The sequence below is a fragment of the Cavia porcellus genome, unplaced genomic scaffold (genome assembly GCF_034190915.1).
Source record: "Cavia porcellus strain 051 isolate PalLab524CR breed Dunkin Hartley unplaced genomic scaffold, mCavPor4.1 scaffold_26, whole genome shotgun sequence".
NCBI classification, from domain to species: domain Eukaryota; kingdom Metazoa; phylum Chordata; class Mammalia; order Rodentia; family Caviidae; genus Cavia; species Cavia porcellus.
The window spans coordinates 4,790,886-5,077,674 of NW_026947509.1; the positions used below are offsets into that span (position 1 = coordinate 4,790,886).

Genomic DNA, 286,789 nt, shown 5'->3' on the forward strand with positions numbered 1-286,789 from the left:
TCTTGTGTCGGATTTCTGGGATGGTGATTATTATATGTCTGGGTGTAGTTTTATTTTGGTTATGACTGTTTGGAGTTCTATATGCTTCACTGATCCTGATGTCAGTTTCTGATCTCATGCTTGGGAAATTTTCAGCTATTACTTCTCTAAATATCCTCCTGACATCCTTCATGTTGTCTCCCTCTCTTTCATTAATCCCTATCATTCTTATATTATTCTTCTTTGCATTGTCTTGCAGTTGTTGAATTGTTGTTTCCTGATTCCTTGTTATTTTCAAAAGATCTTTCCTTTCCTGTTCACTAGCTGCAATCCTGTCTTCAAGGTCTTAAATTCTATCTTCACTTTCATTAAGGTGGTTTTTACAACTTTCAGTGGAGTTTTTTATTTCCTGTATATCTCTGTGCATCTGCATTATGTATTCTGTTTGTTTCTTATATTGCTCGTCTAGGGATTCTATCTTTTTGTTTAGTTCCTCTAATTTTTTATCTGTGTTTTCTTTAGATATATTTAGAATCTCTTTAATTTCTTTTATCATTTCTTCTTTTATCTGGGAGATTATTTCGAGTTTGAATTTCTTTAAAGTTGTAAAGTTAAAATTTCCTGGAGTTGCTTGTCAATTTCAGTGGCTATTGTGTCCAATATATGAGGTGGATGGATATATTTTCTTCTATATACATCGCTCCTAGGGTTTCTTGAGATGGGCTGGAGGTTTGAGGTTGTAATTTGGTCTTTTGTTTTGTCATTTTCCTATATTTCTGTGTTTCAAGTGTTATTTGAAAGCTTCCTCAGGATCTGTTGAAAATCCCCTTCTATGTTTGGAGCTACTGAGACTCTGGCACCACGCTACCCCAAGCCATTGGGCCTACAGAACCAGTGGCCCTCCTCTGCCTGCTCAGAACTCCGCAGTTCCAGACAAGCTGGGCCTCAGGGACACTGTGCGCCCACCTGCCCTTTGGAAGCTCCACAGTTCTTCAATCGCAGCCGGGTTAGGGTACTCACCACAGGCCTCAGTGCTTCAGGAACCTGTGGACCCTCCCTGGTTGCAGAGATATCCACAGTCCTCCAGACACATGGAGAGGCCGATGCAGGCACCCCAAATCTGCCCAGCTCCTCCTCTGCAGACCAATGGCCAGGCGCGGCAGCTAAACAGGCTGGGCTAGGCTGATAGTGTGGGCCCGCCCACCCGTCGGTAGCTCAGCAATTCTCCAAGTGTAACCGGAATGGGGAGGCTGATGTGGAAGCCTCAAACCCACCTCTCCCCTTCACTGCACCTGGAAGCCTGGGGGAACTCCAGCAGTCTGGGCGGAGATATACAGAGTCCTCCAGACACGCAGAGAGGCCGGTGAGGGCACCCCAGATCTGCCCAGCTCCTCCTCTGCAGACCTATGGCCAGGCGCGGCAGCTAAACAGGCTGGGCTAGGCTGGTAGTGTGGGCCAGCCCACCTATCCGGAGCTCAGCAGGTCTCCAAGTGAAGCCGGAATGGGGAGGCTGATGAGAGTGGACATTCTAACAATGATACTGCAAACAGTTCTGTTCAATGATCCAATAAAACTCTGTGATATCATTTTCTATCTTATACACTTACATATACATGCAGTTATATAGTTTAGAGCACTTTCTTTTCCTCTCTTTTGTATAATGACTATTTTGGGTTTCATTGCTCCCACGGTTCTTATTGCTTTTTTGGAAGAGAGTAAAACCAAGTGTGACATAACAGACCAGAATCGGTCAAGGCAAAAGGGTGGACATAATAGATAATGTAAAAACATAATACAAGGTGATCCACAATGGTTACCATAATGCCTCCCGCTATCTCTAATAGAATTGCCTATATCATTAGTTATAATACAATTGAACAAAACAGTAAAGAACAAAACCGACAAAACCAAACCATTGGAGACATTGTAGGCATTCAAAAGTAGATAAAAGTCAACGAGAATGGGCGTTATAATGAATCTCATTATCTTCACAGCTGATGCCTAAACTTTCGAACCTGATACTATCCAGCAAAACAGAATAGGAGAACATCAGTCAAAAACAAGATGGTGAGAGTAATACAGGGCTTCAAATCGAGATAATAGAAAGTCAAAGTGGGTTACTATAATATATCCTGCTATTTTCTTCCCTTTAATTAAACGGATAAAAATAAAAAAGTAAATAAAGGAGTGGAGATTGAGATAAAAGAGGACATAACAGCGAAACAGCGCAGATCAAAACATAACCATTTAAGCAGAATAGTGTTTCACCACCAGATAATTCCGACCCAAAAGTAGTTACCATATTGACTCTTTCCTTGAAGTCCTTGAGTACAACTTCATATACTGTAGCATTAAGTATATCAAAACAATGTGAAACCTTTTAAGAGAATGACAGCATTACAGAGTATTTAGAATTGACTAACAGAAAATGAACAATGGTTTCTGTATAATCTCCTTGTCTTTAAAAGGTTTTTGCTTATACTATCGTACATAATAAAATCCAATAAGATACAACCTATTTAGACCATTGGAGACAGAAGAACAAAAGCTAGATGAGACTTCAAAACAAGATGATACTAAATCAGTATTACCTATTAAGATGTCATTTTCTCCAAAATAGCTGTTCCTATCATCCAATCTTCTCTGTCTCATTTCTGTTGAGCTCTTTTTCTGTCAGTAGCTGTCAGTTTGTCTTCTTCATTTTGTTCTCTGCTCCATTCGTTGTGGCCTCCCCGCCACTATTTCTGAGTTCTTTGTATTTTTCTTTTTTTAGAATATCCTGCAATACTTTCCGTAGAGTTGAATTGGTGGTTGCAAATTCCCCCGGTTCCTCTTTATCCTGGAAGCACCTTGTTTTTCCATCAATTTCCAGGGACAGTTGTGCAGGATATCTCAATCTTGGCTGGAGATTATTATTTTTCAAAGCTTGAATTATTTCCCCCCACGCTCTTCATGATTTGATGGTTTGTGCAGAGAAATCTGCTGTAATTCTGATGGGTGTTCCCTTGTAGGTGGTCTGTTTCTTGTCTCTGACAGCTTTTAATATTCTGTTCTTGTATTGAATTTCTGGAACTTTTATTATTATATGCCTGGGTGTCGCTCTGTTTGGGTTGTAGGTAGCTGGGGTCCTGTATGCCTCATACATCTGAGTATCTTTACCTTTTGCTAAATTAGGAAAATTCTCCTGGATTATTTCTGTGAGTAGCTTTTCTAGTTCATTTGTTTGTGTCCCTACTTCTTCTTTTATGTTCTTAATCCTTAAGTTATGGATCCTCTTATCATCTTCTTGTCTTTGTATTATTGCTGTTTGTTTCTTTGTTATTTTTAAGAAGTTTTTCATTTCATTCTCCCATATTACAAGTCTGCCCTCCAGTTCAGATAGTCTGTCCTTAGTTTCTTTCAAGCTGTTATGCCAGTCTTGGATAGACTTCTTAGTTTCTTGGTAGTCCCTTTGAACCTGCTTCACGTACTCTATGCTTTCTCTGTTTTCTCCATCAAACAATTCTCCCCTCTTTTTCTGTTCTTCCATTCCACCATCTGTTTTTTCCTGGGTGGTGCTTAGCATTTTTCTAACTATTCTGTATACTTCTAGCTTCAGGTCATTGATAACTTCATTCCTGAATTGGTCTATGAGGCTCTCTATATGGTGCTTAATGTCTATTGGTGCAGTGTCCGCTATTGCCTGTTTCTCAGAATTGGGGGCCGAGGAGCCTTTCTTGTTGCTGCCTTTTCCCATATTCTCTGTTCCTTATATATGCAAGCTTACATAGGAGGCCCAGCTTCCCTCCCTGTCAGCCACAGCCTGATCGAATTGCACTGGCTAGGTGTTCCCGCCCACCGCAGCATACCAGAGAGTTGCGGACTAGGCAGCCTACGCGGGAGTCGCCCCTCTGGGCCACCGTCCGTCTCTGGGATCTGGGTTGGGCCAGCCTACTGAGTCCGCCAGCAGCGCCACGAAGGCCAGGCACTTTTCACCAATCCCGTCTGAGAGGGGAATGTGTGGCTGGAGTCACCACCGCGCCCTGCTCCCGCAGACTGCCCGAGCCCAGAAAGTCCTCTGCTGGAGTCAAACTGTGGTAGAGTGTCAGTTTCTCTCACTCCCCTCACCACAAGTCAGTGCACGCCTCCCCTGTCCGTCCTGTTTTTGACTCTGTTCGCAGACTCCCATTCTCAGAGCTTCTGCGCGTCTCTCTCCTTGCCGAGCCGATGTAGAAGCAGCCAGCCGCCGAGTGGCGGGAAACCCAAATCGCGGCTTCCAATGGCGCGGGGTCCAGCCTCCACACCAAGACTTTTCTGTTCCTGTTTTAGCACCAGGACTGCATTCCAAGTTGGTTTCTCTCAGCCCAGTTCGTTCCTGAGTCAGCAGAGCATATCTCTACCATCTTATGTCTCCTTAGTCCGCACCATTCCTGACTTCTGAACCAAGCCTTTCAGAGAGCCTCTGTAGTATCTGCTATCTGTCCGCCATGTTCTCCCGGAATGATATGATTCTTAAAAACCATAAATATGCATATATATGTACACATATGTTTACATTTTAACCACAAAGAAAAATACTTTTTTAAAAAAAGGCATGCCAAGGTTGGAAGTAATCAATTGAGGACTAAAACATTAAACAAGTTGCCACAACATAAAAGACACAAAGAAAGATTGTTTCAAGCACAGTTTGGTGAGTTAAAGGAAATAATTTTTTTTATTATGAACCTTGAATCTAATAGGCCATATGGATCCTGCAACAGAAATGGGCAGTGAGCCCCTAAGTTAGTAACAAATTCAAACAGGCAGACAATTCTAAAGTACAAAAACACTGAACATAAATATCTAAATCCCTTTGTCCGTTTTGGGCTCATAGAAGGGGTTCCTAGGAGAGAATGTTCTGTTAGATTTGGAGTAACCAAAAGGAGAACAATTAGAACAAATGGATACACACACAGACATTACAAGACAAGACAAGCTGCAGCAAAAGTGGTCTTTGCTCAAAAATTGGCCAAATTTTGGAATTGGTCAAATTTTGGAACCTGGAGGAGTTAACAAATTAACCAATGGAGCAGATCCCCTCACGGGGCAGAGTCACAAATGGACGAGATTTGTCCCCAAAAACCCAATTGACTCTGTCCTCAGGAGGTCCTCACTCCCCAGATTGAGGGTGTACCCTCCCAATGGAGCAGTTCCCCACCTGGGGCAGAGTCCAAATGGATGAAATTCATCCAAAAAAACCCAATTGATTCTGTCTTCAGGAGGTTCCCACTCCCCAAATTGAAGGTGTCCCCTCCCAAAGTGCGAACTGATCGTGGTCTAATTAATCCCTCCAGAGTACTTACTTTTAAGTGTTCAGAGTTGAGTCAGGGGTCTGGCTTCTATCCCGGACGAGCCCCCAAATGTGATAGCTCAGACCCCGGAATAAAACCCAAGGAAGCAAGAAATTAAAATTTGGGTAGCAAAGGCTTTATTTTAGGCCAGGCCTGGTGACACAGCCTCCAGGAGCCAATATGGAGACTGCATGCCTTACAGCTAAAAGGGTTGGGTTTTAAAGCTGAAAACCACAGGAATGTTATGAACTTTGACCCAGTTTGATAGCATCTGGGCTTCTTGGTATCTCCTGTAACTTCCTTGTAGTTAAACATTTCTTAAGGACAGCATATTGTATTACAGATAGGATGGGGGGGGGATTACAAGGAACTGAAACTTAAAGCTTTTACGGGAAATGAAGACTTAACCTAAAAAGAATGGGGAGGGGAGGAGGATTTACAAAGAGCTGAAATTTAAGTCTTTACTCGAGATGGAATTTTAATCTCTATTGAAACAGCACATATAGAACAGAAAGGAGGCACATTGGTTAGAACTAGGTTACAACAAACTGAGGCAGGGAGGTTGGCCAGCATGACTTGGGGATTGGACCAAACTGTTCTGGCCCAGATCTGTCCTCACAGAGTGCACCGCTCTCCTCACAGCTCTGGGGCCACTGCCCAGGTAGGAGCCGGGCCAGAGGCCATGTGACAGATGGATGTGATGAGGGTACTCCTGCTTGGCTTCCAGAGACATTTCTGTACACTCTGAGGTGTCCTCACAGCACTGAACAGCAGGGCTCTCGGCAGCACCGGCGTGGGTGCCTGTGGGTGTCACAGCAGACAGCAGAGGGCAGAGCTCTGGGTAGCACATTGCTTCTCTGCTCAGAACTGCTACAGCTGCATATCCACAGTTATAGCCAAGTAAAATCACAGAGAAACATGACTACAGCCTTCGGCATACCCATGGCAACCAGCCTAGGTGGAACCTCCAGGACGTGAGTGGTCCCTGCTGGGTGGGTGACCTTGGTGACCTCCCCCTCTCTCTCCTTCCTTCCTCTATGGAACTTTCCATCTCTCCACAATGACCAGGTCTGAGCTTAGCACTCACAGCTCTAAATAGAATCACAAAGAACCATCTTGAGGCATGATAAGATTATACAGTGCGTCCAAAAGATGAGAAGTATAAAACAAAAGAGGCCTTTATTCTGAGAATGCAGAGAGAGAAAACAACCCCCCCCACCACCACTGGAGTTTGGCTTTCTCTCTGGGGAACACGAGGTGTGGGGGCATATAAGTAACCTAGGTTTGGTGTGGAACCTAAAGGGGCGTTAGGGATGCACAGGTAGCCCATTGGTCTTTGTTTGGCACCATAGGTAAATTCCTAGGGGCAGGGAAGATAGGAGCTCCTTGGTTCCGCCAATGCTTCACCGGCTACAGTGTCCTGTCTGGGCCAAAACTCTTTCAAGGCACAGGCAGCAGGACTGGATCACAGGAGTGACAGCAGGGTCTCGGCGAGCCTGGCTGTGCATGATGATCTGGTGTGGGGTGAGAGGCAGGGGACAGAGACAGGAAGCCCCTCAGCTGGCCTCGACAGCCCCACAGCCACAGGGGCCATCATAGCTTAAGAATGTGTACAGCAAGCCAGGTATGGTGATGCACACTTGTAATCTAGCATTCTTGGAGGCTGAGGCAGGAAGCTGTATGTTCCAATGCCAGGCTAGGCCACTTGGCAACTTAGTGTGAGCCTGTCTTAAAAGATGATAAATAGGCTGTGAGTGTAGCTCAGGGCAAAGGCTCTGGGTTCCACCCAGCACCATACACACAAAAAGTTTACACTACAAATAATTACCACTTGTTGTACTCTAGAAAAAATAGCTTCATTACATTTGTATTATACCAAAATACCTGTAATGTGGCCATACTGTATATATGTTTCCCTTCCCCCTTCTCCCTCTGGGTGACCTAATTGATATGTTAATCAATGCTCTCCTCTGTAAAGAATTGTAAATTCCTGTGAGACTTCCCTGTCCTCTCCTAAGGGAAACAAAGGTTTTTAATTGCGCTAGACTCCTCTATTCTCTGCTGAGGAAAACAGGATCTTCCCCATTAGCCTATTTCCTGGTCCACGCCCAAGACCTTTACTTTGGGAGCTGTAATAGGTACTGGGAGGGTCGGCAAGTGGAGAGGAAGGACACAGCTTTTGTAGTCTGCAGCTGCACTGTGTCGCTGGGCCCAGGGTAAAATAAATCAGCGCTGCTTTTTAAAATATGTTTCTGTCTTATTTTTTAAACTTGAGCTTGGGGGCTCGTTTGTGGATTACAAGACACTGAACACAAACAGTCAGCAGTGGACCAGACCCCAAGGAGGAGGCAAAAGGGTAGAGGGAGATATGGTCCAGCAGGAGGACAGGCTGGGAAGCCCGGAATCCACAGCTGCTTCCCGATGGTGACAGGAAATCTGGTGGGCAGAACAAGGATGGTCTTTCTTAGTGACAGCGATAGGGAGCAGGAACTGGGCTGGGGCCTCACAGCACTGGACTCTGCAGAGACTTCAGGGGTGCCGGGCACAGGGATTGGGGGCAGGAACCCCAGCATGCATGTCTGTGCTCCTGTGTGGCCAATGCTAGCGTCCCTCACTAACCCAGCCCGACTGCGACAGAGGCAGCAGGGTCCTCAGCCTGGACCAGGGTCTTGGCATGGAGCAGACTCCGCAAGAGGAGGAAACCAGCCTCACCCGGCCTGGAGGGCACTTCTGGGGGCCAGGGAGACAGCACAGAAATGTGGGGGAAGCTAAACACCTCTCTTCCTCTCTCCCCCTCGGCCAGGACCCCTGCCTTGTCCTGAGCAGAACCCCCAGTTCTTGGCCCTTGGGCCCCAGGTCCTGCACTGGTGGCCCTTGCCTGAGACTTCGAGCTCACTGTTAGGCCCCTGAAGCCTCCCCTGGAGACATCTTGTGAAGGGCACATGGCAGACCTCTGTCCCCAGTGTCCTCTCCTCTGTCCATGTCCTGTCCAGGGTCCATGTCCAGGGTCCATGTCTCCAGGGGCCCTGATTAATCCACATCCACTGTGTTGTTCTAATCCTGATCACAGTCTGATAAAATGATAATTACCTTTGCCAGGCCCAGTGAGAACAAAAGCCTCATCCAAGGTCACCCAGTGAAGACCTAAGAGAGTAGAGGCTCTGTGTGCAGACTTAGCTGGCTCTTCTCAAGTGGATTCACCAGTAAGTGCTAGGCAGGTGATGAGGACAGGAGGGCTTGGGCCAGGGCAGCCCTGATGGGATACCGAGGTGACTGAGAGAAGTGTGGCAGGGCTGGACACACCCCTGTGTCTGTCAGTCATCAAGCAGCTTCCGTGTGGGCCACCACAAAGCCTGGTACACACACGTAGCACCTGCCACAGAGGTAGCGATGGAACTAACCGAAGAGAGAAGGTAAAGCTTCTGGGCCTCCTAAGGGGCTGTGATGGAAAGGTCAGGCAGGGGCAGGGTGGGGTAGGAAGTGGGAGGAATGAGGCCAAAGGCTGAGAGCAAAACCATTCCCACCACCACCGTGTCCTGCGTACCCAGTCAGCATGCAGAAGCCAGAGCTGAGGGGGGAGAACCAGAGGACACGGGTCGGGGGCTGCCAGGCAGGCAGGCGTGGTGGGCTTGAGTCCCCCAAGCCTGCAGCACCCCACGCACTGGGAACATGGTGCACCCAGCCCCAAGTCCCAAATCAGGAGGTGTCGCTCACCCAGGGAGCTCCAGGGCTGGGAGAGTATTTTCCCAAAGGCAGCTCTGACACCCCCTTGAGGCCAGGCTGCAGAGGAGGCTGGCTGAGGAGGGAAGCATAGCCCCGGCCTCCTGGCACTGGGGTCGTGGCAGCCAGGAAGCTCAGCTGAAGATCTGCGCCTCGCCCTAGGACAGGGAGCCTGGAAGGTCAGCACCTGGCTGGAGGGGTAACTCGAATCCCTCCCGAAAAGAGGCCGTGGGAGCCAGGTAAGGGTTTGGGAGAAGCCGTGGCTGCTGGGGCCAAAGGGTGCCGGTGAGGTGTGGCCATGCAGCCCTGCAGATGAAAAGCTTTGCACTGCTTTGGCAAAGATGAGAGGGCAGAGAAAGGGAAGAAGAGAAGCAGAGGAGGCGACTTCTCACAGGGACAGAATCTGCATCCAGCACCAGAAGAGGGGCTGGCAGCTTCCAGGCAGAGGCTGCGGCAGCCTCGGGAGCCTAGCTGTACACCGGGTCACCCAGGCCTCCCACACCCCAGGGCCCTCCTGATCATGGGGCCCTCACACAGCCCTCTGTACCCACTCGAGAGCCCACCAGAGATGACTCACTCCTCGGGCACCAGGGCAGACCCTCGATAGCCATCCGTGGTGGCCCCCAGCGCGGGGTGACCAAGTCACCCACGGGTGATTCCAGTCTCCCAATTATCTGACAGAGCGGTAGCACCGCAAAATTCATGTCTCTGCCCATGCCCCCAAGCACTGTGGGTGGACTCAGAGTGTCCGAGTCCTGGTCACTGACTGGGGGACACAGAGGAAGACAGGGAACTCTGGAAAGGGCTCTGGAGTCCCTGGGCCCTGAGGACAGGAGGAAGCAGTCGCAGATGAGCCGGTGGTGGGGATGGTAGCTGTGGTCCTCGGGATCTGGCCAAACCAGGTGTTCGGAGAGGCACTGACCTCGTCCAGCCGGACCACACCTGTTCCGTTCGGTGGACCAGGAGGTCCACCCTGAGGTCACGGGCTGCCTGCTGTTCATTTTCTGCTGTTGTGTAACATACTGAAAACCGCGGCCGCTCATGGTCTCCCTCTCTGGGTTATAGTCCTGCTGCAAAGAGGCCGGCGAGGAGGACCAGGCTGGAGACGCGGCGGGGGCTGGGGGCGAGGTGGAGGGACCCGGGCGGACCGGGGTCTCTCTGGAGCTCCGGGTCTGCGGCTGCGGGGTAGACGAGAGCCAGGAAGGCGGCGGGTCTGGATCCCGGAGGTGAGCGCCCTTGGCCTGGGGTGCACAGCCCTCCGGGCGTGTGGGCGGGCCCTCACAGCAGGGGGCAGAGACTCCAGTGGCCCAGGTCTGTGCACACCTTGGAGGCACAGGGCTGAACTGACTGGCAGTGGTGAGTCCAGGTCAGCGACATCCTGTCCCCTAGGCGGGACGCTGGCCATGCCTGCAGGATCTGGTCATCCCGCGCGTGCCTAGCCTGTAACACCTTCCGGGAACATCTCCTCGGATCGCTCAATATCTGCCCAGCGCACGCAGCACCTATCTGGAGCCCCTTCCCCGGACTAGAGCGTCTGCCCGTAGCACCTACCCCGGGTCCCGGAGCGCATACCTGGAGCCACTTCCCGGGCCCACAGCGCCTATGAGGAGCCCTGTCCCGGGAGCCAGAGCACCTGCCGAAGAATGGCGCCTCTACTGAGAGCACTTAACAGGAGCCAACAGGCGCATTGTCTGGACTAAGCTGTTGGAAAGGAGGAAAGATGTGTCCTGTGTAGAGACTGTCTAGCAGCTGGGCTTCTAGGGGTGGTGGGGAAAGGCGTTTTTGAGGGGCCAGGTGGGCTTGGGACCAAGCAAGGTCTGGGATGGACTGTCACAGCAAGGATGGCCCAGGACTCTGCCTTCCTCCCAGCTGCAGGTTGCCTGGGTCCCCAGTGTGAGGAACACATAGGTCCAGCCCTGTGCACCAACAGGCAGTGTGACTCTGTGACCTTCAGATGGCCCAGTCCTCAAGGTGCTGTCTGGACACTGTGTGGTCTGAGATGCTGGCTCACAGCTTTGGAGCACACCTGTGTGGTTTGATCGGTCACTCAGAGGATCTGGGCTCCAAGCTGTGTGTCTGAGACTCCTCTGTCTCACTTCACCTGACCGTCAGAGTCAAAAAATGGTGGTCAAGGGTTTCCCCAAAGGCCATGCTCAGCCATGGTAAGGGGCCGTGGGGCTAGATTTTGGGAAGGGTCCAAGGGTCCCAGAGGAGGCTTGGGAAGTACACACCAGGCCCCATATATGAGTGACGAGGCACACAGGCTTAGCTGTCATCTGACAGCTCCAGGCACCAAGATGACGGCACAGGTCACCCCTGGACATCCTTAGCTCTGAGCAAAGCAAGGCGCTTTCCAAGTCCGTTGCCTGAAGCAGAGCTGGTCGTGCAGGCCTCTGATCTGCAAGGAGGTGATGCCTGTCCTGGGCCAGGGCTGGCCTTCCCGTTCTGTTTCCATGCACCTGCAAGTCTGGCTGTGCAGAGCGCGGACACCAGAGGGGTCAGTCATGTTAGCCCACACTCACTGCTCACCTCTGCTTTTACCTGGTATTGCCTTGACAGTGTAGGGCTCTGCTGGTGACCTGAGAGCTCTGTCCCCAGACCTGCGAGACTCCTGAGCCAGCAGGCACTCTGCTCCCTGGAGCTGGAGATGCAGGATTGTCCTCATCTTCGCCTTGAGTCCTTAGGAACCAAATGGTCACAGAAATGTGGCAACAGACATCTGGGTGCCTGGAAGAAGCTTCCTTTTCACTTCCTAGAGCCGCGAGGAGGAAAGATACCATCTGCTAGAAGGTCCTGGATACTACATTCTCAGGCAGATTCCTCTGGCGCCTTCACCTGATGCCCTGTGTGCCTCAATTTACAAAATGGTCTTGACCTTGTAAAAATCCCTATAACAGAGACCTGTCTGAGGGAAAGCCCTGTGGCCCACACAGGTGCCTGTGTCGTGTTTTCTGCTTCTTCTGCTCACTTAATTTCTTCTTCTCCCTCAGGAAACCACTTCTCCTGCCTCACCACAGAAACGTATTGACTCCTAGTTCTGCAGAGGCTCTGGGGAACTGCACCTGGACCACCAGGGTCCTCCACCCCAGAATGAGGGGAACTTAGCAACAGTGCCCTGGGACAGGACGAGGAGGTAAGTGCTCCTGAGAAAATCTCATCTTCTTCAAAGTGTGAAGGGGACATTGCTGGGGTGCTTAAGTATCATGGAGATCATCCTGAATAAAATGAGGTCCCGCCCTCAAGATTTACGGTCTAAGGGGGAAGGCAGGGTAATGACACCCACTCTCTCAGATGGATTAACCGGGGCCTGCAGAGAGGTGAGGGCTGCGGTGGGCGGGCCGGCTCAGAGGCAGCCCACAAGGAAACTGGGCCAGGGGAGCCAGGGCCAGCTCAGCACAGAGATCAGGTGGAGGCCACGTCCTGAGCCTGCTGCAGTCTCTCTGGAATGGAACAATGACAGGAAGGCAGTGCAGATGTGGCCGGGAAAGTGGGCCGGTTGTTCCTCTTTGTGGAGTACTCATTCCTAAGTGACCGTTATAAAGCAGGTTACAATTTGAAGGGGACAGCCCTGAGTTTTCCTGAGGGCTCCACCTCTGTGGGCAGCAGCCGCTGGTGAAGAGTTTTCTGGTCCAGACTGTGCTCTGAGAAGGTCCCTGGAGAAAACAGTGAAGGCTGTGTCACGGTGACACACACTGTGCTGGTCACTGGGACAGAATACTGAGCTCATCAGCTAAGGTTGTAGCTCATGGTTCCCGAGGATTCAGTCTCTGGTTCTTGGGCCAATCACTAGAGGCTGCTCATGATGGGCAGAGCATGTGGCAGAGTTGGCCAGGAAGCAGAGAGAGTGTCAGGGAGCAGCCGGGATCCCATGCCACCGCATACCTCACTTCCTCCCACCAGGCCCCACCTCCTAAAGTTCCTATCACCTCCACAACTATGCGCCATAGGCTAGGACCAAGCTTTGGGGACACTAGAGATCCAGACCCTGACATACACCCTGGGAGACCCAAGCGGAATTGCTTCAGAGGTCCAGGCAGGAGACGGAACACAGAGGGATGTGAGCAGACCACTCAGGACCCTTGGCCACACAGCACATCCCGGTGCTGGTGAGACATGGCAGCTGGCCAGAGGGGACCAAACAGGGAGATCTGGTGTCAGGAGACTCACTCACACAGCCTGCTGCAGTGTCCAGCCTGGGCCTGCGCTGGCTGGCAAGGCCTTGGCATCCCTCCTGCTGCCTCCGTGCCCCACTGTGCTCATGAGTAAGGGCTGTACTACTTGCTGACTGCGTGTGACAGGCATGCTCAGCCCTGGAGTCCTGTGCAGGTCGGGCGTGTGCAGACAGAAGGCACAGAGCCTGGAGTCTGCCACTTCCATGAGCGCCTGGGACCCACGAGCTGAGGTCTGGCGCTGGTCACCCTCCTCCAGCTGTACCCATAGGGGTGCTCATGACGATGCTGCCTGCGACCCTGAGCCCTCTGCGGGCATCACTGTCTCAACTCAGGCAGCCCCAGGTCCAAGCCCAGGCAGCCTTGCTGTCCTCCCAGAGGCAGGATCGGGCAGCCGCCCGAGGGGCTGAGACCAAGGGGCAGGTGAGGGATCTGTGCCTGGGTGCAGTGGCCCACGGCAGTGAGAGGAGGGGCTTGTGGGAGTTGTGCAGAAACAAGCCCAGGCTGCAGAGTAGGATGAGCCCGAGGCTAAAGGCACAGGAAGAAGGCTGGGGAGAGGCCCCAGGAGGGCTGGATGAGGGGAGGCAAGGGCCCACACAGGGGCCTGTGGGACCAGCAAAGCAGGGTAGCTGGGCCCTGTGGACGGGGCTCAGCCCTTTAGAGGCGGAGGTGTCCCAGGGCACATGACCCACTCATGGGGGCCAGGGGACACTTCGGGGCCCTCGGGATGGCGAGTGAGGGACCCTGACCCTGTGTCAGCAGAGGAGGACACCAGGTGCAATAGAACCATGTTCCCTCTCGCCTTGTCCCTTGCTGTGAAAAGCGAGGTAAAAGGGCATCTGCAGGACCTGAGGTGAGGGGCTGGGCAGGGCAGCCCAGGGTCCCCAGAGCCCTGTATCTGTGAAGTGCTGAGTCTCCTGCACAGCTCACACTGCCACAGTTTGCTTGTGGAGAAAAGGCTGTGAGGAGCCAGGTGCTCTATCATTTAGGGGATGGTGACAGCAGGGAAGGCTGGGCGTGTGCAGCCAGAAGCCTCCATGTGGATGCAGATTTCCTGTCCAAGGCCAGCAGACTCCACGGAGGTGAGCCTGCGGATGCAGAGCCTGGCACACTCTGTCCCCTGGCCCCGCTCAGTGGCCCTCCAGGAGGAGTATGCTGCCAGCCCCATGGAGCTGCTGACGGGAACTGGGGGACCCAGGACATCCACTGCCCCTGGGGCTGCTGGGCATCGCTACTGCAGAGTCCATAGCAACCACAGCCACCCCAGAGCTGGGCCCAGACATCCTGTGAGCACAGAGACCCTGGCCCGCTGGGGTATTTGTGGGCTGAGGGACACATGGGGCAGAGGCTCAGGGTACAGCGGCTGCCTGTGGCGCTGTGTCTCTGGTCAAGGCAGGAGCCTGCTGTGCTAGTGGCTGGTGGTAGCAGCGTGAACCCCTTGGTGGAAGGGACCAGTCCTGCTCCAGCTTATTATCGTCACAGCAAGTCTGGCCATATGCCCAGGCCACAGGGATTGTGCTGTTCTGCCTGCCGCAGAACCAGGGTACACGTAGATCCGACCTCCACAGTCACAGCCCTCAGACCCTCCCTCCTCCAGCCCTGCCTCTCCTGCCCTGTAAGTTCTCCTGCCTCTGTGAGTTTTTCCAGGCTAGAAACCTGGTATAAGGGTGGGAAGTTTGGTGGTGGAGTGTGTGCTTAGTCTGTATGCGGCCCCAGTTCAATTCCCGACTCCAAAAAGAAGAAAAAGAAGAAATACAATGGCTACTCCATATAAAGGGCCTCTTATGCTATGTGTTTTGTGTTTTGTTGATTACACCTGAAGTGTTGTCCGTGTTCATTATTTTGTAGCCTTTGGAATTTTAGCTAAGTCATAATCCTTTGTAAGTACACCAAATTTACTTGTTTATTCTTCCTTGGCGACCCTGGGGCTGTCCCCACCTTTACTGCTGCAGACATGGTGTGCTGGATTTGGGTTCTGCATTCCGTTTTTTGGGTGTACTGGAAATGCAGTTGCAGCTCGGTGCTGTTGTGAGCAGGAGGGCATCGAGCTCTCCCTATCGGTGGAATGGTCAGATTAGATTGTAGCTGGGACTCCCTGCAGTGATTGCGCAACTCTGGGAACCCAGCCACCCCACCAGCCAAGCAGCCTTCCAAAGGGGACCCCTCACCGGGCTGCCCACATTTCTGTGAGTCCTAGCTGTGCGGGTTTGCACTGGTGAGTCTCAGCGGGGTCTTCCCTCAGGGGCCAGCTATAGCCTCCAGTGCAGGGCCTGGGGCTTGGCTTCCACTCCTGGGGCCCGGTTCCTCAGACCTGCTGATCCTGTTCATTCCCAGCAGAGTGAGAGCTGGGCTGGGTTCTACTCCGGCACTCAGGTCAGATTCCACGGGTGTGGGAAACAGATGTGAGGGTACAGAGCCCAATGAGGCTACTTTGGTCCTGAGATGGGAAGGGAAATACAGACCAAAAGGCAAAGGATCGTGATCAGGGCTCCCACCCCACTCCTGTCTCCTAAGTTCCCAGAGCCTGAAGACACCATCTAATCCACAAACAGCACTTGTGCTTGGGGTTCTGTGCAATCACAGTCCTGGGAGGCGCCCCACTTACTGGGTATGTGGGCCTGCACTACACATGTGTGTGCGTTAAATGTGTACACGATGTGCAGCTGGTCTGTTTTTCCTGGAGCCCAGGAGTGTGCAGCCTGACCTAGCTCACAGGGAGAATCCTAGGCTGCCCAGTACCATACCCATACCCCAGATCCTAGTCCTGCCGTAATATTTGTTTTGAAATTTGAATTTGTTTCTAGCCCCATTGCTGTCAGGGAGCATTAGAGCATTAGAGCACTGTTGTCCTGAGGAGGATTAGAGAACGTGCTCGGGCCCACTCGTCACCCTGTCTGGAACACTCTCGGGGCTCGCACCCTAGGCTTTCCCTGGGATCTTGGTAGAAGCCTCCAGCCCTAAAACCTGCATGCAGCAAACTTGCAAACCCTGCATCACCAGGAAGATGTGCCAAGTCCAGGCCTGAGTGGACACAGCTGCGGTGGCTCAGAACCACGGCACAGGAAGGCGAGGTGCTTCTGGCCAGGGGGCACCTCAGGGTCTATCTTCAGACTTCTCCCTGTAGTCTCTGGAACAATTCCGCAGCTCTGGGCTGTGGGTGTGGCCCTGTCCCTTCCCAAGATGCCCGAGAGGTTAAAGCTGGGCATCCTTCCTGGCTCAGGTCCTAAGTCACTGCTAGGCTCAGACAAACTTCCACCTTTCTACAGTCGATCCACATGATCGCGGCCTGTGTGTTTCCTAATTGTGTGACATGGCGAAACTCCACTGTTCTTACCTGGTTCCTGTCCTTTTCATGTGCTGCACATGTCAGGATGTTGTGTGTTGCTTGTGTTTGGGTGCTAGGAGAGGCCCCAGGGCCCCAGGCATGCTAAGCATGGGCTCTGTCACTGTGCTACGCTCCCAGCCTCACTGACCAAGCATTTCATATGGTTTGGTTTGGTTTTGTGGGGGTTTTTAATGTTTTACTCATGTAACTGAAGCCCTGTGGCCATCACTGGTGACATAGTGTCGTGGTTTTTAAGCAGGAACGTGTCTCCTGGTGGAACTAGTCGTAGAAGTCCGCCTACGCTGTACAGTGGACCCTTAAGTTCCCGCCACTCTGGCGGATGAGCAACTTGGGTTATGACCAGAATTTTAGTTCTAATTTATGACCAAAGTCTTGAGTTAGGACGCCAGTGCCTCCACTTGTGCCTCCAGATGGCCTGAGATACAGATTTAACCATTAGGAGTTCTGGGAGCTGCATGACAACATCCCTTCCTGTGTGGGTTAGGTGGGAGATCCTGGGTTGGTGTGCTCAGCACACTCAGATCTACCTGTGTACAGGGCAGGGACACCGAAGGCCACAGCGGAGCCTGAGCCTCCAGCTGACAACTTGAGCTACAGCAGCTGTGGGACACAGCGAGTTCATAAATCAAGGGTTCAGCCTCGTGGGGTGATTTGGGGGCACTCAGTCCCCCGGGAGCTTTGTGTCCCCCCCTCTATCCTGACCACAGCTGGACACCCAGCTTGAGGGGGTGGCACCTGCAAGGGCCACAGCCTCCACCCACTCCCATGAGCGCAGCCCCTTCCTGCCTCAGGCCTCCGTGTCTCTTCTGCGGTCTCCCTATCCATCTTGCCCAGGCTTTGCCTGCCGCCCTCGTGCCATGCAGACCCTGTCCCTGTGCTCGGTCCTTCTGTGCTTGGGCTTCGCCTGCAGCAACCCATCTGGTTTATGTCCTCTTCAGACTGAAGCAGTGTCAGGGTCATGCAGCGCTCACCCCGTCATGGCTGGGACATCTGTGCTTGCCACACGGCCGGTCCCAGTACCTCTGGTCTCAGCTGGCCTGGCCCCTGCCCATCCACCCTGCCACTGAATGCACAGAAGTCTGCTCCTGAGGTAAAAAAGCATGCATTTCAAGCCCTCTGGTATTTTATGAGCAAACGGGTCAGCATGGTTCTGTGTGATACAACATAAGCCCAACAGTTTTCTTTACATCTGTGCATTTGACTGGCTTTGTCTGCCTCACTCAGTTCCAGCTTCCCCATTTCAGACTTGAAATTTTTATCCTGAATACATGTTTTGGGGCACTTTTCCACTCATCATTTCTGAATTTGGGGCCAGGCTAACTGCACTGAGTTGTCCAGAGACAGAATTGAAAGTTCCAAGCCGGGGTTCTCCCTTTCCTGTCTCTGAGGGGCTTCCCTGTGCGGTCAGAGAAGCCGAGAACTGGTCCTGAGGTCGCGCTCAAACAGGGCTGCAGAGCTGCTGGAGGCTTAGGGATGAAGTCAGTTCTTTCCTGCGCAGTGACAGTTCCACATCAGAACGAGTCCACCTCTCAGCTGCTTAAACCCTCATCTGCGAAGCTGAAGCTTCTGTTCTCTTTTCCTTTAGAACAAAGGTCAGAAAACTACAGACTGTTTGGATTACAAAGTCTAAAATAGTTCCCATCTGGCCCTTTACACTGGACCTTTCCGATCCTTGCTCTGGAACAGGAAGTGCCGTGGTTATTTTGTGTAAATGAAAGGTTCTCCCCCAGTTGCTGAAATGGGGAAGCTTTAGGAAGCTTAGGTGATGTACATTTGATCTCACCCTCAGTGCAGTGTGCCCACTCACAAATGAAACCATCACAGGCTGCATGGGGATAGTACGTAGCATCCAGAGGAATCCTGGCTTCCATTTCAGGGCCCTGCAAGAACTCAGAGTGAGGAACCAGAGCCTCGGCCCCCGAGTACCCGGCATCAGGCGAGGCCCTCCGGAGCAGGGGTTTGAGCAGCTCCTGTGTGAAATTCACTAGCACAGCACCTTCCACATTGCACAGAATCCTGAAGAAACCAATTGGATGCCCCAGCTGGGAGAGAAAAGGAAAGGCTTTGTGGTTTGGTGTGTATTTTCATGTGAGTGCTTGGTACGGTGACACTGGAAGACAAAATGAGGTAGGTGGACACTCAGACCGATTTGTTAGAAAGAGCAAACTTGGATTTCAGTGAAATAAAGTAATATTTAACTAACACCTTTTAAATTACCCTGATATGCTGAAAGGAAGATGCCATGAATTTGCCTGCACATGAGTGGCTGCCACCCAGGCGACCGAGAAATAATCCTGTTCCTGATTCCCGAAGAAGACTTGACCCTGAGTGCAGAGCCACGCTGTGTAGAGTTCAGGTGAGCCAGGTTCAGTCTCCCGGCCTGACAGGCAGCTTCACCCCGGAAGGTCCAGTAGGTAACCACACAGGTGATGCCCAGGTGATGCCCACCTCCAAGGGACCCTGGACCAAGTGCTTGGCCTGTAGGGACAGTGGAGGGCATCCTAGTGCTGAGTGATGCCGGCTGGCCCTTCAAGGCACAGGGCTGTTGTGATGCCAGGGTCCCTGCCCCTGGGGTGTGCCTGTCTTCTGCCCATGAGGACCCAAAGGGCCTAAGCGGCTGTTTCTCAGCGCCCTGACACTTGTGCACCCACCACCACCATCAATTTTAGGACATTTTCATCATATAAAAGAAACCCTGTGTCTACAGCAGTCATTCCTTTCTCCCCATCCCATCCCTGCCGTCCGTAGCCCTGGGCCATCCTTAATTTAATTCATCTATTCTGGCATCTCATGTAAGTGGAATCGTGTAATTTATTGTCTTTGGTTACTAGCTGTGTTTAAGATTATTTTGAGGAAAGAAACCATATTGATGCATTAAGTAAAAGATTACAACTCTAGTTAGGGTATCTGTTGTATCGTGGCTATAAAGAAAAGCATTACATTCTATTTTTAATGATAAAATAATTACAGTAGGATTTTGGCTTTTTAATTTAATTACTACTTTTCATTTGCTTTTGTTTCCAAGGAATATTTGGGAAGCTTAGCATTGCACAAGATGACCCTGAAGACTGAACTGCTTGCCCATTCTTATCTTTCCTTAAAAGCTTGCTCAGGGAGATGTTTTGCTGGGTGCTGTTTGTTCTTAGAGTAAACGCTCAGAGCATCCAGATAAGAAGGCCTCCTCCTGCAGCTGGCTGGCTGCGCAGGGTGTGCACCGAGCAGGAGTAGCCCTGGGCGCCGTGCTTCTCTGCTGGAGCTCCAGAGAGGTTATCAACCCATGTGTTAGTGGAAGATTAGAGTACAGTCTGTGGCGGTTTTGCATGTGTGCTAGAGTGTGTGCATGTGTGTGTGCACGCATGCGTGCATGAGTGTTGAATTCATCAGAGCTGAGTGCTTTTTCAGTTAATTACTTTATCAGGAATTAGACTGCTTCTAAAGCTAATACTTGATTAGGTTTCAGATGAAGAGTTCTTAGTACAGCTTGCCCATGGTCAAGCCTTTTCTAAGGAAAATGAATGAATGTAGCTTTCAATGTGTTAAACTTAGCTGGTTTACTTTGCAAATCTCTTGAAACTCCTGTTTGAAATTTATACTAAAACAGTGACTGGGAAAGCACTAGTCAGTGTTCTTGTTCCCACCCCCATGCTGTGAAATTCCCTTCTGCTAATTGATCCTTGAAGGCTGCACAGAAACCCTTCCCTCCCCTGCTTCCTCCAGCCTAATGTGTTGTGTCCCTTAGAGAAGCATTTTTACATCCAGATCAGATTCTGCCCTGTATGATTCTCATGTGTATTTGTTTCCCTTCGCAAAGAAATCAGGAATACCCTTGTATTTTCCCGCAGAGCCCATGCAGTCTGCACTAGGCAGGTTTATGCTGGGTTGCGCAGATGTGAATGTCTTGAGGGAATCTTCTCCCATAATTTGAAAAACAACCTTTGAGAGTGGAAGCATTGCCCAGTTTGCCTACCACAAAAATGAAGCACGTCAGCCACAAACGCAGAACACTTCTTGATGTTTGTGTGCGCGTCATCCCTGGAGTGTGAGTGTCAGGGTGGTGGCAGGCCACACTCGGCAGCGTCCCGCCTGTCCCCAGCAGAGGACCACTTTGGCCCTGCCGTGAGTGGGTACAAGAGCTTGCTGTGGAGTCGCAAACAGTGCTCTCCTCCTCTTTTCCACCTCTTCCTAAGACCTCAGTCCTGGATTGGTGGGAGGAAACCTTTTGGAAAATTTAAGGAAGAGCTCAGATTTAAAAGGACACCAGAGTCCATTATTCCATAGCCCGTGAAAATGGAAGCCTCTCCTAGTGTTAGAGGCAGTAAGAAAGGGTCTTTTTTTTCCTTCAAAAGCTATTGCTATAAAGCTATTGCTATAAATATTGGATATATCTAAGCAGCAAACATTTAATTTTCAAAGTATTGACACCTAACAGAATATTCCATTACTATGCAAATGCAATATGTGATATAGTTTCCAGTTTTTAAAAAATTGATGTTATTTTATATGTACTTTAAAGAATATTTTCGCATTGTATTATTATTAAAACATAATTCATCATATTACTATTAAGGCCTGACTGTTTCTGTTTGGTTTCTGATATCCATGACCCTGGTCTTTTTGGGCACCTTCTTCCCCTTGTTAGCATCGTGCAGTGCTCTGAAGTGGTTATTTGGTATTTTCTGAGCTGAATTAACAGCTTACTAATAATGACATGCAGTAAGGTTAGAAAGGATGTTCTTATACTCTAAAAATAACACTTGCTAGTGAGATACGGAATACTGGGGTTCAAGGCAGCTAGACAGGGAACCCATGGAGAGCATGAGTTTACTGTGGAACAGTGTAGGCGTCCACACGCTGTTTTAAATGTGTCCATGTGGTTTTGTGTCTGTTATCTCACTTGAATTCTCTTAGCAGTCTGAAGGCGTGGCATCCCCATTTCAGAACTGGGGAGCCTGAGGCTCAGAGCGGCTCTGCGAATGTTCTGGTCTCAGGCACCAGCAGAGGGGCCGATCTGCTCCGTCTGCCGCCTCTCCTCCGTGCTTGTCAGACCTCAGCCCCGCTGTGCATGCCAGGCCTCCAGCGGGCCCAGCTGTGGCTCTCTTCTTCACCTGGGGCTGCTCGGGTGATTCTTCTCATCTGCTAACAAGTTAGGTTTGAAGGATTCCCATGTCCTGCTTGGCTGCGTTACCCAGCACTCGCACTGCTGCATTGACATCCGATCTGGCCTGTACCCTTCATAACACTTCTGCATCTTACACTGCTTTGTTTGTTTGTGGGTATATGTACTGTCTGCTTTTCCTCAGCGGGGTCTAATGTTTGGACTTGAGTTCTCGATCACTCTAGTTTTCATTCAGACCTAACGCAATGTCTGGGGCATTTTGGCGCTCAGTCCGCATTTGTTAAGGGAGGAGCTGTGACAGAAGAGGGCGAGAGTGAAGACTGAGACTCTAGACACCAGTTTCTAGCTTCCTTTCACTGGATGGTTTAGTAGAGCACATAGAAAAGCCTGATAAAGCTGGATGTGACGCTCACACTTGCAATCTCTGCACTCTGGGAGGTGAGGCAGGAGGATCACAAATTGACCCCACCCTGGGGCAACTTAGCAAGATCCTATCTCAAAATAAAGAATAACAGAAAAGGACTGGAGATGTGCTCAGTGTAAAAGCCCTAGGCTCCTTCCTGGTACTGCTAGAAGGAAGAGACAGAGAGAGGGAGATAATTTTGATAAGCAAATGGAACTCCTGTTGGAATAAAAGGATGCCAACACTTGTTATACCTCTTAGTGCTAACTGCAAGACTCCCAAATTAAAGGCTGATTAAGTTGAGTACAAAATTATGGGAGTTGGGGTTGCCTAGTTAACGCAGTGAGTTCACTTTGATGTAACTGCAGATGGTTGCGAGAAATCCGTAAGACCAGAAAAGAAACTGCATTGCGTACTTGCAGTGCTTGTCCAGGTATCGGTAGGGTTTAAGACTGTCTCTCTGAGCGGGCGTTCCAGTGTGCAGTCACGGAGATGTCAGGCAGCCATAGCCAGGGCGCAGGATGTCCTGCCATATTGTCTGGAGACTTCCCTTGAGCATAGAGTTCACTCTATGTGTGTTTGAGTGTACATATATGTTTATACGTGTATGATTATGAGAATTGGAACCTTTTAGCTACAAACCTTACCAGTTTATGGTGTTCAGAGGAAATCTGTTCAGTGCAGAGTAAGATGTGCCTCTGTATCTCACAAATTGGTCATTTTTGATACCAGCCTTTCATTAATTAGAGTACTGTAGGGAAGAGCTGCTCATTCTGTCTGTTACCCCATCTTTGTTAAGACCATTGTGAACAAATCCACAATGATTCTGGTTGATAATGAGGCGGGGAATTTAAAAACATGTGTATAGTGAAGATGATTAAAGATTAGATCCATTTAACATTAAAAAAATCTTGGATTTTACTTGCTGGAGAATTCATGTTTCTTTATCTTTTTATTCTAGTCCTAAAGAATATTCTTACATATAATAAAGAATTTCCATTTGATGTTCAGTCTGTCCCATTAAGGTAAAAATTTTAAAAACCATCCATATTTTACTCCTTGTTTTGCTAGTTTATGCCTGTGTTCAGACACTTGTTTTTGTATGCCAGTGTTGGTATCACTGGTGTGACTGGTATCACTGATAGCGATGATATCATTGATATCCACATGGGTATCAGTATATTGGCTTTTTAAAAAAATAATCACCATCGTGCCTTGAGAAATGATAATCTCTGACACTTCACTAGTACATTAAACTGGTTGCTCACTAATTTTCCTATCCTTTTTCCTGTAGAAAAATTTTAGCACCTGGTGAAGAAGAGAATTTAGAATTTGAAGAAGATGAGGAAGAGGGCGGCGCTGGAGCAGGGTCTCAGGATTCCTTTCCTGCTAGAGTCCCCGGTGGGTACTCATGTGAAGAATACGCTACTTAATCCAGGGGCAAGGTGGTTGGGATTTACCTTGGATTCTTGCTGGGGAATAACCCCTCCAGAGCCCATGCCGGTCCTGTGTAGCTTTCCATGGGTTACAGTTTGCAGTAGCTGTGGTGTGAAAGTACCTTTCTGTCTTTGTCAAGGGAGCCTAAGCAATCCGCATGCTCAGAGATGCCTGAGGAGAAGTTGTAAATTGTAGTGAATGTTAAGAGCTCTTACAGAAAGAGCTCACAAGAACGCAATCAGCAAAGGAAAGGCACAGGGCTGGAGTCCAGAGGAAACCGGGAGTCCCTGGGGCGGACCAAACCTGGCACCTCTGGAGAGGGCAGCGCTGTCTCCTAGGCAGCTCCTTGTGCTTATGGGCTGTTGCCCTCATCTTGTCTGACAAGTGAAGAAACCTCTCTTACCTATGGAAGATCGCAGTGACCATTTCCCTCTCTGTAAGTGACTCAGGCAGGCATCTGGGTAAATGTTTTCTCTCTCCCAGTTACAGCTTCAGTGTGTTGTGTTTCTGTGTAGTGCCCAGTTTTTGTTGCTAGCAACCAGCTGCCTTTGGGAAATGCAGCTGTAAATCTGTGATGCACTTGAACCAACCTGTATTGCATGTTTCCGTGCGATGTGCATGTCATCCAGGTATTTTGATCCTGCAGGTAACAGTCCAGCATTTCCCCTACTCCTTGGGGAAGAGGTGCCTGGATGTAAGTGGCACGGGCATGGACAGACAGGTGGCTCGGTGTCTGGCCCCTAGCAGTCCAGATAGGGTGCTCACCTGTGTTCATTCATGAGGCTGGATGGGTGAAGAAGGTGTGGCATGACAAACCCCTGGGGGTGCTGCATGACAGTGACCACCTCCCAGACCACAGGAGGCACGTGGCCCAGGCAGTGGCCGTGCTCCTGCCCGTCAGGTCTCCTTGCCACAGGCCATTATTCCAGTCTGCTTTGGTCTATGAAGAGAAGTGCATTTTTCTTTAGTTCATCGTTATTTTAGGAAAGTTCAAGATTGCCAAGGCACAGAAATAAATAACTGGCATGCTTTCCTGACTCAGCGGTCTTTACTGCCTTTGCAGACTGTACCACAGCGCGTGCAGCTGCAGCTGTATAAACACCCACCTACCTGGCCATTTGCTTCCTTGCCGTAGCTCCATGGCAAACGCAGCCCTTAGAACAGCAGAGCTAAGTCATGAGACGCAGAGGTGTGCTCTGTATGTGGCTGGGGCTGCCGAGTTGAACTAAATCCACTGGCTGTATACAGTTAAATGCAAGTTCAGTTGAGATTTTTGTGCTCTGGTATGGTATTTGCTGTTTCATTTTAGAGATACAAGAAGCTCACTGAACCCTTTTAGTGTGAATTTTTTCTCCTCTCAGAGTAAGAAAGAGAATGTGTCGTTTAATTGACTGTACTTGGTTCGGAACCATGCTGTCCTGGGCTGTGAGAGTTACTGGAAAAAACGTAAAATTCTAGTCATTGAAAGTGCCATCAGGAGGGAAGGCAGGGAAGACTGAAGAGGAATCAGCTTGTTTGGTGTGTGTGCCAGCTCCCACGATCAGTGTACTGTGTACAGCACTGAAATATTCGTAAACACTTAAAAACAGAACAGAAGGGGCTGGAGGTTTAGCTCAGCCGCATAAGCACCTGCCTTGCAAGCAGGCAGTCGTGAGTTCGATCCCTGGTACTGATAAAAAGGAAAAAGACAAAAAAAGAAACAAAACAAAAAAACAGAAATGACATTGCACAGCAAGAGAACATGTAACCTTTAACTTAATCATATAGAGGAAAAGTTTGTTTGTTTCTCTGAGGGAGGACTCAGGGTTTCAGTGATGACTAAGCTGTGCCCACATTATTATGCAGTTTGGATCTAGGATAATGACTTTTTATTGCCTGTATTACCATGAGTTTGAGGCCAGCCTGGACTACACAGTGAGACCTTGTCTCAAAAAACAACAAAACGAAACAAAACTTGCTAATAATGTTTAAGAACTTGCTAATAATAAAACTTGCTAATAATGTTTAATTGAAGACTCTTTTTGCATCTGTTGACAAGATTACAAACATTTTTCTCCTCGTCTGCTAATGTGAACTACCTTGATACATGTGCTAAGCTAACCACATGTTCTAGAAAGTAGTCCCTGGTTTGTGGAGATTTTTCTGATCCAGTCTGTAATGTTGCTGGCATCCCAATTTGCCCAGCCATCCGAAGATCTCAAACACGCAAACTGCCTTTGTGATGTCGTGTGACATTCTCTGTGGCAATGTGAGTTTCGTCTGACAGAACAGGACAAAGAGAAGACAAATAGACTGAAAAGGCCTAACTAAATATAACTGGTAAACTTCAAATGACGCTCTTTATCACAGCAACTAAAGGATGTGTTGATCTGACTGAATCTCTGAGACTGCAGGACAGCAAACTATTTAAAAAGCATCTTCCTGACCCTACCAAATGCTGAGATGTAAAGCCTGTCGCATGTCCACAGGTACAAGGACACCATAGCTATTCTGTGGTTATTTATAACTGGCTTCCTTGACCTACCGGAAGTAGGTAGTGGTAGCCTGACTTTTCCTTGATTGAACTTGAATTAATGCCTACTTTAGGGTGATGAGATGTGGAAGTGTACGTCACTGTTGTGTACAAAATACATCTGTAAAGAGCAGCGTGCAGGAGGCTTGCAGGCCAGACTGCATTGTGCTTGCCTGGTTACGGTTTGAGAGCAGGTAGAATATTTCCATGTTTGCTGACAGTATTTACTGTGAAACTGTTGACAGAGCTGGCTTTTACTGGGGCTTCCTTGTTGCCAGGTACTTTATTACCACGGCTGCCCTCAGAGCCGGGCATGACACTGCTCACCATCAGAATCGAGAAGATTGGCCTGAAGGACGCCGGGCAGTGCATCGATCCTTACATTACAGTCAGCGTAAAGGGTAACGAGTTGGGTTTTCCCTCTCACATTATTCCTAACGTACCGCACTTTTTTGAGGCATGTGTTGAATCTATGACAACTCATTTTAATTCACTTCACAATGAGGCAGAATTTCTGCAAGAAATATCGCTCCATCACTAACCATTCTGACGCGTTTACTGAAAAGAGTTTCCTTTTCCTTTTTTGTAACTGGCACCCTTGCTTTGGAGATTGTCTGTCTTTTGTTCTCTTCAGATTTACTGTGACAGCCTTTTCTTTGGCATGCACGCTTTCATGAGCCCTGTCTGCGGTATGCGGCAGCTCCCTTCCTTGCCAGGAGTTGGTCTGTGTGTGTGTGTGACAAGGCTCCATTCTCTCCCTGTCCCCCATCTCCCCGCCCCAGCCTCTAGCTTGTCTTGCTGTTCTTCTGACTCTGGGGTGCTGACCAGAACCACACAGTCTCCCCACCAAGGGCTTCTGCCCTGTGAAGGTTGTCAAGCCCTTACCTCCTTGGCTGAGCCCTGTGCTCTGTCTTCCCAGCCTCCTGTTCCTGAGGCTTCTGACCCCAGGCCCATGGGAGCACCAGGCCTTCAGGGCATCATTAGTGAGGACAGCTAAGCAGGTGCAGCCCAGCAGCATCCAGGCCACGTGGGCCCTGGGCACCACTGCCGTACTGAGGAGGTGACGGGCATCTGCTTGGTACTTGCCCTCACCCTCTCTGGTGCAGCAGTGCACTTATCCCAGAAGAGAGAGGCCAGCGCTTACACTCTTTTGTTGCTGCTGAACATATTTGTACATCACTGAAGTTTTTAAAAAAAATAGTTACTGGTTGCCGGGTCTGTAATCCCAACTGCTCAGGCAGCTAAAGCAGCAGGATTACTTGAGCCCAGGGGTTTGAGACTGGCCTAGGAAAGACAGTGAAACCTGAGCTAAAATTTAAAAACACAAAACAAGTCATTCCATTATCCAGAAATAACTGCGCAATGCAAGTGTGTTACTTTATTCTGTATTTGGAGGCAAATCAGGAAACATCGCGGCTGGAGTTAACTGGAGAGAACTTTTTTCAGTCCTAGAAATAAGCGCAGACCCATAAGAGAAAAAGGAGTTCAGCCATAGAGCAAACGTGACTGCACTGTGCTGCGATGCTGACTTCTGGCATTGCCTCTTGGCTAAGACGACACTACAGGAGGTGCTCGGCTCCATGCTCTCTGCTGGCTGTTGGCAGAGCCGTGTAACTCAGTTGGAAATGTGTGCTATAGTACACAGGAGCACTTCATGGTGACGCAGTGCATGCTGAGCTGCTTTTGCCCAGCTGCTGAACTGGGCCATGCCTGGAAGGGCGGAAATAGGCCATTGGGCTAACTTAAGTGCCCTGAGACACCTATGTAACGAACAGTATATGAACACCGAACGGTATATGAACACCGAGCAGTCTTGAAGGGAGACCGTATATTGATTAACTGGGATTCCTGATCCTGGACATTACAACCTACACGATGAGTTAGTGTCCTTCTTCTACCAGTTACATGGTAACTGTAACCAGAACTTCGGTGGTGTACGTGACTTTTTTTTTGTCTTTTTTTTTTTTTTTTTTTTTTTTTTTGTCTTTTTGAGACAGGGTCTCTCTATGCAGTTCAGGATGGCCTTGAGCTCACTTTATACTCTAGACTGGTCTCGAACTCACAATGATCCTCCTGCCTCAGCCTCCTGAGTGCTGGGATTACAGGCGTGAGCCACCACGCCTGGCCATGACATTTTACTTATTGATGAAAGATTCTGCTGGAGGTCTCATGTCCATTTTTGGTTCTTGACTTAAATATAACAAGGAAATTCTGAAATTGTTAATTTAAAGCTCTTTCCAAGTCATGCACGTGATCAATATTAGAAATTAGGGCCAGAGCTACATTTTCACAAATCATGTGCACTGCAGGTTTTTGTTGCACCAGAAGTGGGGGTCTGTCCTGTAGGGGCATCAGCTCTTAACCATGCAGACCGTGCTGTGTCTGCCTCCTGCTCTACACTCATCGGGCCAGCCAGGGCGTGCTCCCTACTCCAGAAGTCTCCTGCCCTGACCCATGCAGTTTCCTGCACACCAGCAGCAAGTGGGAGTCTGTTCTCCAGGAGCCCCTGCAGGCCTCTGTGGTTTCTTGACACTCCTCAGTGTGTGCCTGCAAGCGTCCCAACATAGAAACCTGTTTCTCTCTAGATCTGAACGGAATAAATTTGACGCCTGTGCAGGACACACCTGTGGCTTCAAGAAAGGAGGACACATATGTCCATTTCAAAGTGGACATCGAGCTGCAGAAGCATGTGGAGAAGCTGACCAAAGGTATGTGTGGGATGCGGGATTTTGGCCAGCTGTCACACCCTGGTGTATGAGCACAGTGTATGCCTGACCCATCTGTGTCCCCTGGGTGTCGGGAGACACTGGCTTGAGAAAATTGAATCTGTCAGTACTTTGTAAAAATGTGGGAACTAGGAATCACGTGATCCAGTTGTACAGTCGCCCTGGAAATGCTCTTTGATGTGAGATTTCATTGCCTTCTGCAGCAGAGTGGGAGGTCTCCTCACATTGACAGCGGGGCAGAGGGCACTTCTGCAGGTCCCCCCGGGCTCACTGGCCTGTCCTGGGGCTGCTGGCCCTAGAAGGTCATTGTTGGGAAGCTGGGTGAAGACAGCACACGTTTCTGAAGCGCCCAGATTACGTTTCCGTGTTCAGTGTTCACTAGAGTGCAGTGCTGCTGCCAGCCACCCTCATGTTTACTTGGAAAAATTAGAACAGGATAAACAGTTCAAATCCCAGCCTCAAAAATACTGAATTTGGAGATTTTTGTTTGAGGGGAAAGAGATGCTTCAGTGTAAGAAACTCTCGAATGCCAGTTGCATGCAGTACACAGTGCTTTGGGCTCTGCTGAGCTGTGACACCTTTGCGTTCCTCTTTTTGTATTTGATGTCTGTACTCAGTGACCACACTTACGCAAGTAACTGACCTCGGGTCAGCCTGGCTCAGAGACCTGTGCTGTGCTTGTACAGCGAGGTAATGCGATCAGAAGCGGCGCTTGGACCCAGCAGTTTGGGGCTGCCACACTAGGCCACACCACACCACACTGGACACAGGTCACTTTGTCAAATCCTGCCTGTCCCTCTGTTCCCTGCGGTGGTAAGTGAGAATGCTTGGATCCAGGAGGACAAGCGGGCCATGGTTCACCAGCTTGTGTGTTTCACCCCTCAGGTACAGCCGTCTTCTTTGAATTCAAGCACTACAAGCCCAAGAAGAGGTTCACCAGCACCAAGTGCTTCGCCTTCATGGAGATGGATGAGATCAAACCCGGGCCGATTGTAATTGAACTGTAAGTGGCGTGTGGATGGCTGAGCGCTGCTCTCAGGTGTCCTCCCAGCCCTGCTTCCCTGTTGGATATCTTGCAGATCAGTCACCACGTATTCTAAACAATGCTCTCTTTTGTGGTTATAGCTACAAGAAACCCACTGACTTTAAAAGAAAAAAATTACAGTTATTGACCAAGAAACCACTTTATCTTCACCTGCATCAAACTTTGCACAAGGACTGATCCTCACCTGAGTACCCTGGAACTCCTGTGAATCTTACCAGCCAGTAGCAAGCGCCACAGCTCTGTAGGATCTTCACTCTCTTGGGCAGGAAGTGGGCTGTGCCCACCCAGCAGGCCAGTGAGTACCTGGCATGGCCGCAGTTTGGAACCGAGTCTGGCGTGGTGCAGAGCAAGTCTCCTTTGGACCTAGGCTTACTGTAGGTGCCGGACCATGCTCTTCTCTGTTGATTATGTGATCCATAGTCTGTTTTATAATTCGCCTCGGATCCTACCCGGCTTCCCAGAACAGTGAGCTGTGGGAGGCGTGCTCATCTTCAGACCCCACACAGCAACAAGAATGTGCTTGAGTTTACACACCTGCTCCCTGGGGCCGGGCTGTGTAGAGTGCACCCCCCCCCAGTGGGACGGGCTGCTGGACTTCCGGCTCTGACGTCCTGTATGGAATAGCGTGCCTTGCCCAGATCAGTGTCCCCAAGTGGTGGCTGTGATTTCTTTTCCCAGAGAACCAGATTATTTTTCTGAAAATGACATATTTTAATCGTGTTGATCACCTGTTTTACATCACATTGTTATTTTTTCTGATGATTTTAGAGTTAACATTGGAAGCATCTCAGAATAAACACACCTTTTTAGATGGGTTTACAGTGTCTTAAGTGATGTCATCTGAAAATAACTGTGTCTAGTACAAATGAAATACTGCAGGAATAAATGCTGCTTATCTGACAAGTGATTGTGAAACATCAAACCTGCATACCTTTTCTTAGTGATGAGTATGGAAAATCAGCAGACGTTTTAATTTTTTTTAATATCAATAGCTAGGATTGCCATTGATCTCCTGTTTAGATATACTGGCATTTATCCATATGAAAATGCATAGGTCAGCAGTTTTTCAGTTTTGACAGTTCACATTACTTTTAAGAGGCATAAATGAAGCTTGCATAGCACACATGAGGGTAATACTAGACACACAACATTGAGATTTTGATATTCACTATTTTAAACCCATGGTTTGTAAGGGTGCAGTTGTGGTTCCTGCCTGTTTTATGCTGGTGTCGGGGCCCTGGTCACACCGTTCAGCGTGTTTGCCTCCGACTGAGGTGACCGTGGCCCATCTGCCTCAGAGCTCTGCTCCATTCTGGTGTCCATGTGGCCACCTCCACTCACTGGGTGGGTGCTGACCAAATGGAAGGGCATGAAAGAATTCTTAGCCCACTTCAGCCTTGCGTTTCATCTTGCCTGGATAAAAGGCAACCACCACAGTGATTCAGTCCACAGTACCTCCAGGGCATGAACAACTGGCCTTAATAAGTTGATTTTTTCCACTCAGTTCTTAAACTCTCAAGTGTCCGATCCACAGGCTGTGGGCTCCTCGGGGTGGGGCCAGAGGCATCCCTGTTGTCTCCACACAGCCCTCTGAGGAACGTGGCGCAGTCTCTGCCCTGTGGGGTCCTCACTTCCTTTGGTTTGATGTTGCTGAGACCTAAAAACGTAACCTTGGAAACCCACTATTAAAATGTAGCCCAATGGCCGTCTCATGCTCCTTCATTGTGGGCTGCAAGGCACAGTGCAGGGCAGGGCTGGTTCCTGCACAGTTGAACATGCAGGGTGGGGCGAGGGCAGCATGTGCTCAGCAGACAACGAGATGGCCAATGGTGAGCATGCACCACCGGGAACCAGAACTGGCACTCCAGCAGGGGCAGCCAGCCCAGGGTGCACCCTCAGCTAGGCATGGTAGCAGGGAATCCCAGGAGCAGCCAGGAACTGAATTCCCAGGTCCTGAGGAGGCGCTGCTGAGGGTGGGTTGCTTGGCCCGCTGGGCTTTGCCTACCCTGGCATCCTTGGCCACATGGGGGCGCAGTGGGTGAAGGTGGCTATAGAACAGGCTGGCGCTGACTGCTGAACCTTCTGAAGCCTCCAGAGCTGGCTGCCAGAGGGAAGCAGTGTGAAGTATCCATAGGGCTTTGCATAGGAGGGTAATTCCGAATAAAAATGTAGATTTACCCCAAGTGATACGTTTTGAAAAAAAATTTCCGGGCCTGCTTCCCGGTCGCACACTGTACAGGCTATCTAGAAGTGGAAGTGGACTTCTGTGTCCTGAAGAGGTTGACAGATCACATTCAGAGGGCACATTGGTGATTCTGTGCCACTGTGCTTGGGTTGAAGACAGTCACCGGTGCTGCTGGCGTCCATGTTCTCTTGACATCAATTGAGATGGAGGCTGGTGGATGGCGTTCTTTTCCTGAAGGATTCCTTCGTCACCTTCGAGCTGAGTCTTCCTGACTTCAGGGGCCTCACCTTTCCAAGTACTATCTCAGGCAGTGTGAATGTATGTGTGTGTGTGTGTGTGTGTACATGAGGTAGAGGTCTGTATCACAGAGAGACAGCTGTGAGGTGGGCTCTGGGCTCCCCGAGGTCATCCCCAAATGAAGGAAGGGAAAGGAGAGTGTCCCAGTAAACCAAAGCTCAAGGAGCCTTGTATAATCCCAGCTTCCCCTGGAGCCTAAGCTTAACATTAAATGTACGGTTTACACTACTGTGCTCCACAAGCGTTTTGGATCAGAAATGTTTTTTTTTTGAGATAGTGTGTCATTATATAGTTTATACTGGTGTAGACTCAGTGTGGTAGCACAGGCTGGCCTTGAACTCACTCCTGCCTGCTTCCTGAGCTGGGATTACAGGTGTGTGCCACCACATCCAGCTTAGATCTCTAAACTCTCGGAAAAACCAACAGCAGGAGAAACATTGGAGACCTTGGTTCCCCACACCCGGCATCCCCATCAAGTGCCACTGGGGAACCAGACAGACCAATAACACCTTGTGCAGGTGGAGGGTTCACTGTGAGTTTCAAACAAACATAAATTTCTTTTGTTTACAAAAAGCGCCTCCTGGGCAGGGGATTTAGCTCAGTGTATAAGCTCCTGCCTGGCAAGCAGGAGGTTGAGAGTTTGGTCCCCGGTACCAAAAAAAAAAAAAAAAAAAAGCCTCCTATCATTAGAGATCAGATGGAAAGATTCTCACCCTTCCCTTTTGACATGAAAATAAGTCTCTGAAGCAAAAAGTAAAAGCAGTATTTAGTGTTTTTTTTTTCTTTTTCTCTTTAGTATATTGTTTTATAGCTCAGAAGCAAGGCTTTGAGCATCTTATAGCCTAAGTTTGGAATCAGCTCACTATCTGATTAGTTGTAAGTTTATTTTCTAGGCTTGCTCTTAGGTCAGAAAACCAATAAAACTGATTCAGAAAGCTCTTTTAAAAATTACTGTGCTGGGGCTGGGGATTTAGCTCGGTGGCATAAGCGCCTGCCTTGCAAGCAGGCAGTCGTGGGTTTGATCCTCAGTACCGATAAAAAAGAAAAAAAAAAGTTAAAAAAAAATTACTGTACTATAAATGCCTTAAACGCCTGCCTTGCAAGCAGGCAGTCATGAGTTCGATCCCCGGTACCGATAAAAAGGAAAAAAATTACTGTGCTTAGTGTTTGCAGAGTGAAGCCTCAGAATTGTGCAGTGTAGTGACAGGTCCCCGAATGGTGTGGCAGGCTCACCTGCAGCTTCGGAGACGTCAGGGGTTGATGCTGACAACCTCGGGGCAGGACCTGCCAGGGCAGAATGGAGCTCAGCCCGCAGCTGCGCAGCTGACCGCAAGCAGGGTAGAAGCCTCATGCTCCTCAATCACTTTTTCTCAGGTTATGTTATTATATTCTTCCCATTTTTTGGTTCCTGTTCCTTGAAAGTCAGTTGTAGGATATGAGAAAGAGAAGACACGCATTTTATAAAGAAATTTACTTTTACAATCATGACACAACTTTGTTATATTCCTTAATGCAATCACAGTAAAAGGAAAATAATAGAGCCTGAGGTCAAACGATCGTTGTTTCTACTGTAAATTCTCACTCTTGCGCCCAGCAGTCACCGGTGGGGTCAGGGGTCACGGGCTTCCCCCGGAGTGACGCAGCCTGCAAGCGCGGCACCTCCAGTCCAGGGAGCCAGAGTTCCAACAGCTCTCACAGCAAGCAATGAGCCAGTGGAGGCTGGGAGTATTAACAAACAAGTTTTTATTAGCTATTACTACAAAGGACATCAGCAGAGCGGGAGGGGATAAGGGGTGATCTTTGAATAAACATCTTTTATCTTTAAGTAACAGTCTTTTCAACCAGGATGGGGCAGGAGGGGTAAAGCTTATAAATACCACTACTCTGTATTCAGCTGATACAGTAAAACATCGGTCACGGAAATACGTTTCTTAGAGCATTTCCACAGGAAATAGTCATTTTGATGACATTCTGAATCATTTTACACTGACCTATGCTATATTAACTAAAACACAGGGATCGTTATTGCACATTTCAGTTGGAAGGTCACTCGAGCTTAAGAGGCAATTTTTAGAGAGGAAGATGAGTCTTCTGAATTGTTTGGCTCAAAAATGTGCACTGCTCAAGGGAGCTTAGTACTAAAAACCTTTTAAAATGAACTTCCTTTTAAAATGAACTCCAAAGCCAATAAAAACCTTGGCCCTCTGAGTAGTGGGGCCATTAAGGGCTCTGCCTCAGAGCCTGGGCAGGTTCCTGGCTGCTTGTCGACGAGGCTGGGGCCTCTCTGGGCCCTGAGAGCTGGGGCTCCTCTGTGGCAGGCGGCGGTGTGTAGTCCTGGGGCCCAGAGGGTGGTGGTGGCATTCGAGGAGCAGGAATGAAATACTCTCGGGGGCCCAGCGGGCCTGGAGGCCTGAATGGCACAGGTCCTGGCAAGAACTCGCGGGGGTGCAGCGGCAGGTCGCGGCGTCTGGGCAGGATGCCAGGCGCGTACTCTCTTAAGCCCAGTGGTGGGCCCATGCAAGGGACTGGAAAGCAAGAGGGACATGCGGACACATCCTGAGGAGCAGCCCAGGTCTGCTCAAAGCGTTTCCCTTCCCCTGAGCCAGGAAGCCGAGTGATGCACTGGACTTCACAGATAAGGAAAACTGAGGCTCAGTATGGCTCAACCACAGCCTGACCCTCCCTTCTCCCAATGCCACACGCCCATGGCGGCCCAGGTGACCACCCCGGTGGGACTGGCACTTCGGCTCTGCGGGAAGGGCCCTCTGGTCCAAGCAGCTGTGGAGGCTGCACTGGGCTCAGAGTGCTGGGCGTCTGGAGGGCGGCAGCTGCCGAGCAGGACAGGAGAGGACAGGACAGGGTAGGCTGTGGTGCCAGCCCAAGTGTCCTACCGTACCGAATGGTGGCGGTGGCCTAGGAGGCATCGGCCGAGGCCTGAAGGGCCTGCAGAGTGGTGGTGGCGGCGACGGCCCATAGCCCACGAGGGGCGGCATGGGGCCTCCCAGGAACGGGGGCCCTGGATAGGCTGGGGGCCCCTTCGCGGCCATGCTCACCTGCAAACAGAAGCAGGCCCAGTTCCGAGCTCGGCAGTGACACCGGGTGCCCATCCCGAGAGGAGTCAAGGGTATCCCCGGACCCTGCTGGCCCCCAGGTGAGCAGCACACCACGCAGCGAGCATGGCCACCACGCTGTCCCCACTCGCGTGCGGAGAGATGAGTTCCGGAGGTGCCAGCGGGATGCTGCGCCAGCTTGCTGCACTCCTGCCAGCACGAGCGTGGCCCTGGGCACGACAGGGGCGACACAAGGGCTCCCGGGGTCCGGGGGTCCCTGGGGAGAACAGGGAGCTGCCTCAGCCAGGGACACTGCACTGCACAGGGAGGGGCTGGCGGAGACGCCTGTGCCTGGGCTGATCAGAAGGCAGGCCAGGGAGCTCTGACCATCGCAGGCGGTCCCATGCAGTGCGAAGGCTGCCGAGGCAGCAGCCTCAGGACCAGGAGGCACAGCAGCCTGGACCACCTGGGGGCTGGATTCACGGGTCCCTGGAACCAGAGTCCCACTCCAGGCAGAGCTGACACCCACCTCATTCTGATCACTGCAAGGGGTTTGCCTAGCACAGACCCTGAGGACCCTCATTGCTGCTCCCAAAAAACAAGAATAAGCGAGTGTGGCACATCGGTCATCCCGCACTAGGGAGGCTGAGGCGGGAGGACCGCTACGAAACTGCGGGTTGGCTCTGGGTACTGGGAGGTCAAGGCCAGCTTGAGCTGCATAAGGAAACCTGAGGATTTAGCTCAGTGGCATAAGGGCCTGCCTTGCAAGCCTGTGATTGTGAGTTTGATCCCTGGTACCCGTGAAAATACAAAATACAAAAAAAACCAAAAAACAAAAAAGACTCAAGGCACGGGTGTGAGGCGCTCTGCCCCAGGCCATAGCACGCGGCCAGGCTGTAGCCTATAGCGAAGGCCCAAGTTAGATGGTGACCAAGTCAGCGGAGGTCGCCACGCACAGGCCAGCTGGAGAATAGAGGGGAAACCGAGGGTGCATGGAGCAGCGCGGGCGCAAGCACAAGCCCAGGCTCACCTTGCCGTCGTCCATGTCCTTCGCTGGGGAGGAGCCGCGGGAGCTGCTGTTGGCCACGGGGCCAGGGCCAGGGCCGGGATCTGGGGGCAGAGAAGGCACTCAGAGGACTCTCCCAGGACGAGGAGGAGGATGGGAAGTGCCCTCGGGACACGGCAGAGCCCCGCCCACCTGCCCTGGAGGGAGCAGAGGCTCTGCGGGCTCCGACAGGCAGCTGCAAGGCCCGTGGGAGGCGCAAGGCCACGGAAGCCTTACGGGAGCCAGGCACCGCTGGCATCAAGGGGGCCAAGGTGGCCTCTGCGCCTGCACGGGCTCAACCCGGCCAGCGCTTTGCTGTGCCACGGCAGCCCAGCCGGAGGTGGAGGCGGCTTTCGGTCTCAGGCTGTGGAGAAGGAAAACAGGGACTCGGAAGATGGAGCCCACACCCAGCAGCTTCGGCAGCAGCACATGGAACCAGCAACACGGGGAACCACAGAGCTCCGGAGCAGCCCGTCCGGAGGTAGGGGATGAACAAAGTGCGCGCACATGTTGAACACTGTGCAGAGAGGGAGAGGGCGACACCGCAGCCTCCGCCACGCCACAGCCAGAGGCGGCTGGGAGTGCCGGGGTGGGCGCTGGCTCCCAGGACCCCGCTCCTGTGCTGCAATCAGGGTGGGCCGCACACGGCCCAGGGCTAAGTGAAAACCCGAGCCCGGAGTGCCCGGGCTCTGTACCAGAGTTCAGGGAACCGTGCCCAGGGCAGGCCCCGAGAGGCTCACCGAAGTCGGCTCTTGGGATGTTGCCGCGTGCGAAGTTCAGGCTCGCAGAAGGGGGCTGTCCGGGGGGCTCTGCGCCTGGGGGCCGGGAGCACCCAGGCAGGGAGCACTCATTGTGGCTCACAGGGGACGGGCCAAAGGAGCTGTTCTGGCTCAAGGGATCTGTGGCGACAATGCTCGCTGGTTACCACTTCTCTGCAGTGGCTAAGTTCCCCGAGTCCATTCAGAAGGACAGAGCGCCCACCTCTGCGGGGCGCGTTCTGCACTCCTGGCCGGTCTGGCATCGGCTTGATGATCACAGGCTCCTCTTGAAGCATGGCCAGCTTCTGGGTCATCTCCACCAGCCTGCATGCAGAGTGGGGCTGGGGTGACATAGCCACCCCCAGGGGCTGAAATGTGGGCGCCGCACGTCGCGCCATGCATGGCTCACCTGTGCCACAAGCTGAGGGCCTGCCGCTTCTGCTCTGCAATCAGGCGCTCCGTATGGTGGGCTTTGAGCTGTGGAGACAGAGGGGCCAGCTCAGCACAGTGGCTGAGTGAAGCTGGAGAGGGCGAGGCGAGGAGGAGGCTCTTACCCAGTTCTCATGGGCTTTTTTCTCATGAGTAGCAAGCTGCAAGAGAACACGGCAAAGTGCAGGTTGAGGGACGCCATCACCGCAGCCGCAGCCCTCCATGAGGTCTGTGTGGGGGATTAACGGATGCTGTCACCACAGCGCACTCTATTCCTTACCTGGTTTTTAAATGAGCGCTCTGTTTTCTGTAATTCTTCCTCCATTTCATGAATTCTCCGCCTAAAAATAATACTTAGCAGTTAGAACCAAATAAATTCTGAAACAATCTAACCATGTCTGCCTTTAAAGACTTAATCATACAGAAACATTTCATAACCTGATGAGTGCAGTGTGAGCCTCAGTTTCCTGATTTTTCATTAATGCCTAGAGATTATGAGTTGACAACTTGTAAATTTCCTTAACTGTCCTTGCAATAACATTCTCAAAATAATCTGGTTAAGGGTACCTTCCCCATAAAGGTTTTCCCCTCAGGGGCTGGGGATTCAGCTCAGTGGCATAAGCACCTGCCTTGCAAGCAGGCGGTCATGAGTTTGATCCCCGTTACCGATAAAAAAAAAAGTTTTTCCCCTCAAGTTATAGCCACAAGAAATGACCCAAAATGCTGCCCCTGGTCTGTCGGGGCACCTAGACTCTGGTGGGTGTAGACGTGTGACAGAAGCAGGCCGCTTTCCTAAAAATGGGCACATAACACATCTGCAAAGGAGCTTCGCAGTTAACAAGCTTCTGTCTGTTAATGTAGAACCCCTCCCCGTGTGAGTTAAACACATTCCATTCTGGGACTGCTCATGCTTCTGTGCCCATCTCTTCTATGTAACGAAGCAACTCAGCCCAGTTCCTCTGTCTCGGACGCCACACTCACTTGTAGACTTTCACTTCCTCTGTGGCCAGCACCACCTTCTCATCCGCAGCCGACAGCCGCTGGTCTCGCTGCTGCTGTTCAAATTCCTCCTGGCTCAACTTCCTAGGAGAATGGCAGCTGCCAGGGGCGAGCTCGGCCCACAGGCCACTTCCCCACCCAGCAGCAGGCACAGGGTCTCAGGAGGGAAGTCAAGCTCCAGGCTCTGGGCCATTTGCTTGTGTTCTTATATTCTCTCACCTCTCCTTGTAATTGTCTAATCAGCAAACAGAACAATCTAAGAGCACAGCACGCGCCAGGCTCTAGCTGCCCGTGTGGGAGATGAGTGTACCCCGAGGGAAGCCAGGATTGTCCAGCAGAGCTGCTGGGAAAGCAATAGGCGGAGTCTACCCCCCCCTTCCCCCATGCTGTCTGGGAAGAGCTGTTCCTCTAGACCTAGGCCATGATAAGCACACAAGCAAGGCCGAATGGGTGGACGGGAGCCTTGGCCCCAGCCAGAAAGCGAAATGTGGGCCCCAGAGGCCAGTGCTGCCCTCCTTCAACCCACACATTGAGGACAATGCCAAAGATGCTGAACTGAGCCCTCGACAAATCCCTAGGCTTTAAGAAACAAGCAGTGGAGCTGGGGCTACAGAGGCAGGGACGCTGGGCCCAACTGCTAGCTGGATGATGGTGACGGCGGACAGGCAGGATCAGCCTCAGGTCGCCATCACAGGAAACCAGCAGCACCCTGGGCCCCTAGTTTCCTCTATGATCACTGCACATCGAAGCTGCTAGGCAATCAGAAGTGACAGGAATGGCCAGCATGAGACACTGGGCAAAATCTCTGGGACTCACTTCTGCAGCTCCATCTCCTTCTGCTGGTACAGCTCGTTCAGGATCTCCACCTTCTGCTGCAGCGTCCTACACTCCTCCTCCAGCCCGGCCTTGGCTGCCTGCAATGTGCCACAGTCCTCATCCAGCTTCTTGACCTGGTCTGGGAGGTGAGACACATCACCAAGGGCACCGCCAAAGACACAGAACCAGGCTCCCAGCACCCCTGCCTCATTCATGCCGGCACTCAGCCTGACCACCATGTGGCCAGGGATTTACCTTCCAGGTCACATTTGGCAGACAGGGAGGCTCTCAGTTTCACTTGCAGCAGTTTGAGATCCTTCTGAAGCACGGATATTGCGGTACGTGTCTGAAAATTGTGAGGGAGAGGCACTGGCTTGAAAGTGAGGCACAGTCAGGACTCATGGGCCCCTGGTGGGCTCTGTGAAGGGACTCACCCGGGAGACATCCATCAGCTGGTGCATGCGAGTCTTCAGCTTACTCTCCTCACCTACAAAGAGAACAAGTGTGGCTGTGTCTTCCTGTGCCGTTTCTAACACTGTTGTCTTGACTTCCACAAAACTAAACTGATGCTCATCAAACACTGTAAAGAAAAACAATCCACCAACAGAACTGACAAACTGACTTTTAAGACAACTGCACACTTAGATTTTGTGAGTTCCTGTCAAGACAACATGCCACCTGGGCTGTGGCTGAGCAAGCCTAGCTCTGCCACATGATGGTCTAAGGGGAGCTGGCCGGCGTGGGTCCAGACTCGCACCCTGAGCACCCTCTGCAGCTGGGGCGGCACCCTGACCACTTTCCTCATCTCAGACCCTGCTGCTCTCCAGCCTCTGCCCTCACAGCCTGGGCTCTGGCTCCCCCATCCCCACACTCTAGGTGACCCTGGCCAAGGGCCTGAGAACAGCAGAACAGCAGAGGCCGTGAGTGCGGACCCGAGTGTCATCTCCAGGAAGCTGAGAAAGTTTCTTCTCTGGCACAGAGGCCAACACAAAGGCAAAGGCTCCAGCGTACAAATTCGGTTCTCAAGGGGTGGAAAAGCAGCTTTCCCCACTTGCCTGCTGCTACTGCACCCCAGTGACCCAGGCATAAGTACGAATTATTCAGATGAAGCTGCAAACTGACCACACGTGCAGGGCCAGGGCATGGCTGGCCTAAGAACAAAGAGCCCCTGGGGCTGCCATGTGAAGAAGCTGCCTCAGCCCAGAGATGACCAAGCCCCAAGACAATCTGAACAGTGGGCTGCTAGGACAACAGGGTGTCACATGACATTAAGGTGCTAAAAGGTATAAATAAACGCCCCTGCAGTGAGGGGCCAGTTCCTTTCTTCCCATCAGGAGGGTAAGGGCTCCACCTGACCCCAGATTTGTCTGTCTATTTTCTCATCCTCTTGTGGTCCTTCACAATAAGAACCTAAAGAGCTGAATGGGTCTGTTGGGGCAAGAAGAAACTCAGCTGAGAAGCAGCATCCATGTATGGAATTAAAGACAAAAATGCTTAGGAGACTGAGATAGAAGATTTGCTGTGGATTTGAGGGCAGTGTGGGCTACACAGTGAGTTCAAGGCCAGTCATTACATAGAGACCTTGTCTAAAATAACAATAAAGAGAAGAACACAAAAAAGGCCCTTGAAGGGCTGGGGATTTAGCTCAGTGGCACAAGCACCTGCCTGTTGAGTGCATGGTCATGAGTTTGATCCCTGGTTTAAAAAAAAAAGGGCCCTTGGGCTAGGGCCAGTCTTACCTCCCACCTCTCCATTGGCTAATTCACCTGGCTCACATCTGCCTGGACCTGGACCCTCAGATTCTGTTCCACTCTCCAACTGATTCAGCTGCATGATGCAGTTGGCCAGAGCCTAGCAGAGAAGCGAGCGGCAGTTAAGAGCCTCTCCATCCTCACAGTGGGTTTGTTTCCTGAGTGTTCATGAACAGGCTGGGTCAGCCGGGGTAACTTACACCGATGTTATCATCCTTATCAGCAAGAGTGGCTTCCAGATCCCTCTGAGACTTCTCCAAGGTCCTGATTCGCTCGCTGAGTTCAGCATGCAACTTCTTCTGGTCTTCAACTTCCTGCTGTAGCTGAAAGTCACATGCAAGGGTCCCTGTGGACTGGGGATTCCACAGAGGCACAGGACCATGCAAGTGGGATGGGGAAGCCGGAGTCGTGTCCCTCCTTGTCCCATCGCAGAGGCTAAGACTTGGTTCAGAACCGCAGAGCGTGGCTTCCACCCTGAGCTGTCAAGGAAGCTGACCCCATCCATCAAGTCCTTCTGAAAAATGCCTGCTGATTCAAATGCCTGATTTCCAGATGGCACACGTGGGCATGTATTGCAGGGGCTTAATTCCCACTGGCAGGAACTGCTGCAGGGCATGCAGGACTGTCCATACCACCTAATGGGACTATCCTGTGTGTCACCCTAGGAGGAACATAACCCATTCAAATGGGAGCTGCCGGCAGCTAGCCGTGGGATTTCTGGCCTCATTGTGTGTGTGTTGATCACAGATCCCTGATCTAACCTTCCTATGGACAATGTGAGGCAGTAACTGTTAGAGGCGGCTTAGTAAAGCCTTAAATCTGAGGTTGAAAAAGCCAACCCCTGGCCTTGCTGAGGCCAAACTAATGACCGGTGTCTAACAAGACAAGCGCCAAGAACTGCCATCAATGTACAGAACCGAAAATCCACGAGTGACACAAAAGGCACCTGTGCCCTCAATAATGTGCAAGCTGGGGAGGACAGCTTGCTGCAGGGGCCTGCATAAGCAGCTCCTCATGAGAAAAGATGACAGCGCTAAAGTCACTGGTTTTGCACCCACTCTGACCAGACAGTTACCTGCATTTTCTTCTTCTTCAGCCTTGTGTTTTCTTCCTGAACCTGGTGGCACTCAGACTTCACCTTCTCCTCACGCAACTTGGCTTCATTCAGGGCGACCTGAACCTAATGCAGAACACGACAGTTCATGAGCCGTGCCAGTGAGGGGCCCCCAGCCTACACGTTAATCATGCATGGCCTCTGCCTTTCACGGCTCTCAGCACTCGTCAGGTCACCACTGCTCGATGCAGCTGAGTCGCAACACTGACACCGGCAGGGAGTGTGGGCAGCCTTACCTCGGAAAATTCTGAGGCATTCATTGAAATAACCTCCTTTAGCTTCTCCATAGATTTCTCATTTTCCAGTATCTGCCACAGAAGCAAGGAACACACAGAACACATTAGCACTGTGGGAGAAACACTGATACATATGCTAAAGAACAAAAACATTACTACAATGTACCCCAAACTACCCACTATGTTTTAGGTAAAATCGAGATTAAATGTGGTCTGGGGGGAAAAATCAGCTTAAAAGAGCTGACAGAAAAAACTGAAGTCAAGAGTTTTATGGCACCCTCAAGCTGCAGGGTGACCACGCAACATAGCATAAAGAAATGTTCAAGCAAACCACGGAAGATGAACAGCTTTTTCTGGTGGCAGGAAAACAACCCCAAAAGGGCTGGAGATTTAGCTCAGCAGCATAAGTGCCTGCCCGCCAAGCGCGGGGTCATGAGTTCAACCCCTGGCACCAAAAAAAAACAAAACAAAAAAAAAAAAAAAAACACAAAAAAAAAGCTCCAAGATCACTTTAAACATGTTCTTGTCTGAATTAAAAATGGTAAGAATGCTGGGTATGGTGGACGCCTGTAATCCCAGCACTCAAGAGGCTGAGGCAGGAGAGGAGAGTTTAAGGCCAGCCTAGGCTACAAAGTGAGTTCACAGCCAGCCTGAACTGCATAACAAAACCCAGTCTCAAAAAGACAAAAACAAAACAAAACAGAAAAAAAGTGTTTCCGGGGGAATAGAAAAGTCTCATTTGCCAAATTTCTCAATATTTATGACAATACTGGCTCAAGGGGTGACCCTAACCCACCGTTCTTTTAACTGCAGGTCTTTTAACTGCAGGTTGTGTATAATAACTTCCTGCCAAAGAGCATGGTGCAAAAAGGACTGAAAATGGGCAATTCACCAGGTCTGTGCTGAGCAAAGGACCAGGCCACACAGGAGGCGGGAAGCATGAGAACTCTCCTCACTACATTTCCGCTTAGGGGATTTTCAGACTATTCGAAAGGTACAGAGTTTACTGTGAAATAAAACCAGTGTACACAGACCACTCAACTGGACCAGTTTCTTAGTGACTCTGTGTGTTCTGGAGGACACAGCTATGAAATTATCTAAGACTCAGGATCAAAATGCTTCCCATGCCTATAAAAACATCCTACTGGGTTAGTACTAAAAAATCCCACAAAATCCCAGGCATGTTCAGTTCTGTTATTCCTAGTCTTATGGAGTTAACAGCATGGGAACAGTTCAACTAATTTACAAAATAGCTAAAAATACACCTGTAGTAACACACAGCAGCAGAACTCACCAAATCTTGATTTTCCATGTTTCGTTTCCTCTCAGATTCTAACGTAACATGAAGAGTTTTGGCCTTATCATCCAGCAATTCATTGCTTTTTTCAAACACCTTGATTTTATCCTACAAGAAAAGAGATTAAAAGTAACAATACGTGTTAATGCTTGCTTTTGTTTTTAAACTATAATCCCAAAAAGAGAAGTACTTTTACCTTGTATTTAATTGCTTCATCAGAGAAAATCATATTTTGTTTCTTTGCCTCCTGAATAAGCCTCTTTGATTCCTTGATCTATGTAAAAAACACATTCAGAACTAAGTAACAGAAGTAACTGTGCTAGTAAAACCTTGTTCCAAAGAAGCGAACAGAGCGTTCGCTTTACACATGATGGTGTGTAAGATCTGGAGGGCTCAGAGGAAATGATGAAGCGAGAACACAGGCCTTCAAAATACCGTAATAACTGAGCTACACCACAGACACGCTAGAGGAGGGCCGGTGAGAGGTTCTACCTTCTGTTCATAACTTGACAATTTTTCTGCAAGTTCTGCATTGTCCTTTGTGGTAGTCTTCACCTTCTCAGCAATCTGCTGTTCAGTGACTAAAAAGAGGAAGAAGCCAGGTTACTAGGAGCACTAAATGGAACTGAGCTGCACAGTGTCTCAGCAGCAAGGACACCTGTGAGGCTCTGTGAGAGACAGGGCTTAGCACAGCTACCTGCCTTTCCAGAGAGACCCGCAGCTAACAGCAACAGTGCACAGGACACTGTTAAACTTTAAGAAAACTATAGTAACACTTGTTCTGAGGAGATATCAATTACTGCAAAGGCAGGAGATACAGTAAAATGTTACACAGTTGGAGAGGCTCCTTTCACAAAAGGCACTTGTTCTCTGAAAAGGGATCACTTCAAATGAATGTCATTTGCTACGAGAAACGGAAACTTCAGGCTACGGATCTACACTGCTGTCTCTCGAGCTCCTCTGCCGACAAACCTATAGGGGCCGAGGTGTTCCTAGCACAGACACACTGTCCTCTCGCCACACCTGTGTGGTCCAGCCACGCTCGGTCTGTTCCAAGTAAGCAGTCACCCCTGCCTCCACATCTCCTACCTCAGCCAGTACCACCACCCTGCCCACTATACCATGTTACCACGTTAGTAGCAACAGTAAAATGTGGAGCAGTTAGTAAGTCAAATCAGACACCAAAGTCACTGTCGCTCCTAGCCTGCCTAAAAGTCCTCCCAAACACCAACGGGAAGAGATTTACCTTGGTATATTCGCTCCTTCACCTAGAAGAGAAAGAGAGAATTAAATTTGATGTCAAACATTTGATTAAAAGGAATGCATAGTTCCTAACACAAGTCAGGTTCATAACCAAATGAAAATTTAGTAACTTTAGTTCAGGATAAATCCATACAATGAAAAATGAATTATAAATAGCCTCTGATACAGAGGAAGAGTAAGGAGCGTGTCTTACCTCACAGCTACACACAGGCTTGTGTGCCAGGACCAAGTGAACACCAGGCTTATGAGATGAGCATTTGGCTTCAACAGTGAAATGCTTGTTTTTATAATACACACATTATTGATTTACTTACTCAAAATTACTTGACAATCCCAAAAGCAAGCATGCAGTCTAGAAATGGGTGACCACATGGAAAACTGGCGAGCAAGATTACCAGCATAACCTTTGCACTAAGTTACGCCTCTCTCACTCACTGGAAGATACCTCAGAAACCCTATTTCAAGTCATCTATTGACTCAATTAAGAAATAATCTAATACACCTCATCATCTGATTTCCCCAGACCACAAAAACAGTAATAAATCTAAGCGGAAGGGAAGACACCAGAAGAACACAGAAATGACAGCTTCCAGGAAGAGCACAGACCTAGTTCTTCCTCCCAGTGCCTTCTGGGGTCATAAATCCTAAACTGTAACTAATTAAATACCACAGCAGCGATCACTGCACTTCTCTGTAACACAGACTCTGTCTTCTCCTTCCGAGTGCTATAAACAGTGTAGGACAGCAGAGCGCAGTGCCAGCTGGGGGGAGGGGAGGGCACCTGTCCTCTCCAGGATCAGGAGTGGGCCTCAGAGCCACGTGACCTCAGTGAGTGGGAGGAAGTGAGCCCAGGTGCAGGGTGTGAAGCTGCAGGTGAGCCTGAGAGCCCTGCTGGGGAGCAGCTGCAGAGGACCGGAAGGAGAGGAGCAGGGGAAATAGCACCTTTTCACCCCCACACACTTCCGCTTACCCTTCCAGGCATTCTTTCATTCAAGAAGCTGTTCAGCGAGATTCAAGAAGTCCTCCCTGGAATCTTTCATAGGGTGCTGTTTTGGGCTTGTTTTTGGTGGTACCTGGGACAGGGCCTTCACAATGAACTACATTCTCAGCCTTCCCATTATTCTTGAGACAGGCTCTTGCTAAGTGACCAAGTTGCCCAGGCTGGGCTCAAACTTGCCCTTCTCCTGCCTCAGCCTCCCTCTCCTCCAGGGCTGCAGGAATGCACACACCACTGCCTGATCTTGCCTGGATGTTTCTACCATCTTACTGTATTTCTTGCCCTGTATGTTTCTACAGCACAGTTCATCAACACCTCACGGTCTGTTTCCACTTTTCCTACTTCACATTAAATTGTGAACACCGTCTTTGCCCCTGCCTTTGAAATACATACAGCAGCCTAATATTCTGTTCTGTGGATATAAGTAAGATGAAACATGGTATTCCCTAATATAGATCATTTAGGTTTCACCAAGTTCTATTAAATACTATTTCATCTAATACCTTTGTATAATATCTTAATATGTAATTTATTTCTTTAAGATCGTTTACTGATGTTATCATACCATATATAAGCAATTTATATTTCTTATCCTGTTTTGTATCCCATTTTAAAGGCTTGTGATATATAGAATTATTAAACTGCTTTTCAGGATGGCTGTACGAGTCACCAACTCTACTAACAAGTGGATATGGTTAGCTTGCTCTTCAGTCTTTGCCAGTACCAAGATTAAATTATTTCAGAAAACTTGAATTATAACCACTGATTTGTTTATGTTAATAACTGAAAGGGCCAATGATAATAGAATCCTCAATATATTCAGAAGTCAAAGAACAAGTTAATTCACTCACTGCAAGAACATTCCTCCAGAAGAAGATGGCAAACGAAACGATTCCCAAACAGGCAGTGAGCAACACAGGCTCCCAGGGGAGCCCATAAAAGTCAGGCCCGGGCTGAGCATCCTCAGGCAACGTAGCAACCAGCTGAAAAGGAAGGGCACAAATAACAGAAACGTTAACAGAACTGGCGGAGCAATCAGAAAGGATCATTGCAAATACTCTCAATCTGCTCTCAATAGTCTAAACCAACTTCCAGGTGCCCTGAAAACACTTCCGGAAAGGCGATACAGGCAGGCTCGCGTTCTTGTCTGGTATGTGCAGTCTCTAAACTTAGGGAGTGAGTTGAGCCTATTTCCCAGTTGGCAACAGGCCCTTCTTCATCGCGATGTCTCACAGGTGGCCAGAATGTGTCCAGATCATGCTTAGGTGAGCTGTTTTCTATTACTGCACACACACACACACACACACACACACCACATTGTAAATACATGATAGAAGCCATCGGTTTGTGGGTCTGCAAACAAAACCACTATGACAATGATCGCCACCAATCAGACATCACTCCTCCAGGAGACGGTGTCTCAATTCGCTGCACCCTTAGGAAACCATCTGTGCGGAAAAAACAGGTGGGGCATGAACGTGGCTCCCAAGGCGATGGCTGGCTTCAGTCCGTGCCGCTCCCTCCGGACAGCCGGGCCCTCTGCAGTCCCCACCGCGCTCCTGCCCGTCGGGTATGGCTCTTCGAGGGGACCCGCGGCCCGGCCCCCACCGGCGGGCGACCCGCGCCCCTCGCCCGACCCTGGCTCCCCGGCCTCACCTCCCGCAGCCGGGCTACGAGGGCCGAGTACAGCATCGACAGGGGCTTCAGCAGCTCGAAGTTGCACGGGGACACGGCGACCGCGGGCACAGTGGCTGACACCGCGTCCAGCGTGAAGGACCGCTCCCTGCGGACTCGGCGGGACCGGGCCGGACCAGCAGCGGCAAGGAGTCCCGCCCAGAGGCGGAGAGGGCGGACTGCACAGCTGCACCTGCCTTCCAGCTGCGCTATGAACTGTAAACGCACGCGGAGGGGGCGGGGCGAAAGCTGGGCACCGCGCGGGGGCGGGGCGGAGCGTCCAATGAACGAGGCCGGGGGCGGAGCGCCCAATGAGCGTGGCCGGGGGCGGGGTCGCGTGGCCGCAGAGCGAGGCCGGCGGGTACCTGCGCGAGGCACCACGCTCAGGCGCCGCCACCGCTGGACTTGGGCGCCGGGCCTCGAGCGCGCTGCTACGTGGCTACGGGCCTGGCTGGCACCTTCGCCCGGGTGGGCGGGGCCACGCGTCAAAGTTCAGGGTGCACAGCTGGGCAGTGGTGGCGGGAGGGCTGTCGGGCTCCAGCGCACCTCGGCTGCCCTGTCGCAGATTGCCGGCATTGTAGGTGATGGAGCCTCTCCCTCATTATTCACAATGTGGATTAACAGGATCAGCAACTGATGGCAGAAACAAAAGACTGTATCAAAAAAGCATTGGGTGATTTTTTTTCTGTGTACTCAAGAGGTCTTTCTTGATTATGTCTCAAAAATTAAGAAGCAAAAAGGGGAAAGACTGTAAATCTGATTTCTTAACACAAAACAAAGAAAACGTGGAAATGAAATTTTGTAAATGGGTAAGGGGAGGAGCGTTGAAGGGAGGGTAGGGGAATGGGAAAGAAAACAGTACCATGTATAGGTACAAATCCTCTATGATGATCATTAGGTATGTCTGAAATGTACCAGTAAAATCTAATTGAAGTGAAAAAAACCCCAAAGCTTGTTCAGCCCCTGCCTACAGAAACAAAACACACAGAGAACAAACTAGTGAGGCTCAGAAAAGATGTATAAGAAGCTGTGCCACCAGGAACACGGTTACATGGCTCCTAACTGCACAAACCCGCTCTGAGATGGCTGGCCGAGCCCCGAACAGCACTAGAGAGAGATGGGGTGGGGGCGCTCTCCCACGGTGCCTCGCTGTATGGAATGTCAAGAGCCCTAAATGACTGCTGCCAACCTTGCCTGGACCCGCCTCCAGATTTTCCTAAGGACCCAATCTCACTTTCTCAGTGTGCTGGAGATAAAATCCAGTGCCTTGCACATGCGAGGCAAGCTCTCTACCACCAACACACCTTGAGCCCAACAGTCCCACTTCTGAAAATGTATTTCAAAGACAGAATACTAAACACAAATGTTGGAAAGATACATTCACAAAACTTTGTAATTCCACAATTATTTGTAACAACAAAAGACTGGAAACAAAATGTCTATTAATAAAACAGCTATTGAATAAGAATGCTATGAATAAAGAAGATAATTGTATATTCTGCTATGTATATAAAAAACAAAGTTACTACTTCTAACTTTCACTTACATCTTACCTGATTTTATTCATACATACTCAGGTTGTCTGAAAATACAGATTAAGTTTACATCTTCCAATCTGGATAAATTTTCTTTCCTCAGTGCACCCCTAACCAGTGGTGAATTGCTGTGATAAGAATGGACATGTTGTTTGGTTTCTGATCTTGGGGAAAAGCACCCAATCATTCACCACTAATCATGAAGTTAGCTGTAAGATGGTATCAGAGGCTGGTTTATATTCCTTTCTATTCTTAGTTTGTTGACCGTTTTGTGTGGCAGTACTGGGGACTGAGCCCAGGGCTTTATACATGCTAGGCAAGCCCTTTTGCACTGAGCTGGAATCCCAGGCCTTCTTTTTTTTTTGAGACAAAGTGCTTAGGTTGGCCTTGAATTTACAATCCTTCTGCTTCAGCCTCCCCAGCTTCTTGGGTAGCTAACATTACTGGCATGCACCACCATGCTTGACAAAAATGTGTTTTGTTTTGTTTTGGTGTCTCCTGAGTTCAACATATAGATTATGTTTTTAAAGTTTACCAGGGGCTGGGGATAGCTCAGCAGCATTGCACCTTCCCAGACACAAGGCCTGGGAAGTATGAGGTCCTGAGTTCAATTCCCAGTTCCAAAACAAAACAAAAAATATAAAGTTTATCAGTTTGGTGAGTTACCCATTGATTTTCAAATTTTAAAGGAACTTTGCTTTTTTTTTGTACCAGGGATCAAACTCATGACCTTACACTTGCTAGGCAGGGACTTGCACAGCTGAGCTAAATCCCTGGCCCTGAACTTTGCATTCTTGAGATAACCCCATCTACTGTGATAGGGACACCCAATTCTTGAGGTACCCCAAATGTTACAATGTGCCTCCTTTCGACATACTGTTGGATTTAACTTGTAGTGTTTCATAGAAAACTTTTGTAGCTATGTTTAAAAAGATCTGTGAAAGGAGAACTTTCAGAAGCCAGGAAATGTGAAGAGTTCACCTGGAAATAAATAGAACACTCCATGTTCTCCCTGTTTGAATCAGTTGTAGGAAACACTGGGAACTTCAGACAGTAAATCAGTATTTCTACAGAAAGTGGCAGAATTTCTGCAGAAAATGGCCACCCTGGATGTAGAGCGCTGGCTGCTTCAGGAAAAGCTGCATTAGCCTTGATGTCATCAGGGTGGTGCCACCCTTTCACCTAGAGACAGCGTGTGAGCCTCAGACCGCCTTGTTCTCACGTCGCTGTTTATGAACATAATTAACATCCAAAAGGTAAAAAAGAAAAAGACAAGAGACCCACGAAACTCCTTAAAACCTTCCAAGCGCATGCCACGGTGGTAGTGTCGATGTCCTATCTTTGATGCTGATGTCTGCCCACATCATGTTATTGTCATGTGCCACTTAATAAGAAGGGAACCGTGGACAACTGTGCAGGGGGCGAGGCCCTGGTGCACAGAGCTCTGCTGGAGCCACGGCTTCTAGGCCGTGCGTGGGTACAGCATGGGATCACCGTGTACCACAGGCGGCCACGAACATCCTACTCAGACAAGATGCAGGTGAAATGCACAGTGATGGTTTTCAGGTCCATGTAATCCTGGAGAGCACCACCGCTGTGTGTGTCCAAAGTGTCACTGAATGGTGTGAACCTATAAATAATTCTGTTGCCATTAGTGAAGGCTGGGATTGACAAGGTATTATGTAGCTCATGTCTGAATGTCCCTCCAAAAACCTCATGAGATCACAGGTGGGGCTTTTCAGAAGTGGCTTGGACTAGGGTGTGTGGTACTGGGTCCAGTATGATGACTGAAACAGGCTGAACCTATACTTTGAAGAGAGAGACTTCGTCCCTGGGGAAGACCACGTCACCAACCTGCAGGCAGCCATCTGGAGCACCAGGAAGGTTGTATGCCTCATGAGCAGGCATTTCCTCTATGATAAGTGGTGCCTGGAGGCCTTCAGCTATGCCCAGGACAGGTGTGTCCGACGTCTAGCACGTGCTCATCGTGGTGGTTGGTGGGGTTGCTGTCCCGTATGAGCTGATGAGACATGTGGCCATCCGAGGCTCTGTGCAGAAGCAGCAGTACTTGAAGTGGCCTGAGGACTTCCAGGATGTGGGCTGGTTTCTCAGTAAACTCTCTCAGCACATACTAAAGACAGAGAAGGGAAAGCAGGAAGATGGCGGCATTCAGCTGCAAACTGTGGCCTCTGTGTCCTAGGGAAAAGGGCAGCTCACAGCACGCCCCGAGTCCATGCTGAGTCGCCCCTTGGGATTCCTTTCAGGGTCTCCTTCCTGCTGTGAAGAGCACATCCGCCTTTTAATTTTCCTGCCCCCAAATGGGAAAGAACACGCTGGAAAGCTGTGAGCCACTCGCTGTTGACTTCCTCTCAGGCCCGGTGTGGCCTTTCTGTCATGCTGTGTGGACAGCCAGCCTCCCGGTGTGGCAGGGACATCTTGGGAGAAGTGACAGATGGCACTATGCTCCCCTGGGGCTCTGTTCCAGAGTGGGCTGTGTAGTGATTCTGAGTTCTTGTGCTCTGCAAACCAACACTAAACAGGAAACAAACAGGAGAGGTGTACTTCCTTTTCCGCCATAGGAACGATGGCCTGTGGCATCCTCGCACTCTGTTTCAGGGATTGCCAGGGCTGCCTGGGCCATCACAGTGCGTAAAGCTGCTGCAGGGCTCACTTGAGCCCAGGGCATTCAGGCCCCGAGAGGCCACATACACCAGAGCCTTCTGCACATTCAACCTTGGGGCTGTTTTTAATCCTAAAAGGGACTTATGTGTATTTTGCATTCCAAACCTTTTTTATGCTTATTAATACAGGCTTTTTTTTTTTTTTTTTTTACAACTACATTAAGAAAACATAAACCAAAGGTGTGTTGTGATTACCCTGCACCTGCATCCGGAGTCTCTTGCAGGGCTGGCAGCCTGGAAGAGAGGGGAGGCCAGCGGAGCCCAAGGTGCAGTACTAGGGACCCTGCTTTGGAGACCATTGCTGTGACCCTGATTTCCAGACCTGCCCTGCAGACACACATATCCATAGAAACAGCAGCCTGCGATGAACGTGATGGCTCTTACAGCCTGTCCCAGCCGCCATGAAGCACACACAGCAGGTGTGACACCCTTGGGAGTGCCTTCGACTCTCAATTCACCTGGAGCTCAGGGGGACCCAGTCACATCACCTCTCTCCTGCACCCATGAATCAACCATGTCTACTGCACCAAAAATCCTTTTCAGCAAAGACCTGAAGTTTTTCCCAAATCGTTTCATTTATCTTTTGTCACCAGGCCCTGAAGCTGGAAATCATTTTGAGGCCATTTCCCAAGAAGTCATTTTGAAGGACGCTCAAGGGATAGGCCAGGGGCGCCAAGCAGGAAGGGGGATCTGGCACGTGGTAGCTCGAGGTCAGGCTCCAGGACACAATAAACTCACCCTCCCCAAGGAGACCAGTGTGGAGGAGGAAGTGGCCATCCTGATCCTTGATTTGGACGGTCCACTCCACGACTGTGGCCCCTGTTCTCGGTCTGCGGACAGGAAGTGCACATGCAGGTGGGTGTGCTGCAGTGAGGTGTCCACTGCACAGCCGGAAACGGAGAAGAGAGAGACAGAAGGCGCCTGGGTCCTACAGAGCCCTGTGAGCGCACAGGCAGCCCAAGACCCCCCATGAGGTCCTGTTTCTAAAGGTCCCGTGCCTCCCGTGGTGCCACTCTGGGGACAGCCTGTCTCCCATGGCCCAAACTCTGCTATCCACAGGGCGTAGCCCCTGGGGTACACTGAAAGCGTGGGAACTAATCTAGGAATATGAGGCTACCTACTGCTCACTGTATTGGAAACTGAGAGTGTTCTAGAAGATTTAGAATACTGGCTGGGGCCGTTGTAAGCTTCAAAGGGCTTCGCACTCATCACTGCCAATACAGCTGACTTGGGAAATTTCCGTCAACCTCGTGTCCCTGCAATGAATAGCATGTAACATAATTACCATAAAAGGGGCTTCAAGCTGTAAACCACGGAACACCACTGCACAGGTATAAGGTCATTAAACAGTCATCTGCTGCAATAAAAATTAATGTAGAATGTTTACAATATTAAGTCTAGAAACGACACTGGAGGACATGGAAAAGCCGGAAGAGTGAACCTGAAGGGTGAGCGGCCATGGCCGGGAGTTTCCCTGGTTCTTGTCCAAAACACCCAGAAAAGCTGGGGAATCTTTTAAAGGCCCTTGAGAGGTACAGCGCAGCCGGCAGGGCCAAGTCTGGCGAGAGGGACCAGGCAGAGTACACGGAGGGGGAGATGCAGAGCAGAGCAGAGCAGAGCCTTGTGCGCGGAAGACATCTGCTTGGCCGCGTCTGCAGAGGATGCACGGTGAGGACACAGACGCCTGTCCACATATCGGGAAGGAAGACATCAGAATGGAAAAATGGACCTGGAGGAAGTGTCACAAGAGGACATCCAGTGCCCAAAAAGCAAATGGAAAAGGCTTTGACCCCTTAGTCATCAAAAAAATGCAAATTAAAACTGCCTAGGGCCGTCCTGCTGGCAGTGAAGCACTGCCCCGCAGGAAGGAGGCCAGTGGCGGAGAGCAAATTGGCCACGCCCATCAGTGTTGGGGCGCTGGGGGTGCCACCTACTGGAGTGAAGGCCACGCCAGCGTCGTGCTTTACGCCTGAGTGTTTAGGCCACAGAATCCCAGGTGGACTCTGTGCAGAGGGCACAGAGAAGCGTCTTCAGTGCGCTGCCTGCTCAGCCAACACCGGCACAGGCACGTACCCTTTAGCCACAGAGCAGGAGAGCAGGGTCAGTGGAAGCCAGCACAGAAGACAGCCAGGTCCAGCCATGCACAGCACCAGAGTGACTTCACAAGAAGGTCAGGCCAGCGAGGGAAGGCGTGGTGACTCTGTGCTGCACACTGCTGCCTTTAGAAGTCTCAGAAAGACAGCGCTCACCTAGGGTGATGACGGTGCTAACAGTGGCCTTGGGGGAGCGGCGGGAGGGCCAAGGGGCTTCTGAGATGCCACACTGCCCTTGCCCACTGGGGACAGTGAGCTCACTTGGTGATGATACAAGGTCATCAGAATACACAGTCAACACTCAGTTCAAAACACGGTATCACAGTAGAGCACACATCCTCCCCTCACTGCAAACATGGGCCCACCATTCTGGTCACTTTCCAGAGCACCTCTGTAAGTCTTCTGTTGTGAGTGTCTTTTTTGTGGCTGCCTCAATGTCCTTAATTGGTTCAGAATGCTTATAGCAGTTTCTGTCAGACAAAAACATGAGTCTGTGCGTTCAAGACCAGCCTGGGCTACATAGCAAGACCCTGCCTCAAAAAAAGGAGAAGGAGGAAGAGGAGGAGAAGGAAGAAGAAAAGAAGGAGGAGGAGGAAGAGGAGGAGGAGGAAGAAATCAAAACATAGTGTCGTCATCTGCTTTATCCACCAGCCTGGCTCTGGCACCACGTGACTGCTGTCATTTCCCCAAAGCCCAAAGTCAAAATGACCCTGAAAAGGACACCTTGAGACAGCCAGGATGGCACAGCAGAAGACCCTCAGGAAAGAGGACTCCAGAGGGCTTCAGAAAGCCGCAGGAGTGATGGGATGAGTGTGTCTGGAACCAGGGGAGGGTTCTGAGGGGATTCATGGGCAATTATCTTCAATGTAATAATTTTTTCTAATTTGAATATTAACCATATTTTCAATCATATTTTATCTGTACCCACTCATTCATTCACTTCTTTGTAAGGTCTTTTGTTTCAGTTTCAAAACAAAAAATTTTTAAAATCAGATTTGCTGTAGTTGTTAAAGAAATAAGACGTGGTACACTGATTTGTGTAGAACAAGCAGGATACTCTCCTCAGACGCCTCATTCTTGTTAGGGCTGCTGCCCTTCTGAGGACAGCAGCGCTCCCTGCTGGCCTCTAGTGTCATTTTGCACCTCACTGCAGGACTCAGGCAAGAGGTAAAGGCTGCTTGCACAGAGCAGACAGAAGACAGAGAATCAGAATTTTACAATTAAGCCACCCATGAAATAAAAGTACTTCAGGTGAATATACATGCAATATATGTGTGTGCGTGTACACACATGTAGAGTTTTGTTCAATTTTTTTCTTGAGGTTAAATGAATTTTAATGTTTTACTTAGCAATTAAATATTCATTTCTCAATGGCCACAATAACTTGTGATTAGGTCATGCTTCTCAGAAATGAAACATTTTCGTTTTACAGAAATTTCCATGGAAAGAACTGGCTAAGGTCCCCGTGGGCACCTGGGCTCAGAAGGTGTTGACAAAGGGGTTTATTCCTAAACTGGGGGACCTGGTCCAAGGAAACCAGGTTCCTTCTCCTGGCATGGCCCGCTCTGCAGGGGAGGGTGCTGGCTCACAGAGGTGCAGGGGCAGGCGTCTCGTCGTCCCCGTGGGAAGCAGGTGCTCCTTGCTGGGGTGCTAACCATAGGCTGCTCCTCCAGTGGTGCTCGACTCACACTGGAGCCCACATTTGTGGCTTTTCCGATGAAAAGGTGCTTCTAGCCCGCCAGCACATGCGGTTTGTTCTTGCTATGCTGCGTCTTCGCTTACGCACCCAGCACCCGGCTGAGATGCACCTGCCTCTTCCAGTGTTTAGTGTTGGAAATGAAGCTGCTAGCTCGATCCTTTCACACCTTGCTGTAGACAGGCGAGGTTAGGGCCTGTGCCGAGGGGGCACCGTGGGTGCATAGGGAAGGGGCTGGGTGCGGGACCCACAGGATGGCAGGGGAGGTAGGCGGGGCCAGGGCAGAAGCTAGGAAGCCTAAGCCAGACAAAACATATGGAACAATCGTGTGGTGTGCCAGTGGGTGGACAGACAGGCAGACGGACAGATGGATGCCAGTCACTGTGGAGGGCAGTGAGGAAATCACACAAAGTAAGGCCCAACAGACGCCCCTGGCGGGACACATGAGGAAGCCATGGCAGTGGTGCCAGGGGACAGGAGGCTGAGGGAGTGGGGCGGCGAGTGTGGGCTACACTGACCAGTAGGCCCAAGGGTGTTCAGGAGGGAGATTGGTGGGGCAGGGCCTGGCTCCAAGATGGGGAGGCCAAGCTGGAGGGGAGAGCCCATGGGGCTGAGGGCAAGCCTCTCCAAAGGACCATGCTGTGGGGTAAGCAAGACTGCCTGTGGGTGCAGACTCCCTGGGAACCCGCAGGGCCTAGAGGGGGCAGACTGAGACCTAGCCAGGTCATGACTGTGTTCAAGACCAGGTGCGGGGTGTTCTTGGACTTGGAAGAAGCAGAAGCCAGACCACCCTAGGACCAAGTCTGAGTCTTCCCTGAACTGCCAGCCAGACGGGCATCTGTTCCTGGCTAACACACCCTGCTGTCTGTGTCTTAGGGAGACCTTCTCCGCCAGGCTTTTCAGAGCTAAACGAGTGCGTGCCAGTGTGCATGCGTGATCTCATCCCATCCTGGGAAGCACGGCTACCCAGACCTGAGGAGGCCGAAAGGGCCGGAGCCTTGCTCCTCCAGCTCTGCGGCTCTGGGCTCTTGGCTCCCAGCTGCTGGGCTACTGAGGGCTCCGAAGTGCTCGACAGGGAGCCCCCTGCCACTCCTGGCTCTCACTGTGCTTAGCTTTTATGGAACAGGATTCTCCGGGATGAGTTCCAGATCTGCGTCACAGCTGTAGTGATCTTCTAGTGGGGAAAGTAAGCTAAAACTGCTTCAGCTGTCTTTGAGTGGTAGATGTCGGAAAATACGTATGTGCATTTTCTCTTTTCAAAAAGCCCTGGCCTCATTTCACACACACACACACACACACACACACACACACATACACACACGGCTGACAGTGCCACAGTGGCTCAGAACTCAGCCTGGAGCTCCCAACACCTTTGAGGAGGGAAACTCAGCTGCCCTTGAAGGCAAAGGCCTGGGTCACGGCAAGTTTGCATCCTCGAATCCCGGCCCACAGGGGCACAGTGTCCTGCCCCCGACACGAGCCCCATGAGGAAGCTGGGATTCAATGACAGCTTCTTTCCATTAAACATAGCCCTGGGCGGGTCTGAGCCCAGCGGGGTTTGGGCCCCCACAGTGCAGCTCCACGGGCATCCCAGGAGGCTGGGTGCCACCTGGTGGGCAGGGCTCAGAGGCTGTGTCACAGACATGCACACACACAATGCACACACAGCACAACGTGCATACAACACACTGCACACGTGTCACATTGGGCCACACACATCACACCACACACTCTATACATACTGCGTCCACTCCACACCACACTGCTCACAAAGCACATGCTGCACACACAATTGCATATATTCCACAGTGCTGCACACTTACACACACTTCCCACACATTGCTCTCATACATACCTGCACAGATGGAACACACTTAGACACACAGCACACTCTACACATATTCCACACAACATGGCACATACACATGCATCCCACATGCCCCCGTGCACACAGGCAACACCACCCCACACCCCAGCACCTGATCCACCCACCCTGCATGCACACACAGTGCATACCCACCACGTAAACACCACTCGCAACACTCAGCCACGAACACAGCGTGCCCTGCACACTCCCGACATCCCACAGATGCAGATGCTGTGCTGGGCTCTTGAGGACCAGCCCCTCTGGTCAACCCCAGGTGGCAGTCCTGGGAAGGCCACCGCCCATCCCAGCACCTGCACCCCAGCAGCCTGTGCCACCCTAATGGCCTAGAGGCCTGTAGAGGAGACCAGAAACCATCCTGCCTGTTCAGCACCCCAGGGCTTGCACAGCTCGAGGGATGAGTACTGTCTGGACCTTGGGAAGGATGCCATCTTCCAGCAGGCCCTGGTGGGTGGGAGGGAGGGCAACCTGTGCAGCAAGAGCTCCTGGGAGTCGAGAATCTACCCTCCCGTGCGCATGAGTGACTTCTGGCTGGCCGGCTGCATGGCCAGGTGTCCTGTACCCCTCTAGCGAGAGGGAACCACCTTTTTGGAAACTGCCCCTCCATGCTCAGAGTTCCTCCTTCATCCACACAACCTGGCAGCTCCTCCTGTCAGAGACACTGAGAGTTGCTTCCGCAGGCTCCGGCACAGCATGCTTGGTCCCAGGCCGTTGGTCACTAGTAGAGAAACTAGTCAGTGACCCAAGAGACAGTGTCCAGCCCTGCCCGAAAGGAGCCGGCCCTGATCCATGGGGCCACTGTCCCACATCCCACCTGCCATGAGCCACACGGCCTGGTGCTGGAGGGCACCAGTGACTCCCCAGTGGGACGCTGGTGCATGGACTCTGCCCTAACTGACCATGCACACTGCTGGCTCTGGCAGTGGCTCCTGACTGTTGTCTTGCCACTCAGCTCTGACTGCTGGCCTCCTCCCTCAAGCCAGCAGCCCTGGACACCATGCCTGGAACAGCGGCCCGCATTCCTCACCTCGGCCACCTCAAGTGGCAGGATGGAGCAGAGTGAATAGTGTTTGCTTACCATCTACTTACTATGTGCTGTATGTTGGAGAGGAAGAATCAACACCCGTTCCCCCACCTGCCAGGCGATACCCAGGACCAATGCTTGTCCCCTCGAGAAGTGGGGCCTGAGGCTGAGCTCTGCTCACATAGCTCCTGGCACTGTCCCCAAGCTTCAGGGCCCCCCTGAGGGCCACGTGCCACACTTCACAGGCCGTCCAGACAGAAAACCCCTCTGCTGGGTACAGGCTTCAGTGCCCACTACACGCTCCTCAGGAGCCGGGTTAACATGTATGGAGGCGGCCTTACTGGGGCCTGACAGCAAGCTCCGGGTCCTGAGGCTGAGATCCGGAAAGGGGATCCTCACAGCCATTGTGGGGAGCCCCAGGGTCCTTCCCGCTAGGCACTGTGACCTGCCACAGCCTGATACCACAGTGTGAAGGTGGAGCCCTGCCTCTCCCTGACGGGTTGGTCTGCCCTGCACCCTGCAGCCTCCACAGCACAGAGCAGTCAGTGGCTGACTTCGAGCTTTAAGAAACTCCAGAAGGTTAATTAAGGGAGAACAGCTTTCAATGATGGAGACTGAGACAAGGATAAGATGATTCTGTTAATCAGCAGCGCCACCTTGGGCTCAGTAGGTGTGTTTAACTCAATTGCTTCTAATTCTCTATTGATTAACTCGGTAGAGAATTTTATAATAGCTTGTTCCAAAAAGTAGTTCTAGACAAAGCCTAAGCCAAAACACAAAATCTGAGGGGCAGTGCACAGATCCATGTGGCCAAGCGCAGGACAGAGCAGGGGGAGGGGCACAGCAGGGGGAGGGGCACAGCAGGGGGAGGGGCACAGCAGGGGAGGAGCACAGCAGGGGGAGGGGCACAGCAGGGGAGGGGCACAGCAGGGGAGGGGCACAGCAGGGGAGGGGCACAGCAGGGGAGGGGCACAGCAGGGGAGGGGCACAGCAGGGGAGGGGCACAGCAAGGGAGGGGCACAGCGGGGGAGGGGCACAGCAAGGGAGGGGCACAGCGGGGGAGGGGCACAGCAGGGGAGGGGCACAGCGGGGGAGGGGCACAGCAGGGGAGGGGCACAGCAGGGGGAGGGGCACAGCAGGGGAGGGGCACAGCAGGGGAGGGGCACAGCAGGGGAGGGGCACAGCAAGGGAGGGGCACAGCGGGGGGAGGGGCACAGCGGGGGGAGGGGCACAGCGGGGGGAGGGGCACAGCAGGGGAGGGGCACAGCAGGGGAGGGGCACAGCAGGGGGAGGGGCACAGCAGGGGGAGGGGCACAGCAGGGGAGGGGCACAGCAGGGGAGGGGCACAGCAGGGGAGGGGCACAGCAGGGGAGGGGCACAGCAAGGGAGGGGCACAGCGGGGGGAGGGGCACAGCGGGGGGGAGGGGCACAGGAGGGGAGGGGCACAGCAGGGGGGAGGGGCACTGCAGAAGAGGCTATCCCCCAACCCTTGCCTGGTCCAGTTGAGCAGGAAGTGTGTCTGGGAGGAGGCATCAGAGAACAGGGCCAGTGCTGGGGACATCTGGGGACAGCTGGGAGGCCAGCAGGCTCCGCACAGTACAGGCCCAGGCTGCAGCTCTAGGCGCAAGGCCTGCTCCTACAGAGTGACCTGGGAGACCACCCAGGGCTTCAAGCACCTTCACCCCCTGTCCTGGCAGAGGTGGCAGGGGAACGGGCAGCCCAGGGGACCAAAAGGGTGGGAAGAAACGACCCACTCAGACACCCTTCAGCGGTGAGGACAGATGGAGGAAGGTCCCTGTCCGGTCCAGAAAGGGACAGAGCACATGGCCATCTCTAGGTGTCCTCTGTGACTCTGCTCAGCTTGTCCAGGTTCTGCCCCCCATGTGGATGAGCTCCAGGGACCCCAGGCTGAGTCTTCCGACTTTCATGGGTGACGTGCAGTCTGTCCCATTGCCACGTGGTTCTGGGGACAAGCCCTGCTGGACCTGATGGAGTGGACTGCTGTACAGGGCATGGCCAGAGATGGTGTCTCCATCCTGCTGATGAATTGGCGGGACTGAGCTGTCCACCCCTCCTTGGGTGCTGGCAGCACGGGGGACAGAGCTGTGGCACCACTGAGGGGTGGCTGACTCAGCACTCAAGGTCAGCTCAACCCTGGCCATCACAGAGAAGGAGGCCCGGGCCAGAGGAGCCCCAGAACACTGAGCGGCTGCAGGACACTTGCTGGCTGGTCTCAATCTGGCTCTGGCTTCCCCATCTGTGGTAAGGCCACAGGCCTCCCTTCCCTTTGCTCTCACTGTCTCTAGGACATTAACACCTGCCTGGCCAAGGCCTGTGCTACTGAGGTCTCCCAGGGTCATGGCTGCTTTGCCCCACGCAAGAGAAACGCCGGCTCGCTGGGCACTGCCAGCCAGAGTTACCAAGCGTGAGGCCTGCCATCTGCGCTGCTGCCCACACTGTGTCCAGGGCCAAGAGAGCGAGGCTGAGTGGCCGCGGTCAGTGGGGCAGAATTCTCCACAGAGAATTCACCGTGTGACACGGAGTGACTGCACACAAGGTCAGCAGACAGAGAACCTTGTGGGAAAGCAACTGTCTCTACATGGGAAACAGAGAATTTTGAAAAAGAAAAAATATGTAAAGTTACTTATAATATCACTGCAAACCATCAGATATCAGGAACAAGTCTGACAAAAATCCAAAACCACTACTGGAAGAAACCGGAAGGTCTACAAAAAGACAGTGGTGTTGACTGTGTTTGTAAATTGAAAGGCTTAACACACCTACGACGCCCCGCACCCTGAGCCAGAGAGGCCACGAAATCAGTCAGAATTGGAGCAGGCTCTTCACACCTTTGAAAGCTGACTTTGCGGCTTACACAGCTAAACCATAAAGGATAAACCAGGAATGTCTTGAAGATGGCACCAGCTACCAAATTCTAAGGCACAGCAGTCAGTTTCAGCACCGCGGAAGTTGGGAGAATTTGCTGCTGCCACCGCTGCTGCTGCTGCTGGAGGAGGAGCAGTCGACATGCAGACCACAGCGTGGCATCTGGTGCAGAATCTAGTCACCCCACAAGAGGCGATGGGGGATCAGGGAGAGTGGGCGTCCCGTTTCCATCAGAGCAAGGTGGCCCAGGGTTGCTGAGGGAGGACACTGAGGTAAAGGACGTGGCACTTGGGGCACAGAGTGGACAAGGACGTGTATGGCGCTGGAGGACGCAGTGCTGTGGGAGGTCGTCTCCCCTAGCTGGGTTCCGCTCAGCTCCACACAGCACCCTCTCCCTCTCTGTCCCTGTGTTAGAAGGGAATGGGAAGACTGAGGTCCTGGAGCGTGCCCCCAAGTGCTGGGTCTGGAGCTGCCAGACTGTGCCTACTCTCGGCCTGCTGGGGGTGCAGCTTGGCCTGGACACCCGCTGTCTCATCTGCACCTAGCCCATTTTGGTTTCTTTCTGGACATGGAGGTGGCTCTGATGTCTGCATCTGAAAGACACCCTGCTGGATGCCACGGGTCCCAGCCTTCTCCTCCGTGGGATCTGCTGTAAGGGAAGGATGTCCTCACTGATAGATCTGTGAAAGGGGAGAAGAGGAGAAGGACTGGCGGTGGCTGAAAAGATAAGAAGTATAAAATATAACCTTTATTTTGGGAATGCGGGGAGAGACACCCCTGACCCCCTGGGGCGTGGCATCTCCACCCTGGGGCCAGCGATCTCTCCCTCGGACACGTGGTGTGGGGGAATATAAGTAGCCTAAGCTTAGGGCAGTGCCCTAAGGCCATTAGAGATGCACAGGTATTTCATTGGCACAGTTTGGCGCCAGGGGCAGGTTTCTAAGGGTGAGGGTATAGGGTTACAGGTAAATCTCTAGGGGCGGGGGAGGCAGGAGCTCCCTAATTCCGGCTGAGGCTTTTCTGGCTATAGTGTCCGGTCTGGGCCAGCAACCCTTTCACTCACATTCCCACATCAGAGCCACTCCCCCGCATATGGCAGCTCACAGGGTCACAGTGTTTGTGAGCCCGGGGATGCTGTGCTGAGGATGGGGCAGCTGCTTGGCCAGCAGCCCAGGGACAGCCGGGAGGGGCGCCAGTGCCAGTGTGGGGGGGGGGACTTTAGAGGGTTCCAGGTATACGGATGCTTTTGGTTTGAGATCTAGTGATGAATTTACCCTACACACAGGCACTAAGAGCCTATGAGAGACAGCTCAGCCTCGAGAACTGAAATGAAGCTCTGTCACTCCACCCGCCCGGTGGAGCTCTCCTGAGCCGGTCAGTCCGTGTGCCTGTGTTTATGTCTGTGTAGCTGCCTCCATCTTCTCTATTTCTGGCTCTCTGTCTCACTCTCTCTCTGTCTCCCCCAGATTCAGAGGTACAGCCCTGTGCCAGCCAGGACCGCAGACTCAGACCCTGAACCAAAATCACCCTTGCTCTGGGCAAGCTTATTCTCTCAGGCATGTTTGGTCACAGTGACAGAAAGCTGATTAACGTCACCTCCATCAGGCCAGCAGCATGAAGAGAAGCTGTCTGGTCTCCATGCCAGAGCTGGTTGCCAGTGACAAGAGCATTTTTCCTCCAGAAATTCTTCACAAGTAAACAAGCACAGTGGCACATGTCCAGCTCATAAAGTTGCTGTCTGCATGCTGGGGACTGAGGGACCCAGGCGGAGGCCAGGGCCTCCGTGCAGGGTCATACGGGAGTCCCTGTCATGAGGCCAAGGGGATCTAGATGGAGGTAGGAGACGCCGTCCAAGACTGGACCTCCTCTTCTGAAGATGGCAGCAAGCTTTCCTCCCCACCTCCCTTTGGAGCAGGTGGTGAGGGGCCCACGCGTTTTCCATGCCCAGAGCCTTCCTGAGCTGGTTTTGGGGCATTACTTACTCAAGCTGACTCAGTCGGTCAACCATCACAACTGGTGTCCTCTTGAGAGGCAGCCTTGGGTGGGCAGGCGGCGGGGGAGGGGGAGAGCTACATGGTGATGGAGGCTGGGGATCTGTCCACTGCCAAGGGCAGACGGGGCTGGGGCACAGGGGGCCCTTGTGGGGGTCGCCGACACCTGGATCTGAACCTGGGCGCTCTGAGGTCAGTGCTGCTTGTGAAGCTCCCCATTCTGGTTTCTGGTTCACCCCATGGTTTCCTGGCCTCCCGAGAGCACGAGCCTCTCAGCTTTCTCTCATGTCCACCAGCGCTGGTTCTGTTTGGGACTCAGAACCTTGAGCAGCCATGTGGTCTGTGTGGTCCCTTCTCCCACCCCAGGGGGTTCTGCTCTCCACGATTCTTAACTGTTGTTTCCTCTACCTCAGAACTCACCCAGCACGATTCCCAGCCAGAGGCTGCTCCTTGGTGACCTGTGCAATGGGACCAGGTGTCCGAAGTGACCAGCCCACTGGGCTGGAAAGGGCTCCAGACACCGTCCTGCCCTGCCAAGCTGAGTTGTGGAGTCTTTGAGCCCCATGGCATCAGTTGCAGCCCATCACACCTACCTCCTGCCAGGAGGCAGCATCCGAGGCTGCAGGGTGGGCAGGAAAGTAGGGGCACTGGCATCCTTTCTGCCAGCTGCCTTCCTGCCTTGGAGTCCCCAGGCCTCTGATGCATTCTGAGCATGACAGGCAAGAGCAGCTGCTCAAGACCTTACCTGTCCCACAGCTGTAGCCTGGAACAAACCCAGCTGGCGGCCAGGTGTCCCAGGGACTAGCAGAAGAGAGGTCACAGACAGTTTTGGGGAAAGGAGGTACTCCACACTCTTCTCACAGTCCTTGTTCCACGTGGAGGCCCACGTGCCTGGGCCAGACCTGGTGTGCAGGCTGGGGTCTTCTCCATTGGAGGGGCCGGGTTGGCAGTGGGGTTGGAGGATAAGGCCCTTTTCTGAAGTGAGCACAGGCTGACTGGTGCCCAGGGAAGCATGAGAGGCAACAGACCTGGGGGCCATTAGGCTGGAGCTTCCTGTGACTATAGCTCTCTGGAGTGGCCTCCCAGCTCTACCCAGGGGACCCGGCTGTGTTCTGTGTGGCTCTCCTCTCTGAGGCTGCCTTGACAAGAGCCTGCTCAGGGTGGCCTGGCCTCAGTTCTCTCCTGTGCAGGACAGGGCCTCTCAGAGCCACTGGTCAGCTGCTGAAGCTGGGGATGGGAACACAGGGCCAAGGCCACTCACACGGAACAGCTCAGAAAAGCCATGGGCACCTGAACAGGGCAAAGCCACCCTGGGGCGGACAGACAGACAAGATATACAGACAGGGAGGAGTGTGTGTGCCCCCTAGGGTGGCTGCCTGGGACCAGGGACAGGAGTTGCCCTGGTTCCAGCTTCAGGTCCCAGCTCTTCTCGGGGACATCCTCCTGTGGTCAGGACAGGCAGAGCTGCTCTTGGCTCCGGGGCACCGTTCGAGTCAAATGTGATCCTGGGTGTCCTGCCTGGATGGAGAGCGTGTGGCTCCCTGCTCTTCTCACAGAGTCCTCGCTCCTGCCCGTGGGCTGGGATGAGCAGCGTGAGGTGCTGCAAAGTGCTGGCCGCACTCTTCCACGTGGGTCCCTGTTCCTAAAACCCTGAAGCCCTCGCTTTTTAGAGAGCTTGCTGCTGCATACAGCAGAGATGATAAGATGCTTGAGACAGGTGAATGTTTTTGTAATATTTTTCCCATTTCCCACTTTTATTTTCAGAGATGGTTCTCATTGTTGCCTGGGCTGGCTCTGAAATCTTAGGCTCAAGTGATGCTCCTGCTTTGGCTTCCCAAGGCATTGGCACTACGGTACAGGTGCCCTGCCTCACCTCTCACTTCAATGACCAAAGCCACTTACTCTTCTGGGGTGGATGGACATGGACGTGCTGGAGCTGGAGCTCCCACCCCTGGGCCCTGTGCGGGGGCCCTGCTGTCAGGACGTCAGCATGGGAGCTACCCCAGCACGCCCTGACTCCTGCAGGAGTGGGTCCAGCGAGGGAGATGAAACAGCAGACACCTGTGACACAGAGCGACAGACTGGTGTGAGCTCCGACCCTCTAAGGCCAAGGAGCTGTGAGCCATCTACACTGCATGTGATACAGGACAAACGATCCCCGCTGCCCCAGTGGCTGCCAGCGGCCACCCTGTTGTCCCCAGGCAGGACGTGTGCCTGGCCTGGTCCTCTGAGCACTCTGACTGCAGGCACGGCTGGTCTGTCTGGGCACTGGCTCTTGTCTTCTGCTCCCTGCGATGGTGGCACTGGGTTGTCTACCGGGAAGGCCAGGCAATCCCAGGTGGGCTCAGCGAGGATCTGGCTGCGGTTCAGGGTATTTACGGCATGCCCAGAGTGGTGCATCTGCTGGGGAGGGCCATGGTTGGACCCCAGGCATCTGCTCTTCCCCTCACCCGTGCCACCACAGCCCCGTGGGGCCCACGTGGACTGTGGTGCTGGAGGTGATGACGCTGTGTCACAGGCCCAGTGAGACGGGTTCTCACAGCCTGCGAGGGTTTCTTTCCTTAGGCTGGCAAAGCAGGCTCTTCGTAGTCTTGTTTGATTATTGATTTAGGAGGTCTTCCACCCCTTAAATAAAGGGCAGAAGAAATCCTTGTTAGCAATTCTCTTTCCCTTTTAAGCTAAAGTCCAGTTTATTAACTAGAAATGTCCGTTGAGGACAGGACCCTGGGATCACATGACCCTGCAGGTAGGCCAGGCACACTTACGCTGCCACTCTGCCTCAAAACCTGTTCTTTGAACCTTATTGAACTGCAAAATAAAATATTACAGAAAGTTACATGAGAAAAATAGGAAATTATAAAGATAAATGTCAGGTCAAGGATTTAGCGCAGTGGCATAAGTGCCTGCCTAGCAAGTTCGAGGTGGTGAGTTCCATTCCTGGTACCAAAAAAAAAAAGATGAATATCGAGCTTTATCACAAAGCCGGTCCAGAACCAGACCTCCTTTTCTGGGTCTGCGGAAGGGTGGAGTTAAAGAGCAGAGCTGTGCACCTAGCTTCCTACTCCATAAACAGCTCGACTCTTGAGGCCGGCACCAATCGAGCCCAGATCACGCAGGCTTGGAGGAGCAGCTTCCCAGATGGCAATTGCGGGATGTCTTGTCCCTGTGGCTCCCCCAACTGAACCGCACCCACAAGCCCTACAGCCCCAGAGAGGGCTGTGCACCCCCCAGCTGGCACAGAGCCATTGGCTTTCTGTTCTTGCCAAGGCAAGGGTGCTTGGGGAGAGCATGCCAGCGTGGCTGCTCGGGGAGTTGGTCCTGGGTGTATGCTGTCAGGTTTACACAGCGAAGGGAAGGAGAGAAACATCTTATTTTTCTTTTTTTCCAAAACATGGAGTTATGGCATTGTTAACACAAAAAGCACAAGATTCTGTACTCAACCGTGGATGGTCGCTATTTATCCTTTCCCCATACATTTGCTGTTTACCTTTATTAGTGCACAAAACTAAGCGTTACAGACTTGGCTAACAGAAATGCCGCAAGACAACTGGAGATGAGTGCCCTGCACTGTACCCAGTATCTGGAGATGACTGTCCCTTCTGTGTTAGAATATAAAAGTCTCTCCAGGGTTCCAAGAAATGCCTACCCTTGTGGCCACCTGACCTACGAAAACCCAGTGGACATTTTATTTTTTAGTAGGAGGGGAGGGGCGTGTGACACAAACAAGACAGGAAAACACAAATGTAGCCATTCAAACAGTACCGCACCCCGAGAAAACTCCAGCTCCTGGCCTCCTCTCTCTAACAGGGATTTAGAAAGTGGCCTTGCAGGGCAGAGACCAGACTGCCTGGTACCAGGGACCCAACCTCGTGGGCGTGTGCTCCAGTGGTGACATCCTGGGGCACACGGCTCCTTCCTGCGGGTAAGCAGTCCGTCTTCCCGCTTTCCACACTACCCGGACAAACTGGGACACCACTGGCGGCAGTGACCCTTTGCTTCTCAGCAGTGTGGAATTGGGAAGAAAAGATTTTAAAACTGTCTGACCTCAGCAGATGAACTCTTGGAACACTGTGGGAGGCCGGGGATATGGCTCACCGGAGCTCTTGCCCTGCACACAGAAGGCCCTGGACTCAATCTCCGGCACCACAGAAACAAAGTGGAAACAGTAAGTTCAGAAACAGCCTGCAAACGGGACGCACATCAGGAACTTGGGTGTGTTTGGGGCGGGGGGCACCAATGAGCATGAACGGCCCCTCGGTCCCAAGCTGGAGTGCAAGGAGAGGAGCAGACAGCTGGGCACGACGGAGGCCCAGGAGGGGCCAGCAGCGCCCACCCTGTCACTCCCATTCTTGCTGCCTCAGCCAAGTGTCACTGGCTCACAGGACTCTGCCAGGTGAGGCTTGTCCCCATGCTCTCCCATCGTGCCCCGTGAGAAGGGAAACAGTGCTATGTGGGGAGCCGGAGTCCCACCTGGGTGACCTCCGCACCCAGCAGGCTGAGACTGGGGCTGGCAGTTTGCAGGTGGCTGTCAAGCTGCACTAAAGTTGCTCCCTGTGAGGGGTCGCACCGGACCCTGCACAGGGAACAAGAGAAACTTGTTCTGAGGGCCATCATTGCTCTATCAGAGTCACAGCTGCCTAAAATCCAGTGACCAGCAGATGCTATGCGAGCTGGGGACACTAGTAGGGGGATGTGACTGCTCCTCTAACGTGTCTGAAGGGACAGTGGCAGAAAAGTCAGTGTGGTTTGCTTCTGGTTCACAGAACAGAACCAGGACAGCTGATAGATTCCTGCCCAAGCAGGTAGACACAGTTCTTGCCACTGAAGAGTGTGGACCAAAGCTGGGAAGCTACTGGACAGAGTGGGGCCTGGCAGAGGTGGTGGGGCCACGAGCCCCGGGGCCCTCCATCTGAAGGTTCCCCAGAAAGCCCACACTCACAGCTTAACTGCCCAGGTGGACGGCACCCACGGACGGTGCCTGCTGCTTGTTACGGTGCCTGAAGGTGGCGGGTGCACTGCAGAGCCAACCTCGCTCTTCTGGGCTCGAGGACCCGTGTTCGAGGGAGGTGGAAGCCTCAGGACACAGTGCAGGGGGAGGAAGCAGAACTGCAAACAGCAAGTCGGCCTGTCCGGACACCTCAGGCACAGACACGCCTCCGACCTGGCCCCCTCAGGCCCCTTTTGGTTGGCCCTTTGTGGCACGGTGCTCTTTTGTGTGGTCACACCTCTCCCCTCTGTGCCGAGACTCCTGGGCTAGGACTGCACAGTTGGGAAATGCAGAAAGGACCCCAATTTGGGTCCAAGTGTGCCTCTGGCTCCAGGCAGAGTCTGCACATGCAAACAGGTGACAGCACCGTAAAGGTGTGTACCAGTTCATCTGTGCACTGCCTGCCTCAGCCCAAACCACGAAACCCTGGAAACGTTAACGTGGACACAGTTCGCTCCTGGATCTCAGATGAAGGGCCCTGTTAACATGAGGGTGATTCCTAGCACGTACGCTGGGAAATCACGTCTCAGTTATTAACACGAGGGTGATTCCTAGCACGTACACTGGGAAATCATGTCTCGGTTACCACAGCTGAACCAAAACCAAGACAGCAAGGAAACAAGAGAAGTGGAGAGTGGAAATTCTAGGGCCTTGCAATGTTAAGTCTGGATTCATGCTGCAGGAGGGCAGAAAAAGAGGTGGAGTCGAAATGTAAACTTCTAGACTTTCTTAAACAGAAACACTCAGTGACTGTCCATTCCACTCATGCAACGGGAGGCTCACAGTAAGCAGAAAGGGAGCGTCCTGCTCTGGGCCAGGCGGAGGGCACCCATCCCTGCACCTGGAGATTGCGCTCACTTAGAAGAACGTGCGTTACTCTAGGTGAAAACCGTGTTTAATTATTAGAGTGTTTTTATTAACAAGCTCTCCCCAGCCGGTTCTGAGTATGTCACACCGGCAGGCATGGCGGCAGCGGGGCGTGGCAGCTGGGGTCCATGGAGCTGCGCCTCTCTCTCACAGCTCTGCCACAGCTCTGCAGACAGCCAGGGCCGGGCTGTGACCTGCCTCCCCCAGGAGATGGTTAAGCAGAAGTTCTGGTTCACTGTGATTGACATGTGTCATGCCTGGGACTGTGCCAGCCTGTGACAAGCTCTGTGCTGCTCTCCTCTCCGCACTGTCATTCTGATGCTGCAGACCGGAGACTCTGCTTCTGCTCCCGGACCCGCCCTCCCCGAGTCCCAAGTCCCTGTCTCCGTGGAGACCCCTTTGGTTACTCTCAGCATCGAAGTGTGCTGGCCGTGAAGAGCTAGCAGCCCTGCAGGCCAGTGGTGACTGCCTGGCCACCCAGGTGTCCGAGCCCAGTATGCCACCTGTGCCAGTCTTGCCTGGGTGCTCTGGGGCCTGCAAGCCCAGTGCCTGGTGGAGGTGGCAGTTCCTAGGCGAGGAGTGTGTTCCCGGTGGCTTCCCACAGCCCTGCAGGCAGGGACAGGGGTGGGGGTGCGGGTGTGGGAGATGGTGCACGAAGCCCTCAGGGACCAGGTGTGTGGCCTGCAGAGGTACCACCCCATTCTGGATCTGGGCAAAGCCACCTGCGACAGGGGCACAGTGGCTGCAGGAGCAGTCACCCCCCTGCCGGCAGGAGTGTGAGCTGCAAGTGAGGAGTTTGTAAGTGTGCAGGCAACGACACTGCTGGTTGAGGGAGAAGAAGGGGTGTGTGGGGTGTGGCTCGGGGCAGGGTGGGAGCAGGGTGGCACTGGAGTCAGCCCTGGAGCACAGGCCATGCTCCCCAGAGCAGGCTGCATGCCGGGGCACTCCCAACCCCCCCACCGGGCTGCCCAGCAGCTCAGCACAGAGGTAGGTCTCCTCATGCCTGGTCTTCTCTGGGGCCACACAGCTGCGGGATGCCAGCGGTTCCAACTCGTAGAACTCACGCTCCTCTTCTGATTTCTGGACCCGGGGATCTAGAAGGTATGCATGCGTGGGGCAGGCTTTGCTTGGGCCCTGGTCACTGGGCCCGGGGGACAGCGCATGGGAAAAGGCACTGCACTGGAGCTTCTGAGGCAGAGGGATCTGCCCACAGGAGCCCTGTGGCCCGAGGCACCGGCACATACACTGGAAGAAGAAGGTGGCAAAGGCCCAGCTGACGCACATGACGAGCATCATGAAGGTGCCCAGCTGCGTGTAGGCCAGCACAGTGGATGGCATCATCATGGCCCCGGCCACAAAGGTGGTCAGGGCAGCCATGGCGATGGCTGAGCCCATGCGGCTCAGAGAGAAGGTCACCTTGCCCTCCCGGTCAGGGTTTGGAGCCAGGCGGTATGCAACCCCATAGTGGACGGCGAAGTCTACAGACAGCCCCACGGCCACGGAGATGGTGACAGACTCCAGGACGTTTAGTTCCCAGCCCAGCAGGACTAGGGAGCCCACAGTAACAAAGATGGTACCTGCGATGGAGATGATGGCGTACAGACTGATGATGGCATTTCGTGTGGTCAGCAGCATCACACTGAAGGCCACTGCCACCGACAGCCCCATGGCTATGAGTGTGCCGTCTGAGAGGCTGTCCTGGAGGTCGTAGAACTCGAGGTTGCTCACAAACCAGCCATTACCGAGGCCCTCAGGTGCAGAGCGTAGCTCCCGGGAGATCCATGAGTCCACCTCGCTGTAGAACTGGTGCATCTTCTCATAGGCCAGCGTGAAGAGGTGGGTGCTTGGGAACTCCAGCACCACGGCCCGGATGGTGTCGTTGACGTCAAAGCGCGGCCCCGGCGTCCTGCCGTCCAGGTGGTAGCCCGTGCTCCTCTCCAGTTCCATGATGGCCCTCTTGATGCACAGCTCGAAGACCTCCTGCTTGTAGGGGAAGCTCCAGTGGCTGCAGCACGGGTACAGGGCTGGCTCGTCGCAGTCCTGGTTCTCCATCCACTGCTTGAAAGTCTCAATGAAGCAGCTGGTGAAGTCCTGCTCGTCCGTCTGGTGGAAGAATGTCTGGTTCCTCAACTTCTGGCAGAAGTGCAGGACCCAGGCCTGGGACGCGGGGCTGGCGATGTTGAAGCTGCTGTCCAGTGTTAGTTTGCCCTTGCTCTTGGGGTTCAGCGGGTTGCCATTGTCCTCGGGGGACACGCCCCAGACCACAGTGATGGGCATGTGGAGCTCCTCACCATGGCGCACCCGCTCAAACATGAACAGCTTTTTGTACTCGGCGTCGTAGCGCTCGAACGGGTGCGAGGCTCGGAACACCTGGAACTCAGACAGCTCCAGGGAGGGCAGCTTCATCTTGGGGTTCACACACACGATGTAGGCACCACCTACTGTCAGCACGAGGAACCACAAGAGCCACAGGTAGCGGAACTTAATGACGATGCAGGGCAGCACCTTCTCAAAGAAAATCCGGGAGGCCTCGGAGATGGCCAGGAGCAGCCTGTGGCATGTCCGGCAGGCCACCGCCCAGCAGCTCTTGTCGTACAGCTGCTGCTGGGGCTTCCGGAAGCAGCTGAAGATGTTGAGCAGGTAGCGCTCGTGCAGCACCACCACGGCTGGGAGCCAGGTGACCATGAGGATGTAGTTCACCAGGATGGCGGTGCCCGCGTACACGCCAAAGCACCTAATGGCTGTGATCTTGCTGACATAGTTGGCGTAGAAGGCTGCGGCGGTGGTGAAGCTGGTGACAAACATGGAGAGGGCAGCGTGCTGCAGAGTGGCGCTCACTGTCTCCGCAGCCTCAGCACGGGGCTTGTCGCATTTGGTATAGGCCCACACGTCACAGAGCACAAAAGCATCGTCAGCCCCAATGCCAACCAGAATGATAAGTGCAGTGAGGTTCATGAAAGGGAAAAACTCGAAGTTGAACACAACCCGGTAGAGAAAATAAGAAACGATCAAGGAGCTGATGATGGCAAACATGGTCATCAGTGTGATAAACATGGACTTGGTGTAGACACACATGACCAGCAGGACGAGCCCCATGGCGATGGCTGGATACACAGTATCCATCAGAAGATAGTCTTGAAACAAGCTGTGTTTGATGCCAAACTCAATCCCAGTGACGGTCGTCATGCCATCCGAGGAGTTCCAGTTTTCGAAGTTGTCCAGGTAAATGTTCATCATGCTCTTCCCCTTCTCCGTGGGTGAGAAGAGCATGCTGTACCTGAGCACCGGGGCGGGGTGGTCGGCCACCTTCGGGGCCATGAAGTCCTTGTCCACCAGGTAGTGGAGGATCTGGTACACGGCGTTGTACTTGGTGCACTTGCGCGGCACACTGGTGCACTTGAGCTGGTCCTTCCTGCGGGCGGCGGCGTCCCAGCAGTCCGGCCCCAGGGTGCCGTTCTGGTAGTGCTTGGCACAGGTGCGGAGCAGCTTCAGGGTGTGAGACACATCTCGCTCGACAATGCTCTGACAGGACGACCTGTTGTTCAGAATGGCAATGTAGTTCCCCAGCGTCCAGCTGGGGCAGCAGGAGGCGGCGGTGGTCCTCTGGCAGAGGTCACCAAACTGGGGGTGAGACCTGATCTGCAGAGAAGACACGCAGGACACGGTTAGAAGCTGCATGGCTGGGGCGGTGCCTGCCACTTCGAGGGACAATGACAGTCTCGTACCCAGTATCAATCTGCACACAGGTGAGAGTCCTCGAACCATTTCCCAGTGAGGGCTCTAAGTTACTGTAGTCTGAACTACAAACCAGTGTGTGGAGTGAGACACAAGTGTAAAGCAGGGGCAGCCAGTGCAAGTTTGGAGGATAAAATTAACACCTGCGCGGCACAGAAGCCTTTTCAAGCCCTTGTGACAGGCAGTGAAGCCTATGTAGTACAGGATTAAGAAAGCAATTGTCCCAGTCCCTTTTGTTATCAGCGGGAACTTTTCAGTGGCCCAGGTTCATTATCTCCACCAACACAGCCGGAGACAAAGGTGCTGCTCCCAGAAATGGCTGAGGGCTTTTTTCTGTTTCTGAAACCCAGGTTAAACCCTAAACCCAAGGTGAACTCAGTGAAAGGCTGGCTCCTGGGGCAGTGATGAATGTCCTCTGAGGGAGCCCAGGGGGGCCTGTCATCCTTTCACCATGCAAGGAAACACGGTGGTCCCCTCTGGAGGAACCAGCACCACAGACACCACCCCGCAGGCCCTGATCTCAGATCTGCCAGCACCCAAACTCACAGCGATACATTCGCTGGGCACAAACCCCAGTAACAACAGCTCAATCCTAGACACACACTGACCCCGGTACTATCCAAAGTACCAATATCAGGACACACCAAGATTGAGACTAAATTTTTCCCCTGAAATTTGGGTAGAAAGTGGAAAGATTTCAAAATTAAAACACTATTATCTGATTTTAAATAACATTACTAACAATAAGTAGGTGCTTAATTATTTCTCTAAATTCTTAGAAAAGTTTTTAGGCTGGCTGAAAGCCCCTCTTGGTGCTCCCTGGTAACTGGGAGACGGTGCGATGGGACTTAGTGTGCACTGCACCCCACAGGAACACCCTCAGTGGAAAGGGTTTCCCTTCCCAGGCTGTTCTTGCCTGGAAAGTAAAATGTCATTTTTGGGCCTTGCTGGATGACCAGAAGTCTGGATGGTCCCCCCCACCCCAAGCTGACAAGGACCGCCTTCCCCACTCCAGAGCCTCCTCTTAGCAACACAGCGGAAGGTGCCGGGTCCCATTGCTGTCCCTCATCCCTGCTGAATGGAGCTGGGCCAGGAAGAAAGGCCGAAGTGCAAGGAGGGCACAGGCCCTCCCTGGAGGATTGGGCATGCTTGCCCCTGACCGAGCCGGGCTGTGAGGCCAGAGGTTGTGCTGTCTCTTCAAAGTGGAGAAGGCGACACAAACCAGCTGCCTGCTGGCTCAATCTAAACACAAGTCACTTGTGCTCCCAAACCCTCTGGCCAAACGCTTCAGGGGTAGGAGAGGGGCTGTGGGGCCAGGACGGGCTGCAGAGGTATTTATTCATGCAGATGGGGCATTCGTTTGTTTTCTTAAAAAAAATACTCCATGAGAGTAAAGAAAAATAAGCCCAAAGAGCTATTGCTCAAACATATAAAAATAGTAGTTCCTTTCCCAGACTTTCTTTCTAAGCTCATTTCTTAAAGCAGAAATAATTCACAAAACAGGTAACTGACATCTGAGTTTGTGAAAAACACACAATGCTACCTGAGTGAGGACTGAACCCCAATGGATCAGGGGCAGCTAGAGTGGCACTTTTCTGGTTTGCAGGCAGATACCAAATCATACCCACGGCCACATGTGCCAGTGCCTGGGCCAGCTTGGTGAATGGAAGGGAAGGTGTTGCCGGCCTGAGGCCTGATACAGTCCAGACTGAAGTAAATGAATTGTAGCCGCGGGAAGCTCGGCTGCCCGGTTGGCAGGCACCTCTCTGTGGCTGTGGCAGTAACGAAGTGCCACAAACAAAGGAACACAGTTGCTGGTTAAACAGAAAGCACAGATGCAATCCTGGATGAACCTTTCCCACTACAGCAGGGGTTTTAAATGTGTGTATCTGACCACAGACTAACAAGCTGTGTGCTTTGAATACCGACCCGGTGCCGCTCTGCCAGCCGCTGTCAACAGTAATGGAACCATTGCTAGATTCCAGGGGCTCTGAAGAGACTGCTTTCGAGGACTCCTCCAGGGTACCGCATGAGGACAGAGAAAAGCCACCACAGGTACCTCTGACTATCCTGAGCAGGATCCAGCGTGTGCGCTGTGAAGGAACACGCCTTAAGGAATTGTCTGCGTTTTCCGGCAGGAAGGCTATATGCTCACCTCTGCCCATCACTCAAAGAGAAACATTTCTACCCACCTCCACAAGATGCAGGAGACACAGCAACCCTTGCCCTCAAGCTGCTCATGGGTGACAGGCAAATCTGATAAAAATAAGTAACTGTGATGGATGTGGCGAGCACAGTACTGTGTGAGCCCTTACAAAGAGGGGGGCACAGGTCATAAAGTGCAGTGCTGATCCCAGCACTTGGGAGGCCAAGCCAAGACTGCTGTGAGTTCCAGTCTGGCCCAGACTACAGGGAAAGTCCCTGGACAGTGGTGATTAGGTGTGTGTGGCTGAGATGGAGAAACGGAGGCTTGTGTCGTGACTTGAACTTAAAGAGAAAGGCAAGCCGGCTTCTCCTCACATAGAAGGCAGTTACACATTCTTCATATTTCTGGAAAAGACTCATTAAAATCTTTAAAAATCTTTGAAGTTTATAAAATGGAGACTGTGAAGGTAATTTCTTGCCACTCTTGAGAATCTAGCCCTTCTGGCACTAGTGTTGTTCACTGGGTGTTTCAGGCCATCATTCAGTGTGTGTGGGGTCATGATGTACCTTTGTTCCCTTCCCTAGTCAGACATCAGGAAGGGTGGAGTGGCTCTGAAATAGTGGGCTAAAGAAAGAGAGGAGAGAAAAGGGAAAAACCAGCGGGGTTTTCAGTGATACATTAACTTTTAAAACTACTGGCTAAGTTAGAGTCTAAGAAGCTGAGAATAAAGTTAAGGGAGAAAAAGCTTCAGCCCTTAATGCCAGGTTCGGCTGCTGCTGGCAACCTTTCCACAGCGCGAAGCTCCCCACGTAGCAGACGTTTAAGGGGAGTCCAGGGAGAAGACAGGAGCCAGGCTCCACGGCACCCTTAGAATAGGAGTCCAAAAGCACACTTCTAGGCTCCTCTGAGCTGTTCACCCAGGTCACCTTGGTCAGCCAGGACACCGAATGCAAATCCTTTCCTCCAGTTTCTACCAGGACAAGGACGGGCACAGGAAAATGGTTCCTGGTGCTGAGATTACAGAACCGCACTTCTGGCTCCTCATGACTGCTTGCCAGCATCACAGAGGTGTCAAGAGCAAAGTAAGTATGGAGAAGGCCCTGGGGGATCGGCCGAGGCTCCTGTGGCAGGGACAGAGCGAGCCTCCTTGCTCTGGAGCCCAGGGCCCTCTGAGCTTGAGTGTGAGCAGGCATTTATCAAGTGCACGCTGCAGTCTGACTGCAAGTGCGGCACACACAAGCAGGAGCCACGGGAAACATCTGGCCTCCATGATGGCAGGGCAGCCCCTGGAGCCGCCTTACCACCACAGGTCTCTGCTGCCCGGTCACTGCTGTGTCCTCCTTAGCTGGAGAATAATCAAGTGTGTCAGTGCGTGACCCGGGCGGGGCCTCAGACACCGTCTGCTCCAACTGCCGGGAAATAACAGTGGGGCTTGAGCGAGGAGACGCAGAAAAGGAAGGTGGGAACGCAGGGTGCACTATGCTGGTGTGTGTCCCCAGAGGGCTGGCCTCAGCTCCCCAGGGCTCTCACCTGGGCAGACACCAGGCCAGCTGGGAGGCGATGGCCAAGCACATCACCCGATCAGTCTAGAGATTTCAGGTTTTTTACATACCCTGGAGTTATCTACACTGCACATGGATTTAATTGCAGGTAAATTCCACAGTGTCTCCCCTCCTGTCGAAGTAAACACTACTCTGGAGTATCGTTCACCTATGATAACAAAAAAGGAAAGAAAAAGTATTATCAGTCATTGATTCTTCTTAAGACAGACCTCAAGACCAATTGCAGTAGGACTACATGGCAATTCATTAGCAGTAGGAATTCTGCCTTTCATAAATTGCTGGAGAAACTTTATACAGAAGCAACACTATGCATCCATCACCTTAGCACAAAGCCTCTGTCTACCAGGCATGCCCATGAGCCACAGTACACACATCACAGCTCCATTTCTGATCAAAGTTAAGGAGAAAGAAAGATGCATAACAATTTTCAGTAGGAGATGAACTGAAATGCCTCCCTCTTAAACTTCACAACATACCCCACCAAGACACACTAGGGTGGTGAGGGCGAACCTTCCAGAGCTTTCAGTGATACCAACAGCCCACTACCACACTCAAGGCCGGGATCACCACCACTGCATGGTGTCTGGAGAACAGATGGTCAGGACGTGCTCCCTGGCTGAGAGGGAAGATGGGACGTGATCAACGTGAAAGCGATGAAGCTGGAGTCTGGCCACACAGAGTGCTGGCCCAGCCAGCATCATGGGTGCACTGTGTGTTCTGAGTGTGTCTACACCCCTGGTGCAACAGAACCTGAAAGCAATGCCCCGGAGTCCAGGCTGCTGCACTCGGTGGTGGGGCATGGGAAGCACCGGGAAGAGCGTGGTGTCTGGGCCCTGACATGGCCGAGCCAGGCCTGTTACTGCAGACAGCAGTCAGGCAGAAACATTCTAGGCAGTCAGACAGGGCTGGGCTCGAGTCAACGTAAAGATAAGCCTCGTCATTGTGGCCGATGCACATCCATGCAAGGCCAGGTCTCTAGACAAAGACCAGGCATGCAGTAAGCGATGACACTCAGTCTAGCAAAGTCCAGATACACATCAGTCACTTCAGTGTGTGACAGTGGCCCAGACTCACTGCTTCCTAAAAATGTCTTTGTTGTTTCTCTGCTCACATGCTCTGTGACTTGCTCCACCATTGGCTCAGTATTACATAGATGGCTCCACTTATAATCTTACTGATTGATCACAGCTGTACCCACTTGGTGCCCATTGGTTGTGCTATGTAAAGCTTCCCCTGAGAAGCGGGGCCTTCACCAACCCACTTGGGGCCCTTCCTGCCTCTCAGGGGCTACGTCTCTCCTCATAGATAAACATTTCCTACTCTTAACCTCCACTGTTGCTTAGAATTTATTCTTCAGTTTCGGGGACATAAGCTCAGTGTGTCAGATGTCTAGCAGGTTGGGAGGTACAATATTCCCTCAGGTTAATGAAAGACCTTGTGTCATTTCCTCCACCACTGTCATGATCTGGTGACTGAACACAACTGTAACTTCTCCGAGCTGCTTCTTCCTCTGCAAAATGCTAACAGCAACAACCATTTCACCCAGTTGTGAGAATCAGAGGACACAATGGAAAATCGGTGCTCGATAAGACTGCTCCTGCCTCAGTCATTAAAAAGGTAATATTCAGCAGGGGGAACAAAGTGACTATATGTTACTAAACTGTGCTAATCAAATAAGCTGGTAAATTCATGAGCAAAGTTTTATCATGAAATGTTCCATTCACGGTCATGACATTTGTTTAATGAGCTCATCTTCACCAAATCGCTACCACCCTTGGCAGACTATTTGGAGAGCCAAGTCAGCCTGCTGGAAACAAATGCCTCTTTCACACAGAACTGACCATAGCCTAGGTTACAGAAGATGTGACACAGAAGAAGTCCTTGCCCCAGTCACCTTAGGGCAAGGATAGGTGCTGACTGCTGACACACACACCAGGCTGTACTTCACCAACTTGCTAAGCTTCTTCCTGGTTGAGAGAGCAGCCAACATATGGTGGCAAAGCAAGAACAGCCTACCACTGGGACAAATAAAGCAGCCACAACTACACTACCCGCAGTTCCATTTGTCCATGTTTTAAGAGACAGAGAAGGAAGCTGGATTGCTTTCTGGAGTCCGTGTAAGATCTCGCTGAATCTACTTTCTATTACTGCATAGTGAAACAGGACTCAAAACAAAGACCCTGAGACTTGGCAAGATCTAGAAAGATGAAAGATCCATTGAGGTCCTGCTGGGTTTGAGTAGGAAAGAAAACATAAAAGAGTTCTTCAGCAGCAATCACAAACCCTGAAACCAGAAGGGCTTCACGTTATCACGCACTCGTGTTAGCTCCCGCTCATCACTGCGGCTGATGAGTGTATCTGCTGGTCTGTTCTTCTGCCACCACTGGGCACCTCTCCCCAGCCCAGCAGCTGCACAGTAACCACGCTGTTGTCCTGCCTGCCCTGCCCACTGTAGCCCTCTGGCCGTGCCAGGCGCCGAGGCACACATGCAGGGTACGGGACTTGGTTTTGCTCCTTTCTCCTCTTCTGCTGCTCAGTGATGAAGCAGGCATGTGGTTGGTTGGCCTTTATGTTTTTCAAGTGAACCAAACTTCAAAACTTTTTTTAATAACGCCAGAGATTCTTTTAGGTTTCAACCCCAAAATATGTACAAAAACATACACTGTTATTTGATCCAGAAATAAATAAGATAAAGAATTTGAAATATGACTTGAAAGTTTGGGCAGGGTCAAAAATTTCATTAGATTCATATTTTCCTTAAAGCTAAATCTAACCTTTAAAATTTTTATTGTAGATAAAATTCAGACAGTGGTTGCCCAACATAGAGGAACAGTCAGTCTGTAAGCTACCACGCTCCTGTGTCTGCACGAGGCCAGATGTGACCCTGCTCTGTCCTGGCGCGGGAGGCAGGTGCAAGGCCCTCCCAGGACACTACTCACTTGGAACATCGCAGAAAAAGCTGTCTTTGTGGAAGTCCCAGTCCACTTCTCTTTTTTCTCTTTCATAATGGTCCTCTGACCACCGATCATCCCGATGGCTGAAACAGAGCAACAATGTGACTTCAATAAAGTTCTGGCTACCTCAGGGTAACAAGTGTGGGGCGGGCGGTACAGCTGCCGAGCCCCCAGCTGTTCAGCGACTGACAGCAAGCAACCTGGAAGGGTCAGCGTAAGCAGCCAAGATCTGCCTCCTCACTTCAGAAAAGAAAAGACGCCCCTTCTCATCCTACAGCACAGCCTTAAAACCCCAAGGTAAGCAACTTGGGGGCAAATGACTTTCAGTGGCATATTTTATATTTACCTTTTGTGTTCATGCAGCATTTAAAGAAGAATTTATTAAGCAATATTTATATCAATTATATAAACATACACCATCATTACCTTTTGGCTTGCTCATCAGCATATTTAAAGGGGTAATTTGCCAGCGTTGCTTTGTATCCGGTGTTTTTGACCATGTTATTCCACGTGACCAGTCTCTGGCCTATTGTTGTCCCTCTTGGTTCAAAACCCTAGGCAGAATGTCACACGTTCCCATCAGCACACTGCATTCCAGGCTGAGCGCACTCACAGTGACATAAAGATCACCTGTTCACTGTGACAACACAGGCAGGGTGCAGGTCTCAGAGCAGGAAGAACACTTACAGACGTTCACTTTCCTGGCTACTGCCCTGCATTCAGGGGGTACTTATTTTTATCTCCTAAACACAGGCAGGGTCAAGGTGTTTCACAACGGGTAGCGTGACACTAGGCCACTTTTTCTCACACTTCCAATCCAGGGGACATTTACTTAAAAACAGACCATCGTTAGCAACAGTGAAATTCTTGCAGCTCCTTTTGGGAGGAAAATACATTCGGTCTCAGTGCTTTATGGAAATATTTTTATATGGTATGTGGGTTCTGTAGTATATTGCTTTTTAGCTTAAACATGGGGACAGAGAAGCAAAACACCCAGAGTTTTGAGGGTGAGTAGGTTCCTTGACCTTTTTTCGTTAGTGCAATATTTGTTTATAAAAGACTCTTATACCCCTTACCACCTAAGAAGCTGAGAATACAGATTCACACGTTTTTATATTACAAAAAGAGCCACATACTTACCCAAGGCTGGAGGTGGTTTCAAAAGAAACGGAATACTAAACAAAAGACTGTGACCTGCATCACAATACTCTGCTCACAGTGGCAGCAGCAGCTACAGAGAACAGATCTGCTCAGCAGGCCGGGTCTCCTTACCAGCAGCGGATCCGAGAAGTCTGGCAGCTCCGGCACCAACACGCCCACCAGGGCGCAGACCACAATGAGCAGGGTGCACAGGCCCAGGACCACCACCGGCCAGTCGGCTAGTAGGGCCGCGTAGCTGCAAGCAGAGAGCACAGGATGCCACTCAGGCAGTGTAGGGTTTGTGCTGCCCATGAGCACCACTTTTCAGTCCTCACGAGCTAGCCCTTGCACAGGTGCTCATCAGTGTATGAGCTAATGGAGTTCTGTACACACACATTGCAGGCACACACATACGTGCACAAGAGCACACCACAGGCACACACAGAGGCATACACATAAGGAGGATACACATGGGCACATCATTTTCATTTCTAGTGATATGGGTATATAGATCATACATCACTGGCCAGAGAGTCAGAATGTCCGCACAAGGCTGAGTAATGGACTGAGTCCCACAAGGGTAGGGACGCTGGTCCACTCAAATTAGCACTGTGACAGGGCCTTGCAGGAAGTACTCATAGATGTTTCTGATGAAGTGACATGCATGGGTACTGATCACCTGTCCACCAGGTGTTGCACTCTAGTCCAGCCTCTGTCTTACCTCCAGAACTTCACCCACTGCCAAGCCTGCTGGGGTCCCTCCCGCCTGATGCACCCCACACTGTCCCATGCCACCACACCCTGGCCATGCCTCTTCATCTGCACATTTCCAGGCCTTCACAGGAGCACGGTGCCCCTCGGAAGAGGACGAAGCCTCAAAATGCATTCGGTTCCTTAAATCTTTATTTTTCTCTTATTTTTATTAGCACATGTTAGCAGCCTAAGGGTCACACCCCTCCGGGGAGAGGCACACACAGAGAACACAGTCCTTCTATGCCACCTCTTAATCCCCTTCCCATTTGCAAAAAGAAAACCCAGTGAACCTCCTCTCAAATTCTCAGTGAGGCCAGCCTGCTGGCTGCTGTGATGTCCACTTCTGGTTCATTTCAAGTAGGTTTCTTACTCACAGATTTGTCAATTATTTTTGCAAAACCATGCAGTTGCCAATAAAGCTGGTGGTTCTCAATGTATGAAAAAGCCACTCTGTCTCTAAGAACAGACTGCTGGTTTGTTCACACTCTCTTTTCACTATGGATCTTTCTTTGTGGGATATTTACTTGTAATTAAAAGTTCTAATGAGGGAATTAAATAGAACAGAGTTGGGCTGGGGCTCCAGACACTTTTCTCAGCTGTTCCTGCCCCGCAGTATCACAGGCCATGCGGGCAACACAGCCTGCTCTCCCCAGAGTGCTGCTGCCCCCACCCACCCTGAGCTGGTCTGTGCTGTGTCCACTTCTGGGAGAAGGCTACAGTCTGGCTGTGCTGTCTAGAAGCCACAGCCTCCAGGAGCGAGGAACCCCGAAACATGTCTGCGCTCCCAAGTTCACAGTTAGAGACTCTTAGACCCACAAACAGCGCATTTCTAGGCAAATCACACCCACAGAACCCTGAGCTGAACTCTGTTCACTTGACTACAAATTCTGGATCTAAACTTGGGTAGGCAAACTGGTTGTGGTGGAGCATGCCAGTAATCCCTGCAGCCTGGGAACCTGAGGCAGGGGATTCCCAAATTCCTGCCTAGCTCAGCAACTGAGCAATTTGAGACCTGGTCTCAAGATACAAAGTAAACAGGGCTGGGGGTGGAGCTCAGCGGGAAAGACCTGGGTTCAATTCCTGATATCACATACACACACAACCTCATTAAGGAGAAATTATTCTGACATATCAGAATCACTAACAGAGTGACCCACCATGCTGAAAACATGACTCTCACGATACTGCTTAGGCTGTTCAGTTTGCAGAACTCACCGCTGGCTGTCTCCCCCTCCACCAAGCAGGAAGGCAAAGCAGCAGGCTTGGAAGCAATAAAAGCCTCTGCTTCAATAGTGCATCTGAGACTTTCTGCCCGTGGCTTCAGGCTTTCGAGTCCTTTACATCTTAGACCTTTAAACTATCAGCCCTGGGAGATGGAAATGGCTTCGGGCTTATAAGATTAGTCATTACATGTTGCTGAAATGCACCCACTATCATTCAAATGAACCCACAAACCTATTATCAACAGAGGGCGCTGGGTCCCCAATTGCTTAGTTTCCATAGTCTGGTTTAATTTACCCTTATAATGAGCTTTTGTTTTGTGCACAGCAGCCCTGAACCTCTCTTTCAATGACTGCTTCTCTTCCCCTTGAACACGTGTTTGATTTTGCAGCCCTGCTTGGTACCCTCTCCTGTACAGCGCTAGCCCCTGGGGGCAAGCCTGCTGCTCAAGCACGCTGTGTCACTGCAGCAGGTCCTGCAGGATACGGGGAGCCCGCCCCCAGCAGCCACTCACACAGCCCACCTAGGCACACACACCACCCTTCCCCTACCTATGCAGCCATTGGCCCAGCTATGGAGGGTGCTATGGAGAGAACAGTCTCACATCACTGTGAGATGCAGATAGTGGCCCCAGCATCAAGGTGAACAGCTCCTAAGAATGTCATGGCCTGTGCTCACGAGCGCATGTATCCCAGCTGGGGAAACCCCATCTGTATCCTGGCCTGGTCGTGGCAGCTGTGTGGGGTGGGTGCTATGGGATATCCCTCAGCCACACACAATTCTCAGCCACCTTCTCACTGGGTTTCTCTGGAAATAGGTTAGAAACAACAGTTCAAGCAAACAAACTCAGGGTCTCACAGGGCCAGCACACAGTCAAATGGCATTTGAGAGGCTTGTCACAAACGGGCTGTTTCTGTCACAGGAACACCCCACAGCACTTTCTTAGCTTAACGTTCTCCCCTCACTCTCTGTCGTATTTCTGAAAACACTTCTCCCCTCCCCTCTGAGTAGAGCCAAGCTCACAGATTGCGCGTGCTCTGAACCTGCAGTGATGACCATTCTCCTGCCCGACCCTAACCCTGGTAGCCTGCCCTTTGTTCCCCAAGTCGTCTACAGGCAAGCAGTCTTGGCTTCCACCTTCTCCTGGAGCAATACTTAGCTCCTTTAGTTATCCTTCCCTTCCTAAAAGCCTTTGCCTTCATTTTAATCCTTCTGTTTCTCTCAGTACTCCTCCTGATTCCTTCTGTCCTTGAAGGGTAGGCATTTCAACATGTTATTAATCATAGTGTTTCCTGTGGCATCACGAACTCAAGAATGAAAGAATGACTAAAGTTCAAGAAATTTCACACACAAAGAATAGGGTCCAGAACTCTCATTCTGTAAAGTAATATATTCATCTAGCAATTAGCATGAAGTAACAAGGATGCAAGGCATTATGGGAATACAAAATGGTAGGCACAGGCCCTGCCTACAAGGAACCCAGACAGTCACACAACTATCTATACAACAAGTCAAGACAGAGGTGCTCGTAGAGTCAAAGACAAGATATTTTGTGACTAAGAGATTACTTCTGGCTAAGGTGGAAAAGGGAATCAACAGACTTTTTTGAAAAACTTTTATTTACATGTACATATACCAAAGAGAAGAAATTAGGAATTCTAAAAAATGCCAACATAGAAACAAGGGGGAAAACAATTGAAAATCTTCAAAATGCAAAAATTTAGTCTATTGAGAAGCCCTTATGTCTAAAGAACTGAAATTCCTTTACTTAATACTACATATTTACGGACTTCCGGGAGAACATGGCAGACAAGTAACAGCAGCCATGGAGGCTCTCTGAGATTACCAGTTTAGAATCCAGGAGCGGTGCCGTGTGAGGAGTCCTACGTGAGGGAAGATGTACCCTGCCGACCCAGGAACGAACTAAGCTGAGAGAAACCAACTGGAAATGCAATCCTGATGCTATAACAGGAACAGATAAAATCTCATTGCGGAAGCTGGATCCTGCGCCACTGGGAGCCGCGATTTGAATTTCATGCTGCCGATATTGCGTCCCAATCCGCACGGCAGGAAGAGAGATGCGTGAAAGCTCTGAGAGCTGGAATTGGCGAACCAAACGGCATTGAGAGCGGGACTGGCAGGGAGCCCTGCATTGACCTGCAGTGAGTGAAATGGGGACCCTTTCACAGACTAGGAGGCTCCAACAGAGGACATTCTGGGAACGAGCAGACTAGCCAGAACAGGGCCCTGCAGTGACTTAAGTCGCATATTCCCCTCTCAAGCGGGATTGGTGGGGAGCACTTGGCCTGGTGATGCTGCAGACTAAGATCCAGTAGGCTAGCCCAAATCAGGTCCCTGTGCCTGGTGGTGCACCCTAGCAGTGAAGCATTCAGTAGGTTGACCTGGAGGGGCGGGCCCAGCAGAGGCTGCCCAGGTCTGTGTCTCCCTAGTACACTGCAGTGGGTGGGAACACCTAGCCAGCGGATTCAAACAAACTGTAACAGACAAAGAGGAAAAAAAAAAAAACTGGGCCTCCTACATACGCTTGTATGGAAGGAACAAAAAGTATGGGAAAAGGGAGCAACAAGAAAGGGTCCTCAGTCCCCAATCCTGAGAACACTGATGCAGGAAAGGTAAATGCAAAAGAGAATGAAGACAGAAAACATGCAATATCAAACATGGCACCTACAGACATAAAGCAGTATCTCTGGAGCCTCATAGATGAGTTCAAAAATGAAGTATTTAATGAAATAAAGCAAGAAATAAGTAGAATAGTTAGAGAAATGCTAAGCACTGCCCAAGAAAAAACAGATGATGGAATGGAAGAACAGAAAAAAAGGGGAGAATTTTGTTTGATGGAGAAAATAGAGAAAACATAGAATACGTGAAGCAGGTTCAAAGAGATTACCAGGAAACTAAAAACTCTATTGAAAGCTGGCATAACAGCTTGAAAGAAACTAAGGATAGATTATCAGAACTGGAGGACAGATTTGTAAGGTGGGAGCATGAAATGAAAAACTTCTTAAAAATAACAAGAAAACAAACAGCAATAATACAAAGACTAGAAGATGATAAGAGGATCTATAACGTAAGAATTAAGAACATAAAAGAAGTAGGGACTCAAACAAATAAACTACAAAAGCTATTCACAGAAATAATCCAGGAGAATTTCCCTAATTTAGCAACAGGTAAAGATACTCAGATGTATGAGGCATACAGGACCCCAGCCACCTACAACCCAAACAGAGCTACACCCAGGCATATAATAATCAAAATTCCAGAAATCCAATATAAGAACAGAATATTAAAAGCTGTCAAAGACAAGAAACAGATCACTTACAAGGGAACACCCATCAGAATTACAGCAGACTTCTCGGCACAAACCATCAAATCACAAAGAGCGTGGGGGGAAATAATTCAAGCTTTGAAAGATAATAATCTCCAGCCAAGATTGATATATCCTGCACAACTGTCCCTAGAAATTGATGGAAAAACAAGGTGCTTCCAGGATAAAAAGGAACTAGGGGAATTTGCAACCACCAATTCAACTCTACAGAGATTACTGCCGGATATTCTAAAAATGAAAAATGCCAAGATTCCAGAAACAGTGGCAGAGCGGCCACAATGAATGGAGCAGAAAGCGAAATGAAGAGGATAAACTGACAACTAATGATAGAAAAAGAGCTCAACAGAAATGAGGCAGAAGGTTGGATGGTAGGAACAACCATTTTGGAGCAAACAAGACATCATAATAGGTAGCGCTGATTTAATATCCTCTTGTTTTGAAGTCCCATCAAGCTTTTGTTCTTCTGTCTCCATCGGTTTTAATGTGTTGTATGTATCTTATTGGATTTTATTATATGTGACAATATAAACAAAAACCTTTATAGACAAGGAGATTATACAGAAACCATTGTTCATTTTCTGTTAGTTGATTCTAAATACCCTGTAATACTGTCATTCTCTTGAATGTTTTACATTATCTTGATATTTTTGATGCTACAGTATACGAAGTTATACTCAAAGATTTTAAGGGAAGAGACACTACTATTATGTCGAGATTATCTTGTGGTGAAACACTGTTTTGCTTAAATGGCTATGTTTTGACCTGCACTGTTTTGTTATTATGCCCTCTTTTTTTTTAATCTCAATCTCCTTTTTATTATCTATTTTTTCATTTTTATCCTTTTAATTAAGGGAAAAATAAATAAAAAATAGCAGGATATATTATAGTAACCCACTTTCATTTCCTATTAACTTGATTTGAAACTCTCTATTGCTCTCACCATCTTGTTTTGACTGATTTTCCTCTATTCTGTTATGCTTGATAGTACCAAGTTTGAAAGTATAGGCAACAACTATGAAGACAATAAGATTCATTGTGACACCAATTCTGGTTGACTATTATCTTCTTTTGAAGTCCTCTAATGTCTCCAATGTTTTGGTTTTATTGGTCTTATTCTTTACTGTTTTGTTAAATTTTATTATAACTGATGATATAGGCAATTCTTTTTAAGATAACAAGAGGCATTATGGTAGCCATTGTTGATCACCTTGTATTTTGTTTTTACATTATGTATTATGTCCATCCTTTTGATTTGACTGACTCTGTCCTGGTATGTCACATTTGGTTTTACTTTCTTAAAAAAAAAAGTAATAAGAACTGTGGGAGTAATAAAACTCAAAATGTGTAATTGTCATTGTACAAAAGAAAGGAAAAGAAAGTTCTCTAAAAGATATAACTGCATATATATTTAAGTGTATAAGATAGATAACCATATTACTGAGTTTTGTTGGATCATTGAACAAAACTGTTTGCAGTCTCACTGTTTCAAAGTCCTCTCTATATGCCTTAACTTTATAACTTCAACAACTATTTCTAAGATGACAATATGTAATTAACTAGTGATTTCCTACTGTTTATTTTTTCTAAAATTCTGTATAACTTGTACCCTTTTTTTTTCTCCTTAAATAAAATTTTTAAAAAATACTACATATTTATTTGTATTTTCCCTTTATCTTTTTTCATTTTTGACAAAAGTAGGAGGAAAATTTTAATAAATAAAATGTGGTAATACAGTGCAGTGGAAGAAGGAAATTCGAATGGAAACCTTAAAGACATTATGCTAAGTGAAATAAAGCATCACAAAAGGATAAAACTGCCACCCCTGTGCAGGAAGTACGAGAATGATGAACCACGATGGGAATGGCAGTCACTGTATGGGTTCAGAGTTTCCGAGGCGACACCCTCTTCTGGGCAAACCAGCATCTTGCCGATGACAACTGTACAGCCTGAAGGCACGTGAGGCCACAGGACCGCACACTTAGAAATGCTCGACATGCAATTTGCAGATGGTATTTTACTAAAATTTAATAATAAATGTTATTTTAAATGGAAGAAGAATTTATTAATGGAGTGTATTTTATTTTACCACAATTAAAAGAAAAGTATTACTTTTCATGGAAGCAGTGTTTTAATGGAAGAAGAAACATATACAGCAATTTTGCTGTGAAAGGTAACTCTCTTGAGGCATGCTCGACACACCTGAGCTTCTTTGGCAACTAAGTTTCAAGGGTCCCTTGGGCTTTCTGAAGTGTAAGGTCACTGCATCTGATCCGACTCACAGTCGTGTAACTGTGCCTGATGAGACAATGCTCTTATTTTTTTCAAGAAGCTCTTACCCATTCAGTGTTTTCTCTACAGAAAGATAAGCCTGGTCCGTCTCCACATCTCCCCGGTAGCAGGGATGCACCACCGTGGGCGGCCAGAGGAGGGACTGCGAGTCTCCTTGGCAGAACCGCACCTCTGCCCTCACACAGGAAGAGACCAATACAGCTGATGATGAGCCGCAAACAGAGTTTGGAGGCTAAACACCTACCCTAAGATTCACGACCACTTCTGAGATCAGCGATTCTTCCAGCAGTTATCTCAGGACTGTTTTCCCTTGATAGAAACAGGGACGAAGAAGCAGGAAAGAGCAGCAGCTGCGGGCGAGACACTAAAAGGGCACACGCACGCCAGTGAGCTTACTCTGGTGAAGTGACCCAAAGTGCCTTACCTTTTGGGTAGCTTGAAAGGTCTGGGTGTTCTGGAAAAAAGCAAAGAGAAATGATCAGAAGCCAAGCGAGATGCCATTAGTAGAAGTTTCACCAGTGGACTGAACATCTAGTCCTCCATTCTCTTCTGCAGATCCTGGAAAGACTAAACAGGCAGGTGGATCTACTCACGCTACATTGAACATGTACGGCCTCGGCACTGGTCACGTACAACAGACAGTGCTCATGTGGCCCTCCCAGCCTCCATCTCTCTGGGACTGAGTCTGCCAGGGACAGACTCAGTCATCTCCCTATACTTCCCATCCATGGTGCCTCCTTACATAGTAAAGGTCTCCCAACACTGTTTATTCTTTAATTAAAAAGGACAGCAATACTTTCTGGTACCACAAACACCTATTCTCTCTGTCTCTGTCTCTGTCTCATTTTGTTTTATTTAGAAGCAGTGTCTTACTACGTAGTGCAGCCTGGCCTTGAACTTGCTCATGCAGTCCATGCTGGCCTTGAACTGACAGATATCCTCCTGCCTCAGACTCCAGAGTGCCATGCCCAGCTCTACTCTTTTTTTTTTTTTGTCTTTTTTCGTTTTTATTGGTACCAGGGATGGAACTCACGACTGCCTGCTTGCAAGGCAGGCGCTTATGCACTGAGCTAAATTCCCAGCTCCTTAACTCTTTAAGATACCATGGATCTCCAAAGTTCGTTCTTTCTTTCATGCTTTCTTTCTTTCAAAACAGGGTCTCACTCTGTAGTTCAGGCTGGCCTTGAATTCATGCACTGTATGGTCTAGGTAGGCTCAAATTCACAGTGATAATCCTCCAGGCTCAGCTTCTGAGTGCTGGAAGAACAGGCATTGCCACCATGCCTGGCTTCAAGCTTCAGTTTCCTAATTTCTATCTTCATATCCCATTTGAACAAGTGTGGGCTTGCATTTGAGTCATGTTGTCCCTGTCTCTCATCCTCCCTACCCTGCCGCTCAGATACACAGGACAAGCTTGCTAAAGGGACTCTATGCTCAGTCACAACTTCCAAACTCTGCATTCTCAACCAATCAGTTTCCTATTTATGGGAACGTGCTAAGCTTTCAATGAAAGTAGAGAGGAAACCAAATCCATTGCTCATCCTCACCAGGACCAGTCAGCATTCTCCTGGGCTGGCCTGCAGAGCCGGGAGCTTCGGGCCCTTGCACAGCTGCAACCCTTCCTTCCCAGCTCTGTGATGGCGTCAGTGTGCTGTGTGCGGCCTGCAGCTCTGCGGTCTTCTCCTAAGCCACACAGCAACGAGGTCTGCAGATGTGAAATGACACCCGCAAAACTTTTTCTGAAAGTACTTCTCTTTCGCCAAAATGTTGTTTATCTTAACACATAATTAGCCTAGTTTTTAGTGAAAAATACAATTTCTCAGTTTTAATTCCCATCTGGTACTTATGTGCTATAAATGAAAACATAAACAAAATATCCTTGGAGGGTTTCCACAATTTTTGGAAGTGCAAAGGGGTTGTGAGATGAAAAGGCTTAAGAACCCGTACACTTCTGCGAACAGCAGACATACGCAGGATGCCCTCGCTGCGCACGCTCTCCCAACCCAGCCTTATCCAGCGGTACCACACTGGGAGGAACACAGCAGGCGCAAACACCTGTCCACCACTCTTAATAGCTTGGGCTCAATGCTGACATTTCTGGAAGACCTGAAGTTCTTTCTTATGTTTCTTTTCCATTTACATCTCTCACTAAGCTACATACTGTATATTTATGGTTTTTATCTCCGCATTCCCCAAAGCCTCATGTACTCGAAGGTGGGGCTCCAGGAGGGGACCTGATCACGGGTGCCACGCTCATCACTGCAGTGGCCCTGCCGAGTTTACAGCTAAGTGTAATGTTGGGAGGTGGCGCCTGATGGGAGGAGGTGGTCACCATGGCATGGCCTGGAAGGCTCCATCTCCTTTTATTCCCCTCCCTTCCTCACCCCTGCTTTCCACCTGCAGCCATGAGCAGCCCCTCCTCTGCCAGGCCCTCTGATGTATTGCCTGCCCTGAGCTAGGGAACTATGGCTGAAGCCTCTACAAACTGTGAATCAAAATAAGTTTCCTCCTTTAGTTTGTAGGCCTTCGGTACTGTGTCTTGGCAAAGTAACCATCACATTACTCATTCTTAAAAAATGTATCTGCCTGCTAGTACAGCTGCCAATGAGACCACAGGGTCCTAGTCTTCTCCGAGGGTACTCTGCATGGTGTGGTGCAGTGCACTGTAACACACCGTCTTCTCCGAGGGTACTCTGCACAGTGTGGTGCGGTACACTGTAACACAGGTACACAGTCCTACATCTCAGCCTTTATTTACCTGCCCTCGGGATGTACTCTGAGCTCTTGACAACCCTGATAACTGAGGAGACAACCAAGCTGGAGTCTGTGAACCCAGAAGTGTGTGAGAGAACACAGCACAGGTATTCTCCACCCCAGCCCTATGCTGAGTGCTGCCTTCGGGCTGGGCTGCAGAGCAGGGCAGGCGCTAGAGCCTGAGAGGCCAAATTTGCCTCTCGACATCTGGATATGGCTGTGTGCAAAGCCAAGGGGAGGTGAACCTACAGGGACAGTCACAAAGTGGTCACCTCCTACACAGGACAGCAAGCAGCTTCCTTTGGGGAGACACATAACTCAGTCTGGGTATCTATAAGAAGAATGTGAAGGAACTTGTGCTTTCGTATCAGGAAGGATCTCAGCACCCCTACACAACACAGAATGCACTGTATGTATAGTATATGTCAAAACATTGTTTTAAAAAAGACACTAAATACACAAAGGGGAGCCATCCTTGGGTTCACACTTCCATAACTTAGCATAATGCATGGTTCTTTGTAAATGTCAATCTGTGTTTGTTGGATTAAGGCATCAAACAAAAGTAAATTTAGTTCTGTTCTCTGTCTCTGTCTCTGTCTCTGTCTCTGTCTCTCTCTCTCTCACACACACACACACACACACACACACACACACATACACACACTCACACACTGTAACTTCAGCCCACTCCTGTCAAACTAAGGTCCTTCATATTTCACTAACCTTTTCAATTTGTGTTACTGCTCACGAATTCTATAGTAGAAGCTCTCTTCTGCAAGGTTACAGCACAAAGGTTACTCAGTAAGGTTAATGAGAGCAAGAACCTTTCGTGAAAAGTACTCTCTGCCTTCCTCCAGTGTGAAGGGGGAATTCAAAGACCCACTGACCGCAGTCTTTTCTCAGGTCAGCAGGTGCACTGTGGCCTTGGTCTGTCCTAGAGGACACATGCCAGACCCGAGGTGCCCTGGCCAGAGCCACCTGCACTCTCAGGGTCCCCCACCCCTTTTATTTCTCCTGTGTCTAATTTGACAGGGACTTTTGGGCAGCAATTTACCATTACCAAATTTTCCTAAGGCTGAGATTTTTTTTCATGAAACAGCTTTCTTTGAATACCTGTGTAGGGGTAGATTATTGAAAAGTTTTAGGTGGACCATGGAAGTAAACAGACAGGCAGGAGCAGAACCCACAGGCCTGGTTTGCACAGGATGGATGGGGAGAGGGCAAGCGGATGCAGGTTGGGGTCTCCTGCCCTGGGGCCATGGGCCAAGCAGCACAGAGGGGCAGAATACACACAGCCCGCACCATAAAAATGTCTACTCCTGAGCAAACCATGAAACACATTTGCTTTTTTGGATAAGTCTACCAAGATACCCCAAACACTTATATTCTCATATCAATTATATATTGACTTTTTTGAGAGAGGGTCTTGCTCTGTAGTCCAAGCTGGCCTTTAACTTTCTATCTGGCCCAGTCTGGCCTCTAACTCACAGTTCTTCTGCCACAGCCTCCTGAGAGCTGATACAGGCATGAACACCATCCACAGTGATTTTTAAGAAAACAGCATTATTGAGATACAGTTCCCATACCATTCAACTCATCCATTTAAATGGCTCTCAGTACTTTCACAGAGTTGTGCGACCATTACCACAACCACACAATGACTTCGCTGTCTGAACTCGAGGATGAAGCTATTAGTGAGCTATAAGGAAAAAGTTATCTGTCTAGAGAGGCAGAATGAGGTCTGGAACAAAAAAGCCGCTGGCTCACATATAACCCGGCGTTTTTCACTTCCTGATTTCCAGTTATGCAGCCGCAACAGCACCTCCTGGATTTCTGGGAAAAGTTAGGAGCTTTGCTATCTTCAGACATAAAATGCCCTCAGAGCCCAACTCTAGACTGTATCTGATTAGGTATTTGCAAAACACCGAGATTTTGTCATATGTGTTTTGGGCTGTAAGATGTAGGAACCTTCTCCTCTCTCCTCCTCGCCAGACTTTCTAAAGCTGCAAACATCGTGGCTCTGACCGGCTTCCCTCCCCAGAGACAGCAGACTATGGACTGATCACATTCTTTCTGCCTGAGGCACAGAATTCATGTTACGTTACATTTGAGACTAAAAGGAGAGACTGTTAACATGGGTTGGAAAAGAAAAACTGAGGTTACTACAAAGATATCTCCTGGGCAAACACCGGATCCCTTTGAAGTTTCCCCACTCACGGACCTGACAGCTGAGGCTGCAGGTAACACAGGAAGGTGCTTTGGTTTGCGGCGTAGCCTGCTTGCATCCTGCCTCTGTGTCTCTTCCCAGAAAGCATCTTCGAGAGCAGGTAAACGAGAGAATCACCCTGTTCTCTTGCACAAGTCCTCCCCTCTGCATGCAAGACCCGTGGCATCCGTTCCTTTTCATATCTAACCGGAACTACTGCATGGTGACTTTCACTCACTCCTGATTCTTGTGTTAACCAACAACCACCCTAACACCTGCTGGAGGGTGCCCTCTTTTTCCTGGATTTGCTCACCTTCACTGCCACACGGCTGCCCAGCAACCACGGGCAGCATCCACCTGCATGGAGCCCTTCCTGTAGCCCGAGGGAAGACAGGGTTCGTGCGTTTGGAGCTGGGCACAGGTCCCCGGGTGCAGCTGGTGCCCTGTTGCTCCTTCCCCCCCATGTAACCAAGCATTTCTGTGTGTAAGTAGGTAACAGTGACACTATTTTAGGGCTAAGCTCAAATCTGCTTTTAAAAAGAATAAAACGCTTATAAACTCAAGTACTCAGGATTAGTAGATGCTGGTCCCTCTCACAAAGAAGGGTAACAGCGGTGAGACACTGGCAGGAGTGCAGGGTGATGGTCAGCCAGGAGGAGCCTGTGCCTCTTGGATGGAGGGAAGGGAGGGGAAGAGCAGAGGGACCAACACCACAGGCCAGAGTGGAGGTAAGGGGAAATTTTAAAAAGAGCAATAGAAGAAAAGCAGTATAGGAGGAAAAAAGTAAACAAGAAACTGGGGGAAAGGTGGGAAAACCACAAGTGGCCTGTGTCTTTCCTTCCCTCATTTTCTTGTCTCTTTTAAGAATTGCTAGGACAAGAAAAGGAGACTGCAGGATGAAGGAAAGGAGATAACGCGACATGAGCACCCCACTGTCTGGAGCATTCCTCCTCGGCAGCTGCAGAACCAACAGTACAACTTACAGAGGGATCGTGTCGCTCTGTAAATTCTAACTAGCTTTTCCTAATATCTAGCAAAATCAAACCCATGAAAACTGGCTCTGTATATTTGTGAACAACTAAAATGCTAGGATGGAAATGTACCTTGAGCTTTACGTTGGTAAACCTGAACTTGAGCACAAAATGCTTCACGGGGCCTGTCTCGGCCATAACGGCAGCACTGGCCATACCACACTGCCCCTTGCCACGGAGGAGGCCGCTCCAAAGGTAATGACTTCGGCTCGGGGCGCGTACTTTAGAAGGCAGTATCCAAAAATAAAGAAGCACACTTTGATGAATGTGCTTTAAAATATTTCCAACAAAAACAAAGCCATTCTTCATCGTGACTGCTTCCATGAATCATCACTGGTACACTTGGGTTCCACGGTGAAGATGAAACAGATACCCTGAGACGAGCGAGGCTTGGCCTCCGGCCTGTTCTTCACGTACCAGAGTGGGATGTTTATGGTCTGTGTCAAGCGAGCTGCAGGCTGACGATAACCACAGACACTTGTGCAGTGTTTCCTGAACGCTTACGAGATGTGGCTCAAAAGTGTGGGTCACTCTGAGTCTAGGAACAACTGCGCAGTCCTGCCTGTGATGCGAAGGGAACCAGGGGCAGGAGAGCTGGGCCCGGGGCCTGACGGTCGGACAGGCCTGGTGAATACCAAGCACTTCACAAATGTTAAAAAGAAATGGAGCATGAGTCCAGTGAAAGCTGAGTGTGGAGAACTTGCTTTAGGTGAATTCAGAGCGTGCAGTGCAGCCTCCTGCACCCAGCAGTCCAGATCTGAGTGCTGAGAGTGAGTTGGTGCGGGCGCCCCGTAAACGGCTGCACTCCCCAAAGACAAAGCCACTCCTGTTCTTCCTCTGGAATGGACAGCTGAGCACCACGTAAGAAGCAACTCAGAAGGCTCTCGTGGGATACACTGCGCTGCTCCTTTGCTCTGAGCCCTGTGAGAATGCCAGATCTACGCTACAAGATTCAAAGGGCACCTGCTGGTGGCTGAGCAGAAAATAAAATCTGATGAGGGCAGGGGTGCAGCCAGCAGCAGGCCACTTGTTAGTGTGTGCAAGGCCCTGGGTTCAACTCAATTCCAGGAGCCTCATCAGAGCAGAGGCTCAGAGCTGCAGGGAACCCGCAGTCACCCTGCACCTTTCCCTGAGCCAGGGGGAGACGGCCTAAGTTTCAAAGCTGTGCTTTTCCTGGCCACAGTGTGGCAGAGGGAAGCAGCACAGTGATGCGTGGTGCCTTGGGCCTGTGACCCAGGAAGGATGGCTGGGCAGAGTCGGGAGAGCTTGTCCTGCACAGGAAGCAGGCGCAGGACACTCGCTCGGGTGCTATGAGTAGGAGGACTCAGGGGTTGGGCTGCTTTCCCACCACCGTACCCCATAGGAGAGAACACCTGGGACTAATGACAAAGTGCGAAAGAAGTAAATGAAAGTGTAGAAATGTCCTTTAAAACCCAGAGGAGGCGATGGTAAGTTGATAGACCTGTTTACTCCAGAGGGACTGACAGTTCTGGGAAAGTAATCGAGAGTGAGCTGAACTTTGTATGTTTAATTCTTCAAGGGTCTGTGTGCCCACATTAGTCACACAATAGAAGAAGGCAAGGAAGTTTTTAAATGGCAACTGTGTTATGTATTCATTCATGCATGTGTGACTGACGTATCTGAACACTTCCCTCACTGATGCAGAAATGAGCGGGTAGGGGAGGCTGCTAACCACGTGGAGATAAAGGGTGACAGCATACCACTAATGCATTGTCAAAGGACTTAAAGCAGAACACATCGAACACTGTGGAGGCCAGGTGATGCCAAGTAACCTGACCATCGCAGGGGTCTCCTGAGCAGTCTGCTCTCCTTCCCCTCCGCTCCCCCTCCTCCCCAGGTCTGGGTTGAGTGTCCTGGAACACAGCCCACAGTCAGCCTGAGCCACTGGCTTGGATGGGCTGCCAAGAACTCGAGACAATAGAGGACAACAAGAGGAAGCAGTTGGAACTCACAGGCGCGAAGCAGACAAGATGCTGGTGGGAGAGGCGGCCTTGAAGCATAGCCTTCCTCAGAGTCCCGGGCCTTGATCGCAGAAGCGGAACTGGAGCCACAGCCTGGGGAAAGGCCGCTTTCAGACGGGTGGGCAACCAGGAGGCAGGGAAGGAGGCAAACCCTGTGCCCCAGCCCAGGCACTGGAGAGCAGACAAGAAGGGCCTGGGGGCATGGCAGGGGGTGAGGAGCAGGCATTCCCAGGGAGCAGAACACCCAACAAAGAACTGTCAAGCAAGAGTGGCAGGAAGAAGACATCCCTTTGAGAGGCCATGTGCAAGAGGAAGGAGGCGGAAACACCGAGAGAGAAAGCCCGGCTTGGCCATGGCAGCAGGGCCCTAGATGCCCAAGGAAGACGGAAAGGAGGGGAGACTCTGATCTCCTGTTAGTGACTCAGAAAGCCTCTGAGAACCTTACAGATACACGAATCAAAATTACAAGCATCTATTCTAAATAAGTACACTTTTATAAGGGAAAGCTTGATGACATTTTAGGTACACATCCCATGAATACAGCAGTTCCATATTCATTGCAGGACAATGTTTATAGGTAATGATACATTTTAAGTACAATTAGAAATGCCTAAAAGATGCTTAATATAGCTAGGCTTCATGTATGAATTAGAAACAATACAGTTGTAACACCTACTGAAGTGAAGTCACTGATGGCCTGGCTTACAGCACAAAGAGGCTATTGAAAAGATTAGTCTGCAAGTTGCAATTCATATGAACAACTCACAAATATATTTCCTTATTTCATTAAGATGAGAAAAACCCACAAATGTTGCTTCCATTCAAAATTTTATGAATCCTATACATAAAAACTAAAGCCCTTTTGAATTTCCAATGCAAACTATACGAGTTACATAAATAAGAATCTCTGTTTTAATTATAAATCCCAGGGAAGGCATTTTTGAAAGTGTGTTCAAATTATACTTACAATCCAATCTCAAATTTACTAATTTATCAATAGGAAGATCAGTTAGGCCAAATATCAAAAGTACAAACACATCATAATTCCCAAATTTACCAATTATCTTCTAATGCAACACTTGCTTATTTCCAACTTTTAGGATGTCTACATTTGACTCAGCGTAAGAAGTATCACTGCTCAAAAGTATGAGAAACGTATTTAATCTTATAATCCACAGTTTGGATTATTTTGCTTTTACAAAATTACCAAGAATTGTACAAGGCTGCATTTAGAAGGTTAAAAGTCACATCTGCTATTTAAAAAAAAAAAAAAGAAAGAAAGAAAGAACCTCTGGTGCAGAGTTTAAAGAACAGGGAGAATCCACTGTATCCGCATGGATTCTGGTGGCGAAAGCGATATCTCGCAGCTGTCCTGATGTCTTCATCCTGGGCGTGACAGGCAGGCCCTCCTCCCACGAGCTGGAAACTCCTGGGGAGCCTTCAGGACCCACAATGGCACAGCAGACACCCCCTCCTCTCGCTGAGCTCTCCCACATTACCCTGTAACTTGAACATTAAACTCGGGGTGCTGGGGCCCAAGCCTGAGGTGCGAGCATGTGCCAAAGCCTGAGCTCTCTATCTTCACACAAAAAATTAAACTTCTGTGACTCACATCTTGAATAATGATCAAAACTTTAATAAACAGGGTTAAGGCAAAACTGCCACATTTGATTTAATAAAAAATAATACTCTTAGGGATTTTCTTCTCAAAGTCTAAGACTAACAAAAAATATATATATCAACCTAGTTTAAAAGAGACTAAGACAAAGGAGAATTTTCTGCTGAAAAAAAAAAACCAAAACACCACCACACTGAGACCACGTTGCTTGAGCTGCAGTGACAACCTTGTCATCCTGGGCCATAGGGCAAGCAGGCTGGGGACTGTGTGTGCCCTGCTCTCATCTCTGCTCCCTCCTGGGTAGAGTTGAGTTATCCCTAAGGCCCTTTCCTGCTACGAAACTCTACTGTGTTCTCTGGTGAAATTTCAGGTAACTGAAACCAACACACACTTTGGCAGGTAAGCCAGGCTCCTCCGATCAGAGCTGTGCTGAGATCCTTCCCATGTAGTCAGCAAACAGCTGACCATGAGGAGGTAAGAACCAGTGCTTTAGGATGTTTGGACTCGAAGTCAGCTCTCTATGAGGATGGCTCGAGAGGCCAGGAGACAAGCGGCTGGGTGGGAAAAGTGCTCCAGAGGGACAGGGACGACAGGCTGGAGTGGGGTGAGCTCCTGGTCCCTTAATGCCACAGGAGCACTAAGAATGGTCAGCACTGTGCGTGTCACAGGAGGAGATGTGTGGAGATGGTGGCGGGAAGGCCCAGGGAATTCATCCAGTCTGCCTGCCCAATGGGCTCTCCCAAAGAGTGAGAAGCTCAAGTTGAAAGGTCTATGTTCAGCCACTAAAGCCTACGTCTCCCACTTGTTAATTCAGAAAGGTGCAGACAACCTTTTCTGTTTAAAAAAAAAAATCACCATTGGTTTAATGTTTGTCTTTTCTAAAATATAAACCTTAACTTTTAAAGAAGAACCAAAGCTTTACTCAGCAGATGTATCTTCTATTTTAATGTTGGCTTTGTTTTCTGATTTTCAAATCAATGCTTTTATTTTCTTAAAATTTGGAAAATAAAAACTGTTATGCAGGAATGCAACAACCACCAATATTCTCACTATATGGATAAAATTTCTGTAATTCTTACTAATTTTTTTTTTCAATACTAGGGATTGAACTCATGACCTCATGCTTGCCAGGAAGGCGCTTACACCGCTGAGCTAAACCCCCGGGCCTATTTCTGTAATTCTTTATGATTGGTTTCCTTTTAGTATTTTTTCCTTTGTATTAAAACAGACCTAAAACATGCAAATAATTAGAAGCATAGTTGATGTATAAAGTGCTATTACTTCGGGCCACATGGCTTTTCCACATAATTAAAGTCTCCTGAAAATACAATTGTTAGTGCTGTATAATTATATCTGCCATACTTAGTTACAGTTATACAACTGTAACCACACTGTGTCATGACGCTGAGCTTACATGTCTTTCATATTTCCTTCTACAATGCTTGTACTAAAGTTGTGAAACACTACAATTGTGGAAAACACTTTTCCTAGTTGGTTAAAGGAAACTGTGAGTTTCTGGACATTCATTTTAAACTTTTCCACAGTTGTGACTTCTTTGTAATTTCTATGACTATTCTCACAGTCATCCTGGATCCAGATGTTAGTTTCCCCCATGACATTCCCTCTCAATCTAAGCCAGCCCTATTACTGTGTGACATTTCATTCACTATCTTTGGTAAGGGGAAAAGTAGAATCTGACGATTCACTTCCAAAAAATACATGGCACCCATGACTGTGCAAATCAGGAGCTGACTGTGTCCCATGGGTGCAGCTAAGGGGCTCCATTTCCAAGGTCCACCCAACACAGGCTGTGGCCCGCTGCTCCCAAGTCAGCTGTGCAGTCCGCAGTGGGAAAGAAGGAGATTCTGACTCTGTTTCCTAGCACGACCACAAGGGAAACAAATCTCTATTACTTGGTGCCTGTTCTGTTAGCCAGACTCTGGCAGCATGAGCTTGGAGAGCAATGGAATATGTGGAACATATTCTATTTTCTATTTCTCACATCCTGAAAGGGAACTGCCCATTAATTTCTGGCTGTGAGAAGAATTTGAGTTTTGCCTCATTTGGAATGGGAGTTGGGAAAAAGCAGGAGCCTACTGCTACTATCCAGGGGTTTTACTTATAATGACTCTGTTTCACAGTATTATGCTATTTTGTTTTGACTTGAAAGCAGGAAAGTCCCAGGACTGAATATGTTTAGGAAATCCTAATTCCCCTTAATTTAAAGCATAACATAGGGTTCCATAAACACATCCTTTACTTTTCTATAGTAAATTTTTACTTTAGTGTAACAGTAGCTGGCTGTTACCTCAGGACGGTTCCCTGAGAGTTACAGAAAGCAATTTTGTATTTATCCACATGGTACCATGAAAGCCAAGGTGTGTGTACCTGCACAGAAGTGGCAAACCAGGATTTACACTCCTGTGATGCTCTGTGGAACAGTTTTTGCATATGTTTACCTGCACATTACAAAGGGCAGAATATACCTACAGCAGGAGCCCAATTAGTAAAATGGAACATGAAAAACCAGACTTGCAAGTTTTGGAAGAAGTCCCAAGTGAATTATCAGATAACCCATGTATGGATGATGAAGATGATTCATTGTGGTCAAACACATATTTTTGTAACAGAAGAGTGGTGTAGGTGTATGTTGCTGCTGCTGCTGTTGCTGACTCTGACACTGGTTATGTGCACCAAAGTTCCTGTGGAAGTTCCTGTGACAGTGAAACAGAGCAAGAATCAACTGATAAGAGACACAAGGAACGCACACCTCCTTCATTCAGATAACAAAGAATGTGAGTACATATTTCACTAGTCCAAATGTTGCAAAATGGCCATGCAACCAAATGGCACAATCTAGTGTTAGAATTAGGAACTAGGTCTAAAATTTAGTGAGAGTCTTGGCAGTAGTGAAGCATCTTAGATGGAATGCCAACATTGCCATTTCAATGTTGGAAATTGCAACAGATGAAATGCTACAAGATGCTGTGAAGTAGCAAAAGCTGAGATTCAAGTAAAATGTTCTGTGGGCATCTATAACCATATTCAAAAATGTATTCATTATGATAGATTACTGACTAAACTGAAAGCATTCATGCCTGCTGTACTTAACAGGGATTTCTCATGCAGCAATGTAAAAGACTTATGGAAAAGCAGTGAGTCAATATATGGCACAAAAATGTATGCTGTTGTGGATGCAAAGACTTACTATTCTTTCACTTTAGACATTTATTCTGGAACTCAGCTATCAGATCCTCACTTGTAGTAAACCAAATGATGCTGTGAACAGGCTCGCTGTTCCCATCTCCCAAACTACTCAGAATGTGACTTTCAACAACTGGTCTACCAGATTTCAGCTGGTGTTACAGTTGCTAACAGAGCACAAAATGACCAGCTCAGGAACTGTACATAGGAGCAAAGAAGGAATTCCAAATGAAATGTTGCAATTTCAAAATGAAAAATTGTATAGCACAATCTTTGGATTTCAGAAAGCTGTAACATTGGCCTTGAATATGGCAAAGAAAAATAAATTGGTACTGCTGATCTCAACATTTCACCATGATGGAAATGTTGATGGTGAAACCTCAACAAAATGGAAGCCTGAGATGGAAACTTCTTACAACAAAATAAAGGCGGAGTAGATGCTGTTGATGAGTTATGCAGCAACTATGATGTCACTTGAAACACAGGCCGATGGTCATCTTTTACACAATCCAGCACATGTATTTTATTCAATCCTACATATAGTTTGATAGTTTACAAAGAAACTAATAAGTGCAAAATTAGACGGAGAGATTTTCTTAGAGGACTGGATCAGTACTCAGAAGAGTTCTTTTACAGCAGAGGAAAACAAAGGTTTCTGCTCACGGACCTACGCAAAAACAATTATGGACCACGGTGGTGAGCTGACAGTAGAACAGGCAGGCATAACATCCCAAAGACCTGCCAGCACAACAGAAAAACCAGAAAGATGTCAACTGTGTCCTACAAGAAAGGACAGGAAAACAAAACATATGTGCTATCAGTATAAGTGATACTTACATAAAGAATATGCAATTTTCATGTATGAAGACCATCTTGGGTATGACAATTGAAGCAAAGTTTATTTCTATGGTAGGTTTTTGTTTGTGTTTACATTGTGTAGTTCACATAAGTTTTTATTTCTGATGTTAATTCTGTTAGGTTTTATAAGCAAGTAAACAGCTGACCTGAAAATGTTGATGTCTATTCTAAGCAATCATTACATATTCAATACTTTATTTTATTGACATTTTATCTCTCTGCTAACTGTACATTGTACAACGTAGTAGGAAGCTCTTGACAAAACCATGAAGACAGGAGACAAGAACAGTCTGCTACGTAGCAAAGAAAAGCCAACTATATATGCTGTCAGTAGAAACAAGACCTGTGCCTGGAACATGCAGTTGTCATGTCTGAAGACTTCTTGAGTGTGAGAGTTGAAGTAAAGATTATTTTTATGAGGTACACTTTGTTTGTATTTCATTGTAGCTCACATAGGTTTATATTTCTAATGTTATCCCTTAGATTCTGTGTCTATTCTAAGCATTCATTACACATTTGATATTTTACTGACATCTTATTTTCTTCTTATTTAGCTGTGGCAATTGAAGTAAAGACATCTTTCTGTAGAGTGCTATTGGTGTTTTCATTGTAGTTCACATAGAAATTTATTTGTGATATTATCTTTTAGCATACAGCTAAAGTATACAGCTGATGTAAAATGCTAATGTTTATTCTAAACATATTAAGAATTTAATGTTTTATTTTATTGATATTTTATGTTCCTGTTAACTACACATTGCGTAATTTAAGAATCTCCTAACAAAACAGCAAGGTCAGCCACATGTCATGTGTCCTACAAAAAAGACCAGGAAAGCAAAAGACATGTGCTGTCAGTGTAAGCCATACATGTGGATGAAACATGCTGTTGTCATTTGTGAAGACTGCTTAAGTATGATAATTGAAGTAGACTTTTTTGTAGAGTGCTATTAGTATTTTCATTGTAGTTCACATAGGAATTTATGTCTGTCATTCTTTTTTAGACTTTGTACACTAAAAACCAGTTGATGATGAAAATTTTGATTTTTTAATAAATACTCAATAAATATTAAAAATGCAGTATTTTATTTTCCTAACTTCCTGTTAAGCATTCATTATTTAATATAATAAAACTCATACAATTAAAATTAGTAATTCATCAATAGAAATAATTCTAAAGAATAAGCATGGGTGTGGCTTATTCATGGTTACACACCTTTATGACAAAAAATGTGTTATGCTCCTTTAAAAAAACTAATGAGAATCAAGATGATACAGAGGTCAGTGACAGCAAAGTTCAGACCCACAGAGATTCAGAATCCAGACACTGGAAAATAACAACACGGGGAAGGAAAACAAGGGAGAAGTACACTACCTGGAATCAGGAAGGAATTAATGGGAGAATTAAAAACTACAGAGAAGTTTGACAGATGAATCAATGCAGAGAAGAAAAGATGCTCACGGGGAGCACAGCCTGGCTCTGGAGAATCGAAGGAACACTGGGGGCTCTGGCAAGAAACAGCAGCAGTGAACTGGATCTGTGATGCCATGATGAGCTGTGGGAACAGTGTGGGTTTACTGAGGGACCCCCTCCACACAGCAGCCACAGATGCACAGGTGCCTACTGTATTGCCAGAGTGCATGGTCAGGCACCATTCTGGGAAAGGCTGTGAATCTGAACATGGGACTCAGAACTGCCGAGTGATGGCTTTACTTCACAGTTCCCAGTGCTGCTGTCCTACAGTGACTGGGTGAGGACAGCCATGAGAAGCAGCTGCAGACAGGGAGTAGCCTGGAAAGAGACCTCCGGAGGGGTCTGAGCTTGGGCCAGAAAGGATATGAGCCCCACCGCCACATCAGGAGACCAAACCTGGCCTCAGTTGTGCTGTGAAAGTGCTGGCATGGAACACTTGAGCCCTTGTCTAGTGGCCTGTGCTCAGCATGGATCTGGGGTCCAACTGGCTTCCTTATCTACTGGCTAGAATTGGGACACTCTTGGCTTGGACACTGCAACAGCATGGTGGTAAACAAGGGCCCTGTGGGATAAGAGGCACCTTACAAACCTACAGACTACAAGGCTGGTTGGAGAAAACCACGAACTGCTGGACTCCAAAACTGTGGATCTAGGAAAAAACCACTCACTAAAAAATAGAAGAGAAAAAAAATTTTTGGTTTTGAACTGTCTTTCTTCTCTTTCCTCTTTCATCTTCATTGTTTTATTGAGATTTTGTCCTTTTCTTCATGCTTTTTCTTTTATTCCTTTTAATTTCTTATGTTTATTCTTCATATTCTTTCCTTCTTTTCTCCTTTTTCTTTTATCTATTTCTCATTTTTTTCTGTTTCCTTTAATTCTATAAATCTCCTTCTACTTCTTATCAGGATCTTTTGCCACTGGTTAATTTTTGAATGTTCCTTCTTGGTTTCTTCCATTCCAAACCCTTTATTCTTTAAAAGTATAACCATGAAGCCTTATTTATTTATTTACTTATTTATTTTTGGTGCTGAGAAGCAAACTCAGGCCAGACAGGTGCTGTGACCACTGAGTCATATCCCTGGCCCCCACTAAGCTTTATTAAACTTTAGATAGTTGACACTATGTTACTTTTGTTGGATTCTTTTCTATCAATAGTGAAGGTAAAGTTGCTGTACTTATCACAGTACATATTTGCCATATGTCAATGTCTGGATATCTTACTATTTTTACTATAAATGTGGATTTCTTTCCTATGGTTGAAAGTGGTACATTATTATTTCTTATGGTATGTGAATATCCAATTTGTTTTGGACAGTTAATAATACTGCAGTCTGTTCCTGGTGAACTGAATGCTGGGCCAACTGCACTGCGTCCGCCCCTCTCAAATCAACAGAAGTCCTGGATCTTGAAACAAAGGCGAAAGTCTGTAATTAGTCATAGCCTGATTGCATACTGAAAAGCAGATGAACTACAGATATCCAAACTAGCAACAAAGCCTTTCCACTGTAAGTACCCACAAACCTAACCACAAAATCAAACAAACAGAAAAACTAGAAACATGAGAAGACAAAGCAATAAAATGCCTCCTCAAGCTTCCAACTCCCCTAAAGCCAATCCTGGGGGCATCAAAGGGAAAAGAAAGTAAAAGCCACACATCTGAAATTTGCAAGGGTAACAGAGGAGATTGAAAAATAGTACAGTAAAGTGTTCACTAGGATCACAGAAGGGATAATGGAAGCACTGAAATAATCAGGGAGCTTATGAGACACTAATAAAAAGCTAACTGAGCTCAACAAAATGATACAAAACATGAATGGCCAGTTTAACAAAGAATCAGAGTCCACAAAAAGGTTCCAAACAGAAATCTAGGAGAGTAAAAGTTACATTGAAGGTGTGGGCTGCTGGAGTAACCACTGTGAAAGCAGAATTTCACAATTAGAACACAGGGATGCTTTCAAAGACCAGTTACTAAGAAACACCTTTGAAAACAAGAGAACAGGAAAAATGGCTCCAACAGCTGTTAGATGACACCAAGAAGACTTGGATTAACTGGAATAAGGGAAGAAAAACAGGAGATGGCACACAGGCCTAGGAAGCCTGTCTACAGAAATAATAGCAAAAACTTGCCAAATATAGGGAAAGAATTAAACAGATAGATATGGGAGACCTGTAGAATCCCAAATAGCTAAGACCAAAAGAGAATCTCTCCACATCACATTAGTCAAAATACCTGACAGGGACAGAATCTTAAAGGCTGCTAGACAAAAGCAACAAAGGACTTACAAAGGTAAACACCTCAGAATTACAGCAGACTTCTCAACACGAATATTAAAGGCCAAGAGAGCTTAGAATGAAGTGTTTCAGTCCCTAAAACAGCTTCCAACACATACTTACATGTCCTGTAAAATTTTCCTTTGAAATTGATGGAGAAATAAAGTATTTCCATGAGAAAGAGCATCTCAGTAAATTCACAGCCATAAATCTGACAGTTCAAACACTTCTGAATGATATCCTAGAAAGAAACAATGAAACCAACAATGCCAAAAACTTTAACAGAATGAATGCGCCAGGCAGGGTGAATGGCTAACATGCTCCTGCCAGCTTCAAGGCCCAGTGGCACATGCATATTTGGGCAGCTTGAACCACCAGTGGGACATAGGCACGACCATATCTTTGGGCAATTTGTACCACTGATGATACAAATGGACACTATCACTTTCATCAGTCTTTTTATTAACAAAAAGCATTTAAAAAGTAGTTTATCAATAATTCTCTGAATTTTAATATGGAAATCTTACAAGTACACCATTGCTGATATATATAATAATATGCATTTAAAACTACTGTACCACAAATTAGCTGTATAACTTTTTATGATATTTTAATGTTTTCCTTAAGGAACTGTAATATGATGCATCTGGTCTGCTAAATCAATTCTTCTCTTTGTATTACTGTAATCAAGACCCCTTGAGAAGTGGTTCAACCTGCCTGATGGGAAAGTCATGCATGTGCCACTGATAGTTTAACCTATCAGGAATTACCACATTCAAATCAGAGCTGCCTGACAGGGAGACATATAAATTACAGCCCCAACATGAATATATGAAAGGACAGAGGGAAAGAATGAGAGGAGAGGGAGGGAGAGAGAGAGAGAAAGAGAGAGAGAGAGAGAGAGAGAGAGAGAGAGAGAAAGCAAGTGCACAACAGGAAAACGAAACAGTGACAGGGATAACTCAGTACCCTTTCAGTGATAATGCGCAACGTGAATGGTCTCAACTCCCCAATCGAAAGACACAGATTGGCAGAGTGGCTCAAGAAACAAAACTCAATCATATGCCATATACTATATTTAATTCAAAAAATTTTCATAGGTTAAAAAAAGAAAGGATGGGAAATAATATTTCACACAAGAACCCAAAACAAAGCACAATACCTATCTTAAATTCAGACAAAGTGGATTTCAGGTCAAAACTGATCAGAAGAGGCAAACTGCATATTAGTTAAGGGAACAATTCAACAGGAAGAGATAACAATTATAAATATGTACTAAATATTGCTTCTAAAACAAACACTACTGTACATAAAAAAATCAGGTAAATGCAACAATTATGGGAGACCTCAATACCCCACTATCACAGATAAATCAACTGTATAAAAAAATCAACAAAGAAATACAAGATTTGAACAAAACCTTTGAACAAATCAATTTGATAGAAATCTCAAAACCAGAGAATACACATTCTTCTTAGGATCACATGAGACTTTCTCCAAAACAGACTCCATACTAACCCATAAAGCATGCTGAAATAAATGCAAAAGAATCAAAACTATCCTAGGTAAATTATCAGAACACAGTGCAATGAAATGAAGTCAATGGGGCTTCCGGGAGAACACGGCGGACAGATAACAGCAACTACTGGAGGCTCTGTGAAAGGCTCGGCTCAGAAGTCAGGAATGGTGCGGACTAAGGATACATAAGCCGTAGAGATATGCTCTACTGACTCAGGAACGAACTGGGCTGAGAGAAACCAACTTGGAATGCAGTCCTGGCGCTAAAATAGGAACAGAAAAGACTCGGTGTGGAGGCTGGACCCCGCGCCATTGGAAGCCGCGATTTGGGTTTCCCACCGCTCGGCGGCTGGCTACTTCCACAGCGGCTCGGCAAGGAGAGAGACGCGCAGAAGCTCTGTGAACGGGAGTCTGCGAACGGAGTCGAAAACAGGACGGCAGGGAGGCGTGCACTGACTTGTGGTGAGGTGAGTGAGACAAACTGACACTCTACCACAGTTTGACTCCAGCAGAGGACTTTCTGGGCTCAGGCAGTCTGCGGGAGCAGGGCGCGGTGGCGACTCCAGCCACACATTCCCCTCTCGGGCGGGATTGGTGAAAAGTGCCTGGCCTGCGTGACGCTGCTGGCGGACTCGGTAGGCTAGCCCAACCCAGATCCCAGAGCCTGACGGTGGCCCAGAGGGGCGACTCCCGCGTAGGCTGCCTCGTCCGTAACTCCCTGGTGCGCAGTGGTGGGCGGGAACACCTAGCCAGCGCAATTCGATCAGGCTGTGGCTGACAGGCAGGGAAGCTGGGCCTCCTATGTAAGCTTGCATATATATAAGGAACAGAGAATATGGGAAAAGGCAGCAACAAGAAAGGCTCCTCGGCCTCCAATTCTGAGAAACAGGCAATAGCGGACACTGCACCAATAGACATTAAGCGCCATATAGAGAGCTTCATAGACCAATTCAGGAATGAAGTTATCAACGACCTGAAGCTAGAAGTATGCAGAATAGTTAGAGAAATGCTAAGCACCACCCAGGAAAAAACAGATGGTGGAATGGAAGAACAGAAAAAGAGGGGAGAATTGTTTGATGAAGAAAACAGAGAAAGCATAGAGTACGTGAAGCAGGTTCAAAGGGACTATCAAGAAATTAAGAAGTCTATCCAAGACTGGCATAACAGCTTGAAAGAAACTAAGGACAGACTATCTGAACTGGAGGGCAGACTTGTAATATGGGAGAATGAAATGAAAAACTTCTTAAAAATAACAAAGAAACAAACAGCAATAATACAAAGACAAGAAGATGATAAGAGGAGCCATAACTTAAGGATTAAGAACATAAAAGAAGAAGTAGGGACACAAACAAATGAACTAGAAAAGCTACTCACAGAAATAATCCAGGAGAATTTTCCTAATTTAGCAAAAGGTAAAGATACTCAGATGTACGAGGCATACAGGACCCCAGCCACCTACAACCCAAACAGAGAAACACCCAGGCATATAATAATAAAAATTCCAGAAATTCAATACAAGAACAGAATATTAAAAGCTGTCAGAGACAAGAAACAGACCACTTACAAGGGAACACCCATCAGAATTACAGCAGATTTCTCTGCACAAACCATCAAATCACGAAGAGCGTGGGGGGAAATAATTCAAGCTTTGAAAGATAATAATCTCCAGCCAAGATTGAGATATCCTGCACAACTGTCCCTGGAAATTGACGGAAAAACAAGGTGCTTCCAGGATAAAGAGGAACTGGGGGAATTTGCAACCACCAATTCAACTCTACAGAAAGTATTGCAGGATATTCTAAAAAAAGAAAAATACAAAGAACCCAGAAATAGTGGCAGAGAGGCCACAACGAATGGAGCAGAGAACAAAATGAAGAAGACAAACTGACAGCTACTGACAGAAAAAGAGCTCAACAGAAATGAGACAGAAAAGATTGGATGATAGGAACAGCTATTTTGGAGAAAATGACATCTTAATAGGTAATACTGATTTAGTATCATCTTGTTTTGAAGTCTCATCTAGCTTTTGTTCTTCTGTCTCCAATGGTCTAAACAGGTTGTATCTTATTGGATTTTATTATGTATGATAGTATAAGCAAAAACCTTTTAAAGACAAGGAGATTATACAGAAACCATTGTTCATTTTCTGTTAGTCGATTCTAAATACTCTGTAATGCTGTCATTCTCTTAAATGGTTTTACATTGTTTTGATATACTTAATGCTACAGTATACGAAGTTGTACTCAAGGACTTCAAGGAAAGAGTCAATATGGTAACTACTTTTGGGTCGGAATTATCTGGTGGTGAAACACTATTCTGCTTAAATGGTTATGTTTTGATCTGCGCTGTTTCGCTGTTATGCCCTCTTTTTTCTCAATCTCCATTCCATTATTTACTTTTTTATTTTTATCCGTTTAATTAAAGGGAAAAAAATAGCAGGATATAATAAAGTAACCCACTTTGACTTTCTATTATCTTGATTTGAAGCCCTGTATTACTCTCACCATCTTGTTTTTGACTGATGTTCCCCTATTCTGTTGTGCTGGATAGTATCAGGTTCGAAAGTTTAGGCATCAGCTGTGAAGATAATGAGATTCATTATAACGCCCATTCTCGTTAACTTTTATCTACTTTTGAAGACCTACAATGTCTCCAATGTTTTGGTTTTGTTGGTTTTGTTCTTTACTGTTTTGTTCAATTGTATTATAACTAATGATATAGGCAATTCTATTAGAGATAGCGGGAGGCATTATGGTAACCATTGTTGATCACCTTGTATTATGTTTTTATATTATCTATTATGTCACCCTTTTGACTTGACCGATTCTGTTCTGTTATGTCACATTTGGTTTTACTCTCTTCCAAAAAAGCAATAAGAACCGTGGGAGCAATGAAACCCAAAATGTGTAATAGTCATTGTACAAAAGAGAGGAAAAGAAAGTGCTCTAAACTATATAACTGCATGTATATTTAAGTGTATAAGATAGAAAATGATATCACAGAGTTTTATTGGATCATTGAACAGAACTGTTCGCAGTATCATTGTTGGAATGTCCACTCCAGAAGCTTTAATCTTGTGACTTGAACAATTATTTCTAAGATGGCAATATGTAATCCATTAACTAGTGATTTCCTACTGTTCATTTTTTTCTTCTGAAAATCTGTATAACTTGTACCCTTTCACTGTTTTTTTTCTTTTCTCCTTAAATAAAATTTAAAAAAAAAGAAAAGAAATGAAGTCAATGGCAAAAAAGAAAACAGAAATGATACAATTGCAAAGAAAAAAAAGAAACTGTACAATTGCATGGAAAACAAATAATCTCTTAAGTAATCAAAGAGTCACAGAAGAAATCAAAGAAGCAATTAGTCCACAGAATTAAACAATAATGCCCACAAAACATACCAAAACCTAGGGACATAGTGAAAGCCGTCCTAAGAGAAGTTTATACCTATGAATGCCCATAACAGAAAAACACAGCAAGCCCAAATAAATAACCTGATATACCTCAAGGTTCTAGAAAAACAATTCCAATACCAAGCTAGTACAAAAACAAAATTATAAATATCAGAGCAGAATTAATGAAATTAGACTAGAAAAAACAGAAAGAATCAATGGATCTAAGAGCTGGTTCTTTAAAAGTATAAATAAAACAGACAAAATCCTGGATAATCTTAGTCACCCCAAAATGTTTTTTTAAAAGTAAGGAAAAGACTCAAATAAATGCATTAGAAATGAAAAACTAACATCACAGCAGACTCTCTAAAATCCAAAAGATCATTAGTAACTACTTTGAGAACCTGTACTCTAGTAAAACAGAGAATTTGGAAGAAATACATAGAATCCTAGGTATTTACAAACTACCAAAATTGAATCAAGAAGTATACAAATCCTGAATAATCTAATACCAAGCAATGAAACTGGCAAAGTAACAAAAAAATATTACCACCTAAAAACAGATTAAGACCTGAAGTTAGAGAAGATGCAAAGCCGATACTCCTCAAACTCTTTCATGAAAGCGAAAGGGACGCAGCGCTCCTGAAGTCATTCCTGGAAGCTAGCATCATCCTGATTCTAAAACCAGACAAGGACCCAGACAAAAAAGGAGCATTATAGTCCAATCTGCTTAATGAATTCCGACACACAAATCCTCAACAAGATACTCGCAGTTCAACAAAAAGATCATAGATCAAGACCAAGAAGGAATACAGGAATGGTTCAACATATGAAAGTCAATAAATGTAAAACACTACATAAACAGGACAGGACAAAACCCACATGATCATCTCAGATGCAGAAAAAGCCTCTGACAAGATCCATTTATGATAAAAACCCTGAAGAAAATAGGATAGAAAGACCTTTTCTCATTCTGATAAAAGTCATTTATGCAAATCAATTAATGGAGAGACGTTGAAAGCTTTCCTTCCAAAGTCAGCAACAAGACAAAGATGTCCAGTGTCACACTTCTGGCCAATACAGTTCTTACAACATTTATCAGAGCAACCAGGCAAAACAAAAAGGAATAAAGGGGACATGACATGTACAGCAAAGAAAAAAGTCAAATCAACATTATCTGCAAATGATACGGTTCTCTACATAGGAGACAGAAAAGATTCTACTAAGGCTCTTAGAATTAATAATCAATTCAGTAGTGTAGCAGGATATAAAATCAGCACACAAAAACCAACAGTGTTCTTATATACTAATAATAAAACTCACTGAGAAAGAAATCAGAGAAATAGTATCTTTCATAATAGCATCAAGAAAAACTAAATATTTAGGAATTAACCTAACCAATGAGCTAAGAGACCTCTACTACAACAACTACAGTTGAAAAAGATCAAAGAGGACATCAGGAAATAGGAAGCTATCCTTTGTTCCTGGAGAAGCAGAACCAACAGAGAAACAAAATGGCTGTGTTTCCAAAACTGGCACAGATTTAATGCAATCCAACAGAGTTCGTAACCTGCCTTGAAGCCACCAGATAATGGACTAAACCTCTGCAAACTGAGCTAAATAAACCCATCCTCCTTTAACCACGTGTCAGGTATTTTGTCTCAGCAATGAAAAAAGCAACTAAGACAAATCCCAATCAAACTACCAACAAAATTCTTCAGAGAACTACAGAAAAGAATACTAAAGTTCATATGGAACCAGAAGAGACCTAGAATAACAAACTAAGTCCTGAGCAACAAGAGCAAGCAGGAGGCACCACCGTCCTTGACTTCAAGTTATACTGCAACGCTACAGTGATAAAAATGAAGGCGGTACTGCCAAAAAGCAGACATGGGGATCAACGGAACAGAACAGTTTGCAGAAACAACTCCAGGCACATTCAGCCACCTGATCTTGGACAAGGGGAAAAACCTTATGCTGGAGGAAACACACAATCTTCAACAAATGGTGCTGGGAACACTGGTTATCCACATATAGAAGACTGAACCGAGACCTGCATCTCTCACCATGCACTAAACTGAAATAAAGATGGATCAAAGATCTAAATACTACAACAGAAACACTTAATCTGATGGAAAATAAAACAGGTAAAGCTTTGCAGACTCATGTGTAGGCAACAACTGTCTTAGGAGAACCCCAGTGGCACAATAAATAATACCAAGAATCAACTAACAAGATCACATCACATCAAATTAAAAAGTTTCTGCACAGCAAAAGAAACAATCAGCAGAGCAAAGAGACAACCTACAGAATGGGGGAAAAATACCGTGAGGTGTTCATCAGAACTTAACTCTCCACAGCATGTACATATTACAGTCCAAATAGGGTACTAATATCTAGAACACAGAAAGAACTCAAAAATTAGACTTCCCAAAGTAAAAGACCCAACAAAAATAGGCAACTGAAATGTATAGTCACTTCTCAGAAGTAAATGGCTAATAAACGTATGGAAAAATGCTCAACATCATTGACCATTAGAAAAGTGCAAGTTAAAACCACACAGATTTCATCTCACTCCAGAAAGAATGGCCATCATCAAGAAATCAAAGATCAACAAGAGCTGGTGAGGCTGTGGGGAGAAATGAAGCCTTCTCCACTATTGGGGGTAGTGAAAAGTAGTATAACCATGTGGAAATCAGCACGGAGATTCCTCCAAAAACTAACACTAGAAATTCTATTTGACCCAAATGCTAGAAATTCTATTTGACCCAGCTCTTCCCCTTCTAGCTGTCTTCCCCAAAGAGTTACAGATGCCGCACTACAGCACAACATGTATATCCATGTTCACAGCAGCACAGTTCATAATAGCTAGATCTTGGCAGTGGTCTAAGGGATCCTCAACAGATGAATGGCTCAAGAAAATGTGGTCTTTCTACACAGTGGAGCACTACTCTGCCATAAAGAAGGGTAAACTGAAGCCACTCGTAGGGAAATGGATGAATCTTGAGATCACAATGTTAAGTGAAATAAATCAGACACAGGTGCTTAAATATCACATGGTTTTCCTCAAACAAAAAACCCAAATTAAAAATAAAGATCAAATAAAAGACAGGTAATTTAAAAAGGTGATTTCCTAAAGGAATTCTTGGTTTATGAATCACAGCACTGTGACTTCTGCATTTTGAGATGTTCACTATTTCGATGCACTTTAAAACTGGTTACTTTAGACTTCATTAACGAGGCGTCCTTGGTTTGTGGTAATGTCAGTTTGTGTTTTTGTTATGAAGTAAATTCTTGAGTGTGGAAGGAAAAAAAGAGAGAACTAAAGAGTTTGCAGTGTCATCGTTACACCTGTAACTTGAAAGCAATTTTAGTGGAAGACCGGGCAAATTATTAAATGGTCCCACCAAATATGAGCTCTGAATGTCCACGGCAGGTGCACAGAAAGCACAGCCCCGAGCAAAGGTTCTGGATGAAGTTTGGGGAATCCGTCAGAGGCACCTGCACAGGCTCCTGTCCCTTCTCGGTGTGCAGCTGTTTCCTACAAAGTGAGTGGCGCATGTCCCCCAGTCAGCGAACACGCTGCACTCCTGCAGCCTGCGCCATCGGCTGCCTTATATGGGCAGAAGCCAGCTCACAAAGGCCGAGCCCAAGCGCCCACCTGTCATGAGGGTGCAGTCACGCTTCGCAGGCCTCCTTTCCCACCTGAAATCCGGCTCTTCCACACAGGGAACTCAGATCTCTCTCTAACCTTGGTCTCCCTGTAGTGCAGCACCTGGGACAGAGCTGGCAACGATGTGTCCCAACCCCCTGAGGAGGGCGCCTGTTTCTCAGCATTATTAGATCATTCCTGTGTCTACCCTAAAAATTCCAACTCTCCAAGCACTCGCTGAGCTTGAAAGGTAGAAATAATCTCTGCTCTTGAGTAGGATTAGGGAGACAGCACCCCAGAGAGACACAGCAGGCAAGCTGCTAAGGCAGGACAGTGCGAGAGTGAGACCAGGTTGCTGAACATGCCTCTGTTTTCTTGGATTATAGGTCAAAATGCAGCTTGGTTCTGCTACCTTCGAATCAAGGACATGCACACAGCAAGCTGGCATGCAGAGCGCCACTGGCTCACTAGGGAGCTGCTGGGGTGAGCGAGCCAGCTGCCACAGACACTGTCCTGTCCCTCACGGCCTGCATCCCCTCCAGCTCCACACTGCCCTGGCCTCTCCAGGGTGCAAGGGAGCAATGAGGCAGGGCTCTCAGCACCCTTGCTGTTCTTTTAAACCATTCTGCTCAACTCTTCAGTCAAAAGCAGAAAGCTGAAGTGTACAAGCTGGTGGAGTTTCACATATGTTTACCCCTGTGACCACAACTCTGATCAAGGACCCAAAGAGCTCCTCAGTGGAGCTTCCCAGGCAGTAATTTTCTCCTGACCAAGAAGTAATTGACTTTCACACTGTAAACTAGTTCTGCCTAAAACATCCCCTTCTTTAAGACAGCTTCAGTTTAAGTAGAACCTCAGATAGTTAAACTTCAGGCTGAATTTAGGAAAACACATAAAAACAGAGTCCCACTAGTGTTTTAAACGAGCGACTCTGAAACAAGATGTAACCTGTTCAAATGACACACAGAGCTCAGGTTCCCCACAGAAGGCCTCTTGTGAGCACTAAGCCTTACCTTTAATGAAAAGCTCTGCATTTTTCTGTGGGCATTTCCAAGCACACACACGCCTCACTCAGGAGGACAAGAAGACACTACCCAGCTGAGAGACTGCCAGGTAGGCCCACTCTGGCACCGTGAGGATGCTGCTCCCACGAGCCTGCACTACCAGGGTTCCCTGCAACATGGTGTCTGTGACCTCATGACCAGTGTGACCTCAGTCCATGATCTCAAGAATGACCCCACACAGTGCCTTCCCACAGTAAACATCTGATAGTTACTTCCCAAGCCCTGCTGAAACAGACAGACAAAAATTTCTATTAATATACTGGTACTGTGATTAAGATTATTGCCAAATCAGACAGCCTTGGATTCAACCTCAGGCTCTACCACTAACAAATCTTTTAAACATGGTTCAACTTTTTCAGGTCCTCACTTTTTTCTTCTACAGAATGGAGATGACAATAATTATTGAATTCCTTGCGTCGTTTTCAAGACTAAATCAGAGAATGCATGTAAAATATAGCAGAATGCTTGATGTGTAGTAAGGGCTTGATGATGTCATTAACACTGTCATTATAAATTTTAATTGTAACTTTATGCCATTAAGGTCCATTTTCTTCACTAACGACACTTTTTAAACGATCTTAAAATGTGAAAGTAAATATTACACATAATCATGGAACATTTTAGAACACTTTTAGTAACAATAAACTTATGCAAATTCAGAGAAAGGTCACAGTGTCACAAAAATCACAAATTACACCAAGGAGGTTTGCATGTGATAGAAGAGTAGGAAATAACTTGAAGGCTGTGGAACCTGCAATTGCAATGCTGCTGGGAAGCTCAGCACTCCCGCAAGCTCCCTGGGCAGACTGGTGTTGTTCCCTTGGGCTTCACTGCTCAGCTGACAGCTCACACAAACTCTCTATCCACAGGTGGGGAGGGCGTCCAGCACACCACAGTGCTTCTGTCTTCCCACTGTGAGCCTTGCAAAAAACTTACAGTTTTTACCCAGATGCAGCCTGGAATATAATTTGCTTTATTACACTAAGCAGACACACTGAAATGACTCCCAGCACTTGGAGGCAGATTTATTTAACATGCGCATTGACAGGGAATCAACTGTCCCTCAGAATGTCAGGCCCTGATCTCTGGTGGGCCGGGGCTTATATGGGATAAAGAGCAGGAGTACAGAGGCAGAATAGCTTGTCAGCTGGGGACTGGTTCTTACAGTATGCATCACTGTGACAAGCCATTTCTGATTTTTTTTTTTTTTTTTTTGTCTTTTTCCTTTTTATCAATACCGGGGATCGAACTCACGACTGCCTGCTTACAAGGCAGGCGCTTATGCCGCTGAGCTAAATCCCTAGCCCCGACAAGCCATTTCTAAGAAACAAAAGTAACAGGAGCTGGAACTATTACCTGGGGAACAAACAAGTATATGAGATGGTGGTGGGGTGGGGATATTCTACTACAGTTTAATTTACAATAGTAAAGAACTGCTTTTCTTTTATATCATGATTTATAAACAGAAGCCTTAGGTTATTTTAACAAGGAAAAAATATTTCATTTTTAATCTATGTAATACTAAAAGCACATTAAACATACTTTTCTTAAGACACATCTAGATCCCTGATTATGACCATTCTACATTCATCAATCAAAGTCTACATTTTATTCATACTGTGATATCTATACACTCTCTTTACAACTGATAGGCATACATCAGTCTAGAGGAGAAATTAAAGCATGTGTTTCAGGGATGAGTAATGTTAAACTGTCTACAGACTACAGGCAGCTCTACCGCTGAGTTTCCTTTGCTGTCTCTGATATCTGTCTACTTTAAAGTGCACTTGAGCATTCGTGGTTACTAACTAGCTGGAAAAAACACTTTACCTCTAATTTAGCTGTTAAAATAAGTTGTAGTTTCCCTCCAAATACAGCAAGTATTTAAGAATATTGCTGAGAAGATACACTAAAAGACTGCAGCAAACACAAATAGAAATGTGTAACATACTTAGAAATCCTCCTGCCAACTCCATCCAAACTCTACAAGAGACAGACACCAGAAACTTAAGGGTGCAGAGCAAGACATCAGATCTGCCAACAGCCACCTTGCCTAGTCAGCAAGCTGGGAAGCCCACAGAGGCATTTCTGCGTGATGCTCCAAAAAAGAAATGTGCTTTGCACATAACTCAGCGTGACCTCTGCAAGCTCCACAGGACTCAACGCCCCGGCCTGCACATGCCGAAACCAACCAGACTCCCGTAACCACTTCAGTCCCAATTTAGATTAATACAAACTTATTAGTGAGGCCTGGTCCTAAGCACCAAGCAAAAGATGATGCGATTTGCTATTTCGGTCAACCAAAAGGAACAGCGTTACCCAAACACAGGGTGGGAATGGCAGGGGCAGGGCTGACGTGGCGTTTCCTCTGCAGTTTACCTCTTCTCCTTGAGATGAGTTTGGCGCCCTGCAGGTCACAGTTAGGAGCCAGCCACAAGCACATCCCTGGAAGGAGTGTGAAGCGGCCTGGGAAATCCATTTCCTGACCATTTGTCCCTGCCACTTTCCAAGGGGACAAAGGAAGGACACTGGGAAAGGCCAAAGGGCACATGGCAGGGTCTGGTACAGCCTACCAAGAGAAATCTAAAAACGCCCCCTTGCCCCCCATAGTAAAGAAAACAAAACAATTAGAATTCTGGAAAGGACAGCTAGCTAATTAAAAAATGTTTTAAAGAGTTGACAAGTAGTTCTGGCTAAAAGAAAACATTCTTCCTCAGCATGTGAAGTTGAAACATATGATTCTGTTGGCCCTTATGAGGTAATCAGCTCTTCTACATTTTAAAGTCACACGAAATTACAAAGTGCTTATCCTTAAGCTTTCAATGCCAGACTGCTGCTGTGAGCCCTGGACAAAATATGCTTAATGAGAGTATAGTATATACTTTTGTTAATAAGATGTCAATAATAATCATTAATAAGAGATCCAAGAAAAGCCCATAAGAAAGCCAGAAAATCCTTATTAAACTTAACTAAAAGCATGGAATGCTGGAATGAAGTATGCAGTCCTTAAGCCAACACTGACCAGACCTTGATGCTGTTCACCGAGAATTTAAGCTTTGGAAGGAGGCAGAGGCCAAGGGTAAGGAGTCCAAGAAGCGCATGACGCAATTTGGAGCTCAATGAGTTTAACTCTGTAGTTACCAGGGACCTCTTCACGATCAGATTCACTAATCTTCAGAAAGCCTGCCTTGTGGTGAAGTAGACTTAGTCTCTGCAGCTCTACAGACTGTGTGGAAGACAAAGCTCCAGACTAACATCTAAAACCAATGACCCAGAACCTCAGTACCTGCTGGGACCAAAAGAAGTATCTCCCCATTATGGTTCCCTTACGTACGTCAGTGAAAACAAAGACACAGCAATTTTCTGTTTAAACCTCTACAGTGCAGGAAAAACAGTCTGGCAGAGGAGTCACCTTGGTCCCTGAACTCTGTCCCCTGTCACTGACCATCCTTCCTCTCCCTCCCATACTCCATCCCTCGAAGGAAAACTTGCAAAGCCAGGCAAGGAGTCGGGACGCTTGGGCAGGCCTGGAGCCCGGCAGAGACAGTGAGAGCAGTGCTTTCGGGGAAGCGATGGGCAGGCCCAGGAGACCACAGACACGCACACAGTGCCTGAGGCAGGGACAGCCTGTGAGCTGTCCACTGCTTCTCAGGCTCGAGGCAGCAGTGTGGAGATGCCGTGCCGCTTGCATCTGTGCTGTAGGAAGCATCATGCAGGAACATCACATTCACACTTGCAGTGACGGGCCTCGCACTGAGCAAGTGGGGGAGAACCAAATCCAACTGAAACGGCTACTTAGCAAAGTCATACAAAACAAAGCCTCAGATTTGCTTTTGGAATCTCATGTTAGTCCCACTTTTAAACTTAAAAGAATACACACCAACAAAGCAGTGTCCAAACTCTTACTAGGAGCTGGGGTCCACTAGCCAGTCTTTCACCTTTATGATTTACTGGCTACTTATGAAGCCACGCAGGCTGGACCTGTAGACACGCCGGGGGTAGGCCCAGGGGAGCACTGAGAGGTCCCCCCAGTTGGCTATCCCAGGGTTCAGGCTCCTGGTCCCGCCCCAGGGGCCCCTCACAGGGGACTGAGAAATCAAACACAAAAGCAGGTCAGAAGCTCTGGCACACAGCACTGGCTACACACCTGTCCTGCAGTCTCTTCACCAGTGCCATGACCGTTTTCTAACAGTCAACGTAGTTGGGGTGGGGAGGTTTAACGGACAGGAAGAAGCATCCCCGAGGCAGACACAAGCAACAATAATAAAGGAAACAAAGCCTTTTACCTCTATGCCCACTATCTGGGCGAAGTCTTTCTAGGGCATCAGACCAACACCTCCTGATGTTTATCACCAAATGCACAGAAAACCGAGCTCCCCTAGGAAGCACCTGGATGATGGTCAGAGACCCATTCAGCAGCACCTCCCCAGGCCAGACCAACAGCTGAACAGACTCAGGCACCCTGAATCATGGGTAGTGGAACAACATAATTACTGCACGTAGCGTAGTTAGCTGCTCGATGGCTGCTGTGTGCAGTCTCCACAACATTCTGAATCCACCATCTGGGAAGCACCCTTCTAGGACCCTATGCATACTGTTCTTCCAAGGAGGAGCAGGGGGAAGGCCTTTCTTTTTCTTCTTTTCTTTTTTTTTTTTTTTTTTTTTTTTTCTGTCTTTTTGAGATAGGGTCTTGCTATGCAGTTCAGATTGACCTTGAGTTCACTATGTAGCCCAGGTGGGTCTCAAACTTGCAATAATACTCCTGCCTCAGCCTCCCAAGTGCTAGGATTACAGGTGTGTGCCACCATGACCAGCTGGGAAGGCCTTTCTTTACCCACTCCTATGACTTTGTCTCCCTTCTGGAGACTCACATAATCACAAAACTGTTACTCCAAGCATGTGGCTATTTTTGTCCAAATCTTCCCTCTTCCACTAGACCAAATTGTTTAGTCACCATAAGCAATCTAACTTCACGAGGTTTTGTTTTCTAAATATTGTAAATTTTTTCATGAAACAAGATGTCTCAAGAAATAATTTTTTAATCATTCATTCAACAAACATTTATTGAGCTCAACTCCAACATAACAAGCAATTAGTTAACTATTTGGTTTGTATTTTTAAAAAAGAGCTGTAATTTTGTACAGTTTTTCTGAAAAGAATACAAAATGGTACAGCAATGAAAATCTGCTTTAAATGCTAAGTTATATAAATGCTTTAAAATTACACCTAACAATCCACTTAAGCTTGGAAAGAAACTGGAACAGATAACAATAGCCTTTTCCTGGAATTAGAGATGAAACTAATCCATAACACTGTCCTTTCTGAAGTTGCACTGCTTGCCAGCTATTACTCAACTTTTCAAAACTCTTTTTCCAATCAAAAAGAAGAACACTTGAACCATTTCTTTGTTTTCACTCTCTAATACCTGCTAAACTACTAGCAAGAACACAGAAAGGAGGCAATTAAAGGCTGTATCTGCTTGTTCCAAATATCATATTAATGTTTCAGAATAAAGAGAGTACTGTGTTGTTCTTTGACATTCATCATTAAGGAAAGAGATGACTGAGGCTCATATCCTGAAATGTGCTCCTGACTGCTCTGTGATCTCTGTGAGGCCGTCTCTAAAATCTGCTCACTTACAGCAGAAAGCAGACTCCAGCAGTCTGACACCAAGACAGGGCTCTGTCTAACCTGACTGCCAAGCTCACTATTCTGGCTATATCAACAAAAGTAGGCCCAGGCAGCAAACAGCAACAAAAACTTAAGAAAAGAAAGGAATAAAGATCAAAAAGGGAGGTGAATACCTGGTGCTGGGCCCTGGGCCCAGTGTAAGACAGTGACTGTTCAGAGAGCTCTCTTCTTACAGATTGGGAAACTGAGGCAGGCAGTTACCTAAAGCTATAAGCTAATGGTATGGCAAAACCAGGATTCCAAAGCCCAGCTCTTATCGCATCACTCTGGGCTATGGGGAAAGAAAGATGAATTCCAGGGGAGCACATAGGATCGATTTAGGGCCAGCTGAATTCATCTTCCTTTAGAAAAACCACCCTTTTACCTTTACTTACTCACAAAAGCCCAAGCAGCTAGCGACTGAATAAACAGACACTTCTGTTTTAGATCCACTAAATAATAGTGTGTGCTGGGATCTTGTGTGCTACGTGGCTGTGGCTGTGGCTGTGGCCGTGGCCGGTGGAAGACTGTGAAGCGTACCGCATATACACTATGTAATATTGTCTAATATAGGGCTTTAGCTCTACAAATTTGAAGGAAAAGGAAATTTTTATCTTTTAGCATTTCTTTATTATGTACTAAACAAAATACAAGCAATCCAACCCCAGCTAGCTGGATTCTGTTGGCAAAAGGGTATCACTGTTGGCACTGCTGCTGCCCCACACCACTATGGGAGTCCTGTCTGCTTTGAGAAGGTGGAGGGGGACCACACGGCCTCAGAGCCCAGCACCACAGTGCCGGCCACAGCTCTTGCAATCAGGCTGAGGCCCTGCACCTGCCCAGTGTGTGGCAGCCACCAGCCACAACACTAAAAACTTGCAATGTGGCAGTGTCTCTCAAGAATCACATTACAGGTTCCTGGGTCCTACTGAGCAGAGACGGCCTGGCACAGTCCATTCCTTCCTGCAAGGGACACCTGTCTGGTCCCTTACATCAAGAAATAAAGATGAGGGCTGGGAATATGGCTCAGCAGCACAGTGCCTGCCTGGAAAGCATGAGGTTGTTAGTTTGATTCCCAGTACCCAAAAAACAAAACAAAACGCCAACCCCACAAGTAAAGACAAACATTTTTCTTGCTATTAATGACCTTTTCCTGGTAAGGAAGGAGAGTGAGTCTGCTGACCAACGTGGTCTGCTTTCCTGCTCAGTTCATCTATAGGCCTAGCTAGTGCCTCTTGCAAGAACAGTACCCCAGAGGCTGGGGACTTAGCTCAGCGGCTTAAGCACCTGCCTGGCAAGCACAAGGTCGTGAGTTCAATCCCCAGTACAAAAAAAAAAAAAAAAAGCTCCCCTAACAGCCGTGGTTGGGACAGAATGTGTACTGGCCAGACAGAGGTCTCCAGGGCCGAACTTGGGACAGAATGTGTACTGGCCAGACAGAGGTCTCCAGGGCCGAACTTGGGACAGAATGTATACTGGCCAGACAGAGGTCTCCAGGGCCGAACATGGGCTGAGCCCTCCGCGCCTTCAAAGGACCAGCCTGCAGTTCCACCCAGCAGCACGCACTCATTAAATGCTGGCTAAATAGAGGAGTGGCCTTCACTTTTTTCACTGCTGCTTCTGCAGCAAAAGAAGCAACAAGGCTGACTCTGGTAGTCTGGGCTCAGCAGGGCTCTGGATCTGCATGGGTGTCCAGGTCCAGTGTTGAAGGTGAGCTCAGAGTGACTGACTCCTGGCTAAAGGAGACAACTCGCCAGCAGGGACCAGGCTGGGTACAGTCAGGGCGACCTGAGCCTGGGGCTCAGAGCCGCAATCACCCCACCCTGTCCTACTGGAGGAGCTCACATGTTCACTCTGCCACTCTGAACACACAGACTTTCATTTCTTACTTTGTAAGAAAAGAAGGCTTTCTCGAGAAAACAAAGTTCAGAGGGCAAACAAAAAGAACACCTCTGAGGAAGTAGGTTACAAACTAGCAAACAAGAAACTGCGGAAGAGATGCACTATGCAGCATGGGAGTCCTGTGGCACCGGGGCAGAACGGTCCAGAGACCTCCAAGTGGCTGTGTGCACACAGGAGTCACGTGCCGCTCCATGCCATGCACTCTGGGCCACTGCTCTGACTTCCCCAGGGTTATGGAACCTTCGGTGTGACCACCTGCCTATGCAATTACCTTTGGAAAGACAAGAGCACACTTGGCATTAGCCCAAAACCTCAGGAGCAGAGCCTATGGTGCGGCCAAGTGTCCTTATGCATCCTCTGTTCTAACCAAGAACACTTCTTCGCAGCAGATTAAAGACCACGCGGCCAAGATCCGCACCTGTGTCCTCTCTTAGGCTATAGAACTCCCCACTGATGGTGCAGTGACGCCATCATCCTTTCACTTATGCACTGCAACGCACAGCCCCCAGGGCATCCATCAAAACCTGCTCTGACCACACGTGGGAGCATGATGGGCTCCTGAGCGCTCCCTGCACTGCAGGATAAACACAGACCCTGCCGTGAAGCCTTGTGGAAGCTGGACCATTCAGGATGCAGAATGAGGAGCAGCCCTCCTGTGACCGTCCCGCATGCCACCCATCCAGTAACCCTGCTCTTTACCCTGCCCTAGTATGCTTTCCCCTCACAAGCTTTCTCCTTACACTGCCTGCTTTCCGTGCCATGCCTTCTGGGGTCCCAAGACCCCTTACTAAGTCTTAGTCATCCTTCAAGGGTCACTGAGTGCTCTCCTCAGCAGCCGCTCCTAACCCTCACTAAGCTGCCTGATCTTCTGAGAGTTCCTTATGGTTTCTACTGCAAAAGAGCTGTCTTCTGGTACCATAGTTATTTTACCTAGTTCCCCACAAGACTGAATCACAGATGGGCTTATGGGCTGCTGGAACAGGCACCGACCTTATCTCGTGGTACTTTCTATGCTTCTGAAAGGCTCCCTTCTTTCAGTCACATTTGTTAAAGGTTGAGCAATGAGTATACATTCCTCACTGATGTACGAAAGTCACACACACAGGCGCATGCACCTATACCCGTAGCAGCTCAAGGCCTCAGAACAAGGCCTAGGAACCTTCCTTTGGTCCAGTACACCCTCCTTGGGCCACTATCTTTCCCCTAGCTCAGTGACAGTGACTAGGCTACCATGAGCTCTCCACAGTGTCCCCTCATCTCCTGTGTCTCCCATCCACCCTCAGCCTGCATGTCCCTGTAGTATTCATCACCATACTCTAGCTGCTGGTCTGATTTTTCCTACTTAATGCTCTATAAAGGCAAAAACAAAAGCCTCGATCTGTTTAGGATTACACTCAGTATTCAATGCATAAATAACATAACAGGAGTGGGTAGATTCAGAAACAGGGAAGTAGCCATTGGAGCACACTGACAGGTGATCTATACCATTCTTCTGCAGGTGTCTCTAGAAGAAGTCTGTGTCTATGCTGACTGCAGAAGCACTGAGGCCCAGGAGGAATCTCTGGCAAGCCTGAGACCCTAGTCACCCAGCCTGGAGTGCAGAGGGGTCTCACTGTGCAAAGTGCTGCTGACTCCCGGCAACAGCTGAGGGGTATATGGGACAGGTTGCTCACCAACTCCAAACCTAATTCCAGAAAACCTTCCGCTCATCACATAGTCCAGAGGGAGAGGACTCCATGACTAGAGCAAGTTCAGAACTTTCAGCCCAGATGACCCAGGCAAGTGAAAAGCTAAGAAGCAGAAGCTGTTCCCCCAGTCATTTCAATGTAGAAAACACTGCCAGGACCCCGGCAGTTATACAAACTATACAAATGGGTGCAGACTTACTCCAGATACATTAGGCAGATTTAAAGGAAGGGGAGGGTTCAGAGAGAGCTGCCAAGACAAGTTCGGAGGACAGTTCAGAGTCTGAGAACGAGGACGGCAGTGTGTCCTGTGAAGTCCCCATGGATAACATTAAGTTCCTACTTCAGAAGGTGGAAAGGCAAGATTAGAGTTTTACACAGTCCAGCAAATAAAACAAAGCAGAGAGAAAGGAATGCAGTTCTGAGTGTCTCCCATTTCTGGCACCTACAGTGTTTTTTCTTTCTTTCGTTTTTTTTTTTTTTTGGTGCCAGGGATCAGACTCATGACCTTGTGCATCCCAGACATGCACATGAGCTGCTAAGCTAAATCCCTGGCAACCTACCGTGTTCTTCTGTGCTAAAAGAAAACCTCTATACAAATCTAACAGTTTGAGCAAAGAACAGTTCATGAATTGGGCAGCACTCAAAATGGAAAGGATCTCAGAGAGCTTCACTGTGTACTGTGGGCAGCAGGCTTTGCAGCTGAACACGGAAGTAAAGTACAGAAGTAACTCGGCTCGTTATGGTGAGGCTGACTTGTCTGCACATAGCGTCACCCTCTGTGGGCCTGGGACTGGCTGAAGCACAGCTGCTTGTGTCTGGCTGGAACCCAGATACTTGTTAGCAAAATACACTCCCCTATTTTATCTGTTAAAGATTTTCCTTATGAGTCATTATGCACCAAGATCATACTTCCTTCTCCAATTTTGCACAATAGATGGACTCTACTTAACAAAGTCATTTCCACATAACTAGAAAGTTTTCAATGTTTCACCACAAGAAATGATCAATGCTTGCAGGGATAGGTATGTTAATTATCCTGACTTAATCATTACACAATATTCACAGGCATCAAAACAATACATTGTACTCATAAGCGTGTACAATTATGCCATCCACGTAAATAAATAAAAAGAAAAATATACCCTAAAAAACGATTCTATGATTGTAACAAATTGTAATCAAAAGGCTCAAGTTCTTGAGGTAAACTTCTAAATACTTAAAATTTTCTTCATTAAATTCCACTTTCTTTTCTTTCTTTTGGAGGATGACTGTGGCACTTTACTGGGTTTTTTTCAGGTGAAACAATGACCGTTTGCTTCCCCTTCTACAGCGTGGGTGCTGTGTTGTGCAGCCACAGCCCTTCCCTGCAGGGACTTCTTCACTGGCTTCATTTCCCTGTTCAATATCACCCTCTTGCTCGGAGCACCATGCCTTCCGTCCAGCTGACATCCACAAAGCAAATCCACCAAGGCAAGTACAGGGGCCTGCGGCAGAACCATCTGCAGTCAGCTCAGCGTGGTCGCTGAGGCCCCAAGGCCAGCGCTACCAGCTTGCTCTGAAGGAATTGAGTGCGTGCACATTGGGCTCTCATTCCTTGCGAATTAGATCACTGAGAAACACTAAGCCTGTCCAGAAAACCCTGGCACGACCTGGTACACTCAAAACATTGGTTATTTGCCCATGGTTTTAGGGCTTCGTAGCTTTTCAAAAGGAGGGTTCAGCTTCAGAATGGAGAATATTTTATTTCATCTCACCATGTCATTTATGACTCAAAAACATCAATTCTATGACCACATCATTTTAGAATGAACTATTTACACAGTTTGATTCAAAATGGAAAAAGTGGGCCTGGGGATTTAGCTCAGTGGCATAAGCGCCTACCTTGCAAGCAGGCAGTCGTGAGTTCGATCCCTGGTACCGATAAAAACGAAAACCACACACACAAAAAAAAAAAAAATGGAAAAAGTCTATAAGGGACTGGGCAGCTCAGTACTGTCAGGGCAGACCTTCTAGAACAAGGCTCTGATCAAGTGGATTTGAAAATTAGAACACACTCCAGAGGACTCTCTTTCCACTCTACCTCTCTTCCCTTTTCTCTCATCTCTTTCTTCTCTAAAAGATTAAAGCTAAAATATCTCAACAATGTGCAAACCCTCCTAAAGATGAAAAGCATTTGTCATTTAAGCCTTTCTGGAGCTGGTTCATTAATTAAAGAAACTCGCTACATCCACATGGTGCATTGCTACTCTTGATGAAAAGAAAACAAGTGGACAGGCCTGGGTAAACCTGGGCTGTACTGAGCATCTCTGCAGGTGCGATGGTGTACTAACTGCCCACCGCACCTGCACACAGCTCCCAGAGCAGCAGAAAGCAGTGTGAATGCAGGTCGCAGTGGCCTCTACCACAGAGACAGGTAATGGCTGAGAGGGGGACGCACAAGCTTTCCAGGTGATAGGCATGCTCTCCCGGAGACTGAGGAGCGGCTTACACAAGGGGACAGCTTTGTGCACACTGAACAAACTGTATGTTTATAATCTGTGCATTTCCCTGTAAGTTATACTCATATTGGAAGGAGAACTCTCTCATCAGGTCATTACAAAGCTTTATGAAATAATCTGTGATGTCTACAAAATCATACGTTATTTACAAGCCACCTTTCCCTGCTTCCCTGCAGCGGATGTGACTAACTCACCTGGGGAACAACGCTGCTGAAGAAACACCTATGAGAGACACCATGGGCTGGCAGGGAGAAGGTGCACAGTGATGAAGATTTCTCTACTGGTTTTCAACTTACTAGATCGAAAAATGTTCACAAAAAATACTTTTACAGTCCCGTGCTACAGATGATGGTTTCATCCTCTATGGAAGGAACTGTCACTTCTGCCTGATCTCAGCATATCACACAGTCACCGCAACTGTAGACAGAAGCAGTGATTGCAGTGGGCTGGGGGTTTAGCTCAGTGTCATAAGTGCCTGCTTGGCAAACATCAGGTTGGGAGTTCAATCCCCGGTACCACCCCCGCCCCCAAAAAAAGAAGCAGAGATCTTGGCTGGAAAAAGCCAGGACAGCCAGCTTGACACTCCCCTCCGTAAGGGTGGGCCATGACCACCACGCAAGGGGAGGACTCCTGTAGGCAGTGTCCGTATCAGTGGACCTCCTTGGGAGGTACAACAGAAACTGCTAACGATAAAGCTTTTTCCTAAACTGTAACTCAAGCAGAGTGCAGACAGGAAAAGTGCCTGGAGACTTAGGATAAACGGATGAATTAGACTCATTTATCTGCATCTTAGCAGGCTTCACGCAGCCCACAGTGTGTATTCTCACTTGTTTCCCTCCCTGACCCGTCCAAACTCTCCTCCTTCTAGGGAAGTAAAGGCAGGTGGTGGCACCCGTGGTCCTGCACTTGGGGATCGGGGACGCGAGGTAGGGCCTCCCACACTCACCTGAGGCCAGCTATGTGCTGTGGTGCCTGCTGGTGCTGGAAATGGTCAGGCCAGGGGTGGTGCAGGCAGAAGGATGGTGAGGGCTGCGGGCAGCATGCGGCCTGGTACACGGGCAAATGGTTTGCACACAGAGATGCAGAGTACTCTGAGGGCAGCTGCATGCAACATGAGGCCAAAGCAGAGGGCACTGCTGGGCTGGCCTCGGGGTGGCACTCAGGGTGGCTGTGGCGGCCACTCAACGGGTGATGGTATGGGCAAGGATGGCAGCGCTGGGCGAGCATCTGGGGCACTCTCTGGTTGTCTAAAGGCAGGAAGGATGACTTCACAGTGCCGTTGCGGTGCAGGCAGCCATTGGGACTCACTTTGGTGTGCGCTGCGTCTGTGGGTAGGCACTGAGGGGTGGTGGGGTCTCCCTCACAGGGCGGCGGGGTGCTCCGGCTGGTAATGCCAGTCGTGACGCTGCCATTGCTCAGAAACACAAAATCAGGGTTCCCGTGGCTCAGGGCCATGCTCCAGTCTCTTGCCCCTAAGGGAGAAGACAACATGACATGTGGTTACAAGCAGGCAGGAAAATATAAGAAAGATGAGTGAGGTGTCCACCAAGCCAGCGGGGCTTCTCTTCCTCCCTCAGCCGCTTCTGGCCGCCTCTCCTGTGCATTCTGCACACCCTGCCCACCCCAACTGCAGGAGCACAACTCAGGAAGGAAGGGTGAGGGCACCAGCATCCCCTACCATCTCACCAGCACTCCCGCCTTAAGGTTTTGATTTGGAGGTAATGATCAGAATGAAGGGTCACCCCAAGATAACTGGCTGTTCAAGTCAAATCATGCATGAAATCTTAAGAATGCTTTATCTCTCACAGGGTATGGTGAAGCATGCCTATAATCTCAGTACTCAGGAAGCTGAGACAGGAAGATCACCGTGACTTTGAGACCAGCCTGAACTACACAGTGAGTCATTGTCTCAAAAAAAGAGAATGCTTTATGTCTCATAAAAGTCCCAAGAACGTAAGATTTTTTTTCTCTAAATCACTCAAGGACCATAATAACAACAACAACAACAACAACAAAACATAACAAAAAGAGAATAAAAACTAGTTACCTAAGAACTGTTGCAAGCAAAATATGCAAGTTTTATTCTGTGCATCAAATAATACTAAAAGTTTTAAAAAACACGCTCTATAAAATATCTAAATGTTTATTAACTTGTTTTTGATGTTACATACATTAGGTAACAGTGCTTGCTCATAAAGCAAAGTAACACAGGGGAGGTATTTTTCCTTACATTTCCCTCTCACCAAAGGAGCCAGCCATTCAAGATTACACGCTTGAATTACCTGTACCACGTTTGTCCAGCAAAACAAACAAACAAGAACCCAGACATGCACCTCCCTCTCTGCCACCTCTGAGCAATGCACTCACAGAAATCTCGGGACCCACAGGAAGAAACGTGGTCCCCAGACAGTGCCAGTCTACTTAGCCCACACTGGAATGCCAGCAAGAAGGAAAGAAACCCGTGCTCGCTCACCTGGAGAGACCTAATGTCCCCAGCTAGGTGGACAGGAGTTCGGGGCAGAGATTCCCTCTCCCCGGGGAGAGCACCCAGGGCAGACCCACACCTGTCGCAGCACCAGGCAGCAGGGAGCAAAGCACAGGGGAGAGCGCCTGCCCTCCACACTGGCACCATGGGAGACTTGTCCCTCGGGTGCGGAGTCAGCGTTATTTACACCTCAGATAAATCTTCTCAAACTCACACAAGGTTAAATAAACCTCATATAAAAAGAAGTGGAAAATGAATGTCCGCATGTACAATTCCTTCACAGGCCAGACACAGTGGTAGTATATGCCTACAGTTCCAACCACTTGGGAGATTGAGGCAGGAGGGTCTCCTGAGCACGTGAGTTTCAGACTAGCCTAGCAACAGAGACCTCTGTCTCAAAAACAAAAGACAAAAACAAAAATTTGCCTTTATAAATTGTTTAATTAGAAAGGCAAAATATATAAAAATCTCAAAATACACACGAAGCCCAGTAGACGTCTCTTTAGTCTCTTTAGTCCAGCGGTCATGCTGACCGTGGTTCACCCACCCCAAAACTCCTTCTGCGACCACTGAGAAGCACTGTGAGTTGCGGTGCACAGCACCCTCTTCTTGGTAAAGTCCCCCTGAGTGCAAGACACCCCCAGCATGTCCCACAAAAGCCCGAGGACAGTATGTTTCAGACAAGAGTGTGCCAACTTCCTACAGCTTTCAAAGTGCCCGGAGTTCCCCACACCTGTAGTGGGGGCCTATGGCACACAGGCCACCAGGACTATGCGCCATCGAAAGCTCTCCAAGGTTTGCCATTCCTGCCCTGGACTCCGCAGTCTTCATCCCTCCTCGCTTCTTATTAAATATGCTGTCCTCAGGAAAATCAATGCTCCTCTTTCTTTGTGACCAGAATTTCACTCCCATGACATTTCATTCTCCTGCAAATGCATCACTTTACAGTTCCGTAAGAGTTAAACAGACCCTTGGAGGCCAGCCAAGTGACTTAATCACTATTTATAACGTTGTCTTTCCACCGTGGTAAAATGTCCCTTGAACTGCCAAATAACTGACTTATGCGTGCATTTCTGGAACACAACCTGTTTTGTAACTTGGAAACTTTGTGTAATGAAAAAAACTAATGGGTGGTAAAGAATAACTTAAACTCTGACTTGGCTTGTACTAGAAACCAGTCACGAGCCTTCTCTGATTCAGTTTCTTTAATCACAAAACAGGAACAATCAATCTGACTTCATAAGCAGGTAAGAAGTAACAAAACAAACAAGCAGGGTGTGGTGGTGCATGTCTATAATCTCAGCACTGGGGGAGGCTGAGGCAGAAGGATCACAAATTTAAGCCCAGCTGTCTCAAAAACAGAAAGAAAAAAAAGCCAACAGAGAGAGAGAGAGACTGAGACAGACAGAGAGGAAGAGGGAGGAAAAGGAAAGGGGATAGAAGAAGAAGACAGAGAGGAAGGAAGGGGCATGTAGCTTAGTATGAAGGCTTGGGGTTCAATCTCCAGTACCACAAAAAATAAAATTAAATTAAACAAAAAAGCAAAACCAGAAACAATTTAGAAATGTTTGTGGTTTATATGTATAGAGATCGAGGTGACCAGGGGAATAGTGAAGTTCCAATCTAAAGTTCAGCTGACCCTAAAGTCCATGCAGAGAAAGACTTGTTTTCTTTAGAACTGAGACAAATGGAAGGAAAAAATCCAGTCTGAGCCCAGGATGAAAGGAATTCACAGAAAAGCAGACAAGACAAAGAATAAACATAGTAAAAAGAAGTGAAATAAAGAGTTCCTGAGAGAGACTTAATACCCTTTGCTTGGGCCAAACTTCTGTGATAAATGTACATGTAACGGAATGTGATTATAAATGCAATGATAACAATACTTATAGTAGAAGCTTAAAGTAAGTTTGGGGGTCAAACATAATGAGTAACTTTTAAGACAGCCCCTTCCTTTCTGACGCTGTTCCCCTGGGCTCTGTTCCTCTGATGCTCTTCTGGGCATCATGTCCTCAGCAGCTCTGCTCCACTACACCCTTCCATCATGATGTCTTTGCCTTGGAGCAGCTGACCACTGACTGGACTGTTGGGAGCTACTGAACCTGGAAACTGAGCACACATGCAGGGCTGCAACATGGCTGGGGCATGGCCAATCCAAGAACAAGGAGACGCCTCTAAGGGCAAGATAAGGCCCCAGCTGAGGACACCTGGCTCCAACCCTAATTAACAAGATAGAAACTGCAGCTGCAGGCATTCACTCCTGCAGTGAAAGTCAACCTGGAGACTTTCTCCTAAGATACTTCTCCTGAATTAACACAGTATGTTACTTGGAGGGATCCTTGAACTCCTCCCAAGATCCTGCTCAGGTTTCCTGCATTTTCCATTTAACCCCTTCCTTGTGTGAAAACTAAATAAATACGGGCCACCCAGAGACATCCTTGTCTCAGCCCCCAGAATCTTGAACTCTGCAGAGGGTTTTGATCCTCCTGGAGCCCTCAAATCACACCACTTGTCTCATTTATTTAAGCCTTTGCCATACATTCACTTGGGAGATTGGAGATCTTGGCCAGGTCTCCGATACTGGATCCCTTGAAACATGAACCAAATAAACTTCTTCTTTAAGTTATGGCTATCAGGTATTGGATCTCAGAGGCAGGAAAGCTACAAGAATCTTTGGTCATGAACCATCTTTTCATTAATTTTAATTACATGATGTGAATATAAAAAGATACGGAATAATGCCTCCTAGTTCTAAAGTTCAAATTATGCTTTAAAAATTCTAAAGTTCAAATTATGCTTTAAAATGTGGAGATACAGTATCTGGGGCTGAGAGATAACAGTACAAGTAGGTATGAGTTTGAAAGTTGACTTTCCTAATCAGTAATTCTGAGAACCAAGGGGTCAAGTCATTTGAACTCTCTCTCTCAAGTCTTGGTTTCTTCTTAGAGTTAAATCTGTCTTAAACGTACATCTTCTAAAAGCAATAGATTACTCAGCAAAATTTGAAGTAACTTTATCCCTTCATTCAGTTCTACCAGGGATTTATTCCTTGGACAGATCTGAATGTGTAGACATATGTAGGCCATTAGACGCAGCACTGCAAGAATAGGAATCCAAAACAATTTAAATTATCTTCAATGGGGGACTTAATTTCATACTAGAACTTGGATATTTTACATATACATACATACATGAACACACACACTATATCTAGATATAATATACTGTAAGAAGTCCAAAGAATGTCATTATGTGCAAATAAAACTTCACTGCTTCACTGTATGGATCCGTGGGGATGAAAAGAGGCATGTGTGTATCTTGTGTGTGGATGTGTGGATATGTGTGAACAGTCATCAGAGTTCTTGTGGTTAGAATTACTGTACTCTTATTTAGAACTTTGGAAAGCTACATACATAAAACATACAGAATCATCATGCCTCAAAGACAAAAAGTAGTATGCCATTGAAAATGTTATCATATAATCATCAGATCCACATGGTAATTCATGTGGAAAGGGTATTCATCAACACAGCATTATCAAATTATGCTAATCAAACTATTTAGAGCACCAGTACATCTCAAGAGCATCAAGTAAATCTCAAAGCCGCTACTTGGAATTGGAAATAGAACCACTCCCTGGCCAGAAAAGTGCCAAGTCAGACGTAAGTGTAAAGTGGAAGAGAATACACAGACCTGTCCCATTGATTATAATAACCACTTAACAAAACCATCACTATCCTCTACAAACAGAGGCCCGACAGAACCTGAAGGGTGGTATCACTGCGTCTCTGCTGGCAGCACACCCTGCATGCTTCCAAAGCATTTTCCCACTCATGATCTCACTCAGGCGATCTCCTAACAGTCCTCAGAAAAAACAGATGTGGCAGGCTTTACCACTCCCTGCTGCAAAAGCAAGCCTGACAGATATTCTCAGGCAGGGATCCTGCCACCTCGACACCGAGGCTGAGGACCCTGCTGAACTACTTTCCACAAGCTCAGTTGACGTCCTTCAGAGGAACGCTTTGCTTTGCCAGTCACAGCACTAAACCTGGGAACAAGGAGTGAAACGTGGTCACCAGCGAGACGCCACACTGTGGACAAACATTGCTTCCGGAAGTAAAACTGCAGGGACCCCTCAGCCAGTGCTTCATGCGTGGGGTCACCAGATTCTGACACGTCCACCTGCAGAGCAGCAGCCTTCCTGGCTGCACACCGCACCCTTCTGCGGGCAGCAAGCTGAGCCACAAGAGAGCGGGCTACGCACTGGCAGGGCGAAGCACACTGAGTAAAGCAAGGCCGACAAAACGAGGAGAGAGACAGTGAAGCGCAGAATAAAGGCCCAGTTTCCAAGTAGGGAAGGTGAAAGTAACAAACCTGTACAGAGGTTTGGATGTTCAAGTTTCATTGTGGTTTACCTCACACGCCCAAACTGCTTTGCGCGTGGAAATGACAATGACAGGATTTTAGTCTCTGTGCCCCTCAGCTATGCGATACAGCTTGTCTTGCCCAGCAAGCTGGCTGAGACACCCTCCTCTCCGGTGGTACTGGGTATGATGTGACACAAAGAGATCTCAGGTCTTTTCACATCAGGCATAAAGGCAACCTGGGCAGTATCAAGTCCTTCAGTCACCAAACCTGTTTTACTATGAGATGGTCCTGCTACAGCTGATCATCCACAATGATGTCCTCACTTTGGCTCCCAGTACCACGCTGGCCTGTTAACACTTAGTGCTATGAGCAGAAAATGAAATAGCTTCTCTAAGCGCCAAGAGAGACCACAGCTGCCCCAGCAGCAGGCTTCTTGTGCAGCACCACCGTTGAAGCCAGCTGGCAGGGGGACATCTGCCAGGTTTTGTCTCCAGGAATACTTTTTCTCATAGAGTGGTATTATAAATGCTTTTTAATCATTTCACTTGATTAATCACTTTCTTCGCTTTACCTCTACAAAGAGTTCATTGAACCCATGACAGGGAAAACTGAGGGTCCAAAATATTAAACTAACGTATCCAAATTACATGATTAGGGTCCACACCCAGACCAGCATAGGCTCTAGAACATAAGCTTTTCCACTACCTTGAGACAACTCCAGGGCAAGGCCAAGTTCAACCAGTGTTTATAGGATCACCAGAGACTACTGAGACCACAGGAAAAATAGTCTCTGAGTTCAATATGTCCCTAGATAACTTTAAAAGGTTAAATTAAGCACTCAAGAATGGCAGAGATATATTTCCTGAATTAAGGAGTAATTATCTATCTACACATTGTATACACAAACTTGAAAAAGTAAAGCAACAGATTGCCGTCATGAAGTATCTGAACTATTTCAAAATAATGTAATTGTTATCTGAGAGCACAATCTATTATCTTTAATCAAAGAATCAGACACTTAGGGGAACTAAGAAAGACCATCATACATAGAGAAATACAATCTTCTTCCCTTCAAAGACAAGTTAAGTGCTTTTGTTTTTCTTTGAGTTCATGAACTTTCTACCATTAAACTCTCCTTCAATAAGAACATTTATAAATATCTTCACCCAATAATTTATAAACGTTTTACATGTGGCAAAGAAATACTATATAAAAACAAAGCACCACTGCTGCTATTCCTAATAAGCACCGTATTATTAACCGTAATAAGGCAAAGGCTTCCTCAGAGAAGAACTACACCCTGCTTGTACCCGCAAGAACCTCCAGGTCCCGCTGTGCTTCCAGACCCCAGAAAGGAAAACTCACCAGCCCAGGAACTTTGAAAATGAAAACATGGTGCTTTTATAATGAAACTTACTGTCTGACTCCTAAATTAGTATTAAGTAGGTAGTTTCAACATATAGTAAACACTACTTTTAGAAATGAAATATACCATTTTTCTACAATCTTTTCATATTCTTACATATTAGAGAGAAAGGTATCAAAAATGATAAATGACAAGTTTCCTTTTTATTAAAAACTACTCATGATATTTATATTTTAATAATACAGAAGAAAAATTAAAAGTGCCAGGTAAAGTCCTGGCTCCCTATATTTACAGTCAAAAACCATGCAGTAAAATAACCTTAGGAAGATGCTTTAGTGTGCATACCTGAAGTCCTGCATCTGGAGAGCAGCACCGGCACCGAGCAGGCTGTCAGAGGGACCCTCACATCCACAGCGAGGTGCCCGCTGTCCTCACTCTCACTCTGATTCGGGAACAGGTCCACATGGCCGGAGACACATGGGGTAAACCAGTCTATGCTTTACAATCTGAGGTAAATGACGTCAACGACGGGGCCATTCAGCACGAGCTTTCCTCTCCCTCAACACATCTGTCAAGAGCACTGCTGCTCTACTGTGGCTACTCCACAGTTCGCAGATGTTTTTTTCAAAGTTCATCCAGAGACATTATTCCAAACAATATTCAGCACTTCTTTACACACCCAGGTTGCACGTATTATATCCACAAACATCATTCTGGAAGCAGACATTACATATTTGCATTTTACTTCATGGAGTTTAAATCCTATTAGAGTGCATTAATATATTTCGAAGCGTAAGTGTGGTAATTTATGTAACCAAGAATGATGTACAAAGTAAAATTAGAGAAGTTTTTTTATACTGAGATGTCAAATAATGGTTACTTAAAACAGTTTTCCCAAGTCCTCCTCTAAGCAGTTATCTAAGCCAAGAACAAACCAAGACATTTATCAAGACTCTGCTACAAGTCTTGAAGGGAATGCAATAAATAGGACAAATATTTACAAAACTACTAATCTGTTACAGTGGTCTCAGCTGTGGCTGCAGATTAGCATTGCTTTGGTAATACACTAAAAAGAAAACAGAAACATAGCCCTGGCCAGTGGTCCTGGTTTAACTTAGTGGTATGGACATTAGCACTGTTTCAAAAGCTCCCCAGGTGGCTCTAATGCATTTGCAAAAATGTGAATCACTAATTTTATATAATTAATTCTCATAATCTATTTATTTAATTTTTACAGTGCTGGGGATTGAACCCAGGGCCTTGCATGTATCAGGCAAGGGCTCTACCACTGAGCTACATTCCTTATCCATTTTAAATTTTATTTTGAGACAAGATCTATCTAAATTTCCCAGGCTGGCCTAGAACTTGTGATCCTCCTGCCTCAGCCTACCCGGTACCTGGTTGTCAGGAAGCACCACCATGTCCAATAATGCTCACCAATTTTTAAGGCAAACAACCGTAAAACTAATCCACATTCAGAAAATATTACTTAAAATGCAAAATACTGCAGCATATTCCAAACAATTGGTCCTCGTATTCCACGTCACGTGTGCTCTAGCAACTTGCATGACCTCCACTGGTTTCCTTGGAAACAATGACAGGTTTCACCTGTGCATTTCCTATGGTGGAAGGACAGCAGCAAGGACGGGGCCCTCACAAGGCAGGAGCTCAGCAAAGGCCACGGGGCAGCTGGCAGCGTTGGCGTACAGTGGCCAGTGCGTGGAGATGCAAAGCGCCTTGTCTCTCAGCCCCAGTGACTCACTGGGAAGAAAGTGGGGGAAACAGCTGATTTGCATGGGAGGTCCTGGGCTCTCCTAGCTGTGGTCATCTCTAAATGCAGCCTCAGTCTTTCAACACAAGAGCAAGTTCCCTGAAGTCCCACAGCCAGGAGGCCAGGCTTGCATCCAAGTACCGTAAACTTTCCAATTCTCAGGCCAGTTTCCAGATGCCAGGCCTGCTTTCTAGCGTCACATCCCCCCACGACTAAGTTACGAGATGTCTGGGTAATAAACAGGACCCCAAGATGGGACAGGTCTGTCTTTAGGTCTTGTGATTTCATCTGAAATAATTTTGTTGCAACTAAAACCCCAGTCTGGACAGCTTTACAACCAAGCAATCTATCTGTATCACCACCGCTCTAGCTCAGGAGAGCCTGGCTCACATTACCCGAGCTTAACGAACTCTGCTGAACAAATCACAAGCATCTTTAAAGACACCACGAGGCTTAGTGCTTCACACACTCGAAACCTCACAGCAGCTCAAAGGAAAACACCGCCACCGCCACCGAGGTAAATCAAACTATGAGACTTTGCCTCCCACTTACTGTGAGACTAAAGAACGGAGGGAATTTAAGACTGTCTCTCATAAAGCTGAAAACTGAGATCAATCACCATGAAGCACTTAAAAGTTGTTTGATTTAGATGGCGATGTGTTTTGTTTTAATACTACACTTAGATTATCTAAACTTTTCCCACAAGCACTAAGCACGTGACTCCAGGCCCCACTCCCTGCTGTTCTGTGGAATCTAAGAAGCAGCAAATCACATTTCCTACAGCAGCTCCCCCAGGGGGTGCTCCCACCCGGGCAGCGCCAGCAGTGCCATCTCAGGGTGCCCTCCAGTCACTCAAGTGCTGTGTGAATGTAATTAGAGTAACCTTCTGTAAGAGACTCTAAGAGCTGCTTTAAGTTGAGAAAAACACTGAATTTATAAAGGTTTTCTTCTCACAAGAACTGGATCTGTAAATTAACTTTTAGTAAACATGTGGGTGTAATTTTCATAGTTTTTTAGTCCTTACTGACATTATCACTATAAATGCTCCTATATTCTGTTATATCCTTCTTGTATCTATAAGATGAACTGTAGTTGCGTTGACTGTTGATGTGGGATTCTTGTTTGCTTACAAAGGTAATTAAATCTTATCTTTCAGTTAAATAGGTAATCATATAAAAATAAGCTACTATTTCCCTTGTGGACAGTTATTTTACCATCTAAATATATGATGCTGGGATACATGAGCCTGTTTAGCAATGATTAAAATAAGAGAATAGAAATTAAAGTGGAGAGAACAAAGAGCCACTCTACCCACCAAGGCTGGCTTTGCTAACTGACTTTAGTCACGTTAGAGCCCCGTCTCCTTCCAAAAGGCTGTCAGGCCAAGCAGTTCATTTTCTTGATCCAGGACAATACCATTGTATTTCCTCTCCCATGCTGTGATGGGGAACTGTGAAGTTTTAGAAGTAGAAAATGTTCGTATGGCCTGTGCATCCAGGTTGCCCTTCACCCTCAGAGTTTTACGATCATGCAGTGAAAACAGAATGCTCAGCCGGAGTCACACATCTTGGAGCAGCAGCCAGGACACAAGGTGAAGCCCTGGGCACAGCCAAGCCTGAAAGGCAGGTTTCCCAAGTGCTGCCAGAAAAGCCAAGCAGTCCAAAAGCAGCTATAAACCAGGTGGGATTACAGTTCACAGTTGGATGAATCCATTTTACAATTCAGATTATTTTCCAGACTGGGCAAGGCTGCCACAGATTTCTCAATTGCTTTGTAGGTTAATCAGTTCATACATATAAACATCACATATTTTTCATAATCAGTGCAAACAGTTCATGTCACAATTCTAAAACTGAACCATGCAATATAAACTGTATGAAGTATTAAAAAACCAAAATATTCTATTTATTTTTGTATACTAAAAAAGTTCCAAAGTAAGTATAATCCAATAAAATGTCTCAATATTCATATTTTGGCAATGAAAGCATTCTAAAATAGTCTACTGAAGATACAAAAATAATAAGTGTGTCAGCAAATATTAGAACCACATGAAGTAGTAAACTCACTGCCTAGCAGTGAAACTCTAATTAGCTTAGAGCTTATTTACATAGCTTAATGAGTTCCCAGCCCTCAGAGGGAACTGAAATTTTCTTAATTACAAATATCATGGTCTATAATAATCGTTTTATTTCATTTTTTTAACTTGAATAATTGTTGAAGAAAACACTGAGTAAATTGTAAAGCACATTTCTTGTGCTATCCTTGAAGAAAGATATTTCTGGCCAATCAGCAATGAGGGTCAAATCTTTCAGCTATCACTAAGTTTTTCTGTTTATTGTTTTTAATTCATATTTTATTATCAGACAGAAAACATCTCACAAGTTGAACTAGTTAGGATTTTTCTACCAGTCACCTAAATTACCATTCTCTTTGCAAGCAAAAACCAACACAGGAATTACAGTATTGACTTGCACCGAAGGTAGCAGATCCAACCCTTACGTGCTACTGCTGTCACACTTCAGCGAGCCAGAAACGTGCAAGCCACTCAAATACGCTTGAGGGTGTGCGCCGGACTGCATTTGAGACAACTGTAAGAAGGAAGCTGCTAGGGCCGAGAATTTAGCTCAACAGCTTAAGTGCCTGCCTTGCAAGCACGTAGTCCTACTTCGATCCCCGGTACAAAACAAAAAACAAAAAAACAAACAAACAAACAAAAAACCCACACAAGGCAGCACTCCTAAGGCTCTGCATCTGTTGTTCTATGAAGTGATCAGGGCAGAAGCGCACAGTTTCAAACTTTCCTGAGACAGTGGGTAAACAAGAACCTTTAAGTACAAAACAATACAAACTAGCTTAAGTCGTAGATTTCCTGTCAACTGCATAAAGAAAGCATATTTTAATAAACTGTGCTACCCTACTGTGCCGGAGGATTTTCAATAAACGCCAAGGCTTTAGTGCACTGAAATGCCGTTGCAAAGCTTACACAGGAAAAACGTGACCTACGATTTTAAATATAAACCTAGAAACTAAATTCTGTTTCACAGTCTTCCAAAATAACAAACACACACACTGGAGCCAAAAAATAGACACTACCTTTCTGTTAACGAAGAGATCCCTGCGGCTCAGTCTGGTCTGCAAAGCAGCGCTGCGGCCAGCTGCGGAGCAGAGCGGAGTGCTGAGCAAGGGGCCGCGGGAGGGCAGGGCCAGGAGAGGCGGGCTGGGCTCCGCTGGGCCGGGCCTCCTCACTTAGCCTCGGGGCGGGGGCAGGGCCGGCACGGGCGGGCGGGGTCTGCACCGCCCTGGGTAACAGCTGGCGCGCAGAGGGGCTGATGGAGTGCCAGGTCAGACGCCAGGATGTGAAGGTGACTTGTAATTTCTAGCCTTCCTCTTCTCCGGGGAAACTGCACCCCGCCAGCGCTGTTTCCAGTTATAACAGCCTTTGATCTCTTGGACTTAAGAGTTACTTAGTAGATTAAAGCCACGTTAGCTGATATTTGCTTGCTCGGCCTAAAGTGTTGCAGATTCGGTTTTCCGACACACAGTGCTACTACATTTAAACTAACACAAATAAACACCAGCCTGCTCCTATCTGAGTTCTGGGGTTCTGGGCACTTTCCCAACTGGATTCTGAAACCCTGCTTTGGGGGCAGAAAATTCATATCCGTAAGAGGCAGCATCTTTTTCACTAAACAGGAAATATTCAAAACAGTTGTAAGTGTATTTCTTCAATTTCCTAAACAAAAACAGCATTTTGCTAAATGGACTTAATATTTTTTTGAAAAACAAAGATGGGCCTAATAACACCAGTATTTAAAATTCTACGACTACATTAAGACCTTGTAACTACAAACGAATGCTTTAAATTTACAAATGATATCCGTTAACAATTAATATAACTTATCAAAGCCATGAAATCTAACTCTTCAGAACTTTAAAAATGTGCAAACAATCCTTCTAGTAGGATCTACTGATTAATAATATAAAGACTGCACTTACAGAAATTTCATAGATACAAAGAAAAATAAAATTAGACTTCATTAAAAATGTTGACAAATCAAAACCATACGGGATTCCACGTTATATTCCCCAGAGGGTGCCAAAAAAGAAACCAGGGAAACAGCCACCTATAGGAGCGCTGTTGGGGTGCGGAGGACAGGGAGGCACAGAGTAGCCCTCAGAGCCCCAGGCCCAGAGAGGTGGCCACTTGGCAGTGACCCGCTCCTGGGCACAGCTGAGCTCATCATTCATGGATCCCGCTCCACACCTGTGAACACTGCACTTCTGCTGCTGTGAAACACCAGGCAACGCCAGATCCGGAGAGAGGCAGATCAGTGACTGCTAACACGTACAGTTTCTTCCAGCAGATGAAGCTGTTCCGGAATGAGTGGAGACAGTTGAACAGCCTGGTGAACACACCACAAATCATGCTGCAGTTTGGTTTGTAATTTATATCCAGTAAAAAAACAAGAAAGGCAAGACACCACAGTCCTCAGCGCGATGGTTCGAGGCTGCGATGCACACAGACTCCCCAGGCGGTGGGCGCAGAGGCCCAGAGCAATGACCAACCTGAAGGATGGGGTGGCGCTGAGCAGTCGTCTTCTGCCAAATCCCCAAGTGACACTGCTGGCGCCCTGCTGCAAAGCGCCTGTATTAGAGATCATTCCGTTCCTGGAGGGTAGGAAAGGTACCTTTCATCTGTGTGTCCTATTTCCCTACTTACCTGAGACAGCCAGTTTGGGGGAAGAAAAGTCGAGGCGAGGGAGGAAGTAAAAGGAGAAATATTTACTTGGAACGTATTATAGAAGTCAGTCTCTGAAATCTTACCTATGCCAATTTCATGTCACACAAGATATGTGCCAACACTACAACATCTAACATTGCCACCAAAAGGATCCTAGGGGTGAAACACAAGTGAAGGCACTTCACACTGCTGGTCCTCTGCACAACACTCTGGCCACCTTTTTGGAGAGGCCAACACTGCGCTTGTCCTTGCAAGAAATGCAAACAAACGTGCTTGGGTTGTTGGTCCCATACGTCATCCTGAGAAACTCCTTATTAGTCATACAAAGGCCTGAATCCTCACACACAGACATGCACTTACTTATATTTGTACAGTTATTGCTTCGTACACCTAATCACTGTATCTAAAATCGTGAGGTTCATGTAAGAACAGTTAAGTCAAAGTACACTTCTAGAATCCTCACATGGCATACATTAGTGTCATAAAGAGTGAGCATGATTATTTCAGTCACCTCAGTATGTTTCTCAGTATGTTTCTCATTCGGAGTGCAAAGGGCAGTGCAAGTGCCCTTCTGAGGCCTCACAGTGTCCTGAGATCAGTGCCCCATGTGGAGGAATCATCAGGCATGCTTCTTCACTATTAGAAGGCGGAATGGGGCGGGGATGGCAGGAGGACCACATTTGGCCCTTTGTAAACTGCCAGGATCACAGCTGCCCACAACCTTTTCCCAACGCAGCCTGTCCCACATGTAACTCCAGATTTTGTTACACCTGCTAGCCAAGTCCCATTTACCTTTTTTCTCTGTGGTCCATGTGAACAGTTTACAAATGCATCAACAGTGGTCTAAGGTAGATGGGAGACTGACATTTCAGCAAGATGCTTCTTCTTTCAGGATGCACAGTCAGGTCAAAGTTTATAACTGGGAATGTAAATTCAGACACAGCAACTGTAGGCAGCTGTCCACACCACATTCCACCCTGTAGCTCAGTGTTTCTTCAGATACAGGCTGCTCACATCACCGCCCAGACGTGGGGTCTGCAAGGATGGGATGCACCCTCTCAGCTCTCACTCGGGCGAGGACCCTAGCCCTGGACACTTACCCCAGAGCTCACCTCTCCAGGTACAAAATCCAAACACGGGACAGATGATGCCACGGGCTCCTACCCCAGTTCTTAGGCCCGCTCTGGGCCTTCTCTTCCTACAGTCTTACAGTCTTCTCTTCCCACTGCATAACAAGGCTTTCTGCAGTCATGAAACCCAAAGTCCATTTTCACCTCATTTTCTCTCTGCTTTCTCCTTTTCCTGTCTCTAACGTCGTCTGCCCATTAACCTCTGTGCCATCTTCCTGGTGGACCCTGAGCTCTCTGAGTCTCCATCTGTGGCTGATGGTCCTGTCCTCAGTGCTGCTCCTGCCCACACCGTGACATTGGGCTGCTATCTAAGCTTTACTCCACAGCTCCTGCTGTATGTCTCCATAACCTGAAAATACACTGATCATTCTTCTTCATCTTTCCGTTTCTGTCCACTCTCAGTCACAGGAGCCCAAAGTCGTCCCTGAAACACTTCTTCACTAACCACTGACTTGCACTGGCCACTGCTTTGTTCAGTCCTCCCCACTGCTAGCCACCTTCGCCCACATTCACCCTGCCCAACCCACCACCTTCTTAGTTCAATTTCCTCTGAATCGCTGAAGCTCCTGCAGATGAGATGCTGCCTACAGCTTCCTGCCTTTCCAGATTCACCATCACACGGGGCAGAGCTGACTAAGCAGCTCCACTGTGCAGAGACCAGGACTGGCTGCCCACACCTATTGCATGTGCCATGAAGTTTAAACTGCTAGGCAGGCGGTGAGAACCTCTGGCGTGTGGGCTCCCTCTCCTCTCGGGGCTCATGGTGCTCGGTCCGCCGCACTGACTTCTGGTGCTGCCCTCCCAGCATGCGGCACCTCATGTGTCTCCCAGGAAGCCACCCTGTGGCCTGAACAGGTCTCCCCATCCCATTCATGGCACGTGACCCCCAGACTCCTCCAGCGTTCCGCATGCACCAGCTTCTCACTTCCATGGAGCCATCTGGACAGCTCCTTCACCTTTTTCTAATTTATTTTTTTCCTGAAGTTGAGAAATTTTTTGGAAATAAGAAGAATGAGAATCCTCTTGGTCCTTCACTCACCCTTGCAATCTATAAAGCATTGGTTCTGCTGTCTTTCACTCCCCAGCAGAGTATAAAGCACATTTACCACACACTAGCGCAAACGTGGGCACCTGTCACAATGTTCACTGTCATTTTATAATTCATTACTATCGTGTGTGCATCTGTTTGAATGTCATATTGAAATAAAGTCTGCAAAATAACATTTAGTGTATGAAACTATATGTTCCTGCTGACCTACATGGGCTCAAGGGACCTTGTCCACTGTGGGAAACCAGCCAAGGGCTGCACTAGCCTTTGCCTTTAAGTTGTGAACCCTAAACAGCTACTGCACAGTAAGAGGTGACAGTAACAGCTTTGCACCTCCTCTCTTTTCTTCCTGAACCAGTAGAGGTCAGTTCAGAAGTAACATGCAAGCCTAATCTTGGGCCATTTTAGAGCTTCATTCTGCTTTGTACTTGAGGCAGGATCTTTCCTTAGTACCAGCAGAATTACTTTGAAACAACATAAAGTGAGCCATTGCATGTTACAGCCTATAAACTTTCCACTCGACTGCTAATTCATCTTATAGCAAATTTGATTTCTATGATGTGTCTTCAAAATAAGTGAATTTGGGAAATCTTAGTTTTTAGTCCCTTTATCTTTGTTAAACTAAAAACTAGGAAACCATATGTATTTCATCTCTAATAGAAAAAGTATTTTGGTCACCCAGAATGAAATTTACTTAATATCAACCTATAAACTAACAAAAACTTTACTGGATCAGAAATGGGTACATATTTTACAGTGGAAGGCAAGGAGATTAGTAGATTTAAAAGAAGAGGTACTCCCTTTTTCTGAAATGAAGAAAACATCTTAAAATGCTAAACAAGCCCAGCCTTCTTATCCAGGCAAATATTCACTATTTAAAAGCTTTTTGAATGTGAATACTAATTCCAGCAGATCAGTTTACTGTGTTTTACCCTGGAATCCTGGTGAATGCTGTCCTTCTGCTGTCCTTCATGAGAGCCTTCCTCCCACACACATATGCAGTGCTGATTTAGAGGAAGGTGCTAGGATAGTTTATGTCACAAACAAACTGCATCATTTCAGTTGTATAGAATACGCAGACCGAAGGCAGACCATCGAGGAATATAATCTTGTGATTCACAAGGTTTTAAAAACAAAGCACAATGCATTTATGGGCTCTGGAGAGGTTCCAAAATATTTTTGGTTTACAATATAGGACTTCAAAATGTGACACTTTACAATAGAAGCTCTTGGAGGAGATCTGCTGCTGAGATGCAGACCAGTACGTCTTGACTCTAATCAGAACTGGCATCTTCTGCACGTCTTTGACCGTCCACGGACAGTTACACTTACTGTCTGCACGAGACACGCCAGCTACCCCGCCAAAGGCTGGGCTGCACAGGAAAATACACCACCCGCCCCTGGGCAAAGGGCTTCCACAGAATGACAGTCTGATGCAGCACGTTCTCTGACTTAAATTAACTTGTATGGAAAAAACAGTAAAACTCAACTCCCTTTTACTTACTTATACTTTTTGTAACATGTGGTAATATTATTTTTCATAAGGAAAAATCCTTAAAGTACCCAAACTTAAAGACAGGTGTTAGAATTAGGTATTTCACAAATGTAAAGGGAGCTGTTTTATATGTTGAAAACACATGCCTTTGTTATAAAGAGGTTCACGTAGTTCAAAATTGTGAAAATCATGCTTCTGGCTTCAGAAATTTATTTATTTGGATTAAAATTCTGTGAAATGGCAGTAAAAAGAAAAAAGGTAGTAACAAATGGCAAATGAGTAAGATTTTTAAAAAAATTTTTTTTTGAGACAAGGTCTCGCTATGTAATCCAGGCTGGCCTCAAACCGCCAGCAATTCTCTGTCCCACACCCAACTAAGGAGTAAGATTTTTATTCATGTCAGAATTTAAGAATGTAAGAAATACACTAAAATATTTTATTACGCCTCTTAAAAATTATTTGAAATATCCCAATATAGCAGAGTTGTTAGACTCAAAATGTAGGCCTAGCTGAAAGAATAGATACAAAGGATACATAAAAATTAGATTAAGTCTTACAAGGTAAAAGGATAAGAGTTTATTTAAGGGTAGCATGCTTTGGTTTACATTTCTCTAATGACGTAAGATGCTGAAACTTTTTCATGTACTTATAGGCCACTTGTATTTCTTTTGAGGAATGCCTGTTCATTTCAATTGCCCATTTTTTGACTGAGTCTTTTACTTTTGGTAGTTTAATACTTTTGAGTTCTTATGTCTTGTAAGTATTTTTCCCATTCTGTAGGTTGTCTCTTCATTCTGTTTTGTTTTTGGGATTTTGTGTGGTTTGATTAGTTGGTTTGTATTTTTTGATGTGCAGAAACCTTTTAATTTGATATAATTTTATTTGGTAACTGCTATTGTTCGTAGGCAATTGGGATCCTGTTCAGCAAGTCTTTGACAGGCCTGGTATGGTGGCACATACCTGTAATCCCAGCATTTGGGTGGTTGAGGCAGGAGTATTGATGCAAGGTTGAGGCCAGCCTGGGCTACATAGTAAGTTCAAGGCCAGCCTGTACTACACAGTGAGGCCTTGTCTCAAAAATAAACAAACAAAAGAAAATCCTCAACTGTGTCTAGTCTTCATGAGTTTTACTCCTTTTTATCTTCAAATAGGTTAAATGCTTTTTCCTTTATATCCAGGTCTTTGATCCATTTTGATTTGACTTTAGTACTGGGTGAAAGAGATACATCTAGATTCATTTTTCTTCATGTAATAACCAGAGTTCCTAGCACCCTCTGTTGAGGAGGAGACTGTCTTTCCTGTGTGTGTGTTTGCAGTAGAAGATCAGACGCAGATGCGCCTGGGGTTGTGTCTCTGCCCTCAGTTCTGCTGCACGGATCCATGTCTGTTTTTACCACTGCAGCTCTGTAGTACACCTGAAACCCGGAAATGTGATGTCTCCTGCTTTACTTTGCTGCCTGGGTTTGCTTTTCCTGTTCAGGGTCCCTTCTGACACACAGGCAACAGACATTGGTTTTAGAAAGTAAAAGGGTATTTAAGGGCTGATTTATGAATTAATACTGAAGGACATGGGCATTCTGACACTTTGATTTCAAAGCAGTAACAACAAAAAGTAGGCTTATGTATGCGTTGCTATCCAGGATGGACTTTAGTGGGTGTCTCAGTCCCTTTCCCCTTGGATAGACACAAGCACCCAACACCATCCACGGGCAGCTGGCTCTTGGGCAGGAAGGCCTGGTGGAGGGTCAGGTGAGGACAGCTGCGCAGCACTGAGGACCAGGAAGTAATGCAAGAAGGGAGCAGCCAGGAAGATGCCCTTCCAGGTCACAGCCCAGCCCAGCCCAGGCTCCTCCAACCACATCCCACTCGCTAACTGCAAGTTATCTATGAACCACTGAGGGGCACAGTGCCCCTATCGGACCCCTCCCGAAAGCCTTGTCTCTGCGTGCATAAGACTTTGGGACATTCTAGATCTAAACTTTAACAGCAGGTCACTGGGTGAGTTCCAACTTATGTTAGTAGCAAGATGACCTTTGCCTCAGAAACAGCAAAATAACCCCCCCCATAAAAACCACACAGAACAGGGTGTATTTTACACAAAGCTGTTAGAAGCATTCATTATTTACACCTTGCAAAAGCTTGCCATTGATGGGGCATTATAGTACAAGAGAAGGAGAGAGAGAAAAAAAAGTTGGCCACTGAAATAAAACCAGTAGTTCTTTGTTTTGCTCCTAAATTGAGACATTTACCTTTAGCCACACAACATTTGTTTGACTGGATACCCCAATGACCAAGAACTTTTGAAGAGTCCTCTCCCCAATACCTTGAATTCCACTCCAACACACAGGCAGCAATCGCTGAGAGGGAACATGTGCACCCCCTCCAGCCCCTTGGGAGATGAGGCAATGCAGTGTCCACGCCTTCCTCTGCCTCTGCATCACCTCTGTAATGCAAGCCCATACCCGAGTGGCTGCACAAGGAAGCACATGAATACCAGGATCCAGCTCAGATCTCCCGGATAGGAAGAGGCAGAATGGTCACAAATCTCTAAAATAGTTTCCAATTTTGTATAAAGCCAAAATAGTACCTTCTACTTACATCAAAGATGTCTAACCTCTACTAACAGTGCATTTCCCAATCTCTGATTATACTTGCACTGATGGTCACTGCATTCATTAGCTCTCCATCCATACCTGAGGTAATCCATTTACAAAGAAAATGCTGATCTTAGTTCACAGCCCAGCAGTTCTAGTCCCTGGCTGTTTCCGTTCAGTGATGAAGCAGCACATCATGCTGAGAGTGTGTGGCAAAACTGCTCACCCCATGGCCAGAGAGCAAAAGAGAAAGGGGTGAGGGCTGGGCCCCACTAGCCCTTTCAAGAGCTGCTCATCACGGTGACAAAATGACCGACATAGATAACTTAAAGAAGGAAGACTTATTTTTGGCTCATGGTTTCAGAGGTTTCAGTGCACGGTTGTAGGGCCCAAAAAGCGACTCGTCCCATGGTGGTCAAGAAGCAGAGGGAGGGAAAAGCCAGGATATACGGGGATGGGGACCAGAAACCTTCCCAAAGACCGTGACCCACTCCTTTCACGTGGGCCACTTTCCTAATAATGCCGTCAAACCATGATCTTACCCACTGCTTTTTTTAATCTTAAAAAGAAAAAAGAATAAAAATGATGATACAGAATTTTAAAACTAATGAAATTAACAATGGTAAATATATTGCATATTGTTATCTTCAAAGTAGATAACAGCTCAGATTATAAACTATAGGCATAAAAACTTAATTAAACAATGAATGTATAAACTGTTCTTTTCAACGGACTAATAGAGATTAGTAATTACCTATCTTGTGTGTGTGTGTGTGTGTGTGTGTGTGTGTGTATGCATGTATATAATCTTTTCCCTTCTTTCTTTTCTCCTTTCCCCCATCCCAGCGGTTCTTTCTTTTTGAGCAGTTTCTTCCCCTTTCACTCTCACAATATCTACTGCACATTTTGGATCTTACTTATGCTTTCAGTTTTTTATATTAGGGAGACAATGCATGCATTAACCCACTGATGGAAGTCAGCGCTCTCTTGATTCTCTCACCTTCTAAAAGCCCCCACCTGAAAACAGAAACTCTTAGATCTAACCCACAACACCTCCAGTATCCTAAGATCACCGCTAGGTCCCACCCCTTTCCACTGCCTTCCAACTGTACCAAGATGCGAACAAGATTTCAACACACAGCCTTTGGCGGATACTCAAGATCCAAACCATCACAGCTGCTGTGGACACTGGTACACTGACCCAAGTCACATGGAGACAGCTTTTGGAACACCTGAGCAGAACCCTGGGTAGGGAGTGGCTTAGAATGGCTGCTGCTGCCCTGCCCCTCCCATCTGAGGGCATTTTGTGTGTCAGCCTACATTTCCCATGATCCTCCCCTTGCCTACAATGCGCATGACGTAAGCAACTTCCTGCTTCAGCCTACATTTCCCATGATCCTCATGTCTGCCTACATTACCCATAATCCTCTCCTGCTTACATCATATATCCGGATGTGACAATGACCTATCAGACCTATCAGATAACACTCAGTGCCCTCTTCCTGCCTTTGGCCTGCCTCCACCCTATATAAGTTGTAGCCATTTTAAAAAATAAAGAGGTTTGACCAGAATCCCGCCAAGCCTCTGTCTCTCTTTTCTCTTGCCCTGCCCCCATCCCCGATCCCCTCTCCAGACGAAGGTCCACGTGTTGATCCGTGGGACAGATCAAGTGGCGCCCAACGTGGGGCTCGACCCAGCACAAGGGATAATGACGTGGGACCGTTCATGGGAGTAAAGCGCTGGCCAGCGTGACTGTTTCGGGATGACTTCGTTCCTGTGATCCATGAGGATGGCCACTTTACGTCTCGCCTGAATCATGGTAGGTGAACAGAATTAGCATTGGACAAGCACTCAGTGAGCACGAATTGTTCGTGACTGGCCTCAGGGAGGCACTCAAGACTAGAGGGATCAAGGTCAAGACAAAGGAACTGATAAAGTACTTTCAGTTTACACATTCAGTGTGTCCATGATTCCCCCTAGAGGGTACCATTAATTTAAACAGGTGGAATAGAGTAGGAGACGTTCTTAAAGACTATTATGAAGTTTTTGGCCCAATAAAGATTCCCATAACTGCTTTTTCATATTGGACTTTAATCTCTGAGCTGCTGGCACAACGTCATGCAGATCCCCAGGTCGCGGAGACGCTCGCCCAGGGTGAGGTTGCGTTAGCTGCCTCCCCCAATTGTACTCCGCCACCACTGGGATTATTTAAGGCACTCAGCCCTCCCAGCTCTGTGGTCCTTGATATCCTGGAGCCTTTTCAAGTTGGCGACGTGCCACCTCTCCCTTTGTCTGGAGACCACGAGGGTACTCAAAATGGCGTGCACCACCCCGATACACAAAATGTTGCCGCCACGCTCCCTCCTCCATACCACTCTATTTACCCTGACCTTTCCAATTGCCAGGAAGTTGATTGGTCACAATTAGCAGAAGAGGCTGCCCAATATCATTCCCCCTGGGTTATGGCTCCCATTGCTGCAGAACTACCCCCCGGTCTTCAGCGATTGCCCGGTCCGTCTTCTGCCCTTCTCTCATTAGAGGAACGATTTCATGATCTACAACAGCAGGTTCAGCTGACTAAGGATATACAAAGGCTTTCCTTAGAGCTCCAAACATTGCATGCAAACCCCCCTAAAATGGCGGCCATCACCGGTTTGCCACTCCCTAAGATGGCACCTATCTCAGGTTTACCATGTGGTCTGCCCACAATGATGTTCCCGGTTACAGAGACTACCTGCCCTCCCAAAACAGAGGCCTTAAGAGTACCATATCCCTTATTGTTTCCTATTACAGAAATTGCCCAACCTGGCGTGTGTGGCGATAACTTATATGATGGTGGGGAGACAACTCGACCCACCCAAGATGGCGCCAGTCCACAAGAGGGCCACAATAAAACAATTAGGGAAAGGGGGAGACAAAAGAGGTGAACTAGACGCGGGACTCAATCCCCAAGTCAGGAACATGAAAGAGATAAAATACAGGCCAGTACAACAAGGGGAAATAAAAAAAGACAGCCACCACGTCTACAGAGACAAGATATAGAAACTGATAATAGCGAGGAAGAAAATGACTCTGACTCGCATGGCAGTGATCCAGACACAGACCCACCGCCCCTAGCACTGAGAGCTAATAGGGCCCATACACCATTCCCAGTAACTGCCTTAAAAGAATTAAAAACAGCAGTATCCCAATATGGTCCCACGGCGGCTTTCACCCTTGCGGTCTTAGATTCCTTAACCCAAGGCTGGATTACGCCTAATGATTAGAGGGATTTAGCCAGAGCTACACTTTCAGGGGGCAACTATCTGCTCTGGAAGGTAGAATTCCAAGACCAATGTGAACTTTTAGCTAACAACAATACTAACAGGAAAAATCATTACACCCTTCCCATGCTGATGGGAACAGGCTGATATGCTACACAACAAGTCCAAATGCGATATGAGGCAGGCCTTTTTGCTCAGATCACCCTGGCAGCAAGCAGAGCGTGGCAAAGGCTCCCCTCTGGTGGAGGCGCTTCTTCCCTGACAAAAATAAAACAAAAACCTGAGAAAAACTTCTCTGATTTTGTTGATCGCCTCTTACAGGCAACTGAGTGTCTCTTCGGCACCGCCGAGGATAACACTGGCCTTGTTAGGCAACTGGCTTATGAAAATGCTCTTCCTGCATGCCAGGCTGCTATCAAACCCTATAGAAAAAAGGAGGATCTTTCGGGTTATATTTGTTTGTGTGTTGACATAGGCCCCGCCTACCATCAAGGTTTAGCTATGGCTACAGCTGTAAAAGAAATCTTCCTCGCACACAAGCAAGGAGGGAAAACAAATAATGGTAAATGCTTTAAATGTGATCAGACAGGCCATTTTGCCAGAGACTGCCCTGTGGCCCAAAAGTCTCAGTACAATAACTCAAGGCCAAAACCCACAAGTCTATGCCCAAAATGCAGAAGGGGATATCATTGGGCTAATGAATGCAGGTCAAAGACAGATGCAGATGGCAATCTCCTCCCCCGGCAGGGAAACGGAATTTGGGGTCAGCCCCAGACCCCCAACCTCAGACAGACCTCCAGGGTTATAAGGTTTGTACCACAACAAAACAACCCAACACAACACGACCTGGCACAAAACAATCCATTCCAAACCTCCTCCGCGCCACACCAGGAAGTGCAGGATTGGACCTCTGTTCCACGTCCAATGCAGTATTAGCCCCTGACATGGGAATACAAGCCATCCCTAATGGGATTTATGGCCCTCTTCCCAAAGACACATGTGGATTAATTCTTGGACGTGGTAGTACAATCTTAAAAGGATTACAAGTTGTCCCAGGAGTCATAGACAACGACTATACTGGTGAGATTACTGTCATGGCATCCTCTATTTCTGGCCTGGTTTCCATTGGCCAAGGACAACGTATTGCTCAATTGGTGATATTGCCTTTAGTCCAAACTCCTAATGCAGCTGTGGCTTCCTACAGGGGAAATTCTTCCCTTGGGTCCTCAGATATATATTGGGCTCAATGCATTTTCAAAGATAAACCCCTTATGGCTTTATTGCTTAATGAGAAAAGTTTCTCAGGGCTCATAGATACAGGTGCTGATGTAACAGTCATTAGAAAGGAGGACTGGCCTCCCACATGGCCCTTAGAAACCACTATGATGCATTTACAAGGGATTGGACAATCTAAAAATCCACAACATAGTGCCAGTCTACTTACCTGGAAAGATAGAGAGAACAATCAGGGGCACATGCGGCCCTATATTGTAGAAGGGCTACCCCTTAACTTGTGGGGCAGAGATTTGCTAACTCAAATGGGAATGATGATGGGCAGCCCCAATACTGTAGTCACCAAACAAATGCTCACTCAGGGCTTCCTTCCTAATCAAGGTTTAGGTAAATGGGTCTCAGGCATTAAAGTTCCTATCTCCCCAGCCCCAAACCCCTCTAAAACAGGCCTAGGCCATTTTCAATAGGGGTCATTGACATTCCTGCGGCCCATGCAAAAGAGATTACCTGGTTGTCAGACAAACCTGTTTGGGTGGATCAATGGCCCCTTACCTCTGAAAAGCTTGCAGCCGCACAACAGCTGGTGCAGGACCAGTTAGATGCAGGCCACATTGTCCCTAGTGATTCCCTATGGAACACACCTATCTTTGTTATTCGGAAAAAGTCTGGGAAATGGAGGCTGCTACAAGATCTTAGGGCAATAAATAAGACTATGGTCTTAATGGGACACCTACAACCAGGCCTCCCTTCACCCAGTGCCATTCCCCTGGGATTTTTAAAATTGTCATAGATCTTAAAGATTGCTTTTTTTCTATTCCCTTACATCCAAATGACCAAAAGCGTTTTGCCTTCAGTCTCCCATCAATTAATTTTAGAGCCCCTATGCAGAGATTTCAATGGCGAGTCTTACCACAAGGTATGGCTAACTCCCCAACGCTATGCCAGTCTTTTGTTGCTGCCGCAATACAGCCAGTTAGAGATCATTGGCCAGATATATATATATCTCCCATTATATGGACGATATCCTCTTGGCGGGAGAGAGTCAAGACCATACTTTACAATGTTACCAGGCACTACAAGCTGCCTTACAAAAGGCTGGGCTTCAAATAGCCCCTGACAAGATCCAGCTTACTGACCCATATACATATTTGGGTTTTCAGTTACAAGGCACTCAGGTGTTTTCTCCAAAGCCTCAGCTATGGCTTGACGGCCTTAAGACACTTAATGATTTTCAAAAGCTTCTGGGTGATATTAATTGGCTTTTGCCCTATTTAAAATTGACCAAACATAACCTACAACCCCTTTATGAGATCCTCCGAAGAGATATTGACCCAACTTCCCCTCGAGAGCTTACACCCAATGCTAGAAAAACACTCCATACAGTAGAAGAGGCTATCGCTCGACAAACTGTCTCCTTCATAGATTATAATAGGCCACTACAATATCTCATTTTTAATACAAAACTTTCTCCCACAGCAGTATTTTGGCAACAGGCTCCTCTTATATGGCTCCATCTGCCAGTCTCCCCAAAGAGAGTATTATTGCCTTACTACCAAGCAGTCTCTGACCTGATAATTCAAGGCAGAAGGCTAGGAAAATGTTATTATGGAAAGGAACCAGATATTATCATTCAACCCTTCACCAAAGACCAAGTGGACTGGTTACTCCAGACCACCGAGGCATGGCCTATTGCTATAGCCTCCTTCTCAGGAACCATTGATAACCATTACCCTCCAAATAAGTTAGTTGATTTTGCTAAACGTCACCCATTTGTATTCCCCAAAATTATAGCTTCACAGCCCCTTTCTGGTACCCAGTGTTTTTTACTGATGGCTCCTCCTCTGGCAAGGCTGCTTATGTAGCCCAAGACAATGTTTTCACCCTCCAGACAGACACCTCTTCTGCACAGCTAGCTGAATTACAGGCCATCCTGGCAGTTTTCACCACTTACCCCAACCAACCCTTCAATTTGTTCACTGATAGTGCCTACCTCACCCAGTCTGTTCCATTATTAGAAACTGTTACAACCATAAGCCATACCTCCCCAGCTGCAAACCTATTCAGGCAATTACAGGACATGATTCGGCTTCGCAGTCATAAGTTTTTCATTGGCCACTTGCGAGCTCATTCCGGCCTCCCGGGTCCCCTTGCTCAGGGAAATCACTTGGCTGATATTGCCACATGGGCACAGGAATTCATGGCCTACTCTGGGCCTATAGATGACTCCAAGATATCTGAGGCCCAACAGGCTCATCAGCTACACCATCTCAATGCCCAGACCCTCCACCTCCTCCACAAAATTACTCGGGAACAAGCCAGACAAATTGTAAAAAATTGCCCTTCTTGTGCCGTTCATTTGCCTGTTCAGCATCTGGGAATCAACCCAAGAGGTTTAATCCCCAATGCCTTGTGGCAGATGGATGTCACTCATTTTAATGAATTTGGCAACCTAAAATATATACATGTAAGTGTTGATACATACAGTGGTTTCATCTTCGCCACACTCCAGACTGGAGAGGCTACTAAACATATTATAGCCCATATGCTATCAGCTCTCTCAGTCCTGGGATGTCCCCAACAACTCAAAACTGACAATGGCCCAGGCTACACTAGTACCTCTTTTGCCAAATTTTGCAAGTGCCTTAATATTCTCCATACCATGGGTATATCTTACAATCCTCAAGGACAAGGCATTGTTGAGCGTGCACATCATTCCCTCAAATCTACCATAGATAAGGTGAAGGGAGGAACCTGGTATCCAACCCGAGGTTCTCCTAAAAATATTCTTTCACATGCTCTGTTTATTTTGAATTTTCTATCCCTGGATGCCTCAGGCTACTCTGCAGCATCTCGCTTCTGGCACACACAGACAGCCACACAATATGCATCTGTTCTCTGGAGAGATCCCCTGACCAACACATGGAATGGCCCAGACCCAGTCCTCATCTGGGGACAAGGCTCTGTATGCATTTATTCCAAACAGGAAAAGGGAGCTAAATGGCTCCCTGAACGGCTTATAAGTAGACAGTTTCTCATCAAGGACCCAATGTGATGCCCAGGAATAAAATCCTCTCCTGAGGCACAATCCCCTGTGTTCTCTTACAGATGGTGCAACTTCTCAAAACCTTATGGACCATCGTTGGACTTTTGACACAACTACATCTAATGGACAGCGACCCCCATCAACCCTGGAAATGGGAGCTTAGCCGCTGGATGACCAAGAAAAGGTTTGGACTTGGGTAGGATCAGGAAGTCCATGGTTTGCGCCCACACCCTGTTGGTTCTTTCCGGGGCTCCAATGTCCCAAACAAAGTCAATTTTACCTTTGTCCCACAGCAACAGGGGGCAGATCATATTGTACTTCCTCGGGAGAATCTTTTTGTGCTCATTGGGGCTGTGAAACAGTTGCAACAGGGTGGCAACCCGCCTTCCCTGATAAACACCTTAAACTGACATGGGGGCCATTGGGGTGCAGCCTAGATGACTACCCACCAGCCAATCAAAGACCCTGTCAGGTTCTAAACGTCACTGTCACCACTCCTGAAGACCCTGGCTGGCTGACAGGATGCACCTGGGGACTTCGAGTTTATGAGTCAGGCAAAGACAGGGGAAATCTTATTCTCATAAAAAAGGTTCCCCTACAGACTTCATCCGCGCCCATAGGCCCAAATCCTGCTCTAAAGCCAAAATATAATCCAAATCCAAAATACAATCAGTCTAATACAGATCCTGTTACTGCTATTCAAACAACCACAGTAAGTCACCCAACCATAAGGGTTTCTCAAGCCCCACCATACCAGGCAGATCGTGTACCTCCCCCTCAATATTCACATTTTAACCTATTCAGTTTGATTAAAGGAGCATACATGGCTTTAAATCATACCCAACCTAATCTCACCCAATCCTGTTGGTTATGCTTGGCTGCTCCTCCCCCATATTATGAAGGGAAGGCCCTCAATTTAACCTTTAACAGTTCTTCTAGCTCATCTGCCTGTGACTGGGGCAATCACCACAAGCTGACTCTCCCTGATGTCTCAGGTAGAGGGACTTGTCTTGGGGACTCCAGCCGTCCACCAGCACTGTCAGCACGACTCTGTGCCCAGCTTCATTCAGAATTCAAGCCAAATAATTACCTCATTCCACCCCCAAGAACATCTTGGGCCTGCAATTTTGGCCTCTCACCCTGTATAGCAACTACTGTTTTTAACAAGTCTGCAGGTTTTTGTGCTCTTGTACAGGTTCTTCCTCGCATAACTTTCCACCCAGGAGACTACTACCTCCAGGCATCGCAGATCAGCTATATATTTAAGAGAGAACCCGCGACACTCACTTTAGCTGTGTTGCTAGGATTAGGAGTAGCAACGGGAATAGGGACAGGGACCACGGCTCTAGTGTTGGGAAATAAGCATCTAGCTCAATTACAGGCAGCAGTGGATCAGGATATAAAAGAAATAGAAGCATCTGTGACGGCTCTACAGGCGTCCCTGACGTCTCTATCTGAGGTAGTCCTACAAAATAGAAGAGGACTAGACCTCCTATTTATGAAGGAGGGTGGCTTATGTGCTGCCCTCAAGGAAGAGTGTTGTTTTTACACTGACCACTCGGGAGTCGTCAAAGAGTCCATGAGTAAACTGAGAGAGCGCCTCAGAGAGAGAGAAGAGGAGCGCCTCGGAGCAACCACCTTCTCCTCCATGTGGGGGGGGTCTTTTCCCTTACATTGCCCCCCTCTGGGGACCCCTAGCCACCTTGCTGTTACTGCTTACTGTAGGACCTTGTATTTTTCAGAGGATCATGACGCTCATTAATAACGTTAATAACAAGATTGACACATTTATGGCAAAGCCCATTCAGGTATATTACCACCGGTTGGAAATGGCAGAACAACAAACTTATCGGGAAAGAACACCCACCGACGGCCCACATGATACTGTGGCCCAAATGCCCTGAGGCACTGGACAGGCAGCCAGAGACGGGCAACTAGGACATATATGTAGTGCCAATCGGCCACCTAAGCCAGGTCCAGGACCAACAGCTGTCCTGCAGGCCCATGACAGGTAAGGCTTGATTGGGTTCATATGAGGAGTCCTTGACCCAAGACAGGTGCTGTCCTCCCAGGGTCTGCCATATTCCTAAAAATATATATATAATAAGGGAGGAGATGTAGGGAGTGGCTTAGAATGGCTGCTGCTGCCCTGCCCCTCCCAACTGAGGGCATTTTGTGTATCAGCCTACATTTCCCATGATCCTCCCCTTGCCTGCAATGCGCATGACGTAAGCAACTTCCTGCTTCAGCCTACATTTCCCATGATCCTCATGTCTGCCTACATTACCCATAATCCTCTCCTGCTTACATCATATATCCGGATGTGACGATGACCTATCAGATAACACTCAGTGCCCTCTTCCTGCCTTTGGCCTGCCTCCACCCTATATAAGTTGTAGCCATTTTAAAAAATAAAGAGGTTTGACCAGAATCCCGCCAAGCCTCTGTCTCTCTTTTCTCTTGCCCTGCCCCCATCCCCGATCCCCTCTCCAGGCGAAGGCCCACGGGTTGATCTGCAGGACGGATCACCCTGAGTTTAAAAATCCAGGGGTATGCAGAGGACGTTCAGCCTCTGTTAATATGACCTGACTTCCTTACATCTGTAGACACTGTCGAAGACCACTGTCCAGCATCTCCCATCACACTGCCTAGAGCAGGGGTCTGATATTCATGTGAGACTTTATTTGCCACCTCTGTTCTCACAGTGACACATGACTTGGCACTCTTTCCAAGAAGCTAAAAGAGAGGTGGGGGGAAAGAATGAAGCAGGAAACAAGGTCCTGGTGCCTGTGCATCTTGTCTCTGAAGGCAAAGCCCCATGAGCTGCTCCAGAGAAAACCTGCAACCCAAACAAATCATGTAGAGACCACATCAGTCACAAGAGAAAAACAATTCCGTTTCAACTTCAAAGCACAAAATGACTATAGCTTTGCTGTCACATACTTTGCAAGGCAATTACATTTTTATGTAGTAACACATTTATTTGTGGATTTGAAAAGTTCAACTGAAAATTACACAATTCTCCCTAAAAAACTTGTTTTTCAAAAGTTCCTCTTAAAAACTCAAATCTTGGTTCTTTTTATCTAGACTAACTTCAAATACAAGGACAAGGCATTTTAAATCACCTGAAGAGTCTAACAATATCTTCTGGCTCTCCTGACATCAGAGACAGCTTACACAGCCTGAGTAGGAAAACATGTAACAGTATGTGTTACCTAAGCCAGCTGTACCCCTTTCTGGTTTAGAATATATGAGGGGAAAAAAGTATTCTTGTTCTCAGTACAAATTTGGGGATAAAGCAAGTTAACACTATTTGGATCTAAAGTGTATCTAACAAGATGTATTAATTACAAATCTGTACAGAAACAAGGAGTATCTTAATTTCAAATTTTATAAAATTATCCCAAATATAAATATTAGAGATGTCTTATTTATTTCTGCAGTAATGGTGACTGAACCCAGGGTCTCACGCATATTAGACAAGTGTTATTCCCCTGAGCTACCACTTGTTAATCTACTCCTTCACTCAGCGTTCAGTGGCAGTACCTTGTGATCTTTTAAGAGATTACCTGAGGCTGAGGATATAGCTCAGCAGCATAAGCATCTGCCTGGCAAGCGGGAGTTCGTAAGTTTGATTCCCAGTACCCCCTCCCCCAAAAGAGAGAGATTACCTATTAAGCAGTATAAGAAAAGAGAAACAAAGAAAAAGAAAATGAAAGATAACCGTGAAAAGTAACATCTTACTGCTAACCAGATCCAAGAATAAGTACAAAGCAGATACACCTTCAGTATCTTACATATTTTGAGTCAACTTCTTTCTCAAATACACTCTAACTGAAAAGCTGACATGTTAGACAATGTGGCTTTAACAGCAACTCTCTGCTGTACATTGATCCGTATCAGCTAATGTTGTTATGTAAAAGCTAGGTATCATTATGAATTAAAAATTGTCATTCATTTAGGTTTTATTCTTTACTATTCTGTAAAATAATCGACTCCTCGTGTCATAGTTCATTTCTAACCACTTCACAGGGCATGGGTGTAAGGGGACGCACCCAGGGAGGGGGTGGCTGCCCACTGAGGTGCTGGGCTTCAGTCAGTCATCCCATAGGGGCAGGGTCACCACTTCGCGTGCCTGCAGGACAGGCAATGGTGCGGAGAGGCCGTCTCAACTCCAGTGCATCTCTCAGCACCGCCTCCCTGCCAGTGCCCTGCAGTGAACAGCGCAGACCCCAGCACAACTAGGTTTTCCACTCGCATTCCTCGGTGGAACCTCAAATAAGGTCAACAAAGGTTGAGCGAAGCATAAGAGCATACTGTGACTGGCTTTTACTGTCTAATAAACTCTGCAAATAAATTAAAGTTTAAAAATTTGATTAATCCATGAGTCAACCCTGCATAATTCACTTCTTAAAAAGAGTTCAGCACAGGAGGAAACTAAGGCACAGAGGGGTCTAGAGGGAGAAAGCAATGGGAAGGAAGTAACAGCATGCAAACAGTGAAGGAGTGCTAGGAATGGCAGCTGCCCCCAGCAGCGCAGGTGGTAAACAGCGGCACCGGGGTTGCCCAGGCAGCCTGAAGCAGGGAGCAGGCCAGCACACTCGGGCCAGCCCGTCAGAGCACAGAGAAGGCAGGGCTCAACAGAGTAGTACTGTGGCTTCTGAACAGTATAGGAACAGAGAACACAGCAACACTTCCTCCAGTCATGATCAGCTTGCAAGTGTAAGATTAACCCTCTTACAAACTGAGCTGCTGCCATTCTGTTTATTATTTTCTTATTGACTTGGTAGGAGTAGTCCAGGGCCTTTGCATAGTGCTACATCCTCAGCACACTCTGTATGTTTTGAGACAGGATCTAAATCACCAAGCTGCCCAGACTACGTTCAAAACTCCTGAATTGGTCTCTGAGGGCTGGGATCATGGCATGTGCTACCACACCACCTCTGTGGTTCTTATGGTGTGTGTGTGTGTGTGTGTGTGCGCGCGCGCACGCATGTGCACATGCATGTATGCAGTACTAGGGATCAAATGCCAGACTCACACCAGTGAGCTATGTCCCAGTTTAAAAAAAAAAAAACCAACTCTAGAGCATCTATTTTCATTCTGGCCATACAGAAACTTGATTAAAGCAAATCAGCAACAGCTTAAGAAAAAATGGGAACTTTTGGAATCACAGACAAGAAGGAGGCTGCTATGGCCTGGAAACAGAAGTTACAGTATGCAGTCAGTCCTCCAACCACCTCTCTCTGTCATGAAAACAATCCCTTCTGTTCGAAGGCCACACACAGGTGCCAGAGGGCAATGTGCCTGTAGTGTTCCCCAGTCCTTGTTCTGAATAATCTTACACTCGAAGAATCAGAAACCCCAGAATCCCTCAAATTCGTCTGATGCAAAGATACTTTTATCTGCTAAATAGTTCATACTGTCGGTAGCTCACTAGAGATAAAGTGAAAAAGGTTTTGAGCAGCGTTAATGTAACACAAGACATGAAGTCTTTCAAATTACCTAAAGGAACCATGGTAAGGGGACACATGTTGAGAAGGAAGCATTTTACAAAAAGAGAAAGAAAAGGAAAAAAAGGAAGGGCTCTATATCAGTCACTTTTGGCTTCTTTCAAAGATAAGTGTTAATCTGGAGAAATTACTCAAACATGCCTAGAGAAAAGGCCAGCTAAATGTGTGCCATCCCCTCTCCTGTAAATGCCGCACTGCCCATCATAATGTCCCGAGAGGTTTCAACCCTTGAGGTCCAATCACCACCTTTTGTAAAAGCTCATGTCCCCAGAAAGCTTCTCGAACCCCAGCCAATACACAATATGCCCGCCATGGCCCCCAGTCCTGCTTCTCACTGTGTGGACGACTCAGAGATTATCCTCTTGCATGACCTCACAAGGTCCTGTGCATGGTGGGACATGTGCAGTGTCTTCATGGCTGAGAGTTCTGCAGCTGAATTAGCACTTGTAGCATCTAGGCAGGGAGCTAGCAAGACCTCACAGCTGGCTGAGTTATTTGCTCGGGGCCAAACAGGTAGTCAGTTACAGGTAATCAGATTTGAATTCAAGCTTTGGATTCCAGGTGTCCAACCGAGGCAAGAAGCTAACAGGACTCTGACGAAGGTGCTTGCTAGAAGATAAATCAGCAGCTGCACTGTTGACTGGTAGGAAGGGGGAAAAAAAAAAAGCAAATGGACAAGCAAAAGAGCAAGCGATCTACTCCTGAGACAAGGGAGCAGAACTCATGGGCAATCAGGGTGAGACTCCAGGAATGTGAGACACCACTGCTCAGGACTGCTCTGCCGCAGAGTGGCTATCCTGCCGTCCCCATATGACTGTGGGGCAGCCAACTTGCTGACCTTGCCAGCACTGCTGTCTGCAATGAACTTCTACCGTACTTCACCCTTGAAACTAGCCGTGCATGATTTCCACCTTACGACAACATCAAATATGATGTTTACAAACGCTCCAGGACAAGAGAGGACTACTGTAGCTCTGAGCTATTTAGACATGTTCAGCTTGAGTTTTTAACTGCTCCATCTTCCTTCTGGGATAGCTTTTCTTGCTAACCTTCTCTTCTAGATTTCCTCTGGAGAGGTTAATAGATAGGTAATTTTGTGTTTGGAAATGTCTCTCCTTCTTATTAGTTTAGTAAGGTGATATTAGGGATGACAGAGCCAGCAGACAACTTCATTTCTAGTCACTGAGCACTTTTTATCGTGTGTTCTCCACTAGTTCAACTGCAGGCCACTTGAGGGCCCCACACAGCCGGGCATGTGGTAGGCAGCAAGCTGGGGAAGGGCTCTCCTCCACTCCTCAGGCAAGAAGCCTGGCCCATCCCACTTGGCCCTGGGAAGGTGCTGAGGGGCTGAGCGACTCTGCTTTGGGTCAGGAACCAGTAGGTGCAAGGCTCCACTTCTTGATTACTTCTGGTCCTCTGAGATGATTGGCTTCTCTCACTCCCACTGGGGACATGTTGGGACAGGCCGTTCAGAGCCATCCCTGCCAGAAGTACCGCATCTCCTGTGACCCCAGCACGGCACATTCTGCCACAGGACAGTTCCTTGTAGGCAGCTTTAACGGGTCAGCGCAGGTCCACAAGCAAAGGAAACAGGCCAAGGGAACCTTAGCACATCCTCGATAATCTCATGGCATCAAGACGTTGAGTAAAAGCAGCTATACTACTGCCATACGAAGATAATATCCTAGTAAGCAACGGGCCTAAAAGTTATTTTTCAGTATGAACATTTTTATCTTTTTTATGTATTAATGCATATTATTTTGTAAAATACTGGTTTTCAGCATGGCATTTCCATATATGCATATAACATATTTTTGTCATATCCATAAAAAATAATCCCTTTTTCTGCCTCTTAATAATCCCTTTTCACTTTCATGACATCTCTTTTTCTCCCCAATTCTGTGTATTAGTCCAATGATGGTGACCTTCTGAGAGCTCAGCAACAGAGAAGAGCCCACTGCAGCATGCACACCGTAGATTTGCTGCCACTGTTAGGGGAAACATGTGATACTCATCTTTGGGAGTCTGGCCTATTTTCCTTCCCACAATGATCTCTAGTTCCATCCATTTTCCTGCAAAGGACATGATTTTGTTCTTTTTTACAGTTGAATAATACTCCATTACATGTATGTACCCATTTTCTGTATCCTGTGGTCCACTGATGGGCATCCAGACAGATTCCCTACTTGGGGTGTTGTGAATTGTGCTACACAATAAACCCGGGTATGCAGATGTCTCTATAGCAGACTGGCTTTAATTGTGTTGGGTATATAGGTCACATGGTAAATCTACCTTTTGTTTTTGAGGAACTTTCACATTGATTTCCATAGAGGCTCTATATTAACATGCATTCCCACTAACAGTGCCAACAGTTACAATTTTAAGAAAACCAATGAGCTAAAAGGAATAAACACTAAACATAGGACTAATTCATCATTTTCTGACTTCCTTTATGGTTATTTAGTATTGAAATATTCACGGTACAGAGAAAACGAATTTATTATTAAATTCAGTAAAATACATAAAAACATCCAATTGCCTTTAATTCTTGATCCATCACACAAACTCTTTGATTTACAACCTTATCTTCTGAGAGAACCAACCCATAAGATGAACAAAGTGTATTTGCTCTGATTTGGGCTGGTTTTATTCCCATTGTAACCTAATAAACTGACACTGTACTTTCCAAATACATCTCCAGTTATTCTGCGCATCCGAAAAAAGTGAGTCCTTCTAACTGGAAGGCTGAAAGCTTGAGGTCATTCCACGGAAATAAAACATCTCTGTTTCTTTTAAAAATCCTTCCTTCACAACTATCCAGCATCACCAAGTTGCTGAGCCTCTCATTTCACGGCTGGAAATTATCTCAGTGTGGAATTCCTCATCCCAGCACTGTGGCTCTTACTAACTCTCCTCCGCCAGCACACAGTCCTCAGTGTGAGCCTGGGACGTCAGAGGCCCTGAGAGTTGCTGAAACACAGCCTGCTGCTCTTGGCTCCCTCCATGCCCCACCAGGAAGTTCTCATGCAGGGGTTCCTGGGTCTGACTGAAAGCTGTGTTTCTAACAAGGTTCTAGGTGATGCTCGAGGTACGAGATGGGGAACCACACTTTTGAGAACTTCTAGTCTAGCTTCTTTCTACTATTGCATTCTGTAGGTAAATAAAACTAATTCTCCACAGACCAGACATGCCTGCAGTAAGCCAGGGCTCTAATATAGTGCTAGCCACTCTGAGTTCAGTAGGGAAGCCCCTCTCATCTTGAGGATCCTCAGTTATTCTCAAATCATCTCCTGGTCAATTCAGTAAACCCTTTCATAGCTCTCACCTCTACCACAATATAGCTAGATTCTCCCTCTGCTAGAAGGCTTTCCTTCTCTGCAAACAAATGGTGACTATTTTATCAACCCTAATTTATTTGTTCATTAGTTTAATACGTATTTATTGAAGTACCTGCTATATATTAGTCATTGTGTGAAATGCTATGAAAAAGACTATTCTGGTCATATCTTTCAAAATTTAACTTAAATCAATCTCAAATACCCATGACTCTGTACCCACCTTACAAATTAAACTGTTTAAAAAAGTGAAAGATACCGACCCCCAAAGCACACAAACTGGTTTTTCCAAAAATTCAGAACCTGAGAGCTCTAAAGAATTGAAGGTATAATAAAGATGCAACTATTTATATATTCAATACATTTGCAGTGTCTTCCCATAGATTTTTTTTTTTAAAGTAACTGGTGGTAATCACAAGTTGACACTTCAGGTAGTCCTCAGTTGGAAGGACACCACAGTGCTTGAGGGCAGGAAACAGGCCCAATATCTGGTATTCCTGGGGCATCGCAGTGCACACTGCTCCCAGAGAGCACCCAAAGTCCGGCAGGATGGTGGAGCCACCAGAATCTGTTAGATCTTCCAGGTAAATTTTTTTTTTTAATCGGTACAAGGGATCGAACTCACAACCGCCTGCTTGCAAGGCAGGTGCTTATGCCGCTGAGCTAAATCCCCAGCCCCTGGTAAATTATTTTTATAGACAATACCACAGCATGAGCAGTTGATACTAACACTTCATTCACTTCTTTGAATCAAATATTTTTTTACGCCCTCAAAGTACTATGAGTGTATTTTAAAATTTGTTTTTACTCATCTTAATTTTAAAATAACGTTTATTTATATTCCACTGCAAGTTTGAATGAAGTCATGCAAGTTATCCAAGACTAATAACCCCACAGAATAAGTGAAATTTATTAATGATAAAGGAAGCTTTCACAGAGACCAAATTAAGTCAGTTTTATAATTTTATTAAAGCATGACAGAAGAGTTCATGTGAGTGCAATAAAGTTTAACAGAAGCTCAGGTAGGTGCTAAAAGAGTAGGCATTACATGCAATGAAAATATACATTAAAAGTAAGAAAGCCTTATAAGAATTGTGAATTTTCTCAGATATTAGTTAACATACATTTAGGATCCAATTTATGCCTTCATTTCAGAAGGCAGCTACAGTGATGTTCCACATTGTTACTTGGTCTGTATTTGAGAAATGAAATTATTTAATTTGCTATTTCTAAGACAAACTTAAGGGCTGTTTAAAATGTGGCTCATTACATGATTCTGCAAATGTACTCTGTAATGACTAACATCACCGCACAGCTGTATAAATATATTTACAGGACACACTCTTCTGCCACAAGTGGGTATTTTCCATTCTAAGCATTACTAATATGGATTTCAAACTACTCAGATTTAGAACTAAATGTAAGAGGAGAGATATTTCAATTTTAACTATTTGTAAAATGCAATGCTAACCCAATAGAATATTTAGTATATATTTACACACCACTTTGTTCTTAAACAAGTATATGGTGACTATTCAATTCTTTTACTTAGATATATCAACAATAAATATCAGTTAAGATCCATCTCAAAATAAGTGTGCATTTATCAGCAAATCACTTATAGCATGATGAGTAGATTGTTTTTCTAGGAAGAAAGTATGATTTTAAAAAGTAAAGTATGCCAATACTATCATCACATAAATAGAAATCACTTCAAGTTAAAACAAAACTATCTGAATAAGCTCAATTACACTTTCTAGATTTTACATACAATAATAAGAAGAAATGAACTTTTAGCCATTTTGAATGTCATGAATGATAATGTTTTAAGTGATACCAAAAGTCTACAACTATGGTAAACATAAACAATACATGTAAAACATACATAACAATATCAAAACAAGTAACATCTTTGGTCCCACCAATGTCTTAGTCAAGATGTGTCACATGCATTAGACCAAGGCTGCAAGCAGGGGATCAGGAAGTACACACGAATACACCTTCTGCCTAACAAGTAATTCAGACATGAAACTTGGAGAATATTTTTAGTTTTGAAAATATAAAATAGACTTAAAACTTCACACTGGCAGGCACCAAAATAACTTCTAAGTTCTGAATGATTTTAAAATATGTCCGCAGAGTGTTCAGCTTTTGTCTCGTATCTAGCAGGATCTGCCTTTCTGACCAGGAAAGGGAGCATGTGACTCCTTTCCCAAGCAGGATCTGGTGGGGCACAGGGCTCCCACGCTGGGTGGTACTGGTTCCCAGGACCGCAGTTGCACACATACTGAAGTGGACACCAAGAATCCAAAAGTCCCTGAGCTCAAATCTGGTACTCGCCAACCGACTGCACTGTCTCCTGAAGGAGTGCCCACGCACAACTCCTCACACACAGGGAAGGGTCTCGCGCTCTGGTCAAACTCACCACATTCCTACACGCCAGGAGTGTCAAACAAGGCCCATGCCCACAGGGCACAATTAAAAGAAAGATTTCTCTTTGACTATATCATGAACCTGAAGTTAGGATTCTAGGCCCACAGTTATTCCCAGCCATTCAAAATGATGTTTGTACCCAGGCAGTTAAATTTCTTCTGTATCGTACAAGCTATAATCCCTGAGAAGTGGATCAAAACTCTCCAAAGCAGAGGATTTAGTAAGAATGATTATGTTTTTCTTCAAAGCACATGGCCAGTGAGTATTGCATGCCAACAGTTCCTCCATGGAATGTACAGACACAAAGCACAAAGGGAAGATGACAGGACAAACGTACTCCTTCCTTCGAAGAATGACGGTGACGTGCCGGAGGCATACTCGCCTGATTTAGAGCACACAAGAAGGATCTTTCTGAAAGTCAACTCCAAGTGGGTGTATACCTTTGAAAAGTACACATATACTTAACTAAAACACCAAGTACTTTAACACCATAAATACACAAAGCAAATGTGAGAAAACTGGTTTGTATTTTAAAACTTCAAACAGTCAAATGAAAGTGGAAGCTGTAGATGTTAAGCAATGTTGCCCTGCGGAAACTGGGCCTACCTCATTACTTCTGAATTTAACTAGAACTACTGAATGCAAAATAAAATTATTCATGACCAGTTCACCGAACTGCCTTCTAGAAGGTTTTCATAAAACACCACAGAAACACACAATTAGCCATAAACTTAATGGCAATACTTTCTGATAAAATACGTACACCCACAGGTTTACTTGTAATTATTTTAAAATCATTTCATCCTGTTCTCTTTTTACTGTTATTTTTGGGGTCCTGGGGCCTCCATGTGCTAAGCAGGTACTCTACCACTGAGGGACAGCCTCAGATCTGCTCTTAGGTTTTAACAACTTTCCTGAAGTATCATCTGCATGTGAAAAAGTATAGAACTAAGTACACAGTTGACTGGGGGTAGGCATAGGAACAGATGGTTCTGTACCCACACCCTCAGGAAGCTATGGTAGATTTCCATCATGTGGTACAGGAGATTAACTAATGATCAATTTGTACCCCCCAGCTGAACTGAGTCCTCATGGAGCTGGGTATGGGAGGCCCCCTGAGGACTGCTGCCAGCAGCATAAAAGGAGATCTGGAGGGGAGGGTGGTGCTGCTGGTGCTCCTGGAGGAGCTGGTCACGCTGGCTTTCCTGATGGGAATGGCTGTTCTCACCGTCATGCAGGATGGCTGCGGTTCTCTTCTGGGGAGCGCTGGTCCTTACCTTGAGTGTCACTTCCTGGCTCCAGTGCAGATCCCTCAGCCTGCTGGCACAGATCCCTCATCCTGCTGGTGCACTTTTAGCTTCCACCACTGACCTTTGGGCCTTCCCAGCACAGATCCTTGATACAGACTTGCACGAGTATATGGTCTCTGGGCTCCAGCTGGATTCATAGAGGACACTGCCATGGGATCCAGGCCCTCAGCTGGATCTTTGGGTCTCTAGTATGTGGAAAGACATCCCACATTCTTCTGCATCTGACTCTTTGTGTGAATATTATAAAATTCTATAAATTATGTGTCCTGTATCAACGCTTTTCCCTTGTAAACTCGGACCACAAAACACAAGGAGGCTACTCCAACCCAGGTCACTCTCTGCAACGTATCCCACCAGGCAGCCACTAATGTGATCATTCTAAGGTAATTTTTCCTCACAAAGTGGATGGCATAATCATGTAATATGTGCTTTTCTCTGAGAGTTGACTGCTGTATCACACTGTTTCATACCCTACCAGTGGGCATTTAGTGACATGAATGTTCTTTTTTTTAAAAAAAAATTTATTTAAAGAAACACTAAACAAAACAGAAAATGAGTAGAAATAATACATACTTTCAAAGAAAAAAATAAACAGTAAGAAATCACTAGCTGATGATTACAGATTGTCCTCTTACAAATATTCAAGATACTAAACTGGAGCATATAAAGTGGGTATTCAAACTGTGAGACTGCAGCCAGTTCTGTTCAACTATCCAACAAAAACTTAGAAATATGGTTATCAATCCTACACACTTAAACATACATGCAGTTCTCCGTATCTTCAATTATGTTGAGACTGAACAAACTCAAGCAGGCTAATATCACTCTGAATAAAGAATAACATTATTGCTGGGTTTCACATTATGACACTCCAGGATCAGCATTGAGTACTTTAGTGTCTCTTTTTCTTCAAAGTATCTGATCATTTCATCATGTGTCATAAGATCAGTTCTCATAAACTGTTTATAGATTCTACACATGCATGTATTTCTATTCTTTCTATACTAAGGGAGAAACAAAACAAAACATATTCCTATAAACACATGAAATGAAAAAGACATATGACGGTTGTAAAAGGAGTGCTACCATAGTTCCTGTGTTGTCTCTTGTTATCTTCAATAGAATTGGCTATATTATCATACATATATAATTGAATATATCAGTACATAACAGTATTAATAAAAACCCAACTTTGGGGGCTGGGGATTCAGCTCAGTGGCATAAGTGCCTGCCTTTAAAGCAGGCAGTCGTGAGTTCGATCCCTGTTACCGATAAAAATGAAAAAGCAAAACAAAAAACAAAAAACAAAAAAACCCCACAATATATATAGTATATAGTATAAAACTTCAAAAACACGCAGTTATCAAACCAGAATGTGTATCATAGAGTCTTGTCATCTTCAGTGTAGTTACCTATACTCTCAGCCTTGATACTATCCATCATATCAGTTTTAAATAAAATCTTATCGATACCAAACAGCAATCAAACAAACCAGATTTAACTAAAATCAGTCCTGATAAAATAGTATAAGTCATACAGGGCTCCAGATTAAGATAATAGGAAATTAAAGATGATTATCGTGCTATATCCTGATGTTTTTGGGATAGCTATCTGCGCCCTCAAATCTAATGCAAGCAGACAAACTGGGACAGAATAAAATCTATCTAAGCAGAGTGGTGCAAGTAATGTGGGTTTTAAATTCTGATACACTATTAACAATACCTTCTGCCATCTTTTTTAAGACTCTCCCTCCCCTTTCACTTCCCCAGGGTACACTATGCATTTTTGGGTCTCATCAAGACCCTTGGTTTTAAATTGGGGAGGGGGGGGCAACCTATTTACCTAAGTGGTCCGAACCTTCCCTCTCCTGGACTTGATCTCTAATTGTGTTCCTTTACCTATTAAAGCCTGTCTTTCCAACCTATCCACAAATACTAATCTAGTTGCCACTATTACTCTCTGGTTCTCTGTCACACAGAGCATTGTTTTCTCATATTTGATTTTCGTCCATGTACTCTTTTTCATGTTAATTATATTTCCTAAAAATAGCATCTTGGTGGACCTTATCTCCTGATCTACTCCACATGTGGTTCTTTTTTTTAATTTATTGTATCAAGGCCATCTACATTAGAGATTATAACCAACCTTCTCTGCCTCATTTCTGTTTTGCTCTTTTTTTGCCATCAGTTGTCTGCTTATCTTCTTCATTCTGTTTTCTGCTCCATTCATTGAGGCCTCTCTGCCACTGTTCCTGGAATCCTAGTACTTTTCTCTCTCTCTCTCTAGAATACCCTGCAGTATTCTTTGTAGAGTTGGATTGGTGGCTGTGAATTTCCCAAGTTCCTCTTTGTCTCAGAAGCATTTTGTTTCTCCATTAATTTCTAGAGACAGCTTAGCACGGTATATCAATCTGGGATGGAGGTTATTTTCTTTCAGGGCTTGGAATATTTTGCTCCAGGCTCTTCTTGACTTAATGGTTTATGTCGAGAAGTCTGCCGTTATTCTGGTGGGCCTTCCTCTATAGGCTATCTGTTTCTTGTCTCTAACAGCTTTTAATATTCTGTTCTTATATTGAATTTCTGGGATCTTGATTATTATATGCCTAGGTGTGGCTCTGTTTTGGTTGTAGGTGGCTGGAGTTCTGTATGCCTCATCCATCAGAATATCATTTCCTTTTCCTATGTTTGGGAAGTTTTCCTTAATTATTTCTGTGAATAGTCTTTGTAGTTCCTTTGTTTGTATCCCTGCTTCTTCATTCACATTCTTTATTCTCAAGTTAGAGATCCTCTTGTCATCTTCTAGCCTTTGTATTGTTACTGCTTGTTTCCTTGTTATTTTTTAAAAGTTTTTCCTTTCATAATCCCACATTGCAAACCTGAACTCTAGTTCAGATAATCTATCCTTAGATTCTTTCAAGCAATGTTGCCAGCTTTCAATGGAGTGTTAAATTTTCTGGTAATCTCTTTGAATCTGTTTCATATATTCTATATTTTCTTTATATTCTCCATCAAATGGTTCTCTCCTTTGTTTGAGTTCCTCCCTTCTTCCATCTTTGTCTGCTTGAGGGGTGCTTAGCATCTCTTTTATTAACCTTGTTATATCTTGCTTTACTTTAAATATTTCACTTTTGAACTCATCTATGAGGTCCCAAATATATCTCTTTATGTCCACTTGTGCCATGTCTGATATTGCTTGTTTGCTGTTCTCATTCTCCTTTGTATTTACCTGTCCTGGGTCAATGTTCTCAGGGTTGGGACCTGGGGACTTTTTCTTGTTGCTTCTTCTTCCCATCTTTTTTGTTTCTTCCAGGAGGCCCCAGTTTCTTTCTTTGTTGGTTATAATTCTTCTCAAGCATGCTGGCTAGGTGACCCTTCCCACTGCAGTGTGCTAGTGAGTTGCAAACAGGGTCAGTGTATGCTGGCCCCTCCCCTCTGGATCAATCAAGCTGCTGAGGCCTGCACTAGATTACTGTGTGCTGCCTCCCCTCTAGGTCAGTCAAACTTCTGAGGCTTCACTGCGTTAGTGTGTGCCGCCACTGTAGGGAATTGATTTCAGATAACCTATTGGGTCTCAGGCAGGTCGCATGACCCAAGCCTAGCTCACTCTACCAATTCCGTTCGGGAAGGGAACAACAACTGACTAAAGTCACTGCTGCCCCTTGTACTTGCCAATCCTGCCCAGTCCCAGAATGTTCTCCGCCGGAGGTCCCCTTTCTGTGGAATGGCTCCACTCCCGTCACTCACCACAGGTCATTCTGGGCTCTCCACCAGCTTAGCTCTCTGTTCAGCTGGCTGACCCCCGACCTCGGTGTGACTACGCCTCCAGTGAGTCGAAGCGGTGGGACCTCAGACGGCTCAGCAAGTTGCCCACTGTGGCAGGAGCACTGAACCTTGTTAGCTGTTCCAATAGTAGCACCAGGAATGTATGTTTGACTGGTTCTTCTCACCTTAGTTTCTACTTGGGATGAGAGAATTCATCTTCCTATGTTTGGGGCTCCCCATACTGTATTACGTTGAATTCGAAGTTGACTATCTCAGGGAGCCTCTGTAGCTAGCTGTTACCTATCCGCCATCTTTCCTTTTCTTCTTCTTCTACGACATGAATGTTCATACAGGGGCCAGTGTTCACTTCTCTTGATGGCTGCGCATTTCTGCATCCTAAGGTGTGTGCATGCTAATGGTACTTACAAGCTGCTGGAGAGCTTTCCAGGGAGTGCACACCTGCTCTGCACTCTCCATACTTGGTAGTTCCAAACTCTGTAACTATTCTGGAGGTTGTTCATAGTTGCAGGTGGCCACGAGAGCTCTCTTAGCTCCTAAGGGGAAAAATGACAAGAGGATGAAGAAAATAAAGACAGAGGAAGAAAGCTGGGGTCAGGTGGAGCCCTTCTCCAGATGGCAGGACGAGACTGCTCAACCACAAGGCATTTATTTATACAGTTGTCATACCATGCTCCTTTGCTGAACTAGCTCACTGCTTCTGCCCCTGTTCTACTGTGTGCTCGGGGCTGGAACACCTGTCCCCTCCGGCACCCTGTGCCCTCAGGGTGTTTCTCAGGCGCCCTAAGGCCTGGGGGCACTCCTGCTCAGGCACTCTGCTTTTGGATCCACACATGTGAACTGTCACTAGCTCGGGGGCTCTCAGCACATGGTATCTTATTATAGGTTTTAATATGATTTCCTGATAACTAACAAATGATCATCTTTCCTTGTGCTTACAGGCCAGTGTGTGTCTTCCTTGGTAAAGTATCTTTTTAAGTCTTTCCTTTTTTTGTCTTATGTGTGTTCTGAGTTCTTGAAATACTCTAGGTTGAGGCCCTTTGCCAGACACTGTGTTACAAAAATTTTTTCTATCTTGTGCTGTTTTTTCATTTTTAAGTATCATTTGTAGTGTACTCATAACTGTGATGAAGTCTGATTTATCAAAACATTTTTAATCTTATCAATAATGCTTTTATCCTAAGAAATCTTTGTATACCTTTGGATCACAAACACTGTTTCCTTCTAAAAGTTTTAGTTTTAGGTTTTATAACATTTAGGTCTGATCTATTTTCAGATCATGTTTGTCTTTCCTATGAGATGGAGATCAACATTCTTCCTCTTTCCCCTAAAAGAGATGTAAGTAACCTGTCACATTCTGAAAAGCCTGTTGTTGTTTTTTTTAATTTCTTGGCAACTCTGTTGAAAAATCAGTTGGCCACATATGTGTGTCTTTCTGTACTTTTCAATTTTATTGATCTATTTGTCTATGATTTACGTTCTTTTAAAGAGGTAAAATATTCATTATGTCCTGTTGCTATGGAAGGAGCTGAAACCACAGCAGGGCTGATACAGTCCCAGCATCCTTTAATAGTGGAACAAGAATTCAGACTGACAAAAATAAGTGCAGCTGCCATTTCATTACTCTTCAGAAATCACCTGTTATTCTTGTAACAATGACTATAAGCTATGGTAACTAAAAGGCATCACATGAGTTTTCTCAATTGACTGCTCCTTGGTGAAGCAGCCAGAACGAACACAGTGGTGCCGGGCTTGGTCCCTTTCAGGGCCCCTAACAGGCCCCTGTCATTTGAGCCCTGCTCAGCAGCTGGGCAGTGTGCGACCCTGGGCCCTGGCACTAGTGGATCCTGGCTCAACCCTGCCATGCCCTGCCCACCACAATGAAGAGGTCTGCACTTTGCTTCTGTGGACAGGAAACTGAATCCATCCACCAGTTTTATAATTCATCTGTTTCCATTGCCTTTGGTCCTTTCCAGGAAACAAGAGTGAAAGACATTCCTCAGGCTGCATCACTCCCTGCCCCTCGGCCTGGTCTTAGGCTGTTTTTCAATCCTTAGTGAACAAATCTGAATCTGTGAGAATTCTCAACATTGTTAAGTTAATCTACACTTTTCATAGGTTTATTTATGTTTTAAAGTAATTAATAGTATTTGTTATATACAGTGAACAATTTTTCCACAATAATGTTCTACAAAGTTTCAGAAGTTGTAACACAAAAGATTTAATAAAAGCACAGTTTGTTATTAATATTATCAATACAGTACTGGGATAAGATACATATTTGTTAAAAAATCTGTATCTGATATAGACATGTAACACAAAATGCTAAGCACAATGAACATTAACATACATGTCAAATAGAAATTTTTTTAAATGAAAGACAATCTCACAAAGATTTGATAATTTAAAAATTATTTTTAAATGAGAATCGTGTTTTGTTTTGTTTTGTTTTGTTTTGTTTTGATTTGATTTGAGACAGGGCCTAACTACATAGTCCAGGCTGGTGTTGAACTCACTATGTAACCCAGGCGGGCCTCAAACTTGCAGCAATCCTCCTGTCTCGGCCTCCTGAATACTGGGATTATGAGCATGCACCACCATACCTGGCTAAATGAGATTTTCAAACACAAAGTATTAAATTCTTATATCTGAGAGACTTTATTTTTGTATCATGACAAATACCCAGACATAGAGAACTCTCTTATTCTTTTGCATAGATGTGGATGGGATCTCCAAATTGGATATTAGGGCACATCTTGCTTCATTTAAGCTCACTTTTTAACAACAAAAATATTTTATATGTTGCCCTGGTTTTGGGCTTGCCATTAAAGTCAGTTATCAGTTTGTGAATTCAGATTATAGGTCACTTTCTATAGTCATTTAATAGTGACTTTATAGGTCACTTTTAATTTTATGCTGGAGTGTTCCACTGCCACATTTTTATCCTCACTGGAGCCTATTCTGTCACAGTTATTTTTTACTTGTACACATTAGCAGTAATAATGATTATATCTAAGCACTCACCCCAGCTCATTTGCACATAACTGCAGCCTACAGCAATCCCAAACACCAGAAACCCTCCAGGAGTACTACCCGACACAGTGTTTGAAGACTGAATTCTGGGTAGCCAGCCAGGCAAACAGCACCACACAGGCTGACAGAGGAACTGTGAGGGTCAGATTTACATGGCAGTGGGGACTTAGTTCTCACAACACCATTCTGTGGACTCAGACAAGCTTTACCGTGTGAACAATCGTAGGAAAGCTTTGCTTACAGAGTGACTCACCATCAAAGCAGACATGGCTGGAAGCCAGGGGGCCACATGCAAGGCCACAGGGTGACTCACAGGGACGCCTGCTCACTCCCTGGAATCAGCCACCTCAACCTCCCACCCCCTCGGCTCCATCTCAGTTCCAACCGGTTCCATCTCGGTCTGTGGTTCCTTCAGATTGCTCATCTCCACCGTGATGGTAAACATGAGGCACCCAAATACAAGCCCCCCCCCCCCCGCCAACTTCCTGATTTTCCCCTGCATTGGGGAGCTGGCATAAAACTGAGGAAGCAACCTCTGAGGTACCCTTCCCTCAGGCACCTCCCTGAGCCTTCTCACCCTCGTCCATGACACCCCCTCCAGGCTTTTCCCTGACCTCCCCCCATCCTACAAGTGGAGGCGGGCTTCCTTCTCAGCACTAGGACCAGACCAGACCAGACCGGACCGGACAGGACCGCCACCCCTCTCTGCTGCCACCCACCAGAACTGCTTTCTCAAAGCCTGCCCCGCTCTTCCTACCAGGCACTGACCTCTCCTCTTAAGTCAGGGTGCTTTTCAAGGTCTGCGTTCAGGCCCTCTCACCCGGACACGCTCTTCCCAGTTCTAGGGCGCTCGGGCCACAACCCTGATTTCTAACCCCGACCGCTTCATGCTCTATGGAAGAATTTCTGCGGGTCTCATGAACACCTTTCCTTGGAAACAGCCCGAGTGCTGGATTGAGGTCCGTGTCACAAGCTCCCCTGGCTGCACTTCCCTTCCACGCTCAGCGGGGCGCAGTCCCAGTCTGCGTGCACCTTCAGGCACTCAGGCCTCACGGCCGCCCCCGTGCTGCGCCCCCATGTGCGCCCGCTGCCTTCGCACCTGAGCCTGCGTGCTCTTCTCTCCACCCTGCGGCCCTCCTTTCACCCAGCGAAGACTCAGCGTCTTGGGCCGACTCGTCCCTAACAGGTTCACATGGGGACAGAAGTGGAGCGCCCCCCCCCCCCACCTCAGAGCCCAGCCTCATTCAGAAATAAAGACTGTTGCAGAAGAAACTGCTTCCTGTGAGTTCACAAACTCACCCAAGACGCCTGGGTCCTTGTGACAAGGTGCCATCCACGCACAGACGCCACTCAGAGGCCTCACTGCCGAGGAGCCGCTCCTGCTTTTGGAAGGCACTGACCTTGTGGACACTCCAGACTTCTAGCCCGGTAACCGAGAAGTAGCCATTTCTGCTGCTTATAGCACTCAGCGTGCCACACATGTTCCAGCAGCCCTAGCAAACTAATGCGAGTCACAGTTCAGCTCTTAGCTCAAACATATTTCTTCCAGGAAGTCTTCCCTGATTTCCCCGTATGAACTCATTTATATGCCATCACAGCACTCTTTGCTTTTCCTTAATGTCATTTAACACATTGGTCTGTAGGGTTAATTACTAATATTTAGCCCTCACTAGTCTGTAAAGATCAGCCCAGACACTTAATTGCTTCTCCCTGCTTTCCTGTCTGAAGCACTGATCACCAGCTAAACTGACTGTTACTAAGTATACTTGTTTACTGTTTGTTTTCTTCACTACCCAGCGGGAGCCCCAGTCCCAGAGCAATGCTTCACACAGGGGTAGCTAGTCATGCAGAAACAGGAATTATATGGTATATGTCGAATGAATGAATGAATGAGCTTACTTAATAATGACGGAGATTTCATTAAAAGAAGTTTATCACCTTAGGATGAAAACCATGTAAAATAGGATGAAAACCATGTTAAAAACTGGAGCTTTTAATCCTCTGTTTGCTAAAAGAAGTCTTTAACAGTCGTGATACACTATTCATCAGTTTACTTTTGCTTTCCAGTTCATTATTTAATATTCAGGAATATATGCCAACAAAACAGATTGAAAGGCACAGCTCCCAGCTATGAGTAATCTCAAAATGATTTAAAAATTCATGGAATAAAGACGTAAAACTTTATTACTTTCTTGGTTAAGTTTCTGCTCTCAAACATTAAAACAGAAAAGGATTAAAAGAAGGTTTTTAAGATAATAAAAACAAAGTGTCTTCCTCTGAACATTCTGCATTGCCGAAGTAATACTAGGAAGTCAGAATTTTTTTTCTTTTTAAGAGGCAGAAAATTTATTAGAGAAAAGGAATGGGGAATAAGAATAGATCCTGAGAGACATGAGGGGTACCAAATAGATTGCCAAAATTTTTTGGTAAGTATTTTCCTCCATTATTCTGGTCCACAATGGATACTTCCTTCCTGTTTCTTATAGCTTTTCCCTTGAAGTACAATAGCTGTAATGATATTCTCTGACTATGGGAAAAAGTGCCACATAGGAATGATAAGCCAATGAAGAATTTCTATTTGGAAGAAAAACAGTATCACAAAAGCCAGAAGACCCTATCCTCAGTGCTACTGTTTGCATTCTGTCACCTTTCATCAGAAAGTCTGAAAGAGCGCCTTCTAAACGAAGTCAGGAAATGGCAGAAAAGCACTTACTGCCAAAGAGCAGATTCACCTGTCCCCCATCAGCTCCGCACACGAGCCACACCAACTCCTCACTTTTAAAGGGTTAACGCCAACCTGTTTAACAGAAGTGTGCTTCAGTTTTGAGGGCTTTTCTTTCTTCATTTTTAACTTAAAATTTCTTCACCTCAAAACCATCATACCACCTTTTCCCAAAATATGTCACACCAGGAAATACAAAACAGACATCACCCAAATGACTCTCAGCAGGGAAAAAAGTCTTTTACTTCTTAAAGTAAATGTATTTACTTCTTTAAAAGTTTATTTTTAAGATTAAAATTAAAAAAAAATCTCAAAAGACTTTCAACAGTTTAAAAAAAATACCACAAACACACTACCTGCTACTCAAGATAAAGTTGTCCCTTAAAACAATATACATCAAAATTTTAAAATAGTTTTAATAAAAATTACATTGCTATTGCTTTTCAGCCTTTTGGCTAAAATCAAGTGTAAAAATCACATTGCTAATTTTTAGGAAAATTTAGTTATTCTCAGTTTGTAAGAGAAAATAGAAACTATCTGACCTCTAATTTGTTATCCATTAAAAAAATATCCTGATAAAAACACTGAAAAACTCAAAAGCTTCCATTATTTTGGACATTCCAATTTTAGCATTTTTATACTGCTATTCTTTCAGCATTACTTGCTCCAGAAAACAAATCTATTTCTATTGAAGATACAGTAAAAATGTTCAAGAAAACCTTAAAATTGTATTTTTTTTTCTTAAAATTGGCTTGTGCAACACATGAAAGAACACAGAAGTCTCAACCTTTTAAAAGATGCTTTGTCAGGCTGAGGGTGTAGCTCAGTGGTAGAATGTTGGTCCTGAGTTTGATCCTCAGCCCTGAAAAAAGAAGGAAAAAGGCTCTATCAGCACAATGTAGGCCAGATTCGCGCTGTCTCACTCACCCCCACGTGACAGGCTCATGTCTGTAGTTCAGGAGATGTTCCTTACACTGGCTAGCATATCTGAAACTCACGGCACGCCTGACTCGCCTCTAGGCACTCATCCCTTGACGTAACAAAACATAATTCCTTCCATGATTCTAGTGAAAACCCACATTGGACTGGAAAGAAGTCAAATTTTGCCCACACAGAGCCAGGCTATGCTATCTCGGAAGTTTTACAACGTTCAATTATCTCCTAGAAACAGTCTTACCAAACAAGAGTATGAAAAGTTAACACACCAGCCACTGCTGACAGGCAGATCCATTTGTAATCTGCACATCCACCCGAAGTCTTGGAACCCACAGCCAATGTCTCCTGCGCTTCTAGCTGTGGGCCTGCAGCACCCCAACTTCACCCTGGGTCTCAGGGACACCCGTGGCCCTAGCTGCAGCGTCTCTCCGACCCTACTCCAAATGCTACAGTGAGACAACAGATCTGCCGCTACTCTCAGACAGCAGTATTTTCAACAAAGAAAAATTAAAAACAATGTAATATTTATATAAATTATCTCATTTAGGAAACTACTATGCTTGAAACTAAGATAGGTACTTTGAAATACTAGTGTGTGAGTAATGGAGAATATTCTGACAAATTTCTTTTCATCGCATCTGCCTGAAAAGTGTCCAGATGGTCTAAGTTATGATGACAAGAACAGTCAATCACAAGGCTGACAAGTAAGCAGGAAAATAAAGGCTTGTACTTCAGGTATTCAAACAAGTATTTCAAAAATGTGCCTGTCTTAACAAGCAGCATTTCAAGGTCTCTGAGGTAACACACACCAGCTTTCAGTTTCCAGTTTCCCATTAATCTGACATCAGGGAAGAAACCTGATAACTTGGTATCTCTGAGACAGAAGCCTCCGCTTCTGTGATTACTTTTTCCACACTCACCATTCTTTTTAGTTGGCTTTTAAAATGTCTCATCTATACACTCTGGGTTTATGCAAAGTGTGCGTTTATCAATAAATCTGCCCTTGCAGAAATGTTTCTGAGATGCATTACACCCAACTGTAAATGCCCATAAGGAATCATTTTGAACAACTAATCCTCTGCCGCTGGGTAAAACAGATTAACTCCAAATGCTCTCTCTCCTGAAACTGGAAGCCAACTTATTTCAGATCACTTGCAGCTACTTTTAACTCCCTCTTGGCAAAAGGTTTTTCTTCCTAGGCTTCCTAGGTCAAAAGACAGCCCCTCTGGTCACCAAGGATTGCCCTGATCACCTTCTTCAAAGGAAATGCAACATAGGAAGGTCTCTCACCACAGGTCTGACATCAAAGTACCCAGGACTTCCTACACCTTTGCAGCTGACAGGGTTAGTCTACACAAGCTCAGGACTTCAAAGAGCTGGCCCCAGGCCAGCCACATTTGCCTTCCATCCAAGTTAATCCTCCTTAAGGAAGAAATGCAGGTCTTATTTACCAGGGCCAGATAAGCTTTGTCTTCCTATAGTCATGGAGCTTTAACTGAAAATACATTTGAGCCTGTGCTGAGTTTTCAGTGTATTACAAGGCAGAGTAAACAGTGGACAAACTTTCTGGTGTATGGCTGCCTGCACCTGACTGCACAGGAAGTTTGAACTGTCAGGTATGCAGGACGCTCCTACTACCAGCAATGCTGTGCTACAGGGTCCAAGCCAGCAGCCATACCTGGGGTCTACACTGATTGAATTGGTTGCTGCCTGCACAGAGAATCAGAGAAAAACCATACAAAGGGCAAAATGAGTTTAACTGCAACTTGGCCAAACAGAGAAGACAACTAACTGACTTGCCTTCCCCAAGCCCAAAGAAGCATCACAATTTACAGAGAACAAAAGCCCAGAAGTGCACATATGTAGATCCTGCCAGGTTGTGGGTCCAGGGGAAGCTGGCTGGAAAAATAGATTGCACACCTGGTTTGCCAGGCTCTGTGAATCCTTGGCACCAGGGGTCAGAGCTAAGGGGACAGCTTCAGTCTCCACCCTCAGCAGGCAAGGGTGGCCTGCGGGACAATGGGCTGAGTCTGGGGAAAAAACCAAATTGAGGCTTCTCTAAAAATTCCTCTTTAGCGGCACCCCATTACACTTTTGCACCCCTCTCCTGTCACAGAGCTCTCTGGGCACTCACTCTCCAGGGCTACAGCACCAAAGGTGGAAGATGAAGGCACAAGGGGCTGGGGAATTTAGCTCAGCAGCATAAGAACCTGCCTTGCAAGCAGGCAGTCGTGAGTTTGATCCCTGGTACCGATAAAAAAACCAAAAAACAGACATTTCATTCTGCCACACAAGTTAGGAACAATTTTGTTAGGAGAAAACATTACTGTGCTTATACCTTTTGAACAAAACTCAACCATCACAATAAAAAATAAGCTTATGATTTGATATGATCACTGCATGATCTTCTATAATTAATAATATCTCTTAATTGTTCATTTGTCCTGATATCACTGCTTAATAAAAGTAACAAATATAAACAAATCATAAGAGAAAAACAGAAATTCTATTCATTTAACTTATTCTTCAGTTGACTTCTAAAAAGTCAGCTTTATTGGATTATAGATAAATTAGATAGAAATTAATATGCAGTCAGAGGGATATAGGGGTTTCAAGGAAGCCAGCGCAAAAAATAAAGACATCAAGGCTGTGGTTGGAGGCAAACATGAAGAAGACTAGGCCTCCAGATGGAGTTGCACAGCCAGGTCCCCAGGCCTTCCTCAACAGTAGCCTAAGATAATACTGTAATTAGCAACAGCTGGTCCCATGAGCTCAGACAAGCATCAGGCACAGAGGTGGGTGACCAGAACAGCTGGACCCATCCCTTTCCAAGTATTCCATTGTTCTGTCCATGATCCCATGCTAGGAGATGTTTCCTTACTGGATAACTGTTTAGCTAAGTGACCACACTTACAATCCTACAGGCTGACTGTGGTGTGACCCACAGTGTACCCACACTGTGACCCTGCTGTGTAAATCACTGTGTACACTCTGCTATGTAAGTCTCGGTGGCCACCCACTTGAGATCCCTCCTGGAAATCCAGGAGCTATTCCTATTTCCACTGAGACGCTCCTGACCCCCTCTAGTTCACGACTTCATTCCTCCATGTTGTTAGTTATTTTCCCCATGACATCATTAGAGACCTAGTCAGGTTGTAGAATACCAGACTGTCACAAAGTGTGTAAAAGTGTCATCAAAGTGTATAAAAGAGGGGGCTGCACCCCAAAAGTAGCCTATCATTATGCCCACCCCAAAACTCTCCAGAGAAACAGACTGATCAGTCTGGAGGTCAGAGCATGGTAGCTCTTTCCTCTAAGCCTAAGGAGATGGAAAATCCCTTGGGGCTCCCTGAGACATTTGCAAAGATCTGCCACGTAAAAACCACCATCATCACTGCCCTTCTGCTCCAGGTCCCCAGTACCTTGTGGCATCTTCTAGAGGCTGGGTGACCTACGCTGTTGCGTCCAGCAAGAGCAGGAGCAGACAGGAGAATCTACCTGTCTTCTCTCTAGTCAGACTCGAAAGCCACTGCAAACAATGTGAAACAACACCCCTATTCTAATGCTTTTTTTTTTTGCAGTACTGAGGATGGAACTCATGACCTTGTGCTTGCCAGGCAGGCACTTATGCTACTGAGCTAAATCCCCAGCCCTATTCTAATGCTTTTGAGAAATAGGAGTTGTTATTCATGAAATATGTGACTCATGTTGAATAACATGTGTAGTGAGTTTGTTTTTAACAAATAAGTAAAAATAACTACGATGCGACATGTATTTGTACTAACTCCCTACAATGAATGTGTCCATCGTGTATCACAAACATGTATGAATAAAAAGATATAATTTTTTTCATTTTAAAGAGGATAAAATTAAACACAATCAAAACAGAACAAAACAGAACATAAGAAAGCAATGTAAGAGACATAAATTTCAAAGCAAGACAACCAGAGATCTTCACTATCTATCATGTTGTCTCTTGTTTTCTTCCAATTAGTTGTCCATATCTTCACATACAGTGAATTCATACAAAACAACATAGTATAAAACTGATCCAAACAGGATGATGAAGGCATTTTAGGTCTTCAAGACCAGACAATAAATAGGGAAGTCAACAAAGGCTATCATAGTGTCTCTAATTCTCTTCAAAATAGCTGTCCACACCTTCACATATGTTGAAATTAAACAAAACAAAACAGACTAAAATCACTCTGAACAAAGAATAATAGTATTGTTGGATTTTACAACATGACACTATAGAGTCAGCACTGGGTGCTGTAGTGTCTCTTTTTCTTCAAAGTAATTGTTCATTTCATCATGTGTTATGCAATCAGTTGTCACAGACTGTTTATAAGTTCTACGCATGCATGTATCTCTATGTGTATATCTATCCTTTCTGTATTAGAAGGAAAAACAAAACAAAGCAAGATAAAACAAAACAAATTCCTAGAAAAATATGAAATGAAAAAATCATATAACACCACAGTACAAGGTAATCTACAATGGTTGCTATGATGTCTCTTGTTATCTTTAATAGAATTGTCTATATCGCCAAGCATAGTATAATTGAATATAGCAGTACATAATAATGTTAATAAAAATGAAACATTGGAGACTGCTGGTCACTAGCAAAAAGAGCTTCATTATGTTTGTGTTATGCCTAAATTATATGACCAAAGTACCTGTAACACAGACATACTGTTCTGTATGTGTTTTTTATAGGGTGACCTAATTGATATGTTAATCAATGCTCCCCTCTGTAAAGAATTGTAAATCCCTGGAAACCTGACCTAATTAATATGTTAACCATCGCTGCCCTCTACAAATAACAGATGTTATCTAAAATTGAGTGCTAAGGTAAGGTGACAAAGGATTGTTAATTACTACTAGACTTCTCTGTCCTCTGCAAAGGGAACCAAAGGTCTTCCTCATTCCTTAGCAGATTTCCTGATCCATGCCCATAACCCCTTATTTTGTAAACTGTGCTTTCTACAAAAGGTCTGGAAAGTTTTGAGGGAGACACACAGCTTTTGCAAACTCTAACTGCACTGGGTCGCTGGGCCCAGGATAAAATAAATCAGTGCTGCTTTTTAAAAAAAAACATGTTTTGCCCCATTTTTGGACTCGAGGTTGGGGGCTTTGGGGGGCTTGTTTGTGGATTACAAGAGAAACATTATAAGACATCAAAATCAGGTAATAAGCAAACCAAAGTGGGTATCCTAGTGAATCTTGTCATTTTCAGTGAAGTTGCCTAAAAATAGATGTAATTTTTTTAAAAGAAAAAAACCCAACAAATTAATGAGTAAGCCTGTCTTAGGTTGTTTTAATTTCTGCTCTGGTAAATGGTGGTAGACAGCACCCACACAAACAAAAGCTTGCTGAGGCCCTTTATCAACTTCCAGAGATTCTGCAAAGGATTCGGTAGACCAGACGGTTGGAGCACAGAGCACTGGGACCGAGAGGACCACATGATGGGAGCAGCACACAGATAACTGGGTGTGCCTGCAGGGGGCTTGCACCCCACAGAGCCGGGCTTATGCACATACCCACGGCCACATCCAGAGGGTTGATTTCCATATGTTCTGAGAACCCTGTAACTCTCCACCTTCCTGACATAATACACAAATTACTTGCAGTTTAAGCTTCCAAGCCCACGAAGCCTGGGGGGAACAAGGGATCCTTTGTTGACACAGACACTTAGCCCCTAGTAACAGGCAGTGTAATTTAAGCTAAACTAGATGGGATGATCACAAATTTTCTAAGTGTTGGACAACTTGGAAATGTCCTGAAAAGATTTTTATTTTGTCAAAGTGGCAAACTATGAACATCTACCTTTAATATGTTACTTGTTTAAAAGAAAGTCATCTTTTCTGTGCTACAAAGTAGAATCTAAACTGTTATTCCAACTCCTGTCAGTTGTGTGTGGTGAGCGCAGCACCTTCCCTGTGGGAACGCTGGCACCTCTTCCCCCCTTCCTCACCACTTTGGCTCTCCTCCCTCTCTCCATCTCCTGTTCTCCTTCCCTTTTGAGGAAGCTGTCTTTCCCATCCTTTTTAGCTTAGGTTTTGCTCTTTATACTGTGGGTTTCTCTTGCAGGAAGGAACCAAAAAGATTTAACTAACCCTCAGTGATAACGGGACTTGCCAGTCTTGATTCTGATTTCATTTTATTTAGGCCCTTAGTCTCACTGGCCACGATGTACTGGGAAACAAGCTCACGGGATCACTGAATAACACACGAGTCCCCAAACTGCAGATGCACATCTTTAGCTGTGCTACTGGACACTGCTTGTTTTTCAGTTTACCCATTGCTGGAGGCTGCCCTGGTCTTCCTACTGAATGTTAATTTAAATGTGTTATGCACTGTTGGTGACTTCAACAGCAAACATCCCACAATGCACACTCTACACTGAGTGAGGTTAACTGTTGATGACAGTCAGACACCTCCTAGGTAGGGAAACTGGACTCCCAGAAGGAAGTGTGCGTGCAAAGTCAACTCTTACAGAGCGCCTTACCGTGCAAGGTCTGGGCCCCAACTGGGGCACCCACGGAGCCTCCTGTTAACGTGCTCTCTCAGGCCTTCCAGCAGCCCTGATGTGAACCTGCATCACCCCCATCAGATTGAACAGCACTGTTCCGAACACAGTGCACACATACAACTGCCCACCAGCTCTCACTAGAACCTTCCACCCCAACCAGTGTGTGATCTACTCACGGCTGAAAGCTGGAAATGGCTTATGTTTGAGAGTCAGATACACACAATGATCTTTCTCCAGACTGTCTTGTTTCTTCTCCCTGCAGCTCACCAGAGCTCCACACATGTCGATCAGGGCTATCACAGAAGGAGCAGGCCTGTTCTTTCCTATCCCCACTCTGCTCCCTGGCACAGAATGTGACCACCGCCTCTAAACTTGTTCTGCGTCCACTATGTACCATGAGACCTAAGCAGATGCAAAGCCACACGCTTGAATCTTTAAAACCGCAATCTAAGTAAACCTCTTCTCTTCAGAACAAGCTGAGTTGGATATTTCATTATAGTAATGAAAAGCGTGATATAAAGTCTGCATTAAGCTTTCTATAGGAAAGCTTTCATAAAATTATGAATTATAATCTTGGCCTCTTATATTGCATCAATACAAGCAACAATCACAGCATTTTCTATAATTCAAAGGCCTAAAATGTCAACTACTCAGGCACCATGAGCTGAGGCTTAGTTTTTATCTTTAGGAAAGACTACAATGCCTGAGTATGTAGTAACAATGTTGTAAGCATCTGCTAATGAATACATGAAAGAATAAAAACAAGCCAGGTGTGGTGGCACTTAGGAGACTAAGGCAGGGAACTGCTGTGAGTTGGAGGCCAGCCTGGGCTACAAAGTGAGTTCACAGCCACCCTGAACTGCATCGCAAGACCCTGTCTCAAAAAGACAAGAAAATAAAAAATAGAAAAAGAATATACACAACCTCCATCCAGGCTCCCATTTATACAGGCCTTGTAACAGGCATCACATGCACATTTCTGTCCACCCTTGCCATGACCTAAGAGGCAGTGACTGGGTGCTCAAAAAGGAAAAGTAGCTGGCCCAACTGCACCATTTCACAGGATGCTAATTTAAAGTCAGAGCCATTCAGACTCCGAATACTGTGGACAGATCAGACCAGTGTTCTGAAAACAAGGAAACACCACGAACCTCCAAAAGTTTCTAAAAAACAGATTCTTGCTTCTGTTTTTTAAGCTTCTAAGTACACCTTTCTGTCTGCTTTGATTCAAACACCATGACATTTTAATATTTATAAAATAAAAACATAAACAAATAATACCAGCTTGAACTACGGCTGAATACACACAATCCTGACTACACTACAACCAAATAATATAACCATATTATTTAAATAGGTAGAGAAGGGCTAACTCTGGGTAACACAGTCCGGCTATATGTTCTCAAGTTAAAGAAGACAAGAACTGTACACAAATACTCTATCATAAGGCTGTTTCTCACAGTGATACAGACTAGCAACTCGGAGCTGCCTCTGTCAGTTTCTCAGCTTGCCACTCTCGGCATATGGACCCTGGAGTTCCTTGTGGTGAGTGCTGTCCACAATTGAAGGGTGCTCAGAAGCACCCCTGGCCTCCATCACTAGGTGCCATTAACCTTCTCCCAACTGTAACACAGAAATGTTTTCAGACACTGGGAAACATCCCACAGGTGACAAAACTGCCTCCACTTGAGACCTGATTGGTATGCATAACAAGCTTAACAGGTGGTAAATATGTTGTAGAGTTGACTGTCAAGTTTCTTGCTGTTGGAGAACATGGGAGTCTTGTCCTGTTAGGCTGGAATCAGAGGCAGGAACACACAGTATATAATCAGATAGCTACAGAAATAATACACTTGTGTGCATTTGTTAGTGTTTGCATGTGTGATTCTTAGCTCTGGGGCTCAAGGGCCCTAAAAGCAATGACAGCCACACAGCAAGGACAGTAAGGAGCAGAGCCAGCACCCAGATCTTGGTTTCTAAGTATCATTCCCCAGTAACGCTGGGCAGGCAGACTATAGAACGAGCCTCACCCACCTGCTGTGCCTTACAGCACGGAAGTGCTATAGGGAAGAATGTGCAAAGGATACAGATGCCAACCCAGGGTGCTCCAGTGGCCAAAAATGGGACAATCTGAGCAGCAAATTAATGAGAGTAATATATTACAACCATTGATTAAAATCAGTATTCAAAAGGCCACACTGATACAGTTCTTCCTTACAGTAGCTTCCAGGTCATCCAGTGTAGAAAGAATGGTGGAAACAGGAAAATCAACATTAGGCAAATATGGTAGTAACTACTATAGGACAGACCCAGCAATGGATGCCAAGACTAGTAAGCAAGGGTCTGAGGAGAAAAAGGCTATTTACATGGTCCATAAGACAGGAAGGGAGAGAAAAACTGGACATGCCCCTTAACCTGGTGTCCAAATTCACATCCACAGTGTGATACCACCCCCAGCCAAAATGCACGGCCTTGGTCTCAGCTCTACATGGTCACCACCGAGTGGCAGCCAATTGCAGGACTGGCACTCCCAGACTGTCCAGGTGAGCTGGTCCTCAAGCTGAGGACCTTTCAGCACACTGCAGGCTGTGGCCTCTGTGTGCACGGGACGTGCGCTTGGCATTCTGTTCTGCTGTTAGTAAGTGCAGCATGCCTGAAATTATTCTAAATCAGTTCAACTGGTCTAAGATTTTTGCCATAAGGAGATTACCTATGCCGTATTCTAAAGGAAGGTCTGTATAATCATAGTCTTAAAATTTTACTAGTCTTTTCATATAAGTCTTAATATTCTTTCTGAAAAACATCTTTTCTAAAAATTTCTTTTGTAGTTTCGCTAATATTTTTGCTCTTCACTGTGTATTTATACAAATTTAAACATTTATACAAAGTTACTCTGCTGATGTTTAGTGTATTGTTAATTATCATCATTTTTTCTAGTAGATTTAACCTGCCATAAGAAAATAACAAATTTACTGGGCTAGGGGTTTAGCTTAGCGGCATAAGCACCTGTTTGGCAAGCATGAAATCATGAGTTTGATCCTTGGTACCAAGCAAACAAACAAAAACAAAACTGTGAAAAAAAATTAAAAAAGAAAAGAACAAATTTATTTAATATTATCATAAAATGCTTTCTTTGATCAAATTCCACGGAGAATCAAGTCAGAGAAATGGCAAACAGTCCAAACTGAACACCGTAGATAATAAGTTTTAAAATTGGGGCAAAAACCAGGCATGGTGACACACACTTGCAATCTCAGCATTCCAGAGGCGGAAGCAGGAGGATCACTGTGAGTTTGAGACCACCCTGGGCTTCACAGTGAGTTCAAGGTCAGCCTGCATTGCATAACAAGACCCTGACTCAAACAAACAAATACATACACATATATGAAGAGAAAAGAAACAAACTTATTTTTCTCTAGCCAGGCATAAAAGTACAGTAACAAAAATTTAGCTGCTTTAAATTAACCTGCAAATTTGCATTATTTCTTTTCTCCCTTAAACAAAGAAACTTTTCAATTAAACTTTAATTTCCTTCTTCTTCTGCAATTACATTAGAGATTTTTCTAAATACCTGCCATTCCCAGGTTACTGAAGTAGAAGAGGGACTACTCTTTTGCAGAGCAGATGGTCAGGTTATCCCAGAAGTGAAGCGAAACTCCCAAGGCTCCTAGGAGGAATCTGAGAGGCTGAACCGTAAAAAAGAGACAATATTACTGAAAAATAATATGATTATTCTTTTTAATCTGTAATTATTTTATTCTTGATTATCTCACAATTTGAAGACACGTGGTAAATATACATAATGAAAAAACTGAGATAGAAATCAAGTAATTCCTTATATGTTCATGGAATATTTCTTTAAAGATTTGTCAATCTCAAATTTTCAATTAAACAGAAAATATCCCCTATGCTTATAAATGTTAATTGTTAATATTCATACTCTCCCCATGGTGAAATTTCCCTTTTGGGGCTCCATTCTTACTACCTTCTAAAATGATTTTACTCAAAGCAACAGTCCTATGTTACATGTACATGTTAGATACACAAACACATAAATATGATTGCAGGTATTTACTCAAAAATTTGTTCCATTCTGTTCTTTTTAAAATAGAAGTGTATCTTATGTTTCTCCCAAATTCTACCATGGAAGATTGATAGGGCTACGATTTTCCCTTAAACCAAAGCTAACAGTATTAAAATGGCTACAAAAGCCTTCAAGAAACTGTAACAACTGAAAACGATCTGCAGCTGACTTTACACTGCTCACTTGCCTACTGTGAACAGGCCTTTGCCAGGGAGTCGGGGAGGAATCCACCCCCGCAGAGAAGAGAAGTGACACTGGCCTGCAAAGTCCACTGGTGAGCACCACACGAGCCACTTCATCAACAGGGCAAAGAATCCTGACAAGCTCTGCCTGGGTTTCCAGCTCTGAAATGGCTTTCGAAGAATAACAAGTTAAACTGATCTCAAAGAAGTTCTCACGAAGAACTGATCTTCCTATACACCGAACACATTTTCTGTGACCCTTCCAGACGTCGTATTTAGGGTGAATACCCACCAAGGTACATGAGGTCTTCTTTCTCTCCACAGGAAAACCACAATTTCTACCAAACATCTTTACTCTCAAGTAGTTCATGAAAAAGGAGAACGATGCCTTCATCAAAACACCGAACAGTCTTCCCGTGGAAAAGGAACTACTAACAAAGGCCTGAGCAGATTGCAGTGCTGGCACCGAAGGTCACTGAGGAACTGACTTTAAGTAAACTTTCTGCTTACAAAAGCACCACACAAGAACTGAAGGAAAGCTGAGCCACACAAGAGAGCACAAACCGTGAACAGCAATCAGCTGCGATCCTGAAGTCCACACGCCCTCTCCCCCTTGGGGTCTATATTGTATTTCAAGTCCTTTCTATGCTCCCAGTCGTTGGACCTGAAAGTTACACGTGGGCAAGGGCAGTGTCCGCTAGCTCACGCTTTATTGTAGGCCTGGGAACTTGTGCATCCAAGTACACAGAAGTGGTTCTAAGTCAGCTATCTGTACCTGACAACACATTGGGGAGAGATATCCCATCCCCACCAGGTAGACAGAGAACACGGCCAGGCAGGAAAACCAACTTGGTCCGAAGCCAGAGCCAGGAAAAGGCTGGGACGGCACAAACTCGTGACCCTCTACTGCAGGGCCTCACACTCTCTGCCCTTCTGTTTTCAGTGTTCACACAGCATCCTGTGTGCAGAGTTTCAAATATAAAGGAAATAAACAGGCTGATATGAACACTCACGTCCTGCCCCAGTGTGACCAAATCTTAACATTCTGCTTTGTTTTTTAATAAAATATTACACATAGAATGGAGTCAGCCACCTGTAGGACATTCGGGTTCCCATTCTTTATTCTTCCACAGAGGTAACCACTGTCATGGATTTGAGGGTTCATTCCACGCACGTCTAACGATTACTACACAGGTACCCATAAACAACACTGGACTGTCCTGCAATGTTTTCGAGCTTTATGTAAACACTTTCAGGTCCTGCCTATCGTTCTGCAGCTTATTTTCTGCTCAATGTTGTCTTAAGGAGCTGGTTTGCGCACAGCTCTATTTTATGAACTGCCGCCCTGGGTTCCACAGCATGAGGACATGCACACGCTTGACCTGGTCTCCTCAGATGCACAAAGCCAGCCCCACCTGTGAGGCCCGCCATCCTCACCCATCTCGGTGAACCGCCCGCATGGCTTAGGAGGAAGAGACCCTGCTGGAAGGAGACTCCGTGTGCAGAAAACTACCGCTGCCTCCCAGAATTCCCTCCCATTTCCTACCCTCTCCTTACCAACTCCACAGAAGCAGGGCGGTGTCAAAGTTCCCTTTGTCCTGACAATTACCTAATTTTCTCTTGATATAACAGTAATAAGTTACAGAGGTGGTCAGAATTACTCATGAAAGGTTAACTTCAACAAGACTGACAAGGGAGTAAAGCCCCTCTGCTTTTCTTACTGTCTCATCTTGTACAATTTATTTTAGTAACTGGGGATCTTCTCACAGTAGCAGGGCCTGCACCAGGACCTTGTACCACTGAGCCACCTCCTAGCCTTGCTCTTCTGCAGCCCGTCAGCTCATCTTCACACTGTTGCTGCTTCTACACCAGCGACTCCAAGGTCTCTGCAAGCTTTCCCAGCGCCACACACTGAAGGGTTCCCTGGTGAACTGGAGTCAGAAATATGAATCTGGTGCTACTTTAATAATCAAAAAGTGAGAGCTTGTAACAAGAGGGGCTGATTATAACACACACATCTCAACCAGAAAAGGGGTGCCTGTTTTCTGTTTCAAATACGCACAAATTGTTACTGTATTTTTCTCACAGATTTTAGCTCACTTCACATTTTAAATTTTGTATGAAGAACACTTTTGTTAGTGCTATGTGAAACCTATGACTAATACATTCCCAGCAAATATTTACATCCAAAAATATTTTTCTTTTATTAGTACCTACACTTTAAAACAACCTCTTAGGACCAGAGGCTCCCCTAATGTTGGAAAATTACAAGAGCATTTATACTTACTTCAAGTCACTGAAGGCTTGACAGTGTAGGAATTCATAAAAACTCACAACGTTTGAAGAGTTTACATCTGCCCTTTTAAATAAAAACAATAACTATACTAATCAATTCACCTCTAGGCAAAAGGATGATTCAAGTCTTGCCAAGTCAAAGGGATTATGAGACCTATTAATCTCGCTTTTTCTATGGAAACTGTTCCTCTCTCACTGATGAACAACCTAACGTTAATCAGCTTACAGTCAAATACAAGAGATTTCACAGTAAAGTGTTAACATTATGTGAATCAAAACCATGGGCAAACAAAAGCTTTCATGCTAGGGAAAACACATATAAATTTATGTTCAAACTTCTCCTTCCTGTACACATGCTACTGCCAAGAGTTCCAGTGTCCTGGAATTAGCAGAATGGAATCAATCTGTAGCCAGATCCTCAGTGCTTTTCCTCCTCTAGGAAATTCTATTAGCTGATAGCACTGCTTTAAGCTCATTTTTACAAAGCATAACAAACCTACAAATGGATTTTAGTTTTTATTATGTCTCTTTAATAGCAAGTGTAACAGATGTTTATTGTAACATATTAAATAATACAGTGACAAATGGAGAAAAATGTAAAAATTCTCTCCCAAATTCCACTTCATGAATAATTTATGTAACTTGTCTGATTCTTCCTGGCTCGTTCCAACATATACAAATATAACATCTATAAAATATGTATGCTTAAATAAACACGTACATATGCATACGTAAGTGTTGGGTTTTATTTTTCACGGTGTAACAGTACTACTACTCTGCAATTTGGCTTTTTTGTCATGGCTGTGCCTTTTTTTTTTTCATACCAGGGCTCAAACTTACAATCTCGTGCTTACCAGGCTAAAACAGAACCATGTTTTTTTATTGAGGGGGGTTACTGGGAATCAAACTCATGACCTCTTGCTTGCCAGGCAGACACTGTGCTGCTGAGCTATATCCCCAGCTGTGCTTTCTCATCAGTAGATACGGAGCTCAGAGTTCTTACCATCTGCAAAGCCATTATATATCAAAGAATATACCATCCTTTGATTCCTTCCTAATGACTCTCCTTGCTCTTGAGAGGCCACGCAGAACGTCTGCTGCACAGGTGACACCTGAACGTCCCCTTCCCCTTCAGATCTCCCTTTCACAAACTCCCTCTGCAACAGGAACACTGGAGAGAGGAGAGAAGCTTATTTTAAGCATTTCACATGTAAGGCTACCCCTAAACGACCTAAGTTCAACATACACCACCACCTAGACAAGCCTGCACCAAGATGCTAATATTTTATATTACATGGCAGTGAAATGTTAACTATTTCCACTAAAATAACCTGGAGAGGGGATCAGAAAACCCAGTCTGTCTCTGGCTTTGCCACCACACAGTGCTCTGCACTGCCAGGTCACCCAGCTGCCTGGAGGTCCACTTCCTCTCCTTCATGAACTGCCTCAGCAGATAATCTCTCCAGTCCCTTAACACTGAAGTCAAGGACTCCTCCCAGCTGAACAAACGCTCCTTTTTATGATGGCCCAGAGGGGGAGATGACTAAAAGAGCCTTTGTTTAGCTTGTACAAAGGGTTTACTAACAAATTAACAGTAGGAGCAACACAAAATAAAAAATATGTGAACAACTGGAGAAAGCAAACTGTTTAGCTCCAAGAACACTATAATAGCCTATTTACCAACAAAGGATATGTTAATCACAACTGCAAAAAAAGGCCAACTCCTTGAAGCAGTGTAGCTAAAAACAAACAAACAAACAAAAAAAAAACCCCTACTTTTGGTTTAGTTCCAATTATTACATGTCTTGAAAATGTTTTTAAAAATATAGTAAATGATGAATGGCCATAACATACCGTCCGCTTTAGTCCAGATCTAGTTTAGGTTTCTTCCGTGAAACGCAGGAGAAGCTCCTAACTCACTAGATCTTCCCTGGAATCAGATGCAGACCCTACTTCGTTACAGGGATACAACTGTAAAGAAGGAGCATGACCATGGTAGTCCGCTGCCCAACCGTACACAGTTTAATTCTATGATTCTGTACCTCAGACTGCTTTCTAGTTTAACCTGGCCCTCCCCATAACCAGACTGAATTCAGTGAAGTTTTGTGACATATCTTTTAAAACAGCACGTGTCATTTTTGCAAAAATTCCACTACATTTTTTAAGATACAGTCTCGCTCTGCAATTCAGGTTGGCCTTGAATTCAGCATGTAGCTCAGGAGGCCTTGAACTCACAGTGATCCTCCTGCTTCAGCCTCCCAGTTGCTGGGATTACAGACATGCACCACCACACCTGGCCCTACTATATTCTAAAGACTGAAAAGAACATTAGCTTTTACTTCAACTGGCAAAGAAGCTTAGCAACTGCAAAATGTATAGGAAAAGAATGAAAATGAGCTACTTGATATCCATGATATTACAACATACCTGCATTTTAATTTGCCTACTCTTCAGCTTAGAAATATATACAGAGGAATGAGATTTTGTATTTGTATTAATATAGATATACCCATCCAAGAACCCCATGCACTGATTATATTTCAGAGGTCCCATCCTCCCCTGGAAGAAAGGAGGAAGAAAGAGGGTGCCCAGGGAAGGGGGAGCCAAGGAGCAAAGGAGCAGGGGACAGACATGAACGGTGCCTGCCCTGGCCAGGAGTACCTGGAGAAGACCTCCTCCCCGGTCACCTCCGGCCATTCTGTCTTCAAAGGGATAAAGGGCAGCAGTGATGGTCAGGGGCCTACTGAGTCACATGGAGCCCAGGGAACTCTGGAGTAACCAAGTCCCCTTCCCTTGGAGAACTTCACCAGTCCTTTCCTGGCCACAGTTCTGGCCTTGGGTCCTGGGGCCTGTGCTACTAGAGGACGCTGCTGCCTCATCTGAAAGCCCAACAGCGAGCCTCACTGAAAACTCTAGGAGAAACGAAACCCTAGCTTTTGCTCAGAGTGCAAATGTGTGTCTGGAACAAGGCGTGTGTGTGTGTGTGTGTGTGTGTGTGTGTGTGTGTGTGTGTGTGCGTGCGTGACAATCAGTGACCTGAAGCTAAAGCCTGAACATTTTCTATTTATGCAGTTACCAAAATAAGGCATAGGGAATCCGTGATATGGCACCACTGCTTCAGCCCACATGAAAGTAGTTCTAATAATATTCTTTGGATTTTAACTTTAAATGCCTACACTTAAAAGACATGAACGTATAGATTTTTGCTCTCAAATCTAATCTAGGAAAAGATTATTTGTACAAATAGACATTTTAGTTTTTTTGTTTAGACAGAAAAAGGCCTTTAGGACTGAGCCTTTATATGTTTTAATTTCTCCATTCATTTTCAAAAGACTCGCTCCCTCATAAAAATGAAGAAGAAATTTTAAAATTAATGTTTCTGTACAGAGTTTTAAAAAAAAAAACTGTGCTGAAGAAAATTTTCCTTAGAACAAAAAATAATTCCCAACCAATCCTGTGAAAAAAATCTTACAAAATATAAAACTGTCTTTCTACTTTTCTTATTTTTCTGGTAACAGAGAAACTATACTTTATGAATTTTATACCAGAAGTTATATGTACTATGTTTAACATATTTTAGGTTATAAACAGAAAAGAAAAACTTAAAAAACTATAGTTTTTTTGCATGAAAAAGCACTTAAGATTTAATTATATCAGAGAGAAAAATACACATTTCCTGATGATTTAAAAAAAAAAATCTTACTTGAAGAGGTACCATCATTAACTGCTATACGAAATTGTAAATCTATAAGCTCTGAGGTCATAGGTGAATGAAACCCTACTGTGTCTCCCCAAATCACTCAGAGTTAATAATGTAATTTGGGAATGAGTCTTAAGGTTATCAGAAATTTCTCATCACTGGCTCATAAGTTACCTTCAGGCATTCTTGTTTACAGCAGCTTAATAACAAGCAGCAGGGAAGTGGAAATTCTTTCTGTCTGGCAGCAGGAGGCCCAGGAAGAGAACTCAGATGAAAAACATATTTCACATCACCAGAGCTGACAAATGTGAAAAATATGCCAGGCAACCCCCACAAGCTGCAATTTTTGTAATTGGAAATGCTGAAATCTTCTCAACAGTGCTGGCCAAATCTGAGGGTTTTTTTTAAAAAGCAAAAACAAAGGGCCTATTTTTCTTATTGAGCACAATTGTTTTTATTCATTTTTTCTTATTGGTAAAAAGCTAGACTGCTCATATTACTTGAATAAATTTTCAGATTCATGCTTTCTTTAACGGAAAAATGCAAGAGCATTCATATCAGGTAAAAGCTGGGGACTGGGTATGTGGCTCAAACAGTGAAGTGTGTATCCCGCATTCTCAGGCCTGGGGCTTAGTCCCCAGCATGGAAAAATAAAAAGTAAAGATACTACCAAGAAAAGAACTATTTGTCCAACTAACTTGTCCTCAGCCGCTCTCCGTGTAAGCACTGGTCACACAGTGAAAACATTCAACCCCACGCCTCTTCACGCGCTCATTCTTTCCAATGCTTAAATAGGCATTTGTCACTCAGTGCTATGGTTTGGGACAGACAGTCGAGATGCAAAATGACACTGTAGAACCAAGTTTCTCACTGCTGGCAATGGAAATTATAAATACTCCAGGAAAAATTTTTAAAGAGTTGTAGGATGCTGGCTGGAACTGGAATGATCACTAGGAAGTCTTCGTTTAGGCAGATGGAGTGACAGGTGTACACACCCATACACTCACACAGGTCTCCTAGCAAAAACATATCAGTGTGGCAACACGCACACCAAGCACTCAGATCTTGGCTGTAAAAATACCAAGGAACGAGAGCACCTTGGAGAAAGGGGTGAGCCCGGGGCTGGGGCCAAGACAGTGCAAAGGAACTCAACACCCTGAGTTCATTACCTTACCCCTAAAGGTAAGACATCCTCAAATAGAAGGAAAGGCTTATGGAAAGGACAAGGCGGACAAGGTGGCAATCTGCAAGAGCTCCCAGAGGCTAAGTCCAAATCTAAGCATCAAAATTCAGAAAAGAATGTGCTGACTGTCCTTGTTAAGTAACAAACTATGCATCCGGAAGAAAAGGAAGAGCTTCCTCAGAGTCAAATGCCAACTAATAAATACAGAAGGGGCCTGAAGTACTGGGGGAAAGTGGATGAGGAATGAGGTATTATTTACAGCTCCAAAGCAACTGCCTACAAATTACACACAAATCACAAAGAAACAAGCAGCGTGGACAAGGGCACAACCCGGGACACAAGGAGGGGACACACCGCTGGCCTATATCTGCACAGGCTAGCGACGCAGGCTCCTGAGCGCACACGGCTTACTTCCCTGCTCTGCCTGCCGAGCCCACACGGCTCCATTAGAAGAGGGCCCGCTACAACAGACAAATAGAGGGTACTCAGCCAGGTAAGGGATCCAAGTTCTCCAACAGATGCTGAAGTCAATGGGAAAAAAGAAAAGAGCTGTTCCTGATTGAAGAAGCCAAGCACAATATCAAAATTTATTCTCAAACAGCTCAGAAAAATAGTACACACATCTAAGCTTAGTACACAAGAGGTAAATCTTGGTAACTGTTCTGCAGAATTTCTTTGTACTGATCTGATAACTCTTAAGTTTGAAATTACATCAAAATAAAAAATATATAAACAAAATAATGCAATAGTTAACCCTTCATGGATCCTGTCCTTCTGTCCAACGTTAAGGTTTTACTTCCTGCTGGAGAGTAAACTGAGAGGTGCAGAAATCACCGACCGCTTCAAGGATACCCCCAACCCAAAGAGCCTCTCAGCAAAGGAGCTGCAAGCTCTCCAGCCACTCCTCCAAACGCAGCCAGCGTGACCACAGCGGGGGCGGGTACTGTAAGTGACAAAATGAACTTTCTTTAAAACACACCTGAGAGGAAGAATTTTCTATGGATTTACTAGATAAACCAGGGGAGAATGTAACTTGCTTTATTAATGTCAAATGTTGAATGGCTATTATCAAGAAATCAAGCAATATCAAATGCTGAAGGGGCTGCAGGGAAAAGGAACCCTTTGCCACTGGTGGTAGGAATGCAGACTGGCGCAACCACTGTTGAAATCAGTGTGGAGATGCCTCAAAAAACTAGCATTGGAGGTCCCATTCAACTCAGCTGTTCCCCTTTTGGGTAAAAGAATTAAAAACTTCCTGCCAAGCAGATATGTGTGCACTCATGTTTATAGCAGCAGAATTTGTAATAGCCAAATCTTGGAAACAATCTAAATGCCCATCCACCAAAGAAGGGATAAAAAAGATGTGGTATTTTTATATTATGGAGTACTACACTTAGCCATAACAAAGAATAACTGAAGACTTTTATAGGTAAATGAATGCAACTTGAGCCCATACTCATTAGTGAAATAAGACACATAAATGTGTAAATACTGTATTATCTCATTAGTGTGAGAAGCTGAAAGAAATAACATGTATATGTACATGTACATGTATGTAAAAAGATAGTTAATATAGTTATGCTACTGATTTCTCTGAGTTTGCTGAAGAAAAAGAGTTGCGCTGGTATTGTAAGGACAATTGAATGCAGATGTCCTGTGCTCTGGGTGAATGATTTGGGGATGACAATGTGCAATGTATGTACCATTGTTGCCCCTGATTGACTGTTTTAAAATTTTGAGGTTTTTTCTTCTTCTTTCCATTTTTCTCCTTCAAATAAAACAGATTTGAAAAAAAAATGTCAAACGTTACTTTAATGCAAATCATTTATCGTGGTGACTTTTAAGAACACTAAGATGACATGAAAAATAACAAATGAGAGAGCCTTTCGGTGTTAACTGGAAACAAAGGGTACAAATACTTAGGGAAGAGGCAGGCACACACATGATAAAAGTGTAGAACTGAACAAATATTATTGCTTGCTGAATCCTTAAAAATAGGAAAGTGCTTACATTACGCCAAATTGTTTGGGGTTTTTTTTGTTGTTTTGTTTGTTTGTTTGTTTTGTACCAGGGATTGAACTCATGATCTCGTGCTTACCAGGCAGGCACTTAAACCACTGAGCTAAATCCCTGGCCCCTCAAATTGTATTCTTAAAGGAAAACTGCAGCGTCACTCAAAACTGAGGGCAAAGTAGCACCAGTGAACAGATTACCAGGCACCTCCTCGGTCCGAGCACTTGGCCTGCTCTTCTGGCTAAGCTGCACAGTAATCCTGATCACCTAGGGCCAGCTGCACTGGCTTGCTACAGGCTAGAGACGGACTCACTGAGGGTGGAGCCACAAGGCGGCTAGTGGCAAGAGGTGTGGCTTCTCTAACTCAAAAGTCACTCTCTGAAACACTATGGAATCTCCTCAATGTGCTGTGAGGGTAATGTCAATCAGGTACCCAAACAGCCAACACAGAAAGTGTCAACAACAATAACAGTCTTTACTTCACAGAACAACATGTAGAATCTACACCTGGGACAACAATGGCACATTCTCAGCTTCATTACAGTGAAAAGTTTTACCAGCATGTGGTTACAAGACTACCCAGACTCTTAGTTAGAAGGGAAGTCGCCCCAACACAACGAGAGGCTAACACAGAGGTAGCACACGACTGCGCCAGGCTGTGATCAGATACCCTGTGCAGACACATCCAAAGCAGATGTCAACCTAGCAGGGAGCTGAGTCACCAATGGAAGCAGCAAAAACAGGGAAGCCAGGCTGGGCATGGTGGCACACACTTTAGTCCTGGCCAGGTGTGATGTCACATGCGGCTGGTAGAGAAGGACACAGCCTGGTGCCATGAAGTACCTTAAGTTTCTGCTTTTGTCAAAGCAATACAGCTAGGCAGATTAAAAGCACACAATTAAGGAAAAGTGTTTCCTGCATCATCTTTCTGGGCAGTCACTCCAATTAAGCTGTTCTACAAAGACTTTGCCTCCCCTGCAAGCATCAACTACCAGCTTCTAAATATTTGTTCAGCTTTCTTCTCCCACTGTTACCTGCCCACCACATTACACTCTTTTTGTGGGGTTTCCAGGAAAAGCAGGAAAGGGAAAATGAGGTCGGCCCACATCCACCTGTACTGTTACACCTTCGAGCCTGTAACTGCCTCCCCTTCTTCACACCCCCTTCTACCTGCGGAACCTCCAGTAACCACTGCTATCCCCAGGCAGCACTGCTGAGCTCTGCACACGCTGCTCTTGAGCTTGGCACACCCAGTCTCCCCGAGCAACAGTGAGGCTCAAATGCTGACACCGCCAGGCTGAAGGCCACACCAACTTAATGGGCTCAGAAGCCTGCTGGGAGAGTCAGCTTTTTATTTTTATTCACTTTCCCACTATCTGAGTGCTTTCATATTTTACTTTTCAATAGAATACAGCTGGACTAAATAAAAGGAGACCTAAAAACGAAATAGAAGATCAGCATAAACAGCAAATACGCTGCAGATACACAGGTCTGATGACACTGGATCATCTACCACTCCTGAGTACCAAGTACGTCCCTGGCACTTCATACCTACTGCCGTATATTATTAATCTACACGCCAACCCTGTAATGTATTTTCCCACTCTACAAACTAAGTTTTTAAGCTGAGATTCAGAGATTTACTACCGATATAAGATCACAGAGTCAACTGAGATAAAAAGCCAGAACCATCTAAATCCAAATTCCATGATCTCTATTCTAAAGCATGCTGTGGGTCTGATGAAAAAAATGGTTAACTATTAATAACACTTTGAAAGTTTCTAAAAGTTCTACTATTAACCATAAGAATTCAACAAACACGAAAACCTACTGTCCACTTAATTTAACATTCTGCCCCTAAATGGCAAGCAGCATCAATGGATATTTTATAGCAGGCAACAGCTGCTTTCTGTGACAGCGACTTCTAAAACTTAGAGGCAAATGTCTAATACCTTCTTGTTTTCCTTAATTCTCTATTGTGTGCCTGTTTTCTACTGCTTTATGTCTATCACCAAGCTCCCATCTCTGCTGGCCCTAAAACAAAGCCTGGCTGTGTCATGCAGAAAAGCCTGCTGTTTCCAGTTGCTACAGTCTCAGGAATATTATCACTGACTTCTCATGGGAAAGGGCAGGCACTGCCTTTCAGTTCAGAGCAAGAAAATTAAAAACAGTGAGCAGCCGTACCTGGATTAGTGATGTCCGACAGCAGCACAGCCTGGAACTATTAGTTTCATCTGGACCGGAAGGAATCTCAACAGAGGAATTTCTGGCTGCAGCTCTATTTGCTGAAAATTTGGAAAAATTAAGCATGCAGGAGGCTTATATGATTTTAATAAAGGACTGCAAGTCAGAATAAAGTCTTTCCATTTTTCCATTTGCATGAGAGACAAAATAAATGACAGTGATTGGACTCAGAATATCCACATCCTGAAGCTGCCAAACTACATAATTTAGTATCTTTTTGAACAGAAAAATATTTTCCCCTAGGACATATTTTTCACAATATTAAATGTTCTGTTAGCTTAGCTCTCCTCTTGCAAGCAGCTGCAATTTTTTTTTTTTTTTTTTGAAACTGGAGAATGATGGTCTTGCTTCTCCTATAGTTGGAAAAAAAATTCCAGTTGCATGAGGTAAGAAGTTTTCAAATCACCTACCTTTGCAGCCTATAAATTATGGTACTCTTAACCTTACCTTATGTGAAATGTGAATTAACCAAAATACCTTCAAATGGTACAAAGAAAAAATGTTTTGAAATAGAAAAGCCATTTCATGCTACAAAATTAAGATAGAGTTCTCTTCAAATTTTGCTCCATTAAGTATGGAAGACATTTCTAAAAATCAGGATGCCCTGGCCTAATGAAGGTCTCTGACTTAAGTAGAATGGTGACACAAGTCGATGAACTGGCACATAGTAACGGGTTCCAGGTGGTAACCTGACAAAAGTTAAGGATCGGTACTGGCTAACATATGTTGTTTTCTACATGGTTCTGTTTGCTGTTTACTTCCACACATATTCTTCTTCATGAAGCTGGTATTGTTATTTTTATTTAGGCAGAAGATTTAAGATCTTGAAGGTTTTCAAATATTAACCAATTGTCCCAACTTGTCATTTCTGCAGGTCTTGAACAGTTTCCAAAGCCTGGAACTCAAATGTTACACATCCTTTCTCTCCCACGCTTGCTGCAAAGGACTGCGGAGGACAGACGGACGCGTCGGGAAGCCCAAGTGAGAGGCTCTCAGTACAGTTCCTTGCTAGGACCTCAGAAGCTGGTCCACATTCTAACTGAGGAACTGTGTAGGTCAGTGTATTGTTTCCGAGTATCTGCTTTTCTTTGTATCTAACAGAAGCTCCCCAGCCCAGGGGCGGGGCCACAGGGACCTCTCTTCTCTGCAACTCCACCCTGCTCTTCTGAGCAGCCTCAAGAGCCCCATCAAGTACAAAAGTGATTCAGACCAAACCAGTCCACTGTTCCAAGACATAAAAAGAAGGTCAGGAGTCCAGAGAAGCCACTCTCTTAGCCCCCAAAATCTTGTCTGTCCCAAGCAGATGGGCATAGGCACTTATCTCATGACCTCTCCAGTTCTAACCCACAATTCTGAGTAGGCTTATTATCAGCCATTTACAGTGGAAAAGAACAGAAAACATTGAATCAAAAACCTGAGGGTTCCCCACTCACAAACTGAAAGGAGGGCACAAAACCCTGCATCTCATCTTCTTTAAAGGAAGACTAAACTGGCTATATTCAGACCGCCTTCTATAGAACACCAAGTAGACAGCTGTCTCCAGTGGAATGGAGCACTGCGTGTAATGACTGCCTTATTAAACAGGCATCTCCATGTCCAGCAAACAGTTCACTCCCTGTTATAGATGTGGCCAATATCTCTGGCCACATGGTTTCATTCCCTTAGCAAATCTCTTGTTTCAAAGTACCAAAACATCTCAATGTGAAGAACTGCTATTTTTCTGAATAGCCATAAACCACAGCCTGCCACCAACTTCACTATTAACACAGAGAAAAAGATTACCACAGACTAAGTGAAGGGTCTCTTTTTTTCTACCCAATAACCAGTGGTAGCCGCAGTCTAAAGCAGAATGCACTAGCCCCTCACACCCTATTCTTCCTTGCACCTATTTCAGTTCGTATAGTTTCTAAGAATAAATACACTTGGTTTTCTCCAGGGCAAAGATCTTTGGTAGAAAGAGGACTCACTAGTTACGCCCAGGATCCAGCCCAGCCCGCCTGTCTGTGTTACACACGTGCATGCTGTTGTACCATCTATGCTCTGCACTAACTGGAGTTGGTCTAGGCAGGGTCTGACTGCCACTTAGCAGAGTCCAAGCCTTCGGGAACGTGTGCTTCACTTCCGAGGCCACAAGGATCAGTGCAGAGTTGCAGTCTGCTCCCAGGCCCCTCTATGCGCACACGTGGCCTTACTTGGTTATCTCCTCCACTTAGCAGAATTCTAAATTCTTCAGGTTGTCACAGTGATGCATGTGGAGGATGATTTAGTTAAGAAAACAATTTTGGCTGTTCGGCCAACTGGAAATCTCCTCGTCTGTTTCCTACTTGACAGGCCTGCCTTCAAAACTTAAAGGGACTCAAAATGCTGCCAATCTGGGTTGTTTTTCCCCAGTGAATTTAAAACTAGTTCCAAAACATTCATTATTCACTAGACAGTTAGCTTGTAAATACTGGATGCTTCAGTTCCAAGTTGGCTCGGACATTTTGCATAAGAGAAAATAAAATTGAAATAAGAAATATCTACCTTGTTTTAAGCCAGAGATTTAGCTCAGCGGCTTAAGTGCTTGCCTGGCAAGTGCAAGGTCATGAGTTCGATCCCCAGTACCAAAAAATAAATAAATGAAAAAAAATATCTACCTTGTTTTAAGTTCTGCTGAGCATTTGTTATGAATATCTAAAGTTGAAAAAACAACTTTCTGGGAATGCATTGTATCTTATCTCTGAAACAGAAAATGCTTTGAAGAAACAAACACGCTGCACATCCAGTGAAGGAAGCACAGTGACCAAACGGCCCAGGGTGACGCCCTTTGTAACAGACCATGTGCGGCCCTCCCAGGGCTGAGCAAACAGGGAGACAGCCGCACCTGCGAGTGGGTAATGTGGTTCCTGATTCCAGTGGGCCTTAAGGACAAGAGGCCACCCGCCACCTCCAGGGAGGGCAGCAATCTTGTAGAACCCGAGCACCTGACATCTTGAAAAAGTTCTGGAGTCACTACCTACCAAAAATAAAATTGTCAAAATTCTGCAAGCAAGTTTAGAGGTACCAAGGGCCTCTTTAGGACACTAAAGAGCTTCAATTACGAGTCCACAAGGCAGAGGTACAGGTCTTTGAAAGCAGGGAAATTTAAAGAGATAATAAACCAAGTAAAATGGGAGAGTACGGGGTAGAAAATGCAGTATGGAGCTAGAGGAACAGAAAAAACACTGTAAAGATTACAAAACTACAAGAAAGTGAACTCAGAAATAATGAGTAAGCAAAGGAGAAAAGAAAGATGGAGACAATCCATGGGGTGAGAAGGTCGGCACACGCTGAACCTCCCAGCCGGCGCGTCCTGTGTCTCTCAGGCTGGCTGAGCACTTCCCATGTGGTCCTAGGATCGCCCAGGAGCATCAGGTGCCCAGACCGTGACGCCCAGACGGAAGCAGAGCGGCCCCTGAACCTTCAGCAGCGACGCCTGCAGCCCTCTGCCTCTGCCTCTGCCAGGGTCTCCAGGCCTCTGCAGTTGGTTCCGTTTAAGGACAATTCCTTAATAAGCAAAAAGACACTAAAATATACCATCTTTCTTAATGGACACTGCTCCAGACCCTAATTGCATTCTCAGGTGACATCTGAAATTGTAGTGATCTTCATCCGAACTGAAATGGTACCTTTATCTAGGCCTTTAATTTTTGAAAACTGTAACTGTACTTTATGTACCTTAGAATATTTCCAAGAGCACGCGGAACACAGCCTATGACTGCCGACAGACACTGACCTACCCCCCCGCCCAGGGCCCTTGCGGCCACCTCCACCACAGCACTGCGCCAATGCTGCTGCAGCTGTTTCTCTGCGGTTGTTTGGAACAATGCTGTTTTGTTAAAGCTGCCTTCCTCAAACAGAGATACATGCTTTAGCTACATTGATCTTGAAAGGTTCACATTATACAGATTTGGTCTATTGCATCTCGGTATGGTTTTCATTTAAAGTACCTCTTTTGTATGAATACTAGGTTTACAAGTAACCTCATGCTTCTCTAAGTTTCAGGAATTGATACCTTTCACACGGTTGGTTAAAGGCAAAAGATGAACTCGTGTTTTAAAACTGGGTTTCTCGCCGGGCGTGGTGGCTCACGCCTGTAATCCCAGCACTCGGGAGGCTGAGGCAGGAGGATCGTTGTGAGGTCAAGACCAGCCTAGGCTACAAAGTAAGCTCAAGGCCAGCCTGAACTGCACAGAGAGACCCTGTCTCAAAAAGACAAAAAAAAAAACCACACGCAAACCCTGGGTTTCTCTTTTATAAGTGAAGGCCTAAATAATTTTGTCATAGGTATAGAACAAGCACAGCCTACCTTGTAACTCTTATATACACATGATATTAAATCTGAGAGTCAGTGAACTCCAGCTGAAACACCTATTCCACAATGCCAGATGGGCACTTGCCCGGCGCTGGTGTGAGAAGGGAAACTGAGAGGCTGCACACAGCTCAGCAGCACAGCACTACTAGCAAGACTGCTCTAGACACAGGTTGCTAGCAAGTTAGTGTGAGCCCCCCATTACTGGGCCCCCTCAGTGAAGGTGCCTGAACCCAGGACGTCAGTGTGTGTGCCACCCTGCTGCTGCCCCTTGAGTGTGCCTGGATCACTGCAAAATGTTGTCTGGTAGCACGAAGCTGAGATACACACCACTGGTTCTCCCTGTTAAGATCCATCATGCTTCAACAGTCTTCAAAACTATTTTTAAAAACTTTAAACAAGATGTATATAAGGGATTTCACTGTAGCATTGTTTACAAAACCCAAAACCAAGAAATGATTTAAAGGCCCTTACAGGGGGCTAAGTGAGCAACACACCAGCCATACATGCAGCAGGACGTGAAGCACTCTACAGACACTGCTGGGCACCCAGGAGAGCAGCCAGAGAAATCTGCTCAGAACCTGGGACAGACACCACTCTCTGAAGGCAGCAGGAAGTAAGCCAGCCCGCTACCGGCCTCGCGACACCTAAGAAAGAATCCCAAACTGAACCCTGGCCCACACGGCCTGGCCCCTGGCCCCACAACATTTCACCTACTCTTCTTGGGCAATGGAACTAGCCATTAGGTCCACCGGCCTCTGTCCTCAGATGGTCACTGGGCTGGGCCCTCCTTGCACTAAAAAGTCAAGACCTAGTGAGGCTGTGTCTCAAAATAAAATGGAAACCATTAAAGGTTTTGGAGGTAGCTCAGGGTGAAAGCCCTGGACTCAATCCCTGAACCTGGCAAAGGACAGTTAGCAAGTTGACACACAGTATTGTAATTGTTTCATTCTGTTTTCTTGCCACATGGCATGGTGCCACATAATGTATATTTTACATTCAGAAAAACTCAAAGTCTTACCTAGAAACAGCTTTGAAAATTGGCTCATGGCCTATATTTGTAACTGATACTGAAGCTTAAATACCTTCCCGCAAAGTTACACTAACTTCAAAATACTCCGAGGTCAGTCATTAAAATGTTTTTGTTTCAGTTACGACACTAATAAACACCAAATGCTGGAATTTGTTTTAACGGTCTAGTACATCCAGGAGTTTCTGGAAGGAAAAGCTAGATCAGCCATCCATTACATAACTAAAGGCCAATTAGTCAGTAGTGATGCAGATACACTGGAAAGATTTAACACTGAAGTGTACAATCCAACATTTAAAAGTGTAATTCAGAAAGCCCGCTCAATTTGCCATCACATTTCTTCCTAAGAAATACAAACTCCCAGTTCTGAGCCATACTTGAAAACCACCTCCTCTCCATTCTGTGCAAAGCCACTTAACCTTCACTCTCCTCCTGTCCCTGCAAAATGAAGTGATGCTGCTCTACTTTTTACCACAAAGGAACAGAAAGTACCAAAGGAAGCCAAAAGTGGGTACGAGAAACTTCAGACTCAACCGGTCTACGACCATCTGGTAAGGACTACTGAGACAATGGGATTTCAGGGGACAAATTAAACGCTATTTTACAAATACGAAAGCACAGACTGGAGAATGAGCTTCTCTGGACAGTGTGGAAGCCAATACCTGACCGTTCAATCCCACAGGAGCCTTGCGAGCCCCACGGCAGCTCGGGCACTGTGACCACAATGGTGACAGCACCTACCTGCTTCTATTCTGATTGTGGACTAACTTCTGCTTCAGTTCACCCTAACAGTGTAAATAAAATAAATTTTTTATAATGAAAGCTAAAACTTCTCAGAAGAATTTGCTTTTAAGCAATTTCAGAAGTATCTCTATATTTGCAAACTGAACTAATTATAAGTTACTGTTATTTATCCTTCAAAGAATTTCCAATCAGAATCTTCTGGTTGTTAGCACAATTTTAGATATAGTACTTACAGTGATAAAATTGTATTTCTTTAAAAACTGTTTTAGTCAGGCATATGCCTATAATCCCAGCTATTCAGGAGGTACAAGAAAAACAAATTTGAGGCCAGCTCAGGTGAGTTAGAGACTCTCGTCTCAAAAAATAAAAAGAGCGAAAGATGTAGCTCAGTGGTCAGAATACTTGCTTGGTGATCAAAAGGCCCTGGATTCAGTCCCCAGTACCACACACACACACAAACACACACATGCAAGTGATTTTCACACTAAGCTAGTGTGCATGGCTCCCCCATTAGCCAGAATTGATGAAACAGCATTCTACCATTATATATCAAGTAGAGAGATTAAGAGTCCTTTATAATAGCATGCCTACAAGTGAAAGATTCCGTGTGACACAGATTCATTGCACCTTAACTTTCTAACCACTTCTAAATGTCATGCCCTAAAGTTCATTTATTAACCCATATTGGTACATTCTTAACTATGAGTAAACCAACACCGGTACATTCCGAAATCTCATCAGAATAATAGATCCCTTGTTACAGAGTATAGCATTACGCCCCAAAAGAGTAAGTATGTAGTGCACAAAGTTCATCACGTAACCAGAGAATGAAACAAAAAAGGCTTCGAGTTTAAAAAAAAGTAAGGCTGGGCATGGCGGCATGTGCCTGTAATCCCAGCACTCGGAAAGCCGAGGCAGGAGGATTTCTGGGAGTTCAAGGTCAGCCCGGGCTACACGTGAGACCCTATCTCAAAAAACTTAAAAAATAAACACTGTAGGGAACAAAGCTAAGCCAGTGTTATTTCTACAGGTCTCCTAGCAGCACTTATAAATTAATGTGTACTCTGCCTCTCTGTTGCCCCACGGGTCAGGCACGCCCCTGCAGGCCTCATGCACACACAGCACAGTGGTCCCTGTCAGACTTCGGGAGGTGGGGCTCTGAGGCAGGCCTGCAAGGGCGCCTCTCTCACCTCCCTGTTTCCCAGATGCTCTGCTGTGACAGCTCCCGACACTGCGCCCTTCTGCCACGCTCTCAGCTCTGGAGCCGGCTGGCCTTGCATGGTAACTGTGAGCCAAAATAACCCTCTCCTCCTTGGAGTTGTGGAGCCAGGGAGGAAGTGAGGAGGACGCTCTCCAAAGCATGTGTGCTGGCACAGCCGTGCATGTGCTTTGGAAAGCATCTGTGAAACTGCTCCTCAGCTGATGACTACAAAACCATATTCCAGCGAGGTATTTCCCAAGCTAGAGTTTCACGGGGTACCTTCACCCTAAGCATACTACCGCACACACACAACACTGCCACAGTTACAGGTTGCTGCTTCCAACCAGTGTCCACCAATACCCTGTGCAAAACACTGGCTGCTTCTAGGACAAGGGCAGGCACACGCAGAAACCGCAGTTCTGCCTCCTTCTACACCAGGACACTGAAGGACACAGCACTCCATCAGATCAACTCTCTGCGCAGCCAGTGGGTCTTCTCTCTTGTTTGTTTGTTTTGTCTTTTTGAGACAGGGTCTCACTATGCGTTCAAACTGGCCTTGGGCTCACTTTGTAGCCCAGGCTGGTCTCAAACTTGCAAGGATCCACCTGCCTCAGCCTCCCGAGTGAGGGATTATAGCAGGCATGCATCACCACAGTTAGGCTATCTGAGGTCTCTAGACAACCAAGGAATTAATAAATATCCTAAAAAGCTTTAAAGAAGAGCTGCAGATAGCAATAAATAAAATGTGAATCTGAGTGTCTTGATGTCTAAAATAGCAAACAGACTAGAGTCTGAGTCTTCATAACTGCTCCTCAACCACAGAATTATAGAAGAGGCAAAAATTCCCCAAGTATGAAAATAGCAGAACAACAGTATTATTAGATTCAAAATTTGTTTAGATTTCCAGTAGAAATGTAAAAATAAGGGGCAGGGATGTAGCTCAGCACTTGCCTAGTATGTACAAAGTCATGATTTCAATCCCCAGTACCCACACACAAAAATAAGAATAGTGAAATTTCAGTCTAAACAAACCAGTCCTTCTGGATCTTACCTCCACTTCTCCTCTGAAACTTGTATTTCATACACAGAGAGGATTTTAAAGCACCCAAGAGCTGTATTCACTAAACCATTACATTCTGAAATAATGCCAAACTTCACCAATATCAATACTCGATCAAAATGTTACCATATAAATATCAAATATGCTTATACCAATTAAAACTTGAAATAAGCAGTCATTAAATAGTTTGAGTACAAGGAAATTCTATTTTTTAAAAATGTACTAAAAATAATAAAATAAGCCCTACTAGTTAGAGAGCAGCCTTCTGAGACAGAATTAAGTTTCAAAGCTAGCACTTCTTTAAAGCAGGAGTCTGCCTACTCCACTCCAGTGGTAAAGCATGTAAACTTTGAAATCCAGATACAGGTTCAAACCCCAGGTGTGGCTGGCAAGCACAAGGTCCTGAGTTCGATTCCCTGTATGAAAAAAAAAAATCCCAACTGTGATGGTAAAAGGAGTCAAACAGGTAGGAAATCAAATAAAACATTGTTCATAGAAGAAGGATTTACAAGTGAAAATGGTATTTACCTCATCTCATAAATTGGTACATATTCATTCAACATTTATTAATAGTATTTTATATATTTCTGGCACTGTGCTGTATAATGTCACAATAATAAATAAAATAAAATCTCTGTCCGTTAAAAAAAATTTTTTTTTTAAATCTCTGTCCATGACTGGTCAGGAACTCTGCTAACTTTTATATTATACTTATCAGCAATTTTCTGAAAACATGTTGTGCATATGATTTACTTACCTAAATATATAGTGTTTAACTGCTGTACATATAACTATATATGGTATTTAACTGTATACAGAAATGAGGTTTGCTGCTGTCCTCTTTTTCATTTTTAAGAGCCTCACTGACCATGATGCAAAGCCCAGCTGATAATGGCAATGAAAAGGTGCAAGGATGTCCCATCACACGTCCTTCCCACTCACCTCGGTAACCTCACCCTAATGGCTGACCTTGGAAGAGACCACCACCATCTTCAGATATCAAACCCTTCAGCCATCACTCTGAAAACAGAGGTAACTTTAAGCATGCGGCCTGTCTCTCTTCGCCTTGGGAAATCTGTGGTTGCTCTCCCATGGCCAGAGTGGTACTCTCAACCCCGGCCCAGATTCCGATGCTCCTGTCTCCTCTAACACGACACATTATCTGCCTAGCCAAGGAGAAGGTTGTACACCTTCAAGACTCTGAAGAGCAGTCAGTAATGATCAAATAAGTGTCTCCCTTTTTACACTCCAAGCAGTCTAGACATGCAGGAAATGAGTTAACGCATCTCAGCGGAAGCCTGGGGTTCACCATGCTGCACCAGGCCTCAGAGTTTGCCTCTTCCCGTGGCCAATAGCATCCCTTTTACAGCAGACACCTTTTGTTTATCTAGCCATCCCTTGACAAACAGTTGGTGGCTTTGCCTTTGGCCATGAGGAACAAGGTTTCATCAAAGTCCTTACTACCAGAATTACTCAATAATGCATACGAAAGGCAAGCAAACAAACAAAACAACAGAAGTTTAAAAAAACAAACTTATACCATGGTTATCTAATAAAGCATGCTGTCTTCCAGGCAATTAAACAGACATACCAAACAGCTTAATTGTATTTTAGTTGTTAACTAAGTTTTACTCTTTTACAATTAGATTTAAAAGTCTAACAAGCCAATCAAATGGTAACTAATTTTTATTTCTAAAATGAGTATGTATCAATAATTTATCATATAGGAATCTCCAGAAATATTTTTCTATATATGGTTTTATGGGAAAGCTTAAATCAATACCTGATTTTCTATGAAACATCCTTACAACATTATTGAGTGATTCATATTTCTCCAAACTCCATTTTTAAAAGGAAAATGTATCTGGTTTTGAGAAGCACTTAATCGCATAAAAGTTTCTTTCAAGTTTTCTAAGATGTCAAGGATGAGGACTTATTAAGTCTCATATAATTCTAAGTAAAAGCTTATGAAATGAACTTAATACATATATCTACACGCTGGAATATCTGCTTTATCTTCTAGTTAACAGCGTGTTTTTCTATGTTCAGTAACTCTAAAACCTTAAGTTAGTGGCCTGACATCAGCCTCCACACTGCAGCCTGACTGTGGAACCGCATTAGACAGGCAGCTCCCAGCATTACTCTTCTTACACTGCTCAGCAGCAAACACGCTGTGGGTGTGGTCCTCACCTTACCTTATCATCTCTTCCCTTAAGGACTTTCCAGATTATCATCACTGGAAACACAAGATAGATATGAAAAACATCTACTTGTATTTATATGGAAAGAAACCTGAAATTTTTTGTTTCATTAAATATCCAAATTCTAAGGCAATTCTGAAGACAAGAAAGTGGTTTCTGTTATAACCTAAGCCCCTGTAACTATCGTAACTATCGCAGTGAAGCCTGTTCTGTGTAAGCGCCTCCCCTTCCCCCTTCATATCTAACTAGGTTAAGTTTTAACTTCCCGAAAGGCCATAAAACAAAGGCCTGAGGTAATAGCTCCTGACAACCCCCTTCCCTACCCAGTGGCCCATCACAAATTGTGTTAATTGCATCAGATTGTATTAGATTGTACATTCTTCACAAAAATAGCTTCGTTTATATCATAGCAATACCTGTAACTTGGCCTTACTGTATATGTGTTTTCCCTTTCCCGCTGGGTAAAGGATTGATATGTTAATCAATGCTCTCCTGTGTAAAGAATTGTAAAATCTTACCTAATTGATATGTTAACCATTGTTGCCCTCTACAAGTAACAGTTGTGGTGCTAAAGTAAGGTAACTAAGGTTGTTAACTGCTGTTAGATTTCTCTATTCTTTGCTAAGAAAAACAAGATTTCTTCTTATCTAAACTTGCTTGTATGCAGGGAGACTTGCTTTTTGTTAGCACAACCAGAAACCTGATATTGGTCTTCCCTTGCGCCACACCCCCATCCCCTTCCTTACATTGTGTGACCAGCAGCTGTTTGTGGATTTACAATATAAAAGCCCTGACTTTTAGCTGTCAGGTACGCCGTCTCCAAATTGGCTCCTGGAGACTCATCACCAGGCCTAGCCTAATAAAGCCTTTGCTCTCCAAATTTCAGTCTCTTGCTTCCTTGGATTTTATACCAGGGTCCGAGTTATCACAGTTTCTCAGAAAAGAAAGGTTAGTACAAAAAGACATTTTCACTTCAAAAACTAACAGAGAATTTTTAAGGCAATAATGATGTTAATATAGGGGATAAGGCAGGAATGTAAGACCTCATCTGTAAAAGCAAAATGTCCCATCAGTGAAACATCATAATTTTCCATGTCCTCAAATTTATCATCATTTTACAAAAAACAGTGTTTAAAAAAGACAAGACATAAGAATTTAAGGCGTGAGGCAACTAACAAACAAGGCTGACAGTTTTTGATTACCTAATTTTTAAATTCGGCGCACAATTAATACACTGATTTGGGAGATGAAATTCCCATTGGCTGTATAACTACAGAGTTTAACTTGGCGATCTCTTCTGCCATGTGAGGTAGGGCAGGGGCTGGAAGACAGGCGCGCACAGACTACAGGAAACAAGAGATGGCCACCACGCCACCCACTTCACCGTCCTGCACACCAGACACCAGGCTGGCGCCTCTGCCTGCCACACTTTAGCAGCAGCCTGCCGTGTCTGCCTAACCCTCTGTCCTAAGCACGCTCACCATGGCCTCTACCACAGCTATACTCACTGTTCTTTCATGTTATAAAGGTGCTCTTGCCTACAGATGCACAGATTTTTCTAAACCTTAAGGACTAAAAAGATGAAATCAACCTAATCCACCTTTCTTAAATATAAGAGTCCAGAGAAATGCTATTAAACATTTGGGTAAATACTCCCAAATTAATGATTCTATTCTTAAGTTCAATGTACCTAAAACCCGTAAGATAAATGGGGAGGGGAGGAGGGGCTGGAGGAAGGGTGGGAGAATGGGAAAAAAATAAGTTATATCATGTAAAGGTACAAATTCTCTATGATGAATGTGACCATTATGTACATCTAAAATGTCCAATAAAATCTCCTGTAAAAAATGCAAGAAATATTTGAGGAAAAGATTGACAAATACAACTTTCTGATGTAGTAATAGACTTCACAGTGCTTCCTTCTGTTTTCAGCAAATGCTACTTCGGCAATGGAAAACTACTTATGATAGTGTAATCATACCTCCCTTGTTTTTGTACTAAAACATAGCTGATCAATTCAGCATTCTGTCACAACTGAAAGACACGACTAGTAGCCAACAGACAGCGAAGAAGCGGCAACAAGCTCGAGCCGACCAAGACAAGCAAAAATGAGTACAGTCAGGGCCAAGAACAGACAGCCCTGGGGGCACACGGCAGTACAGCATGGGCTCAAGAATGGAATGCGAGCGTTCAAATCTCAGCTCCGCTTTCTTTAAGTATACAAAAAGGGCAAATGTATAAAACTCTCAGATGCAGCTACTTCCTCCAGAAAACAAGGATATCCAAGGCCATTATCACACAGAGTCAAGTGACCAAATGAGCTAATGCCTTCCGTACAGAGGTGGACACAGCCTAAACATCCGGAATGTGAGCTCAAATCAGACAATGTGATTAATATGAGGCCACAAGCTGAGCCCGTGGAGCTCTCAGAACAGCCCAGTCAGGACACTACTGCCAAGACCAGGGCACGCAGGCAGTCAAAGACAGACACAGTCATGCATGAATGTGCAACTGCAAGAGCCAAAGCCAGCACAGACGGGAACCTGTGCGCTTCCCTGCAGGCACTGACACGCCGCCTGCCTCTGGGCTTCACCTTCCTGATCGCTAACTTGGGACACCACCTTCACCCTAAGATGGGGCTACACTTGTAGTTAGTGAGGGGCATGGAAATGAGGACTGACCATGGATTGGCAGCAGTGTTCCAAAATCAGACGTACTGACGGTGATACAACCCTGTGAATACACTGAAAACCTACAAACTGGAATGCCTATAACGGGTACATTTTTCCTGGTATATTGAACATACCTCATAAAGTTGTAAAAACATCTATATTAGTTTTCAGCATGTGCACAAGCTCTTTAAAATGCATTCATTAAATAAGCTAATATGACACTTTATTACAAAACTTCTAAAAATAAATTATATTACCAAAAACTAGCACCTATCGCATAAACTAATAAATCAATGATGTCTAGATTTATCTCAAAATCATGGTCACTCATTTTGGTGATAGGAGTAACAGCTTATGTAGTTCTTTGAAAATGAACATTCTGTGCTGGAGGCTTAGCTCAGCAACACAAGCACCTGGCTGGTAAGTGTGAGGTCGTGAGTTCCATCCCTAGTACCAAAAAACAAACAAAGAAAAAAAAAAGAAGTTTCTGGCTAAAATGATGACTTGAGCAACTCAAAGAGATCACACCCAAACCTGTTACCTACTAAGAAAAAACTTGCACTCTGCACAGCTGGGCTCACTTCCTCCCCTGCGACATGGTACCCTGGGACACCTGAAAGCCCCCAGGTAGATGCTGCACTGTGTGCCAGTCCTGGTCCCTAGAAACTCAATCACCAGCACCAGGCAGTGCTCCCCAAAGCAACCTGCGTGGGTGGGCAATGGAGCACAAGGAGCCCCTGGCTGCTGCAGGCCCAGGGGATCACCTTCTGAGGGTGGTGGCCACTGTTGATTCCCTATCGTCTTGTTTTGAAGACCTGTATTATTTTCATTGATTTGTTGGGTTGAGTTTTGTTGTGCTTTGTTTTGTTTAATTTTACTGCATCCAATGGCATGGGCAGCTACTTCAAAGATAGCAAGCTATGTTATGGTAGCCATTTTACATTTACCATTATCTTGTTTCGAGGTCCTTTGCTGCATTCATTGTTTTTTTACTGGTTCTAGTTTGTTCTTTCTTGTTTGCCATTTACTATGTCTGAAGGTATCTGCAGCTATTTTGAAGACAACAAGAGGCATTATGGTAACTACTGTTGATTTCCTACTGTTTTGAAGTCCTATGTCCCCTACACCAATTTGTTTTGATTGGCTTTGTTCTGTTTTGTTTCGCTTGCTTTAATATAACACATTTATTAAATTCAACTGACATTAAACTCAATGGTATCCAAAAGGCATCAAATTAGCTTTTAAGAAAAATCCTACATTTTAAAAAAAAAATCTCAACTGAAAAAGCATCTTTTTTACTTTATTTTGGTGCGGGGGTTTGAGCCCAGATTTTCTCACATACAACCACCTGAGCAGCCACTGAGGTCGTCCAGTTCCTCAGATGAACAATGTCTTTGTGAAATACTTGAACTTTTGGCAGTGATGATGAAATAGTTCTCTATTATCTTATGGTGGGTAACCAAAACTGGAAATTTTTATAAAAGCTTCTTAGACCCTAAATATTAGCAGGTTTGATGAAAATCAATGATTTGGTAATTTGAAAAATATATCACCACAGACAGACCTATTCCTATAAAGCATCAACATGCTCATGTGGGTCACTAAACTACCAAGCAGGCAAGCAGGACTCCCACAGGGAAGTTTAGGTACCAGCCTGGGCTCTTGCTGTCCTATTTTGCTTTGTGAGCAGTTGGCACACAATTAATACTTAATTGACTATGAGGTGAATGAGAGATCCATCACTTCACTGGTTTCATCTCTGAGGTTTCCTCAGGATGGTACTCAATGGCATACATGTCTACCTCCAATCTTATGTACCTTCTCCACTTTGTAACGCAAACGCCAGACAGGCAACCATGCTGGTCCCTCCAGCACCTTGGGTGACTTCACACCTTCCATGAGGCGCCCTCTACTGGTTGTCCCTGCTACACTTGTGCAGCTCCAAAGCCCAGCCAGCCAGGGCCATTCCATCCTGAAGCAGGTTCTAGCATTTTTCTCCAGGGAGTCTCTTGTTTGAATTATAACAGTTACAACTAGCAACTGGGGGCGGAGATAAGAACTACGATGGGCTATAAACTGCACCCAGCATCAAAGTTCCATATACATCACAGGCATTTAGTATATACTGTCAACTGGTTATAATACCTTTATTATCCAAAATCAGCCTTAACACCTCTGAAATAATCTCACTTTTCATGTGTTATTATCAAACTTTAATTCATAATTCCGCACGTGTACACATATACATAATAAACTGGACATTTAAAACAACATAATATTTCTCGCCCAATGACAATGCTGAAATTCTCAATGTTGAAACCACCCTTTTTCAACAGAGCCATCAGAGAAACATTTCACTTTAGCAGTCACAGGTTAGTGTGTGAAGGCCCTATACAACTAATATATACACATGCCTTGCAAAAGAAGAAAAAGACTTGGGGACAATTTTCACAGTGAGCGTGCACTGCAAATCTTTCAGGTGTCTGAATCCAAAGAATCCCCCAGAGCTGCCAAAACAGCTTTAGGGGCTCTGACTCACTCAAGACACCATCTTGAGGGATCAGGCTCCTTCCCCACTACTGAAACAAAAGCACAAAGACCAGATCGAAGGACAATCCAGAGGTCACAAATGCATAGTGACTGCCATGACAGTGACCTCTGAAAGAAGCCACCAAGCCGCACACCTGGTAAACAGGGCAGCTGGTGGCTCGCCCCAAGCTGACTGCTGAAGGCTGGAAGGGTGCGGGGTAAACCGGGCAGAACACACTACAGAAATGCTGCACTCGAGACTTCGTCAGTGAAAGCAGGAGGGAAGAGAAAAAAGGATAAAGGAAAAGGCCACATAGCTTGCACAATCTTCTTTTCACTGGAGTTCTCCTCCCCAAAACTGTACTTGCAACAAATAAATCAACTTTGAAAACAACTGCCTGATTTTGTTGACGAGTTCTGAGGTCAGCAAGACCCAAAGATGGAGCAAACGACAGCACCACACACACACGCTGCATGTGGCCAAGCCAGGAAAGTCCCGGCTGGACCCACTCTGGCTCCCAAAGGTACACTCACCACTGCTCAGCACCGCTTACAAATTCAGCCCCCAGCTTCCTCTGGGTGCTCGTCAACTTCCACCAGCACTCACTGAAAACTACGGCCACAGCACTGAACCACTGCCACCACCGCAAAAACCTAAAACCCAGAATATTAACCCTAACCCACGTTTAAAATGTGCCTTCAGCATCTGTCCAATTAAAACTTTTTTTTTTTTTTTTTTTTTTGGCCTTTTTGAGACAGGGTCTCCCTATGCAATTCAGGCTGGCCTTGAGCTCACTTTGTAGCCCAGGCTGGTCTCAAACTTCCAATGCTTCCCTTGCCTCCGCCTCCCCAGTGCTAGGATTACAGTGTGTGCCACTACACCCAGTTTAAAATACTAATTCTAACAATTTTTAGTAAGCAAAGCAAAACACATGCCCCATGCAGGTAATCACACTAGAGTTAAAGATTGTATTAAAGAAAAAAAGAATCTAGAAACATTGCTCTCCAATTATTTTCTACTTCTGAATGTCCTAAAATGTATTGCTAAATGGGGTGGGGGTAGTGGAGCCATTATCTTCAGTAACAAATAATAATTCCTTCTCTCAAAATGAATTAAAACACTTCTAAAGAAAAACCCTGGTAAAAATTTTTTTATAAAGAGAAAACAAGAAGCCTCTAGAAACACATTAAAAACCTCATTTATAGAAAACTAATCAACTAAGTTTATCATCTTTTTAAAGCTTCTTTAAGAAGCTAAGTTCTCATCCATGTGTAATCACAGCTACTCAGGAGACTGAGGCAGGAGGGCCACAAATTCAAGACCAACCTAGAAAAATTAGTAAGATATAGTCCCAAAATAAAAAGGGGTGGGATGTAGCTAATGGCAGAGCACTTGTCTAGCATGCTCCAGACCTGGGTTCAGTTCTCATGACTGAAAACAAAAGTGAAGCTAAGTCCTCAGAGCAACCTCTGCAAAATTCCAATGCAAGTAAGTTTTGGCATGTTCAGAGTAACCTTAGCTTTACAGTCATAAATCTCCTGAGAGCACTGGCTCCTACAGGAGCCTTACAACATGGCAGCCCAGGCATGGATCACGAAGTCCTGGGCCTGATTACCTGAGCACTTCGCAGCCCACCAAGAGGTCTGCTCTCAGGTCGTCCTTTTTCTTCCACGAGAAGGCAGTGCACAGGAGGCTCCGGGAAGGGCCGCTTTCCAAGGTTCTCCTGAAAGTCATCTGAACTTTTCCCAACTAATGTTTATATCTCTAGGACTGTCCAGGAAAGAGCTGTGCCAGTTACAGGAGTGGACACACTAGACTCCAATAAACCCAGTCTTCACCCCACAGTCCAACACAAAGCACTCCAGGCGAGCAAAACCACAACACAGACTCAACTTCTGGCAGCATGGGTTCACGGCTGGAGACCACCTAAAAATGCTGCTTACACAGTTTAAATCTTAAAAAAAAAAAAAAAAAAAAAAAAGGTATGGCAAAGCCAAGATTCCAGTAAATGTTCCAAGGGCAAAAACAGTAAGAAAGCAAAACACGTAATGAGCGTGAGTGCTGAAGCCAGTGTGCCCAGGGTACCCACACAGTCCTGCTGGCGGGAACCCAAGGGAGGAAGTGTGGAAGATGGGAAAGGAGGAGAAACTTGGGGGTCTGCACAGGTGGAGAGGCAGAGCAGGGAGTGCCCCACAGAATGTCCTGGGGTCCAGCAAAGAACTCATGAACCCTCAGCTGCCAGGGTGAAGGAACAGGCAGGCACCAGGTCCTACCTCAATCTAAGCACTGTAACTATTTCTGGGAATACAAGATTAAGACTCAACAATTTAACAGTTTATGTAAGAAGGAGGTAGTTTTATTGTTCAAAAAGAAAGCAAAGATAGTATTTCTATTTCATTGTAAGTATGCACTGTTACATTTTTTGAGTAAACACTAATGCAAAAGGAAAGAAAAATTTTCCAACACAGGTGAAGGGAAGAAAAATGGCGTAAGGAAAAAAGAAAAAGAAGCAAAACAGGCACTGGGGTCAAGACTGGTCAGGACTGGACTGCACTGGACTGGACTGAAAGTGCAGGTTTGCATAAGTGACTTACGACCAATGACAAGACATCTACTTTTAAAATCTCATCTTCACGTCTTTAGACACAGAGGTAAAAACAAAGCTTGCAACCTGAGGATGAAAGGAACCATTAAGCATACAAAAGCTGGCACAGCAGGGTACACAATCCTACCCTGCTCTTCGCTGGGACACTGAGCTACACTCACCCAGCAACAGGACTGTCTCTCAGGTAGCAGGCTCAGGTCTAATCCAGACAGGACAGCCGGACATGCCTCCTAATGCCAGCGTACTGCACTAGGAATGACTTTACAGGTTCTAAGTACAATTGTCTTACGTGTAGACTCTCAAATTTACTTGCTCCAAAACTAAGCTTAAATACATTCAGGTTCTCAGACTAGGTTCACTGTAAGGCACATGCCCCTCACATAACAAAATGCAAAGACTAACACTGTGTGAGACACAGAAACCCAGGCGCTGATTTAGAAGCACTCTCAAGCTTCTCTTTCTGGAGGAAAAAGAATGATTACTGCATATGTCACTTGAAGGAGTAATTCGCCTCAGTTCACTAAAATTTGTCAGAACTATGAACAAGCATGAAATTTCAAATACCAGCTTCAAAATAACACCTTGTTGTATGAAGGTTACTTTGCAGATTAAAAACTGTGTCCTAAGGCCTGAGATATAGCTCAGCAGCATAAGCACCTGCCTGGCAAATGCAAGGCTCTGAATTCGATCCGAAGTACCAAAAAAGAAAAAAAAATTGTGTCCTAAGAAGTATTCAGTAAAAGTAAGTAGGTCAAGCACATCCCAATAGTAATATTATAAAGTTGACTGTGAAGAAAAAAACATGTAAAGTATTTCATTCCATATGTGCATTTCCCTTGTTTTTGATTCTCATATTCCAATTTGATTTTAGATTGGTATTTTTTCTCTTCTACACAAGATGCTTCCAAAACTCCACCATCTGTACAGAATGAAAGTGTCTATGAATGTTGAACCAGGCTGGTGGCACACACCTGTAATCCTTATATCTGGGAGGCTGAGGCAGGAGGTTTACCACAAGTTCAAGGCCAGCCTGAGCTACACAGTGAGTTCAAGGCCAGCTTGAACTACTCAGTCAGACTCTTTCTCAAAAAAGAAAAGAAAAGAAAAGAAAAAAGCTGTGTTTCTAAGAAATCTTTGAATGGCAAATTTAAACAAAAAAGTATAACTTCCCCACGCCTGCTATATCGACTGGTACAGATGACTGGCCTTCAACTTGAAAGCACAAATAATTATCAAAATGGCACAGTTCTCTCACCTAGAATAAAAATGTTGAATGCTAAAAATGTTTAAAGAAACCAACTGGCAACCACTTCAAGTAACACGGAACATTTTATTATAACAGAAATAGAAAATCCTGAATGCATACACAGATACTAATAGAAAAGAGATTTTATAAATGGAAATTTTCAGTAAGGCTATGTGATGTATAAAACAGAAGCACCAGCTTGACAAACAGCAGAGTAGTCAATGGCCGCATCTCTGGAGTTAGAGACCCTGACTCCAACTCCACCCCCAGCAATCAGTGTGCAAGCTGGGCAAGCAGTTGGCCCCCATGGCCTCAGTTTCCATATCTGCAAAACTGGTATAATAGCCCTAGATGGGATTGCAGGGAAAGCAAATTCATGTGACAGATATAAGCACTTAACACAGTGATCAGCACGCAGTAAGCATTTCACAATTCCTTGAAGTCCTGTAATTATTATTATTATTATTAATTATTAAGCATGTAGTGCAGTGATGAACATGTAGTCAATATTCCAACATTGCTAGTTGTCCCGTAACTATTGCTCTCTAAAGTTTTTACAAGACACTAGCAGAAGTGTCAAAAGCACCTTACGTGGATGAGTAAGTTGCACTTTAGCTCCCCCCTACCCCCGTCAGTAATTCTATGCCTAAGGCACAGCATTCAGCAAACATCACAGCCGAGAGCTCAATAATAAATATCCACAAATTAAAGCATTAAAAATTATTAACATAAAGGTCACTAGTAATCTCTTCAGTGGAAACCTGGACTCTTTAATTACTAATAATCAGGTTATGGTATGAAAAGACTCATGAAATATGTTGGAAATACACAGCTGTTAACATGATCATGAAACACAACCAAGAGGGCTAATCAAACATAGTAAACTCAAGAAGAAACTAAAACACCAACTGCTTGGTAAGCACAGCATTGAACTGTCCCTCTAACAGCTTAACTGGGGGAGAGAAGGCGCGAACAGGTGACAGCACGTGAGAGAAGCAGGCAGTCCAGAGACACAGGCAGTCCAAAACAGCTTCACTCTTGAAGGTTCCAGTGAGAAAAACAAGGGTCTACGGTAGGTAACTGTGAAACTTCAACCTGCATCTTCCTTTTAAAATTGACAAATGAAAGCTGTATATATTTATAGAATACAACATGCTGTTTTGATTCACACATACCTTGTGGATAAGTTAAATCGACATAGCTGATCTTGACACCATACATCTGAGCAGTCTCTGGGAATGTAGCACATACATCTAAAAACTAAGAGCTGAGACTAAAAAGGAAATGGCTGGATTCTTCAGCCGCCCCCACTCCGGGTGAAACTATTTGGGACTCAACTGCGAACTGGCAGCTGCACCACTGCATCCCCTGGACAGACTTCCAAGGCAGGAATCGAAGCACTGACTTAGCCATTTCTTTCTTTCTTTCTTTTTTTTTTTTTTTTTTTTTTGTGGTGCCGGGGGATTGAACTCATGACCTTGCGCTTTCCAGGCAAGCGCTTATGCTGCTGAGCTAAATCCCCATTTCAACTCCTTCTTTCCAACCGGGTCTGAAAACAACAAGGGTGCCTGGTAACACGCACTTTTGCAGCAGGTGGGAATTCATCATTACTCCCCTTTACATTAGCCTTTACTCCCCATTACATTAGCCTTTCAGCTGGCAGGAGGCTGTGGTCACAAAGAAAAGGAAAAAGGAGTTGAGGAGATGGCAGCGGCAGCTTGGCTTCCACCCACAGCACGCTGTAACATGAGACACCCAGCCTGGCATCCAGCAGGAATGAAAGACCCCACCTCCATGCCCCCTGCCTTTCGCCATTGTCTGTATCCATGCAGCCAATCCCTTCCTCAGCTTATACTACCTTCAACTCTATAAGATGCGATGTAATCACACTGCCATCCTTGAAAAGACACGATTACAATAAACTGATGGTACGGAAGTTCCAAATGGAACACACAAAATAAACAAGTACAACAGAACACCTCCAGAAGTGCAGACACACACACAAAATAGGATCAACATGCTGCAAATACTCTCCAAAAACCATGTTAGGAGTGCCATCAACTCATTTAAGGAGGCTTTAAGTGCAGAAGAAAACTGTGCACTCAGAAAAGACTTGGACCAGTTCCACCTTCTTCAAGAACTGTAAGTTAGACAAAGTGCTTAATCTCCTCAGAAGCAACAGTTAGTATCTACCTTATTTAAGGGTTCTTAAGAAAACAGTACGCCACATGGCCAGCCTGGTGCCTGGCACATGGTATATAACCAATAAATATGAGCCAGTAAGAGACACATCTATTAACAGGGGAATATTTGCTGGCAACTTTTATTCTTTGGTAGAGGAAATTCGTCACATCAATAAAACGTACTACTGCTAAAAACAAAGCAAAATTATGAAGTTTCATGGAAAAACATAAGGCTTGAGCATATACAAATTAGGATCATTTATTTTATGGCAGCATAAGAGATAGTAATCTGCAACTGCCAGTGAGCAGTATTTCTCAAGGCAAGGTATTCTCAAGGTATTTAAACAAATACCCATATGCGCGCGCGCGCACACACACACACACACACACACACACACACAAACTCTTCATGTGTAGAGCAATTATTAAGGACCAGAACATGGAAAAGGACCCATAAAAAGTTACATCTATTCTTCAAGTTGAAAAGGTCCTGTGTCCTATTATTCTTTGTCCCCTTCTCAAGTTCTGTGAAAAAGAAACATGTTCTCTTAGCTACTGGGGGTCCTGACAAGGTAGGGGACTCAGCTCAGCAGCACAAGCACCTGTCTGGCAAGCTCAAGGTCCTGAGTTCGAATCCTGATACCAAAAAAAAAAAAGTCTGGTGTAGCAAAATCAAGTAATCTAAATATATTAAACCCCTTGCTAATTATTTTAGCTAATAGTTTTTGGTTTTGCTTTTTAGTTTTATATGCCTCACTTCAAAATACATACAACTGGTATCTGTCAGTCATTCCACTCTGACTTGATTTAAACGTTTCAGCCTTGGAGATTTCCTGCGGGATAGTGTTAACCAGTTACCTATCCAATTATTTATTTACATACAGGATAACCAAAAATTGCATATTTTCCTGTTACTTTTTATAAGGCAATATAACAGGAAATATAAGAACAACAATTTTGTCGAATTTACAATACCAGAATCGACTAGTTGCAATGACACCTGCTCAAGCAACGCTCAGGAGAGGCACGCAAACAAACAGGCGGCCCAGATTGGCACCCATGATAAACTGTTATGCCGACAAGGAACAACAGAGAGAGAGATGGATGCTTCTAATACGTGGACACATGAGAAAAGAGCGAGCGTTTTCCTGTGAGGAGGCTGCCAGGCAGGGAAAGGAGGAAACTGCAAGATGTGTGCACCAAGCACCACAGAATAAATCCAGGAACGAGGCACGCCCACATCTCCTAGAGGCAGAAACTGCGAGCATAGCTCACTGAAAACCCAGTGCTGCTATAAATCACCAAAACTTAGCAACTGTAAGGCTGTGAAACAAAAAACCTTGTCATTTGAAACACTGAAGTCTGTTCCCTCAAATCTGCCCTATCTCGCCGGGGAGTTAGCTCAGCAGCATAAGCGCCTGCCTGGCAAGCACAAAGTCATGAGCTCAATCGCTGGTACCAAAAAGAAAAAAAAAAAGCTGCTGTATCTTATAAATAAACTGTATTAAGTCACTTAGAAAAATCATTACTGCTCAAATCCACTGTTTAGCCAGATGTGGTGGCACATGCCTATAATTCTAGTACTGTGAGGCTGGGCAAGAGGATCACAAGTTCAAGTCCAGCCCGGGCAACTGTGCAATTTAGCAAGACCCTGTCTCAAAATAAAAAATAAAAAAGGACTGAGGATACTAACACAGTATGAAGGTCCTGGGTTCAATGCCCAGTGCTGAAAAAAAAAGTTTTTAAGGCAAATATGTTTCATTACATTACTTTTTAAAATGCAAGTAAGAATTATTTTTTAATTTTAAAGAAAAGAAAACAAAACAGAACAAAGCAAGTCAGAATAGAACAATGCAAGCAACACAGCACATCACAAGACAACAGGACATCAATAGTGGCTACCCTCATGTCTCAGTAATAGCGAACATAACAAAATAGTATAAAACCAATCAAAAGAATGAAAGCATTACACGACTTCAAACCCAGATAACAGGAAATGAACAACAGCTATTATAATATTTCATTTTTCTCAAAAATGTTGTTCATACCATCACACATAATAAAATCAAATAAAACACCACAGGATAGAACCAATCAAAACAGAACAAAAGCATTATAGTAGGACTTCAAAACGAGATAAGAAATCAGCAATGGCTACCATAATGTCTCATTTTCTTCAAAATAGCTGTTCATACCATCACACATAATAAGATCAAACAAAATAGAACAATTAACCAAATGAATGAAAGCATTATAAGACTTCAAACCAATATAATAGGAAACTATGACTTCCATAATATATCCCATTATATTCAAAATAGCTGCCCCTACCATCAGACAGAGTAAAATCTAACAAACAAGACAGAACAAAGCCAAACCTAACAAAACTGGGAAAACAATACACCAGTTCAAGACAAGACAATAAGAAATTAACAGTAGTTCCACCTTTCCCTCCCGTGTTTCCTCCATCAGTCTTACAATGACTATTTTGCTTTTGGGTTCCATTAATCCCTTCCATTAGGGCTTATGCACATGAGTTTGAACTGTTTCACCCATGAACATGATCTCCAGTTGCACCCATTTATTTACCTACAGAAGCCTTGAGACTATTCTACTCTATAGCAGGGTAGCCCCCCACTGCATGAAAACACCGTATCTTTCTTATCTATTCTGTGGTTGATTTTTTTTCTGGCCTCCTGTCACATGGAACAATTGTTTTCTCTCCTTTGATTTTCAGTCTGTGAACTTCTTTCCCAGTTAAAAGTGTTTCTTGTATACAGTGTATTGATGGATCTTGTTTCTTGATCCATTCTCCCTGTGTTTCTTTTTGTTGCTGACCTGAGGCCATCTACATTAATGGTTACAACCGGCATACATTGGTTTGTCTCTGCCCTGCCATCCTCCTGTTGTTGGCCCTCCACTTTTCCCCTTCACTCAACTGCCTGTCTTGTTTGGTGATCCTTCTCTGCCCCTGTTCCTGGAACCATGGTCATCTTTATCTCTCTTTAGAATATTCTTTAGCACTCTCTGTAGGGTTGATTTGGTAGTCATGAATTCCTTCAGCTGTTCTTTTCATGCAAGTATCTTATTTTTCAATTAATTTTGAAAGATAGTTTTGCAGGGTAGATCAATCTGGGTTGGAAGTTGTATTCTTTCAGGGTTTAAAATTCCAAACTCTTGACTTGATAGTTTGTTAGTAATCTGCTGTGATTCTGATTGGTTTTCCTTTGTAGGTGATCTCTTTTCTCTAATAGCTTTTAATATTACGTTCTTGGGCTGAATTTCTGGGATCTTGATTATTACATGTCTGGGTGTAGATTCACTAGGGTTAGGCTAGTTGGAGTTCTATATGCCTCACTTACCTGCATGCCAGATCCATTTTTCATGTTTGGGAAATTTTCTTCTATTACTTCCGTAAATAACCTTTTTATTTCATTTGTGTTGCCCCTGCTTCTTCACCGACACCTATTACTCTTAAATTATGCTTCTTTGCATCGTCTTACAGCTGTTGAGTTATTTCCTGATTCCATGTTATTTTTAAGAGAACTTTCCTTTCACAATCACTAGCTGCAATCCTATCTTCAAAGTCTGAAAGTCTATCTTTAGTATCTGTCAAGTGGTTTTGCCAGCTTTCAACTGAATTTTTAATTTCCTGCATCTCTCTTTGAATCTGTTTTATGCATTGTAATTCCTTCCCACATTCATTCAAGGTTTTCATCATTCTCCTATGCTCTTTTTTGTCTATTCTTTAGACCTGCTGAACAATTCTTTCAATATGTTTGTGATTTCTTCTTTTACCTGAGACATTATTTCTGGTTTGACTGCTTTTACAATCTCATAAAATTGTTTTCTTACTTCAGTTGCGATCCTCTCTGCGATTTCAGGTGTGTGACTTCCATTTGCTTCCATGACTGTATCTCCCAGACTTGTTCTGTTTGGGCTGGAGCTCTGAGATTGCCTTTCACTCCTTCATCTTGACATTTCCCTGGGTTCCTCCCAACAAGCTGGTTGTGGGTCTCAGGCACTTCCCACGTTGGCTGCCCCTAAGTAGTGTAGGGGGATGGGACAGGCTCCCATGTTCCTCTAATTCTAGATTTACAGGGAGGTGGGAGGGCATGGAGCAGCCTTCTCCAGACCTGGGCAATTACACTGGGGCTTGCCTGATGATCAGGGGTGCGTGGAGGTGGGCTGCTTCTCTCAGCCTGTGTGTCTACACTGGGACTCTCATGATGATGGCAGCCATACAGAGTGTTTGTCTGATTCTGCTAATGGACAGTTGCCCGAAGGAACCAAGGGCCTCCAATGGTGGCCTACAGGTGCACAGAGCTTACCTGGCTGTGTGTCCCTGCTCTTGCTGGCTGTCTGCAGGAAGGAGCCTTCCAGTGGCAGCTCCCTGCAGGTAGAGGCAGATCCACTGGCTCTGTCTGCCTGTGATGGATGCCCACAGGGAAGGACCTTCTGGTGGTGGTGCCCAGCAGGCAGAAGCAAATCTGCTGGCTCTCTCTGCCCAGCTGGACACCCATAGGAAAGGGCCTTCTGGTGGCAGTGCCCAGCAAGTGGAAGTAGGTCTGTCTGACTCTCAAACAGACTTCCTTTAAAAAGGAAGTCTGGCTTCCTTTAAAAAGGAAATTTATTCCTCTACTCCCAAAAGTCTTCTTTCAAGATTTACTAAACTGTTTACAAGTACAAAAACATTAATTTCTCAAACTGAAAAGCTAGCACACAGAATTATATAGAGATTCTAAGTTTCCAACCTATCCTGGTTGTCAGGAAGATTCCTTCCAATAGATCTTCAAGCACGGCAAAGACTCCTTACAATGTTACCTAAGCATGCTGTCCTAGTCACTTGCCTCATCCTGGGACACCATACCCAACACCCACAGTGTAAACGTGGAGGGGTTTATTTGACTCACTGTACACAGGGGGTTCAGTCCATAGTCTGCTGACTCCAAGGTAGGTGGCATGGCAGGGGGGCAGCTGCTCAGGGCGTGGCAGACAGGAAATGGAGGAGCAGGAAGGAAACAAACCCTTTCAGGTCACACAAGGGACCACCTCTTCTATAGTAAGTCAGTTATAAATCCCCATGTTCAAAACACTCCCAAAACCACCCCCTTCTAAAACACCCCCAGTGAACATGAGCTGTAAACCATCACTCTCCACCCCTGGCCCCACAAGACTCATGCACATCCCTTCTCCTGAAAAGACCAACTCTAAGGTCTCCTCTTAGTTGTAAGGCACACTCTTAGGTGTTCGCCCCTATAAAAAGTCAAAAGGAAGTTAAACACTGCCAACACACAGTGCAATACAGAATACACGCCGAAATGGAGGGACAGGAAGATAAACAGGATTTGGGCCAAAGCAAGCCCAACACCCAGCAAGGCAGACATGAGATCCTATAGGTCTGAGCCCAGCATCCAGAGCAAGAGGTGGCAAGACACAAACAGAATAGTCTGGGCAGCCCACCCCAACAGCACTGCTGGGGCCCGCAGCCCCATGTCTTCTCTCAAGGACTTGCTCTGCTCCCTCTGGAGGTCTCTCCTCAATGTCCAGGCTTCTCTGGGGTTTCTGTGTTCTTGAAGCTTCACTCTCACCAACTGCTTTGGTCCAATTCCTTTCTCTCCCTCATTCTTCTCTTTAGGATAGGAATATTTATTCCATGCCCATGAATGTCTTTTTGATATTTACAAGGGTTCAAAATTAAGACTTTTCAGTGTCAGAAACTTTAGACTTGGTCTTTCCTGCAGTGCTGAAACCATTAGGACTTTAGCAACTCATGGACTGAATGCACTTTGCACGAAGAAATGTGCATGAGTCTTGAGGGGGCCAGAGCAGAACATCACGGTTCATGGCTAGCCATCCCCTCAAAGTGCGTGCACTCACAGGTAGGGGTTTGAGAAGGTGAGTGGACTACAAGGCTTATGCAGATGCTGTTAGGAGATGGGGTCTGATCAAAAGAGGCAGTCTCTGGCGTCACAGCCTAGGAGAGCACATCTCCCTCGAGCTCCTCCTTTCATTCCCTGTGTCCTGGCTGCCATAACATGAACAGATTTCCTCAACCATTTCCCTGTGCCATGCTGTCCTACCTTGGACTTGGTTTACTACAGACTGACACAGTTGGCAAACTGTGAGCCAAAAGAAACTTCTACGTTTAAGTTTTGGGTGCTGTGCATTATGTATCAGAAATGAGGAAAGTGACTAAGAAAAGAATATAAGTGGAATCACCTAACCAGTTGAAGATATGAAGAGCAGACACTGAGATTTTCCAAAGAAAGAATTCTGCCTCAAAACTGCAGAATTCCTGCCTGAATTTCTAGCCCCTTGTCCTAACTTACAAATTTTATACCTGCTGTTGTAATCAGGAGATTACAACATTACTTGTAATCGGAGAACAAGTAGAATCAGGATGTGGAGTTTAGAATATTATTTTTATAATAATCACCAGAAGTTAACACAAGAAAATGCAGGAAATCTACCCACAACACCAAAGACATAGAATATTTAGTCAAGGGCCTAAATCCCACAGCAATGTCCCACACGAGTCCAGATAAAAGACCCAGACCAGACCTCATGACAATGCCTCCCACAAGTCCAACTGGAGGTCTAAAGCCCACAAGAAGGACTCATGCCAGTCTCTTTCACAGATCCGTGCCAGGAAGGCCCAAAGATCAGCGGTGGAAATCAGAAAGTCCGTGCCAGCAGGGTAAAGGAGCTGTGCTGGTGGGATGAGGATTCTATGCTGGAGCTGAGAAGTCACACTTACAACAAACACCAGGGCTGTCCTGAAAGGCACAACAGCCATCCTCGGCAACACAGAGGCCCCGAGCTCCTCCGACAACAAGCACAGTCAGGTACATGCCAGGAAGCCAGCGTGACGAGTTCATTCTGGAGACCAAGCGGTACACGTGTTCCCCTCCAGAACCAGGAAGCAATGCTTGATGTGAGGACCAAAGCTTCTCCAGGAGAACCAGCGGCTCAAACAGCAACATGTCTGAGAACCCACAATGCCTCAACACAACAACACAATATTGCCTTAATGCAATAGCTTCTCCCTCTCCTTTTCCACCTATTTGTGCTGGCAACTTTCCTCAGGCGGAGCATCTTCGCTCAGTGCCATGCTGATGTAATCCAGCTGGGGTTAAGCTAACCACCAGTTCTTAATCCATAACACCTGCCAACCCCCACAAATGCCTGAGCCAATTCCTTAAAACAAGTCTTTTTAAAAATATACACAGACATGTGAATGTGCATATGGAATATGTAATACTGGTTCTGTTTCTCTGGAGAACCCTGGCTGATACGCTAATACAATGAAACTCAAACTGGTAATTTTCTCTCTTAAATAAGGGTTAACAGGTGTCTGTATCCCATAATCTCTTTTAAATGTTACATTTTAAAATAAGCATCTGTTATTTTTCTAGTTCTACACAACTCCAACAAACTGGCAATGCCATTAATTTCACTATAATCATTAACTGTTAATCACTATCATCAATTCAAAATCAAAACAGATCCAAATCAAACCTTAAGAAATTACTGCTATAAATAAAGACAATGCTAAAAAAAAAACTGCCAATAAATGAGAAGAAAATTGGCACCAAATATAAGTCTCTACAAGATGAAATAGTGAACTTTAAAATATAGGAAGGGCAAAATTTAACACAAATATATATAAAAATTCTGGATTTCAATTTAAAAACCGGTTCTTCCTGTGTATGGGTCAGTACTAACAGAGTTCCTACAAAATCTGTGGAAGCCTTGCTCACTGAAGAGCACAGAGGCAAGACTTTCTGCTTAAATGTGAACGCAGTGCGCGAAGGCGCCCACCACAGAGGAGGAAACAGTCTACAGCGTGCTGCCCCTGTGGACTTGTAAACCACATGGACAATTACTAACACTGACAGTCCAGTGTATCCACAATAAAATCATCAGGATGGTGACAAACTTTCCTATTTACCGTAGAGAAGAGACAATCATCTTAAATGGATGACAAAATCTCTGAAATGCTCTAAATGATGTATTAAAACAAAAAACAGGTAATGTGCAATTAAATACAAGAACAGCCTTATAACTGAAGCCACCCAACAATGAATCAAGATTATACAAAAAAGAAACTTATTAGTCCATTTTCTGCTGCTTTAACAGAATACCACAAACTGGGTAATTTGTAACAAGAGCATACTTGGCTCCTGCTTCTGGAGGCTGCCATAGCTCAGAGCAGGGCACCAAAGTAGCAAGGACCTGAGACTGGGCTATAGCCTGGGCATGGGACACTCCAGATAGAGAGCCAAGCCTGCTTGCATCAGGAACACAATCAGCAATAACCCACTTCCTCCAGTAACTATATGCATCACAGCATGACCTTACCACCTTCTTTTGGCTACTACATTTCTACATAATTTGCAGAAAACATAAACCAAAGCACTCCCCACAAACATTGCTGAAAGGGTCACACAGCCTCTGGTGTGGGAAGTTACATGAAGGTAGCCATCCAAACTAGCTACAGAATCGGATTAAGGGATGCATACAGGCCCACTCCAATTGTGCAGTGATACTTCCTTAAGTGCAGAAGGAAGAGAAAGACTTGAGCCAGGAAATATCATAATCTGTTTTCCCAAAAGCAACGTGGGTTGATGAATGAAGAGAGAAATGAGAGAACCGAAGTGACTCATGTTACATTTACAAATATATGGCATATAACGACCTGAGAGCAAGCCGCAGCAGGGCACAGCAGCAGAGCTGGGCTCGGAGCAGAAGAGCTGAGATTATAAAACCCTAGTTCCACAAGGACTGGCTTTCAGGCCCCTGAACACTTCACTTCGCCTCTCTGGGGCTCAGTTTTCCGGTCCTGATAGAAACAACACCTGTCCTGCCCTAAAGATCTAAGAAAAGCACATAAACTGTCAGTGCTAATACTCCACATTAGTCAGGCTCTTGTAAATTGTGCTTACCACCCTCGCAAAGGGTATGAAAAACCCAGAATCCTGAAAGCTCAACCAAGATAGAGCCGTGCAGACTGACTAAACATCCACAAATTGTGCCTTAGTTAGAAATCCTAAAGGAGTAAACAGTCTTACTGAGAGAGGTTAATAAAATACTTATTACAGATTAGGTTAAGTGTGCTAAAAACGTATGTTGTTCCATTATTTTCTATAGTCAAAGAATAATTTAAGAGTTGGCCTCCACTTTTTCCCTTGTGTGGTACTATGGGTGGAACCTAGGGACACTCTACCACCAAGCTATATCCCCAGGCCCTTTAGTCCACTATGTTGCCCAGGTTAACTACGAATTTTGGATCCTCCTGCCTCAGCCTGCCAAATAGCTGGGAAGAGTTGGAATTCCCAATGAATGCAAATGAGATTTCAAGTAGATGTGGGGAAGGGTATTTACATACTTGTTTTGAGGGCAAATGAAAATGTAGAGAACAGAAAGCAACAAACAGGCAAAGAAATTATTATCCTCACCTGTGAACATGGTGAGGCTCTGGCAGAGTCTATGAAGGTTCTGGAATCAAAACCCATTCGAGCATCTCCCAGAATTTCCACCTCTAGAACTCTGCAAACTGGAGCTGGTAAGTGTTTACTAGAAAAGAAATGGGGTTAGCAATACAATATGGAAATGTATTTTACATGAGCTTCTACTTTAATAAAAATGTTCTTGTTCTCCACTGATAAAATGTGGTAAAGTGTTAACAAGTGGTGACTCCGAACAGTCTCTCACTGTTTTCACTACTGCAACGTTATTCAACTAGTATGAAATAGCTATTGCTAAGGTTTAACTGACAGGGACATTACTGACTTGCAGGAAGTCTAGAGTTTAATTTTCCATGACTTTCTGTCCTGCTTCCCTTCCCTGTGGGCTGACACAGTTCACAGGGTGCTTGGTCTTCTGTGCGCCACCCTGCTTCCTCTCCTCTCCTGGCCTTCATCCTCTCCACTGAAAACAGCAGTGCTAAAATGAGCTACTCCTCTCTCTCCCTCCCTCAAATCTCTCCACCATCCCCAATGACCACATCAACTCCAAGAGGCTCTACTAGCTCAGACTCAGGAGAAGTGAAAGGGCTTCTCTTCCTGGGCCCTGCAGGCAATGAAGCAGCACATATCTATCTGTAGGTTATTTAAAAACTAATAAAACCAGCCAGGTGAGGTTGAGCATGCCCATAAGCCCAGCCCTCTGAGGCTGAGCAGGCACTCAAGAGTTCAGGGCCAACCTGGCCTATGTGGTGCAACTGTTTCAAAACAAAACTAACACAAACCATCATAACCAACTAAAAGTCTGCTGCATTACCAGCAGGAGCTGGTTACTCTAAAATACTCCTGACAACTACAGAAGGCAGCTCCTCTTTACCATTTGTACACCACTGTTTCATGGCCAACTCTCCCACTCCCACCCAAGCCTTTTATCCAATAACTCTTCCTTAGGGTCTCAAAATAAAAAAATTTTAGGGCCTGGTGGGAGGAGGTCACTGGGGAGAAAACTAGAAGGGTGGTGTGTTCACCCCGAGCTCCTCTCTTCTCTCTGCTTTCTGCTGCCAAGGGCTGAGCACCTTTTCCTCCACCATCCCTCCACCTTCCTCGGAGCCAGCCCACCAGGAGCTGAACCCAGGGAAAGTGATTGGGACGCTACCACTTTAACAGGCAGGTTCATGCGGGATTTAATGTAATGTCTCACTCTGAGCCAAGCTGAGGAAAGGCCAGTCACAGACAATTAAAGTATGGTTTAGTGTTTAAAACAATAATAACCTAAAGAAGAAGTGCATGCCCACAACCACACACCTGGCAGCAGGAAAACATGTCAAGCTGTATAGACTCGGGCTCAGCAGAACGAACAGGGCTTTTCCTTCCGACAAGGCAGGCTTGTGTGACTGCTCTGGTCCTCCTCTGAGTCACCCTGGGGCAGGCACCTCAGCCACCATGAGAGAACCAACGCAGCAGAGGAAAAGGAAAGGGATGTAATCTAAGAGGAGAGTGGGCTGCGCCTCCACCAAGCCTGTTCCTCCTGCTCTAGACCCCAGGCAGTCTGGGTGCAGGGTAAGCAAGGAGTCAGCACTTTGATCCACCTGTTCAGAGCAGAATCCTCGACTGCTTCCAATTCTCTTGCTTCTATCAAAGGGCAAGGATGTCTGATGAGGACATACAGGTTACTGAGAAGACCATATAAGAATAAGATCGATAACCAGAGAGCACGGAAAACCACAGAACTCAATACAGCAAATTGCTGATTATAAACTGGTGACTAAAGAAAAGAAAACCTGCCAGTGTGTGTATATGAAGGGAGTGTTCTGGTAGTTCTGCCTGCGCAGAAACACTTCACTGAGCAGAAACAAACCTTGAATCCACCCACATGAGTAACTAGTAACTTCCAAAACCTAATCAAATAATGCCACTCACTTCTACAGAACAGCACAAAGCATTTATCTAAAGAGAAGTTAGGAAATTTACTCTACAATTAAAACCGAGAACAAACACTTCACAGCTTCCTAAACTGTGCAACCAGACTTCACACACACCACTCAGACACACAACTATGCCAGCTGCAGAAGGCCGCGACGACCCAGGTGATCACGCACCGGGGTGCATTAATGGGAAGGCAAGAGAGGTTCCTCAAAGGCCTTTTTCTCAGAATAAGGAAGAAGGGGAATGGGGAGATACAGCCTTTAATCTGTAGGACTGAGACTTACCAAAGAGTAGTGTCCAGACAGTAAGATACTTAGAGAAATTGTCATAGCAGTTACCTCAAATAAGTGTAGAGATGAGTGTTATGTTTTCATTTCCTAACCTGAAAAATTACTAGACATGCTCATTAGCATGCAAAAGCACCGTTTAGATCCCCTGTGCTCCGAAACCAAAGACACTGCAAACGCACCTCACACAACGTAGCTCTCTGCAGGGCCATGAGGAATGCGAGAGCCAGCGAGACACCAAGGCTCCCGTATGCATGAAAGGTTCTACTTTACTTGAAATGGTTCAAGTCAGATCTAAAACTGACTGTACCATGTATAGTCATCTTTAAAATAACAACTTTTAACCCTTGAAATAGGAAACAATCCAAACATCCATCAGACGTCAACTGTGACAGCGTCGCTGCGGCGTCCCCTAGCTTCCCTGCCTACTTTATGGCCAAAAACGGAATTCACTGAACACCTCGAACGGTGCTAGCAAGCGTGGACAGGGAGGCGCCAGGCGCCCGCGGGCTCCCCGGGGTCACCAGCGGGAGCCGCTCCGAGGCTGGGAGCCGTCCGTCGGACAAAGGCCCGAGCGGCCCGGAGAGGCGGCCCCACGCTTCCTCTCGGACGCGCAGCCTTCCCCGCATACACGCGGGGTGCGCACGGACCCCAGACGTCCCCGCGAGGCTCGCCCTGGAGCCCCGGACGCCCGCCGCACCGTCAGGTCCCGGTGCCGTCCGGCTGCGACCCACGGCGCCCGCTGTGCGCCCCGCGCCCCCTGTGCCAGCCCGCGGGCGCCGCGCACGGACCCCTGCAGCCCTCGGCCCGGCCGCGCGGCCCGAGGCCCGGCCCGCCCCCAGCTCGCCGACCCCGGCCCTCAGATCCCCTCAGGTCCTCTCAGGTCCCGGCCCGCGGCAGCCCGGACCCCGCCCACCCGCGAAGCACCGCCCCGGCTCCTACCAGCCGCGCCGTCCCGGCGGCGCAACCGCGCTTTACAGCCCGCAGCCCGACGCCCGGCGCCCGGCGCCCTCACGAGCTCCGTCCGCGCCCCCGGGTCCGGCCCGAGCGCGCTTCCGCCGGACGGCGCGCACCACCGGAAGTCCCGCCCCGCGCCGTCAGTCAGCGCAGCCGGGAGCCGCGGGCAGGTGCCCGGGAGCCTCGAGGCGCGGCGCGCGCCCACGCGGGCGGTGAGCAGGCACGCGGCCCGGACACAGCCCGGCGCCGGCGGGGACGAGGGCAAGGGAAAGCGCGGGAGAACGCAGGCTCCGGACACCCCCTCCGGGGCCACCCACCGCCGGCGGACGGCGAGCACCGTGGACGGGCGCAGGGAGCCGGCGGAGGCCGGAGGGCGGAGGGCGGCGCATCCCTTCCGTTCCTGCTTGCTACCCGTGTTCAGTAAACGCGCGTGTGCACAGCAGGCGCCCCTTTCCTGTCCTTTACGGGAGGAATATGCGACTGTAACCGGTTATGTTCTGATGCGAGAGATAGCCTGGGGTAGGAGACAGGACCGAGGCGGCACTCTGTTTTGTTTTGTTTTTTTTTTTTATCGGTACCGGGGATCGAACTCACAACCGCCTGCTTGCATGGCAAGTGCTTATGCCGCTGAGCTAAATCCCCAGCCCCCTGAGGCGGCACTCTGGTGGAGCCGGCCTGGCTCAGGTTTCTGCCCGTCTGTCTGTGGCACAGAAATACCCGAGTGTCAGAAGGGAGGTGGGGAGGCACCAGTATGCAGGCACAGCAGGTGCCCGGAGGGAGGATGTGCGAGCTCTGAAATGTCTCCCCACATCACATCAGAATGTCATTGTTTTTCTTTGGTTTTGTTTTTTGAAACTGCATCTTCCGTGTAAGCCAGGCTGGCCTCTCACTCATGGCAGTGCACCTGCTCAGCTACCCCATGCTCAGGAAAAAAAAAAAAACAAAAAACAATGCTACAGGCAGCTCCTTGAAGGGTCACGTTTCCCGGGCAAGAGAAACCCCAGGGTGCTGGATTTGGGGTGCTTAAACAGGTTGTCCTAGGAAACCTGAGACAAGGTGGTCACTTTACCTTGTCCTGTGATCGTGTAACAGATTAACAAGCACGCCCCATGCTCGCACATTTGAACTGTTTATCTCAGGAAGCTTCAACGTGGCACAGGAGAGCACAGAGAGGAGATGGCCACTAGAACGGGGTCACACAAACAGCAGTGTCCGAAAAGGCATCGGGACATTTTGCCAAAAGCCCAGGATTTGATCACATAAGATATCCCTCTAGATTGAAGATGTCTGGTACTGGTAAGCTGACCGATCTCAAGGAGCATCGCCAGGTCACGTCTTTGTGTGAGCTGTACCCAGAGACCTGCTCACTGACTTGAAACTCCCTTTCCCCATCTTCCTCTCCGATAGCTACTTCCTTCTCCCTGTTCCTCCCGTTTCCTCAGCCAGCTTTGGACATCTTGCTCATACCTACCCAATCCAAGATTTGTACATCATTTCTATTTAAATTCTATGGACGTGCTCTGTTCTTCAGGTGAATTTCCCATTTTGCCTAGGTTAGTGTCAGTAGTTTCCTGCTCCCAGCACTCAAACACCAAGACACCCATTCACGAGATACAGTGGGCTGCTGGTTTCATAACGTGGTGGACTCCTTAAGACAAACAGCACCCTAGCCTGAGACAGGCCAGTTCAAAACCTCCTCGCTCTTAGTTACTGGATCGTCATGTGTGGTGAAGTGCAATCCCCTGGGAAGCTACTGTGCAACCCAGGTGTCCTCCATCTGCCTCTTCCTTTGCCTTTACCTGTGTCTGTATAACCCCATCAGCCAACTGCGGAGTGGATGAATGTGCAGGAGGCATGTGACTTTGAACTAGGAGTGAAAATTGTTAAAGAAAAGCTTTTTTTTTTTAATCTCTAGTCCTTGCCAGCTAGTTCAGGCACATAATTGACAAGGTTTTCCTAGAATGTGCCTAACCCAGTTCTCGGGAACCCACCCACCTGTCTCTCACACATGTGCACATACTCCTCCAATCAACTGTCAATGTCATCCTACCCAACCCTTCAGCTCTGTCCCTGTCAAGTTCCAAATAAAAGCCTGCAGTCCCCCCAGAAGATGCCTGCATCTCTTCAGCCCTTCCGTGCCCCTCAATAAAAGCTTGTTCTCTTCTCTCACTCTCTCCCCTCTTCTCTCTCACATCATAGAAGACCAAAAATAGTTTACAGAGCTAATAAAGGTAGCTGTTTAGAAGCCTTACTTACACATCCTACATTCTCTTCAGTTCATATATGGGCTTCTTCCCTTTGCACAGACAATGACCTAATAATTTATGTTAAATAAGCAGCCTATTTACTGCTATCATCCATTTGAGGGGTAGTTGTGTTAATTGAAGGTTATAAACCAAGAGATAACTAAGACCAACTCGTGCTCTCTGATTGACAATTCCCAGTTCCACCTCAGGTTACTTAGGAAGATCTCAGTCTTCTAGAATCCAGTAATGTGTTCTATGCCCAAGTAGTCCTTTTCATTTTATTTTGAGACAATGTCTTATAAGTTGCTCAAGATGGTCTCAAACTTGTGATCCTCCTGCCTCAGCCTCCCAATTAGCTGAGATCACAGGCTTGTATCAGCACATCCAACAAAAAACATGATTTTTGATGCTTTGGTCTAATTTTCCTATGGTGATAAAATGTCTATGTTGTAAAATTTACCATTTGTGTTAACTTTTAGCATTGTGACAAAACACCTGAAATAACCTCTAAGGAGGAAAAATGTACTTTGGCTCACAGTTTTAGCAGCTTCAGTCCATGGTGACTTGCTGTGGACTTAAGAGTAAGGTGGAATATCATGGAAGGGGTGCTTGGAGGAAAAAGCCTGCTCATCTAAGGGAGGCCAGAAAGCAAAAGGAGAGAGCGAAAGAGCCCCTTCAAGCAACACCCCCAGTGGCCTCACATCCTCCTTCCTCTAGACTCTGCCTCCCAGAGATCCACCACCACCCAAAGTGCTATGGGCTGGGGGCCAACCCTTTAGCACATGGCCTCAGGGGATAGATAAGAGCCAACCTGTAAAACTGTGTTAACCATTTCCTGCATAGACTCGGGTCACCAAGTCCACCACAGTGTCACTCAGGCATCACGACAGTCATTGCTGGAACTTCTCATCTTCCCAAAACTAAGCTCTGTAGCCATTAAACAATAACTTTTGGCTCCGACACCCCAGTATTTTGATTGAATTTTGTAAGTTTGAATAGCTCATAACACTGATTCATACCTTGCTGAAGTAAACAAATGCATAAATGCTGCTTTGTTCCACTTTTCTCCCATGAAACCCTAATGAAACATGGTTTCCATGAGGATACACGGTATAATAATCAGACATTTCTGCTTTCGACCTCATCAACATCTAAGCCAATGGAAATTCCATGTGTAAAAGAGGGAAACGGGAACTTGGCATGGGACTCATTAACAGCAAGTTTGTGTGTGCTCGTAGGAGAACCTACCAATTCAGAACTCTGATGCTGTGTTTTCTGGCAGAAGCAGTGGCCCCCTACACGCCTGCGTGGAACATGGTCTCAGAGAGTTTTCATCCCAGCAAAGTTCAAACTAAGCCAAGATTCACCTGCTAAGTTCCAACACAACTATAAAACAAGCCTGCCTTCTATAAAAATTCCACTCCATGGTTTGGTAACAAAAATAGACCCATGATCCTACTCCTAACTTAGAAATCTCACTAAAAGGCAAGTAACAGAGTGAATTTTCAGCTCTGGGTCTAGAGGTAAGAAATGTGTTTCTGGGCTGGAGGTGTGGCTTGGTGTTAGGGTGCTTGTCTAATGTGCAGGAGGACCAGGCTCAATCCCCAGAATCACCCTGCAATGACAACACATTTGTCCTTCCTGGGAATACTAAGCCCAAAGTTTCCTATCACAACAATGACCTTATGCCTTAAAGGATAATATTCTTTCTTTATAAAAGTATCCTCATGATTACTAAGAAATCATTTCCTTTAATTTTAGCATCTTCTTTTTAAAAAGCTTTTAAAATCGCACAATGCAGGAAGGTTAGTTATACTTACCTTGAGTAAAATGACAAGCCATAGCGGCTGTTTCTGTATCCTCCAGACTTTTGTCTATAAAGTAGGGACCAGATCTACACTGCAAGTGCCCACATCCCATGGTTTCCAGGGGAAATGGCAGCCACTCATTTTAATTTTGATTATTGTTAGCAGAAATATGTATCAAATAGTGCATGGGACACCATTAAACTATGAAATTCATTGCTTACCTGAAACTCAAATTAAGCTGTAAATATTGCATTTGTGTTTTTGAAGTCTGACAGCCCTACTTATACATAATGAAGATTCTCTAAATAATTCTAAAGAAACATTTCCTTAAATATACCGAAGGCAGCTCCCTCTAACTGTCAAAAGTATGCAAAGAGCACCGGACAGGCAACCCAGCATGTAATGCCTATCTGAACTGTCCTTGTGGTACTTTCATCCATATTTTATAATAAAAACAAGCAAGACCAAGGTTCTGCAGATGGCACTGAAATACCAAGGAAGGGTGTAAGACAGTCAGAGGAACCAGTCTGGGCTCCACATGGTTACGAGATGGGTGACTTGTGGTCAGGTGTCACCTAGCTGGTCGTCCGGGATTTGCCTTCTTGGCGGGAACTAGCATTGCTGAACTCTGTGCATGTCTTCCCTGCAGTCTGTCGTGGTCCTTGGCTTTTTGTTCCCTGACCAAATACCCAACATACACAAGACATGAAGGAGAAAAGGTTGGCCAAGGCAGGGATGCCGGTGGAAGGGACGGCAGAGGAGAGCAGGGCAGCCAGAAGCAGGGAACAGGGAAGCCGGAGAGGAAGAGCCCGGCCAGACGTCACCTCCGAGGTGGTGCCCCAGGACCACCAGGGCCATTGCATTACTTTTGAAGTATTTTTTGAATCATTTTTAAGTCGTGTTTTACGTTTTCATTGGGTTTTTTCCCTGACAACACACAGAATGCTGGTATCGGAGGAGTACAGCCCCAGACTGTCAGGAATGGATGTGGCGTTTCTGGAAAGTGGGGCACAAGGTCCCTCCTCTACATTCCATCCAGCAGTGCCACACGGCATGGGTCCCTGAGGTGTCACTGCAGCCTGGCCCAGTGTCTCATGCCTGTGACATCTGAGGACACCAGAGGCCCCTGTCAGGGACCTGTCTGCCTGGTGCAGTCCCTGCTGGCGAGCAGGTGGGCACTGAGCAGGCCCACGTGCAAGCACCGTTTGTAACCAGCCTGGCTCCGCCAAGACCAGGGCATCCCAGACAGACTCCACACACTGTGCCCAGACGGCTGTCACCATGACAGGGCACCCAGGGAAGTCCCAGTGACCTCACCCGCAAGTGCCTCTCACCTGGGAGAGGCCGGGAGGGCTGGGATCACTATCCATCTGTTTCCCAAGCTGGCCTCTCCTGGTCCCCAGAGAATCTGGGGGGGACCTCAGAGTCCCATTCCTTCGCTCCATTGACCCTGCTCTGTCCCTACTCCTGTCTCTCCTACCGCAGTGTCCCTTTGGCACAGGACCCATGTTCCCAGCTCCTAATCCTGAATCCCTTCTATTGAGGTGACTTGTCCCATCTGGACTGCCTGATTCAGGAGCACAGATGTGGCCTTCCTGAAGACATGGGCCATATTCTACTCATCTCTGACTTCAAGCACTCTGCAGGAACCTAGCCTATCACAGGGCTCAGTACAGGTCTCTTGAATAACACACAAATGTGTTGCCCTCGCCCTGACATCATAACTCGAAACAGATTCCCGGTGGTCTAACACCCAGCTTCAACTGCCCCGTGAAGAATTCAGAAATCTGCCCCATCCAAGGGCCCAGATGCAGGGCTGTAAGGTGAGGTTGGGGGCTGGGCAGGTGGGCAGGGCACAGCCAGGAGCTGCCAAAGGCCATGGGCAGGCCACTATTCTTCCGTGGAGGTTTAGGAGACAAAAAAGAGTGTTTCAGTAAAATGACTAAAACCTTCGCACCCTGAGCCGCTGTCCCCAAACCCTGTCCTGGTGGAAGGACTCAGCCAGACCCAGCAGCTGGCTGGCACCTGATCTCTGGGGCACCCTGAGGAGACCCCACAGCCCATTTTCTGTGCTGGACTCTACTCCGAGGAAGTTTGACTGTGACAGAAATGAGACACGGGACATCAGAGGGCAGACAACAGTTGCCAGGAGTTCTCTGATTTGTCAGGGATCCAGGCGGTGGCTAAATCATCCAGAAAACACAGATACCTTGCGCCCTGCAAGGCAGGGGCCTTTGGCACAGTATGCTTCCCCCGGTGTGTCCAGCCCAGTCATTATCTGGTGGGAGCCCTTGTGTCTGGGTCACTAGAGCAGCCTGTACCCCAGGCTGCACTCCACGCTGTCACTGGGTCTCCCCCCACAGCTCAGACTCAGTCCCACGCTCAGCACGTGTGGGTTCCTGCTCAGAACAGCTGCACCCTTCCAGTTCCCCTAGTCTTCCTCTGTTTTCCCCATCACTACCTCTCTCCTTGCCTTTCTGACAAAACTTGCCTTTTTGATAGAAGGTTCCATGAAACAGATCTCAAGCCACCCTGACTGCCATCATTTATCTGGATTTTTCCTGCACAGTTTTGCATACTCTTTTCTTTGCATGTGGAATGTCTTTCTGCCTGTTCATCAACTGTACACTCCTACTCAGTCTTCAAGACCTTACCAAGCATGGCTCTCAGAAGCCTCTCAATGCCTTATGAAGAGATCATGAGTCTTGTCCTCTGGCCACTTGCCAGGCTGCACACCCTGCAGTGCTTGTACGAGGCACTCACACTGGCATTTACCTGTTTCTCCCCGCAGATTTAGGCTCTGGCTGGGGAAGGTGCCACCACACCTGCCACTGAAGATGACTGTGGTGTTTGGAGGTTGGTGACATTCATGTTTGATGAGTGACAGGGATGAACAAGTGAGCAAGTGGATGAAAAATCATCAAAATATGCAAAAGGAAGCATCCATCCCACTCGCTCTTCCACCTCTACTGTGAGCGGAGGCCGAGGGGAGGGTGACGGAGGCTCTCGCTGCCCACACCCAGCTTCCAGGCTGGCTCCCAGCATCCGTGTTTGTCCAGATGTCAGTGAACTCAAGCTGCACTCTTTATGATCCCATCTGATGCCAGTCAATTTTTAACCAAGTGTGTGTGCACGGGTACAAAAGGGTGTGGGTGCATGTGGTACCAAAAGTTGGTTCTCGGGCTAAGGAATGGAGCGCAATCAAGCAGAAGCTCGGCTTTACTTGTATTGCATGTAAAGTGTCATTCTGAAAACTGAAAGAATGAAGTTTAATTTGTTCCTATTGCTAAAGAAAGCCAAGCAAAGGGAATGAATGGTGGGTTTGTGGGAAGAAAGGTGAGGGCACCAAGGGGGGAGTGAGGGACAGCCAAGGTGGTTCAAAGCCCCATTAAGAACTGCAGCAGCCCAGAAATGTTAGACCAGAAATCGCCCCATGATTTTCAAGGTGTACTACTCAGTTCTGCAGAGGAACAGACTCCATATAAACACAAAATACACGCTGTCATACAAGCATGCACAAGGGGATCTCACAGGGCCAGAAGCAGCACAGTCCTGGTGGCTGGCTACTGGCCAGAGGCAGGAGAATTCAGAATGGCCATGTGCCCCGGAGGCCCCGAGAAGCCGGGCAGTGGCGGCTGAAGGCGCAGAGCTCACATGTGAGTCGGTGCTGGAGGATGGAGATCTGCGCCGGAAGCCTGAAGGAATGGAGACCAGCACCCACAGGCCATGGGGAAAACGGGCTTTCAAGCAAAGGCCAGACTTCCTTCTTCCTGTCCTTCTACAGGCCTGTCGAGGCCTTGTGATCAGTGGCACCCATCCCCAGTGTGTCTTCCTCCCTCAGTCTACGGCCTGCCTGCCACCCATCCACAGCCACAGTTTATCATCTGCTAGGCTGTCCCCACCCAAAGCAAGCTGACATGTCAGGAGTGGCAGTCACACAAGGACTGCCACTGTCTGGCACTGCATGTGGCTTCCTGCTGGCAGATCTGTTGAATGTTGGAGAGGAGGTAACCCCCCCCCCCCAGCTCAGTGACAGCCACCTTTGGCTGAAGTTCATCACAGTCTCTGGTGTCCCTCCTCCTTTTCAGATAACTGGAGGTGACTGTTATCTCAAAAACAAGGTCCCGGAGTCTTTGCCCAGTGGGCCACCAATGAATTTCAGTGCTGCTGGGCGGAGTTCAGAGAGAGGCGGATTCTGGAGGCAGCGTTATGAATCATGGCCATCGGCCTCTGTGTTTCCTCCTGCTCCTGCCCTCCTTGGTTGCTAACAATGGAGGTGTTATGGAACAGGGCTTCGGCTCTGATCCTCCCAGGAGGACTTGTATGTCCCTGGTAGATATTTCAAAGGGGGAAGGTTCCAGATCCAATGAAATGAAGCAGTCACAGTTAATGTACAGGACCATGAGGGCCTCAGTTTACTCACTTGGCGCCCCAGCCCCAGGCCTCTACACCTTTGCTCCAGGGCTGTCATCCCCCTCTGTCTTCTCCTGGCCACCTCTTCCATGTCCGTGCAGCTGCTGCAGTGTCACTGTGTGTCCCACATTCCTACCCATGCCAATAAGTGGCATAGGTGTGCTGCTCAGGAGAAGCACGACCTCCGGCCAGATCATAAAGGAATTGAAGGGCTCAGGGAGGATCCTCTCATCCCATCCTCCTCAGCGGTCCACTTCCTCTTCCTCCTCCCCAGCCGGGTGTGCTTGTGACACGCTCAACCACCCTCAGTCCACATTAAGCATCTACACCTTCCTTGAAGGCCTTGGGCACAGAGTCTTTGGAGTTGAATGATTTGTGTCAACCTGCCTCAAAAAAATCAGTGGTGGAAGCTGAGCTCAGAGTTCTCATGATAAATGACCCCATCTCTGGGGGATGAGTGGCTCCCTCTGCTGCGAGCTATTTCCAACTTAAGTGCTTTAGAGTCCTGGCCTGCGCCCTCTGCCTCTTTTTCCATGTGGGGTCAGCCTCTAGTGTTAACTGTTAGGTGGTGGTTTTTGTTTGTTTTGTTTTTCTGGACCTCATCCAGAAGACAGTGATTCTAAGACCTTTTTTGTCATAGAGTCTGTGCACAGGCACACAATTCTCATACCACATCAGATGATTCGCCTGATTGTGTCTATGAACCCTTGTTAGGAAACTGACTACACTGACAAAATTAACCCAATTGTTAGAGACAGTGTGTGCCCACACTTAGAGTCTTTAAAATGTATGGTGCACCCCAGCTCCCATTTACAAGGGAGCAAAGTATGTGCGATGCCTCATTAAAAGTCCACACTGTACCAACACAGAATACCTGCTATCTTAGCTACTTTCCAACTGATGGCGTCAAAGATTCAGGCTGCACTTAGTTAGTAAAGGAATGTCAATTAGTTTACAATTATTTTCGTAAGGCTCCAATTTTCCATTATCCAAAACAATTATTTTTTCTTTATAAAAATTTTAAGAGTAGTTTATCCTTCCTTCTCATACGTTTATATTCCCTACATTATACTTTTTTAAAGGTGAAGAAGGGAGAAACACAATCAGGATTAGAAAATCAAATGTCTTTCAAGTACCTTTGGTGTAAAAATAAAAATAGCTCAAACAATAAATGTGTAAATGAATTAAACACTTCTTGAAAGAAGCACAAAATGGCCAATAAGTGTATCAAACAACGTTCAACCTGGTTAGCTATCAGGGAAATAAAATGCAAATCAAAACTACACTAACATTCCATCTCACTTCAGTCAGAATGGCTGCCATCAAGAATACAGAAAACAACAACTGCCGAGCGGGGACGTAGTCCCTAGAGAATCAGTATGGCGGGTCCACAGTGACCTGGCTATCCCACTGCTTGTGTACCCCAGGGAGTGAGAGTCAGCGTACCATTGGGACTGCTGCGTACCCATGTTTACTGTGCTGCAATTCATGATAACCAATATATGCGGCCAGACTAGGTACCCATCAACAGAGCAATGAATTAAGAAAATATGGTATATGTACACACAACAGAGTGTTACTCAGCACAAAAAAGAGTAAAATCATATCATCTGCAGGAAAATGGATGAGACCAAAGATTATCATGTTATGTAAAATAAGCCAGATTCAGAAAGACAAGTATTATGTTTTCTCTAATATGCAGAATCTAAAAAAAAAAAAAAGAAAGAAAGAGGGAAATGGCAAGGAAACTATTACTATTAGACGAGAGGAAAAGAATAAGGGGCAGAAGCAAAGAGGAAGTAAGGGAGGATAATGGGAAGAATAGGGTAAAAGTGTATATGAAAATACTACATGGAAGCCCAGTATTTTGTAAATTAATATGCACTGATAAAGGTGTACAGACCCTTTAGAAAGAAAGGCCCTAAGGGGTGGCTTCTCACACGTTTCAAAGAGCGGCTCTGCGATGACCTGGGTAAGTGAAGCGCAATTCAGTCACAATTATTCTCAGGTAGAACAAAGCTTGAGATGCGAAGAACATAATGGGTCATTATAATGGCCAAGGATTATAATTACTTTTGGGTTATGATTGTCCATTAATTTGGTGATGACTGTTTAAGTGTAGGTTGGTTCCTTCTGTAGATATTTTTACATTTATATATTGAAAAATTAACAATATAGTATTTTAAAGACCACTTTCAAAATCTTACTGCATCTATTATAAATGTCCTCACCATTCCTAAATTTATTTTGAAAATTCCTAAAGGGGAAGTGGAAACAGAGAAAACTGAGCAGCAGAGTTTAAAGAAGTTACTCAAGACCCCTGTGCCTGTGCAAATCCTTCCTCCTGATGCGGGGCTGAGCTCAGTCTGGAGCACAGGCACAGGCACACGGGCCCTGGAAGGACAACTGGGGGAGCGCAGGAGGAGGACAGAGACTGCTCCGGACTTGGGACAGGACATGGAGGGGCCTGGCCACGACCTGGTTAGAACAGGAGCAGGGGACTTTTCCGGCTGCTGTCCCCAGAGCCAGCTTGGGATGCTTTTTAAGTCTGAAAAGAGCTGCCCCTAGAGGGCACTCACTGGGCGGGCGTGTGAGGGAGGCTGAGGGGAGCCCCTGTGCATGGGCATCCCTTAGTCCCTCTCTGGCAGCACTATCAGTCATGCCTTCCCCCTCTCCAGCCTTCTCTGGGACTTGCAGCTGCCCTTCCCTGGGGCCTGCCCTGAGCCACCTCTGGCTCCTTCTGCTCTTTACTGTGGGTCCTCTGGGCTCCCGGCCCTTCAGAGAGCCTGAGTCACCGCATGGCTGCAGGCACTGAGCAGCAGTCTCTGGAGCTGCCTCAGCAGAGGCTCTGACTGTCTCTCTGGGGCTCTCTGCTTATTTCCTGCAGAGGGGTCATGGGGCTGACCCTGGGCAGGGCACTCCAATTGCTGATCAGCCTCATCCGCCTCCTGAGGTCTCTGTTGGCTCTGGTCACTTTCATCTCTGCGGTGACCAGGAGCGCTAAAGACAGTGAACAGGTGTCTTCCTGTGAATTCCAGGGTTGCTCAGGCTTAAGTTGCCCAAGTTTTTGGGATATTTTAGTTCCACTGTTAAAGTGAAGGGCTCAGCTGACAGACAGAAAACGGAAGATACTGTGCAGGGGCAAACAGAGACTGAAAGGACACTCAGGACTTGGAGGCAGATTTATTTTATATTGACAGGCACTGATTGGGATCATTCCCAAAATATCAGGCCTGCTCTCTGGTGTTCTAGGGCTTTTACATGACGCATAAGAAACCAGTACAAAGGCGAGACAGAATAGCCCGGCCGTTCTGATTAGCAAGCAGGGGAGATCATCGGCTACAAGGATAGATTAATGATCACGTTACAATCAGGCATCCTGCATGTTTGGTTACACTCTGTGGTTACAGTGGTCAAGAAAGGAATTACACAGCCATGAAGCAGTTACAGAGTGAGGCAGAGTCAAAAGAACATAGGGCTTTGGTTTTTTTTGTTTTGTTTTGTTTTGTTTTTTGTTTTTTTCCCAAGGAACAATTTTCTGGTATAGTTTTCTCCTTTCAGTTGGGATTGAGAATTTTCGGGGTCAAGACTGAGAGGGATTCTGAAACCATGCCCTGGGCTCCCTGAATTCTAGGGGAGCTGGACCCTAACACAGATGTGGAGGCCACAGCCTCACAGGGTGGGGGCCAAGAGGAGTCTTCACTCCTCCAGGAAAGAGTCTCTTTCTTCAAAGCTAACTCTCCAGTGCCAGCTCTGCAGCACCCACTGAAACGACTCCTACAGTCCCGGCATGTGGGCTGCAGGCAGGGCCCAAACTGAGCTCAAACTCAGTCTAGGTTTGCATAAACTGGCCTTTGAAGACAACTGGAGTCACCAGTGTATCCTGACCACCTGCTTGGAATCCATAATTTGCAAGAAAAGGACCCAACAATGTTCTCAATAAAATTTCAAGCAATAGCTGCCTTTATCTTAGAAGGCTCCCCTTGTTCGAATTAGATAAACATTTGTGAACACCCACTACATACAGGTCACAGTAATAAGTGGAGTCGGTCATAGACCCATGAAGGAAAGTCCTTTCTGTCCCTTGGGCACTTAACACTGGGAAAAATAAATCAAAACAGCAAACTTTTGCCGGAGTGGGGGCTCAAGTCTGTAGACCCAGCCACTCACAGGCTGAAGTGGGAAGATCTCTTGAGCCCAGGGCTTCAGGGCAATATAGAGAGGGTCAAATCAGTTTATTAGTCAATTTTTAAACAGAAAAAATTAAAAGATGAAAAATCACCAACAAAGCCACAGAGCATGATGACGATCAGACACACAGCAAGACAAAGACAGTCTGCTTTGAACACAGCAGAGACACTGGGGCTGGGGAGAAGGTGACAGTGTGCCAGCCCTGAGGGCTGGAAGGATTTTGGCAGCAGAGAGAACCACACAGAGGAGGCGCCAAGGACAGAGGCCAGGCCGGCCAAGATGGCACAAGGCGGGTCAGTGGAGGACTGAGTGATGTGACACCGACCCCCACAGAAGCGGTGCAAGGCCTGGCTGTGACACTTCCCAGTGTCTTGCACTCACGTCCCCACTGGTGCTCGAGGCTACCTAACCAGACGCCACAGGCCACGTGACAGAAACAGCAGGAACCCGCTTCTCGCAGTTCTGGAGGTTGAAGACCCAGACCAAGCATGGCCCCTGTGGCTTCCCTTGGTCTCTCCTGGCTTGTGGTGGCGCCCTTTCTCCACACCTCCCGCTGCCTCACCTTGCATGCAGCCTCCTCTTCATAGAAGGACCCGGCCTTAACCTTCATCCCCTGGTTTCATCCTAACCACCCCGTGGAAGTCCTGCCTCCGACTCCTCACTCACTCGGGGGCTGTGGCAGAGCTCTGTGCAGCGATCTGGGGAGACACAAGTCAGTCATCAACACCGGTGTAACAACTGCCTGTTGCTGTCACAGAGGAAGCATGTGCCATGTGACCTGGCCCAAGCTGGCACTTTGGTGCTATTTCTTGGCATTTCTGTTGATTTACAGGAAGAGGATAGGCTGTGTAGGTGGAAGTCAAAGATGGGTGCTAAAGAGATGGGTTTGGATATTCCAAATACAGAACAGGGAGCGGCTGTACGCTGACAAGCACCATTAGGGGATTGCTCCGGGGCCATGAGCAGATTGGCTGGAGGTTAAGCAAGGGGAGGCAAGAAAGCCAGTTAGCAGCCTTCGTGTGGCCCTGGCAGGGGGACTGGAGATTTGCATGCCAGTGGTGGCTTTGGGGAAGGACAGAAGGGGAAGCCTGCTCCGAAGTTCTCATGTGACAGTGGATTGGAGTAGGACAAAAGGCCAAGAGCAGTTGAAGAGAACTGCAATTTGTGAGCCCAGTGACATCACCGAATGGAAGTGTCCATTCCAGCCCAGTGACGGTGCTCAGGAGGAGCCAGCAATGTGACAACAGGCGAGCCACTTGCACGGCACTAGGGTGGGTGAGAGAAGGACACGTTCATCTCGCAGCAGAAGGCGGGAGAGGTGGGCCTGTGGTCCAAGAGGAGCCACTGAGCAAGCTTGCAGGGCCCGAGCTTGCAGGGCCCGAGCACCTGCAGTTCACTCCCTGGCCCTGCCATGTCCCCAGAGCCCAGCTTCATGCCCGCCACAGACACGCAGCTCGCTGGGTTCTTCGCGCAGGGGAAGTAGGGGCTGGAGAAAACACAGTTGATGAAATGGGGGTGCAAAACAGGAGGAAGGAGGAAACAGAGAGAAAGGTGTGGCGCTTGTCTCCCTTTGTGATCATGAATCCTCTAATTGCACGTGATGCATCCACGGTAGGTAACTCCCAGAGAGGAGGCACTCAGCACCTCTGGTAGAAACCGATGCACACCTGCATCTGCAGTGGGGGTGCGGGGTTGGAACATGTTGTCAAACAGCAGCACCTAGTGACCAGTCCCCAGATGACATGGGAGCCTCAGCAAGCACTCAGGCCAGCCAAACGGAAGTTCCAGGAGGTAGCAATGGCTAAAGTCTGCAGAGCACGGTCCCAGTTTCCATCTGGATGCCGCCCAAAAACCTCTCGATCACACAGGCCGGGCTTTACGTGTGTGTCAGGGCTGGGGATGTAGCTCAGCGGCACAGTTCCTGCCTGGTGAGTGTGAGGTTGTGAACTCCCAATACAAAAAAACCCCAAGAACTAATAGCTGCTTCAGAAGGCTGTGACCTGGGAGGGGAACACCCCTGCCTGGCTCCCTGTGGCTCTGCTTCCTGAATGCCATGCAGGGAGCAGCTCTCCTCTACCGGGCCCTGTGTTGGCGGCCGTGGGGTCACTCAGCTGTGACCCGAAGTGTGAGCCCAGTCAAGTGTCTGTCATTGTCTCAGCAACAAGAAAGTGACCAAGCCGAGCCCTTGACAACTGATGCTCTGTGTCTCCTCTCACCAGTAGCTGAGTGGATGCGTGGCTGGAGGAGCAGAGGGCGAGGTCCGGGCCACAGGCCTGGCGGCACAGCAAGGCCACCAGCAGCAGAGGAGGAGGGTGAGACTCCTGGGCACAGAGTGTCGCACCGCCTCGTTTCTACCCTACGTCACAGCACTCAGGAGACGTGACGGCCTGCTGTAGTTCCAATGTGATTGAGTATTGGGGTCTGTGCCTAGATCCCCAGCCCCCCAAATGGGTGCACAGTGAAGGCTCAAAGGAATGAGATACATGGCATGCTCTTTAGGGTTGCAGGAGATCCTTGGCAGAGCTCCCAACTGCTAGCTGGCCGGCTGACTGATGCTGGGCAGCCTGTATTTAATCAGAACAAGCAAGGAGTTGAGTGGACAATGGAGGAAACCTGAACAGGATCTTGGGAGGGGCTCAAGGACCCCTCACAGAGCAACAGATGATGCTAATTAAGGAAAACCATTCAGAAAGGCTCCAGGTGTGGTCTGTCTTGTCCCCCAAGGCGTCTCCTCGTTCTCAGTTCAGTCATGCCCAGGCCACAGTCCTGCACATGTACTCAGCTTCAATGGACTCCAACAATTGAGAAAACAGCTCCAGGACAGCCAAAGAGCACGCACGTGCGCACACACGCACACACACACACACACACACTCACACACACACTTCCCCTGCCCTAGCTCAAGAGCAGCCTCTTCAGCGCGTAATCCCTCTGCTGACCTCTGCTTGAATTCCCAGGGAGGGGGCAGCTCTGCCCTGGCCACCCTTCCTCATCCAAGGGGCTCCCTCTAGCCAGCCCAGCCTGGGGCCCAACTGTATCGCCCTCTCCAGAGCCCCTGAGCAGCGGGTCCTACCTGGCCTAGGCCGGCTGTCACTTGGTGGGCTCTTCCAAGCCCCAAGACTCACATGCCCGGGGCTCTTCTGCCAGGCTGCTGAGAGGGTTTCACTCTGATTTGCTTTGTTTAAATACTGGTAAATGCATGACATGAAAGTTACCACCCTAACCATTTTTACATGTGTGGTCCAGTAGTATGAATTAAGTCCACCGTCATCCAGAACGCTTTTCACTTTGTAGCACTGGAACTCAGTACCCAGCAGATGCCAGCTCCCCCATCCCCTCCATTCCCTGGCGCCCCGTGCTCTGCCGCCTTCACTTTGACTCCTGGAAGCGCCTCGTCTATGCTGGCTTGCGCAGTATTCGTCCATTGGCGCCTGGCTTCTTGCATTTTGCACTGTGTTCTCAAGGGCCATCCACCTCTTAGCAGGCTCCGTGGTCCTATGTCCTCAGGGTGAGGAACGCTCCGCTGTGTGCAGGCCTATGCTCTGCTCCTCCCATCATTTGTGACGACTCCTCGAATGGCCCCACCTTGCAGCACCTGTGCCTGACCCTTGATGCGCATGCTCAGGTGGAAACACTTCTCTTCAGAGTCCCCTGCTAAGTCCTTCCAAATCCACATCCCCAAGTGGACTCGCTGCGTTGCACAGCAATTGTATTAATTTTTTGAGGAACTTCCATACTGTGCCAAACTCGTATAACTCCATGTTCTTTTTGCGCCCTAAGCTGTAGGCAACAAAGAGCCTCACAAAGCTACTCTATGTGATACTTCAGTTATTTTCATTTTAACTGCTTTTTTAATTTATTGATTGATTTTTTTGCTGCCGGGGGTGGACCCCAGGGCTTTAGGCGTGACAAGCAATGCTCTAATGCTGACCTACACCCCCAGGTCTTAGTGACTCCTGGTTCTTTAATATTTACTGTTAAGCTGTCACCCCTAAGATAACAGTTGCAGTTCATTTCTGTGGAGTGAGTTTGCTGAGATACATTTTACCACTTCATCCTTAGTCACGGAACATTTAGACTGGCTTGGAATTGGATTTTCAGGGCACTTGATAGGGTGCCTAGTGGACCTCGCCATTCCATGGACACCCTCAGTTTGCAACTTCTCAGGCACAAGGGCCTCTCACCTGGCCAGGCTGTTCAGCCACACAGTCCCCTCCCAGCCTGGTCACATCCCCGCCCCATGTTCCCCGGGGCTCACCCTACGCCCACCCCTTCTGTCACACGGTGTCTTTGGCAGGCTCAGTGGCACAGTGCAGAGGACAGACAGCGACTGCAGCCCGGGCTCACACGCAGGGCAGGTGGCAATGATAGCCACGAGTGGCTGGGATCTCCTCTACATTTGGCGTCCATGAGCCACTTAGTTGCATCAAAAGAAAAGTACTTGGGTGGTTTTTAAAAATCCAAACAATGGCATTGCCCAGAAAAAACTAGCAGATTTCTTCACAATTGTTAGAGGGGAACTGCTGAGACCTGTCCACTGAACGGCAGGCTTGTGTGAAGGTTTTACATCCCTGTGCTGAAAGTAAAATCCACACCCACATGGAGAAACTGCCAGCACCTGATTTCCGTCCTGGCTTCTTCACTCACAGCCATAGCCTTGCGTACCAAGGGTGTGGAGGGAAATACCTGCAGTTCAGAGTCACAGGAAACAGGAAGAGGACTTCAGCCCACTCAGCTCTGCGGTGAGCCCGGGCACCGTTGTCTCGTGTGCCGTGCATCTGGACAACTGTTGGGTCTGGATGGGGCTGTGTGGGCATCCTCCCCCCGGGGGGGGCGGATCTGCAGAGAGGCCTGGAGTCCTGAGCACTTGCTCTCCCCTGGCGCCTAGAGGGAAACCAGGCACCAGTACTCAGCAGACTTCTGGGAAGTGCCTCAGTACCAGGCCTGGAATGTGGGTCTGCTCTGCACCCCCAGGGGAGGGCTCACCTGCCAGTGGCTTTTGGAGCCAGTTGTTCCCTGGGTGGTTCAGTGCTGGTCCACTTATGGGCGATCCGCTCCATGCAAGCCACAGCAGGGTCTGTCTTCTTGCCCCTGAGGTACAGACTCCTGACTTAGCCCATGGAGTGGGGACTTTATAATCCAAGTGTCTTAGGCTGGAGCAGAGCGGCTCACAGCTGTCATTTCCCCTTCATGGCCTGGGGCTGGAAGTCCAAGAGCCAGGCCCCTGCAGATCCAGCCTGTGAAGGCCCACTTTGCAGCTCAGGGTATGAGCTACTCGAGGCCTCACGGGGTCGAGGGGTGGGAGCTCCGCAGCACCTCACAGGAGGGCACGAGTCCCGTGTCCTGATTGCTGCCTCATACCATCCCTGGGGGCCTGGGCTTCCACATGGGAGGTAAGGAGAGATCTATCATCCAGACCGCAGCCCTGAGCTGTCCTTTCTCCTGATTTGAGTTCTGTGCAGCCAGAACTTCTCTGAAGTGATGTGGCAGTGAGTCAGGACATTGAACTTCCCGAGGCCTTGACGTCCCTCTCAGTGTTGCCCGCCTGTCCCCTCCATCCTGGGCTACCCTCCCACAATCCTCTTATGTTCCACAGTAGCACTGGGCCTGGACTCCTTCTAGGGCTGTGACATCACCTTCCATGGGGAGGGAGGGATTGTGTATTTTTGCCTCTTCGAGGGGCTCAAATCCCCCATGACTCCTGTCTAATCACCAGCACCAAGTACACTGCCCTGTGCACTGTGGGGCCCAGTGCATGCTGATGGACTCGGACATCTGGGCTCGCTGAAGGAGATTTGCACCATCAGAGCTACTTTCTTTGGAAAATGGCCAGGGGGTCACCCTGTGACCTAGCATTGGATTCCTGCTTATTGCTTAAGTCCAGTTTGCCCAGGACACACTTGGTCCACGCCTGTGGTCCTCATAACTGCTGCTGGCACACATTTCTAGTCTGGACAGTCAATCAATGGCCGCTCCAGCCTTACTTGGCTTCTTTCACATCCTGTTCTTTGCCACTCTGGGGTCTAGAGTGACCTACTGCCCCTAGACATAGGGAATAAGTCAAGTGTGGTCAGATGCTCATAATGCACGATGCCACCCAAGCCCTTTCTTTTCCAGGCTCCCCACGACCTGTAGTGTCCACACCAACCCCTGAGCCTGGCACTTTGAGGACACTGTGCTCACCCTGCCTCCTCCAGCCCCAGAGACTCCTGCCCTGTGACAGTGCTGGTCCCTGTGCCCAGAGTCTCCGTGTACATCACACAGGTCAGGCGTCTCCTCGCACCAGCCATGTGCACAGGAGCAGTCTCTCTCCGAGCCTCCCCTGTCAGGAGCCAGGCTGTACGAGGGTTAGGCACTGCCCACAGTGCTCCCTGGCCTTGTTGGGAAAGCTCATATTCACAGCCTCTGGAAGGCAAGCAGAGACTACATCTGCAGGCATCTGGCTCTCCCTCCTATTCTTGGGCAATAACTACCAACTTTAGAGATAAGACAATTCTCTTTCATTAGTAAGATTTACTGTTTGGAGTGCCTTTGTTCTAACTTCTCCAGGTCTGTTTATTTTCAGGGCTTTTTGCCTCTGATGTGTCCTCCACTCCTTACACCTCATGTAACTGTTAAGGACCCAATAAATGTGGGCAGTCCAGAAAAGTCTTGGTCTTAGCTCCAAGAAAGTTCTGGTCTTCCTGGACCCCAATCCATATAATCTTTTTCTGTAAGCTTGTCCATATGACTGGGAGGCTGATCAGTTCCAATACCCCACTCCATGCCATGTACCCACGAGTGACCTCTTCCAAGTGTCCCTTCTCAGTCACACAAAAGTGGCGAGGATCTAGAAGAGAGACCAATGGTGACCACTCCATTAGTGAAGTTCTAGCTCTTTGTCTCTGGTGGCTTCTAGCGGGCATCCATGATTACATGCCTCAGAACCCTTGGGTCTCTTACAAAGAGCTCTGTCAAAACCTTGGAGTGGAACCAGGAATATGAATGAGATAAAGAATCTGTGTTTTGGGGGCTGGGGATTTAGCTCAGCGGCATAAGCACCTGCCTTGCAAGCAGGCGGTCGTGAGGTCGATCCCTGGTACCAAGAAAAATGAAAAAGACAAAAAAAAAAAAAAAAAAAGAATCTGTGTTTTTAGCAATTTCTCTGGGGTGATTCTGATGTAAATCAGATCTGAGGATTCAGCAGTAACCATCTTTCCTACTTGGTTCCCTACCTAAAGCACATTGGCTGAGACAGTAGGATCGCTCTGTTGAGGCTAGCCTGGGCCACATAGTGAGTCCAAGGCTGGTCTGAACTACATAATGAGACCTGTCTCTAAAAAAAAAGCACATTAGAGACGGGGTTCCATCACGTACTGCTTTACCTGCACAGAACACCTAGCAGGAATCTTGGTACTGGGGAAGGTGCAAAGCACAGAGATGACTTTCTCAGCAAAGTCCACATGACAGCATCACACCCACTTCATAACCTGCCTGGCAGGGCGCAGTGCTAAGGACTGAGGAACCCTGGCTCTGCCTATATGGTCTCTACAGTCTGGAGGATACAGGGGAGTACATGGGCAAGTGCCTGGAGTATGCCAGCCCAGAAAGGAGAGGGGCGGAATGGCTCACTCTGATGTGGAGGACAGGGCTGCTCAGAGCACATGGAGGGGAGTCCAGGGCCAAGGTTAGAACCTGTGGTCTGGGCAGAAGAAACATGTACAATGGTCTGGAGGTCATGGGATGTCCAAGGTGGAGGAAACTTTTTTCAGGGGCGGACAGAGAGGTAAGTGGAGTGGGGAGAGATTAGGTTGGAGAGGTAAAGAAGTCAGTTCAAGATGGGTCGTGGATGCCATGGCAGGGAGAGTAGACTTGACCTTGGCATTGTCACAGTCACTTTCCTCAACGCTGAGTGATGACGCACAGATTAGAGGACAGAGCTGCACTTTGGCTCAGTTTTTAGACCCTTCATGGTATAAGGGTCTGCACGGGAAAGCTGCTCACCTCATGGTGATCTGGAAGCAGAGTTTAAAAAAAAGGAGAAGCAGGAAGGGAGACACAGTTTACTGGTCACAGCCCCAGTGATCAGCTTCTTCCTACCAGCCCCACCTGTGGGAGACCATTTGGGTTGCTCCCCTTGAATGCAGAACGATTGCTCCAATATTAATTAAATGGAAACTTGTCTCCATGTACTGATGTGTGCAGAGCTGGCTATGCTGTTTTTTTCTCCCTTCAGTTAATCCCTAAAGCAATGCAAATAAGGCCAGCTGAAGTACTGATGCATAGTCTTTGAAGCTAGCCAACAGTTTCTTGTTTCCTTGCATCCTATTCACAGGGGAATGGCAGAGCAACATAGCTCCAGAAGAGTCAGCTGGGTTCAAGCCACAAGATAAGAAGAGGCTATGACTTCCCAGGGCACAAAAATTTACATATCAGAAACTGCAGCAACAGCCTCCTAAATCACTTAAATGCTCAATCAAGTTATGCAGACTGATCTTTCTGTATAACCTTCATCCTGCTTAGTGCAGAGGTGTTTGCTCCCCACCTGGCTAGCTCAGCTCAGCTCATGTAATTCCTGCCAATCTCACTGTCACTCATCCTTGAGCCACTCCCTTCTTCATGGTATAATAAATTCTGGGTGATCATTGGGATCACAGCCTTTGTTCTGTGAATCCTTACCTGGATCGAACTCAGGACCCCATGGCTGCCCATAACTATAAATATGTCTTAATGTCTTTATTTTAACCATGGATTGCACTGGAGGCAGTAGATGAAGTCACCCACATTCAAGAAACCCTCCCCCTCAATGTGAGCTACAGCAGCCTCATGGTTCAATCATCTTTCAAAATCCCTGCCTGCTAGTGCATGAGGTTCTGGGGGACATCCAGACAGAACCCATAACAGCACTAGGGCACCCACCCATCCAACATGGCTGAGCTTTCAGTAAAAATGGTTTGAAAAGAAAATCCTGTACTTTGGAGCTCCCAGCTCATCCCTCAGGGTTAAAGGAAAGACATGGCTCCGCAGGAGGACTTCTGGACTGGTGCCAGCACCCCTGTGTCTTGTCAGACATTCCTTGCATCGGGCGGTGTCGGGGGAGGTGGAGTCAGTGTGGCCCCTCGAAGGTTGAGGGAGATAAATGGCTGACTTGAGTGCACTGTTCAGTCTTAGAACTCAAAGTGCTAAGGAATGCAGTGTGGACATGGAATCCAGAATACCAGTGTTGGAACAACTGGGAGCGTTTTAGATTAGACACTGCATCGGGTGACATCACTGGATTCATGTTAAATATTGTGCCTATAAAGAGGAATATTCTTGCTCTCTCAAAGTGCTCAGGGATGAATGTCAATGTCTGCAACTTACTTGATGTCCAGATGTTCATCTAAAAGTAACAGAATGTGAATGGTTCGTGAACTGAGACAGAAGACTTTACAGAGGTTTATTGGGCTTTTCTGTTAACTTTCTTTGCAAGTTTGTTCATTTTCAAAATAAGTCAGAGGGAAAACGCTGCCAGTCACTTGGAACAATTCAGCTCTGGGCACCGACACTTTTCTGAGAGGTGAGAGCAGAGCTTCGATCCTGTCCTCAGGAAGGGCCCCAGAGCTCCTTGGGTACACTGGATCTTGAAATCCTGTTTTAAATTGCAAAAGGCCCTTTCTCTTCCTCTTCAAAATCAAAGCACACATGCTAACAGACTAAAAAATTGTTTTGCACGTCCTGCAACATTCTGTGGCTGTTTCAGGTCAGAAAATGATTTATACAAACCACCAAGTCAGCGTTAGGTCTGAAAATACCGGACGCAGCAATTGTGTCATTCCCTGCATTCTTCCTTTCCTGGGATTTGGGGTTGAACCTGCCAACTGAATTCTCATTCCGGACACCCACGATGTTTGCTGCCTTCGATGATTCTTGACATGGTTCTATCATCTGTCCCACGCTGCTGCTTGTTCAGGTGATTACACCTGGGCTTAAGAAATACAGCCAGGGCAGCTTTGACAGGAGAAGGAAGGATTTACAGCTACTGAAGGTAATAAAGACAGGAGAAGAGGTGGAATTAGTGAAGGAAAGTTGTGTGTTTGACCAAATAGTCTACTGTGAGCTTCAGGAGTGGGGAGCTGACACAGACTGTTCAGGGAACAATCATTCAGGAAAGCCCCATCTGACCAGTAATGTTTCCAGCTACTTGTCCTTGCAATATCTCTAAAGAATGACAACAAGGCACCTTCAGGTACTGGGATTTCATCTTATACTCCGAAATGTCCACTGGAGGAGAAGCACTGTACGTTTCGGTGCAGTGAGCAGATCAGTGCTCCGCAAATATTCTAACCTTGACCCAGAGAGACACACATCTCCCACAGAGCCCTGGAGTAGTATATATCCATGAAACTCCCACAAAAATCCATGCCATCGTCTCTATGATGCCTGCTGTCTCACATTTCCTATCTCACTTGATTTTTAATTGACGTCTGAGGTTCATTTAATGAACTTATAGGGTCCTGACATGGGGTGGAGGAACTCCAAAGGAGAGGACGACCTCTTTAGAATCAGCTGTCAGACAGAGAAATGAAACATGGACACAGAACAGTGAAGAACTCTTAGAGTTCCTGTTTGATGGCTCAGCCGGGACAGTTCCTAGCACTGCGCATTCTGCCTGGCACATAGTAGGTGCTCAGCAGATGCTAAGTTAGCCCTACTGTCTGCCCTAATAGCATTTCCTCCTTGGCGTCCCAAGCTTGAGTCCTGAGTGGCTGCTGTCCTGTTATATCCTTCACCTCATCAGTCTCTCCTCTGAATTGTCATTACCAGGTACTGTCACGGAAGTTTGGTCTTGGTTCCACCGTTTTTCTCTTCACATATTCCAAAGTTGGGGTGAATAGTTAAAATGTAACAAAGGATTTGTCCCATAATAAGCTAGGAAACAAACTATTGCTTTTCAAGAGGAGAAAGGAATTATTATCCTTTGGTCCAGCGAATTCCCCGTGAACACAACGGAACCTCCTGCATCTGCCATGCTGGGGACAATTAGGAAACTCCAGAACAGCCAGAAGTGCACCCAAGCCTTGGGCCAACCAAGTCCACGTCCAGAAACCAGCACTGCTGCACACTGGCAACTCTGATGGGAAATCTCTGGCCAACCACACAGAGTCCACCCAGCTGCCATCCTGCACTGCCAGGGCTCTCCACCTTTCCCTGCCCGGTCAGCACCGAGACCCCTACGGAAAGAGGCAAGCCATAGCTGAGGACTCCTGGCCCCCTTGTCAACGGCACAGCTTGTGGGGGTTGGAAACTCGAGACACGCCCACCTTGTCCGGGGGACACGTGTCTGCCCTCTGTCTGCACTGGGCACTCCAGAGGTGTCACAGTCCAGTTGTCTGCATCAGACCTCGCGGCCAACCCTCTATCGAGAAGAACTTGGGAGCTAAGTCGTGTTTAGGGATGCATTACTTTGATGTTAGCTCCCTCTTGAAGGAGTCATCATAAGGATATGATTTATATACAAAGAAATAAAAATGACTTCACTCGTGCACTGGTCCGAATTATTTCTGTCCTTCCCCCGAACTTGGTCTGGGTCTGTCCTCCTCACACATCCTTGAATTGGGAAAAGGTTGCTTCTCTGAGATTTTCCTTTTCCTTAATGCGTCCCAGTAGCATTGTTTCTGTTGCACCCTGAAGTCTGGGAACTTTGTGTTCCATTTTCCTTGGTCTCAAGAAACTTCCTGGGTTTCTATTCCATTTCTTCTCTGACCATCGGTTTTCAGGGCTGGCTGACTTGCTTGCATATATTTCTGAATTTTCTAAAAGTCCTGTTACCTTTAGTTTCATACCACTGCGATCCAAAAAGATAGCAGATACGATTTCAGTCTTCCTGAAGTTAAGCCCTGCTTTGTGGCCCAGCGTGTGCGCCATGTGCGCTGGGGAAGAGTGGGTTTCACCTGCCGCCGGTGGAATTCCTGTGTCCCCTGCATCCACTGGGTCTGCGGTGTCCTGGGCCTGTGGTTGCCTTGCTGGCTTCTGCCTGGACGATCTGCCTACTGCTGAAGTGAGGAAGGGTCTGTTTTCATTATTCCATTGCTATTTTATTCATTTCTCCTTTCAGTTTTTAACATTCACTTGCTGTATGGGTTTAGCGCTCCAGTTTACACAGCCTGAGGATCTGACTCCTTTGCCATCATATAGCGACCTTCTTTGTCTCCTGTGACAGATTTTGAAGGCAATCTAGTCTTTCTGACACAAGCATGACCGTGTGTATTCCGTACCGGTCTCTTGTTGGGGAAAATCCCTAACATGCACACTGGGAAGCAGTGAGGGCTGATTTGGCCTCACAGTTTCAGCAGCTGCAGTCCACAGTCAGCTGTCCCCCAGGCCAAGATGGCAGGCAAGAGGAAAGCTGCTCACTTCATGGCAGCCAGGAGGCAGAGAGTCAGAAAGGCAGCAGAAGGAGCAGAGCTGCGAAGGGGAGGTATCTGCTTCCTCCAGGCGGGCCACTCAGCTACCCACTGGCGAGTCCAGCACCCTCACTGTCTACTCATCCTCCAAACACCCCACTTTGGAACACGGCAGTCTTCAAGGACAGTTTCCATTCAAGCTAAACCCACCCTTGCTTGCTTTCGGTTTCCACTTGCATCTTTCCAACCTTGTCTCGGTGCATGTGTGTGCTAGAGGTAAGGGAGCCTCTGTGGGCAGCACAGTGTGGGGCCAGGTATCATGGCCACCCGAGGTCCCTCTGTGAGCTTGGTTAAAAATTCACTTTGGTGACATTTGGAGCAATGACTGGTATTGGTAGGTGAGGCCTTGCTCTCCCCCTTTTGTGGTTTGCTGACAGTTTGGGCTATGACCCCCAAAACGCAGGCAACAAAAGCAAAAAGTCTTTTGCACAGCAAAGGAAACAGGATGGAAAAACCATATATCTGGCCAGAGGCTGTTGTTCCAAATGTATAGCTTGTTTACATGCCTTGGTATCCACACACACACTGAAATTACAAAAGGAAAAATACGGGAATAGACTTATTTCCCAGAGGAGACATACAAATGGCTGACAGACACATGAGAGGTGTTCAGCGTCACTAATCCCTGGAAAACACTGTTAGAAACCGCAGAGACATCAGCCCCCACCTGTGGAGCCAGCCAGCTTGCTGTAGGAAGATGGATGATAACAGGTGTCGGCTACGATGTGCAAACGGGAAGCCTCTGCATGCCATTGTGGGGATGCTGAATGATGTGATTGCCATGGAAAATTACACGGAGGTTCCTCAAAAAGGTTCCTCAAAAAGTGACCCAAGATCCAGGAAGTCCCCTTCCGGTCATCTACCCTAGGGAAATAGAAACTGTACCCTGTGTTCACTGACAGGGTAAGTGTCCACTGAGAGATAAAGGGTAAAGAAAGAGTGTGAATGAAGGGATATTATTCTCCTGTGAAACAGCAGGAAATTCCATCACTCACACAGCATGGAGAGACCTGAGGGACACCATGCTGCATCAGATCCACCAGACACAGAGAGAAACACTGCCCATTCTCACTTTTGTGTGGACTCTAAAAACTTGGAGCTCAGAAGCAGCAGGTAAAACAGTGGTTCCAGGAGGGTGTGCTGAGGGAACCAGAGATGTTGGCCAAAGGGTACAGTTTTCAGGTACAAGGTAAGCAGGCTCCTGATCTAATGCAGGGGTGGTGACAGCTGTGAGACTCTGTGTAATCATTACACAGCATACACATGTATCAAATTAATTGCATACCTTGAGTATATGCAATCTTTATTTGTATACACTTAAAATAAAAAATCAAAATAGCGTAACTTTAGGCACATACCTCAGTGCTACAACTTGGAATTTAAATGTCCGCCAAGGCTGGCTCCTGTGTTTGAGATCTGGGCTAAGTGAGCTGCTGCCCATTATTCCAAGGGAAGCACCTGGTCTGGCCTGGGGGATTGGCATTTGTGGTCTGCAAGGGACTCCTGAATAGGCAGTGCGCCGAGAGCTCCTCATGGGGCCAGCCAAGACTCACACAGCAGGAAATAGCCTAGCTCTCCCCGCAGTCCCTCTCCCTCCGCTCCTTGCACAGCCAGAGAGAAGCATGGTCTGCAGGTTCCCCTGCCCTCCCTGCACTTCCCTTCCATGTGTTAATCCCAACGTATCTCTTGCTCTGCTAACTTTGTCTTCATGTAGGTGCCACCCCAGAGATATTCTTACTCAAAGGCACCAAGAAACTCACCTGAGCCAGCCGGATTTCCATGTGACAGTACACCTGAGGCAATTGACCTGAAAAAGGGAAGGGCTGTTTGGCTCACGGTTTTAGAGGTTGTTATGATCATCAGATGTTTTTCAGCTGGTGGAGGGGCAGAACATCATGGCAGGGAGGGTTCAGCCCACTCCCTTGGTGGTGCCCGGAAAGTGAGGAGAGAGAAGAGACGAGGGTCCCTGTATCTCGTTCAGGCCAAGCCCCCAGGGACTGTGCTTCCTGCTATGAGGCCCCACCTGCTAAACGCTCAGCACCTTCCCGTGGTGCCAGAGGCTGGGGACCAAGCTTTCAGCACATGGCAGCTATGGCAGTAATGTGGGGGACAGACCACGGCAACCTGGGAACAGCAATTGTCCCAAAAGCTGCCAGTTTACAGCCTCTGCACAAAGGTGCTTTTCAGCAAAAGATTCTTTGTCCTGAGCAAAAAAAAAAAGAGCAACTCATGTCACCTCTTTGACCTACAGAGGCCTTCGAAGTTGTGTGCCTCCTATTTTCTTGGTGGGAACAGTGTTGTTGGAGAGTGCCAAGCCCAGAGCCCAGAGCTGCCTCAGCTCCGCAGGGTGGGTAGCTGGTCTGTGGCAGGTTAGCTCCAGGTGGTCCAGGTTAAGATGAGGCCAGTCTGCTGCAGTGCACACCAGAGACAAGGTGGTGCTGCCAGCGTGCAGGACGGCTATGATGTGCAGCATTCCCAATCTGATTTTCCCATGATAGCTCTGTGTGTGTGTGTGTGTGTACACTCATCTCATGCACTAAGAAAGTATCTTATGGGTCGGGTACTCGAAGGATGACACTGGAGGAAGTGCTGTTTGCTGTTGTCACTGATTTTGCTGTTCCCTGGGAGTAGCTCGCCTTTCTTTAAATCTGCTTCCTTGTCTCTCTTATACTCCCTCGTGATTTGCTAATTTATGGCTCTCCAAAGTTTTTCATCTTTGTTTCTGCCCTGATCCGTGGAAGGTTTTCCTTTTTCTGTCCTTCTCCCAGTACTGGGACACATCTCCAGTTGTCCACCAAGGGACTCAGTCCACAGCAGCTTCCAGTGTGTTGGGGTCTGCGCTTAGAGGAGTGAGACACTCAGCATGGTCTTTAGGGCTCCGGAGGAGTGAAACCCTCAGAACAGGCAAGGAGCTGAGTGGACAATGGCGGAAGCCTGAACAGGATCTTGGACCCTCAGAGCATCAGATGATGCTAACTAAGGAAAACTACCCAGAAAGGCACCAGGTGGCCTCAGCTGTGCCTGTCTTGCCCCTGAAGTGTCTCCTCATTTTCAGTTCAGCCATGGCTGGGCCATGCCACAGCCCTGCACACATATTCAGTTTCAACAGCTCAAACTTACCCCTCTTTTTTGTCTTGTTGCTACATGGGACAGGTGGCCAGATGAAGCTGGAGAAGCCATCTTGCGAGAGCTCCCACAATTTAACTCCGCAGTTCATAATAGTAGTCAGTTACCAGTGAGGCCAGCAATTGTCAGAGGATGTCAGGGATCCCAGCTTCCCCAATAGCCAGCATTTTACGCGGCATTACACTTCCAGAGGCTGTACTTTTCTGCAGGAGGTCCAAGACCAAGCTAAGGTGAAACTTGCATTAAATATAATCAGGTTCTTACTTCCTATCAGATCACTGAGGGCTCCTCAGGAGCTATCTTAGAACCATGCACCTCCTGGCTTTTCCATCGGATGTCAGCCATCAGGATGAATCATGGTCGCTGCTTGATCAAATTGCTTTCTGTGAAATCATGCGAGATTTTTCTTCCTGGTGATTCTCCTTAGGCACACCACACATCGAAGATCACTTTCCTCTGTGGTCTCATAATCTTCTTGATCAGAAGACCAGGGACTCATTGAGTATCTTAGGATGATGCAAACAAAGGTTCTTTTATGTCCTGGGTCCCTACTGACCTTGAAGAACTGGGGCCAAAATATTGGCTATCCTTTTAGCCCACCCATCTCTCTGCTGCTTTGGTTTCTAAACCTTAGCTGTTGAACATCCAGAAGAAAAGATTGATAACAATACAGAAAATTAGAGGCAGTAAGCTTAACATTACTGTCTTATCTAAACATGAAGCATCTCAGAACATTAAAGGAAACCTATTTTCTACTATCCATGGATACTTTAACATTAAAGGAACCCTATTTTCTACTATCCATGGATACTTTAACATTTGAATACCTATAGTGTTAACAATTACATATTTTAAATAGTAAATCAGGAATCAAAACCATACATATTATTGTATCATGACAGTCAAGACATTCTTACAATAAACTGAATTTTCATTTTGATATAAAATATCCCTTTTAGTCAATCACTCTTATCTAATACACAAGAAACTTCTATCAAACTGATTGATTTTAGGGAAATGTGAATCATACAAATCTTTGGTACCAGCAGAGGTCTGAACATGAAACAGGAGTCTGCTACCATAAGTGGTCTCTGTTTCACAACCTGGGAGACCTCTGCAGCTGGAACTATGAATACATCCAATACATTATGAAGCCGATAGCAATCAGTTGTCAGAGCCATAGGAAACCTCTGCACAGCACCTGCAAACCAAAAATTTACTGTGCTATTTCTTTTGGATAATTGTAGGGAGCGGCATATCTCACTGCTGCCACCTTATCTCGCCCTCCTGTGGGCCTCTGCCGCATCCGCCTACATTTCTCAAGATCTTCACGTCTGCCTACATTACCCATAATCCTCTCCTGCTTACATACTTCCGCTTCCACTAGTTGCCTATGCATGGTTTCCTGCTAATCTGATAAGTCCACGTCATATGAGGAGATCTAAACTGACCTATCCTATAAAGCCACATTCCCTTGGACTTTATATAAGCCATGTACACTTCCCGAATAAACGAGACTTGATTGGAACTTTTCATCTTGTCTCCATTTCTCTTTCCTCTTGCCCTGCCCCCCATCCCCGTTCTCTCTCCAGGCAAGACCCATGGATTGATCCGCGGGCTGGATCAAGTGGCGCCCAATGTCGTGCCTGGCATGAGCGGTATCAATGCAGGACCATTCATAGGAGTAAATCGCTGCGCAGCGTGACTGATTCAAGGGCTTCGTCCCTGTGATCCATGCAGACGGCCACCTTACGTCTCGCCTGAATCACGGTAGGTGAATGGATCTTATCTTTCTACTGGCATGGGGCAAGCACTTAGTGAGCACGAATTGTTTGTGAATGGTCTCAGGGAGGCACTCAAGGTCAGAGGGATTAAGGTTAAAACAAAAGATTTATTACAGTACTTTCAGTTTGTGCATTCTGTGTGCCCATGGTTCCCACTAGAAGGCACCATTGACTCAAAAAGATGGCAAAGAGTAGGAGATGCTCTCAAAGACTATTATAGAGTTTTTGGTCTGGAAAAGGTTCTGGTAACTTCTTTTGCATATTGGACTTTAATTTCTGAGCTGCTGATGCAACGTCATGCAGATCCCCAGATTGCAGAGACGCTTGCTCAGGGTGAGGCTGCATTATCTGCCTCCCGAAGTTGTACCCCACACGGATATCCAAGGCACCCAGCTCTCCCAGTTCTGTGGTTCTTGATATTCCAGAGCCCCCTCAAGATGGAAGCTTCTCCCCCTTTGGAGACTCCCAAAATGGCGACTTGCCGTCACTTCCGCTTTCTAGAGTACATGGGAATACTCAAAATGGCACCGCTATTCAAAGTGGCTTCCAGCGCTCCTTAGAGCTTGGCACCACCACACCCCGCTCTGTTATGTAGGCCTATGTACTCTGACCTTTCTAAGCTCCAAGGGGTTGATTGGTTGCAATTGGTGGAAGAGGCTGTGCAATATCAGGGTGAGAAACCCCCTTTTGCAGCCCCTGCATTATCCATCGATCCCAAATTAATGACTAAAATACTGACAAAAAAACCAGATAACACCCAGCCTGGCTTCCAAAAGCCGCCTGGTCCACCTCCTGATCTCCTTGCTTTAGAAACAGAAATTCATTATTTACAACAGCGGCTCCAATTGAAACAGGAGAAACAGAGACTCATTTTTACAACTCCAGTCGTTAGATGTAGGCTTTCATCCCTTCTCAGACACACCAACAATGATGTTCCCAGTAACAAAAACAACTCACTCACCAAAAACAGACGCTTTAAAAATGGCGCCTCATTTAATGTTTCCAGTAACAGAAATTGCCCAGATCGCCACAGTGGATATCAGCCCATGAGATGGCAGGGAGACAATTCAACCCACCCAAGATGGCACTGGTCCACAAAATGGCGGGAACAAAACAGTTAAGGAAAGAGGGAGACAAAAGAGATGAACTAGACGTGAGGATTGGTCTCCAAGTCAGGAAAGCAGAAGGGACAAAACACAGGCTACTACGAAAACTAGGAGAGATAGACAGCCACCACGTCTACAGAGGGTGGGAAATAAAAATTGATGATAGCGAGGAAGAAAATGACTCTGACCTACATGATACGATACAGAAACAGACCCTCCAGAGCCACAGGCTAACAGGGCCCACACACCGTTCCCTGTAACTGCCCTGAAAGAATTAAAAACAGCAGTATCCCAATATGGCCCCATGGCAGCCTTCACCCTTGCAGTTTTAGACTCCTTAAGCCAAGGTTGGATTACACCTAATGACTGGATAGATCTAACTAGAGCTACTCTCTCAGGGGGCAATTATCTGCTCTGAAAAGCAGAATTCCAAGACCAATATGAACTTTTGGCTAAAGATAATGCTAACAGGAAAAATCATTATACTCTTCCCATGCTAACAGGAACAGGCAGATATGCATGCAACAAGCCCAAATGCAATATGAGGCAGGCCTTTTTGCTCAGATCACCTTGGCGGCAACTAAAGCATGGAAAAAACTCCCTTCTGGTGGAATTGCTTCTTCTCTTACTAAAATTAAACAAAAACCTGAGGAGCCTTTCTGTGATTTCATTGATCGCCTCCTACAGGCAACAGAGTGTCTTTTTGGCACCTCTGAGGACAACCCTGACCTAGTTAAACAATTGGCATATAAAAATGCAAATTCTGCCTGCCAGGCCGCAATCAAACCATATAGAAAAGGAGAAGATCTCTCAGGTTATATTCGCTTGTGCGCTGATATAGGCCCTGCCCTTCATCAAGCTCAGGTCACAGCTGCAAGTACGGCTGCAGCTGTAAAAGAGACCCTCCTTGCATATAAGCAAGGAGGAAAAACAAATAATGGCAAATGTTTTAAATGTGATCAGACAGGCCATTTTGCCAGAGACTGCCCTACGGCCCAAAAGTCCCAAAACAATAACCCAAAACCAAAAGCCACAAACTTATGCCCAAGATGCAGAAAGGGGTATCATTGGGCTAATGAATGCAGGTCAAAGACAGATGCAGATGGCAATTCCCTCCCCCAGCAGGGAAACAGGATTCGGGGTCAGCCCCAGACCCCCAACTTAAGACAGACCCCCAGGGCTATAGGGTTTGTCCCACAGCAACAAAACAATCCGTTTCAGACCTCCTCCGTGCCACACCAGGAAGTGCAGGACTGGACCTCTGTTCCACCTCCAACACAGTATTAGCTCCTGACATGGGGATACAAGCCATCCCTACTGGGGTTTTTGGCCCCCTTCCCAAGGACACATGTGGGTTATCCTTGGACGTGGCAGCACAATATTGAAAGGATTACAAGTTGTCCCAGGAATAATAGATAATGACTATACTGGTTAAATTACTGTTATGGCATCCTCTGTCTCTGGCCTGGTTTCCATTAGTCAAGGACAACGTATTGCTCAATTGGTGCTATTGCCTTTGGTTCAAACTTCTAACGCAGCTGTGGCTTCGTATAGGGGAAATTCTTCTCTTGGGTCTTCAGATATATATTAGGCTCAATTTATTTCCAAAGATAAACCCCTTATGGCTTTGTTGCTCAATGGGAAAAGTTTCTCAGGGCTCATAGATACAGGTGCTGATGTGACTGTCATTAGAAAAGAGGACTGGCCTCCCACATGGCCCCTAGAGGCCACTATGACTCATCTGCAAGAGATTGGACAATCTAAAAATCCACAGTGCAGTGCCAATCTACTTACCTGGAAAGATAAAGAAAACAATCAAGGGCACTACAGCCATATATTATGAAAGGGCTACCCCTTAATTTGTGGGATAGAGATTTGCTACCCAAATGGGAATGATGATGGGCAGCCCTAATACTATAGTCACCAAACAAATGCTTACTCAGGGATTCCTTCCTAATCAAGGCCTAGGTAAACAGAGTTCAGGTATTAAAGTCCCTATTTCCCCAACCCCAAACCCTTCAAGAGCAGGCTTAGGCCATTTTCAATAGGGGTCATTGACGTTCCTGTGGCCCATGCCAAAAAAATTACGTGGTTATCAGATGCCCCTGCTTGGGTCGATCAGTGACCCCTTACATCTGAAAAGCTTGCAGCTGCTCAACAGCTGATGCAGGACCAGCTAAATGCAGGCCACTCAGAGTAATAAACAAAACCATGGTTATAATGGGACCATTACAGCCAGGACTTCCTTCACCCAGTGCCATTCCTTTAGGATTTTTCAAAATTGTCATAGATCTCAAAGACTGTTTCTTCTCAATTCCCCTACATCCACAAGATCAAAAACGCTTTGCCTTTAGTCTCCCATCCACTAATTTTCAGGCTCCTATGCAGAGATTTCAATGGCATGTCCTCCCTCAAGAGATGGCAAACTCTTCTACTTTATGTCAGGCTTTTGTGGCCACTGCCATACAGCCAATTAGAGGTCATTGACCAAACATATACATCCTTCATTATATGGATGATATCCTTTTGGCAGGAAAAAATAAAGACTAGACCTTACAATGTTATCAGGCACTACAAGCCACCTTACAAGAGGCTGGACTCCAAATAGCACCAGATAAAGTCCAGCTTACAGACCCATACATATATTTGGGTTTCCAGCTACAGGGCACTCAAATATATTCACCAAAGCCCCAACTAAGACTTGACAACCTTAAGACACTTAATGATTTTCAAAAGCTTCTGGGTGATATTAATTGGCTCTTACCCTATTTAAAATTAACCAAATATGATCTACAACCCCTCTATGAGATCCTCCGAAGAGATGTTGACCCAACTTCCCCCGGAGAGCTGACACCCGATGCTAGAAAAACACTCCACACAGTGGAAGAGGCTATCGCCCAACAAACTGTCTCCTTCATAGATTATAACAAGCCACTACAATTTCTCGTTTTTAACACAAAACTCTCTCCCACAGCAGTTTTTTGGCAGCAAGCTCCCCTTATGTGGCTTCATCTGCCAGTCTCCCCAAAGAGAGTACTATTGCCTTACTACCAAGCGGTCTCTTACCTGATAATTCGAGACAGAAAGCAAGGAAAATGTTATTTTGGAAAAGAACCGGATGTCATCATTCAACCCTTCACCAAAGATCAGGTGGCTGGCAGCTCCAGACCACCGAGGCATGGCCTATTGCTTTAGCCTCCTTCTCAGGGACCACTGATAATCATTACCCTCCAAATAAATTGATTGATTTTGCTAACTGTCACTCGTTCGTATTCCCTAAGATTACAGCTCCACAACCTCTTCCCGATGCCCCAGTGTTATTCACTGATGGTTCCTCCTCTGGCAGAGCTGCTTATGTAGCACAAAACAGTGTTTTTACCCTACAGACAGATACATCATCTGCGCAGCTGGCAGAACTACAGGCTATCCTTACAGTTTTTACTGCTTACCCCGACCAACCCTTCAATTTGTTTACTGATAGTGCCTACCTCGCTCAGTCTGTTCCATTATTAAAAACTGTTGCCTCCATAAGTCATGTCTCCCCAGCTGCAAACCTATTCAAACAATTACAAAACATGATTCAACTTCACAATCATAAGTTTTTCATTGGTCATTTAAGAGCTCATTTTGGCCTCCCGGGTCCCCTTGCTCAGGGAAATCATTTGGCTGATATTGCCACACAGGCACAGGTCTTCATGACCCATTCTGAGCCAACAGAAGACTCTAAGGTATCCAAGGCCCAACGGACTCATCCGTTACACCACCTCAATGCCCAAACCCTTCGCCTCCTCCACAAAAATCACTCGGGAAGAAGCTCGACAAATTGTAAAAAATTGCCCATCTTGTGCTACTCAGCTACCTGTTCAACATCTAGGAGTCAATCCAAAAGGTTTAATCCCTAACACCCTATGGCCAATGGATGTTACACATTTCAATGAATTTGGAAACTTGAAATATATACATGTAATTGTTGATACATACAGTGGTTTCATTTTTGCCACCCTTCAGACAGGAGAGGCTACCAAACATGTTATGGCCCACATGCTGTCAGCCCTCTCCGTCCTGGGATGTCCCCAACAGCTCAAAACAGATAATGGCTCTGGCTATACCAGCACCTCTTTTGCTCGATTTTGCAAATGCCTCAACATTCTCCATACTACAGGTATACCCTATAATCCTCAAGGACAAGGTATTGTTGAATGTACACATCGCTCCCTCAAATCTACCACAGATAAAATAAAAGCGGGAACCTGGTACCCAACCGGAGGGTCTCCCAGAAATATCCTCTCACATGCTCTCTTCATTTTAAATTTTTTATCTCTGGATGCCTCAGGCTGCTCCGCGGCATCTTGCTTCTGGCACACGCAGACACAAACACAATTTACCTTTGTGTTATGGCGGGACCCAATAACCAACACCTGGAATGGCCCTGACCCTGTCCTCATCTGGGGCCAAGGCTCAGTGTGTGTTTACTCCAAACAGGAAAAGGGAGCCCAATAGCTACCCGAGCGACTTGTAAAGAAAATAGACAGCCCTTCATCTAAAAATCCAGATGACGCCCAAGAGTGATGCCATCTCCTGAGGCCCAAACCCTTTGTGTTCTCTTACAGGCAATGCTGGCTTCTGTGTAGATCACTGTCGGACTTCTAACACAACTACACCTGTGCGCAATGACTGATAATCCCCACCAACCTTAAAAGTGGTCAATCATTCATTGGGACGATCAAACGGAGGTTACAACCTGGGTAAGATCAAAAAGTCCAAATTTTAAGGTCCAGTCCTGTGTCCTTGTGCTCATTAATCCATGCCAAAATACATTGCCGGTATATTTTTGTCCCAATGCAGTAGGAGACAGACCATATTGTAATTCCCCAGGACATTATTATTGTTCCTACTGGGGCTATGAAACAGCTGCCACAGGATGAGACCCCTACATATCTGATAAACATCTTAAAGTAAAGTGGGGGCCATCAGACTGCTGCCCACTGTGGGGCTCCGCCCATTCTCCCTTCTGGTGGGATAACAGAATAGGCCAAATTTGCAATATAATAGATATAACCATCACCACCCCTGATGAAACTGGCTGGCTGACAGGGTGCACCTGGGGAATGCCATATCACGAATCTGGCTCAGACAGGGGTGGCCTTATTCTCATAAAAAAGGCTCCTCTACAGATTTCATCCATGCCCATAGGCCCAAATCTTGTTCTAAAGCCAAACTACAATCTGTCCAATACAAATCCCATTACTGCTGTCTAAAAAACCACCATAAGTCACCCAACCCTGAGTGTTTCCCATGCCTTCCCATCCACCCCAACCCCCATACACCAATCGGATCACAAACCTACCCCCCAGTATCCAAATTCTAACCTATTCAATTTGATTGACAGGGCGTACACTGCCTTAAATCACACCCAACCTGATCTTACCCAATCCTGTTGGCTATGCTTGACTGCTCCTCCCCCATATTATGAAAAAAGGCCCTCAATTTAACCTTTAACAGTTCTTCTAGCTCATCTGCCTGTGATTGGGACAATCACCACAAGCTGACTCTTCCTGACGTCTCTGGTAGAGGGACCTGTCTTGGGGACTTCAGCCACCCACCAGCACTGACAGCATGACTCTGTGCCCAGCTTCATTCAGAGTTCCAACCAAACAATTACCTCATCTCTCTCCCAGGAATGTCTTGGGCCTGCAATTTTGGCCTCTCACCCTGTATAGCAACTACTGTTTTTAACAAGTCTACAGATTTTTGTGTTCTTGTACAGGTTCTTCCTCGCATAACATTCCACCCAGGAGACTACTACCTCCAGGCATCACAGATTGGCTATATACATAAAAGAGAACCTGCCATGCTCACCTTAGCTGTATTAATAGGGTTAGGAGTTGCAACGGGGATAGGAACAGGGACTACAGCTCTAGTGTTGGGAAATCAACATCTAGCTCAATTACAGGCGACAGTAGATCAAGATTTAAAAAAAATAAAAACATCTGTAATGGCTTTACAGGCATCTCTGACATCTTTATCTGAGGTAGTCCGACAAAATAAAAGAGGACTCGACCTCCTGTTTATAAAGGAGGGTGGCTTATGTGCTGCCCTCAAAAAAGAATGCTGTTTTTATGCCGACCATTCAGGAGTCGTCAGAGAGTCAATGACTAAACTAAGAGAACACCTCAAAGAAAAAAAAAGAGCACCTCAGAGAAACTACCTTCTCTTCCATGTGGGGGGATCTCCTCCCTTACATTGCCCCCCTGTTGGGACCCCTGGCTGCTTTATTGCTACTCCTTACTGTAGGCCCTTGTATTTTCTAGAGAATCATGACACTCCTTAATAACCGGATTGATGCGTTTATGACAAAGCCCATTCAGGTACATTACCATCAATTAGAGATGGCACAGCAACAAACTTATTGGGGAAAAACATCCACTGCTGGTCCACATAATGATGTAGCCCTAATGCCTTGAGGCACTGGATGGGCAGCCAGAGACGGGCAACTTGGACATTTGTGTCACACCGCCAAGCCGCCTAAGACAGACACAGGACCAACTGCTGTCCTGCAGGCCCATGACAGGAAAGGCCTGGCTGGGGTCACAAATAAAGTCCATTGACCCAAGACAGGCGCTGTCCTCACAAGGCCTGCCATACTCTTGATATTATAAATAAAAAGGGAGGAGATGTAGGGAGCGGCATATCTCACTGCTGCCACCTTATCTCGCCCTCCTGTGGGCCTCTGCCGCGTCCACCTACATTACCCATAATCCTCTCCTGCTTACATACTTCCGCTTCCACTAGTTGCCTACGCATGGTATCCTGCTAATCTGATAAGTCCACGTCATATGAGGAGATCTAAATGACCTATCCTATAAAGCCACATTCTTTGGACTTTATATAAGCCATGTATACTTCCTAAATAAACGAGACTTGATTGGAACTTTTCATCTTGTCTCCATTTCTCTTTCCTCTTGCCCTGCCCCCCATCCCCGTTCTCTCTCCAGGCAAGACCCATGGATTGATCCGCGGGCCGGATCAGATAATGACCAATGAGTATATAACAATAATTTTATAACTTTTAGTTGCAGTGTCTCTTACAAGGCCTTGGAGATTACTGGGGTCTCCAATCATCAAACAAGAACTGGTTAAAGTACCCAGGAGAGTGGGATAAATGTAACCATTCAACAATAAACACCTTGCGGTTCTGGATGGCAACATGAGCCCCTGTGGGCAAAGGGGTTGATGGAAAATGAGCAAGAGAGAGGGCAGTGCTCCTGGACTCGGTCCACCATCACTGTGGTGAGTGTGTGAGCAGTGCTCGGAAGGGCCTGCTGTAGAGAAGGAGAGTCAGAGATCCCGTCAGCGGGATCTGTGTGACCCTGTAACGCATTGGACAGAGGAGCTAAAACCTGAAAAGGAAATGTCATTAGCTAAAGAGGGGCTTGGGTGTTTGTCTCCCAGAGAAATAGCAGTAGCTACCATAGTGGAGTCAAATCCTTGATTTCCAGTAGCATCACAAGCTTTAGAGGAGACATGAGGCAAGACAATCAGCTGAACTACAGATTCAGAAACATTTAGTTGAATGGGTAAGAGAGATCACAACTGAAGAATAACATTCCAGTATGATCAGCATTCAAACTTAGAAAGCGGGGCTCTCGTCCCTGTTGATATACAACAAGAAGTAATTAATTCCCCGTGTTGTTTAGCTTCTTGGGCCAGCTTTTGCATGGGAGTTAGAGATGGTGGGAAGTTGCCCAAAGGTTTTACAGGGTCTTCATCTTGTGGCAGCAGCAGTGGGGGGGCAGAAGCATATGGGGGAGCTGTAGAAGCAGCAGAAAGTGGCACCCCCAGGAAAACCAGGAAGCTGACCATGTGATGTGCCACCTGCCCGCCTCCCAAATGTTGTCACAGCATCCAGCAGAGATAGCAGGTGTGCAAGACAGAGACAGAAGCTTGAGGCTCCTCACGCAGCAGTTTGCCTGTCTTGTCCCAGTCCTCCAGAATGAGCACACCCGCTCCGAATATCAAGGGCACTGATCACGAGCTTCTAACAAGAGCTGCACCCCACTATCCTCAGAGGTGACATGGCCCACCTGCCTAAGACGGTAAAGCGTTCTGCTTTGTGGGTCTGCTGTGCTTCAGACAGGGAATTGCCCATGACCTACCTGGTAAAGGGATTTTCCAAAGAAAATAAGGTGAGATGAAGTAGATGTGTGTGAGCCGTGCCCACCCAGGAACACAGCAATGATAAGTCACCCTCCACAGCAGACATTCAGGCGCCAAACTGTTAAGGTCTGTACCTAGACCCCCAACCCCCCAAACAGGTGCACAGTGAAGGCTCAAAGGAATGAGACGGGCCGCATGCTCTTTAGAGCTCCAGGAGGAGTGAAATCCTCCACAGAGTTTGTAACTCTACTGGCCAGCTGATGCTGGGCAGCCCATATTTAATCAGAACAAGCAAGGAGCTGAGTGGAAAACACAGGAAACCTGAGCAGGATCTTAGGCGGAGTTCAACGACCCTGGGAGCATCAGAGGCTGCTAATTAAGGAAAACTATCCCGAAAGGCTCCAGGTGGCCTCAGTTGTGGCCTGTCTTGCCCCTGAGGTGTCTCCTCAGTCTCAGTTCAGCCATGGCTGAGCCAGGCCACAGCCCTGCATGTGTACTCAGCTCCAGCAGCTCCAACACCAGTGCAATGGTGCAGAACCACTTTGTCCCAGACAGAGCCAAGCATTGTCACACACTGCACCAGTAGTCTGGGGAGCGCTGCTGCACCAGCCGGCCCCAGTTAACACCCATGCAGTTGGGTCCCATGAAAGTCTGTGTTGGATTTCCTCCATGCAGAAAAGTTAGCTCAGAACAATGTCTTTCCTACTGTTAACACAAAGCAGGCCTGCTGAGGAAGGGTGCTGATTTTTTTTTTTTTTTTGTCTTTTTCTTTTTATTTTGTTGGTACCAGGGATCGAACTCACGACTGCCTGCTTGCAAGGCAGGCCCTTATGCCGCTGAGCTAAATCCCCAGCCCCAAGGGTGCTGATTTCACAGGATGATCAGCCATGAATGCCACTACAGAGTAATTCCGAGTTGTGGCACCTTGTGGAACTATGTGACATTCGCAAAAAATAGCTACTGTTGGTGAAGAGTCAGCTTGTAGCAGGACCCTCTGGCATGGGACACTATTAAAACTTTGACTCAGGGCTGGGGATTTAGCTTAGTGGCATAAGCACGTGCCTTGCAAGGTGCAGTCATGAGTTCCATCTCCAGTACAAAAAAAAAAAGAATAAAACTTTAACTCAGTCTTCAAATGACTTAGAAAATCGACCCCAGCTACCTCTCACCTCCACCTCAACTTGTCCCCCTTGAGGTCAGTTCGTGTGTTCCTGTGCCTGTGCCTGGGTACGATTCGAGGAGTTACAGGGCTACAGTGGGAAGGAGTGGGATGCAACCATCCTCATGTCCTTGTGTCTGCATTTTAAGTGTGGAGGAGGCCGCAGGAGAGGTACAGAGAGAGCACAGGAAGGGCAAATGGAACACAAAGGGGAAGCTGCTTGCATGAAGAACTTACCTCCCTGTGAGCGAGCATCAGGAGCAGAAGGGAGCTTTAGAACCCTAAAGGGAGCCAGGAGCCCTCTTCTGCTGAGTCCCTTCCCAAAAGGAGCCAGGAGCCTTCCTCTGCGTCCCTTCCCAAAGCTCAGCCTGCTGTGTGCTCTGCAAGGGACTTCCCCTAACCGAGGCGGGACAGTGCAGTCAGCTCTCTGCCTCAGTCTCCCGCAGAGGGGAGAGTATGGCTGCCACCAGGCAGGGAAGCCAGAGGACACCTACAGAAGCTGCTGCAATGAGTGCTCCGTGTCTTAGACCCATTTGCTGGCCAGAGGGTGAATTCCACTCCTGTGGTGAGGTCCAGAGCAGTGGTTCACGTGGCCCATAATTACCTGGGGGAGATTTGACACATAGATCTTCCAGACCCACTCCAAAATCAGAATTGCCTAGGACATGTGATGTAGGGATTAAAATATATCACAGGGACCCCTGGTGAGTAGGAACCAAGGCCTCCCAGGGGCAGCACCAGGCCTGTGCTACTCCTACAAACGGGGGACATCAGAGGGCCTCACCACCCCACACAAAATTAGGGAATTCAGCCGGGCCAAGGACTTCGCAGAGGTGTCCCTCCCCACCACTGGATTCCACCGCCAATGTTTCCCTACACCTGCTCCCCCATCTGTCTGTCCATCTGTCTGTCTCCCATTAACTGTCTCATCTGTGCATTTGAAAGGCATTGCAGACCCCAGCACGCTGTCCCCCAAATACTCCAGCCTACAGATAATTCATTAAAGTTCACTTCTATTTTTATTCCACTTGGGATGAAATCTGCATAGAATGAAGTGCACCGATCTTATGGATGCACCGCAGCGCACACACCTGTATAACCTAAGCCAGTGACGGCGAACCTTTCAGTTTCCAGTGATAACAAACAACCGAGCTGTGGCACGTGTGCCATAGGTTCACTGTCACCGACCTAAACTGTTATGAAGATAGGGGATTGCTGTAAAGGCAGGGCCCTTCTCAGAGGCCTTGTCTTAATTAATTAATCCCCTTGCAAGAGACAACCACCATTGCAGACCTTTGCTTGTTCTAGCACTTTGTGCTAACGGAATCCTGTTAAGTACATTGGCCACGGCTTCTTTCGCTGGGCACAGTGGTTAGGCATTACCCTTTCTGCTGCGTGCTTCACAGCTGGCGTCAATGGTCAGTGAGGCCACATTTCATCGGGTAAATCTGCATGTCCACTTCCGTGTCCCAACATCCTGTATTCTTGAGTCAGTGATCACTAGTGTCACTCTCTGTGGAAGATGTTGCTGCCTCTGCTGACGTCTGTCTTGTGCAAGGCAAGCACCACACCCTGTTACTTCCTCCAGCTTTTGGGGTTTTAGAACATGAGTGAGCAGGGACGTGTGCTGACTAAAAGAACAGAGAAGATGATAGTTCAATAGTCCTTTGGGTTCCTTTTTTTAAAGGAAACTGCCCTTGCCTTTGTGTCCTGCTCTAAGGACGCCACCTCTGTGGTAACCACATTTCATCATAACGAACTTTCTAGGCCTTTGCCTGTCCAATCAGATGTCCAAGCAGATGCTATCTTGCTGGAACCTACAGCAACAAATCTGTGTATAGAGGCATTTAGCAAAGCTTTAGGAATAAGCTGGGCAGTGAACCTGTGAATGAAGAAAGGCCCTTAACTCCTCTAGCCAGGCTTCGGCCTCACAGCTGCTCTACAGATTCAGGTTGTGCTTTCTTGTCTACTTTCTGTAGCTATGTGACGGCTCCAATGTTCTTTCAGACATGAGAGCATTGACTTCTAAGAAGACTCAAAACTGCAGGCAAGCCAGGACATGTCTTCTGCACCTCTAGTGAGGAGACATTGAAAAAACAAAGCTGGTGTCCCTAATGCAGGTGGGTGGGACCAAAGGTCCTTTCTAGAGTGACAGAACATAGGTCACAGAGGACTTCTACCTCCTGATGCTCAAGAACACCAGATACACCTGGAGGGCAGAGAGTGTCTTTTGTACTTTTGGGTCTCTAGGACCCAGAACGTCACTAAATACGATGTATGTTTACATTTCAAAACTTACTATAGAAATTCATCCCTCTCGAGTCTTCAGACACACTCATATCATTATTCTTGCTGCTTTCTGAAGCAGTTCTGGAGCACTCATTCCTGAGTGTCCGTACAAGCTGTGATTGCAGCTGCCAAACCATTCGGTGGAAAGGCAGGTTCATAGAAAGCATGACCCCCACCTTGCAACTTCTGGCTCGTCCCCAGAGTCAGAACAACCACGAAAGGTAAATGTTTTGAGTAGATCCAGGACATCAAGGCAGCCAGCTAAAGATGCTCAGGAAAGAGCACTCCAGAGCTGGTGCAGACAGGGACGAGAAGAATGGGGTAAGTGTGTGTGGAGTAAAGAATATCTGGTAGGACGGGGATAGCGAAGCCTGTAGAGCTTTCAATGGTGCGAACGGCCTGCAGGCCATGGGTTCGCCACTACTCATATAATGTTAACGAGTTTCCTACTGTAATACATTAAAAACACTTAACCGTTTACCATATTTTTTCAGTCACATTTGACAACTGCCCTCAGTAAATATTCAGCAGAAGAGAGAAAGGAGAGACGGAGGGCAAGAAAGGGTGGGAAGAAGCTCGGACTGTAGCTTAGAGTCCTAAAATGACCTTGGCAAAACTGAAGGCAGAACCTCGCCTCCTCTGTCCAGTCCTGCCCAGATCGCTTGCATTTTTCACACTGCTCCAGCTGCCAAGGACACATCCATCTCCACGTTCCTGGTGGCGAATTCATGTCTCTCAGCTGTAGCTGCCAGGAACCTGCGATGCTGCCCCTACCGTTTCTGTCTTGATAGAGAGGCCTGGTTTATAAGAAAACAAGGCAAAGTACTTTCTGGCCTTCATTCCAGTGGGAATTTAACTTAATTAGCATCTGATCTACACAGTGCTCTTCTGCAGCTGTGTTTGTGGAGTCTCTGTGGAGGCAAGAAATTGTCACTCACTGAACCCATCCTTAGAGCTTCTTTATCCTCCTACAGCCATGAGCACCAGGACTTCCATGCGTCAACAGTGCACACAGCTGTGTACGCCCACAGCAGGCTTGGTGTGCCCTGGGGGGCTCAGCCCGGATCCTTAAAAGGGAGAGCCTGAGAGTTTGATCAAAGGACAGGTGTCTGTTACTGCTGAGTTTGAGGAACACAAAGGATCTTGAGTGAGGCAATGCTGGCATTTGGCAAAAAGCAACCAGCAGTAGTGTTTGGGGCTCTTGTGATTGCGGCTGCTGGAATGCTCAGGAAGGAAGGTCCAGGATCTGGTGTGGACTGTCCAGGGGTTTCTCTACATGGAGCAGGGGCTGCCCCAGGGCAAACAGTGCTGAGCAGCAGTGAGCATCTCTACAAAGTGTGCAGCGCCCCAGACACCCCACACTCCTGTTGAATGGGGATGAATGAATGAGATCGTAGACCTGGGCATTTGCCCAGAGGGGCTTACAGCTGTGAAGGCAAAAGTCTCTCCAGTACCTGAGAGCGGCTCCCCAAATCATCAGAATAAGAGGCCCCTGCAGAGGACAGGATCCTGGCTCGAGGTTCTGGCCACAACCATGGAGGCCTTGTCTGGCCCACATGGATGCACTGTCCCCCGCTCTCCTGAGTGCCCAGACCTCCCCCTCCCTCTGAAGCTCCCAGGTCCTGACAAGCACAGCTCTCTCCCCTGCTGCTAGGTGTTTAAACCCGCAGTATGAGAACCTAAGTCATAGGAGGCACAGAAAGCCTGGCCAGAGGACAACCCAGGGCAGAGAACTGCACCCTAGGTCCACCACACGAGCTCTGTGGGCTGCAGCCGAGGTGCCAGTGCCAAATCCCAACATCAGACTCAAAGAATGAGACCCCGGAAAGCGGCACTGCACCTAATCAGGACCCTGGAAAGCCACACTGCACCCAATCAGGACCCAGCATGTTTCCTGCCTCCCTGGACTCCCCAAGGCCCTCACACCCCACCCACCACCCATCTGTGGGGGGGGGGCATGCGCCCACAGTTCTTCCTTTCTGCAGAGACTGGTGTGGCAGTGTTGGCTCTGCGCTGTGGGCCACAGCCCTGGCTGGTGTCACACAAAGGTGCCACTAAACTGGCGCCAGCATTAGGCCCAGTCAGTGCCCCTCCTATATCGGTACCTGTCCCCTGAAGGAGGCTGTGTCACACTGTCACCTGGAGAAGAGACTGAGGTGTGACAGGTGCTGCCTAAGCTACAAGGGGAGTGGGGCCTGAAGGTTTCAAAAGATGACCGGGAGCTTGGTGTGCAGGGAAAGACATGTTTACGGAAGATAAACATTTTAATAAGAAGAGCAAAGAGGCGGGACTCACTCCGAAAGAAAATAATGTGAACAGAGGCAAAAAGTGCTGAAATAGGATTTTTTAACAAGCAAGCACCTGGGATGGCAGAGGAAAGGTAAGGTAAGGCAGAGTCCGACCATAAATCATTGGAACAATCTAGAATTCTGCTCCGTGGGGCCTTTGCAGACTTTTGCAGGGGAAGTGGCATGGTCAGTTTCCGCTTAGGCAGCAGCCCCTGCGCGCTAGGGTGCGGAAGACCCGCAGAGGGAGGAGCCCGGCAGCGCCCCTGCTCACCAGTGTCTGATTGCTTGCGCCCCTGGAGGTGAACTCAGGCACAGCGGAGGTGAGCTGTGGATGGATGGGGCTGGAGTGAAGGCTTGCTGATCGGCGCCGCCAGCAGAGCAAGAGGGAAACGCCAAAGAGGACACCAGAAGGAGGAAGATACTTCCGCGGTGGGTGTCATTCTCGCGCTGGCGAATGTGCATTCCCTTGACAACTTTCCGGCTTTACCGTGAAAGCGTTAGAATTAAATAGCGCTTCACAGTTACCTTGTCAGGGTTCCCGGAGTCTGCTGACCGCTGCTTCTGAAACTCTCCAGACACCGGTGACCTTAGAACCAAACCCGCAGAAGTGTCCTATGCTCTGGAGCTTAATGTGCGTGCAATACATGCAGGAGCAAAATTGCTTTTCATTCTGTGTAGCCAAATTCCTCTGCAAATTTAAGTTTCTCAGATTTTTGCTTTATGGAAAACATTCCTACTCAGGAGCGCAGACTTCAGATAAAGCGAACTAAGTGCAGACTCCTTGTACATCCCTAGCTTTATTAAGTGACTTTTCCAAAGCATAGACTCGCAGGTGGCAGGCAGGACCCGGCTCTGCTCACCTGCTGGTCATGGCCCAGAGCTTTTGGCTCCGTGGGTCCTGTCCTGGTGGCCTCCCTCACATCCCACTGCTCCAGGAAGCTCCCTCTGCTCCAAGCAGGGCGAAGGGCAGGACTGGTTTCTGCTGAGCGGTGGCCTTTCTAGCAGAGGGACCAGGTGGGTTGGTAAGGGCTTAGGGAAGCAGGTGAGAGGGGACCTGGCCACACTGGGACAGAGCTTGCAGCAGTGAGCTGCAGACAGGTACTCCGATTAACTTCACCTTTAGGGGGATTCTCGGGCGCCTAGTGGGGCACAGAGCACTCGGCCAAGAAATGAACCCAGCTCTCATCTCCGGGCTCTTGAGGGCTCTGCATACTCTCTGCAAAGCCGAGCCTCACTTGCTCACTCCACAGGCTCTTAGCAGTCTCTGGGGTGCTGGTGGGAGTTGCTGGGCCATCTGCCCCATGCTCACGGCCCCCGAAGCTGGGAGGATGTGAGACTCCAGGCCTGTAGTCCTGCACGACCAGCATGTCTGTGAGCCGAGTGAATGCAGACCTGAGAGCTACTTCATAAATCCAAGGATGCTGGATGACATTTGGTGGCCACGAGAACAAAAATAACATCTTTTGCCTTAAATTGGAGGAACTGAAGACGGTTTGGGTCTACTAAAGTTTTGAGGCAAAAATTGTTTTTCTCCAAGACACTGTGGTTTTGTTCTTTAAGGCCTTCAACAGGTAGGGCCAGGCCCCTCTACATTGTTTCAAGTGATTTCCTTTACTTAAAGCCAAGTGATTGCAGATAGCAAGCACATTGACAAAATCCCTCCCACCTACACCTAGGTTAAGGTTTCATTAAGGAACCGGACTCTGAGCCCAGTCAAGTCAACATGTAAAACTGACCATCATCGCAGCCAATGCAGAAAAGTGGGTATTTCAGTGACCAGTCTGACTGATGCTAGCATAGGTAGTTTTGTACTTACAGTTTCAAGGCCCACCTTCTTATAACTGCAAGATGAGCAAGTGGCTTCTCCTCCATCAACACATCCTGGGGTCCTCTTGCTCTGTCACTGGAGCAAAATATTTCCCACTTTGCCCTAATTTACACAGCTTGTCAGCCGAGGGCAGCCTTGAAGTCATAAAACGCATGTTCTAGAGAATTAACACCCACTTGCTTTTGAGTAATTTGTTAGGGTCCCATCATGCTGTTTCCCTATAAAAGTTCTGCCCACCCAAATTAAACAGACCAACAGAGACATGCTCTCCTCTCCAGGAAGGAGAGCAGAGACTGACAGAGCCGTCACACACCAGCGTCGATGAGAAATGACAAGGCTGACTACTGTGTTTATAGCTCTTTGCCAAGCTGCGGAAGGGACCCAAGAATAACACAGGCTAAAGGTGTGCTGGGCTTCATTTTACTGTAGGTATGGGAAATAATTACATCTTGCAGTTGGAGGCGGTGGAATTTGGCAGAGCTCAGAAACTTACAGGGCTAAATGAAGGGCTTCGTCACCAAGAGCCTTCAAAGATGAAAAGGTGGGAACACTTCTTGGCAAGATCGCTCCCTCGGGAAAGACATCCCCTCAATGAAGGGGTGCTGCCTGTGAGCTTTTCCAGGGCTCTCTGCGCTGTCTCCTGCTGCCGCTTCGAAGGCAAGTCCAGGTGACGTCATCGGCAGGAAGGATGAATCCTATTACCTTTCACTTGCTTCTATTACACACAAAGATAATAACCTCCAACACCAAGCGCTGGAAAATGGATTGTAACTAGATTATTAACTCTAAAAATGCTTTGCTATTGATTTGTTTAATTGGGGATATTTCTGGCTTGGCGGGGAGTCCAGGGCTTAGATGTCCTGAAGGGGGAGTCAGTAACCTCTCTTCCCATCTCTCACAAGGCTTGGAGCTGCTGGGTGGAACTGGGTGGTACATTTTCTCCATGCATTGCTTAGCATCTGTAAACTCACTGGACGAGAGATGCCTCTGACAAGGAGGAGACTGGGACTGGAACTCCTCCCCTGGGGCTGAAAGACAAAGGATCGACTGGGACTCACTGGCCAAGGCTAAGTGGAATGAAGGAGAACAGAGGCCCAAGAAGACAGAGGGCGCTGGGGCTGGGGCCTGGGCTGCAGGTGGGGAGTGTGGTTCTGGCTGGAGGTGGAGGCAGAGGCTGGAACCCTCCCTACCAAGCTAGCCAACACTGTGAGTGTGCTTTGGGCAAAGCAGCTGTGGGTGTGCAGGACTGGGAGCTGGAAAGAGCTGCCCTTGTGGGGCCCTGAGCCCTTTCCTCGGGGTGCCAGCAGGGCCACAGAAAACTGTTTCCTAGTGCTGGATGACTTGGCAGGTGCCAGATGAGCAGGAGACTAAATCTGCAGGTGACAGTCATGTAATCACCACACGCACAGCACAGCAGGGAGGGGCATATCCGACTCAGCTCAGTGAGTCTGGGCCACCCTGAGGCGTAGGGCGAAATTATCTCAGAGCACAATGGTTCTTTGAAAAGTTCAGCATCCTTAGGAACAGGTGGAACCACTGCACTGCATTTGGTGAGAGACTGCCCCAAGTGTAGCCACTTGCACAACCAGCGCTGTGACCTCCTGTTTTCTGAGCTGGGAGCCCAGGAGAGGCTCTGGGGTCCTGGCCCGGTTACAGGCTCCCTGTTGGCTGGAGCTCAGCTGCATGCAGGCTGGGTTGAGATGGTCTGAGCATGCTCGAGGGGATAAGGGGGCCAGCTGCCCATGGGCCTGGCTGACACAGGCTGCTCTCAGGAACACTGGAGCCTGTGTGATGCATGGACAACAGAAACTGCCTTCTCAGGGTCCTGGGGCTGGAGTTCCATGGTCCCAGGGCTCTGCACCAAGCTATGTCCTCACCTCCTCTTTTATTTTTGACTTTGAGACAGTCTTACTCAATTGCCCAGGTTGGACTCAAACTCTAGATCTTTCTGCCTCAGCCTCCTGGAGGGCCAAGTTATAGGTAAGCATCACCACCCCAGCTGTCTGGCCGCCTCCTCTTCTTTTTTCTTTCTTTAATAAAAAATAGGGGAGTTTTTATTGAGTTCTTTAAATTCCTACTCCATTTTTTTATCTTATTGGATGTTTTTAATCAACCATAAGTTTTCCAAAAAAATTTTTAAAGACTTTTTTTAGATGTGTCAGAGACACATGGAACAGAACCCTACTTGTTGTAGAGGACTTCAATCTGAATAAAGTAATGAGCTTGCCAGGAGAGCTCCACTGGGTTTTCTTATAATTTTACAAAAAACGAGCCCATTTCTGTCCCTGGGACATGGGCTGTCCCGACAGATAATCCTGTAGTTCGTCCAAGATTTCACTCACCTTGTCACCAAGAATGAACACCACAGCTTGCAAGGGCTTCATTGCTACATCATCAAAAGACCCCCTGCCCGCCCCCCCCACACAAGAGTCGCCCTCCTCTCACACTAGGTAGCTGAACTCAGCACTGCCTGCCCACGGAAAAATCCTTCTCTGCATTTGCAGAAGGACACTAACTCGTCCTTCTTGTGGTTGCTCCATTTCTTTTTAGAATTGGTTTTTTCCTGTTTCCACAAATGTCTTAATAATGAGGTGAACAGCGCTTCCCACATGGTTCATTTGTTCTGCTTCTGCTGCTCTTTCTGAAGTGGCTGGTGTGTGGGCAGAGCGATCGGTGGAGGGACAGTAATGAATCTCTCACTTAGCAGAAGGCCCACAGGCTTGGTGTCATCATTTAAAACGTGTCCAGCTATTCATCATGCACTTTTCACAGCAGTGTAGAACCCGCTCCTCAGCTCATTCAGTCCCTGGGTCCCCTTGCTTTCCATTAAATCTAAAAGGCTTCTGACACCCAGTCTCACCTGCATCCACACTGTCATGCTGTCATGGAAGAGAGGGGTGGGTGACACCAGGCATCGGGGTCGCCTACTGTCCTTACTCTATACTCAAGAGACAGCCGGTTCATGTGCGGTCAGCAGCACACTCGAATCAGCTTCCCGCCTCCAGTGGAGGGGAAGGCAGAGCTCAGTAGAGGGTCCACCAGCATGATGCCCCTCCCTCTGCCATCACATGCTTGACCAGGGCGATAAAATCACCCAGCAGACATTCAGCAAGTGGATGAACTTGGGAAATGTGGAAACGTCCAAGGCTATTCTGAAACCAAAGGGCCAGTGAATCAGGGACAGTTTGTTACTTCGACCAACTCAGACCTGGGTCACTAATGCTCCTCTGGGAGATGCAGTCACTGCTGCATGTTCCTCTGAGTCACTTCCTTTCGATGCTGGACCAACACAACCCGTGAGGTGCAGAGCCAGATGGTGCCGGCAAAGTGGCGATACTCACACCCACATGCAGAGGCAGGAGAAAGGCATCAGCTCCCCATCGTAGGCATCTCTTGCAAGCCAGGCCTCTGCAGAGTGGGGTGCCACCTCCAAACTGGAATCCGCACTTCAGGGTCCATGGATTGAAGTGTGGTCTCACGCAGGCCCAGCCTTACCAATACCCAGGAGGGGTGCTCAGTCCTGGTGCCCCTGCCCCATCATGATGATGCAGAGAACTTACCGTTAACAGCACAGGTGACTAGAACCTGTGCTGTGACTTTAGAACCTACTGGAAAGAAGGATCCACCCACAGCATCTACAGAGGACCCTTGTGGACTCCCTGCCTCCCTCATGTGATTCTGTTCCTGTGCCCAGAGATAGGAGGCCTGGGTCCCAGTCACTGCCCCAGTCTCTGCCTCTCTCCCTCACCGATTGCTCACGGGGACTGAACTGGGTCCTGGTCACCTGGCCGAGGGGTAGGGGGTCCTGCTCCCTGGGAGTCACATACCCAAGGCTGGCAGGGCCTCCATAGCACTTTCTGTCCAGTGGGAGATGGGGTGATGCACCCACTTGTGTCTGCTTACATTTGTCCTTTGCCATCTGTGGCCCTGGGACCCACTCCACCACCTTCTCACCTTGTCACCAAGCCGGTAGGCACTGGCTTTGCATCCTAAGCATAAGGGACCTGAGAAGCTGCATGGCCCACCCAAGTTCACTGAGTCACATGAGGCCACCAGGCTGAGACAGCACCAAGGTCTCCTTAGTCCCCAAGCCACAAAGCACTTTCCTTCCGCCTGCCCTGGGGAGCCCTCCTGTGACTTCTGAGCCAACCTGCAGTGCCAGGGAGGGGCTCCTGCTCTGGGAGGCCCTGAGGTCACTGCTCAGCTCTGCATCCGCCCTGAGCCATGAAGGGATCGTAAGGTCACAGGGGCATCGGCTGGGACAGCAGCACAGAGCTGCCACCCGCAGCTGCCTGTGCACTGCCGCCGAACAATTCCCCAGTGTGTATGAACACCTCCTTCCCTCTACCTGTCTGCCTGTCATGGGCGTCCCGGCTGTTTAGCTCTTGAGAACTACTCTGCTATCAACGTGGATATTCATTCATCATCAGAGCACAAATACTTTAACTTTTGGG

At 46.7% G+C, this 286,789-nt stretch overlaps 3 protein-coding genes and 1 long non-coding RNA gene across 5 annotated transcripts; 2 read left to right on the forward strand and 2 right to left on the reverse strand.

Moving 5' to 3' along the window:
* The first annotated feature begins 22,923 nt into the window (after nucleotides 1-22,923).
* LOC100736042 (axin interactor, dorsalization-associated protein-like) lies at nucleotides 22,924-30,660 on the forward strand. Of its 2 annotated transcripts, XM_063236673.1 has the most exons (6): nucleotides 22,924-23,067; nucleotides 23,337-23,443; nucleotides 26,270-26,392; nucleotides 28,577-28,699; nucleotides 29,603-29,720; nucleotides 29,843-30,660. In XM_063236673.1, exons 1-6 carry the CDS (start codon nucleotides 22,979-22,981, stop codon nucleotides 29,937-29,939), a joined length of 657 nt encoding a protein of 218 aa, XP_063092743.1. In that variant the 5' UTR covers nucleotides 22,924-22,978; the 3' UTR covers nucleotides 29,940-30,660. The 2 variants fall into 2 exon arrangements, with proteins under 2 accessions (XP_063092743.1, XP_063092744.1); XM_063236674.1 differs by lacking the exons at nucleotides 22,924-23,067; nucleotides 23,337-23,443 and adding an exon at nucleotides 23,586-23,915.
* A 3,310-nt stretch (nucleotides 30,661-33,970) lies between these two features.
* LOC100712667 (transport and Golgi organization protein 1 homolog) lies at nucleotides 33,971-48,249 on the reverse strand. The gene is made up of 23 exons (XM_063237503.1): nucleotides 48,177-48,249; nucleotides 47,656-48,131; nucleotides 46,851-46,982; nucleotides 44,986-45,007; nucleotides 44,232-44,320; nucleotides 43,936-44,013; nucleotides 43,737-43,847; nucleotides 42,443-42,514; nucleotides 42,168-42,272; nucleotides 41,293-41,415; nucleotides 41,081-41,192; nucleotides 39,776-39,828; nucleotides 39,597-39,687; nucleotides 39,342-39,480; nucleotides 38,508-38,609; nucleotides 37,807-37,867; nucleotides 37,652-37,687; nucleotides 37,507-37,574; nucleotides 37,321-37,421; nucleotides 37,080-37,238; nucleotides 36,325-36,404; nucleotides 35,298-35,571; nucleotides 33,971-34,769 (listed from the first exon to the last, which is right to left on the reverse strand). Exons 1-23 carry the CDS (start codon nucleotides 48,247-48,249, stop codon nucleotides 34,465-34,467), a joined length of 2,862 nt encoding a protein of 953 aa, XP_063093573.1. The 3' UTR covers nucleotides 33,971-34,464.
* A 21,079-nt stretch (nucleotides 48,250-69,328) lies between these two features.
* On the reverse strand, nucleotides 69,329-235,597 carry Disp1 (dispatched RND transporter family member 1). Its single transcript, XM_063236675.1, is given in 11 exon segments — nucleotides 69,329-69,442; nucleotides 69,445-69,510; nucleotides 69,513-72,957; nucleotides 76,812-76,909; nucleotides 79,701-79,798; nucleotides 80,142-80,269; nucleotides 80,988-81,111; nucleotides 88,889-88,918; nucleotides 128,192-128,717; nucleotides 178,692-178,766; nucleotides 235,501-235,597. Coding segments are annotated over 9 exon segments (4,587 nt in total). The 5' UTR covers nucleotides 128,701-128,717; nucleotides 178,692-178,766; nucleotides 235,501-235,597; the 3' UTR covers nucleotides 69,329-69,353.
* A 29,655-nt stretch (nucleotides 235,598-265,252) lies between these two features.
* Nucleotides 265,253-272,601, forward strand: LOC134473169 (uncharacterized). Its single transcript, XR_010043257.1, has 3 exons — nucleotides 265,253-265,494; nucleotides 271,225-271,359; nucleotides 272,117-272,601. It is a non-coding gene; the product is annotated as an uncharacterized LOC134473169 (long non-coding RNA).
* The last annotated feature ends 14,188 nt before the right edge of the window (nucleotides 272,602-286,789 follow it).

Bases quoted from the DNA above. Each gene is read 5' to 3' on its own strand.
- LOC100736042 (XM_063236673.1), top strand. From the start codon at position 22,979: ATGTTTCTTTATCTTTTTATTCTAGTCCTAAAGAATATTCTTACATAT. The intron at 26,393-28,576 runs GTAACGAGTTGG...GTTTCTCTCTAG, and splicing joins CATTACAGTCAGCGTAAAGG to ATCTGAACGGAATAAATTTG. The intron at 28,700-29,602 runs GTATGTGTGGGA...TTCACCCCTCAG, and splicing joins TGTGGAGAAGCTGACCAAAG to GTACAGCCGTCTTCTTTGAA.
- LOC100712667 (XM_063237503.1), bottom strand. From the start codon at position 48,249: ATGCCGGCAATCTGCGACAGGGCAGCCGAGGTGCGCTGGAGCCCGACA. The intron at 38,610-39,341 runs GTGAGTCCCAGA...CCATTCTCCTAG, and splicing joins AAGGAGATGGAGCTGCAGAA to GAAGTTGAGCCAGGAGGAAT. The intron at 37,239-37,320 runs GTGGGCGCTCTG...TTGTCGCCACAG, and splicing joins GCAGAACGCGCCCCGCAGAG to ATCCCTTGAGCCAGAACAGC.